The 255019-nt window shown below is 32.7% G+C and overlaps 7 protein-coding genes, 1 long non-coding RNA gene and 1 pseudogene across 13 annotated transcripts; 4 read left to right on the top strand and 5 right to left on the bottom strand.

Annotated features, from left to right (window-relative positions):
* Nucleotides 1–35930: 35930 nt before the first annotated feature.
* Nucleotides 35931–43269, bottom strand: LOC143065402 (EKC/KEOPS complex subunit LAGE3-like). The gene is made up of 3 exons (XM_076238953.1): nt 43161–43269; nt 40958–41086; nt 35931–39259 (listed from the first exon to the last, which is right to left on the bottom strand). The coding sequence occupies exons 1-3, from the start codon at nt 43187–43189 to the stop codon at nt 39148–39150; spliced, it is 270 nt and encodes an 89-aa protein (XP_076095068.1). The 5' UTR covers nt 43190–43269; the 3' UTR covers nt 35931–39147.
* Nucleotides 43270–43328: 59 nt separating this feature from the next.
* Nucleotides 43329–64583, top strand: LOC143065401 (ADP-ribosylation factor-like protein 5B). Its single transcript, XM_076238952.1, has 6 exons — nt 43329–43468; nt 45888–45948; nt 47390–47537; nt 47911–47994; nt 58286–58437; nt 59451–64583. Exons 1-6 carry the CDS (start codon nt 43423–43425, stop codon nt 59497–59499), a joined length of 540 nt encoding a protein of 179 aa, XP_076095067.1. The 5' UTR covers nt 43329–43422; the 3' UTR covers nt 59500–64583.
* Nucleotides 64584–65788: 1205 nt separating this feature from the next.
* On the bottom strand, nt 65789–77290 carry LOC143065400 (uncharacterized). Its single transcript, XM_076238951.1, has 7 exons — nt 77104–77290; nt 76560–76647; nt 74957–75093; nt 74296–74408; nt 68731–68912; nt 68076–68177; nt 65789–66619 (listed from the first exon to the last, which is right to left on the bottom strand). The coding sequence occupies exons 1-7, from the start codon at nt 77234–77236 to the stop codon at nt 65791–65793; spliced, it is 1584 nt and encodes a 527-aa protein (XP_076095066.1). The 5' UTR covers nt 77237–77290; the 3' UTR covers nt 65789–65790.
* Nucleotides 71342–73014, bottom strand: LOC143062502 (zinc finger MYM-type protein 2-like; annotated as a pseudogene).
* Nucleotides 77291–77982: 692 nt separating the features above from the next.
* Nucleotides 77983–104470, top strand: LOC143065403 (uncharacterized). Its single transcript, XM_076238954.1, has 19 exons — nt 77983–78106; nt 82792–83529; nt 83952–84114; nt 84533–84652; nt 85292–85420; nt 86364–86498; nt 86719–86878; nt 87455–90035; nt 90568–90620; nt 96229–96288; nt 96549–96956; nt 98997–99167; nt 99547–99686; nt 100426–100555; nt 101649–101733; nt 102036–102086; nt 102675–102758; nt 103184–103338; nt 104112–104470. Exons 1-19 carry the CDS (start codon nt 78084–78086, stop codon nt 104156–104158), a joined length of 5433 nt encoding a protein of 1810 aa, XP_076095069.1. The 5' UTR covers nt 77983–78083; the 3' UTR covers nt 104159–104470.
* A 1986-nt stretch (nt 104471–106456) lies between these two features.
* Nucleotides 106457–121410, bottom strand: LOC143065406 (peroxisome assembly protein 10-B-like). The gene is made up of 7 exons (XM_076238957.1): nt 121261–121410; nt 118712–118792; nt 114391–114467; nt 113454–113705; nt 112870–113057; nt 112215–112335; nt 106457–106743 (listed from the first exon to the last, which is right to left on the bottom strand). The coding sequence occupies exons 1-7, from the start codon at nt 121367–121369 to the stop codon at nt 106666–106668; spliced, it is 906 nt and encodes a 301-aa protein (XP_076095072.1). The 5' UTR covers nt 121370–121410; the 3' UTR covers nt 106457–106665.
* On the top strand, nt 121384–154181 carry LOC143065404 (serine/threonine-protein kinase OSR1-like). Of its 3 annotated transcripts, XR_012975464.1 has the most exons (18): nt 121384–121521; nt 128948–129060; nt 129685–129793; nt 132539–132736; nt 133376–133485; nt 135156–135257; nt 135902–136035; nt 140895–140943; nt 141491–141550; nt 143121–143240; nt 144596–144631; nt 145189–145335; nt 146273–146331; nt 146664–146716; nt 147209–147277; nt 150715–150773; nt 153807–153949; nt 154050–154181. XR_012975464.1 is itself a non-coding variant. In XM_076238956.1 (17 exons), the coding sequence occupies exons 1-17, from the start codon at nt 121434–121436 to the stop codon at nt 153894–153896; spliced, it is 1587 nt and encodes a 528-aa protein (XP_076095071.1). In that variant the 5' UTR covers nt 121384–121433; the 3' UTR covers nt 153897–154036. The 3 variants fall into 3 exon arrangements, 2 of the variants coding, with proteins under 2 accessions (XP_076095071.1, XP_076095070.1); XM_076238956.1 differs by lacking the exon at nt 154050–154181 and having other exon boundaries at nt 143121–143231; nt 153807–154036; XM_076238955.1 differs by lacking the exon at nt 154050–154181 and having other exon boundaries at nt 153807–154035.
* Nucleotides 154182–168429: 14248 nt separating this feature from the next.
* LOC143065407 (serine/threonine-protein phosphatase 6 regulatory ankyrin repeat subunit C-like) lies at nt 168430–212421 on the bottom strand. Of its 4 annotated transcripts, XR_012975465.1 has the most exons (28): nt 212260–212419; nt 210052–210135; nt 204900–205049; nt 204016–204216; nt 203414–203566; nt 197101–197304; nt 196799–196885; nt 194156–194234; nt 193634–193748; nt 188776–188928; nt 188036–188104; nt 187602–187742; nt 186895–187006; nt 186673–186738; nt 186338–186413; nt 185577–185702; nt 184913–185000; nt 184123–184240; nt 181286–181426; nt 180613–180679; nt 180208–180295; nt 179038–179121; nt 176239–176464; nt 175684–175766; nt 174603–174694; nt 172464–172610; nt 169575–172050; nt 168430–169541 (listed from the first exon to the last, which is right to left on the bottom strand). XR_012975465.1 is itself a non-coding variant. In XM_076238958.1 (27 exons), the coding sequence occupies exons 1-27, from the start codon at nt 212299–212301 to the stop codon at nt 171929–171931; spliced, it is 3114 nt and encodes a 1037-aa protein (XP_076095073.1). In that variant the 5' UTR covers nt 212302–212419; the 3' UTR covers nt 168430–171928. The 4 variants fall into 4 exon arrangements, 3 of the variants coding, with proteins under 3 accessions (XP_076095073.1, XP_076095074.1, XP_076095076.1); XM_076238958.1 differs by having other exon boundaries at nt 168430–172050; XM_076238959.1 differs by lacking the exon at nt 172464–172610 and having other exon boundaries at nt 168430–172050; nt 212260–212421.
* Nucleotides 212422–243603: 31182 nt separating this feature from the next.
* On the top strand, nt 243604–248651 carry LOC143065409 (uncharacterized). Its single transcript, XR_012975466.1, has 3 exons — nt 243604–243707; nt 244060–244099; nt 248583–248651. It is a non-coding gene; the product is annotated as an uncharacterized LOC143065409 (long non-coding RNA).
* Nucleotides 248652–255019: the final 6368 nt, after the last annotated feature.

The raw sequence follows: 255019 nt of genomic DNA on the forward strand, positions 1-255019 counted from the left end.
GTATCAAGTTTTGGAGATTGCTAACTTAACAAGCTATTATATGGATCTGAATTGTACAAATTACTTTTTATCTTATCTAGTTCACCTCATTTTCAAAGATGCCTTTTGTCGTGATATACAGCTTCAGATTAATGAGGTTCATATTCACGAGTTCCCTACGTGTGGCACTGTGCTATATCCGAAATTCTTTGTGCATCGTCAATGTCTTTTGCTTTGAAAGCAATATCGTGTTCATATGTAGGTGCTGTGACTTGTATATCATCAATACTTACTTCAAGGCCACTGTTTATAATACTATCCGTCAATACATTGTTATAACACATATAAAAGCCAGTGGACATTTTTGACTGTTTTTCTTTTTTCATTTTTGGCCATGTCGTTGTCAGTTTGACTGCATGTTCCTCTGGTATCTTTCGCCCCTCTTTTGCTCCTTGTATTCGATGAATTTCAATGACCTCTTCTTCATATTGTCTTCCCAAGTTTATCTACATATTCATGCATAAAGACAACAGTAATACACCGCTGTTAAATAGTCATAAATCGATTACGCAAAGTCAAATCCGGGTCATAGAGGGGAAACATTAACTATAAGAGGAAAACAACGGAACAACAGAAACATATCTCTATATAGATTTCTTCTTTGAAGTGACCACACTGCCCCTTGTGTTCCTTAATGGTCCAGATTATTGTTTAGAATCTCATGGTTCAGTTTATAAAAGGCATTTCCTGCATCAAGGGTTACTAAGACCTTTAGTGTCCTACGCTTCTTACAATTGCCTCTGAGGTTAGATTTGCTGCCCAAAGAAAAATTCAGTAGACTACACGTGTTATTGAATGGTGTTAATAACTGTGTCAACTCATGTTTTGAGTATACTTATTTTGGGTTTGTCTTTGTTAAAGTTTAACCTCTTTAGTTGTCTAATCATTGTCCTTTTTATGAGTGGTGCTAGAATCCTATTTTTAATGTACATATATGTAACTTACTTTAAATAAAGCTAATGATAACAATGACCACTGCCCTTTCCTCGATCTTGATATCTATATCATAAACGGGAAGCTTAATACAAAAATTTATGATAAAAGAGATGATTTTTCATTTCCTATTGTTAATTATCCATTTTTAGATGGTGACGTTCCCTTGTCACCATCTTATGGTGTTTATATATCTCAACTTGTACGATTCGCTCGTGTATGTAACAATGTATTAGATTTTAGCGAGAGAAATTTATGTATTACTGAAAAATTATTACACCAGGGTTTTCGATATCACAAACTGGTCAAAACATTTACTAAATTTTATCACCGGTATAAGGAAATAATTCGTAAATATAACTCAACATGCAGACATCTTATACGTTCAGGTATTTCACATCCATAATTTTATGGAAATATTCTTTATAAAGCACAAAAATGTCAGTATTCTCCTCAGAAACTAACAAAACCTTTAAATAGACTTATTAAAAGGGGATATAGTTACGATACTGTTGTCAGGTCATTAAAGATTGCATATTTTGGATTTAACATTGATTCACTGATAGGGTCTTTGCATCGGAACTAAACACATTTATTTCTAAAAAAACAGTTGTTGGCATGACACGGGTTATGTTCTTCTCATATATTTTATGATAGTATGATACTAAACCCCTAACGGGAGGGATTGTACCTGATATTCATATGATGAAGACATAATCTTTCAATCAGTTTAATTGAGGTCTGGAGCTGGCATGTCAGTTAACTGCTAGTAGTCTGTTGTTATTTATGTATTATTGTCATTTTATTTATTTTCTTTTGTTACATCTTTTGACATCAGACTCGGACTTCTCTTGAACTGAATTTTAATGTGCGTATTGTTATTGTTTTACTTTTCTACATTGGCTAGAGGTATAGGGGGAGGGTTGAGATCTCATAAACATGTTTAACCCCGCCGCAATTTTGCGCCTGTCCCAAGTCAGGAGCCTCTGGCCTTTGTTAGTCTTGTATGATTTTAAATTTTAGTTTCTTGTGTATAATTCGGAGTTTAGTATGACGTCCATTATCACTGTACTATTATGCATATTTTAGGGGCCAGCTGAAGGACACCTACGGGTGCGGGAATTCTCGCTACATTGAAGACCCATTGGTTGCCTTCGGCTGTTGTTTGCTCTATGGTCGGGTGGTTGTCGCTTTGACATATTCACCATTTCCTTTCTCAATTTTATCATATTACATGATCTTTAAATAGAGTTCATCATCCATCCAATACTTATACTGTTCAGCCTTCTGACTTTCTTACAGGTTTTTTTTGGCTGTACTTTCTTCATTGTAACATAACCAATACCAATCCTTTATTCAATGATGTCGTTTTTAATTTCTATACGTTCTAATTTACCTGTGCCGTTGGCAACCAAACCGCATCTTATTTTTACATTTGCTGCAAGATTTGTTTATACTCGTGCTGTGTGGATGCAATTGATTGTGTCCGTGCCCTTATATTTCTACATTTAGGTTGGGTTTTTTGCTTGTTAGAGGGCTGTATAAATATTCCATCATATTAATGTTCTATTTCTTTTACTAAATTAATGTCTGTCATTTTGATCTATTGTGTAGAGTTGTCTTATTGGCAATCACACCACATCTTCTTATTTTTATATCATCATAAATATCATTTTTTGTACGCCATCAAAACTTTGTTCTAGTGCTAGAGTATGCTTATTGTTGGAAGTGTTCTTGTAATATATGCTGTATGTTTCTACAGTCTTATCATTTCATCTATTTCGAGCATTAGTGTTTTTTATTGAATATTTGCGTTTCTCCTTGTATGTTGATGAGTAATAACAGAGACATGTATGTGTATATATGTCTATGGTAATAAGTAGACGAGTTTATTATCTACAGTTGAGGCTTGAATATTATTTCAATCTATGATACATGAGCTTGTCTTTGTACCTTTCCGAGTATTCTTTTTCACCCCAAGGGTGACTGGGGTATAGAAATATGGTCACTTGGTCTTCTCCCGACCGGCAGTAAAACGCTTGCTGAAGTGGGGCGTCCGTTTGGCTGTGCGGGATGTATCAAGTTCGCAGTCACGTCCGTCAGAAGGGGACGTTAAATCCGATGCCTCGTGTAAAGAGAGTGCCACACTCTTTGCACGTTAAAAACCCTTGCAACAACTCTTTGAGGGGTCCGTAGGTGGCCTGTTGCAAGGCAAAATTTCTGTCCCTATCCAATATACCCTCATTTTCCAGTGGCAGTCCAAATTTCCCTGACCATCATCCCAGATGGCCTCTATTACAACAACCTACCTATTGTATTTATTGTGAACTTGTTCTCGTCCTGAATATGCATGAAATATTTGCCACTGGACGTTAAGCAACCAACAATCAATCAATCAACCGAGTATTCTTTTTGCTGTGGTCATTTTAATCTTAAATTCGTGTTTTTGTGACACATTGATAAAAAATCGTATAAAAATATTAAGAATTTCTGTTTTAACAGATTTAAAGGAGAATGATATAATAATGATTTAATATCAAACGAGCATAAAAAACAAAGTCCTTTCAGACTGTTCAAAAATGAATTTGGAATTTTATGAAACTGGGTTTAATCAACAATATTTTACATGAGAAAATGCGTGTGAAGTCAGGAGTATGACAGTTGTAATCCATTCGTTTGATGTGTTTGAACTTTTGATTTTGCCATTTGCTAAGAAGAGACTTTCCGTGTTGAACTTTCATAGGAGTTCCGTATTATTGTTAATTTATTTTTAATTAGTGTCATAACCCGAACATTTTGCCTATCATTGAAAATTGAAATAAAAAAAAATCACATTGACACGGATATTTGTATACCTGTAATGATCAAACCTTTTTAGCATGCTCCAATGCATAATTTACGTTTTCTTTTTTTTTAATTCTTATTATGTGTATTATCGTCGTAGTTCTCAAATTCATTTGTACTCGATTTCCTGTCAGTTGAAAAAGTTAATGTGGTTTACATTTTTCACAATAACATATAGTTATTTTTCCACGTGTATTTTGCCAAGATACAATGAAAATTTGAACTGCCAATTTTGTTATCAAGTCGCGGAAAATACGGACGCGAAAAAAAACGAATACTGTATCTACTTCACCTTTTTAATTGAATATTTGTTAAATTAGTTTGTATGTTCGTTTGAATTTTAATTAGATGTGTTGTATGTCTGGGATATATGTTTAAACACTTTTTGGCTTCTGGGTACGAATTATTTTCACACTAATCCATCTTATCTGTTTATTTTATTTACCCAATTTTGTCAATATAAGGGAACTATAAACAACTGTCTAACAAGTGAGAGGGTAATCTAGCTATAAAAAAGGTTTAACACACCATTTTCTACGGAAAATGCATGTTCATGTCAGGAATAATGCGGTTGTTTGTCAGTTATTCCGTTTATTGATAGCACGTGATTTTGTCAGTTTAATATTGACTTCTCCTATAAGAATTTGACTTAGAAGTCGGTATTAAAGACATGTGATCTTTGTATTCCATGTCTGTAGGTTTTGTTTTTTATTTGATGGTATATACTAGAGTTCATTAATGAGACAGATCGATCTGATGGAGGAACATGAGATTTAGTTACTAGATGATAAACCCTATAGAAAACCATACAGACATATTCCACCAGCATTGTTTAGTGAGTTTTGAGATCATGTAATACTATGTGATATGGTGGATGCGTGCTATATAAGAGATTTGCACACTATTTACGTAAGAAACGATGTTCTCGTCCGAAAAAAGAACAATTCTTTTCGATTTTGTTTAGATCTTAGGTTTTTGAATAAGCTGACAATTCACGATGGGCATCCTTTGCCTCGATTTGACGAGAAGTTTGATATTTTAGCTCTGTTAAATAACTATCACAATACATCATTCTGCACACTTATACCCCTGGTATACTCAACGAAAAGATGTTTCTAGCAACTTTGTTTTAATTTACCTTCTTTCGTTTATTGTGTTTCTATGGAACAATACACATAAGTAGCCAGTTATGTAAATGTTGGAAGTATCAAAGTATTAAACCAGCTTTAATCTATCATTTTCTACATGAGGAAATGCCTGTATCAAGTGAGGAATATGACATTTGTTTTCCATTCTTTAGATATGTTTGAGATTTTGCCCTTTTTATATAGCTGACTTATAGTTTTGAAATTTCCTTGGAGTTCGGTATTTTTGTTATTTTTCTTTTTATTACGAATTTGTCAGTTTAACGCTTCACATTTGCTTCTAATGTACACAAACTTGATGCCCACATTTTTACGACATAATGAAATATCCTCTCATGTTATTTTGAGTATCTTTTAGTAATCATTTGTTTTCTGTAATTTGCTTATCGTGTTTGACTCGGGTTTGAAATTACGGGAGTAGTAGATAACAACATACTGGTAAAAGAAGTTAACCTTAGAATATCTCACAAGGCGCAGAACCTCAGCCTCATTATCCAGACCCCGTAATATATACAATGACGATGAAAGACCTGTTAATTGACATTAAAGTGTGTGCCTAAAATCAGAAAACATAATCCAATAATAACGAATAGAGCAATTTAATACAAAGAAAAGAAAGTGAATCACGAAATCACTAGTTAGTCTATATGAGGAGTTCGTTGCAAATTCCAACCAAAGTTAGTGAGTACTATGTGGTGTTCAAGTTCCAACCAGAAATAAGGAGTTATAAAAGGAGTTTCATTTCTAGCATTAGGGATCAGTACATCGGGAGCTTCAATTCCCGCCAGAATTATAAAATAATATAAATTAATCCACGTCCAATCAGAATAAGAGTAATATCATGATTCTTAGTTCCAAGCAGAATTAGGATGTAGCATCATTTAGGAGTAATTTCAAAGAATAATTCCCTTCATAATTAGGTAGTAATATAAAGAGCATCAATTCCCAAAACGGTGCTCTAGTTTCGAAAAGAGGGACAAAAGATACCAGAGGGACAGTCAAACTCATAAATCGAAAATAAACTGACAACGCCATGGCTAAAATGAAAAGGACAAACAGACAAACAATAGTACACATGACACAACATAGAAAACTAAAGAATAAGCAACACGAACCCCACCAAAAATTAGGGGTGATCTCAGGTGCTCCGGAAGGGTAAGCAGATACTTCTCCCCATGTGGCACCCGTCGTGTTGTTCATGTTATAACAAATCCGGTAAATAGTCTAAATCGGTAGGTCACATTCATGAAAGGGAAGGGGATTGTAGTTACGACGTAAGGATCATATCCGATATCATCTGTGAATAATTACATTAGATGTATGTTTCATTATAATATTTTATTCTGATTGCACATCACGTGTTATTCCGTAAGCAGTTGCATTGCTCAATACAACTTTTCACTCATCATAACACGTGCTCCAACAATAAAGTGCACAGGTGAATTAAATAATAAAATATATAAAATTCGTGTTTTCATGATCATAGCTAAAAATGTAATTATAAGTATTGAATGCTTCTTTTTGTAACTTTATAGGGTTACATTTTCACGGTCAACGCTTCCGCGCTTCATACAAAATGTACTTCGGTCAACGCTTTTACACCCCAATAAATTTACAAAAAGAAGCATTCAATTCTTAAATAAACTCATCATAGATACCAGAATTTTACATTTACGTCAGACGAGCGTTTCGTCTACAAAAGACTCATCAGTGACGCTCGAATAAAAAAAATGTTTAAAAAGCCAAATATGAAATATGAAACGGTTATTCCATAACGATCGAAATTAGGACCTTATATCTGACCCTACAGTAAACATATATTTCAATTGCTAACAGAGTTTGTAATGAGATTTTAGAAAATATTGATAAATTTTAACTGTACTTGCAATTATAACAGACAAAATCTTTAAAATACATACTTTATTCATTTTAACTCCGTAACAGATATATTCGAACACATTGTGTTAATGACTAGTAAATGTATGTAATAACCAATAATAACTTAGTTGTATATTCATTAGCCCTATGTTATATTATACAATGTTTTGAATGTGCAGCTTACTGATCAATATATAATAAACGTCTGTTGCATAACCAGTAAAAATGTTCATGCCACGAAGCTCCTTCCGTTTCAAATGTGTCCTTCTGAATTTACCATATAACATGCACAACAGAGATAGGTATGGTACTATATATGTATGTCAGTAAACAATCTTTCACAAGTCATTTTGAGTTTCTTTGGTTTCTTCGTTCATATTTTGTAGCACTTTATCTTTAAAGTCCTGATATTGACATAAACTTATGTTGTTTGGATCACTTCCTTCTGAAAGGTCCTTCATGAAAGATATATAAGTCATAGCTAGCTTCAGTGTTTCTATACGTGATAACTTTTTTTCGTATTCAAAAGCCGGTAGACGTTGTCTTAACTCGTCAAACGCTGTGTTCATTGTACCCATTCGTCTTCTTTCGCGAACGTTTGCAGCTTTCCTCTGATACGCAGTTTGAGTACGACGTCTCTTAGATTTTCCGGATTTGTCCACAGAAGGTTTTGATTGTCCGTTTCCATTATACGCAGGCAAGGTGTCAAAAATATAGGTATAGTTCGATGATGTTGCCTGTCCATTTGAATCTACTTGCCAATACTGTTCATGTGGATACACGTTTATATCACTAGGCACCTCCTGATTAAATGATTGGTCAAGCTGAAACCATTCTTGTACATTTTCTGTGAAGATGACTCCATCGACTGAAGGTGAGGATGTAGATGAATTATAAGACGTTACAGAATCAGAATCGTATATAGGCTGATCAGAATACATCTCCAAAGTTATAAAACACACTCTTATAAATAAAAATTCATAACGGTTGACGATTGTTAACACACAAGAGAGAATAATACTGTTGGCGATTACAATAAGGCAACAGATTGTATTATTATTGATGCATTTTGGATCGAACTATTCCGTTATCAACAAGTAAGTCTACAGTGTGATATATTGGTGATATTTATAGGAAAAAGACGTCTTTGAAATATTTATTGAATCGTGTATCAGATTGACGAACTTCTATTGGTTCTAAAACTTTAGTAAAAAGTATTTTTCCAAAATTAAATCAAATAAAGGCGTGTTTTACCTTTTCACTACCTTTATAAGTACGACATCCTTTTTTGCGGCACGCGTCATTTGAATGAAAGGCGTGGCCAAAAATAAATGGCAGGTTTAAGCTACAGTTATTTTAATGTCATCTGTACCACAGCTGTATTGTAAATCAATATGGAGATAGCATTTTAATTTTATAAAAAGTTTTAAAATTATTTTCTGTAAAGTACAATGGTCTTTATAGCAGTATCATTTTTCGAGTGAAATGGAAAGTTTAAAAAATCAAAACTTCATATTTACTGTATCCCAAAATAGTGTATGATTTAATAATTCTAATATAGACGTCTTCTAATTCCTTTCCTGTGGTGAGTTTAATCACAAACCTCTGTTATACTGTCTCATCCGTCTAACAAGAAATTGTTTCATCAAACAAGGATAACAATTGTATCTTAATTTACTTCATTCTTCATTGTCTTTTTATTCACCTGCTAATCTTCCATCGTTTATCTTAGAAAAATCATTACGTAATATAATGTGGATCAGAAGAAAAAAACAATTTATATTAATCCATCTTTATATATTTTTTTAATAGCTCGCAGTATAAATAGCCATTTGCATTTCACAACAAGTTGGGAACTTCGGCAGTGGTTGCCTCAAATATTTCATATATTAAATTTCGTTGATACTGATATTTGAAGAATTCTGATCTTTGATTGTTTTTGTGCTTAAGAGCATGACATTTTGATAATATTAAAAAGAAGATGTGGTATGATTGTCAATGAGACAACTGTCCACAAAAGACCAAAATGACACAGAGATTGACAACTATAGGTCACCGTACGGCCTTCAACAATGAGCAAAGCCCATATCGCATAGTCAGCTATAAAAGGCCCCGACAAGATAATGTAAAACAACTCAAACGAGAAAACTAACGGCCTTATTTATATAAAAAAAATGAACGTAAAACAAATATGTAACACATAAACAAACGACAACCACTGAACTACAGGCTCCTGACTTGAAACAGGCATATACATAAATACTGTGGCGGGGTTAAACATGTTAGCGGGATCCCAACCCTCCCCCTAACCTGGGACAGTGGTATAATAGTACAACATAAGAACGAACTTTAAAAATCAGTTGAAAAGGCTTAACTCATCAGATGGACAAAATTACAAGTTGACGTGGCCTGGTACTTGTACATCCAGACAAAAAAAGACACAATAAACAGATCTGAGAGTACTCGCAGTTATCTGACAGCTAGTTCAAAGCCACTAAAAACTAATAAAAAAATAATGCATCTAAGACTAAACTATCAATCCGTACACATCCAACATCCAATGGATTTAGTGTAAAGACTTCATAAACAGCCAGAGAAAAACATGACCTTGTGCAATCCATGAATGTGTATATGTATATAACATACTAGTAATATTTTAGTTAGCTTTTAATTTACTGATAACAAGACTTTTGTTGAATAATGTATGTTTCCCTATAAATGTCTTTTGGTTGTAGTTAGGGGATATAGTGGAAGATATTAGCAGGCAAAATCCAGGGAATTGTGCACAAGAGGGACGAAAGATACCAAAGGGACAGTCAAACTCATGAATCTAAAACAAACTGACAACGCCATGGCTAAAATGAAAAAGACAAACAAACAACAGCACACATGACACGACATAGAAAACTAAAGAATAAACAACACGAACCCCACCAAAAAACTAGGGGTGATCTTAGGTGCTCTGGAAGGTTAAACAGATCCTGCTCCACATGTGGCACCCGTCGTGTTGCTTATGTGATAACACATCCGGTAAATAGTCTAATTCGGTAGGTCACATTCATGAAAGGGAAGGGGATTGTAGTTACGACGTAAGGAACATATCCGATATCATTTTGAAACGGTTATTCCATAACGGTCAACCAACTCGTGATGGCGTCCGTAAAATTTACGAAGGGGTGATTTCAACTTCACCATTTGGAACTCTTGGTTTAATAGCTTCCTTGTGAGCAGCAACCCTCTATCAAGACAATCATGATAGGAAATGCAAGCACGGGAATATCGTATCAATTGGGAGATATATACCCCGTATGCAGGTGCTGCTGGAATGTTGCTACTAAAAAATGAAAGTTCACAATTGGAAAGCTGAAATCATCTCTTTTGTCGTAAAGTTTTGTTTTTAACCGACCCTCATTGTCAATTTCTAGATGTAAAGTCAAGATATGAGGCCGACTTAACTGTATCTGTAGTATCCTTTATCTCTAGCTCGATGGGATAGATGCGTTCCACATAGTCACCAAATGCAAATGCTGATACAAGCATGACAATTACCACAAAGCATCATTATTATATACTTTTTAAGAAACAACTTTTTTTCAGTTTGAAAATACTGATTTTTGCTGGAAAACTCCTTTTACCTTCTTTTAGTGAAAAACAGTTATCAGGTTTGGTAGCTACCTTCCTTACATGTGAAGTATTTACTAGAAATGAATATTTGACATACCTAGGGTCTGTGCATGCGCGAAAATGTAACAAAATTCGTGTAGCTACTCTTCCTTTCGTCCATGCGTTCAGTGGATGTGACACTTTGTCGAATTTTCGTGGAAAAGGGAATAGGTCAGTTTGGATGACATTGGAAGTATTTCAAAATGTAAGGCGTTTTTTTTTTCTTCGCTGAAGTATAAAGACACATACATGGACATCATATAATGCATTTGTTTGCATCATGTATGACAGAACAACAGCAACATTTGCTGTTAACGAGGCACGATGTAAATTGATAGCCAGGAAGCAGCGGCATTGTGATGCAGTTCCGCCTACAAGAGTTTTTTTCCGGAGCACATCCAAAGAGAAGTATATCAAGGAGTTTGGGCTCAGCCTGATTTATGTATTCGAAAGGTACATGTACCACGTCATGGATGAAACAAAAAAATCGATGACAGTTGGGGAAACCAAAAAGGACTTCTTCGTCTGCCATTGCATCCTCCTGTCAGGAACTTTTGAAATGCGGAGGCAAAAAATCCAACTGTGTTGGTAACTTTAAATGCTACCGTTCTGTCCTTCCTTGTACGGATTTTTGTATTGGCAACTGTCAGATAATTATAAGATAAGCAACCTGTCTTTCTAACAAAACTTAACAAAGAATGTGATACCACTTGTTAAGTTGATGGAAATTATAAAAAAATACGTATTCAAAAGTTTTTCCGCCAATTTGGAACCGGAAGTTACTCTTTTTTGTCACTTATGTGTTGTTTTGTCGTACTTTAGGAACTGTAATATTAAACTTACATTGGATTATACCTATAACACAGATTTCAAGGATTTACGAAATGTATCCAATTGGATATGACACCGTTGGTGGCCGCCTTGAGAAAATGGAAATTTTTGATGGCCAACAGCTGATTATTTTTTTAATTGTCACTTAGTCAACCTTTATACCAAATTTCATTCTTGTATCACGATTTGCACAATTATGTCCATAATATCTCCCACTAATATACACAACATCTACCTTCATCAAAACATACATATGCCTTGAATCAGTTATTTATCTTAAAAAGTAAAATTACAAAAATACTGAACTCCGGGGAAATTTCAAAAAGGAAAGTTTCTTATCAAATGGCAAAATCAAAAGCTCAAACGCTCCAAACGAATGGATAACAACTGTCATATTCCTGATTTGGAACAGGCATTTTCTTTTGTAGAAAATGGTGGATTAAACCAGGTTTTACAGCTAGCTTAACCTCTCACTTGTATGACAGTTGCATAAAATTTCAAGTATATATACGTATTACCTATGATATTCTCAGACAAATAATGACTCAGCTAGGTTTGAAACAAACAACTATTCTGACAAAGCACTGGGATGTGTCACAAATAGGATAGAGTCACAAGGATATGAACCACTAGCTTCCATCAGCTGTATCTGGCAAAACTTTTAAGAATTTTTGGTCCTCAATGCTCTTCAACTTCGTACTTTATTTGGCCTATTCAACATTTTTTTATTCGAGCGTCACTGATGAGTCTTTTGTAGACAAAACGCGCGTCTGGTGTATATATGAAATTTCAGGCCTGGTATCTATGATGAGTTTCTTTCCACATAAAGTACCCATTGACTCGTCATGCCTTACAGAATCCTTTATTGGCTAGTGGGCATTGATGTCAGTTCCATTTTATGAGTAGCGTACTAAAGGGAAACAATGTCTACCAGAGAGTTTAAACTAGTAAGTACTCATACTGCCCTCGGATTAAATATGAGTGGAAGTACCATTCAACAACTGGTACGGAAGCTCTGACAATAGAGGGTTTCCAGTATGTACTATCCTACTATACCGTAGTGCACTCAAGATATTAACAACATACAAATTCACCAAGTATACATAGTTTTAGTTGTATGTAGCTCGGAAGGTTTTATCTGTAAATAATAGCAATTACATGATAACTGCTGTTTCAGTCTCAGTCTAGTAGACTAAATGAATTTTAACTTGAATCCAGTACTTAGCAAGGAAGAACTTAATGGGAAGATTAGACAATCGAATGAACTTCGATAGTAGTTTAAAGTCATATGAAATGAGTGAGTGGTGAAAAATGATGTTTATCTAATTATTGAACCAATTCATGAATATATCAAAAACTTAGTCTTCTGTGCACGATTTTATCATTTTTTACGCACATATGTCGTATAATCGTCAATTTTTTTCTTCTCTCTCTCTCTGTTATGATAAAAATATGGCAGCTTATTAATTGCCGTGTTTTAAAGTCGTAGTTTACCGATTGTCACCTTATAGTAAACTATCAACAAAAAAGCATGGTTATCGAGAAAGTGTGTAACATGTTCAATCAGATAATAGTTTATTTTAAACACAGATTCATGCGTATTGCGATCACCGGGTTTTTACGAGAATGGTCACGCTAAGGTCGCTTGAATACTGAAAATATGTCGGCGAATTGCTTCCTGGAAGCAAGCAATTAAAAAAAAACATAAACTTCTTTTAAATGTGGACAAATTAAAAACAAATCTTCAGAAAAAGTATATGTACATAAGTTTTATAATGAACACTATCAATTTAGTTATAAAAAACATATGCATCATTTTTTTTTTTAATTTGAGGTTTCATATGAATGCATGACTTTAGACATATTTTTGTTGACAGATTGATCATACCCAAGTTTATAACTCCATCATGTCTTCTACAAACAGTAGTGTGTACTTGTTGACTCATCAAACTACTTTAAGTATCTGGAAAGCCCTATTTGAGTGGAACTCAACTGAATGTCAACTACGGCAAGTTAATCCATTGGTTGAGTCAACTGAAGGTCAACTAGGGAAAGGTACTCCATAATTGAGACAACTGGAGTTCAAATACGGAGAGTTACTCCAATGGTTGAGAAAACTGAAGGTCAACTACAAAAATTCAGATCAGCTAGGAAGTTTCTCCAATGATATCCTCTGGTAAATTTGAAGTGTAAGCCATTTCTAATTTAAGTGTGTCAAACCATCTGTGAGATCAATTATTTTTTCCACATGAATGATATATTTTCCGTAGATGTTTCATCTACTGAATAGTGGAATTGTGACAAACAAAGGAGAACGTGGACTAATAAGAGTAATGATTTATTCCCCAAAAAGGACATATCTACCGGAAAAGTTGTTTGTACTCGGGGAACGTGTTTATATTTTATCCACACTAGATGATATATATAGCGGAATAAGAACATGTTTACTATATTGAACATTGGAATTGTGAGTTTATCAAAAGTATATAAAGTGATCGTATGAAATTAAGTGCACTGCAGAGCAAGTACTGGGTTCCCACTCGGTTTTCAGGTCTCCCTGGTATCTTCTGACATACTTGAAGATAATGTCCTGATTTGAACTCCAAAAATTGTCTTTGGCACGCGACAAATGTTATTTCGCAAGTATTAAGTCGTAATAGGCCAACCTTTCAAAATGGTTGTAGGCGTTGTTAGAAAATGAATCTCTTTAATGCGATAATAATTATTCGTTTACAATGCATTTGAGAGTTGTAAATAAAAGAGGTCACCAACACCGAATTTTAATCCCACTTCGAATCGGGGCAATATTAGCGAGGTTATAGAGGGAAACTATGAGTACGACCTTTTTAAAAAGACGTTCAGTCTTTTGCAGTATCTTAATCGACTTTTAATGAATATCTTTTAACCCGTATTGGAATCTGCATTAATTTATCTTGAAGAACAATTGTACATCGGTTGATCAATGAAGTATAGTTCAACTAGCGCATCAATAATAAACACTCGAAACCCACTGTCTCGGAAACCCATTTAAGAGACGAAAGGTTCCAGTGTCAAAACTATATGGTAAGATATTTTACTCAGTGATAATAAAAGGAATTGCAAAAGCCTGTAGTGCTGGATTGGTACTTTCTTTATAAATTTCAAAGTAATTGACAAAATATACATTTATCATGGACAATTATTGTGTTAATCTAATTCTTAATATTTCCCATGTCGTTGAGGGAATGCTTAACACACAAGTTTGATTTCTTTGTCGTGTTTATGTTTTAAGACTTTTTTTCTTTTTAAGAATTGAAAGAATAATTTTCATGTGTTAGAACTTAGTCATAAACGGCCAAACATTTGGCCAGATTTGCATCTTTATAGCTATGGTTAAAAACATTACAATTGGTTAAAAAATATGATTTCATCTTAGAATTCCCTAAAGTATGTCCAAATATATGTCGATATGATTTATTTTTTTTCGTATCTTAGCGAACTTATCTACTTCTTGTGTGCATAAGATAAAGCAGACACACGTTAAATGCGTCTTGGTGACATCAATGTTATAATGCTCGGTCTCGATATCATCACATTGGGCAACATTTTTTGTACATATTCATCATACTTAAATTTTGTCAAGGAGATATGATATGCAGTTTCATCATATTCAATTTTAAAATCAACAGGTACAATTTTTTTTACGATATGATCTTTGACCAGATTCTATTCAACACACAAGTGGTTCAACACGAAGCAATATAAAGGTAAATGTAATTGGTTTAATAAGCCAGTTATGATTGTCATATTGAATGTACACCAATGGAGCCCACACCAAGATAAAAGGTAATAGGCCTTTATCCATCAATGAAAATCAACGTCAGTAATTTCTTAAATTTCATGCTCAATTCAGACTCGGCAATATCCATAAAACTAATAAGGATTAAATGAAATAATTTAACTGTAAATAAAAATGGGTTTATTGTAAATTTCTACTTCAAAAGAAAAATAATGAAAGGAAAAAGATCATACATAGGTTTGGATTTATTATAAAACTTTTAAATGCATTTTAAATATACATCAATATGACAATTTCTTATGGATGGATAAGTAAATACCCGCATGTGGGCAGCGTTTTTCAAATCATATTAATTTATTATTATGCTCGATATAATATTGTTTTGTAAATACGTTTTCATTTTTTCGTCTTAAATTTTGTAAGGTCAAACGAATGTGCATATTTAATTCAAGGTTATTTGGTGTTGAAATGTACGAAGCGTGCACTTTTAAAATTGTTACTATTAGACATAAACCCCAAATTGCAAAAGTCATCAAATGTAAGGTGAGGAGGTCGGGGGCAATAAATAAGCTTAAAAATTAAAATGAGAACATTTTCATATTTATATCAGGTAAAATTCATAGTTTCCTCTAACAGATGTAGTAAACAAAATCTAACGAAAATTCATGTGGTCGTAAAATATAACCAATACTGTGACAGTGTTCATAGACTTGACCTTGAGAATATTAAACGAGACGAGAGATTTGCTATGATGAAAAAACTATTGACTGAATCAGCAATTCAATATACTAAACATTATTTCATTTTCAAACTGTGTCCGCTACTTTTAAGCGATATATGTTTTTCCCCTGTATAAATCCTTCCTGAACAATATTTTAATCAGAGGATCAAGTTTTGGACCCGAAAAATATAGGGCATGCATGAGACGACAAAAAAGATGTTAAATACTATTCTTTAAATAATAGCGGTAACATTACTAACTAAAAAAATGTTCGAACCATGCTCCCTTTGTTTCCTATGTCTAATGTACTTTAAAATTATGACACATTTTAAAAGTAATTAAAATCCAAGTTTTCAATAAAAGTTCGATTTTTGGCCAATTTGGTAAACAGCTAGCTGTTGCGCGCCCAGTGGCAAATTATATTAATATTCAGGTTATGTGGTATGAAATATAACCCTGTTTTGAACTAGAAACCTTGAGTCGGAGTCAGATTTTTTACGTGCTAGTTTACAATAGATATAGGAAGATGTGGTGTGAGTGCCAATGAGGCAACTCTCCATCTAAATAACAATTTATAAAAGTAAACCATTATAGGTCAATGTACAAGGTCACTATCCCCGGACACATTATATTGACTCCACGAGACTACCGAGACAGTTTAATTTGCTTATTTGGAGAGTATAGTCCGTTTGACTTCTATAAATCTTCAAAAAATAATTCTTAAAATTTCATTTTTAAAGGTAAATATTTTTTTTCTTCATGTATGTTAATGTATGATATATACGAACTCTGACTATGAATATCATAATTTTAAACCTATAATCAAGAAAGTTACTCATTAGGTCTCTATGTTACTTCAATTTATTTTAATATAAAATACTCAATGGAGTACGTATGAGTAGTGTAACAGACATGTGCTCTTAACCTGTTTCATTGTACCATGTGACTTTACTCATTTAAATAACTCTGGTCATGTGTGCATGCTTTTGTATTTCTCATTGAAAACAGAAAGCTCAGTAATCACATGACCAGAGTTATTTAAATGAGTAAAGTCACATGGTACAATAAATCAGGTTTAGAGCACATGTCTAATGTTTTTGTTTTGAATGGAAGGCTGTTACACTACTCATACGTACTCCATTGAGTATTTTATATTAAAATAAATTGAAGTAACATAGAGACCTAATGAGTAACTTTTTTGATTATAGGTTTAAAATTATGATATTCATAGTCAGAGTTCGTATATATCATACATTAACATACATGAAGAAAAAAAATATTTATCTTTAAATATGAAATTTTGAAGATTTATAGAAGTCAAACGGACTTTTTTTTTTATAATTGTTAACATTTTATAAGATCTAAATAAATAGTCCTAATTTATTTTCTTAAATGTTTATTAATCAGCTTTAAAAATTTCCATCATAAAATAATCCACAGGCGCTTGGGTCTAGGATACAGATTTTTTTTTTTTTTTTTTTTTTTTTTTTTTTTTTTTTTTTTATTAAAATATTCAATTTTCTATATTTATAATACATATCTATCACTTCTGTGCATGTCTCACCTAGTTTCGAGTGATTTAAACGACCCAGAGAAAATACCCATACTTTGTTTCTTAGTATGGATAGTAAAATTGTGTATTTTCTCTGGGTCGTTTAAATCACTCGAAACTAGGTGAGACATGCACAGAAGTGATAGATATGTATTATAAATATAGAAAATTGAATATATATTTTAATAAAAAAAAAAAAAAAAAAATCTGTATCCTAGACCCAAGCGCCTGTGGTTAATGTCAAATGTGTTTAAACGGAATCGCCGTATAAATACCAATATTCCCGTCTTTGGTTTTACCAGCATGGTCGATCATCGAACCCGCAACATAACACACGAGATTAAAATGCAACCACCAAACCCTTAGGAGGTCAAGGGAAAGGAAACCATTATTTCTACTTTCTTATTAGGTAGGAATACAAGACTAAGGCAAGCAATTTTGAATGGTCATGTCCTATATCACTACAAAAAGGCTAATCAAACAAAGCCAATCACCTCACTTATTCTGGTGCCTTTGAAAAAGTTTTTTTGATTAATTAAATGGTAATTTAAATACAAGTATGTTAATTTATGATAATAAATTGGTATATTTATATAATTTGTATTTGAGACTTTTTTGATATCCAGATATCAGTGTTTGCGTCAAAAAGATTTAAGTTTAAACAAGGATTTGTATAGTAAACTACTGTACAAATCCTTGGTTTAAATTCTATAAAAATATTCAAAAACTATCAAATTAAATCTGATTTATTTTAGTTGCAAATTTCTTTAAAAAAAAAAGAAACATACGGTGGTATTACAATTAAAATATCCACTAGGAATACAACCACTGTACAACTAAAGCCCTACTGCTTTCTATGATAAGTTTTGCAAACACAAACGTGCATAGCTATTTTGTCTAAAGTTCAAATAAAGTAGCAGTAACATTGCATTTCAAAACTATACCTTATCCTGCACGACTTGTGTTGAAAATTTCCGCATACCTTTAATTTCATATGAGAACATGCTGGTTCTCGAAAGTTGAGTAGTACAAAAACAGGTGCTTCTGATCTGAACAACAGGGCGAATTTGCCCTCCCTTTCAAATTTCGTATGACTTTATTATTTAAAAGAAAAGAAAATAGAATAGAAGATTTTACAGTGATCCTTAATAGTAGGATCAGAAATATTGCAGATTGTGATTTTTTTTTTCATTGTATTTACGTCATCTTAGGAAGGAAATAAAGTTTTTCTTACAATCAATTATTGTTCTCAGAAAGTCGAAGACAATTACATTCATTATCAAAAACATATCACGAACTGTCAGGTGCGAACGCTTTTAGTTCCAAGGTTTTTTTTTATCCTTATCTTTTTTGGACGATAGAAAGATTTCCAATAATATATGAATATGAATTTGTACGGTAATGTCCCGAAGTTTTACGAAATAACCAATGTATTAGGTTATTTTAGCGTTGATGTACTTATTAGACTTTTGAATATTTGCAAGTATTTTGTACAATATTTACTACAATCATGTAATGATTTTGATTTTCTGTGAGTGACGATATCCAGGGGCCTTGTCATGCCAGTCGTTTAAAAAATTCAAAAAAAAAAATTCAAAAAAAAAATGGGAACTAAGACCGGGTTTCATAACCTGTGTAAGTTTTAGAAATGACCCTCAAGGGATTCTATTCCTCAATAACTAAATGATAATTTACACTGATGAGAGAGTCGTTGGTCTGCATGGGAAAGATAAAGGAGTAGTTGTTTAAATTTATTTATTGATTGTTTATACAAGAAGTCAATGTTTGTTGTTTACAAAGTTCGAGACAACTTAATGTCTTTTGGTAGAATTAGTTGCTATTTGAAAATGAACTCTCTCAGTGACGAAATGTATGAACATCATGTTCCTTTGAAAAGAATAAATAAATGAATGAATAAACACACACAAAATGATGAGGAAAAAACAAAACAAAACAAGAAACGCACAAAACCATATAAAAACAAACATGAAAAAAATAATAATGCAAAAAACGAAAGCCCAAAACCTCCAGATGTTATACAGCTGCGATAATACTAGTCGTAAAAGCTACACTGTATTTCCATATCTTTCCCAAACCTGACGTCAGTAATTAACACACACATAAATTATTACCTCTAGTTACAAAAAAATCTCCATTATAAGTTGAATTATAGGAATATTGCATAATTTTTACACCTTAGCGGTGACGTAAATTGTGATGAACGCGAGAGATACTAACAGGAATAATATAATATTTCAGCTGTGGTTTAAAAAATAATATTAGTCTGTGAACATTTTTTTTGACATGCGGGCAAAATTAACGATATCGCACATTAAAAGTTTTTTTTATATGTGTCCCTTATTTGCCCAATTTAATCAAAAAGGATTAAACACTGAAAGTAAAACATAATACCTATGACGTCATCTCCACACTACAATATGAGAATATAATAGTTTGAGTAAGAATGTTAATATAATTGTATATAATACGAATTAAAAATAAAAAAAATAATATATAATGTGAAATCTTTTTTTTTTATGAAGATGACGTCGATGTCATACTGGTCCGTCTCAGTGTCAATAAGATTTGTGAAGGTACAAGAAATCTGCTTTATAATTAAACCATGACGTATTTGTAAATTAAGATATTTGTTTACAAACTTTCCGCAGGTTTGTATCTAAAACAAAGTTTTTGGAAGGCTTATTAAAATGGAGAATATATAGTTTCTCTACGGGTATAACTTAACCCGTGTATGGAGTAATATTTTACAACTCACACGACATGCAAGATCATGCAACAGCTCGCAGCTGCTGCCCAAACTTGGAAAAATCTAGATTTATCAATGAACCTTTCAACATATACTTGGTTGTACGATGTCAACACGGAGGAGACAAGAAGCATGAACTGATGAAAGAAGGACGGAATGACGGGTATGATCAAAAGTCATATGAGCGTAGCTAGGATATATTTTTTAACGAATTTATAAGTTACCAATATATAGCTATATTTAAAAAAAATATATACCAGGGAGCATAATGTATTAACTTTTTTTAACATGGCAGTAAGTCTTGTTTGTAAATATAATTATATATTAGAAAACCTGCTATTTTTTCGACACTGTGTCCCATTATTAATTACACGTTTCGGGTGCTTCAAGAACGTGTCTGTTTTAAAAAAAATCTGTTAAACAAATAATTAACGGACAGTTTCTCATTATTTTCCCGTGTCAAAAAGTGCGTAAATAAAGGCTCTAGCCTTGGATATGGTTGACAAACAGGAAAAAACAAAATGCATATCCATGATCGTGCACATTTAAGATTCAAGTGGTATCACTTTTATTTGTAAATTGAAATTAATTTGTTTTTTTAAGTAATGAATGATTTTTTGTCTTTTTGACTGAAGCGTGAAGTTATATCTATTCATGAAAGTTTCTTTATTTAATGTTAGTTTAAATACATGGTTATATTTAGCATATCAAAGAACCCCATACATTCATTTTTAGTTGAAATCAAACAAAGTTTAATTTTGGACCCCAATTTGGACCAACTTGAAAACTGGGCCCATAATAAAAAATTTAGATACATGTTTAGATTCAGCATATCAAAAAACCCTTAGAATTCATTTTTTTTAATCAAACAAAATTAAATTTAGGACTCGTTCGACCTTAATGTAGACCAATTTGAAAACGGGACCAAAAATTGAAAATCTAAAAACACAGTTAAAACCATATTAATTCGATTTTTGATGATATTAAGTTTAATTTTTAACCCTATGGACCTCAATGTGAACCAATTTGAAAACGAGACCCAAAAAATCAAAAATCTAACTACATGGTTAGATTTAGCATATCAAAGAACTCCAAATATTCAATTTTTGTTGAAATCAAACAAAGTTTAATTTTGAACCCAAATTTGGACCAACTTGACCAACTTGAAAACTGGGTCCATTATCAAAAATCTAAATACATGTTTAGATTTAGCATATCAATGAACCCCAATAATTAATTTTTTGATGAAATCAAACAAAGTTTAATTTTGGACCCTTTGGACCTCCTGTGGACCATTGAAAAACGGGGACCAAATTCCAAAAACTTAATACATGGTTAGATTCAACATATTAAAGAAACCCAAGAATTCAAGACTAAAACCCCATTGAAATTGGTCAAGAAATAAGCAATGTATACAAAGTATTAGAAAAGTATTGTTTTTGGCCACTTTTTGGCCCTTAATTCCTAAACAGTTTGGGCCATAACCCCCAAAATCAATCCTAACCTTCCCTTTTTGAAATGGAACCCTGTGGTACAATTTCAGAATGATCCATACACTAACACATAAGTTTTTGTCTGGAAACTAGAAAAATACTAATTTTGACCCCTTTTGGGCCCCTTGTTCCTAAACTGTTGGAACCATAATCCCAAAAATCAATCCCAACCTTTCTTTTGTGATTTCAAACCTTATGTTTAAATTTCGTAGAGATCTATTTACTTAAACTAAAGTAATTGTCCGGAAACTAAACGACGACGACGTGATACCAATTTACGAACGCAAATTTTTTTTGCGGTCGTATAAAAGACCAGTTGCAGTGATATTTCAGACAATAAGCAGGATTTAGATCAGGCCTGATCTAGACAAATTTGGAAATAATGAAACAAAATAGTCAGTTCATCGGTCAAGGAAAATCATTTCCAATAAGTCAGCTGACGGTTTCTATTACTTGATTAATTTGCACCACACCACATTGCAAGGTATTTAGTTTCATTTGATATGTAATATGAGCAGTAAACAAGTTTAGGTGTGATTAAGATTCTATTGGCTGGAATGAGTAATAAATTTGAGAACACTTCAAGAAGCAAACTCCGTACAGTGATCGTTTCCGTTCCGGAACTATTTTCCTTTATCACTGTTTGTGAGTTTGTGATGTCCTGGGGTGTCTGTCGTTGACGGAAGATAATCGTTGTTGTTCTGCAGTTTGCATGTTGTATCGACTTTTATATCATTGCTTGCGCGTTTATCTGTAATGAGTGTTCTTGCATGTATTTTTGCTGTAATTCTGTCACGTAGTGTTGTCATTTTCGAGACATTTTTTAACATTGTTATATAATCGGGTGGTTTAGCTAGCCATACAACAAGGTTCAATCCCCCCCATTTGTATACTTTTAATGTCCTGTACCAAGTCAGGCATATGGCTGTTGTTTTCCAATAGTTAGTTTCTATATATGTTGACGTTTTTCTCTTTTGGTTGCATTTCAGGGTTCCTGATGTTCCTTTGTTTTCATCTTATAATTTAAGGATGTACTTAGGTGAGGTTTTGGAATTTGTGTCAATTGTTTGGACTTCTTGGTGTTTTTCCATACAATACAATGTAAAATATTTTGCCCCATAACACCCATTTATTTTTTCAAATATGACTAAATAGCTCATGAAAGGTTGTGACGAAGTCATTAATAGGATAAATATATTTTATTACGTAATTACAAAGTCAAGAATGTTTCTAAAGTTCAAATGTTCACAACTGTCTTTAAAGTTAAATTGTTCGAATGGTCAATATCTCACACGGGCACGTGATCGTATAGTGATATAACTGTTCGTTCATGTTAGAGTACTTCGGATAATAAGCGCATGAGTTCCAGCCTGCCCACGAGGTGGGGGAGACCTTGGCGGAATCTCCGGTACCAATCTCTTGTACCAATCTGTCCTCCTGTCCAAGTCCAAAGCTGGATCTTATATAGTCCAGTGGTCCATAAACATCGGCCCATAGCTGATGGCTGGTTACGTATTAGTCTGGGTGTTGAATAATTCTAGTCTGTGGTTAATTGTCAACCTATACAGTTAACCCGCAGGATACATGTTATTTCACAGTATACATGGTCATTTATTGGCTGCAGGTTATATGTTTATAATATTCGTACAGATCGTTATTTAGTGTCCAAAGAGTACATTTCATTGAATGTTCGGTTATGCTGTAATCAATTCCTTTTTAATGAATTTCCTAATTAATACTCCAGTAATAATAATAATAATAATTAATGATATGAAACACAATTGTGTTACAAGGTCATTTACCAAAATTTTAGAAGATTCTTAATTTTCTTTCTTTAATTTTGAGACCCAATAATACCAATGCAAATATAAGGTTAAGTCCGAGTCAGCCTTTTCCCGCCATATTTTAATTCTCAAATATCTCGATTAGGAGTATATTATCAATTTTAACTTCTTAATTTATTAATTTTCACCTAACCTCACCTAAGTTTCCCCTTGTATTAGTTTAAAATCTGGATTGGTTATCTTTCACTCGATTTATGACATCTGAACGCCTTGATTCAAGTGCGTATATTTGTACCTGTACTGTTTTAATGCTAAATGTCTTCTTTATGCCCTTATTATATTAACCATGAAAATTATGTCAAGGTAATTATTAAACTGCTTGTGAGCACCGAAGGGTAGAGATTTCTTATATTTGTTAGTGGGAGGTAAAATTAAACATTGCATTGTTTAAAGCATTGGTTGTAGCAGAGGGACGAAAGATACCAAAGAAACAGTCAAACTCATAAATCGAAAATAAACAGACAACACCATGGCTAAAAATGAAAAAGAACAAACAGACAAACAATAGTACACATGACACAACATAGAAAACTAAAGATTGAACAACACGAACCCCACCAAAAACTAGGGGTGATCTCAGGTGCTCCGGAAGTGTAAGTAGATCCTGCTCCACATGTGGCACCCGTCGTGTTGCTTATGTGATAACACATCCAGTAAATAGTCTAATTCGGTAGGTCACATTCATGAAAGGGAAGGGAATTGTAGTTACGACGTAAGGAACATATCCGATATCATTTGTGAAACGGTTATTCCATAACGGTCATCCAACTCGTGATGGCGTCCATAAAATTAACGAAGGAATGATTTCAACTTCACCATTTGGAACTCTTGGTTTAATAGCTTCCTTGTGAGCAGCAACCCTCTATCAAGAAAATCATGATAGGAAATGCAAGCACGGGAATATCATATCAATTGGGAGATATATACCCCGTAAGCAGGTGCTGCTGGAATGTTGCTACTTAGAAATGGAAATTGGAAAGCTGAAATCATCTCTTTTGTCGTAAAGTTTTGTTTTCAACCGACCCTCATTATCAATTTCTAGATGTAAGTCAAGATATGAGACCGACTTAACTGTATCTGTAGTATCCTTTATCTCTAGTTCGGTGGGATAGATGCGTTCCTCATAGTCTCCAAATTTTGAATTATTTAGTGAAAGAACATCGTCTATATAGCGGAAAGTATCTTCTAGTTAAAGGATATCGCTAACTTCTTATCTTTCTTTCTAAGAAGTTCCTGTGTAAAGTCAGCCTCAAAAAAATAAAGAAACAAGTCGGCAAGTAGAGGGGCACAATTGGTTTCCATTGGAATGCCGAATGTTGATCCAACGACAATTATGGACAATGGTAGATAACTCCAACTTTAAAGATAACTTTAACACTGACATCATCGATCATTGGTATTTTAAGAATAGATATTAGATTCCTGCACCTTGCATAAGTAATGTACTAGTAATTGTCGTTCAAAGTTATCATAGTTATCATAGTTACCAGGATTATAATTTAATACGCCAGACGCGCGTTTCGTCTACATAAGACTCGATAGTGACGCTCAGATCAAAATCGATATATAGCCAAACAAGTACAAAGTTGAAGAGCATTGAGGACCCAAAATTCCAAAAAGTTGTGCCAAATACGACTAAGGTTATCTATTCCTGGGATAAGTTTTTCGAAAAATTCAGAGTTTTTTAAACAAGAATTTTATGAAATTGACCATATAATTGATGTTTATGTCAAAGTAAAATCATAACAATACTGAACCCAGAGGAAAATCCAATCGGAAAGTCCATAATCACATGGCAAAATCAAATAAAACCAGATGCTCCGCAGGGCGTAGCTTTATACGACCGCAGAGGTTGAACCCTGAACGGTTGGGGCAAGTATGGACACAACATTCAAGCTGGATTCAGCTCTAAATTTGGATTGTGATTAAATAGTTGACACAGCATAGGTTTCTGTCACAGAATGAATGTGGTCTAATGAACTTAAAATGTTTTTTTTTGCTTTTGAGCAATTCACTATGCTGTTGAATATATGATATTGAAGAAATTTTCTTTTTCATTTCTGAAATAAGAAAAACTGAACCCCACCAATTTTGTTTCACCTCCCCCTTTCCCTAATTCCAAAAATGATCTCAATTCAAATTTCTAATGGAATTTTCAACAATAACTACTCATTTAAATACATCATAAAATATAAAATGTCTTACAGTCATGATTTAAGTTTATTTGACTACTATTCTGGACACAGAAAGATAACTCCAATGCAACATTTTATATTGGCAAATTTCCAATGAAGTTCATTAAACTAAAGTTTTTGGCAAATTTCCAATAGAATTTATTAATAACAAAGTTTTTGGCAAATTTCCCATATACATAATTTAAGAGCAGTTTAGGTGAGCTATTAAAATGAATTTCAATTACCAACCTTACACTGCTTTTAAATTATGTTTTGTACTTAAGTAATTGTCCATTAACCTGGAAACCCTCCCCCCCCCTTTTTGCACCTTATTCCTTAACGGTTTGAGCCCAAAGACTATTCTTACCATCCCTGTGTGGTATTCCAATATCCAAAATCTAAATACATGGTTAGATTCATCATATCAAAGAAACCCAACTCAATTTTGATGAAATCAAATAAAGTTTAATTTTGGACCCTTTTAACCTCAATGTGGACCAATTTGATAACCGGTCCTAAATATTAAAAGTCTAAATACATGGTTAGATTCAGCATATTGAAGAACCCCATATATTGAATTTTTAAAGTTTAATTTTGGACCCCGATTTGGACCAACTTGAAAACTGGGACCATAATATAAAAACTAACTACAAAGAACCCCAAGAATTCAATTTTTGTTAAAATCAAACTAAGTTTAATTTTGGACCCTTTGGACCTTAATGTAGACCAATTTGAAAACGGGACCAAAAATCAAGAATCTAAATACACGGTTAGATTCGGTATATCAAAGAACCCCAATAGTTCAATTTTTGATGAAATCAAACACAAAGTTTAAATTTGGACCCTTTTGGACCCTAATTCGTTGGGACCAAAACTCCCAAAACCAATCCAAATCTTCCTTTTGTGGTCATTAACCTTGTGTTAAAATTTCATTGATTTCTATTAACTTATACTAAAGTTATTGTGCAAAAACCAAGAAAAATGCTTATTTTGGGACCTGTTTTTGGCCCCTAATTCCTAAACTGTTGGGACTTAAACTCCGAAAATCAATCCCAACATTCCTTTTGTGGTCAAAGACCTTATGTTAAAATTTCATAGATTTATGTTAACTTATTCTAAAGTTATTGTGCGAAAACCAAGAACAATGCTTATTTGGGCCCTTTTTAAACCCTAATTCCTAAACTGTTGGGACCAAAACACCCAAAATCAATCCCAACCTTCCTTTTATGGTCATAAACCTTGTGTTTAAATTTCATAGAATTTTATTAACTTTTACTAAAGTTAGAGTGCGAAAACCAAATGTCTTAGGACGACGACGCCAACGTGATACCAATACACGACCAAAAAGTTTTCAATTTTTGCGGTCGTATAAAAAAGAGGGGATGCTCAATGATTGAAAGAGTGAATGTTAGAATACGTAGCCGGTAAAGGAGAACTGGTTACAACGAAAAACAAGAGTGCACACACTGAAATGTCTCGCCTTCTTTACTTGTCATTGATATTATGTTGATGTCCTAAATAGTAAGCTTTATTACAACTGGCAAATAAACTTAACTTAAACCAAGAAAACTAATCATTGACCAACGAACCATGAAAATGAGGTCAAGGTCAGATGAGCAATGCCAGGCAGACATGTACAGCTAACAATTCTTCCATACAACAAATATAGTTGACCTATTGCTTATAGTTTAAGAAAAACAGACCAAAACATAAAAACTTAACACCGAGCAATGAAAGGTGAAAATGAGGTCAAGGTCAAATAAAACCTGTGCGACTGACATATAAATCATTAAATATTTCCGTACACCAAATATAGTTGCCCTATTGCATATAATATTTGAAAAAAAGACCAAAACTCAAAAACTTAACTTTGACCGCTGAACCATGAAAATAAGGTCAAGGTCAGATGACACTTGCCAGCCAGACATGCACATCTTACAATCATTCAATACACCGAATATACTAGACCTATTGCTTATAGTATCTGAGATATGGACTTGACCACCAAAACTTAACCTTGTTCACTGATCCATGAAATGAGGTCGAGGTCAGGTGAAAACTGTCTGACGGGCATGAGGACCTTGCAAGGTATGCACATACCAAATATAGTTATCCTATTACTAATAATAAGAGAGAATTTAACATTTTAAAAAATCTTAACTTTTTTCAAGTAGTCACTGAACCATGAAAATGAGGTCAAGGAAATTGGACATGTGACTTAAGGAAACTTCGTAATATGAGTCATTTATATACAAAGTATGAAGCATCCAGGTCTTCCACCTTCTAAAATATAAAGCTCTAAAGAAGTTAGCTAAAGCCGCCGCAGTGGCGTAGCTTGCCTTCTGTTTATACCGAGGCAGGGGGTAAGGGGCGCAGCCCCCTTAAGCTATAGAGGTTTTTACAATCTGAACAAGAAAAAATCGTTAAAAAATAGTTGCTTTTCAATGTTATTTCATCATAATAATGTTAATTATGCCTTACTATCTATACTCAAAGCTATAAAAATAACAAAATACGACGGTGAAGGTATCACATTAGACAACCAATGAAAAGTCCTGACTTGCTAGCAGTTACAGAAAGCAGGAACATATATACATATAAATGTATATTGACATACTGTTCCCAGCAGAAAGCCAGCTCAAATGCCTAATGTCTCCCAATATATTTCCAAGCCATAGTACACTCTAATATAGTTGGCTGTACATCACACGTCATATCACAAGAAATCATGACCTTGCTCGGTGGGTAGAAGAAACCTGTACAAAATGTTCAATACAGAAGAAAAAAAACGCAAATATTAAGGTTTATTTGTAATAAGTTTTGTGATGATAATTTGTTTGGTCGTAGGTCACGAATCAACGAATCATAGATAATTCCCACAAAATGACTGCTGAATTGAACAAACAAATTTCAGGATAAACAAGGAGAAAAACATATGCTACATGTAAAGTGTAGCAAGGCAATTCATTTCTTAATTTGGCGTATAAATATTCGCATACGCTTAAATCAGTAATTCGGTTTTCACACATACATTGTATATATCCAGATTTCGCGTCTTTTCTCTTGTCGAGAAAAACTTACTGTTCAGATCGACACGTATATTTTGCATTCATGATATGTAATTGCAGTTATCTCTTTTTCTGATTTAACATTTTTATATTTGTAGATTTCCTACCATTTTTCGGAGATCCAGAGACCATGATTTACATGACCAGAGTTGTCACAATTTATTTTTATTAAACTGATCAGTACAATTTCTCATCCCAAATTGCTTTTTGTTTTATTTATGTATTATTAAGACAATTTTTATGTTCGTATGAGTATAGCGAAGAAGAACATAACTTGTTTTCATGGTGTATTCCTTCGAAGGTCTTGAAATTACATATTGAATGATTTTTAACTTTTTTTTTCATTCACGATGAACATGACAACCGGCGAACTGTATTCTGAAGTCTTCATTATAAATGAACAGTATTTGGTTGATTTTTTTTATATATAAACTGACATTATGTATTAACTAACAGACATATTTCTCTGGAATTAGTGATTCCTTTAAATATTTTAAATTCCCTGCTTGTGAAAACGTACTATGAATTTAAAATAGCGAAAATAAAACTTGTGAACCACATCTTATAAATTATTTTCTGTGCACTATAATGTATAAATGTAAATGCATATTTTGTTTTGTTTAGTACCAAAGTCAATGAACATAGTCGTAGGGGAACATGTCAACACTTATAAATGAGGGTTTGAATGCTTAGAATGTGATTATCAAATATTTATTTTTTAATCATTGTCGCCCATAATTTGATTTTCCTTTATTTTATAATTTAGCACCATTCTAAATCCATATTCTTTCAAATTTAAATTAATTTCAGAGTCGATATTTCTGTTTTCTTAAAACCTCACCCAGGACCTCATATACAATGTACTAGAAATTATTCTGACACCAAAATTAACTAATTGACCTAATTCAATGGTAAAGTGATTTGATCGGGAGACTCGTGAGTTGCATCCTCATCTATTCTACTCACTGTTTTCGCTTGCAATGGGGTAGGACAAAATAAATCTGTTGTCGATTTCCTTTTACTCTGTCAAACTTGAATTACAGGAAACTACCGTAAAGGGTATTTCCAAGTAGAGGAGGGAAAATTAATTCAAATGTTCCCATAAGTCTTTAATAATTCGTAAAGGGTATGAACTAATAACCGCGCCAACAAGACATATCAAGTTGCTACATTATTGTTTAGTAGCCAGTTTGCTGCAATAATCATTTAAAAGAAAATACAGTGAAGGAAAATATTTTTTTTATATTTTTTTACTGAGGCAGTTGCCTCGGTTGCCTCAACGTAAGCTACGCCCCTGCGCCGCCGCCGGATCACTATGTCGAGCTTTCTGCGACATAAGTCGTAGGCTCGACAAAAACCAAAGGAGAAGGAAACATCTAAACCTAAGGAAACTTTCACATATACTAAGATGAGAGATCCCCCCAAAATATCAATATTTTCAGGATCCATCAACAAAGTTATAAGAAAATATAAAGTGTGTGGACTTATGGAAGATAAATTACATCAACTATGCTGTACGCAAGTAACTCAAAGAAGAAGCAGAAACTATTCCTATGCATCTTGGTCAAAAAGCAAGTCTACCAGATATTATACTAGAGTTGAACAGCATTCACGAATTACATGATGTAATAGGGAAAGCAATTGAGAAAGGAATGGTACAACACAAGGATGTCAACAGTATGCTGCATGCCATGATATGTTCCGGACTGAAAACAATACGTAAAGCTATATATGAGCATCAATATGATTCAATCAAAGACTTTGGTGAACTGAGAAAAGAACTGAGACACATAGAGAGAGAGATCACGAGGAACGGCAAACATCAAAGAAACAACAAGTAGCCAAAGCTGCAGTAAAATCTGAATCTACCAACCATCCATCTGTATTTCAAAAACTGAACCCAACTTTTGATAAAATGGAAACAGATTATACAGGACGAGCCAGAGTATATACGAACAACAGTTCAAAACACCAACAGATATAGACAACCGCAAATATGGCAAGATCGATCTAAAACACAAGCTTGGATGAACGACGATGTTTTAGATGTTGTAAACCAGGTCACTTCAAGATGGGATGTACTGGATAAAGACGGAAAACTTTTAAACTTCAAGAAGTCTATAGAGTAGGATCATCAATGGACGATTGTACATCAGGAACAGCATCATGTACTTATATAAAATGAAGATCTTGTATGATTGCCAATGAGAGAACTCTCCACAAGAGACCAAATGAAACAAAAAATAACAACAAGTGTCACTGTCATGCCTTCAACAATGAGCAAAGCCACATGCCGAACAGCCAGCTATAAAAGGACTAGAAACGACAAATGTAAAATAATTCAAACAAAAAAACTAACGACCTAATGTATGTACAGTAACACAAAATTAACGAAAAACAAACGACAACCACTGAATTACAGGCTCCTGACTTGGGACAGGCACATACATAAAGAATGTGGCGGGGTTTAAGCGGGGGTCCAAACCCTCCCCTAACCTGGGACACTGGTGTAACATTACAACATAAGAACGAACTCTTAAAATCAGTTGAAAAATCATTAACTTATCAGATGGATACAAATAGAAATACATCTAACAAAACAAAAAAACAGAGTGGACGCTGCCGGGTACTTGTATATCACAAGAACACAAAGACACTAAGTACTGATCTGATAAAATACAGTAGTAACTGAGGTTATCACCAGGATTATATGGAAAGCCAACAGAAACAGAAGTTGTACTTTATGGGAATATAGTGGAGACTTTACTCGACACAGGCGCCACAAGTGGGTTTTTTTGTTAGCTATTATTCGTGGGTTTCTCTGTCCAATATGTTCTCCCATTTATTTGTATTGTAATCCTGTAGTGTAATGTTGTCATTTAATGTTATATCTAACATTGCCATAAAAGCGGGAGGTTTGGCATGCCACAAAACCAGGTTCAACCCACCATTATTTTCTTAACATGTCCTGTACCAAGTCAGGAAAATGGCCATTGTTATATTATTGTTCGTTTCTGTGTGTGTTACTTTTTAGTTTTGTGTTTCTGTTGTGTCGTAGTTCTCCTCTTAATACTTATATTTGATATGTTTCCCTCAGTTTTAGTTTGAAACCCAGATTTGTTTTTTTCTTAATCGTTGCGGCTTTATTTCAGGCGTACGTATCTTCACAGCAACTTGGCATACATAACTTAACTTTTAGGAATTTTGGTCCTCAATGCTCTTCAACTTCGTACTTTATTTGGCCTTTTAAACTTTTTTGGATTCGAGCGTCACTGATGAGTCTTTTGTAGACGAAACGCGCGTCTGGCGTATCATTTTCAAAAAATGTCGAATTTTGAAATTGAAAAAATTATTTAAAGTTACTTATTCAAACAACCCTCTACATAAGATAATCAAAACAAACAGTACTTTAAGAACAACATATTAAAAGATGCAATCTTAATCATACAAAAATATGTTGAAACATTTTTTGATCGGTGGTACATTATTTTGTCTATCCTGTTACCATTTTCAAAAGAAATTTTGGGTTATTAAGAAAAGGTTTAGATAAAATGTTAAGCTTGTTTTACGTAGACAATTAGATGGTTTTAAAGAGAATAAACTTCTATATATATTCATTCTGTAATATAATAGATTATTTGCCAATTTAACAGGTTGTACTGAAAAATGCCTCTAAAAATTGGTTTTCAAAGGTTGTAAAAATTACCACCAGTAATGCAAGTCTAAGATAGCAATTTATATTGTTCGGCATTTTTTCACCCTTTCAAATAAACACAACATCAAGTAAATCCCTCATAAGTTAGTTTACTTTTCTCTATATTTCATTGGTAACAGGAACGTACGTTTCTAATATATTACTATATAAAAGTCTATCCTGTTACCTTTTTGTCTATCCTGTTACCGATATCAGTATTGCACCTGCGAATGCTTAATTGGGAAGATTAATACGTTATAACCTTAAGATGACTTCAAACAACGAAATATTTCATTCGTTTTGCACCTATATGTTAAGATAAAAAAAATAACGACGTTTTTGTCTACAATTGTCTATCCTGTTACTGTAACCATAGCAACAATAGTAACAGGATAGACATAACAGGATAGACAAATTTCTTCGTTTTTGATTGCTGTTGTGAAATAACTACTCCCTTTGGTGGAGTGATTACGTTTTTCTATTGTGAATTTGGTTTCCAACACGTTATTGCACTTTTTACAAGTATACTGTTGGTGTATTTAATCAAAATTGGTGGTAACAGCATAGACATGAAAAAATGTACGCTATATTTTTTTCACTATATGTCTTGAAATTTCTTTTCTCTACACTGTCGTTCAAGAAACGAGGCGTTTTAAATGTAAAGATTACTTTGCACTTTTGAGATCAACACTGACTGATTCAATATTCATAGGGAGAATAATTTCACGGCTGATTTAAGTAGCGGTAACAGGAAAGACATGAACCTCCTGTACAGCAGATTCAATTTAGTTTGTAGATAATATGTTACATACAATGATATAGAAGCTACGATTTTTCGTTAGAGTAATATTAAACGTTCTTAAAAAGTCCCTTTTGCAGATATCAAGGCGATCGGAAAATCGCAAAAAAATCATTTGAAATGTGTTTTTCTGACACTGTACGCAGACAAATACCCCCAAAATGGGTCTTAAATGCAGTTTAATCTTATCAAAATAGATGTAAGGTGTGTTTATTATTAATGTTCTGAATCACAAATCCGACAAGCTTTCATTTAAACCATTACAACTGAAATTTCCATTAGAAATAAAAAAGTTAGCATGGGTGTACTGAAAATTCGACATTTTTTGAAAACGACCCGTATACAAAATTTAGTCCTGGTTACTATGATGAGTTTATTTACAACCACTTGGTCGATGCCACTGCTGGTGGAGATTTATTTCCCCGAGGGTATCACCAGCCCAGTAGTCAGCACTTTTTTGTGCTGACATGATTTATGATTGATATGGTTATATTTATAAATTAACTGTTTACAAAATTTAGAATTTTTGAAATGCTAAGGCTTTTCTACCTCAGGCATAGATTACCTTAGCTGGAACCACTACCATATGGAGGATATCTAGAAACTGAAATAAAACTACCACATCAGAACAACTCTTATCCATGTTTGATGTTAATGATACCAGATAGCAACTTAAACACTCAGATACCATTGCTTATTGGAACTAACACTCTTCAACCAATCATTAAAAGAATCAAAATGGAACAAAAGATTTCAACAGTCATGTAACTTAACTACACATTAGTACTTGACTTTTGGATCCATCAAACTTAGAGAAAAGAAACTGTGCCGCAATAAGAACGTATTAGGTATAGTCAGAAATGCTGTTAACAACCAACCAGTTAATGACTTTCGCCTTAACGTTTTAAGAACAGCGGTATACAATTGTTGCCTTATGGATGATGGATGATGATGATAATGTAAAACGTTTTTGGTTGAAAAGTACTAGACTTTGTGCTAACATTAGTTTTAGTTTGTTACCCCGATTTTGTTTTTTGTCCATGGATTTATGAGTTTTGAACAGCGGTATACTACTGTTGCCTTTATTTACCATCAAACCGAACTCAGCCATGAAGATAGAAGGATACACTGACATTACACTACAACTGCAGCAATGATACTTTCGTCTGTACTTCAACCAAAAATGGAACGATTTAGATATAGAACCGATACTCGTGGATTATAGATTCAAGAATAATGGGAAGATAGACGTTCTGATTGCTAATGTTAGCACAGACTAATACTTTTCAACCAAAAACGTTTTACATCATCATCATCATCATCATCATCATCCATCATCCATCATCCATAAGGCAACAATAGTATACCGCTGTACAATAATCTTAAAACGTTAAGGCGAAAGTCAATCTGGCTTATAAACCAATACCGATCTTAACACATCGACTATAAGAGGAAAACATCAGAATAACAGATGCAATGAACTGGTAAAAAACAAACACCAACAAACACAGACTACTTGATCACAACTGCCATATAACTGACTTGGTACAGGATATTTTACGAAAAAATAGTGGGTTGAGCCTGGTTTCAAAACTAACCAAACCTCCCGCTTATATGGCAATGTTAAAAATACCGCTTAAATCACATTATTAAGTGACATAAATACAGTACACATAAACGAAAGAACGCTCAGGCCAGAAAAAACATATATAAATGATACAATGGTACATCATAACATGTAACCCACAGAATAACAACGGACACCTTCCAAACACAGTTCACCACAAAAGAAGTATGAACTGTGCGTTACACAAATGTATACCATCAGACCATACGCATCTAATGAGGTCCTTGTACGTATGAAGAATGAAAAAAAAGAAAATTGAGACTGTGCGTGGATTATCGTTAGGCACTGGCTACGGTTACATGGAAATGTAACAATAATAGAAATATTATTGTTACATTGGAGACTAAATGCCGGAATGCATGGTTGGGTAAGGACCTGTTTAATTACGAATGTAACAATAATTATTGAGGCTACGGTTACATTGCGTTATTGTTACATGAAAAAAAGCCTGCAATGTACCGTATGGGACTAGTAATATGTACTAAATAATAAAAGTTGAGGACATTTATTACATACATTTATAACATACAATTTATTTACTGTAATTTTTTATTTACAATGACAATTTCTACAAATCCAGTAAGTTGTTTTTAAAGTCTGACACATTTTTGATGAACGAAATTACGTCCTCCACGGATACGTGTACATACATAATTTCTTAGTATTTAAGTTACAGTTAGCAAACTTTGCTTTTGATTACCAATTTGCGTCAAGTTATAAAGCTGTATGAAATGGATGTCTTGATGTTGTTTCAGTTTCGTTTAAAACGCATCCCAAGTTTTATTTTTTTTTTCTCACCCGCATAAACAAAATTGGTCCAAAGTAATATGACAGTAATAAGAGTAGGTGTGCAGTTAAATACTTTAAAAAGGTGAAACCGTTGAACTATATTTTTCGCCTTTAACAGTCACACTCCTAATTTTGAGTAGTATCTTTGAGAACATCTTGACAAACCATTAATACGTAGTAAAACTATTCAAGTTGTACACCATTTGTTGAATAATAATATTTTATTATTTATCAGTATTAAATTACAAGTATTGTTTAGTACATATCAAAGAATGAAGCAATACAACTATAGAAGATTTAAGTTTAATCAATCTAGCGTACATTGCTGTTTTTCATGTAACAATAACGTAATGTAACCGTAGCCTCAGTAATTATTGTTACATTTGTAATTAATCGGTTCCTCACCCAACTTTGCATTCCGGCAATTAGTCTCCAATGTAACAATAATATTTTTATTATTGTTACATTTCCATGTAACCGTAGCCAGTGCCTTATCGTTAATTGAACAACTTAACGATAAAAGATAGTCATGCGTTGCCGAGAATAAAAGATCTACTTGATTCACTAGCTGGAAGTACATTTTACTGCGTAGACATGAAAAGTAGAAATCATCAGGTAGAGATCCTGGAATATCACAAAGAAAGAATATTGCATTTACAGTAGGTCCACTTGGATTCTTTGAAAACATCCGGATGCCATTTGGATTGACCAATTCACCTGCCACGTATCAAAAGATAATGGAAAATACTTATGTGATTTAAATCTTAAAACCTGCTTTATTTTCCTCTTTGATTTAATCATCTTTGGCAAGATTTCCGTAGAACAACTGCCAGTCCTTCGCAATGTTTTCAACAAATGTTCTTACTTCAAGTGGAAAGTCAAGTACGTCCGCCTTTAGTTGGTGTCTCAGCAGATGGTGTTAGAGATTGATCCAACAAAGACAGAAGGTAGTGAGTTGGCATAAATCTACCATACTGGAGGGTGACAGAAGATTTTTATGATTTGTCGGTTACTATCGACTTTTCATCAGACAATTTAGCAAAACTAGCAATTACCAATTTGGACCTACGAGACGGATTTTCATGTGCACATCCACTAGCAGCTGATGCATCAAGGATTGGACCAGCGAATAAGATGGATGGCTAAAATCTTCTTGTTACAGGAACAGCAGAGAGATCGTGTAATGGTATAATGATTGTTACTTTTGACTGCAAGCACAAGCTGGTGGATAAATGGGAAGATACTCTATATGTAGCCATTAATCAGCCAAATTTAGATATTCCTGTTTTCACAATCAAGAAGAAAGGAGAATTACGAACAAGGAATCTCCACAGGAAATTATTGCAACCTGTATATTTGAGGAGATTCACTTGTTGTCGAGTATCGAGTTGCAAGTTACGAGTTACAAAAGTCGAGTTGCGAGTTAATAAAGTGGAGTTGCAAGTTACAAAAGTTGAATTGCGTAGAAATGTTGAAACGAAACTATTTGAATTTTTTGGTGTAACTGACAGTCTGTTTAACATTTTGGAATCAGTGGCGGATGCAGGAATTTTCGAAAGGGGGGGTGCTAGTCCAGGGCAAAGGGGGGGTGCAGGGGGGGTGCAAACATATGTCCCGATTCAAATGCATTGATCGGCCAAAATAAAGGGGGGGTGCGGACCCCCGGAACCCCCCCTCTGGATCCGCCACTGGGAATGATGATTGCTTATAGAATTGTATACAGTATTGTTGATTATTTTTGTTGTTTGGACTTCATCTGAGTCTCTTATGAAATAAAATGGATTGCTTACATAATCACTACAAAGCAGATAGCCTTTTGAAATACAGCGGATGGCTTGAAGTTTAATTATTATTAAATTCCATAGCTAGCACCGTCATATTAAACGTAAAGGTAGATATATTTCGTTTAGAGTGGGATTTTTGGGGCAGCTAAAATCAGTCATACGTCGTCTGAGTTTGCTCGTTCGTTTTCATAGCATCAAATGGGAATTGATCATCACGATGCCATGAAAATTAGTGACGTTATTCAAGCAAAGATAATGTTGCAATAGAATGTACAATGGCTATCTTGAGATCGATCTAAAAAAGATCGATCTTGAAAAGACCAGTTCGAGTTTACATTGCACAAGCAAGATCGATTGAGATCGATCTTATTTAATCCAGTGCGTTTACACTACAGCATAAAAAGAACCGATCTGACCTTTATTTTCATATCTAAATATAACATTCACCTTTAAAAAGATCGATTGCCATCAATTTAAGCGTTCACACAAAAAAAAAAACATTGATTCAAATAAGATAGATCTTTTTAAAACCACCTCTTGAGGTAGACTTTTTAAGTCAGATTGAAGATCAATCTAACCCGTTTACACTGGACAGAAGATCGATCTTTTTTGTCAGTGTAAATGGGGTCTTAGTCTAAAGAAAACGGGAAAGATCGATCTTCAATCGATTTGAAAAAGTCCACTTCCAGATGTGGTTTTAAAAAGATCGATCGATTTTTTTTCAAGTGTAAATGCTTAGATAAATCGATTTTTTTTCAGGTGAATGTTATATTTAGATATGAAAATAAATCTGTGCATCTTCAGCGTGTTTAAAAACAATGGATGGAATAGGGAAAGTAAACATAGATCATGCTATTTTTTATTATCTTCTAAATTGATAAGTTCTATTTCTTTGCTCAGTCGGAAACCCGGTTGAAATAGAACAAAAGAATCGATGCTCTTTGTTAGAGAAGCAGATAAATGGTTACTGTAATGTTTACTATAGTAACAAAAATTTTAAAAGTTAATAGAAACAAATAAAATGACAATTTTCTTCTCAATAACGAAGTGTTTTATTTTAAAACACCATTTGCATAAGTTTTCAATTTATCTATTACATAGTTAAGTAGAACAATTAAATGTCATGTCGACGACATGGGTATCTATCAAGTTGGATAAAGAAAATGCATAACCTCTGATTTAAAAAAAAATTACCACTGACGGAGAACATATCAATCTATTAGTTCAGTAATTTTCGTGTCTGCCCTTCCATTATATGACTCAAGAAAAAAAATCCAAAAAATGAGTAACAATTAAATCGAAAAGTGAAAATCGAGTGCACCTTTTTATGTAAGGGTGTGGTTGAGTTGAATATTTTGTCTTGAAATCGTACAAAGTAAGAATATTTGATACATCATCTCGCTTCAGATTCTATAATTTTTATATATCAAAGCTACATGTTGACTTTATAACATAAAAAAATCAGTCGGATGGCATATTAAAATTTGTTTAAAGAAAAATTTATGAAAAATGAGCATATGAATAAGATAGAAGAACCATTCCTTTTTTCTGGCATTGTAAATATGCAAATATTCTAATAAAACATCTGACCCTATTTTTAAAACATCCGAAACGAGTCCTGCTTCTGAGAATATATTTGAAGCTTCCACTTGCTTGCTTAATCAGTTCTTCAGTCATTTCTTACATTCACACTTCACATTATATTACAATTTGAAACCAGTTTATCATGTGTTTGGTGGTCCAAATTGTTCCATTGTCTGTACAACTAGGTTAAAATGGTCAAAAAAGTTGTTAACACTGACTCTCATCATTTTGGCTTCTGCTGCTTCAAAATGTCTGAAAAAGAAAGAAAGAGTACACATGTCAGCTTTACTGCAAGATTTAATTTTAAACTGAAAGTCTTTAAGATCCAAGTCTTACAATAGATATCATTTAAACTTTACTTTATCAATGAGTATTGAAAGTTAAGGGTATTTTTGTTAGGTTTTGGAATTTTTGTGAAATGTTCTGACTCCTTACATTTGATTCTTCTGTATAGGGTAAAAAAGTTAGCCCCATTAAAGCATAACACCATGTTTTCTTTTCATGCAAAACTGCAATAGCTCATAACCAGGTGCTCCGCAGGGCGCAGCTTTATACGGCCACAGATGTCGAACCCTGAACAATTAGGGCTAGTATGGCCACAACATTCAAGCTTGATGCAGCTCTAAATTTGGATTGTGATAAAAATTTTGACATAATATGAGTTTCTGACACAAAACAAATGTCAAGATCTTACAAACCTATTGCACAGTATTGTGAAATTAAAGATTTTTTCTTCAAACTTTTCAAAAATTTGGAACTTGAGAAATTTAGAAAAAATAATTGAAAACTCCTACCCCCCCTTTTTTGCAATTATTCCAAAACCTGACATTCCTCTATACATAACTTACAAGAGGTGAAAGGGAGGTCTATCTGAACATACCTAACATTGTATGTTGAATATTTATGAATTACCTCCCTTACAGTGCTTTTATTTTGTCTTAATTGTCCATTGACCAGAAAAACCTAGTTTTTTCCCCTTTTTTGCCCCTAATTCCAAAACATTTTGAGCTGGAACTTCCCAAAGTCAATACTTACCATCACTTCATGGTATGGGAACTTGTGGAATAATTTCAGAGAGATTCATACACTGAAACACAAGTTATTGTTTGAAAACTGCAAAAATGCTCATTTTGGACCCCCTTTTTGGCCCCTCATTACTTAACTATTGGGACCAAAACCCCCAAAATCAATCCCAAACTTCCTTTAGTGGTATTGAACCTTCTGGTAAAACTTTATAGAGATCCATTCACTAAAACTAAAGTTATTGTCTGGAAACTAAACGTGTCTTCGGATGACGACGATAGAATTATACGACACAATTTTTTTTTTGCGTTCGAATAAAAAGACATTTACCTAAATTTAAACAGATTCTAGATTTCTTGTTTTTTGATTTGAGACCCAAATAATATTAATGCAAATACAGTAATGCTCTTTTGACTTAAAGCAGTGTTCTTCTCAGATATTTCATTTAGCATCCTGGTAAACAAGGGAAATTGAAATACCATCTTGTTTCTAAAAATTATAGCATCACATCCATAACATAATCTATAAGAAACCATTTCAAATTTTAGATTTTTAGATTTTTTTGTTTCACCTAAGTAAATCATTATGTCAAAGTCAGATGAAACTTGTCAGATACTGACAGAAAAAAAAAAAGAAAGTTAATAACCTTTTTTAAAAATTTATGTACATGTAGTTATTGAATAATTAAAATGAGGCCGAAGAAACACAAATACATTAGAGAGCAACTCAAGACCATATAAAGGTATATATATATATATACAAGTTATTCTACATCTGAAATTATCAGATAACTTGCAACTACTGCCTTACTTTGCTAATCAGAATTACACCTTGACTTGTTTCTAACTAAATTACCTAAATGTGCTTAGCTGAACTGTTAGGGTTAGGGTTAGGGTTTTTAATTGATCAGATGATATATTTACTTACACATTGAGATGACTTCCTTCTAAACAAATACTCCTTGTTACTCCTCCACGTTTTGGTTCTTTGTCTACACTGAGAGTTCTATAAACAATTTCTGCTTCTTTTTCTGTTGACAATGGTACTGTTAAATCCCTAAAAAAGTCAACTTCTGAAATAATTCTGATGAAAGCCAAGGCTAAGTCAAGAATGTAAATTAAAGGCTCCATAATTACTTATTTATGACTAATGTCAATAAAAGCCATATTAGTAATTTACATAAAATTTATAACAAGTGTATTAATACAATATTTTTTTTCCAGTCCAAAACATGAGTGAACATGCATGTATCATAACAGCATTTTGTCACTATAGACTGAAGCTATCATAAAAAGGCATTTTCTTAAAATCAAATTCATTACTACTAATAGAGACATTGCACACAATGTTGGTACAATTTTTTTCCCCCTATAAATAATCAGAAAAATAAATCTTGGTCCGGGAACACAGTTACAATGTATCACCCTTTGATTTTCAAATATAGTCCCTAGTGTGGACAGTGTGTTACTTGCAATTTTTTTGATACTCGTCCTAAATTTATTTCTTCATGTTTTATGCCTCAAATAGCAAGTAGAAATTAAATCATGAATTCTAAAGTAAAGTAGTGATTTGGTCCAGCTGAAAAGGGTTAAAAAGTAGAATTTCAGAATCTGTCAAAAGATTTTAAAATATCTAACCAAAACAAAATTGTCATTAAAAAAATTCACAAATCTTTTTTATGAAAATATAAAGCTTTTGAAATAAACATCAGAAAAGACATCAAATTCAGCCGGTATTTGAATAAAATATGTGTGAATGGACCTCAGTGTCAGGTGCAAATGTGTAGGGTGCGAATGAACCCTATACCCTTTAGGAGGATATAGTAGGAATTCCCTATACCGTCAGGTGCCAAACAGTCATTTTCAGCTACTGTTAACATCAAATTGGTTATAATTTTACCATGTTTGTCAAAAAAACCTTATTTAATGTGATTTCGTCAGAGGTCTCTGATTATTATAGTCCGTTACTAACAGTTATTTCTGGAAAAAATAACGTGTTTGGTAAAAAATTAGTCAGAATTTTTTGTCTAAAAGAATGTGTACATGCATCAAAAATTACTGTTAACATTATTTGGCATTTATCTTTACTCGTCATAAAAGTACCCCCATTTAAACCCTCATTTAAAAACAACACAGCATAATTTAATAAGATTTGTGTAGGTGTTTTCAAGTTATTGCACAGACAATGCTCAAATTATCACTTATCTCTACTTTACAAAGGTATATTATCAACCTATATATATATATATGGTCGTTTAATTATTTTTTTGACAATTTGTTTAAAGTGGGTCTCATTGGGGTCTAAGGGTGAAGCGGGATTGCCGATTTTTTGTAAGCGTGACACGTGAAAGTCAAATTATTGTGTCGTTAAAACGGGAAATGAGGTCTAGCGGGACCCAGGAAATGAAAAAAAAAAGAGAATTGCTTACGTACATAATGTAAGCGGGATACGGGAATCTGACAAAACAGTAAGCAGGATCCGGGATTAGAACCCCCCAATGAGACCCCCTTCAAAGTCCAGGTACAAAAAAAGTTACATATACATCACAGGCACTTGTCTCAGAATTTTTCCCCCCTATATACCTTAATATAACAGAGAGCAGTGGTGAAGTGGTTAGTGCATCGGACTACTAACACAAAGGTTCCTGGTTTGATTCCCGTCTGGGATGAAAATTTCAGGGACTGAATATTCGGCTCTCCCTTGACACCATTTGCGAGTATGGTCTTGAGGAAACAATGCTAGTCCGTGGGAAGGGGACGATAAATGGTTGATCCGTGTTAAGAGAGAGTCATATATCTCTTGCAGGTTAAAGACACCCTTGTAGATTTCGAAAAAGAGCAGGCTAATGCTGATACAAGGCAGCACTCGCACCCGCAAAGTGGAAAGGGATTAATATAAGTTGCAAAACTTGTTTCCCAATCCACTATAAAAAAATAAGTTTAAAACTATTAAGGTATATAGAGGGAAAAAAATTCTGAGACAATACATGTATCATGTTGTTTGTTTACATTTTACAAGAGCCTGTGTTTTGTTACCAAATTTTAGTTTTTGTGTTTGGATTTGGTTATCCTTTTAAACAAGACTATGAAAATTTTTGTATTCAGTGAAAGGAAATCTATGGTGTTTATACATTTTCATTTTTTCTGTGTTTCCACACATGTCTTCATTTGGTCTACTTTCGATATGACGCACATGCGTCAAAATGAAAAATTAAATCATGCACTTCCGGTGTCTCGTGTCAACAGACTGACTCACACAAAGCGAAATATTTTTGGATAATTTGGGGTTTCCTTAGATGTATTTTAGCAAATGGAAAGTCACAGAGAAGAAGGGTGATTGATGTGATTCTTCCTTTTAGATAATTGTCCACAGAGTACTTAAATTTTCTGATTATGGGTTTACTATTTTCAAGGCTGTGGAGTTTATTTACCAACGAAGGTAGGTTTACAAATAGTATTCACGTTATATTTTTTCAGGACAATGTGGTTTTCACATTACAAAATGTATATATATCTTATGTTTAAACCTTTGGTTATGAGTTTTTGTTTTAACTCCTATTTTCTACCACCAAGGTCAAGAATTATGTAATAACTGGAAAACCAAAATTAGAAATTATAATTTCAATTCAGTTTCTTCTTCTTTCTTTTTTCAATACAGAGCCAGACTCTCCTTAGTGTATAATGACTCTTGCTCGTTTAATCATGAGGCCTTTCAGAGTTTCCTCCATCATTCTCAAATCCATCAGTAGCTACATTTGTATCTACAATATTTATAGGCACTGGCTACGGTTACATGTAAATGTAACAATAATAAAGATATTATTGTTACATTGGAGATTAATTGCCAGAATGCAAAGTTGGGTGAGGAACCGATTTATTACAAATGTTACAATAATTACTAAGGCTACGGTTACATTACGTTATTGTTACATGAAAAACAGCAATGTACGCTAGATTGATTAAACTTAAATCTTCTATAAGTATTTAACTGCACACCTACTCTTATTACTGTCATTATACTTTGGACCAATTTTGTTTATGGTGAAAAAAATAAAACTTGGGATGCGTTTTAAACGAAACTGAAACAATATCAAGACATACATTTCATACAGCTTTATAACTTGACGCCAAAATTGATAATTAAAAGCAAAGTTTGCTAACTGTAACTAAAATACTAAGAAATTCTGTATGTACACGTATCCGTGGAGGACGTAATTTCGTTCATCAAAAATGTGTCGGACTTTGAAAACAACTTACTGGATTTGTAGAAATTGTCATTGGCAATAAAAAATTACAGTAAATAAATTGTATGTTATAAATGTACATGATGTATGTAATAAATGTCCTCAACTTTTATTATTTAAATTAGTACATATTACTAGTCCCATCGTACATTGCTTTTTTTCATGTACATGTAACAATAACGCAATGTAACCGTAGCCTCAATAATTATTGTTACATTCGTAATTAAACAGGTCCTTACCCAACCATGCATTCCGGCATTTAGTCTCCAATGTAACAATAATATTTTTATTATTGTTACATTTCCATGTAACCGTAGCCAGTGCCATATTTATATATATACTTGTATCATATGTAATGTCATGAAAGCTCTTTATAGGGACCTTTAATTGGAAATAAAATATTCTTATTCTTATATAAATCAAAATTATGTACAAATGTACATGTATGTATGTACATGTATCTGGAATATATGGAGTTATAGATGAGTGGAGCTCCTGTCAATTCCTCAGATAAGATTGTTATGGCTGTCTAGTAAGGTGTTCCATTCCATAGTATTCCGTAGTTGAATAAGGAAAGAAGGGATCACCTGAACTTGGCGACCAAAATACTTGTATATATTAATGTACAAGTATTGTATACAAGTATTGTTCTAGTATTGTTCATATAAAATATAAATATAAATATGATTAATATACAAGTATTGTATACAAGTATATTGTCCTAGTATTGTTCATATAAAATTGAAGTAGAATGTTATTGTACTTGAAAAATGAAGATTTATTTTACAAATGTTTGATTTTAATCATGCAAAAGAAAGATTTCTTGGCACCATGAAGCCATTTAAGTGCAAAGCCACATTTTGTTTTTTTAACAATTATTTGATCATCTTTGATATTTTTTTGATAAATTTTGTTTACAAAGATGGTTTATATACAATAGTTCAAGAAAAATATAAAAATATTTTTGTAGAAATAAGCGTCTTTTATTCAAAGATAATAAAAAAAATGAATTGTGACTTTCTGTCCTACATTCATAAAATGATTGTACAATGTAAGGTGTACGTTTTTGTCTTGCATATATCTTCTGACCTTGACCTCATTTTCATAATTCATTGGACATTGTTAAGTTTTTGTGTTTTGAAATACATGTATATTCAATAATTATAATCAAAAGGTCAACTATATATTGATATATGGAATGTGTGTTAGTTTACATGTCTGTCATGAAGGTACCATCTGACCTTGACCTCATTTTCATGATTCTTTATAAAGATGTTGAGTTTTTTTTTATAATTGTAGTAAAACCTTTTTCTTCTGATGTTCAACATAAAATCAATGTTCCGTAAAGCATGCAAGACATTTCAGCATGTGCACTTCATTTTAAAATATATTGATGCCACAGATTTCATCATAAACAAAATAAATGCTAGGCAGTAATCATGGTACTGGTAATTTAAACCTGTACAATGTATACATGTACATCCATATGTATCTACATTGTACATGTACACTTATTTAGTTTGTGATTTGTACATGTACATGATGTACAGTATACGAAATATAATCCTGATTAAAATTGATATGAAAATTGCACTGTTTATCATTTCTTTTCAGAGCATAAAGTTATCATAGTTGGTTTAGATAATGCTGGAAAAACAACTATTTTATATCAGTTGTAAGTACAATTACACTTTCCATGTATGTCAATTAAATGTTAATCTATCAGAGGCGGAATAAGGCAGCAACCATTTGATTTTCTGGGGGGGGCTATGGTTTTTTTTCTGTGCAAACTTTTTTTTTCGCCTGCGGCGAAAAACAATCTATTTTTTTCGCTACAAGTCGAAAACAATTTTTTTCTTTCAATTTTAGCATTACATATAGTGGCAGCTGAGGGTGAAACAAACAAATTTTTTTTCTCAGAATCAAAAACAAATTATTTTTTTCTCCAAAAACTGGAAACAAACTTTTTTTTCCAAAAAAAACCATAGCCCCCCCCCCCAGAAAATCAAATGGTTGCTGCCTAAGGTGGTGGGCCCAGGCCATCCCCTTTTCTGGGAAAAAATTGGTTGATTATATAGGAAATCACTAAAGCATGACCATAGCGGACCCCCTCTTAGGCAGTCAGTGGGTCCCCACTTCTGAAAATTTCTGGATCTGCCCCTGTCTATCAATGTACATGTATGTCAAGTAAACCTTAATCATTGTTAATCTATTCCTTTGTTATGACACAGACTATATATTTGCTACTGTCATATTTTAGGTAGATACATGTAAATCATTTTAATTTATACTATTGTAAAGTGTATGAACATGTATGAGAATTTTTTTTTATAGAAGTGCTTCTGTTACCTTAATTGTGATACATTTGTAGTTCATTAAAATAAGAATCTAACACTTTCAATCACTAAACTGTATGTAATGATCACAGGCACTTGTCTCAGAATTTTTTTTCCCTATATACCTTAATATAACACTTGTTATATTAAGGTATGTAGGAAATTTTTTTTCTGAGACAAGTGCCACTGCTTGTGGTAATGATAAATATAGTCTCTAGCTTCAACTTTGATTTGACAGCCTGACTACTATATTATTGAAATGAACACCTGTGAGTTTACATGTCATGTACACAACATACATGTACACTATCACTGACATTTTTTTAAATCCAAGATCTAAGACTATTGAATTTGACCATTCAAGAATCCATATCATTATAGTAAATTTTCAGACATGCCACAATAAAAGAGATTGTACCAAATTATGAATATGATATAAATTATATATATTACGAAATAAGGGAATGACATAAAGCATTTAGCAATGTAAGATTTTCTCTGTTGGTTCATTGTGATTTGAAGGGTGCTATAATTTAGTCAAATATAAAATAAAAATTTTAAGCTTAATAATATTGTATACATGTATAAACTTCGCTAGTCTATTGTTGAAAGAAAGTAAATACGTTAACCTTTAGGTATGACCATGTCTTTTGGTGTGGTTGCATTGTCATCTTTTTTATGCTAATCACTATCTCCTTTTGTTCTTAATATTGTTTGACAGTATATTAAAACCTACATATAGTTGTGTACATTGTACATGTATTACTATTTTTGTTTTAGTTTAATGAATGAGGTTGTGCACACATCACCTACAATAGGAAGTAATGTTGAGGAGGTTGTGTGGAAAAATATTCACTTTTTAATGTGGGATATTGGTGGTCAAGAAAACCTGCGTACCTCATGGAATTCTTACTACAGTAATGTTCAGGTAGGTCAACAATATAATGGATAGGTGTACATGGTGTATAGATGTTAATATACATATAAATAATGAAAAGATGTATTATTACATTTATTATGTATCACAATAAGCATTAATGTGCTTCCTTTTTTTAACAACAGATAAAATTGTATTGTCATTACATATGTCTTACTTTTTCACAAAAATAAAAATGTGATTTGGATAAGCTAAAATAACAATGTTTGCTTGGCAAAAAAAGTGATGAAAAAGAAATATGCTTGGTTGTTCCAGATATGGAAGCATGATTTGAATTATTGTTAATCTAAGAAACTGAAAAAAAAATCAAATTAAAAGTATGGTTGTTAATATCTGAAGAATTGTTTTATTTTGTTAATTTCAGTATGTGATCATGGTTATTGATAGTACTGACAGAGAGAGATTATCTATTACCAAAGAAGAACTGTATAAAATGTTAAATAATGAGGTAAGGGTTATAGATGTTATAATAGTTGTTAAATCAAGCGGTTACTTCTTCCCTGCCCTGGTAACAAAAGAAAAACCTTTGAAATTGACTACTTTTGATAACTTATGTTCTTTGTACTGAAGGAGGTTTCTAACATATGTACCTTAAGTTAACATAAGAAACTTTGGTAGAAGATGGTATTCTGCTTTTTCTGCTGTCATATTTATTTGACTGCTCATCTTCCTCATCTCTGTCACTCTCTGCTGGTGCTTTGGTGTGTTCAGATGGTTCTAGTCATCACTTGATGTTTCAACCCTGTACCCTGTACCATAACATCCTCTGGTTGATGGGTCAGTAGAGTTGGCCAAAGTTCTACTCAGCAGCACTAGGCTTACAGCTCAGATCATCTCGGCGATGCAATAACCAGCAAGAATAGATGAACATTCTGCTGCTTCCCGTAGTTGTCTGTCTGCTGTATTCATTGCCTGTAGCGTCCTCCATACTGACTGTGCAGGAAATCCTCTGCAGCCTACTTCTACTGCAAACAGAAGTGCTTTCCAACCTCTCTCTGGTCCGAGACCACAATTATATCGTAGTGCATTTCTTTTAGAACATAAATGAAAATTAAAAAAATCCCACCCGCGCTTTCTCAAAGAAACTTTTGGGACAAATTATATCAAAATTAAAGAAAACTTCATTGTCTCTAACTCAAAATATTGACAATTTTATCTTTAGGGCGTCTTGAAATCTTTTGACAGCTTCCGAAGTGCTATTTTTCAACCTTTTTCACCTGGACCAAATCACTGCTTTCCTTTAAAATTCTGGACCCAAATTTTTTTACAGTGTAATTTCACCCCCCTACTTGCAATTTGAGGCATTAAACATGGAGAAATAAATTTGAAAGCGGTATAAAAATGAATGGCAAGTACATGTAACCCACTGTCAACACTAGGGACTATATTTGTGAACAACGAAAATCAAGGGACGACAATTGTGGTCTCGGACCTAACACATGTTGTCATCAGCTTTTTTATGCCCCATTTATGGACATTATGTTTTCTGGTCTGTGCATCCGTTTGTTCGTTCATTTGTGTGCTTTTCGTCTTTCCAGCTTCAGGTTCAAGTTTTTGGTCATGGTAGTTTTTAATGAAGTTGAAGTCCAATCAACTTGAAACTCAGTAAACATGATTCAATAACCTTTGAACCCTTCTACCAATGTAGGTAAAATTTGAATATGTTGGTACTGATGACAAAATAGAGGCCCATTTCACTATCAACTGTTTCCACACTTCTGTTCAGGAGTTATTATCCTTGATCTATTGGAAAATGGCACTTTAAAAAATGTTATGTTATTTCCAGGCAATCAATTATGACAAACTAGAGTAACTAGATCAAAGCTTTTACAGTGCTTATCCAGTGACCTTTGGGGTATCACAATAGCAATGGCTCAAACAGTTAACCAAATTGCAGTTAGATTTCTTCTCCAACTAACTGATCAATTGGTAAAATATTTTAGCAGATTGCTCAAGTGAAATGTTGTTAGTATGAAGTGAGTGCTGTAAAATCAAAAGTAATACTTACCATCCAGATCCAGTTAGTTGATATCTTTGTCATTTGTTTCAAACACAAAAATGACTTACTATAATATGAGTCACTGAATAAGAAGGTCTAATTTTGACATGGAAACTTCTATCATAAATAGATTTTATAAATAAATAGTTTTGTAGATGTATATTTTATAGCTTTGTCTTCTAAAACAAAGTTATTGTGTAATTATGATTCGTATAATATTTTCTATACAAATTACTGATCTGCTGGCATTAAAGGGAAATAATTTTTATTGAGTTATTGTACACTAAAAAATTAATCAATGATACCTGGCTTCTGATTTTTACAATTTCATTGTTTCTTTTCAAAACAGAGGATAAAAGTTTTATAATCATAAAAGTAATGTTACAAACAAATTAAATGAGGCAAGTTGATATTTGTCAGACAAAAATTGTGACAACATTTTGCTGATTTTCAGTAATGTAAATTATTTCCCTTTAATGGTAGCAGATAAGTAATTGCTTTAGAAAAAAAAATCCAAATTACAATTATGCACTAACTTGTTGTTGGAAAACGGAGCTATTAATTATAGACTTACAAAACAATGTTTTCAACTATTTATTTATAAAATCTATTTATGATAGAAGTTTCCATGTCAAAATTAGACCTTCTTATTCAGTGACTCATATTATAGTAAGTCATTTTTGTGTTTGAAACAAATGACAAAGATATCAACTAACTGGATCTGGATGGTAAGTATTACTTTTGATTTTACAGCACTCACTTCATACTAACAACATTTCACTTGAGCAATCTGCTAAAATATTTTACCAATTGATCAGTTAGTTGGAGAAGAAATCTAACTGCAATTTGGTTAACTGTTTGAGCCATTGCTATTGTGATACCCCAAAGGTCACTGGATAAGCACAGTAAAATTTTCATATTTTAATTTGTTAATGATGAAAAAAGTGGAAGTCACTTTGGATATTGATGATTTTAACTCTCATGGTTCTAGCTGGATTGAAACTAACGCTCTTAAAATTTTTGTGACACAATGATGGTCAATTTTGATGTTAACAGTTTTCAATTGTTTACGACCGCAAAAAGTCGTATATTGGTATGACGTTGGCGTCGTCCAAAGACACATTGGTTTTCCCACTTTAACTTTAGTATAAGTAAATAGAAATCTATGAAATTTAAATACAAGGTTTATGACCACAAAAGGAAGGTTGGGATTGATTTTGGGAGTTTTGGTCCCAACAGTTTAGGAATTAGGGGCCCAAATTAAACTTTGTTTGATTTCATCAAAAATTGAATAATTGGGGTTCTTTGATATGCCGAATCTAACAAAAATTGAATTCTTGGGGTTCTTTGGTATGCTGAATCTAAACATGTACTTAGATTTTTGATTATGGGCCCAGTTTTCAAGGTAATTCAAATCGGGGTCCAAAATTTAAAACTTTTTTGGATTTTAACCAAAATTGAATTATTGGGGTTCTTTGATATGCTGAATCTAAACATGTACTTAGATTTTTGATTATGGGCCCAGTGTTCAAATTGGTCCAAATCGGGGTCCAAAATTAAACTTTGTTTGATTTCAACAAAAATTGAATTCTTGGGGTTCTTTGATATGCTGAATCTAACCATGTATGTAGATTTTGGATATTGGACCATAATAGGTAAATGTCCAATTTAAAAATTTTAAGTTTTCAGTTTAAGTTCTTTGACCACATTCATTTTGTGTCAGAAACCTATTTTGTGTCAACTATTTAATCACAATCCAAATTCAGAGCTGTATCAAGCTTGAATGTGTGTCCATACTTGCCCCAACTGTTCAGGGTTCAAACTCTGCGGTCGTATAAAGCTGCGCCCTGTGGAGCATCTGGTTTCTGTTCTGGAGTTATGGTCCTTTATAATAAAGATGTAAGAAGGTATAGAATGTGGCTGCTGGCAGGTAAAGAAAAGTCTGAAAGCACCTTTCAATAAATAAGTACAGAAAACCCAGTTATTATGAAGTATGTCAATTTGACATACTGTAAATTCAGAAATTAATGCGAGGTTTTTATTATTGCGAAAAATGCGACTGAGTTGTAAACGCAATAATTTAAACTCGCATTTTGAAATATTTTATATGAATTTAACAGGATTTTTCTGAAAATCATAAAAATTAAAATCGCATTTAAGTCTAAAATGAAAATATCGCAATAATAAATGCACGCAATTTCTGAATTTACAGTATATTCTTCCTTGATTTATTTTTGGATGACAGAAACTTCCCATTAATGATAGAAAGTTAATACATTCTACTTTTGGCATATGATTGATTCTTTTTAGCCATTTAAAAACATAGTGTATGTATTTTGTAAGTCTGCAGATCCTCTCAATCCTTCCAATAAAAATTATCAATAATATAAAAAAAAAAGATCAATTAATATATTTACTACCTAATAACTATAAATAATGAGCAGCGTAAGTAGTTTCTCTTACTATATTTATTAAATGTAATATAATTGAGGTTATATCTCAGACAAAGTTACATAACAATATTATATAAATATGGTTCACCTAGGACCTACATAGTAAGATATGTATATCCTAGGGTGTAAAATGTACATTCATGTATAATAATAATAACTTTCATGACCTCATTTATATCTATCCATCATTATATGGTGTGATCTTTACAGTAGATATAGGTCAATCGACCTTGACTAATCATGATTGATATCTGCTTCCTCACAATGTTTCCTCATCTATTTCAATCATTCTAAATATTTTAATTGCTTCAGGAAAAATGTTGAGCAACTTTAAAACAAATTTGTCATTTTACTAATTTTAAATGTAATACGATTTATACATCCTGAATTTGATTCATATAATCAATAAACTTTCATGTTCCCTTATGACATTTACTTTAACCTTGTTAACATTGTAATACAACATTTTCAACCTTTACAAGTATAAAACATGTTAAACATGTCCAACAATGAAAGCAGTCGTTTAACATGACTGTACATATATGTACATGTAGGTGAAGTCAGATTGTTTTCACAGTTGTAAACACTTTAAAATACCAATTGCACAATTGATTGTAGATTAAATACTACAATACCTTTGCTAAAAGTTTTTAAAATTTTGAACAGAAATATTTAAGCAATTAAGCACTAACAAATGAAAAGGATTCTGTAACTTTAAGATGTAGTGTTAAAATATTGCAGACCCCGACAGTGTGGCCCATGAAATGATGTAAACTGTATATAGTTTCACATAGGGAGCAGTTACCATGGGGAAAATCTTCTCAACCAGAATGTCCTGTTATTTTCTTGTTATTTATAATTATTATAGTGTAAAATTTAAATAAGCCTTTATCATTTTGGTTCATCAAATACACTTTTTTTAAATTTGCCTTTCTAGGGGACTTTCAAACCCAAATTATGAAAGGAAAGATGCATAAACACCTTAATATGTCATTATATGGTACTGATTTTTAGTGGAAGAAGACGTCAAGTCTTCTGAAGACTTAAGGGGCTGACCATTGGCATTGAGTCTCCGTATGCCGCATTCATTTCGTGTATTACAATTTCAAAACAACTTAGATTCTTGACACCGATTTTTACACATGATTAGGCATCTGAATCATTTAATTTGTAAATTATGATTGTAAAACAATCACTATCGTAAATATGACCCTTTTATTTATGTAAATTATTAGATTTCATCTCATCCACATGAACGTTATTTTGTTTACTTGTAACAGGATGTTTTAACTGTAGATATTTGTATGACGCATGCGTGAATTTGGTATCGGGACAACTCGCCCTATTTACAAGTTCGCCCTTGAAGTTACGAATTTGCAATCCTGCAGACAAGAAGATTTTGTTTTTATATAAATAAAAAGGATATATAAAGTGTTGTCTTTATTCATGGTTTTCCTTTGTCATGTGAATTAGATGCCCTTCGTAACATACATGTGAACCTCCCGTTTAGGAGAAAAAACTCCCGTGTATGAAATTTTTCAGACCCCATATTTGATCATTTCTTACTACTGTACGGGTGTAATTGACACCTGTGTTAAATTTTACCTGAACATCAAAGAAGATGTATAATTATATGGCTTCACTTGACAGCTTGGGTGTCAAACATACTGGTAATCAACGATGTTTACCTCCGGCTAACTGCCGTTGTGTTATCAAAATGATGTGTATTGGGAATATTGAAATACTTTTTTGTTACTTCCCTTTGTTTTATCCTGTTTTCAGTTATTTTGCTTTTAAAAATGTAAATAGTTAAAAGACTATAAATGATTAATATTTTAATCAAATAATCATAAAAGGATGTTGATTAAATGAATTTAAATGATTTTGGACAAATAAAAAAATTAAAATTTATAAATTATTTTAGCAATCTAGACCTCCTTTCAAGGATTAAATTTTGTTTACAACAGAATGTTTTTTTTTAATAAATTTACGATGTTGCAAATACACATGTGGAGCTTAATTCTTTCTTATTTGTCTATACATTTACAAATGATAAGGAGATGAAGACATGAACAAAAATATATACAGATAAGATATATAAATATAATGATTCATTTGCTAGCAGTGAACAATCATTTGTTAAAAACAAAACAAAACAAAACAAGAAACAGATTCTTCTTATTATTTTATTTTATTCAAATAGAGAGGCAATAATGGAACTATAAACATTACAATTTGATGGAAATTTGAAGAAAAAACACAATTTCTACATCATTTGGTTACATTTATGACAAAATTTATGTCAATAAAAAAACATGATGTTTTGACCATTCAGTACTTAACCCTTTCCTCCATAATGACACTTTTTGACGCCACCCCCTTTACTCCATAATGACGCCTTTTGACGCCTGTGTAGTACCTCAGTTGAAACACTTTGACTTCAAAGTGTCTGCAGTAGACTCAATAAAATTTGTATCCAATATGAAAAGGAATATCATAGGAATATTCTACTTAAATTTATTTAATGAAATATTTGTTTTTTGCAATGCATTTTAATACTTTAAAGCCTATTTTCAGCATTTTATTGAAAAATTCTATTTTGTGTTCATTTTTGGAAAGATTAGAACTTGTTCTAAATCTTTACTTAGGCACCACCCTCCCTAACAACAGGACAGGTTAGCTACTGTTACTAAATGTATTCACACTAAAATATAGTTCCCTATAGTTCTCATGTATGTGCACATAATACACAAATAAACTGAAAAAAACTGGGTATATTATTGGAGCAGTTCATTCAAGGATGTATGTCATTAATGTGTGTTGATGTGCAGGCTTTTTTAAAAATATTTTGATTAGGTAAGTGGGTATTGATTCAACTAGTATGATTGACAACTGTCATTATCACTAAACAATCAGAGACAAGGTGGACTTTTAATTACAATGCCCCACCTCCTAAACTGCCAATCAAATTGGCCACATTACCTATCTACATCAGTCTTACATAATTGTACAGACCACTCCAATATGCATCTAATTCTTAATACACAAGTATTTGACCTCATAATTGATTACACAAATGTGTGTATTATTTGTTTGATATTTATAAGGATGATAGATTTATTTATTGCCAATTACTTTTGATCTACATTACATAAAGTAATTCTGTAAATTATATCTGAAAGATAAATGACTAATGAATTAGCAAGATTTATAAAAAATGAAATATGAATATAAATATGAATATATAAAAGGTATTCAAGTATGGCCTATAATTTACTTGATAAATTTCCAATAATCATCTGTAATTAATCGACAATTTAGATTAGTTCACTTTTTTATCAGGAATTGGCTTGAAACAGTTTTAAAATTTATAAACTTCTAATTTAAAAAAAACATTGTTTATTAGTTTATTTCCCATCAATCATTATGTCTATTTTTGTCATTTGAATTTTTATTAGAAGTAAATATATATTTTTGCAATCAAGAAAGAATCCACATTTCAATAACATTAGTTTTTTAATTAGTTTACGTTGAAAAATAAAATTGAAAATGCCCTGTGTTGAAAAATACATTAAAATTTGATCAAAAGGTACTCTAAAACCTTTTAATTTTCATTGCCATATAACCTCTGTTTCAACTTACAAAATACCCCAAAACAACATTTTTAGATTATTTTTGTTGGCACTTTAACGCTTTTAGCTGTTGGTCTAAATTTATGTCTTACAAGGATATTTGGTAACATTTACTAGAAGAATTTTTGCATTTTTTTGTTTTTTTGAAACATGTTCAGAACCGGCAACATAATTTCGATTAGATATAAACTGCAGTTTAAATAAAATTGTGCAAATTTAGAGACCCATATTATTTAATTTGAGCTAATTTTATCCTCATACTGGAAAAGCAAGTTTCCTTCTAAAGACCTGCTGTAAATGCAATTTTCAGCAATAGTGCTTTATAAATGTTCATTTTTCCCCACCATACTTTAATATGAAATAATTCAAACTACTGTTCTAATCTTTCCATGAGTGATATCCATCACTTTGATTTACAGTTGGTTGTGATGATCTTCCAGTTAGGTTACCCTCATTTGGAGTGTTGTTCCCAACCTGTTAAAGGTCCATCTTTGTGCATAATTCAAAATTGGAAATTTCAACAAGCATCTAATATTCTTAATCTGGAAAATAAACCCTGGTCTGCTAGCTTCATGTATATTTTTTCTACCGATTTAATATATAACTAGAATCATGCAAACAGACTTAAGGAAAAGGCATGTAAGTTCATCATACAAATATGACACTTTTTCTAGACAATCCAGATCTTGCAAAATACGTCGCTAAAAATTGTAACCTTTAAAATTGTTGTGCAGTAAAAACCCATATGGGAACTTTCAAAAGTTGGCAGGTATGTAACAAGTCTTACTATTTTTATGCTCCATTTATGGGCAATATGTTTTCTAGTCTGTCCGTCCGTCCTGCTTCTGGTTATAAAGTTTATGGTCGAGGTAGTTTTTGATGAAGTTGAAATTCAATCAACTTGAAACTTAGTACACATGTGTTCCTCTTGATATGATCTTCTTAATTACTGCCAAATTAAAGATTTTACCTAATTTTCATAGTCAACTGAACATAGAAAATGATTGTACGGATGGGAAATCCATGTACTTATGACCTTTTCTTGTTTGAAGAAAAAAAATACATTTTAACGATAATGGAACAAAGCAGCCTGGGTAAGTGGGGCTGCTTTTATGGTAATTCAAGTTAACTTTTATTCACCTTCTTCCACTTCAGAGCTATCAGCTCTTTGATTTGTTTTAAACATATCAAGATTATATCGTTTCCAGGGCCGGATTAAGCCATTCTTTAAAGTGGGGTTCCCAATCCAGGAGAAAGGGGGGTTCCAACTATATCTCCCCATTCAAATGCATTGATTGTCCCCAAAATAGGGGGGGAGGTAAGGGGTTGCAACCCCAGAACCCACTGGATCTGCCAACAGTTTTCATTCATTAAGATTTATTTATATGCCTCACTCACAGCTATGCATGATAATATACCAAGAGCAGGTTGTCTGAGTGTGAAACAGATGTCAATATGTCAAATAATGTAGATCAAAAATATAAATCAATAATTTGGGTAACATTTATATTATACAAACTGTTGCTGCTTTACCTAACAGTAGTTTAGGTCTTACATTTATATAAAGTCCTTACTCAGCTGTAAATAATGTGAACATTCATAGGTAATATTATATATACTGGTTTAATCTTTAGCTTTGTGTGTCCAGTTTATCCCTTTGGTCCACATGTTGCTACATTGTCCTAATTACATAAGTGACCACTATAATGTGTCTACTTATTGACATACTGTACAGGTGAGAGGATCATTATGTGATGTATTACATAGGTTATAATGAGGAACTACAAAGATTATAATGATGTATCACATAGATTATATTGCCACATTACATAGATCATAATGATGGCCTGAACAAAAAATGAGGTGATAATTTTTAAAATACATGTAGATTACTCAGAATTCTTTATCTGACAAATAGCAAATATATATTTTGTTAGCACACAATTGAATTTAACCTTTTGGTATGATCTAGTGATTTATTGATTATTTAAGAGAAGGGACTACAGGGTCAATACAGCTGTTAGTAGACTATCAGTACAACCTGTCAAATAGCCAATACTTTCTGTGGTGGTTTGATTCATTTTGTCTATTAATTTGAAGTTTATGACATGAATTATATAACTGTAATTAAACTAATGATGTAACTGAAGTTAAAGTCATCCTTTCATAAATTTTATTACCCCATATGATAACATTTGTTTGTTGGTTGACCATTATGAAATATCTGTTTCACAAATGAGGAAGGATGATTTCCAAAATTTGTCATAACCAAAATCCTGTCCTCTTCCTCTATTGTGACCTACCAAATTAGACTGATCTCTAGGTTTATACTTACATGAGCAACATGACAGGTGATACATCTTGATTAGGATCTGCCTACACTTCAGGGGCACCTGAGATCACCCCTGGGTTTTGGTTGAGCTTCTGTTGCTCACTCTTATATTTTCTTTGTTATGTTTTGTTGGTATAAGTTCGTTTTTGACTATCCCTTTTGTATTTTCTGCCTCTCTTTCCCAAGGCAATAAAACTTTTGCCATTGGAATTAGTATCATAATTCTTACTGTTTATCAGTATTTTATTCTATATATCAGTAATTCTTATTGGAGTTTAAATGACAGGAAATACTAAAAGAATAATGTTTTTTTTATTTTTCAGGACTTAAGAAAATCTGCAGTATTAGTTTATGCTAATAAACAAGATATCAAAGGTTCCATGTCTTCAGCAGAAATATCTCAGCATCTCAACTTAACATCAATCAAAGATCATCCCTGGCATATACAGGCTTGTTGTGCTCTCACAGGGGAAGGGTAAGATCAGTTATGTGTGTGTGTTATATATTGTCAATATCAGTTCTATGGTCATCCCTGGCATATACAAGCTTGTTGTGCTCTCACAGGGGAAGGGTAAGATCAGTTATGTGTGTGTGTTATATATTGTCAATATCAGTTCAAAGATCATCCCTGGCATATACAAGCTTGCTTTGCTCTCACAGGGGAAGGGTAAGATCAGTTATGTCTGTGTGTTATATATTGTCAATATCAGTTCAAAGATCATCCCTGGCATATACAAGCTTGCTTTGCTCTCACAGGGGAAGGGTAAGATCAGTTATATGTGGATTATATATACCGGTAGTGTCAAATCAGCTGACATTTCAATCAAAGATCATCCCTGGCATATACAGGCTTGTTGTGCTCTTTAAGGGGAAGGGTAAGATCAGTTATATATATTATAAATGTATATATTGTTAATATCAGCTGCAAATTATTTATGTCTCTTGGACTATATATATGTAAGGATGTTAAGCCTTAAGATGACCTAACAATTTTCCTATATGCTGTGCCAAGTGTAACTTGTATGAAGAAAACAAGTTTTGGGTTGTATGCACAAGTACTCCCATAGCATACATACAATTTTTGAAACTGCAAAGCCTGGTAAAGTTTTTTTGTAAGACTAATATTCATATAAAATAGTTTATATTGTTGTCTGGTCTATGGTCGGCTTGTTGTCTCTTTGACACATTCCCCATTTCCATTCTCAATTTTAAGTTGTAATGAAAATATATTTATTCACTTGCTTGACCATCCAAAAACAAAATTAATATATGTGTTATACTTAGGCTCAAGTCTCCTTTAAAATAGAAATATGGCCTTGTGATGCTTTACTATATGTTTAAAAATAGAGATAAAACATCTGTCTTTTCAATAGCAATACATATAAGCTTAAAATTCTAAAATGTGCTAGTTAACAATTGTTAATTTATGACTTTTACTAACCAAAGGACATGTTTATTGAAATATGTGATTTTTTTCTCCATTTTCAGATTATACCAAGGATTGGAATGGATAACAAATCAACTCAAAAGACGGTGATAGTTGTATACTTTAGTACTTATATATAAGCCAAAATACAATATGTCATTAAGTATTCTGATTGCTCATATTAACATGTGAACATTTTCATCGACAAGGTCACCAAAGATGCATTATATTTTTTTCAAGGTCAACATAAACAAGTTGTGAATTAGCTATAATATATGTAAAACAGGAAAATATGAAAAACAGTATAACACAATGTGATAATAAGCTACAAAGTGGCACATAGCAGCCCTTTTCTCAGGAAATTTGAAAAGGGGTTGGGGGTTCGATACAATCTTACTCAACTTTAACAGTTAAAATTCAAAACAGAACATTGACTTTAAGAAAATTAGTAATCATTTTATATTGAAAATAGTTGACCAAATTGAGAAACACAAAAAAATCAATAACAATGGTGCAGTTCTTGAATTTGTTCACCTTTTAAAAGACATGTGAGTATCAGTGTTGTGATTATTATAACTCTGTCTAAGGGTAATTGATTTGTTTGAGTGAATGGGACATTTAAGTGCTTAAGTTGAATGATATTTTATTATTGTAAATACATAGTTGTAGTAAATTGTAAATATATATATATTTTTTATTGTCTGGTCATATTTTAATGTTAAACATTTAACTTTAAAAAACTACCAATTTAATAATTCCTGTCATTATCATTTTTCGACATTCAGTGGCACACATTACAGTGGAAAGTTAACTTAAACTGGTTAAAATTAATATCAAAATAGAAAAAAAAAATCATATTTTGAAAAATCTAGCAGTAATTAATATATTACCATGATTACTATATATGTTATTGATGCAGCTTTCATTTATGTACTTACTTATAACTAGATATTTCTCATCATTTTTGTTTACAAACAGATCCGTACCAGGTTATCAGCGAATATTCTCCATTCATACATGCATGTAAAATTTGTATAAAATAGATGATTTAAATTTAGTCTAATACATATATCAAGTATTGTGATACATTTTCTCAAACAATATAGACAGATGAATATTGACATTGTCTCAGGAATTGCTGTCAAATTGCATGTAAGGTTACTGTGTGTATTGAACTTGTTTCATAATATTCTTCATTATTTTCCATTTTATACTGTAAGAACATTTATTTTTGGGTGGAAACAGTTTGTTTTTCAGCCTGTTCTTTACAGTTAAGTCTTTACATGTAACTATACAATAGAACATAAATCTATTTATTTGTATTAAATTTCCAATGATTAACATAATTATACCAATAATAACTATTTTTATGAATGTTCTTTTTAATGGGTTAATTTCTCCATCTCAAGTTGCTCAACTTAGATGGTTGTCTGAGTCGTGTGTATAGAGATCTTAGATGGTGGATCATTGTCTGTTAGGCAATCGTACTACATCATGTTATTATCATGACAGTATACTGAAATAGCTATAAATAGATTATCTTTGGTCTATCAAATTGATAAAAAATTGAAGTATTGATGGTTCATCTCATTTTCAGAACCATAGATAATCTAGATTTATAAGGCCAGTATATAAAGAAACTGCTCACACAATTTGCTTTTCTGTACATTGCTTTAAAGCAGAAATAATCTCACTATTATCATGATTATAAGCATTATTTGTGTGATTGTGATTGAATTTTAGTCAAGAAGTGCTGCATTTTCTTATATATGTTAAGATACATGAACTATAAGCTGTATATTAGGTTATTCTTCATGGTTTTTACACATTCTCAATTAGTTAGCCTCTTCTGTTATATAAGGTATATACCAGGATTGTATAAATTAGTTGACTAATTTTAGAAAAAAACTTGTTTTAATTTTTTTTTTCAATTGTTTCAACTTCAAATATATATTTAATTTCCTGTACGATAAGATTGTGAACTTTTTAGAAAAAAACATTGATAATCACATAAACATGGACATTTACGATAAAATGTTGTGTATAGATTAGTGTTTGAAATTGATGTAGATTTGTAGAAAAGAAAAAAGAAGAAAATACTGTAGTGATTATACCTTTTGTTAGTTTGGGATAAAAAAAGATGAAAAAAAAGAAAGAATTTAATTTGACTGATTTTTAAGTTTGAATGTTTTATGTCATTTAATCACCATTGATGTTATAAGAATTACAATAATTAAACCACCAACATATATCAAAAATATGAACATATCTCTTGTCATTCTCATTGGAATAAATGAATGGAACGTGTGTGTGATATGTGAGTCATGATGTGTAGATGTATATGTAAGTGTGTGTGTGTGTGTGAGACATGGGACAATAATAAGCTAGTGGTTGTATATAGAAATAGGAATAAAAGGAAATGTATGAGTATGAATATTATTACTTTGAAATCAATGATATTTTAACAAAATATTCAGAAACATGTGTAGAAACAGGTTTTACGCCTCTTTTTTTTAAGACGAAGGTATGAAAAGACCCATTATTTGGCCCTGATATTGCAAAAATAGTTAACTTATTCAAGCCTTTCAAAAATATATAATATTATTGATAAATAAACAGGCTTATATAATCTGGACTGTCTAAAGTAGACATGTCTCTTTTGAAGTCACTGACATCATAAATGTGGTCAAAATTTCTTATTTCACTTAAGATGTGTGTTAATCCCTAATTATAAGTCAAAATATATATTAGAAACAGCTTTATTTTATTTGGTCGGGTTGTTGTCTCTTTGACACATTCCCCATTTCCATTCTCAATTTTATTATATGGAAATTTTTTACAAGCATTTACATCTTTGTAAAATACATTTTGCAGAAATTATATTTTTGGTAAAGATTTTTAACATAAGCAAAATAATAACAACTATATTTCAAAATGTGACTTTTTTGGCAGTTTTTGGTGATGCCATAAATGTAAGAAGTTTGAATCTCTAAAACCAATGTGTAAGACAACATTGAAAAATTTAATGACTGTTATAAGGACGGCCAAGTAATGTCTTATGAATATCTGAAGGATATCATTAGGTGGATTTTAATTTAATTTTAGGGTCCAAAAAAGTGAACTTATCATACCTTCTCCTTTACTGATACTTAGCAAAAAATGTTAGTTTTTTGTCGAGCCTGCAACTTTTGTTGCAGAAAGCTCGACATAGGGATAGTGATCCGGCGGCGGCGGCGGCTACGGCGGCGGCGTTAGCTAACTTCTTAAAAGGTTTATATTTTAGAAGGTGAAAGACCTGGATGCTTCATACTTTGTATATAGATGCCTCATGTTACGAAGTTTCCGTCAGTCACATGTCCAATGTCCTTGACCTCATTTTCATGGTTCAGTGACCACTTGAAAAAAAAGTTCAGCATTTTTGTAATGTTGAATTCTCTCTTATTATAAGTAATAGGGTAACTATATTTGGTATGTGCGTACCTTGCAAGGTCCTCATGCCCGTCAGACAGTTTTCACTTGACCTCGACCTCATTTCATGGATCAGTGAACAAGGTTAAGTTTTGGTGGTCAAGTCCATATCTCAGATACTATAAGCAATAAGGCTAGTATATTTGGTGTATGGAAGGACTGGAAGGTGTACATGTCCAACTGGCAGGTGTCATCTGACCTTGACCTCATTTTCATGGTTCAGTGGTTATAGTTAAGTTTTTGTGTTTTGGTCGGTTTTTCTCATACTTTATGCAATAGGTCTACTATATTTGTTGTATGGAATGATTGTAAGGTGTACATGTCAAGCGGGCAGATGTCATCTGAACTTGACCTCATTTTCATGGTTCAGTGGTCAAAGTTAAGTTTTTAAGTTTTGGTCTTTTTATCTAATATTATATGCCAAAGGTCAACTATATTTGGTGTATGGAAATATATTATGATCTATATGTCAGTCCCGCAGGTTTATTTGACCATGACCTCAATTGCACGGTTCATTGCACAGTGTTAAGTTTTTGTGTTTTGGTCTATTTTTCTTACTAAAACTATAAGTAATAGGTCAACTATATTTGTTGTATGGAAGCTTTGTTAGCTGTACATGTCTGCCTGGCATGGTTCATCTGACCTTGACCTTATTTTCATGGTTCATTGGTCTTTGTTTAGCTATCTTGGTTAATGTTAAGTTTATGTGACAGTTGTAATAAAGCTTTATACTTAGGACTATCAACATAATTTCAATGATTAGTAAAGAAGGTGAGACATTTCAGTGTGTGCACTCTTGTTTTTATTTGCATACTGATCTATTTTAGATCAGTTGCCTTGTCTAATTTTACAAAGCATTTTACAATCTATTTTTGTTTGCCTAGTCTACAATAGTAGCATTATGATTTGCTGTCTGTCATTCCATTTGTCCACCTAAGTTTAAGTATTTGTCTAATGTCAGTTTTCCATGATGTTGCAGTCATATCAACTTGAAAGTAAGTACAGATGTTCTTTAAGATGATAAGCTTTTTAAATATATGCCAAATTAGTGTTAAACCCATATTTCATGGTGCACTGGACAAGGCTGGACAATGCTACTTGAGAGTTCAGGGATGGTATAGACACACATTCCTGCTTTCAATAGGTTAGATATTTATAGTATTAAGTAGTTATATTTAGGACATGTAAATTTTTCTGTATTGTGTCTTGTTAGGTATTGTAAATCCCACATATTTGCATCGATCACAGTGCTATAAATAGTCAATTGAAACTAGTTTCTGAACCGCTTCCACATTTTACATTTTAACTTTTTTTTTAATTTACACTCACTTAATTAGAACAAGCATTCAACAATTTGTTATGTTGTTAACAGTTTTTGTACAGATTTTAGAACTTAAATGTTTATACTAGAACCTAGTGTAATCTGAAAAACAAATTTTAAGATCAATTATATTGTAAATAACAGAACAAACAACAGCAAGTGGGTTTTTTTCTCAATTCACAAATTGGATTTTTTTTTTATGAATATTCTTTTGATTTAATGTCAACAGAAGTCAGATTGAATCAAGTCAGACCAAAGAGTATATTTAATTCAGTAGCTATTTGTGGTTTTAGTTTGTCATAAAAATGTTTTATGTGTAACACTTGCATTCACATATTGTGTGGATGCTTGTATGAAATTCAGTGACTGTATTGTTATAATATTGAAAATAAAAATCAACTATTAATCCTACTTGTTGCCTGTATTTAAAAGATCACTTATTGTCTCTCAAACCTTTTCAATCTAAACACTTTGATTGTCTTTGTCTGTGTATCTATCATTTAAAAAGAGTATTGATAGAATGTATGGTACTCTCTTCTGTCAAAAGAAGATGAAATTCTATCAGATAAAATGTTTTCACTATGTTAAACCATAAGATATGTAAATGTTGTATGATTGACAATGAGACAACTATCAAACCAAATTCAAAATACCTGGATTTTTGAGTAGTACTATGTTTTCTGCCAATTCATCTGCTATCAATAAACAGGTTAGTTTTACGGTTTGAACCATGAATTTGTATCAAACCCCTGAAGCCAATGAAGTTTCCAGCAACACAAGCCTTCTATGATAATGTCCTTTCCTATAACCTTAAATACCAATCAAACCACATTATTTAAAGTTTGTGCCTGTCCTAAGTCAGGAGCCTGTTGTTCAGTGGTTGTCGTTTGTTTATGCGTTACATATTTGTTTTTCATTTGTTTTTTTATATAAATAAGGTCGTTAGTTATCCCGTTTGAATTTTTTTACATGGTCTTATCGGGGCCTTTTATAGCTGACTATGCGGTATGGGCTTTGCTCAGTGTTGAAGGCCGTGACCTATAGTTGTTAATGTCTGTGTTATTTTGGTCTCTTGTGGACAGTTGTCTCATTGGCAATCATACCACATCTTTTTTATATAATCCAAAATTAAGTGCAACATACTGGAAGTGCTAAAACTGTTTATACAAATATCACACCTTTTCCTAAATAAAATTAAGAATGGAAATAGGTGTCAAATAGACAACATCGGGACAAAAGAGTAGAAACATGCAAAGACCATCAATGTCGAGTAGGTAACAAAAGAAACTAAGAAAAATGACAATGGTACATAAATTAACTAAGGACCTCTAGTATAACTGACATGCCAGCTCCAGACCTCAATTAAACTGACTGAAAGATTATGTCTTCATCACTGGACTAATCTCACTGTACGATTACAAAATATACCTATGTCTTGTCTTGTATGCTTTAAGGACTGCATGTGCATTTATAAAATGTAGAACTTCTCAATGTATGCAAATACACTGCTTACATCATATTTTACTTTGTAAAACAAACACCAAATATATACCATAAACCATAAAAGGTGGTTTCAATGATATAATAACATAAGTGACAAAAAAAAACACGTTTTAGTGTTTCATTAATGTGTTTTTATTCCAACTTAAAGACAGTCTTTTTATAACTTTTTCAGTTCTTATTCCTTCTCTGACACTTTTTACTATGGAATCTTTTAATCTTTTATTGGTTGTAACATATTCTTTACTGGGGTCCTTTGGTTCTTCTGTCTGGAATTTTTTGTTAAATTGTGACATGTTTCCTTGGTAACCAGTTCTTTTAGCTATCCGTTTTCTCATTATTTCTTTGAAGTATACAGTACCAGGAACCAATGGTTTCAGAAATGGACCTTTATCTTTCAAAAAACTTTTTGCAAGAAAACTTTCGTCCAGCTTCTCAACTGAAAGATGGTGATCTTCTTTTGATATTTTTTTCTTTTCAGAAATATTATTTGCGATTGTCAGTTGTTGTTTGGGAACTTCAATCCTAAGTTGTCGTAAACGATAAAGGAGTCTGGGGAATATCGGGACTTTCTGACCTTGTGTAGACGACATTCTTCCTGTCAATTTGGTCTCGGAAAGAAATTTCATTAATTTGATTGTGAGTGGTACTCTTCTCTTGGATAAGAATCTCGATATGTCTTGTTCTTGAAGTACGAAGGCTTCACATCCTTCAGACATAGCTGTAACGGAGAAAATATCGGCTTTTAAATCCAGTAATAATTCTAGATCTCCGAATATTTCCCCTGCCGAAACAATGCATATATCCACCACTTTCTGGAATTCCCTCTTCTCTGCGGCAATATAACCCTCTAGTCGTCGTACATATGTTTGTTCGTCCATATGACTGCCCTGTGTGTCTCCTCTACTCACCATGGTATCTACCCTTTTTGGAATGTGTATCCTTAAACAACCAGAAAGTAACATTGTGTATATATGTGATAACTAGTGATTGAAGAGGCATTTATATAAAGTGTTAATGGAACAAGAGCCTTGCTAATCTGTTTAGATTCAACAGTTTATGGAACTCGGACATTCAATGTGAAGATCTGGAGTTAACAAGGACTGGAGTTCAACATGTCTCCGAAAAAGATTTCAAGCATTTTTCAATGGGCATATTTACCGCGTTTAAAGTTGGAATTTTCCAGATAGTCCCTGCGTGGTTTGCATAAGAAAGAAACCCTTTTCTCAAGTTTCAAGGGCAAAAAAGGGGGTACGTACTATTCATAACTGCATATTATACACACTGAAAAAATCGGTATATATTTGTATTAGTAAGTTCTGTAATTAAAAACCTAAAGAGTTTAAAAATCAGGAAATATCATCAAATACTATAAGTAATGCATAGTAAAACAAATCGTAACTTAATAATTTACCAGTTATACATAAATATAATGTTTATGGACCTCTCAAGTGCCACTTCAGATGTGGGTATAACGAACGATTTCAAAATACAAATACTGTAATAAGAGGCAAAAGTATCCTGAACACCCAATCCTCAAAAGCTAGGCTAACAATAGGGTGCCACATGTGGAGCAGGATCTGCTTACCCTTCCGGAGCACCTGACATCACCCCTAGTTTTTGGTTGGGTTTGTGTTGTTTATAAAAAATATAATTCTTTAGTTTTCTATGTTGTGTCGTGTGTACTATTGTTTGTCTGTTTGTCCTTTTCATTTTTAGCCATGGCGGCGTCAGTTTATTTTCGATTTATGAGTTTGACTGTCCCTCTGGTATCTTTCATCCCTCTTTTCTAACAATAGGAAATAAAACTCAAATTCCGGATAACAATTTATTTACAGCAACAATGTTCAAAGGTGCACAGTTGGTGCCAATTAGAATAACAGTAACATATCAATAAAGGTAGATAGATCTGATCAAGAGAAAAAAAATAAGGACATATGATTTGAGATTTAGCGCTATAAAACCATGTTCAATCCAATATTTTCTACATTTGAAAATGCCTGTACCAAGCAGAAATATAACAGTTGTTGTCCGTTCGTTTCATGAGTTTTGTCATTTGATTTTGCCATTTGATTACGGACTTTACGATTAAATTTTCCTCGGAGTTCAGTATTTTTTTATTTTACTTTTTGTATTGCCAATGAGAACTATTACTGTCAACAACTAACAACATCCACGGAATTACAGGCGCCTGACTTGTGGCAGACACATACAGAATGTGGCGGGATTTAAATGCCATGACTTTGAGCGCTCAACTCTTGGTTATTTACCTGTTAAGGCACCGAAGTAGGCTTTATATAAAATGCACGAAACGAATCAGATTTTTAAGACATTTTTAAAAAAGTTTATATATATAACTTGTTTGAAATATATATTCAATATGCCGCTATATACTAACTTTATTATTTCCAGCAACTCTTTATCCATATCCTTTCCTTCAAATACGTGTTCAAATTGTCGTGGATGATTTCTTGGTTGAGCTGACAATCTAGCGCGGCCTCTAATAAAAATACAAATCAAAAGTAAGACACAAAACAAAAGTAAGACAAAAAAATAGATGAGACACAAAACATCAGAAAGACGCAAAACATAAGTAGGACACAAAATATAAATAAGACATAAACATAAGTAGGACACAAAATATAAATAAGACATAAACATAAGTTATAAGACAACACAGCCAAAAAGTCATGCTAAAAAATCTCTTTTCTATATATAGTTGTTTTATTCATCACACAACGTTCTGCAGCATGTCATATATGTATACTCAGCTAAGACTGCTAACGCTTGATAGTTATATCCAATATTATCCAGTAAAACATGTCTAATTTTCTAATCTAAGCAAAATAAAGTTCTCTGCTTTTGTTATCCTCATACGAGCAGTAGTTGTTTCTGGACGACACACCAATGTTATACAACAAAAAATTTACTCTTAATAAAATACACATGTATGACATATTATTTAACAAACATTGTTAAGTCAAAATTGAGAAATTGAGACGATGTAACATGAAAATCATTATACAGCTAATAAGATTATTTTTTTATCTTACTTTGTTATAAAAAAGAGACCAGAAAACGGCTCTCCTTGAATCATAATTTTATGATTGTTCCTGTATGTCTTCTTTACTAAAGCCATCCGGAGGTTGTTCTGCTGATCTTCTGTCCACGTTGAGAAGAACGGATGTGTTTTAATAAATAATTCTTTCGTTTCTGAATCCTTTTCCATTTGGCTCTGTTGAAGTATAAATGAAGCATTACAGCAGATTCCAACGAGTATGAAGCTATATGTAGATTCTTTGGTTAGCTTCCTTGCTAGCTCAACCATGAAATCATTATTAGGTAAGGTACACAAGTCTGTGGGTGGAGTCAATAGTTAAACAGAGAACCAATCAGAACTAGTGACAGAATATAAACATTGTAAAACTAGTTTTACAAGTCAGTCTAAAAATAAGTTTTCAATCTAAATTTAAAATTTATTGATTCACAAGCATGTTGTAGGTGTGTTTGAATTGCCAATTTTATTTCAATCAATTACTCAGTTCATTTATAAATAGTTATGTGTATATACTTTACAATGGTACAATCACGACGTAAATATCTTTCTGTTGCCTTTGAATTACGAATTTTTCAAATAAAACTGCAATAGTATAAAAACAGCAAAGATAATGGATAATAGAGATGGGCCATTTTGTACATATACAAAGGGGAAACTTAAAGCAAGCATAATTATTTATAGTTTCATTGCATTTTTAAAGTTAAACGGGATTTTGTGGCAAAAAAAAACAAGATTTTTGTAGAAAATCCACAGATATTTTCGTTATAAAATTTTAAGCATAGATTACTCTCTTGATTTTCTATGATGTGCTAGTGTTTAAAGTTTACAAAAAGTCCTATTACAACCTTTAAATTAAAAAAAATCGTGCTAAGTCACGAAAGTTGAGTGCACCCTAGAAGGTATACTTGAATTGGTCCATATTTATATGTATTTGTTTAAACCAATATCTAAATTTCTAAACTTGTTTTTTAGGAAATCATTGCTAGCACTGCTTGCAATAATCCTCCATCTATCAAGTACCAAATTGCCAACTATGAGAGTACAAGGGGAAATGATGTGGATTTTTTATAAAATTTCTATTTGTTTAGCATTGAATCAACACTAAATATTATCATCCTTGAACAAAACATAAACCGTAACTCCGCTTCTAATTTATTGTAATACAAAGAATTTTTTAATTCAATCAAAGACTACAAGAAATAAAATTTAATTTGCAAAGTTGTTTAGGTAAACCTGTTTGTATGAAACATACATTATTATTATAAACAGGCCATTGATAAGAGTGTTTTCATTGGATGACGAATTAGTGCTAAGCTCCTCCCAATTTTAAGGTAATAATCATTTCATGGTTGAGCTAGCAAGGAAGCTAACCAAAGAATCTATCTGTAGCTTCATACTCGTTGGAATCTGCTGTAATGTTTTTTCAACAGTTTCCAATCTCTGGTTAATTATTTGTTTCACTTTCATTGGCATTACTGTAAATCATAGGTGTTTTGAGTGTATAGCACACTGTACTCAATATATACTCAAAACACCTATGACATTTTTCATGTTCTTTAAAATGACTAAAATTAGTTGAGTCTTCAACAAAATGAAGACAAGTGTGCATTATTTCTAGCGTAAAATCGCTGACAGTGTTTAGATAATAAATAATACAGACAATCATCAATCAACAAAAATCCACTCGATTGATAACAAAAAAATATATAAATTACAACTAGATGCAGTCATTGACCATATGTCCGGCTTCGTAAAGGCGTGGTGTACTAGTTTTCTCTTGCCAATGTTACTTTTGGGATGTTTTATACGGCATTCAATAGTACGATATGTCCGGTTTCGTAAAGGTGTGGTGTACTAGTTTTCTCTTGCCAATGTTACTTTAGTATGTTTAATACGGCAACCAATAGTACGCGGCATGAATTTTAAAGAAAAAAATAATAATATGTATATATATGCGACTTTATCTTTCTCTCTTCTGAACAAATGTTAGCCATAAAAATTCTAGTGGACACGTTAAATTACATGACATTCTTCCTGATTTGACCAAGAGAAGTACTAGTAATACATTACTTTATGACATTCTTCCTGATTTGACCAAGAGAAGTACTAGTAATACATTACTTTATGACATTCTTCCTGATTTGACCAAGAGAAGTACTAGTAATACATTTACTTTATGACATTCTTCCTGATTTGACCAAGAGAAGTACTAGTAATATGATTTTTACTAATTTCTTTGATCTTTTATGTGCTTTAAAATCTGATGTTTTGGAAAGGAGTGCATTAACTCCCCGATTTGAACGTTATTGCACTGTCGTAGGATTATTCAACAATCTCCCATTAGAAAACCATTGGTGGGAGGAGCCAACAAGCAGTGCATTAACTTCACTGAAAGTGCACAGTAAGGCTCCACCTCTTTTTTACATAAACAAATTATTTATAACTTCTTTTTGTGTGTATTTTTTAAGTTGTTTTTTTTTATTTGTCCATCGTTTTTTTCTGTTCCCAATGTTGTTTTTGTTACAGGATTTCCCTGGGAATTGTAAACTTCTTTTACTTGAATAGTGTGTTTTTTTCTAAGATTCGCACTAAAATTAAATTCTTGAGTAGAACCTCACAATATATAAAAGCCCACCGTTATGCTTTACATTAAATGAAACAAATTCAAAGTTAGTCAGTTAATAAGTCGGCAACATATTTATTCAATGAAAATTAAAGTTACAATTTGAGAATGTAACGGCATCAGAATCATTCAAACGGCATGTATTTATGATATCACCCAGACAGTGTTTCTTGTTCAAATTCCTTTCAAACGGTTCGGCCACAGCAGTTTTGGTTTGAACGGATTCCTGTAAACTGTCATTCATATCACGATCGGACGGGGGGTTCAAGACATCCGATACTCGCTTTTGAATGTTACAGTTAGCGGTCTTGTATGTTCGAAGCCTTTCGTAGAGCGGTGCCAAGTCCTTTCCATAATCTGTTGCTCATCTATTCCTGCTTGATATAGCGCAGTAGCACATGTTCTTTTTCCCGAGTGGTTGGTAAAGTTGCCAACCAAGCCCCCCTTTTCACACATTTCACACATTAAACCATTCAACTTGTTCACTCCTAACGCGGACTTTCCGTAGCGTTGCTTATCTTGGACATCAGAAATAAGTGGTTTGCGATAAAATACGCCAGATGCCTTCAAGTATGTTTCATAGAAGTCAACTATGCATCTTGGTCCTGCAAAAAAAGAATTATGAACTTTAAAATGTATTTTCCTCGCTAAACTTATGTTGCTTGTATAGAAACAGAAAGAAATAACAAGTGGTATTTATTATTATTTAAAATTAATATAAAAACTATAGAAAACTCAACTGATTAGTTAGAAATGGTCTCACCGGCAAAATTTTAAATATTTTATGGGAAACAGTTGAAGATTCAGAAAATGATATAGGCCAGTCATCAATCCCGTTCTGTCTTGCTCGAGAGGTTCTTGAGATGAAGCGCCCACAATAGCTAGCTTTTGAGGGACGGACAGACAAACAAACAAACGGACGGTCGGACGGATGGACAAAGTGAAAATAAAAGACAACCACGTGCTTTTAATATGGGAGTCTTCAGATTTCAACAAGTTTATACGATTTAGCGTGAAACAAATTTGTCACAGTTTTGTCATTCTTTTTTTTCTTCAGAAATACATAGAACGTGATATGCTAATTGCCGTTTTAAAAACATGTTTTTTTTTAATAATTTAAATACGTATACACTTACCTCTTGCATAGTGTTTGATATCTTTGTTATCCAGTCATCAATCGCCGAAACCACCTTTAAACGTCTTGTTGTTTCGACCAACGAATCTTATAAATCTTCCAGTAGCATCTTGTCCAGTTTCGAACTGAGAATGGTCCAGATTTCTGTGCTCGTCCCGTCCCCTAAGTCCAAACAGTTTGCAGTTGTAAAAAAATACAGTATATTGCAAATAAGTTTAATTTGTCGTACCGATGACACCATTATTCCACAACTTTTCTTCGTCGTCATCGGATACGGGGTCTGCCCTGCGAACCTTAGTGCCTAGTCCTTTCGATAATTAGTCTTTAATTCTAGCGTCCAAAACGCGTCTGAAATGAGCAAATTGGCCATCTTTCTGATCAAGAAAGTTTTTGTCGTGGACATTCATGTCCCTACAATGTCTAAGGAGACCACACACAATGTAGTATAAAGATTTAGGCGGATACTCGTCTCCGTTTTGTTTCCTCGCCTCCATAACAAACCATTCTAGTCAATAGTTCATACATTAGCAACATCCGCATAATCCTTCTCTATTTTCATCGCAATTTGCGATGGTGACATATCGTCCTACATTTTCCCGCAAAACTGCGAAAGTGGTAAATTATCAACGTCCTCTTCGGAGATTTCAGATTAAGCATTGCTTCCGACATTTTAAGCTTCTAGACAGACAACAGCTCGTGCAGAATTTTAGCGGGAATAACGTCATTTTGGTCACGCCTTAATAATTAACTATTTAATGTCTGTATAATATAGCATTTTCATTGGTCATATTACAAATCATATATAGCCACGCCTTACTCATTAAAATTTTTAATGCACTCAAACGCTATGCGTTTACGATGCATCAAAAATCTTAATTCGTAAGAGCCGTGCTATATATATATAACTTATACATTACTTTATGACATTCTTCCTGATTTGACCAAGAGAAGTACTAGTTATACATTACTTTATGACATTCTTCCTGATTTGACCAAGAGAAGTACTAGTTATACATTACTTTATGACATTCTTCCTGATTTGACCAAGAGAAGTACTATTATACATTACTTTATGACATTCTTACTGATTTGACCGGATTTGACCAAGAGAAGTACTAGTTATACATTACTTTATGACATTCTTCCTGATTTGACCAAGAGAAGTACTAGTTATACATTACTTTATGACATTCTTCCTGATTTGACCAAGAGAAGTACTAGTTATACATTACTTTATGACATTCTTACTGATTTGACCAAGAGAAGTACTAGTTATACATTACTTTATGACATTCTTACTGATTTGACCAAGAGAAGTACTAGTTATACATTACTTTATGACATTCTTCCTGATTTGACCTTATCATTTGATCAAATCGATCAGACTGATATATCGTACATTAAAATTTTCTTCAGCATTTGTAAAATTTATAATCAAGTTTGTATGGTGCGAAGTCAACGAAACAGCAAACTACAATAACAATTAAAAAAAAAATAAAATTGAGAATGGAAATGGGGAATGTTTCAAAGAGACAACAACCCGACCATAGAGCAGATAACAGCCAAAGAAAATCAATGAGTCTTCAATACAGCGAGAAAACCCCGTAGAATAGGTAGGGGAAAAAATAGACTTTTAGAGGTCGAAACCGTATTCAACAATGACAAGTGTGTGGCACATCAGAAGCAGCACTCTAAATTGAACCGAGATAGGTTTGTTTATGAAACTATGAAACTAACAAAGACCAATATTCATAAAAAGAAGAAAGAAAACACTACTTTCTTAGTTCGCTTTTCTCTCGTACCTGCATAGTTCTCTCATAAAGTATTTTTGAGATAACCATTAGATCTGTATCAACATCTGTAATCATATGAACATTTTCTAATCTGTAACTTTCTTCCACAACTTTGCCAGGACCTAAAACATTAATAGCTAGTAAGATTTAATCAATTATATGATTTTACTGATGAAAATATTCAGTGATAAGTTCAGAAATTCAGAACTCGACCATATATAGAAGATAGCATGCTCATAAAATGTTAAAACAAGAATGTGTCCCTAGTACACGGATGCCCCATCCGCATTATCATTTTCTATGTTCAATCGACCGTAAAAATGGGAGAAAATCTCTTATTTGGCATTGAAATTAGAAAGATCATATCATAAGGAACATGTGTACTAAGTTTCAAGTTGATTGGACTTCAACTTCATCAAAACTACCTCGACCAAAAACTATAATCTGAAACGGGACCCACGGACGAACAGACGATCAAACGGACGGACGAACGAACAGACCAGAAAACATAATGCCCATACATTGGACATACAAATAATCTCTGAATATGAATAGATACCATCATTGTAAATCTAAGACAGTCATATCATTAATGTAGTAAATGGTATATATATATAAGTATTATGTTGTCTTACATATCTCTCCAAACACTAAAATTCACTATAATTACCAAAAGAGTCCACTTTAAATCCAAACTGTCTAATATTCCGTATCTGGCTGTCTTTACCATCTATGGGAGGTAATACATGTACACTCTGTTGCATTGCTAGGAATACAGACAGTCCACCAGTCAACACTATATATAACCTGTTCAAAAAATGTAACTCTTAAACATTAAAACTTTATTTCAGTTTTTATAGGTATGTCGACTTTCAAGAATAATCGTTCCTTTTTAGTTTAGCTTATAATGTTAAGCTAGAGCATGTCCGAGAAGTTGCAGGCACGTGATGATTGAAATGAATTACTATTTGTATTCCATCTATTTCAGTACTCACACCGAAAAATAGTACACAGGGTTGCTGTCTCATTGAGGTATACACCGCATCTCCATTTATTCCTAAAAAGTGCAATAGCTTTTCGTTTATTTTCGTAGCCCAACAGGTCATTGTTTACCCTAATTGTAACTTTTTACAGCACATGTTCTTTGTAATGATTAGCTCAATAGAAGCAACAGTGTAGTAAGATTTCCAAATGTCAGTTTTCACACCTTATATAAAAATGTCAGTTTTCACACCTTATATACACATGATATTGGTGTGGTACGTAAAAATAAGAAGATGGTGTAAAAATAAAATGATGTATGATTGGCAATGAGACAACTCTCCACCAGAGACCAACTGCCATAAAATTTAGCAACTAAATGTCAATGTATGCTTTAACAATGACAGAAACCCATAGCGCATAGCAAGCTAGAGGTGAAGACGTAATGTAGTGTTCTGTAGAACTAGTATAAAATGAGGAGTCAAATGAAGCGTAGTTCATTTTAAGTTTAATTTGTTTTAGCCGATTACGGCATAACTTTGTTGAGTTTTAGAAAAGTAAAAATTGAATATGGAAACGGGGAATGTGTCAAAGAGACAACAACCCGACCATAAAACAGACAACAGCAGGAGGTCACTAATAGGTCTTCAATGCAGCGAGAAACTCCCGCACCGGAGGCGTCCTTCAGTTGGCCCTTAAACAAATATATATAGTAGTTCAGTGATAATGGACGTCATACTAAACTCCAAATTATACACAAGAAACTACAATTAAAAAGCATACAAGACTAACAAATGCCAGAGCTCCTGACTTGGGACAGGCGCAAACATGCGGCGGGGGGGGTTAAACATGTTTTTTTTTTAGATCTCAACCCTCCCCCTATACCACTAGTTGTAGAAAAGTAAACGCATAACAATACGCACAGTAAAATTCATTTCAAGAGAAGTCCGAGTCCGATGTCAGAAGAGGTAACGAAAGAAAATAAACAAAATGACAATAATACATAAATAACAACAGACTATTAGCAGTTACTGACTTGCCAGTTCCAGACCTTCATTAAACTGATTGAAAGATTATGTCTTCATCATATGAAAATCAGGCACAATCCCTCCCGTTAGGGGTTTAGTATTATACCATCATATAATATATGAGAAGAACATAACTCGTGGCATGCCAACAAACAGGTTTTTAAATAAATGTGTTTAATTCCGATGCAAAGACCATATAAGTTGCATCTTTATCCAATTTATACAGACTTGCATATAAGTCTTTTTATTTGTCCAGTATCTTACCGATCAGTACAACCTATTGTATTCTTTAGGAACTTATTCTTCTTTAATTTTCTGTATTTTGCATGTTTTAAAACATCAATCCATGTATCTGAAAAGATGAGAATTTGTAGAACTTATAGTGAATGTTGAATTTATTATGCTGTTCAAAAGTATATGCACAACGATCTAAAGATCTGTGCTGATGTTGTAATGGAAATTGGTAAAGTTGACGAAAATAAAATTGAGAATGGAAATGGGGAATGTGCCAAAGAGACAACAACCCGACCATAGAAAAAAAAAACAACAGCAGAAGGTCACCAACGAATATTTATAATGCAGTTAATTGAATTTATAAAATCATAAAACTATTTTGTGGTAAGTATACATCTGATAATATATGCTATGATTAGTCTTGTTTGGTCTTCTTTTTACAATATGTATATTGGCTTCCAAACTATTGTCATAAAAGCTATTTAATGACTGAAAACACGCGTCGGTGCATGGATTTTGGCGTTGATGAATATCATTCAAGTTACAAGATAAATTTACAGCCGCGTTTGTTTACCTGTTGACATCCCGCTAAGTGCAAATATCTTTGGTATCAAATTGGGCAGAATTTCTCGAATTTCCTTTTCACATCGATCTGTTGGTGGTTCACTTATCAATGAAATTATTCTTCGAACTGTTCCAGTATCCATTCTACAGCTAGTCGCTTCCAAACTGTTAGGTAACGTACGGCGACACTTTATGACGTTGTTTGTAATATGACGTTTTGAAGTTCTTTGGATCTTTGTAGACACACGCAGAATTTTATGATAAATGATTTGCCCCCATAATATTTTGTGTATATTTTACGTGTGTCTGATAATTTATTTGAACAATGCTATGCAAAGCAGTGGCGGATCCAGAACTTTTCCTAAGGGGGTCCCGCTCCAGTCATATAAAACCAACTAAATTTTTCCCACGAAACAGCCCCCCCCGGCCTGGATCCGCCTATGCAAAGCACTGCTAGTTTAAACATATTGTATATATATATATATATATATATATATATATATATATATATATATATATATATATATATATATATATATATATATATATATATATATATATATATATATATATATATATATATAGTGGATTTAGAAACAAGTTATTTTAACTTATTAATCCCCTTCCACTTTGCGGGTGCGAGTGCTGCCTTGTTATAGCGGTATTAACTTACTCTTTTTCGAAATCTACAAGGGTGTCTTTTACGTGCAAGAGATATGGCTCTTGTACAATTCTATGCAATACATTGTTCTGCTGTTAATTATAGATAACACAGTGTTATAGTAGTCTCAGATATAATTGTATGTTATTCCAAGCATGATGGACAAAGGGAAAGATGGGGATTCAATTCCGGAAAAATATACGTATCCATCTTTGGTTCTAAAATTAACTTTCATTGTTTACTTCCGATATGCAGAACGCACGTTGAATTTTCCTTAGTTTAAACGTCAGTTCTGATTTTGTGTAGCGAACAGAAACCTTTATGTTGAAATGAGTAAATGTCCCATTTCATGGTAAGTTTAATGAAGTAGACAATTCTTCCTGTCAGTATTTTTTTCAAGACAATTTAGGAAAAAAAAATAGCAAAATAATATATGTTTTATTTTTATTTATTTTTTAAAATTTGTTCTCTTGCCCTTTTACACTGAGATGATGAGATGTATTACGAATTTAATGTTATTGTCAGTCCTTGTGTCCTATTGGTCCTATTCTTTAGTTATGTAAAGTTTAAACTACAGACTTCTGCCTGGACTATAAAAATTCTCACAAGACTGGCAGCACTCATCAGAAACTGAGGACTGCTTCTATAACTACATAAATAATTTCATAGATACATGTACACTGTGTACATACATAAGGAAAGGTATGAAAGATGTCAACAGTCTATGCTGTATGTTAAAACTGTGTAGTATTTATAATCTGTTAACGTTCATCATGACAAATGGACAAATATGGCTGTATTTTCACCTCAAAAACTACTCTGTGTACCTCGGGGGGCCACTTGCTATATAATTAGTGGTAGGGATGAGCCGCTAGAATAGGTCACTTTTTCATGCTCTAAGATATATCAGAAGGGTGAGAAATTCAGATAAAATATATCAATAGGTTGATATTATCACTTGCTTGATTATATCATAAGTATCTGAAACTAATCAGACGTCCACATTTATTCTTGATGCGGTTAAACCACAGTCGTAAATGCATCAGTTATTTGTCAAACCAATTAAACTCTATTTATTTGATGTGGTATTTCCACTGATGCCAGTGATAGATGCAATAAATCCAACTATTTTGACATTTGCACCTAATTATCATTCAAGGGTTTGTATACATAAACAGAGATGCAACTAATCGTCGGACCCGTCGGACCTAAGGGGCAGAATTTATGCAGGTCCGGCAAAACTCGTAGCTGTGCAGGACCTGATGGCCGGCAATATTTAAGTCCGCTTGGGTCCGCCAAAACTGAAATCCCCGTCGGCCCCGGCAGAGTATTTTGTTTATAAAATTGCGATCATCTTTAATAAAAGTAAATGTCCTGTTCCCCCGCATTTTCTAACTCCGGGAACCAGTATTTCCGCCCAGTAATAGTCTTTCGTACCTTGTCCATCTCGCTCCGAACAATTCTCCGTATTTCCGTCATGTTTTTTGTTTTAGAAATTCGCTCTCTAGGAAGGAGGTCTATTAAGCATAGTTGATAAGTTCAGGAAATATGTCATGGCTGATAAAATTTGTAAGTGGGTCGAAACCCGGTAAAAGACCAAACAAGTCACCTATTCAAGTTGATAAAGCTGTAAAGCGGTCTTTGTACGAAAAGGAGAAACGACCTGAAAGGTCATTCAACCCAAAATGGCAAGAGGGGAGATCATGGTTACTTTATAACAACAATGTGATGACTTCCACAATTTGTATTTCGCACGGGAAACGTATCAGTACCAGCGATAATCTCAAGAATATGTACATGTAGAGAAAGAGAGGGTAGATAATGTAGAGGATGAGAGGGTACAGATTGAGATGGTAGAGAAGTAGAGAATGAGAGGGTAGAGAATGAGAAGGTAGATAATGAGACGAATGAATCTGGGAGTGATAATGATTCTGACTATGAGTCAGATTTTGAATTTGAACAGAATGAAACTACCAATGACTATCTTGTTTCCAAGTACTCTTGTGAAGAATAACTTTTAATCAGATCAATATTATGTAATGTATTATTCAATAAACTACAATTGTTATGAATCACAGGTTATTTTAAAATAATAATATAATATCAACAAAATCAAAATTAACGTTTGTTCAATAGCATAATTTCATTTGATTTTTGAGTGAAAATATGGGTCTGGCAAAACTTGGTACCCTGTAGGCCCCATTGTCTGACAGGAAAAAAAAACTGTTTGCATCTCTGCATAAAGCATGATAACAATTATTTAAAGAAATTCCATTGTGACAGCGCCCTTTACCAGGGAACGGCAAGGAAACTTTTTATCAGTTTTTAATTAATATTTAAACATGTTAAAATAGAGAAGGTGTTACACTCTGGGGTGATATTACATTTATCTGACCATAGATGTAATACCATCTATGATCTGACCAAACGTCTTTTATATGTATTGTATTTTAGAATTGAAATATCTTCATAATGAAAGATGTAAAATGGTCAATAAGAAAAAATTGTTTAAGATATGACGAATTTATTGGAAAAGAATGTGATTTTATTGCGACTATTTTGCTTCTTAACAACATGATGATGAGCGGTGAAAATATTGAAATATATCTATAGGTTTGTTTTTTGTTAATTAATATATGACAAGGTATATATTTTTGATTAACAAAATATATGAAAAGGGTGGGGTACTTGATGTCTCAGCTGCTCACCCCTACCAAAAAAAGTTTGAAGTGGCCCCCCCAAGCTGTGTACAGACTTACCTGTGCTGTTTGGAAAGTTTTAATGCCTAGCATCCACTAGATATATAAAAGTTAAATGCATTTTGTGTTTAAGAAATATATAATATTTCTTTGTTTTTGATGGGCATTTTTTTTCCTTTTTGCAGAAGGTGTAAAAATAAACAAACACCTGTATTACTTTGATACTGTCCACTCACCGACTCAGATAAACTCTTTAACTCACCTATAGTTGTGAAGATACCTCTTGTCCATGTCAATAAATGACAATCAAAACAATACAACCCGGTTTTTTTACCTGAGGGAGCATCTCATAGTTATACCACAACTTAGTTGATATTCACACCTTTTGCATGAAGGAAAAAAATGCCCATCAAAATCCAAAAGAGATTTGGTCTTTCTGAAACACAAAATGCATTTAACTTTTTTATATCTAGTGGATGCCAGGCATTAAAACTTTTCCAACTTCACAGGTAAGTCTGTACTCAGAGTAATTTTTGGCATGTATATACAACCATATTTGTTCGTTTGTTATGATGAACCTTAATTAATAGGCGATAATATAAACACACTCAGATACAATGTCAAAATACTATAAACTTCATATTTAAAAGATTAATATACAAAAATGTACAGTATTGTGGGATTTTATTTCCGTAATTGATTGAATTAAAATTCCTCTAATTCCTATATTGGAGGTTATGATTAATGACAGATACAAATATTAACTGAGATACAATGTAGATCTACTTCTGTTGCTGTATATATATATATGTAGGACTATAAAGTGCGATGGGGACGCTAAAGTATGATGGTCACGCTAAAGTGCGATGGTCTACGCTAAAGTGCGATGCTTCCATACGCTGAAGTCCGATGGTCCGCGAAAATATAGACGTTAGAAACGTAGTTCGATAATGACGTTAACAGTCGTTTAAATACATACCAAAAATGAACATGCCGGAAGATAGATGAGGAATATTTGATTAATAATTTTTACACCAAATGTCCATGACTTACTATTAATTGATTTAATTTAACCGTTCTTTGTCGGCTGAATCACAATGTTTATTTTTTCGAGTGCTTGAAGAAGGACTTGTATCCTACAGTCGACCATTTTACTATATAGATACCAAATAGTATACGCATACTTATCCTGCTTCTATTTGAAGCGAACGGATACATTCGAATCATTGTTTATGTGGCAGTTTACTTTGTAATCCCTGTTAAAATGCCATAGATTTTAATGAAAAGTAACATCGGTAAACTAAAATAGAGATACATGTTTGCATGCGTGAACTATAAATTGTCTGCTAAAACATTAGTTCGTACTGTGCATTGTAGGAAAATAAAACATGTATTTGTACTCGCTACGAAAAAGGAAAAAGATCGGCGAACATTGCATTTCTCTCGCATGTAGATTAAAACTTAAACAAATAAATGTTGCATATCCCGACAATGAACGAATTTTGTATTTTTGATTTTCAGTGACAAATGTAAGGGAGGTTGTAACATTAGTGTGAACGGCATTCTATACCAATTATCCAAATATTCAATACGCTCCGAATTGTTAAAAATTTATTTTACATGATTTATAATATTTGCAAAACATAAATTACCTTTATAGCAATTATTACTTGGTCGGACTTGTTAATTTAGAAACAATCACTTCAGTCTACCGGTAAATTGTAAAGCCTATCACATATGTTATAATAAGCTTAGCATAATAGCTTTTGCAAAAAGACTTTTTTAACCTCGAAGTTTTATTACTTCGAATCTTACCCTTTGGACCATCGCACTTTAGCGTGACACACCATCGTACTTTAGCGAACAAACAACCATCGCACTTTAGCGTGAGACGCCATCGTACTTTAGCGTAAACCATCGCACTTTTGCGTTACCATTGCACTTTAGAGTCCTACATATATATATATATATTTATCTTTTAACAGATACATGTACATTCCCACACCATTAAACAAAATAATTTCCACTAACTTCTACTCTACACTAAGTCCAGTTTCAAACTGGTCCTTGATTTGACACGCAGTTCAGACTCATCATAAAATATATAAACTTTATCCAAAAGTTTTGAGATGTCCACAACCTCTTTTCCCTACTTCATGATAGTATTTTTTTCTGATTGTCAAGGAAAACAACTTTCTTTCTGTACATTTTTACACTCCTATGTATGCTACATGTAAATGCATCATGATTCATCCCCTAAATGTTGTCTGTTTGTAGTTATTTTAAATTAAAAAAAGTTGTTGATAACAGTCACACATGTTATATTGTATTATATTAGGAATGTTCCTGTTGATGCTGGACATAACTTCTTCTTCACTCAAGAAGCATTCAACAAATATTCTAAGCCAGAAACATATGAAGAGAAGATCAGAAACAGATACGAGTTATTTCCACTAAAAGATTCTCATCTTGCTGTGAATGCTAAATCTAAAAAATCAAAGAAAAAAGGGAATGAGAAAAAAACAAAAAGTTGGGATAAGGAAGATAAAGAATCAGTGTGTAAAGTTCAAACACTCAGTGATGCAAGTGAGGAAGAAGATGAACTCATATTTGATGTGGAAGAAGATTTTGAAGAATTTGGTGTTGTAAAAAAAATTACACCAAAACAGAACAAACAAAAGGCTAAAGCAAAAGCAAAAAACCAGAAGGTCAAAGACAATGCATTACCTGACACTGAAAAGAAGAAAACTTTGCAGAAAAACGATTTTCAACATACTAGTCCTATAGATTCTGATACTCAGCAGAAACATACAGATGAAACAGTGTTACAAAATACAGAGCCTCGTATTGAACATTTAAAAGAGTTTGGTGTAGACAAGTCTGATGATACAAGAGAGAAGGAACTCTCAGAACACACTGTGGATATCAATGAAATAGAGGAATTTGGTATTCCTAAAACTATATCAAATCAAAGTGATCAAGGTTCTACGACAGGAAACCATCAACAGAGTGAGAGTAGTAAGGAGCAACAGAAAAGAACAGAAGAATTTCCATGGGACATTAAATCCAGAGATAGGTTAGTAGTAGTTTCTTTACTGGAAATTATTTAAAGAATGTTTTAAATGACAAAAAAAAAATGCTGATAAAGCCTGCTGTCTGAAAAGATGAGTAATTGATTGTAAATGTGGTCATGATTTATATATTATATATAGCTATAATTATTGGTAAACAGTGCTATTTCAAACTCCATGGTTTTATTTGAAAATAATGGAAAAAATAAGTGAATACATTTACTTAATTTATAGAATGAATGACCAATACTTTTTTACTTAGAACTAAAACAAAAAATGTAGCTGATTTCGTATTTATAAAAATTCAGAATTCATTTTTTGGTTTTCTTTAAAAAAAATTAATAAAAGGGAAAATAAAGGTTGATGGGCAACCATTTATATGTTTTTTCATGCCTTTTATCCATGTAAGTTTTTGATGTATTTTCAGGAAGAGTGACAAGTCAGATTCACAAATATTCAGATATCAGAACAAGAAATCTAACCTAAACAGTAGAGAACAGAGCCGTTATCTAAACTTACATCACAAATATATAACATTCACTCCAAAAAAACCATCTGAGAAAGAAAAACGGGAGATGAAAGAATTTACGGTAAATGTTGTTATGTTAGCTCAACAATGCAATTTATTCTACTGTATGTTATCTGCATTTTTATACGTTGATATTTAACCACCTAATGCAACCCATCTATATTATATATACATCATATATGAAAAGATTTTCCAGTTAATGTAAGTTAACAAAATTTTTGCCACAAATAACTTCTTGTGACCCATTGTTTAACTCTTTGTCCTAAAAATCCTGTTCCTGCTACTAAACTTAAAAGTTTTAACAATTATTATGGATGCATAAGATTTCATTGAAAGCAGTTATATGATGCTGTTATGTTACTTATCCATGAAATAGTTAATCCAAAATTGTGACGCTTTATTTAAAGATGTTCAGATTTCCATTGTTAAAAGTTTTAGCTTCTTTGGAGAGAATTCTTATTCAGTTATTTTATTTTCAGACTCTGCACGAAAGGGTTATAGAAGAACAAAAGGAATATCAGCAATATCTAGAAAAACTGGCTCATACCGCAAAATCAGATTATAATTATTTAGCACCTGAAGCTGATAGATATTTCAAGGTATTTATTTTTTTACTTGAGGCTGATAAATACCCCAAGGTATTTATTTGACACCTGCAGCTGATCAATATTTCAAGGTATTTATTTGGTACTTGATGCTGATAAATATCCCAAGGTGTTTATTTGTACCTAAAGAGGAAGAGTGTTACATTTGTGATACTAATATGCCAATTGAAGAAGTTCTTGTATTATTTAGTAAGGTCAATTTCTATTCCTTTGGAATAATCAGTTTTAAATTGAATCATCTAAAATAAATATCATATTTTTGTTTACATGTATGTAATGGAATACACATGTGCAGTTTCATTATTATTTTTTGGAAATAAATATTTATAACAGTGGAAGAAAAAGTCTTTTGCCTCAGATCTTTTGATTGTTAAAAGCATAAGGCAAAAAGAAATATATTTTGCAATAAATTTCCATCCCCACACTAACACATTTTATGGACATTTTTAGTTATACACTGATGTCCCCAGAGCATATTCTTATATAGTTGGTGTTAAACTAGGATACCTAACTTACTACCCACCTTTTTTTCTGTCAGAAGGCAGGAAAGAAACATATAACTTTGTTTTGGCCTGTACTATCATGGCACTCATCTTATATTTAGTATGTGATATAATTTATTTGTCTTTGCAGGAAAGATTGGCCATGAAGAAAAAGAGAGTACAGTTGTACCCTCAGTACTACAATGTCTGTGACAAATTAAATCTGGTTACAGCTGGACCTCCATGTCAGTTACTCTTTGTTATGTCATTGCTAGAACTGGTAAGGCCAAACAAATATTGTTATATGTGTGTCATGTCATTGTTAGAACTGGTAAGGCCAAACAAATATAATTTACTGTGTGTTATGTCACTGTTAGAACTGGTAAGGCCAAACAAACATTCATCACTGTTAGTCACGGGGAAGGCCAAACAAACATTCATCACTGTTAGTCACGGGGAAGGCCAAACAAACATTCATCACTGTTAGTCACTGGTAAGGCCAAACAAACATAATTCACCAATATTTATGCCATTGTTAGAACTGGTAAGGCCAAACAAACATCATTCACCAATTGTCATGTCATTGTTAGAACTGGTAAGGCCAAACAAATTTTATTCACCATTTGTCATGTCTTTTTTAGAACAAAGTAACATTATTTACTATTAGTCATGTCAAGGTCAGATAAGAGGCGAACGATACCAAAGTGACATTTAAACTCAGAAGTTAAAAATTAAAACTAAGAATGCCATGGCTAAAACTAGGAAGGCCAAACAAACATTTCTAGGGTTTCTGTTGTTTTCACTTTGTCTGTCAGTGGGTCTGTCCATCCAAAACTTGTGTATACGCAAGAACTCCAAAAATATAGGTAAATTTTACACAGCTGTTGTGTAAATGATATTTTTTGTGAATTTCACCACATTAATTTTTGAAAAAAAACTTTGAAATTTGTCTTTTTCCAAAATTTTGCACAGTCGTTGTGCACAATATGTAAATGTGCATATTATATGTTGATGAAATTCAGCTCATTCATTTTGCCAATCATTGTTTTGGATAAAACTTACAATGCAAAACCACAATAAGCAAAGGCTAATAGATGTGGTATTTTCTGAAATATGCATATACAAGGCAAACAGGTTTATAACTGATTTTGAACAGTAACAAATATTTGTCTACAAAAGATGCGGCCATACAATGTTTTAGATTATGTATATATACCTTTCAGGGAACAGTACCAAAGCTCGTTGTACCAAACATGAATGTGGGAGAAAGACCAAAGATACCACTAGACTATGATTCTATAGCCAAACATTGTCCATGTGATCACAATATAAAACCTTCCAATGTTTGGAACAATGAGGTAAAATTAGCAATTCTGCATACTTTTAGAATACCTGTGTGTATCAATTTTGAAATCATTTGAAGCTTTGAATAATTTAGGTACAATTAATTATTCTTAAGCAATAAATCAAAACACAATTTATGTAAAATATACAAATAATGGACAATTCTATATCATAAAATTGATCGAATGTAAAAAATACAAAATGTCTACAAAATTCTGAAAATTTAACTTGCAGCCTTGTAGCAAGGACCAGAACTGTGATGTTTTATCTCAGAGATCCAAAGTTCACATCACCATATCAGCCAGTGCAATCGCTTGTATTGTAAATAACCATGCTCCAAACTACAACAGGGAGTGGGAGATACCATTTACTGTAAAGGATTACCAGCTTCAAGGTATGTTTTTGGATGCCATTTGAAACTTCAACACTTCCAGCCATAATACACTTAATGATGTTATAGCTTTTCATTTCAGTCCAATTTTCAGACTTCAACTCTTAAAGCATAATTAACTCTCAGAAATGTATCCAGAATATAAAGGAAAACAAAATTTCAAAAATATTTATAAACTGCTTGTTTTTGTCCTTAATAAATGTTTGTAAGTAAATGATAATGTATTCTTACTTTTAGGACATGGAAAAAAACAATGAATCCTAATCTATATTGAAAAACATACAAATTTAGAGATAAGAATGTAATTTATTTGTAAATATAAAAAAGAAGATGTGGTATGATTGTTAATAAGACAACTCTTCACAGGAGAGCAAAGACACAGAAATTAACAATTATAGATCACTGTAAGGCCTTCAACAATGAGTAAGACCTCATTTTCAATTTCGCACTACCTGTATCTTGAGACAAACCTCTGTGGTCCATCCTTTTTAATATTTAAAAAAAAAAAAAGATTAAAAAGTACATCTGTTAAACTTTTTTTTTTTTTAGTTTAGATGATTAATCATTTTATTTTTTCAGATGGAGATAAGAAGTTTATGCATCGTGTTGTGTACATTGATAATCCACTTCCTGCTAAGGAGCTCACAGGGCGGGACAAAAATACAATGTTCTATAAATATGCTTTGCGTTCTCATATGGGGAGACTTAATCAAACAGGTCACATCTTTACAATGAATCAGAAAATAGAAACAGATTTTACAAGTCCAGAATCCTTAAAGTTACCAAGGAAACAGTCTTCTGTAGAACAGTCGCATCATTCAGAAGTGACGGTGCATGACACTGAAAATGTTGCATCTCTATTGTCTCCCATTAAATCACCTACAAATGAACAGAAGAAGAAGATGAACAAAGTGAAAAGAGGAGAAACAGTCAAAGATTGTGACAAAGTTGAGGGAGATGATCCTTTTGGAACGATGGAAGTTTCCATGGAAGATTTAGAAACATTTGGGATGGATATGTCAGCAAACAAAACATTCATGAAACTGGGAGAAAAGAAGAATGTTAAAAGTGTAAAAGAAAATTCACCAGTTGAAGTCTATTTAGCTGCTGAAAAGAAACTTTCAGCTAAAGATGGTTTCACTGTTGGTAAAGCCACTAAAGGCCAAGGGTCAGAGCACAGTGGAACCTTGAAATCAAATGAATTGGATATAAGCAAGGATACAGAATTAGTAGATTCAGTGCAAGAAACTTTTTTATCTTCAGATGTGGATTGTAAAACAATGGACCAAGATAAGAGTGAGAAAGAAAACGTAAAACTGGCAGAAAATGTTCAATCTCCCAAAGTTATAGGAAATGATGAAGAAGTTGACATTACTGATAAATTAATACCTGATGTCATGTGTGATAAAAAAGTTGACAGAACTAATACATTAATACCTGATGTCACGTGTGACTTAAATGATAAAGACTCAGTTTCTAATTCTGTTGAAGTTTCAGATAGTCTCAAAATTAATGAAATATTAGTCAATACTTCTGAATCTAAAAGTAAAGAATCTGATGATAGTGTTAGACAAGAGTTGAAAGTAGACATCTCATCACAACCTTGTGACTTACAAATGAGTTCTGCTAGTGATGATGAGTCAGATGCTCTTGTCATTGATGAACCTGAAAACGATAACATTCAAACAGTTGCTATGGAAACACCAGCTAGTCCTGTCCCAGAAACACCTCTTAGTCCTGTCCCAGAAACACCTCTTAGTCCTGTATTATTTCGAAGCTCATTTGGTAGTGCTTTCAGTCCACCTACAAGTCCCAGCAAGAGATTACGTACAGCAATTGACATGAATGATATAAATCCAAGAGGAGTTATGTCCCCTGACAGGACAGACAGAAACTCACCTACTAATCCAGATCATAGCACATTTAGTTCTCCTGAAAGTAAGCCATGTAAAATCATACCCCTACAGAGGGATAGTGAGGAAGAGTTTGTAACTGATAATTCCTATATTTATCCTCGTCCAGTTAATTTATTTTATCCAGTAGCCAATCTTAATGAAATAGGATTAAGAAGGAAAGTTGAGGAGATATCTGAAGGGAACACTGAAAGTAAACCGTCAATAGATATATCATCTACAGATCTCCTGAGTGAATATAATACGTCAGACAATAACTTAAACAAGATTCCAGACTCCACAGCTCTTGGTATTAAAACTGTGCAACTTTCAGATGACACAACTGTATTAAAATCAGATCTCCACACATGTAGTGTAACACAAGCTGATGAAGTACCTGACTGTATTTATAAATCAGGACCAGATAGTCCATGTACAGAGGTTTTAATTAAGTCTGTGAATTGTGCTGATCTATCTGTTGAGAACCAAGATTCTGATACGTCTAAAACTGCATGTGGCAGTCATGAACTTATAGGTGGCAGTCATAATGTTGAAACTGTAATTATTGATACTAACACTGGTAGAGATAACCTTGAATCTAGCGATAATGAAATGTTACAAATAAATACTGCTCTGTCAAAAGATGACAGTGAATCTTCAGATGAGATTGTCTCCCCTAGATCAAAAATCTTAAGAAAGAATAAAGACAGAAGTAAGAATTGTGATGGTCAGAAAACTAGATTACGAGCTGCAGTTATTGAGAGTGATTCTGAGTCGGATGAAGAGATTGGATCAAAACAGCATCCAACGACTGATAGATGTAGCACTGATACAATAAGTCCCTTAACCAGTAATGAAATGATTGAATCGGGTAAAAGACCTTTAAGCAGATCTAATAGTACAGAAAATGTTCTCCAACCATCACAAAGGAAAAGACATAAGTCTAATAAGAGCATAGATGTCAAAACTGAAGGTAGCATGAATGTAGAGGGGGAAAGTGAAAATCTAGCAGAAATGGCTTGTACTCGTAGAAAAACAAGGTCTTCTGTAGGATTAAGGAAACAAGAGACAATCTTAAATAAGAAGACTTTAGAAAAACAACCTTCATCACCTAAAAAATGTAAATCTGTTGATGATGATCAGCCATCTGATTTTTGTGAAGAGTCTATGCCAACCAAAAGACAAACTAGAAGGAGCATGGACAGCCAGGACCAAGAACAAAGATCTAGTAAACTAGCTATATTAGATAGAGTCAAGAAAAATTTAAGGTCAGTATAAAGGATTAATTTAGAGTAAAATTCCATAGGGGGCTGTAAATTAACTTTTGATTGGTTGAAATACAATGAGTATTTGACAAAGCATGCATGGTATGTTTGTTGTTAAATTTTGATTGATTTATAGTTTTCCAACCATGTGTGGAAACATTGAATGGTTTGAAATATATTAAATTTGTTGTCATGGTAACTCATAAATGTGGATTTTGTTTTCTTCTTTAAACACCTTGTATTTCAGTATGGTTTGAGCACATTTAAGAACATAAATTTATAGTTCCTGATTAATTTGCACAAATTTTGGCCAAACAAAAGCCTTATTGCCCCTACTCTTTTGCATATTTCAATATTCTGCAGAAAATATATACATTACATAATTACATAATAGACATACATATCAGGATTAGCATAACTATGGCATATTATATATTACATGTTGCATTTTGTATTATGTTTATTTGCTTTTGATTACCATGAATACTGAGTACTAATTAAGTCTTTTAGTATTATATATTTTTATGATTACTAGGTCAAAATCTACATCACAAGAAACTAGTACAGACAAGCAAACAGATATTACAGGTAAAGAAAAGTGTAAAAAGCGTGGTGTATGCCATGATAGTAAAGTGAACAAATAAAAAAGGGGGATGTGGTATGATTGCCAATAAAACAGCTGTCCACCATATGTCTATGTGGTTAGGTTTATCTTAACTTATCCTCATTTTCGTGGTTCATTGGTTAAATTTGCATTATAATGGCTAGCTCCATTTCTCTGAAACTGACCTTGACCTTATTATTATATATATGAATTTTAAAAACCTTGATCTTAAAGACTTTCACCATAAATTGTAATCAGGATCATTAAAGCAGTGGAGACATTTCATCATGTTCACTCTTTGTTCTAAAACCTGTTTGGTTGTTTAGCCTCATTTCTTTTCAGAATGGAGACATTAAGGATGTACAACTCTGAGGAACCAAATATTTTTTCTTGGTACGGCCCTTTGAAAATATCCAATTTTGATGATTTCCCCATTATTCATCAATTTTTATACGACCGCAAAATTTGAAAAATTTTTCGTCGTATATTGCTATCACGTTGGCGTCGTCGTCTGCGTCGTCGTCGTCGTCCGAATACTTTTAGTTTTCGCACTCTAACTTTAGTAAAAGTGAATAGAAATCTATGAAATTTTAACACAAGGTTTATGACCACAAAAGGAAGGTTGGGATTGATTTTCGGAGTTTTAGTCCCAACATTTTAGGAATTAGGGGCCAAAAAGGGCCCAAATAAGCATTTTCTTGGTTTTCGCACTATAACTTTAGTTTAAGTAAATAGAAATCTATGAAATTTTGACATAAGGTTTATGACCACAAAAGAAAGGTTGGGATTGATTTTGGGAGTTTTGGTTCCAACAGTTTAGGAATTAGGGGCCAAAAAAGGGCCCAAATAAGCATTATTCTTGGTTTTCGCACAATAGCTTTAGTTTAAGTAAATAGAAATCAATGAAATTTAAACACAATGTTTATGACCACAAAAGGAAGGTTGGTATCGATTTTGGGAGTTTAGGTCCCAACAGTTTAGGAATTAGGGGCCAAAAAGGGACCCAAATAAGCATTTTTTTGGTTTTCGCACCATAACTTTAGTATAAGTAAATAGAAATCTATGAAATTTAAACACAAGGTTTATGACCATAAAAGGAAGGTTGGTATTGATTTTGGGAGTTTTGGTCCCAACAGTTTAGGAATAAAGGGCCCAAAGGGTCCAGATTTAAACTTTGTTTGATTTTATCAAAAATTGAATAATTGGGGTTCTTTGATATGCCGAATCTAACTGTGTATGTAGATTCTTAATTTTTGGTCCCGTTTTCAAATTGGTCTACATTAAGGTCCAAAGGGTCCAAAATTAAACTTAGTTTGATTTTAACAAAAATTGAATCCTTGGGGTTCTTTGATATGCTGAATCTAAAAATGTACTTAGATTTTTTATTATTGGCCCAGTTTTCAAGTTGGTCCAAATCGGGGTCCAAAATTAAACTTTGTTTGATTTCATCAAAAATTGAATAATTGGGGTTCTTTGATATGCCAAATCTAACTGTGTATGTAGATTCTTAATTTTTGGTCCCGTTTTAAAATTGGTTTACATTAACGTCCAAAGGGTCCAAAATTAAACTAAGTTTGATTTTAACAAAAATTGAATTATTGGGCCTCTGTGATATGCTGAATCTAAACATGTACTTAGATTTTTGATTATGGGCCCAGTTTTCAAGTTGGTCCAAATCAGGATCCAAAATTATTATATTAAGTATTGTGCAATAGCAAGAAATTTTCAATTGCACAGTATTCAGCAATAGCAAGAAATCTTCAATTGCACAGTATTGTGCAATAGCAAGAAATCTTCAATTGCACAGTATTGTGCAATAGCAAATATTTTCAATTGCACAGTATTCCACAATAGCAAGAAATATCTAATTGCACAATATTGTGCAATAGCAAGAAATTCCAATTGGATTTCAATTGGAGTTATCTTTCTTCGTCCAGAATAGTAGTTGAATCAACTTAAATCATTGTTTTATACAATATACAATGTATATTCACTTTTACTACCAACTGATAGATTAAAACAATCTTTACCATTCAGTGATAACAAGCACTTTTTTTACATTTTAATATTTTATGATGTATTTAAATGAGTAGTTATTGTTGCAAACTTCATTAGAAATTTGAATTGAGATCAGTTTTGAAATAAGGGAAAGGGGGATGTGAAAAAAAAAATTGGAGGGTCAATTTTTTTCATTTCAGATTTCATAAATAAAAAGAAAATTTCTTCAAACATTTTTTTGAGAGGATTAATATTCAACAGCATAGTGAATTGCTCAAAGGCAAACATTTTTTTTTAAGTTCATTAGACCACATTCATTCTGTGTCAGAAACCTATGCTGTGTCGACTATTTAATCACAATCCAAATTTAGAGCTGAATCCAGCTTGAATGTTGTGTCCATACTTGCCCCAACCGTTCAGGGTTCAACCTCTGCGGTCGTATAAAGCTGCGCCCTGCGGAGCATCTGGTTACCTTTTTAGGGGCTATTATTGTAAAAAAAATCACAGTTCCACAATTAAACTTTATTTCATACTTTCAAGAAAGATGAAGTGGACCAATCTGAATAAATTTAACTTAAAAAAACTATAAGTAGATGTAAATATAAAACAGTTTTATCATATTTTGATGCTTTTTTTTGTGTCAAATTAACCATGCTGTCAATTTTGTAAATTTGTGATTTTTCTCAGATTTTAGAACAAAATGCATATTATTTCGTCTTTTTCGTTATGAATGATTGAAAAAATTCATATTTAAGAAATTTCAAAAGACAAAAGTTTTATGGGATGTACATGATTCTTATAAAATCATTTTTGGGATAGGATTGCTTTCAAGCAATCTGTAGACTTTTACCGTTGACTCAGGGCTGTATTCCCTCACGTCAACCGTTTTATTCTAAACATTCAGCAACATCTCAGATTCTTATGATTGTCTTGCTTGAAAAGGTAAAAACAAGCAAAACGGGATTGAACATAAATAACTTTCCTGTAATGTTCTTCTCACAATCTTTATGTTTGATATTTCCCTTGACCTATATGGGTGTTTTTAACAACATGGAAAATCAGAATTAAGCAAGATTTATATTTAGTGTTTTTATAAATTTAGAAACACGTCAGAGGGAATTCCCCAGTTTTGATAAATGTGAGAGTTCTCTGAATTCCGTTAATTCTATTTCTGTCATATAAGAACTGAAGTTGAGTTTTTCCATATTTTACCATTATGAAACTGATATTTGATACTGTACTCTCATAAAGAAATGGAGAACCATTCATCATATCATTTAATAAACGTTCTTGTCCAAATCGCAAGTCGCGGGTTTGTTTATATATTAATGCGCATGCGTATAGTTTTCTTGATATTAAGGGGTATCAGATTGAGTGGTTGCTCTGGTTTCCCTGCTTCATAGATTAATTTGAAACTCATTGGATTCTTTCTATGTCTGTCTGCTATTGAGGGTTATTGTTGTTGCATAATTTTAAATCATATGCATCATTTAAATTAAGATAAATGTAGTGTTTACCTATAACACCCCTTCAGACGAAATGGAGTCTTCCATATTATCGTTTCGAGTTGTCTCCCTTCCGGAAGTATTTTCCGTCAAAATGGAAAGTCGAAATACATTACGACTCGTCAAGAAAAATTAACTCGTTAGATGTCGATAAACGTCGTATTATATTAAGAACGATCTCAATTTAAACAGAGGAGTGTGTACGGAAAGGAGTCATGCCCACGGACCCAAAGGAAATTAATATTTAAAGAGTTAGAAATGGGGTTCCTCCACAAGCACTTGTCTCCGAAAAAAAATCTCATTTACCTTAATATAACACAAGGTACTTAACTTGCAATTTAGAAAAATGTCGGACGGTAACGAAATTCCGTTATATGTCGCTTTCTAGGCTGTCAATCCCACTAAAACTTGTTATATCGTAAATCTAAATTGATTTATCTTTACAATGGTGTACACCATGCCAATATTTGTTGTCGGAATCATCCGTAGCTATCCTACCCAAGTATGTGAGTCGTAATAATTTTCCCAACCGCTGAAAATTTGGCAATAAACGTCTCGCAGTAAATGATTAATTATAAAAACTGTTTCAGAAAAAAATGTTTTTGTTTGTCTGAATAGAACTTATCTCCCAGTTAGTAAAATTGCATAAGATACCGTGAAGAAAACCCTAACACGTGTTATTAGTGGTATGTCTAATAAGTTACGAGTTTCCTTTTTTATATACAAATTTTCCCATGACGTCAATGTCATTCAGACTCTCTTTTGACTTTACGTATGAAAATAAAACAAGATCAGATAACTCCGAGAATCATTTAGACTTTCCCATAAAATTAACCAATCGGAAACCGAGTTATATAAGGAGACGTGACGTGTTTATTGCCAATTCTTCAGCGGTTGGCAAAAATTATTACGATTGACATACTTGGGTAGGATTGCTATGGATGATTCCGACAACAAATTTAGGCATGTTATACACCATTGTAAAGATAAATCAATTTAGATTTACGATATAACAAGTTTTGGTGTAGTTGACAGGCTAGAAAGTGACATATAACAGATTTTCATCACCGCCTGACATTTTACTAAAATGCAAGTTAAGTACCTTGTGTTATGTTAAGGTATATAAGATTTTTTTGTCTGAGACAAGTGGCTGTGGGTTCCTCCTAGAATTAACGGTGATAAGATACGAAGTGAAATACCTTCTCTCACTCTCAGTGACTGCTGTGGAAAGTAAACTTGGAACTGATAGTACAAAAATAAAATAATAACGGTACATTGCTCATACACTTGTATCCGAGATTGGCTATTTTTTAAATTTGAGTGACTATTCAGATTATTACATTTTGCATATGCAGTTGAATTAGTTTTGAAAATAATACAATCCAGCTGTACCAGGGCTGCCAAAAATGCGTGAGACTCACGCATGTTCATGCTTTTTTGCGGCAGTATCCTTGGATCTATTTTTTTCCCTATTTTATCTTTTCAATTTTGGCCAAATCTCACGCATTTGCTTAATGAAAAGTTGGCAGAACTGCTATACTTGTACATGTGTCAATGAAAACTATGGCAATCGTATTCCTCAGAGCATTCTGCTCTTTGATTTGTACCCCTCACCCATTTTCTCAAAATTTTGGTTATAAAGACTGACTTGATTGGTTGTAAAATTTGAAAACTCGATTACTCACAAACTATTCACTGTAAATAAACAATTTTTTCACAGAGTTATGTTTGATTAAAATATTTTTAAAATTCATTGATATTTTCCACTTGTATCATATGTTTTGGAAATAATTCCAGAACAAGATTTCAACGAGACTGAAACATCAGAAGAATACATCCTTAAGTCTGATGTCTCAAAACATGAAATACAAAGTGAGATTGCATTCCAAAAAAAGAAGAAAACCCTATAGCAAAAAAACATCTAGTGGACAACATTAGACCTTTGACTATTGTCTATACCATGTCATTTTATAAAAAATGAAATTATACTTAAGTTTATAAACAATTTTTGATAAAACCAAACATGTTTAATGTCAAACTGCAACTATGTACTTCTGGATTAATAATAATTTGTTGTCTTTGTTTCCAGAGAAAAATGAACCATTAAAACGGAAGAGAGGACGTCCTCAAAAAAGAAAATCTGTCCAAGGTATTTATTATTTAACATGTAATGAACTTTTTTAAGGAATGATAATTAATATAATAGACCACTATAAAATTAGGAGATGATTGCCAATGAGACAACTAGCCACTAAAGATTGTGGTTTACCCATAATAATGAATCCACAGTATAGATCTTCAATATTATTTGTAGGATCTCCATTTTATGGACATGTGTGTATAACTAGCATGTCTTGTGCCGAAAGTTATGTTATACACTGCTAATTATTATGTACTGACTTTTCACAGAGGACACTCAAAGTACAGATTTGTCTAAGAGTGAGAAGCAGGATTCTGAAATGAAAGTAGATAAAGGGGAGACCACTCAAATACCAAATGAGGAAGATATTACAAATCTCACAGTGACAAAATCAGTGGCTAATCAGGAAGACATTACAAATCTGACAGTGACAAAATCAGTGGCTAATCAGGAAGACATTACAAATCTTACTGTGACAAAATCAGTGGCTAATCAGGAAGACATTGCAAATCTTACTGTGACAAAATCAGTGGCTAATCAGGAAAATACTAACACTATTGAGTCAAACACGACAGATGTTGTAGATGTAAATGAAGAAAAAGGTCAAACTACAGTAGATGACATCAATATAAATCATAAAAAAGACAACTTAGAAAAAGGAAAGTCAAAAGAAACAGGTATTGATTGATGTTAGAAAAAAGATAAGAATATTAAAAGTAAAAGAAAACAGGTATTTAAATGGGCATTTAAAAAGTCAGAATGTGAATATATATGTTCAAACTCTTTTAGGTCATTTTTTAGTAGCAATAAACAAAAAAACTATGTCAATTGGACATGCTTTGATACTATATATGCCCTTGAATTTTTACTAATAACATTTTTGTTCGCTTTGGGAATTCCGTATATCGTCAGATAATCAGAATTCCAATGGGGACTAACTGTGCACCACTTATTTCGGACCTGTTTTTGTATTGCTATGAGTTACAATTTAAGACAAATACAAGCAAAGACCCATCGAAACAACATCTGATAAACAAATTTAATAATACTTTTAGATATTTGGATGATATTTTGGCTCTCAATAAGGACGACTTCAGTATGTATATTAAAGAAATTTATCCTGCTGAACTTACTTTAAATAAAGCTAATTCTAACAATGACCACTGTCCTTTCCTCGATCTTGATATCTATATCACTAACGGAAAGCTGAATACTAAAATTTATGATAAAAGAGATGATTTTTCATTTCCTATCGTTAATTATCCATTTTTAGATGGTGACGTTCCCTTGTCACCATCTTACGGTGTTTATATATCTCAACTTGTACGATTCGCTCGTGTATGTAACAATGTTTTAGATTTTAACGAGAGAAATTTATGTATTACTGAAAAATTATTACACCAGGGTTTTCGATATCACAAACTAGTCAAAACATTTACTAAATTTTATCATCGGTATAAGGACATCATTCGTAAATATAGCTCAAGTTGCAGACTTCTTATACGTTCAGGTATTTCACATCCAATTTTTTATGGAAATATTCTTTATAAAGCACAAAGGTGTCAGTATTCACCTCAAAAACTAACAAAACCTTTGAATAGACTTATTAAGAAGGGATATAGTTACGATACTGTTGTCAGGTCATTAAAGATTGCATATTTTGGCGTTAATATTGATTCACTTATAGGGTCTTTGCATCGGAACTAAACACATTTATTCAAAAACCAGTTGTTGGCATGACACGGGTTATGTTTTTCTCATATATGTTATGATGGTATGATACTAAACCCCTAACGGGAAGGATTGTGCCTGATGTTCATATGATGAAATCATAATCTTTCAGTCAGTTTAATTGAAGTCTGGAGCTGGCATGTCAGTTAACTGCTAGTAGTCTGTTGTTATTTATGTATTATTGTCATTGTGTTTATTTTCTTTGGTTACATCTTCTGACATCAGACTCAGACTTCTCTTGGACTGAATTTTAATGTGAGTATTGTTATGCGTTTACTTTTCTACATTGGCTAGAGGTATAGGGGGAGGGGTTGAGATCTCACAAACATGTTTAACCCCGCCACATTTTTGCGCCTGTCCCAAGTCAGGAGCCTCTGGCCTTTGTTAGTCTTGTATTATTTTAATCTTAGTTTCTTGTGTACAATTTGGAAATTAGTATGGCGTTCATTATCACTGAACTAGTATATATTTGTTTAGGGGCCAGCTGAAGGACGCCTCCGGGTGCGGGAATTTCTCGCTACATTGAAGACCTGTTGATGACCTTCTGCAGTTGTTTTTTTCTATGGTCAGGTTGTTGTCTCTTTGGCACATTCCCCATTTCCATTCTCAATTTTATCTAACAGTACTAGAGTAAAGATTAGAGTAAAAAAAAAACAAAATCATACATTAAATATTAAAAATAAAAAATTCCAACCGATATCTTACCATGATAGGCTATAAATATGCTATCAAAATGGATAGGCTATAAATATGCTGTCAAAATGGATAGGCTATAAATATGCTGTCAAAATGGCAAAATCCATCATATAAATAAACATCAAAATGAAATGCAAAGTACAAATATTTAACAGTGCAAAATTTCCAAAATAATTTCTACAAACTGATTGCAAACTTGTAAAATTGTTAATCAGTTAAACAAGCAGTAGCATTATGGTTTTGATTGGTCTACATATCTGAATAAATTACTGATTGTTATTTATTTATAGAACCAGCCATTGTTGAGAAGACCCAGCCACAAAAAGTGGATACCCACGTAAAGATAGCTAATACATTACAGAAAATAACAGTCCAGAAAGGACAACAGAAGTCTATTAATCCTTTAGAGAATATTCTGCAGGCACAAGAAAGACTGTTGATTAACCCAAAACATCACAGAGGTTAGTTTATATCACTGTTTATCAAATTATTCTTAGTAGAGAAAATAAAAAAAATACATATGTAAAACAACAAATTATGGTTGCAGTCCCTAGTGTACATGTATAAGCAAAAAAATCTCAGTACGGTAGTCAGGAATTTTTGAATTCCCTTCAATACACTGCCATACACAGAACTATTTCCCTTAAAGTTTAGCGCTTTGTTGGTCCATGTGTTTATGAAGTCTGATTTTCTTTGCCGCATCAGCTTTTCTATCTGTATTCATCCTTCCTGCTTATGAAAAATTGCGTTAAATTTAACCTTTTATGACAAGATGGCAGATTTTCGTCAAGCTTATACTTTTTTAATTCATTTGGGAATTCCTTTTTTTTTCTTTTGCAGACCAAGCTCAACAAGAGTACTTCTCCCAGTTCAAATTTCCTGCTAGACATAATGTGACTTATCATCTATGGTCACTAGGGGCATACAATGTTATGATCAGGTCTGGTTACCATGGAGTATATAAAGATACACAGCAGAAGGTTAGAAGTTTGAACTACTGATATTAGAGTACAGGGTTGACTATGTTGACAAGTCAGTACAGTCACACTATAAACCTCGTCTGTAATAATGGATGTTTGCCAGTTTGACAGCTAAAATGATGGAGGTTTCACTATATTAACAAGTCAGGACAGTCACACCCTCGTCTGTAATAATGAATGTTTGCCAGTTTGACAGCTAAAATGATGGAATATTCACTTTGTATTTCAGGACTACACTCTGAAAAATAAGAATAGATCATTTAAACACTCAATACCATCACCAAAAACCAACAAACAATGAAAAAAAAAACAAGGTGTGACATCACTTAAAAATAAAAGAACAATTCTTTGAAAGATTTTTACAAGGATGTATATATATATTCCATAAAGAAAAAATCCCTGTCAAAACAGATACATGTATCTCCCTTTATTGTTGATAATTCCATATTTCAAACTGAAAGACATGAATTAATAGATGTATGTATTAATTCTTTCAAGTATTTAGCTAAACTGTCTCTGAATAACCTAAGATCTGTCTCTAAATAGCCCTTAAGTGGTGTTCAACTAATTAAAACAGTTTCAGTTTCTGATATTGTAAAAAGACATGAAATGAGTTTAATTACACATAGTCGCCATCATATTTTGACCTTAATTTTTTTACAACACATGGTTTTAGATTATTGACAAAAGGTTGATTTCATATAAAGATGAAGAACATGTACAATGTATATATTTTCAGGTATCTTTTATCCATGTATCCCCTAAGATGGAGTACCAGTCTAATTATGGTGTAGAACAGCTGACTGTTGGCGAGGTATCCAAAGATTGGGCGTCGGCTTATGTCAGACCCAACTGTAAAATAATCAGAGGTATGTCAGAACGAACTGTAAAATTTTCAGAGGTATACATTTCTACTCACCCTAAATTGTGATAAGAGGACAAAATATTTTATTTTCTCTTAAATTAAGAAATAATTCATTAGACTTGAATTTATATTGATATTCTTTGTTCAAGCTCCCATGAATGATTTTTATTCCAGTACGACACAATTCTTTTTATCATAGTTTATTAATGTTTCCATTGCATTATGACTTTCACTTTCACATTGGTGCATTTTCATGTAGAATGCTAATATTACATCTTTGTTCAGTGGTATCATATTTACAATGATTGACCTTGAGTATATCATTCATAAAATGCATATAACATGGGAATATTGATTTGAACAGCCCAAATAAATTATGATGCTGCAAATTAGCTGGCATACAATATATTCATATTTTACCATAGGTGACGTGTGTATTCAAAGCATTTGGAGCACATGTTATTAGAATGTTTGATTAATTCAATCAATTATACTGTAAATTCAGAAATTATTGCATGCAGTTATTATGGCTTTCATCAAAAAGTGGAAGAAAATGCAAATTTATTTATCACGATTTCAAGAAAATGTGCATATAGATATAATCATCAAATTCAAAGTAAAATCACTTATTATTTCAATACTCATCAACTTGCTTTATTTCCTCATCCACTTGCATTATTTCCTCATCCACTTACATTATTTCCTCATCCACTTGCCTTATTTCCTCATCCACTTACATTATTTCCTCATCCACTTGCCTTATTTCCTCATCCACTTGCCTTATTTCCTCATCCACTTGCCTTATTTCCTCATCCACCTGCCTTATTTCCTCATCCACTTGCCTTATTTCCTAATCCACCTGCCTTATTTCCTCATCCACCTGCCTAATTTCCTCATCCACTTGCATTATTTCCTCATCCACTTGCATTATTTCCTCATCCACCTGCCTTATTTCCTCATCCACTTACATTTTTTCCTCATCCACTTGCCTTATTTCCATGAATAAAAACCCTGCAATAGTTCCTGAATTTACAGTATGTAGATTAACACATATTGTTTGGAGTGAAACTAAATTAATCTGAACTATTCTATTTCAGCCAGAGTCAATCCTTTGCAATCAGATATTGTCTCTATGAAGGAAGAAGAATTAAGTAAAATGTCAACAATTTCTCATGGTTTTAAGTAAGTTACCTTAAAAGTAATTGACTTTCAAAAAATATCTGTTTATTATCTGATTATATTTTATCTCAAGTGTAATAGACTATTTTCATATTACTGACTTTTGACTCCAGAGTTAATAATTTTTCAACTGGTTGGCTTCTCTGTGGTAGGTACGAACAGAATAACAGAATTGTTTAACATTTGAATACCAGTGCACCTCAGCTGATAACCTCCAAGTCACCTTGAGTTTAATAAGGAAGAAATGACAGTTACATGTGTTTTAATTTTAAAATTGTTAAGAATTTCTTCATCATTTTTTTCAGTCCCGCCAATGGATTTCAGATGTTAGCCAATGTGTTCCATAGACTTCATCAGTAAGTATTATTCATTGTCTGAAATAGCATGGTTTACATTAATGTAAAGAAAGAGAAACTTTTTACTCTTCCCTGAGACTACAAAGCAAGACGTTTTTTACTTTACGACTTTACGAGATTGTTAATTGGGTAATCCTCAACAAGCAAACCCTTTTTAATCTTTGTTAGGTGGCAAACATGGTAGCTTTGGTGGAATTAATTTCCATTCAAACCCTGTGGTAAATAATACTGTCATCTCCTTCTTTAAAACCACTAGCCAAATGTAAAATATACTTAGTGGGAATCATCTACTGACGATCAATATATTTTGGCAAATTTTGCAAATAGAGAAAAATAATAATTATATTAATCTTCAAGATTATGTAAAAATTGTGTTTGCCCACATGTGACTGAAACAACAAATCAGAAATTCACGTAAAAAAATCTTCTCTAAATCAGATAGAAAGAACTGAATTATCTCCCTTGTTCATTTTCAATGGTGTATAAAAGAGAACTTGAAGTAATTTAGTTTTGAACCATGCACTACAGGTTTTAAATCCAGCACAAAACTGCTTAACTGTGTATCGCCTTCATATAATTTTTTTACAGATGTTCACCTGGGCAGTACCTGTTACATCATACCCCTGGTTCATCTGAATGTCAGATCAAAAATGCAACAGACAATCATAAAAGGTAGGTTATACCTAGAAGTAAGATTTGCTACATTTTTAGCTTTCTCCTTTTTGTCCTCTGCAGCAACATGGAGCAGGGTACATATACTATTTGTCCATTGGTCTCCACATCCATATTGTTAGCACACTCATTGGATGACATAACTGTTGATCAGTCACATATTATCTTTAAAGCTTTTAATAGGAATCAGAAAGTTAAGCATGAGAGAAAATCAACAGTTATGTCCAAACAACAGATAAAAATAACAAAAAAAGAAAGAAATGCATTATTTTTATTTAGTTATTGCTTTTTTAGACTCTTTGAATATAAAGGAAATTATGACCATTGATTCATGTTATCTTTGTTTATAGGGGTACCAGTACCTATGACCTTCATATGAACCACTTCCGATTATTGGGATTAATTCATGTTATCTTTGTTTATAGGGGTACCAGTACCTATGACCTTCATATGAACCACTTTGGATTATTGGGAGGTGAAAAAGATAGTCACCAAATACCATGGATACCTATAGATACTAACTTCATACAAACAAGGTTTCACAAGAAAGGAAGAATACCAGCTACATTTGAACCAAAAGGTACTTACTGCAAGTCACATATTATTTTTTGTACTATTGTTTTTGCAAGAATAGATATACGGTATAAATTATATTGGTTGTTTATATTTACTAACTATATTCTAGGCTAAGTTAGCCAACACAATATAAATAAACTTCCCCAGTCCTAACACTGTACATTACAATCTGCTCTCACTGTGACTTGATAACCTAAGCTAAGCAATTCAACTCCGGAACCCTCCCCCTGCATTGTGACTTAGGAAATGTACTGGATAATGCATAAATTGAGTTGTCTATATCAATTCTCTGAGAGATATTCTCAAGAAAATCAGCTTTATTTTAAGAAGGAGTATTTGATACTCTTTACTATCAAGCGATACCGGAATATGTAAGTGCTTGTTGACCCTACTAAAATTCAGTTATTTTGCAACATAAATATATTGTTGAAGTTAACTGTTACTTATAACCTGTGGATATTCCAATTTAACATATTTTGGGAAATCTTATCAGTTAAGCTTCAGTATGTTACCTCAATTGACTGCTTGCAGTGGCGCTGGTCTAGACGGGTTATTGGTCATGTCGATTATCTTAATGTAATTACCGGTAGTAATTGTGAAAAAAAATAATGATTTCTTACCTTTTGACTCAATAATGACCCATGGACTCCCAAAATCAAAGCAATCATTATATCATGATCCCTTAGTAGATAGAAAGCATATTCTTTGTAAGTAATGATAAATTAGAAATTTCTGTATGTTTCATTTTGTATTTATAAAGTAAGTTTTTTTCTTCAGATTACAAACCAGGAACTAAAAAGAAGAAGAAGAGAGGAAAACATTGAGATCAATTTATATTTTAGTGCATCCAAGAAATCCATTGTTAAAAATACTCTGCAGAATATCAATAGTGCTATATTATAGACTTGTTTAAAAACAACAGTGAACTAATGCCTGGTAAATCTTCAGTACGATAGAATCCCTAAAGTGTATATCTCGTTTACACAGGGTTGTAATGATATTTGTTTGTTATAAAGATGTCTGAAGACAATGTTATTAAAACAGAGGTTTTCTAGCATGTAATACAGACCTAATATGTGCTTGTTATTGTTAATATTTTTGTTATATGTTTGGAAAAATAAATATTCCACATTCTGTTTTTGTATTGTCTGATCTTCTGTCTACAAATCGACATGGCTACAAAGGCTAAAATGATAATATGACGACTCAAAATTCAAATTAACATCTAACATCTTTTAAAAAAAATATGACAGGAACAAAATGCACTAAATGTTGAGGCCTTCTGATAATCTGGATTATTTTTTTTTAAATTGTCATCAGAAATTTTATTTGATTTATACCTATTAATATTTTTTAAACATTTCCTTTAACCTAAAAATACTTTGAGAAAAACTGTAAATGGCAAAATTGATGACCAATCAAATTACAATCCACAAATCATTTCCTAAATTGTATGTCAACTGAGTCTAATTTTCAGACAAATTTTATAAGGAACATATTTTCCCTGTACATTAAGTGTAACATTTGTAATATTTTATACACATTCTCAGTCCCTGTAGTACATCACAGTTGTTTAAAGTTGTTTATTTTTTAGCTGTAAGGTGTTCACATTTTCATTTCTACACAAATCTTTACAAACGGAACTTTCCTGGCACTACTAAATAGGACATATAGTGGTTTTTCATTGGTTTCAGTTAACAATATCTACCCATAAAATATCTATAATGTATGTCATACCAGAATGTATTTTGTGACATGAACTTATAAAATAAAGAAAAAATGAGGGACTTTTTATATCCCATGCAATTCTGAAAGTTGATTGAAGAACACACTCAAAGTGTTATCCCATTTGTCCTATTTAGTAGTGTCAGGAAAGTTCTGTTTGTAAAGATTTGTGTAGAAATGAAAATGTGGATATACTGTTAATTCATTTATTGCCATGGATTGAGGAAAAATTGGTATATTCGTGGATTTTTTATTTCATGGTTGGCCAAGGTCTGCAAACAATCCTATAGATAATTGACACTTTATTGAACATCTTAATTTATGGTTAACCCACAAATCAACATGAATCCACAGTATGTTAACAAGACGGCAATCCAAAGATAATCACCAAGAAAACTAGAGGGCAGCACCTATATCAGAACAGGCAAAAAACTGGATATCATTATATTACAAACCATCAACACAAATGTCAAAGTCAGCATCAGAATCCATAAAAATTGATTAATAACTTGAGATGAAGAACAATCGATAGGATATCACACTACAATAAACCTGATAACAGAACAGTATTCAAATTTGGATGGACATATGTTATCAGTCAGAGAGCAATAAGGTTAATAGTTTTTTGGGGGTTTGTAATATACAAGTTTCAGACATTCCAAGGGGCATAACTTCTTTAAAAGAAGTTAATCTTTACTAATTTTAGAACTGCACAGACATTGCTAAAACAAACCTACTCTCAGATCTGTACCTAGTGTCTTTTTGTTGTTAGGATGTACAAGTACCCCTCCACGTCCACTTGTATTTTTATCCATCTTATAAGTTAAGCCTTTTTTAACTGATTTTTATAGTTTGTTCCTATATTGTACTGTTATACCACTGTCCTAGGTTAAAGGGAGATTGGGATCCCGCTAACATGTTTAACACCGCCACATTCTGTATGAATGTGCCTGTCCTAAGTCAGGAGCCTGTAATTCAGTGGTTGTCATTTGTTTATGTGTTACATATTTGTTTTTCATTCAATTTTTGTACATAAATTAGGCCGTTAGTTTTCTCGTTAGAATTGTTTTACATTGTCATTTCGGAGCCTTTTATAGCTTATTATGCGGTATGGGCTTTGCTCATTGTTGAAGGCTGTACTGTGAACTATAGTTGTTAATTTCTGTGTTATTTTGGTCTCTTGTGGAGAGTTGTCTCATTGACAATCATACCACATCTTCTTTTTTTATCTTGATACAAATTATATTTAGATCTGGCAAGAATTATATTAAAGTGTGATCAATTACAAGACGCTTGGACTGTAGGACACCTGTTATTTCTATGCCCCCCACACAGCTTCAAATATCATAATTAGGTGCAGCAACTAATTAACAGAAAATGAAATGATAATGAGCAAATAGATTATACAAATATACAGGTTTTATTTGTAAAAAAAATACAAAATCACATAAAAAAAGCTGGCATCAATTTTCTTGTACAGATAATGTTTATATTGCACATATGTCAAACACAACCATATGTCAACCATGTTTATAAGATATGTTATTCTGAATCATGTGCCAATGAGACAACTCTCCATCCAAATAACAATTTACAACCACATATGTTAACCTGGTGGATCAAAGTTGTGAAGGAACACTAAAGACTGGGGCTGTAATTTCTCTCTACACAATGGACATTCAGGCTGAAAATAAAGGAAAACAGATCTTTGGTTCATTAGAAAGTTGACATTATTTACATTAAATCATCAACAATGTTGAATCATATTGAAATACCTTTATTTGCATTAAAAAACTGTTACAGTAATGAGTTAGAGTAATAAGTACATGTAGTTTCTTTTTCTTGAAATGCTATTGACGGTTTATGTATAATTATATTTTTTTTATGAAGAACAGGTGCTTAGGATAAATATATCATCTTAATATTGACAAATTGCCATTAAACAGAATATTGTATCTCCATAATACAAGATATGTTTCTTTATGGTAGGAATACTTGCTGAAACCAAGCATGGATAAGAATTATCTGGATTAGAACCTAAATCTTCATGAACTATGCCTAACAACAAACAAACAAATACATAAACAGACATTGGTTACTTTATTAAAAGAAGAAGAGGCCTTGGTGGTAGAGTGGTCTAAGTAGTTACTACTGTAATCACTAGCCAGTCAACCCTGAGGTTATGAGTTGGTGGTAGAGTGGTCTAAGTAGTTACTACAGTAATCACTAGCCAGTCAATACTGAGGTTATGAGTTGGTGGTAGAGTGGTCTAAGTAGTTACTACAGTAATCACTAGCCAGTCAACCCTGAGGTTATGAGTTGGTGGTAGAGTGGTCTAAGTAGTTACTACAGTAATCACTAGCCAGTCAACACTGAGGTTATGAGTTGGTGGTAGAGTGGTCTAAGTAGTTACTACTGTAATCACTAGCCAGTCAACACTGAGGTTATGAGTTGGTGGTAGAGTGGTCTAAGTAGTTACTACAGTAATCACTAGCCAGTCAACCCTGAGGTTATGAGTTGGTGGTAGAGTGGTCTAAGTAGTTACTACGGTAATCACTAGCCAGTCAACACTGAGGTTATGAGTTGTTGGTAGAGTGGTCTAAGTAGTTACTACAGTAATCACTAGCCAGTCAACCCTGAGGTTATGAGTTGGTGGTAGAGTGGTCTAAGTAGTTACTACAGTAATCACTAGCCAGTCAACCCTGAGGTTATGAGTTGGTGGTAGAGTGGTCTAAGTAGTTACTACAGTAATCACTAGCCAGTCAACCCTGAGGTTATGAGTTGGTGGTAGAGTGGTCTAAGTAGTTACTACAGTAATCACTAGCCAGTCAACCCTGAGGTTATGAGTTGGTGGTAGAGTGGTCTAAGTAGTTACTACAGTAATCACTAGCCAGTCAACCCTGAGGTTATGAGTTGGTGGTAGAGTGGTCTAAGTAGTTACTACAGTAATCACTAGCCAGTCAACCCTGAGGTTGTGAGTTGTTGGTAGAGTGGTCTAAGTAGTTACTACAGTAATCACTAGCCAGTCAACCCTGAGGTTATGAGTTGGTGGTAGAGTGGTCTAAGTAGTTACTACAGTAATCACTAGCCAGTCAATACTGAGGTTATGAGTTGGTGGTAGAGTGGTCTAAGTAGTTACTACAGTAATCACTAGCCAGTCAACCCTGAGGTTGTGGGTTGTTGGTAGAGTGGTCTAAGTAGTTACTACAGTAATCACTAGCCAGTCAACACTGAGGTTGTGAGTTGGTGGTAGAGTGGTCTAAGTAGTTACTACAGTAATCACTAGCCAGTCAACCCTGGGGTTATGAGTTGGTGGTAGAGTGGTCTAAGTAGTTACTACAGTAATCACTAGCCAGTCAATACTGAGGTTATGAGTTGTTGGTAGAGTGGTCTAAGTAGTTACTACAGTAATCACTAGCCAGTCAACACTGAGGTTGTGAGTTGGTGGTAGAGTGGTCTAAGTAGTTACTACAGTAATCACTAGCCAGTCAACCCTGAGGTTGTGAGTTGGTGGTAGAGTGGTCTAAGTAGTTACTACAGTAATCACTAGCCAGTCAACACTGAGGTTGTGAGTTGGTGGTAGAGTGGTCTAAGTAGTTACTACAGTAATCACTAGCCAGTCAACACTGAGGTTATGAGTTGGTGGTAGAGTGGTCTAAGTAGTTACTACAGTAATCACTAGCCAGTCAACACTGAGGTTGTAAGTTGTTGGTAGAGTGGTCTAAGTAGTTACTACAGTAATCACTAGCCAGTCAACCCTGAGGTTATGAGTTGGTGGTAGAGTGGTCTAAGTAGTTACTACAGTAATCACTAGCCAGTCAACCCTGAGGTTGTAAGTTGGTGGTAGTGGTCTAAGTAGTTACTACAGTAATCACTAGCCAGTCAACCCTGAGGTTGTGGGTTGTTGGTAGAGTGGTCTAAGTAGTTACTACAGTAATCACTAGCCAGTCAACACTGAGGTTATGAGTTGTTGGTAGAGTGGTCTAAGTAGTTACTACAGTAATCACTAGCCAGTCAACACTGAGGTTATGAGTTGGTGGTAGAGTGGTCTAAGTAGTTACTACAGTAATCACTAGCCAGTCAACCCTGAGGTTGTGGGTTGTTGGTAGAGTGGTCTAAGTAGTTACTACAGTAATCACTAGCCAGTCAACCCTGAGGTTATGAGTTGTTGGTAGAGTGGTCTAAGTAGTTACTACAGTAATCACTAGCCAGTCAACCCTGACGTTGTGAGTTGGTGGTAGAGTGGTCTAAGTAGTTACTACAGTAATCACTAGCCAGTCAACCCTGAGGTTATGAGTTGGTGGTAGAGTGGTCTAAGTAGTTACTACAGTAATCACTAGCCAGTCAACCCTGAGGTTATGAGTTGGTGGTAGAGTGGTCTAAGTAGTTACTACAGTAATCACTAGCCAGTCAACACTGAGGTTGTGAGTTGGTGGTAGAGTGGTCTAAGTAGTTACTACAGTAATCACTAGCCAGTCAACCCTGAGGTTATGAGTTGGTGGTAGAGTGGTCTAAGTAGTTACTACAGTAATCACTAGCCAGTCAACCCTGAGGTTGTGAGTTGGTGGTAGAGTGGTCTAAGTAGTTACTACAGTAATCACTAGCCAGTCAACACTGAGGTTATGAGTTGGTGGTAGAGTGGTCTAAGTAGTTACTACTGTAATCACTAGCCAGTCAACCCTGAGGTAGTGAGTTGGTGGTAGAGTGGTCTAAGTAGTTACTGCAGTAATCACTAGCCAGTCAATACTGAGGTTATGAGTTGGTGGTAGAGTGGTCTAAGTAGTTACTACAGTAATCACTAGCCAGTCAACACTGAGGTTGTGAGTTGGTGGTAGAGTGGTCTAAGTAGTTACTACAGTAATCACTAGCCAGTCAACCCTGAGGTTATGAGTTGGTGGTAGAGTGGTCTAAGTAGTTACTACAGTAATCACTAGCCAGTCAACCCTGAGGTTATGAGTTGGTGGTAGAGTGGTCTAAGTAGTTACTACAGTAATCACTAGCCAGTCAACACTGAGGTTGTGAGTTGGTGGTAGAGTGGTCTAAGTAGTTACTACAGTAATCACTAGCCAGTCAACCCTGAGGTTATGAGTTGGTGGTAGAGTGGTCTAAGTAGTTACTGCAGTAATCACTAGCCAGTCAATACTGAGGTTGTGAGTTGGTGGTAGAGTGGTCTAAGTAGTTACTACAGTAATCACTAGCCAGTCAACACTGAGGTTATGAGTTGTTGGTAGAGTGGTCTAAGTAGTTACTACAGTAATCACTAGCCAGTCAATACTGAGGTTATGAGTTGGTGGTAGAGTGGTCTAAGTAGTTACTACAGTAATCACTAGCCAGTCAACCCTGAGGTTATGAGTTGGTGGTAGTGGTCTAAGTAGTTACTACAGTAATCACTAGCCAGTCAACCCTGAGGTTATGAGTTGGTGGTAGAGTGGTCTAAGTAGTTACTACAGTAATCACTAGCCAGTCAACCCTGAGGTTGTGAGTTGGTGGTAGAGTGGTCTAAGTAGTTACTACAGTAATCACTAGCCAGTCAACCCTGAGGTTATGAGTTGGTGGTAGAGTGGTCTAAGTAGTTACTACAGTAATCACTAGCCAGTCAACTCTGAGGTTGTGAGTTGGTGGTAGAGTGGTCTAAGTAGTTACTACAGTAATCACTAGCCAGTCAACCCTGAGGTTATGAGTTGGTGGTAGAGTGGTCTAAGTAGTTACTACAGTAATCACTAGCCAGTCAACCCTGAGGTTATGAGTTGGTGGTAGAGTGGTCTAAGTAGTTACTACAGTAATCACTAGCCAGTCAACACTGAGGTTGTAAGTTGGTGGTAGTGGTCTAAGTAGTTACTACAGTAATCACTAGCCAGTCAACCCTGAGGTTGTGGGTTGTTGGTAGAGTGGTCTAAGTAGTTACTACAGTAATCACTAGCCAGTCAACACTGAGGTTGTGAGTTGGTGGTAGAGTGGTCTAAGTAGTTACTACAGTAATCACTAGCCAGTCAACCCTGAGGTTATGAGTTGGTGGTAGAGTGGTCTAAGTAGTTACTACAGTAATCACTAGCCAGTCAATACTGAGGTTATGAGTTGGTGGTAGAGTGGTCTAAGTAGTTACTACTGTAATCACTAGCCAGTCAACCCTGAGGTTATGAGTTGGTGGTAGAGTGGTCTAAGTAGTTACTACAGTAATCACTAGCCAGTCAATACTGAGGTTATGAGTTGGTGGTAGAGTGGTCTAAGTAGTTACTACAGTAATCACTAGCCAGTCAACCCTGAGGTTATGAGTTGGTGGTAGAGTGGTCTAAGTAGTTACTACAGTAATCACTAGCCAGTCAACCCTGAGGTTATGAGTTGGTGGTAGAGTGGTCTAAGTAGTTACTACAGTAATCACTAGCCAGTCAACCCTGAGGTTATGAGTTGGTGGTAGAGTGGTCTAAGTAGTTACTACAGTAATCACTAGCCAGTCAACCCTGAGGTTATGAGTTGGTGGTAGAGTGGTCTAAGTAGTTACTACAGTAATCACTAGCCAGTCAACACTCAGGTTATGAGTTGCAGGTGCCCTGTACTCTAAACTTAATTGACTAGGATTGTCAGTTTTCTAATTGAAGGTCAGTGGTTTTTTCTGGGCACTCCAACTTCCTCCACCAATGAAAACTGTCCACCATGAAATAGCCCCAAAACTATGCTTAAAGGTGGCATTAAAAAAAAAAAAAAAATCAAAATTATAAAAATAAGATTATGTAGTATGATTGCCAATGACCAGAAACATAAAAGTAAGCAACTTTGAGTTTTCTTATTTCTGCCTCCCTTCTTGCTCGTCTCCTTTCTAAGCCATCCATAGGTAATTATAACATATCCATTTGTCTCTGTGTTTAAATTAAACCAATGTTTTGTTTCAATTCTCTGAATCTTTACCATATTTGGTTTGAGAACTTTCAATTGTCAGAGTAAATTATCTATAAATTGTATTTGAGACCTTGCAAACCAGAATTCTAACATGATTAAAATCTACAATTGAACACCGTTCAATTTTTGACCAATTTAGCATTTTTCACCAATTATAACTTCAAAATTGTGATAGAATGACAGCACTTGTAACTGGAGCCTCTTTAAAAAGTCATCCCTAAGACCTCCAATGTTATAATAAGTTATATTTAGAATACATACCTTATTTTGACACCATTCATGTATACAGTTCCAACAGAACAGGTGACCACATGGTGTTGATGTTGTACTCTGTCTTTTCTCTAGACATAAAGCACATTTCAGGGCTGGACTGGACACTTCACTGAAAATAACAAACATGTTAAAAATGTAAATTTAGACACCAAGTAAAGAACTGTAAGGTTGGTTTTTACTTAAGTTTCTTTGGATTTAGACAATTTTTTAATTTTCAGCTTTCAAGATATTTGGTGTCTGTTATGAAGGCCATTTCCAGAAACAGATAACAAACACTAAGAAATTAAGAAATTTTGGTGAAACAGATAATTTCAATACTTATGCAACAGTATAAAATAAAGTCATGTGAAAAAAATGCCAATGGAACAATGCACCTTTAGGTGAAAAAATTTGGTTAGGATGGCATGAATTCTATATCAGCAGTTCAAAACTCCAAGGTTGCTTTTAGAAACTCCCAATGATGTAATGGTAGGGTATTGTTGAATATTCTTATAATTTAGGTGTCTTTTATACTGTAATGTAATGATAGCATGGCTTAGAGTGATCTTGGCTGAACAGAATCTTACAAACCATTCTTCTTGTACCTATTAGTATTGTGGTGATTAAGAACAGAGGTTCCTTTGTTACAAAAAGTACCAATTACCTATCATCCAGCTCAGGAGTTATCTCCCTTCTAAAACTTTTAACAATTTTATCTTTGTTAATATAAGCATTGTAGGCATGGATTCCTATACTGCCGACCAGTTGAGCAAATGACAAAACTCCTAAGATTCTAAAGCTTTGAGTGAGGACATTAGGTCCTGTCTGCTGTTTATGAAGACTGTATTTCACCTGTAATAGAGAATTAGTTAAAATGTGTCTACTGGATAAGTTCTGTAGAAAAAATGTGTCTGATTTGGAAGAGATATGTATTAATCTACAAGATTTTATCTTTTACTTCTTAATGACAACTTTTTGAAATCCTTAAAATCAGATGATCATACCACAGGGATGAGATAAAATACGGATCATGTCTTCCATTCTTTTCTCAGTTTTACAGTCATTAGCCCTGTGTAGTATCTGACACTTAACCATGTTAACACGCTTCATTTCCATTACGCAGTACCATATATACAGGACTGAAAGTTATTCAGTACAAAAATAAATAGAAATAGAACCAAATTTGATCTTTAAAAGAAGCAAATATAGGATGAAAAGAAGGTAAGAATTTATATAGATAATATTTACATAGTTGACACCCGAAAATCTTTTGGCTATGTGATAAAACACTCCTTGGAAGTAAAACAAAGCCAGATGACATCGATGGAGAAAGGTAACAGTCTGTCTTATAACTGGTACACATTTTAGTAGAAAATGTTTAGTTTCAGCTGGTATTTCATCATGGCGAACTGGTGATTTCAACCATTTCTCAAACCAGTCTATCACTTTATGTAGGGTGTATGGTGTTAAAACATGAATCAGGATCAGAAAAATTCTTCTCTAAATAAAAATAAAGAATACATTAGAAAGATATATATAACAAGAATGTGTCCCAAGTACACGGATGCCCCATCCGCACTATCATTTTCTATGTTCAGTGGACCGTGAAAATAGGATAAAATCTCTAATTTGGCATTAGAATTAGAAAGATCATATCATAGGCAACATGTTTGCTAAGTTTCAAATTGATCGGACTTCAACTTCACCAAAAACTACCTAGACCAAAAATTTTAACCAAATCTTTAACCAAAACTTTAACCTGAAATGGGACAGACGAACGGACGAACAGACGAACAAACAGACGGACGCACAGACCAGAAAACATAATGCCCATAAAACGGGCATAAAAACATCAAAACCTAAAACTGATCTTCTTAGGTAACCCAGTTTGCTTATTGTGTTAATCTGCTGCATTAAAAACTTTCACAAAATAAATGTTGTTTGATGTTTTATATTTGATTGGATATATTTTATTTCATTTTACAGACCTTTAATCATTATTACATAGAAACTTAAGTCCTGGATCTATTTAACTACACCTTCTTTTTTCTATTAGAATACTACTACACCAGAGATAATTCATTGTAAAGAATGATTGATGTATGCAAGAAACAGAACAATATTATGAGGACAATTTATAGAATATGTATATATTGCCAGTAACGACAGTATACTAAAAACTTACAAATCTTGATGGTAAAGCTCTTAAAGTGTTGTCAACTTGTATAATGTTAACATATTCTTCTCCAATTGTCTGAAACCCTACAAAACAGCAGAGAAATGTTTCACAATAAACAAGGAAGAGCCTGAATTCTCAAACAATCAGGCTGTCTGGACCATGTGTTTTTCATGGTTTAACAAGTCAGGAACCTTGTCAGTTTTTGTTTATTATCATGTGTTGTCATCTGGATGTCTTATGTTTAATTCTGCTAACTTTATATTTCCTTTTATTCATATTGTGGAAGATCTTTGATAGTGTGAAGTCTAATCAATTTATTCACTATTTTTTTTCTCCACTCTTAATGATTTAGAGCTTGATATAGAAATCTGCTCATTGTTGAACATTGTATGTTGACTGCTTTGTGGCAGCTCACATTTCAAGTTTTCTTAAGGTCAAGTAACAGTAAATGAACGCCGTCTAGCGGATTCCGCGAAATATTGCGACGTTTTGTACGAATTACGTCCCTTTGACCAGATTTTGCAATGTAAAAATTGCACCCGGCGACTTTTCGATGGGACAACGTCAACGGTTTTGACGGAAAGTATGTAACTTCTATGAGAATGAACTTGTTTTTCTAAAATTAAAAATTGAAAATGAATATGAAAACAGTCCTGAAGACGATCTTCAAAATGAAAATCAGGACGTAGGGTGGTAGAGTTTGTATATCTGCCGACCAGTTAAACATGTTAAAACAAGTGTGAAAACTGTTGCTCACTACTATTTCTACATAATTGTGATGAGAAAAAACAGTGTGGTCTCGGAAGTATTCTATATGTTGTATGTCAAAACTGTCCTTTCAAAAACCCTATATTCACTGGGAAAAGACATCGTCTAGCAGAAAATAAGCAGAAGGGGTGCAAGTTTGGGACATTAATACTAAAGATTCTTTCAAAAACTTAGTATTGTACGGTAAGACTATTTATCCCATATTTTGAAAATTATCACACCAGTCGGAACAAGTAAAAATATTTTTAAATTAGAGAAAAGGAAATGAACCACATAAACTAATACTGGTCATAAATTCGCCGCTGCTGTCAGTCAGTCATAGATGGCACTAAACTATAATACACTTAAATTAATTAACCTTGTTAATTCACGGCTGGAACAATAGTTTAATATTCATACACAGTTTTTAGACGATAACAAATTAAAAATAAACAAAAATGATGTTTCACGATCATTAATCAATCGCTACATTTTGTATTCTAACGTTGTTTTTTTTTTTTTTTTTGTAATGGTGTTTTCTTTCACGTCCTCAATTTCGATGTTAAAAATAGAACACAAATCTTTAAATAGATACATGTATAAATAGTATACGGTTTGAAGATTTATACATGGCTTAGTATCCTAATAGTATTGATTCGTATGGTTGTCTTCTCAAAGGAATTGTTATATATATATATATATATGGGTAAAAATTAACCGAAAAAAAAAAATGTACCCTAGCTGAAAGTAGCATCTCAAATATACTATAGAACTGTTGTCAATTCTATTTCACTCATAAAACTTGAAGGTTGAGAACGAGATTATATCGATCACCTCTATATCATAGTACTACTATATATACCGACTGAAAAATATGCACAGTGTCACAGACTTTCAGTACCTAAAGTTTCATGATCCCGAAATTCTCAGACTTTAAAACATGAAATCCCGAGGTTCCGAATTTATAGAAATTTCAATCCCGCCATCCCGAAATTCGAAAAAAGAATAGCCGGATCCAGAAAGGATCAATCCCGAAATCCCGTGCTTAAAAACACCCGATCCCGGAGTCCCGTTTAAGGTCCCGTTTAAGGTCCCCCCTCATTTGTGTAGATTGACTAAATAACAAAACACAATATTACCAGTCGGTTTTTTTTTCGGTTGGGGCGGGGGAGGGATATTTTTGTAGGCATATTAAACATAAATATGTACATCTGTTTTTAGGTCATATCTCAACCTCCGTATATTTGTTTTTACACGATGTATTTTCTGGAAAATACACTGTACTACAAAGACCGTGCAATGTCTTGAGAGAAAGCGAAATTCAGAGAGAGAAGCACATTAATTTATTGTCACATATAATTAGATCTCAAAGGGAGTTGCAGAATAAGGGATACTGGCGAATGTCAAAAATTGAACAAAAAAGTTTGCAAAATTATAAAGAATAACAACGGAAAATAAAATAATTATTAAAAGATAAAGAACATTTAGGTACACACTTCATATGGACCCTTAAAAATCGTTGGATTATTTCGGTGTTACTGGTCAGTAATGAATAAAAAATCACTGGTCAATTTAAAGGTTGTTGTAAGTGATGCAATATATTCTTATTTTCCTGTTCCCCTTATGTAACTTCCAGTTTTATTAAAGTTTACATCCATCAAAGCCTTAGTTTAATTTAGTTTCCTGTCATTACTACCCTACCCCCCTTTATTTGTCGTATGTTGCGTATCATGTACTGATTCTATATATACTTCGAGCATACATATGTACACTTATGGAACAATAACCATGTAGTAAACTTTTTAAAGCGTTTTTGTAGACTTGTATACAATAAATTTGATACAGAACAAAAAAGATAATAACAAAGATGACAGTTTGTCTGTGTGTTTTACTTGTTAACTTGAAGATGTATTAATAACTACACGACACTCTTTCAAGAATTTGTAGAATCATTGATATAATGTTTGTTTATATATGCGATATTAAGCAGCAGTATATGGACAGAACACGTTCTGTACTGATATAGTACCAAAACACAAGCTATTACATGTTCCGCTGCTAAAAAATCCGTTTTTTTTTTCAAAAGTGGCCAAATCATTATCGGAACGGATAAAAAGTGTAAACAGATGACTTACAGGATAGTCTAAGAGATTTATGAATTGGTTACCCAAAAATAACGAAGTTCAACTATCTCTCATTAGAGCAAATATTAATAAAGATCAAAACCTTGACCACATGCAAACAGACAGCAAAGTACGTTCCATGATTCAAACTGTAGATATTTTGCGGAATAACTATAAACTATAAAGGGGGACGGACGGACGGAAGTACGGGCGGTCAGACGGAATGACGGACGGACAGACGTACAGGTGTAGTTGAAGGGGCATAAAAAAATACAGCTTCAATTACATCTTTTATTGCGTCAACTTGTTGACAGTAACCCTGATGATTTCTATTTTTAAGTTTTTACCATTTTTGCGTTCATGTACTTACAACGTATTTTTGTCTGAATTAGTAATTGTTTTAGATATGTATATTAATAATGAACATACATGTACCACATTTTTTACAACGTATAATTTCTTTTTAACATGTTCCATAAAAGAGGGGTTTACGGAATACAGAGTAATGGGCAAAAATTGCAGAATAAAATGCAAAAAAGAAAAAAAAAAAAGAAAAAGTGTATAATGGGGTGCTAAAATATAAAGAATAAAGAATATTGGTAATACTAAATAAAAATTTATGATAATTATCCAGACTCTTATAATAAAAAGAATCTATCAATACGAAACACATAATCATCGTGCATAATCAACACGAAGAACGTTGGAAATTATAAGCATGATAACTTGACGTTATGTAATAAAAATTACGACGTCACAAATTTTGATGGGTTTTTTTGCCAAAATGTTGTGTTTGCGTCGCTTCTACAGGGAAAACGAAGTCGGTGACCATATTTTTTTTAATATCATCTAATTCGTAAGACAAAGAAGAAAAAAGTATTGATTTAAAAAAAATTGCTATGGAGCGGTTCTCGTGATTTATACCAGAAACCGAAAATTGTAGAAGGGAAATATAGATTTACCCTATATATTCAATGTAATTTAGTATCCTCTGGGACCATTTTAAAAATGGATTTTTCTTGAAAACGAAGTCGGTGACATATACTTTTTTTTACATTTTCTGATGTATATTTTCAATATCTTATAGAGTTCTAAATTTTAAAAAAATCTATGGACTAGTTTATTTACTGATCCTTGACCTTAATGTAAAATATTAAACTTAACAGTAAATTCAAGTCTGGACCATGTGTTATTCATGCTTGTTTGTGTTTTTGTCTAATGTGGTTTGTTGTACTGTGAGATATTTTTTTAAGGTTCTTTGTATAAAGTTTTCTTATGTAAAATAACAAAGTTAACATTAAATTTATAAAAATAAATACATAGCAACTTTAACATATAACATGAGCATGATAAATGACAAACAGAATGTCTGATGTTTAATGTGAACATTATTGGTTAACAAAAGAGGTTTCTTATACAATATTCAGCCAAAAAAATTAACATTAGTTTTAAGTTACCTGCAAAAGTTGTAAGGGTAAAGTAACCAAGATCTGCAAACAAATCAAGTTCTTTCCGCCATTTAATCCAATTTCTTGGTCCTAGAAGATATAAAAAAGTATGTAACCAAAACTCTAGACAGTCAAACAACATTATCATATCAAAGGCTGAAATGTCTAACTTGAAATCCAAACATAATCTTTGTATATAGATATAAGAAGATGTACTTTGAATAAATAAATCTGTTATCAATAGTCCATTTGCCAATTACCGATTTGATTCTGTTATTACACACTTTTTAAACGAATTACCTCCCTTTGTCACTTGTAGACTGGTTCTATACCGGACAAAATTGGCTGTTGCCAATGCAAAGCATGATGAATTGAAAGTGATGTATCGGCGGTTTAACTAACTTTTCATGAAAAATAATTTCTGATGTCAAAAGTATTAAGCTGAACAACAGATTAATTTAAATAAAAGATTTTAAAACCTTAAAGATTACTCACATTACGCACAGGTAAATTTGCTCTTTCTGATAGCTCGCATTGTAAATAAAAATTGATGTCCCTCATAAGGGAGACTACTTAAATAGGGATCTCTAAATACAGGGTCAATAACGGTAATCAGAGGTGGATTTAGGGGGGGGCCACCCCTTTTTGGTGGGCCCCCTTTTTGGGAAAAAATTTGGTTTTTTATATAGGGAATCACTGAAGCGTGACTGGAGCGGGCCCCCTCTTAGGTCAGTCAGTGGGCCCCCACTTATGAAAATTTCTGGATCCGCCACTGGTAATTGGCAAATGGACTATTCAACTTGACAAATTATTTCAAATAGCTTACATTTCTAAATGATATTAAGAACAATTTTTTTATAAACATATATTGATGGAATTTGCAGAGACAGTAGTTTCAGGTAAACTTCCATTTGACTACTGACATGACTGATTACAATGACAAAGTACATAGTGGTACTAAATATAGCAAAACATCAAACTTTATAAACTTTAAAAACATGATAAAACAGCAAATAATAAACTGAAATCAATTGACTTTTACTAAACAATTTAATAGTATTTAAACTTTTTGTTGCTATTAATTTGTCTTCCTGTTGTAAGTTGTTTTTCCCTTGTTGCTTCTTTATGCTAATTAGTGAGACCAACAGGTACATGTACTTTTATATTAAATTTTAAATCAACATTAGTCTGATCCCTGATCCAGCTTATTGTTTTGTTAGATTTCTGTATCCTGCTTATCATATCGTAATGATAATGCTTGTAATTTCACATGTCCCGCTTAACTTGGTTTCCCATTTTCATTCTGAATAATTTGACTTTCGTGCACACATGCAATAAAAACCCTAGCCAATCAGGCATTAGCTTCAAAAGACTCCAATGAGACCAATTTCCACAAGGGTAGGAATGCCCCTCACTGTCAGTCGTCAAACAGTTATTTTTGGCTCCCGTTAGTGTAAAAAAAATAAAAATATTATGATTCGTCAAAATACATGTATCCTTACAGTGATTTGTCAGATGTCTTAAATAATAATAGTCAACATTATTTTGGGAAAAAAATTAGCAGAATTGTCAAAATCAGTCAAATTCTTTAATGTCTAAAAGAACCTGTACATTTCATCGTCATGTACCAAAATATACTGTTAACATCATTTGGCGAGAATTAGTATCATAATTCGTCAAGAAGGTACTCCTATTTATCATGTTTATACGACCCTCTTCCATGCAAGTGTAAAGCAAAATTGCTATAAAATACATCGATAATATACTAATATTTAATAACCAATGTTTTAAAAGTCACTAATGTTTGCTAATATTTAAATTTGAAGTGTTATTTGGTCATTACAAGTGTTATTCTGATATTAACAGTGTTATTCAGTAACTCTAGGTACAGGTCAGGTATATTGTAGCGGGTTTGCTTCGCCTTAGTACAGGTAGAACATATATAGCCAGTCTTAATCAACTGAGCTAGGGAATCGGTTCTTTGGCTCAGTGGATTAACGCATGACGATATGAATTTGCAGAGTAGATACGTGCTCTCCGGTTACATTTGGCTCCGACTAAAAAAAATCCACGATGGTAATCTGGAGTATAGCCAGGGTTTGTGTTGTTAAGAGTCATATATAAAGATATGATGACTATTGTGGTGGGGGAATAGTGTAGCGGGGTTGCTTCCCCTTAGTACAGGTAGAACATATATAGCCAGTCTTAATCAACTGAGCTAGGGAATCTATTATTTGGCTCAGTAGGTTAACGCACTGACTGCCACCCAGACGACCGTGGTTCAAATCCCGGTGGTAACGATATGAATTTGTAGAGTAGGTACGTGTTCTGAGGTTACAATATATTGATTGCGAGTAACTGGTCATTCAAACTGTATAAGCTTAAAGTGTAGATTTACTTATTGTAATTAAACAGCCAAAGGTGTTCAATACTCCTATTCCTACCACAGGAGTTTGAAGCTTCGAGAGAAGCTCTACTGTGGTCCTAACAGTAACATCATGACCAAAAGATCAGGATATTTGGAAATCTAATGAATGTCAGCTAGCCTTATGACGTACCAAGTAATGCTTGGGATATATCTGTAATTTGTGACTTTAAATATCCGATGTAATATTCGTCTTTTTGATGAGATCGTATTATTTCTGCATGTCCACTTTTCTTGAACATCGTAATTCATTTCCGGTTTGAGACGTTATCTCCCCTAGTTGTTAGGTCAAGGTCAATCTTGATCATGGCAGACAAACCCACAGTTCAGGCAACTGAGGAAAAGGCTCCATGGCCTAATACAAAAGACGATTACGAGCTAAAAGATGTCATTGGTACATGAAATTTTACAAAAATCTGTTTTGCAAATGATAACGTCCGCTCTGACATATAATCTCCTACCCCCCTTTTTTTCAACTGACCTACATTTTTTTCACAGTAAACATGTTTTTATGCTCATCATTGAATGTTTTAATCAACGACAGGGACTGTGTTTTATTTTTAGGGCACATATTTTAATATGTATAAAAAAATATTTTTCCAATATGGTCTTCCAGTAATACTTAAATTAATATTATGCTTGTTCCTGCTGATACTGATAGTGATAGTGTAGGCATCTTTCCCTTAACCCTTTAACTAAATATTACCAAAGAGATTGTCTTCAAAAATTAAGGACTGAATCAGTGTGGAACCTATCCTGGGAGACCTGGCACTCAGTATACACTACCAGTTAACCAACAGGAATCCGGGTCCTTTTGCCCTGATTTCGCGTTCGTCCTTGCACCTGTTTGCCCTGATACCTGTTCGCCCAGAGCCCATTCGCCCTGATTTTTATTTTTTTCTAATTGTTGTCTAGTCGCATAATTTTAAATATTTTAACAAAATATGTTTAAAGTTTGTTGAAAAATTGACAAAATATTTATATTGCCGCAATCTATTTTAATATTTTCCCTTTGATTTACAGAGTAGAATACTTGAAATACAATATGTATTAATATATCTTTATTGATATTTGTTAGCAAAATAATTGTATTCAGTCAATCACGAATGTATGCAGTTCAAATGAGACTAGTCCCAGAGTATTATAATAAATGAACTTGAAAATCTGTTTCATGATTTACAGTTCGTACATCATTGTTTTTATTAATTTCAAGCTGAATATTTTATCAAAACAAAATGTTTGTTTTTAGGCAGTTAAGCTGCCTTATGCGAGCACCCTAGATTTGTGTTCTACCCAATAAATGCTGATATATGTGCCATAGTTATTATCTAGCTGGATGTTACATTGTATGTTATTTATAACTAATTGGACAGTTTTGTTAACCTTTTAATTCTTGATTACAAAAAATATGACCAGAAAAACCTTAAATGATCGTCGATTTATCCAAAAGTTTTGAAGTTGCACATAGGAAGTAGGGCACATTAGGAATCCTTATGTAGTTTATTATCCCCTGAGATTTTGGCTACGCTGTCAAAGAACAAATGTATGAAATATTTTATCGCCAAAAATCTGTAAAGACAAGTAGTTTAGATTTCCCAAATGGCAAAAGTCGTAGGAATATTGTTTGTCGTCAATACGTAGTCAACTACGTCAGTAGTCTTAAAATAAGTTCCACTGTTCATGCTGTTGGCGGCAATTTTAAATTATAAGACGCAATTTTTGTATCTTTTCAATTTGGAGGCAGGGGTTCAAATTAGCAGTTGTCCGAGGTCTGCGACCTTCCACCTTTGCAGTTGGACTTTCGACTTGATTACTAGCTACGCTCGACATGCCCGATTTGAAAGGAAATAAAGAAAATAACTTTGCAAACCTTTTTACCAAAGTCTCCTTATAAACGATCTCAAAATTTATTTTTAGCATTATTATTCATGACAGCGATGTTCATTTTGTTCAACCGCTCGCTTTATACAGAAAATCGCCGACAAATAATGTGTAAATTCTAGTAAAATCGTATCTGACAAAAACAACATTGAAAACAAAATGGCTGACGTGAGAAGAAAATTACAATAACGGATCCGATTTCGGAAGCGGATAAGGGTAATTCCGGGTTTAGGCAATGAAAAAAAATCAGACAGATGACAAAATACATCTATGCATGGTAAATAAATATAAACACTAGAATTGAAAACCAAAAGATATATGTAAAAGAATGAAAAAACAGAAAATAGTTTGTACAGAAACTCAAAATTACTTTTTGACAAATCTAATACACTGATGATGTGACAGCTGGGAACAGTATATCTAACAATATATATATGATCCTGGTGACAGTATACATTTTCTTTATCAGTGATAAATGTTGGTAAAGCAAGTTAGAAGCTTTTAAAGTGTAAACATATTATTGCAATTTCAATGGGTATTTTTTTTTTCTCAATTTTGATGGGTCAGTTAAAATAGCTGAAAGTTTCTTATTTTACATAATAGTACAACCAGATATTGGCGGATCCAGGGGGGTCCGGGGGTTGGAACCCCCCCTTTTTTTGCCGATCAATGCATTTGAATGGGGAGTATAGTTGGAACCCCCCTTTTTAAAATGGCTGGATCCGCCCCTGCTAGATTATATGATACCTGAATGTAAGCAAATCATATGATATGTATGTGGAGTCCTTTGGGGCACTCTACCCGCTCCTGTTTGATAACTTTGAAACGGATGAGTTCCCCACCTCTCAACCATATATATTCATGTGTGGGACTATATAATCAATCGAATGAAATATAGGTGAAGTCCCTAGGGCCACCCTACCACCTCCTGCCTTAGAACTTGGAAACAGTGGAGATCCCCACCCCTAAACCATATTTATTCATGTATGGGACAATATAACCAATCAAATGAAATACAGGGGGATTCCCTGTGGGTCACCCCAACCCACTTATTTGAGAACTTGGAAACGGTCGAGATCCCCACCCCTAAACCATATATATTCATGTATGGGACAATATAATAAATCATCTGAAATACAGGGGGGTTAGTGGGGCAACTCTACCCCTTCCTGTTTGAGAATTTGAAAACGGTTGAGATCCCCACCCTTATACCATATATATTCATGTATGGGACAATATAACAAATCAAATGAATTATAGGGGGAGTCCCTAGGTAATTGCACCATCCTGTTAGAGAACTTGAAAACAGTCAAGATCCTCACCCCTTAACCATATATACTCATGTATGGGACTAAATAACTAATCAATTAACCAGTCACTCCACCCCTCCTGTTTGAGAACTTGGAAACAGTCGAGATCCCCTTCTTTAAATTAAACCATATATTTTCATGTATGGGCCAAAAGAACTAATCAAATGAAATATAGGGAGAGTCCTAAGGGTCATATGATATATGCGTTGCTTTTAAAAACCTTGATAAAATATGAATTATTTGCCTTAATGATCAATTCATTAAATGAACATAAATGTACAATTATATATGAATGTTTAATGTTTGTTCTTTTAAATCTTAAAAAAAAAAATTGAAGCAACATTGCCACAGTTTTCATAATTATGTTTGCCTTGCCTTGGTTTTTTGGTTAACTGCCTACAGGGCTTACAGCGCTTTGATTATTATTAGTCATTGAACAATTAATGATCCTAAACAAGCCATAAACTTTTAAATTTATAAGAATATATACCATAGAAATATCTGAATAAATTTATTCAAATTCACTGCCCTGAATATTGATATTTTAAAATAGGGCGAACAGACTCTATGGGCGAACAAACTCAGGGCGAATGGACACAGGGCGAACATGTCATTAGGTGGAACATACCCTATACCAACCAACAGTAAGATGGTATTCACCTTATCGCTATTCCCAGCTGACCCAAGAATCTGACCCGCTTGAACTATCGAGGTGTTACAACAATCACTTTTCCATTGTGGCGTCAGGTATTTTGTATTATGACATCAAATATTATGGGAACCTGTGTGATGTCCAAAGTCCAGTAATGGCGGACAAATAGCGATAAGGTGTATTAAAGGGGAAGCATTTAAATTTATCACTTCCCCATCCTAGGTATCATTTCTTCTAACAGTAGGTTTTGATGTTGGGATGCTAATTTTGTAAATGTAGAGCATGATTTTGGGCAGTTATATATCTTCAAGGTATGGGAAAGCATCCCTGCACAAGATATTTTTTAAAAAGAATATCATCTCATATGCTCATACACAGTCATGTAGTTACAAGGTTTTATTGTGCAAAAAAAATCAGAAAATGTCATGAACTTTGCCATGAACTTTGAGCTGTCCCTAATTTTTTTAATGTGTGAGATTTGAGCAAATTATATTTTCATTGGAATTATTCTTGAGACTGAAAGTGATGTTTTTATCGTTCAACTGCTAGTTTGATGCAGAACATCATCATTAAGTATTACACCTAGCTAAAACATTTCTGACTGACAAAAACAACTTCTACAAAAGGCCACTAACTAGTATTATACTTTATTGGTAAATAAATGGACACACCCCATTTTGTCGAGCCTGCAACTTTTGTTGCAGAAAGCTCAACATAGGGATAGTGATCCGGTGGCTACGGCGGCGTTAGCTAACTTCTTAAAAGCTTTATATTTTAGAAGGTAGAAGACCTGAATGCTTCATACTTTGTATATAGATACCTCATGTTACGAAGTTTCCGTCAGTCACATGTCCAATGTCCTTGACCTCATTTTCATGGTTCAGTGACCACTTGAAAAAAAAGTTCAGATTTTTTGAAATGTTAGATTCTCTCTTATTATAAGTAATAGGATAACTATATTTGATAGTGCGTACCTTGCAAGGTCCTCATGTCTGTCAGGCAGTTTTCACTTGACCTCAACCTCATTTCATGGATCAGTGAACAAGGTTAAGTTTTGGTGGTCAAGTCCATATCTCAGATACTATAAGCTATAGGTCTGGTATATTCGGTGTATGGAAGGACTGTAAGGTGTACATGTCCAACCGGCAGGTGTCATCTGACCTTGACCTCATTTTCATGGTTCAGTGGTTATAGTTAAAAAAAAAATTGTTTTGGTCTGTTTTTCTCATACTTTATGCAATAGGTCTACTATATTTGTTGTATGGAATGATTTTAAGGTGTACATGTCTAGCGGGCAGATGTCATGTGACCTTGACCACATTTTCATGGTTCAGTGGTCAAAGTTAAGTTTTTTGAGTTTTGGTCTTTTTATCTAATACTATATGCCATAGCTCAACTATATTTGGTGTATGAAAATATTTTATGATCTGTATGTCAGTCGCGCAGGTTTTATTTGACCGTGACCTCATTTTCCGGTTCTTTGCACAGTGTTAAGTTTTTGTGTTTTGGTCTATTTTTCTTAAACTTTAAGTAATAGGTCAACTATATATGTTGTATAGAAGCATTGTTAGCTGTACATGTCTACCTGGCATGGTTCATTTGACCTTGACCTCATTTTCAAGGTTCATTGGTCTTTGTTTAGTTATCTTGGTTAATGTCAAGTTTAGGTGACAGTTGTAATAAAGCTTAGCTTTATACTTAGAACTATCAACGTAATATCAATGATTAGTATAGAAGGCAAGACATTTCAGCGTGTGCACTCTTGTTTTCAACAAGAACACACATATTTGTTAACTGACTTAATGACATTTTACCATTATTTGTTTGAAATTGTTGGATCCTAGATAGAACATTAAAATACTGCACTAGTTAGTAATTAATCTCTAGCTTGTTAATTGTACTTGCTATTGACTTTAATCACGGACATATGTCATCTGGCAATTGTATATGTACCTAGTACATGTAGTAGTTTGGTAAAAAGTATACTGCAACCCAACTTTATGTATCACTATCTATTTATTGTACTCATCACATATTATCATAAGATTCAATAGACAATTATATAAACCTATTAAGATGATAAATTGTTTATAATGCTAATTATTAACTTGACCAATAACCATAGGTTACCAGCATATCTATACTATTAAACGAGAAGACTTCATTTTGTGTGTCACTTCTCTTCCTCCCACAATAAATTGATCACAATGCCTCTGTGTCCTATAGGTACCATGCATAGTCGCATTTGTCATCCATTCTTATGACTATTCAGTTTTGGTTATTTTTGGAGAAAAACGAATATAAAGTTTAAAATTAAAGGCGTCCGGATAGTCATTCCGTCATCAGACCGACTTTTTTATGTCAGTCATGACTACAGGTTTTAACATTGAGAACCAATCGTATGATAGATAACAAAAATGAAAAAAAATTATAAGCCAATTAGAGTGTTGTCCGTTTCGGGGGTTTTAGGTCGTAAGAACCACTACTATTAAACCTCGGTTTTAACTTGCACATAATTTTCATAAGTACTAGGACAGGGACTGGACAATTATTTTTGCGTTTATCTGCATACTGTATACTAAGATTAAAATACTACAATTATATATATAGACACTCTATATAATATAGCAGTGATCGCCATGGAGAAGAAACTCACAATTAATAGTTAATAAAAAAATTAAATACACTTTAATATTTATAATATGGATACGTGTGTTCATAGCACAGACATAGAATGTATTATATGTCTCTGTTCATACTATACAGAAACGTGAAAATAATGGATATATAACAGAAAACAAAATGATAACGGACTTGAAAAAAAGAGAAAGGGCTTAAAAATATAGTCCTGTCTCCATGTACCTATATGACTTTTGATATCATTTCTTTAATTCTCCAGATATAAAATCTTTTACAAATTTTCTTCCTAAAAGAGAAAACATACTTTCAACCAAGCTTTAAATGCCTGCGATTTCGCTTTTAACTCAAACAGGACTTCCGGTTTTAAACTTGCACATAAATTTCATAAGAGTACTTGGGGACAGCACAATAATTATGGGGTTGATAAAGACTCTCTTTATAATATAGCAGTGATCGCCTATTAGAAGAAACTTGAAATTGATAGTTCAGGAATAGAAAATACACTTTTTTTGTAGGATACGTGTGTTCATAGTATACATGGTTTACAGAAATGCAAAAATGATGCAAATTAACAGAGAAAAAAAAATAACTGATTTTGGAAACAAAAGAGAGGGCTGCAACTGTATCCAAGTACCTATGAATTTTGATACCTTTTCTGAAATTCTCCAGACATGAACTCTTTTACTGAAATTCTCCAGACACAAAATCTTTTACAAAATTTCGCCCTACAACAGGGGACAGCACAATAATTATGGGGTTGATAGAGACTCTCTTTACAATATAGCAGTGATCACCTACATGTATGAGAAGAAACTTGAAATTAATATTGCAGGAATAGAAAATACACTTTATTTGTAGGATACGTGTGTTCATAGTATACAGAAATGCAAAAATGATGCAAATTAACAGAGAAAAAAATAACTGATTTCGGAAACAAGGGAGTGGGCTGCAACTGTCTCCAAGTACCTATGAATTTTGATACCTTTTCTGAAATTCTCCAGACATGAACTCTTTTACTGAAATTCTCCAGACATGAACTCTTTTACTGAAATTCTCCAGACACAAAATCTTTAACAAAATTTCGCCCTACAACAGTATACATACTTTCAACCAAGTCTAAATTCCCTCGATTTCGCGGGTGTGTTCTAGTAATATTAATTGCTTCAAGTGTAAAATGAATTCAAGTTCATTGATAAAGAATGGGTGTTGAATTTTTTATACATGTATAAAGAGGAATATAAGGATGTACTGTACACTTGACTTGCACAGATTTTCATTCTACTGTACTATTTTAGATTTCAGCTTCCTTTGGTTATTTAAATTGTTTTTACTTGTAGGTGCTGGTGCTACTGCTGTTGTACAAGGAGCTATTTGTAAACCTAGAAGTGAGAGAGTCGCTATAAAGAGAATAAACTTGGAAAAATGTAACACAACGGTGGAAGAACTGCTGGTAAAACTTTAATTTTGTAATTTACACACAAGTTCACAACACAATTATTATAAGAAGGATATTAAATTGAGTTAGAGTTCTGCTAAGACTTTATTTTGTTTAAAACGCATTCTTTCACTATATATTATAGTTTAACTCGCACCTGTCAGTGTTAGAGTTTTTATGCTTTACATCACTATTCAAAATATTAGTTTTATAGCGATATACATGCCATCTTGAAACTATTACTGGAGAATAATTAGTTCCGATTGTTATCTAATGATATGGCTAAGATTCCATTGGTTTGCATGAGTTATAGAATCTAGAAATGTGACATTTATTAAAAGGAAAAAAAATTATACATGGAAGATCAGAATTCAGATCAGTATTGGTATTCAAGACCCAATAGATGAATATATTTTGCTGCAAGGTCACGTCATAAACACTGAACATTGGATAAGTGCTGATAATCAAAACTGACACTTAATAATACAAATCAAAAGATGAGCCAAGCAAAGGAAGAACAGAATTTAAAGTTTTAGATTTTCAAGAATTCTTATGAGCCATATAACTAAAATGGGAAATGTCATTGACTTTACCATATATAAGAAATAAATACAAATTATGAAGCATTTTATATTACAGAAAGAGATACAGGCTATGAGTCAATGTAAACATGAGAATGTTGTGGGATACCATACATCATTTGTTGTGAAAGAGGAATTATGGGTGGTTATGAAGCTCTGTAGTGGGGGTAGGTATTTCATGTTAAGTTCTAACATCAGACATGTAAGGAACATTACACAGAAAGAAATTTGAATAATCAACTTTAAATGATGCACAATTTGACTTTTTTTCAGTGATACTCAAGGCAAAACATTTTATAAATACAAAAGTAAATATAACATATTCAGTCAGAACTCTAAATTAAACAAGTACAAATCTAGACATGAACAGCAACAAATATTCTTAAACATTTTCTTGTAATCTTTAAATTTGAATCTAATTAAAAGACAGTTTAAAATTAGTGTAAAGTCGTCATATGTTTAGGGGGTAAATCAGTGTAAAGTTATGTTTAGGATGTATATCAGTGTCAAGTCACATGTTTAGGATGTACATCAGTGTCAAGTCACATGTTTAGGATGTACATTAGTGTCAAGTCACATGTTTAGGATGTATATCAGTGTCAAGTCACATGTTTAGGATGTATATCAGTGTCAAGTCACATGTTTAGGATGTACATCAGTGTCAAGTCACATGTTTAGGATGTATATCAGTGTCAAGTCACATGTTTAGGGGTAAATAAGTGTATAGTCACATGTTTAGGGGGTAAATCAGTGTATAGTCACATGTTTAGGAGGAAAATTAGTGATAAATCACATGTTTAGGATGTACAAATGTACATCAGTGTCAAGTCACATGTTTAGGATGTACATCAGTGTCAAGTCACATGTTTAGGATGTACATAGTTTAGGATGTACATCAGTGTCAAGTCGCATGTTTAGGGAGTAAATCAGTGTATAGTCATGTTTAGAAGGTAAATTAGCTCCTGTCACCTGTCTAACACAATGCTCATGGTAAAGTATGTAAATGTCATAAATGAGAAAGGAAAGAAGAAAAATAAGAATATCAGTAAGCATGTTGATATTCTGTAATGGTCTGACCATTTGCTAGCTGTTTTATTTGATTTATTGACTGAGAAGCAATTGTAGGTTTAATTTGTGTTCCGTTTCAAACCTTCTGCCAGTTTTGTGTTTTCTCATATAAACTGTTAAAAAAAACGGATATGTGTATTCACAGGCACTCGTCTTATACCTTTATATAATAAATTCTGAGACCAGTGCCTGTGTGTGTATTCATTAATTAACCGTAAATGAAAAAAAATAGTATATAAACTCTAATTATACTTGAATGTTTTTGTTTTATTCCAATTTTCATAAATCTGGGTTTAGTTGTCTTTTATTAGAACTTTCGGTTTCTGATGCTCTATCATGTCAAAATTAATTTGGCCTTTCACTTTTTCCAACTGATTTCGTTTTTGAGGAAACCCTGCTTTTATTAGCAATGTTCTCGTTAAGGTACGTACACACGCCTGTGTGTTCGATGGACGCTTCCTAAAAACACTGGCTGAGTCTTGTTATCATCATAACTTTCCCTAAGCTTTTCAAAAGAAGCAGAAAACATGCTTCTATTCAATATTTTTACCGGACATTCACTTTTGTTTTAATTCAATGTATGTAATGATAAATCCCAAGCAATGCGAACAAAATATGACTTCATGACACACGCTAATTGGATAAACGCCGAGAAGATCGAAATGTTTTCAAAAACACGTGTACCTATTGAGCAACGGAAAACTCTAACAGGGACCCATTTCAGCTACTTGATGCAGGGATCTATTTTTAGAACGAAAGAAAAATTCCAATTATAAATATTATAAAAATAGTTTACGCGACCACTGTAAACAGATAAGGGTAAATAACGCAAATGGTAGCCAATAAAAGGGTTGAGAACTCATGGTTTTGGAATATAATTGGGTTTTCTGAATTAATTGGGTTATTGAACCCTGCAATGGGCAATTGCATTGGGTTTTTTATTATTTGTATTGCGTGATCACGCAAATACGCAGCTTATCTGGAGCTCTGAATATGCATAGTAAACAATAGGTGACGTCAGAAGTTTCATCAATACAATAAACTGTTGCTTAATATAAAGAGAAATGTATAATCTTTCCTAAGTTACAAAACTGTTTTGTGTTTTCACCTGACAATAATTCTATTAATTTCATTTAGATCAAGTGTTAAAATTTTCAAACAAATAATGACAATCAACCACTTTTAACTTTATTTATATCGTTATTAAGACAATAAAATTTTAATACCCAAGCCCACCCATTGTTTGTTTAAAAAAATGGAAGTAGTGATTAACACCTGTAAAAACATTAATGGATGTGTCAATTATGTCCCAACAGACAATAAAACAATACTTAATTAAGTTTTCCTTATTTTCATTTTTTTTGTTAATTAGGTTACAATTTGTAGTTAAAAATAAAGTTACATCTTTTACATAGAGAAAGGACACTTGTCTATAGCTATTTTATCAAATTACACATGTTACACTGTAACTGTAACTGTCTTGTCTATAAATTCTTTTAAAAGATGAATAAATTAAGGCTTTTAAAAAAAATCACCAAAATAAGCGGATAAAAAGTTATAAAAAAACTTTGATATAGCAATATACAATGTAATCATAAGTAATCTAAAGTAATCATGATTACAATAAAGAAAAGTAATCTAATGTAATCGATTACATATGAAATAGGGTGTAATTGTAATGTAATCGATTACATTTTATTAGCAAAGTAATTGTAATTTAATCGATTACATTTTAAAGTAATCGACCCCATCCCTGAATGGTCAACCAAACTATGATGGCAAAGTTCTTCAGAAATAAAAGTAATGACTTTATCTAATATGAAAAAATATCCAAATTATTTCAGGTTCTATGTTAGATATTATTAAAAGTAGAATGAGGACAGGAAACTGGAAAAATGGAGTTTTTGATGAAATTACCATAGCAACTGTTCTAAAAGAAGTACTGAAAGGGTTAGAATATTTCCACAATAATGGACAGATTCATAGAGACATCAAAGCAGGGAATATATTACTGGGTGAAGATGGGGCAGTGTATATAGCTGGTTAGTACTGATGGTTATTTTACATTATTACTGTTGGCTTGTATACATGTATGTAGAATTTAGAACATGGTCTAACATTTCAATAAAACAAATTAGAATTCATAATATTTTGGAAGTAGAAAAATAAAGTATAGCCTATTAAAGCAGTAAGATGATTTACATGTTACTAAAATCATGTCAAACCTGAACTGTTTGTTAGATTCAAATTAAATGAAACTTTGAGTAAAATATATATTTATCAGTCTAGTATAAAATAGGAAGGAACGCGCAATACCAATTTCATTTTTAATAATTCCTTTATATGAAAAAACGTTACCTGATGATAGCGTTTCTTTGTTTACATTGCATATGACGTCATAATTTAAATAACGTCACAACTAAATCCCTAACAACAGAACGAAAATCGGAAACGTTACGGTATTTCCGTTTCTTTTTTTTTAAACAAAATCTAATATTTAAGTTACAAAAAAATAATTCATACAGACTTCGTCCCCATTTACAGGTAATGCCTGTCTCATATTAATATTTTCACAAGTTCGACAGGGAGATGATCCACTAGTGAAAGTCAGGATAGTTAAAATAGTTTTAATCATTAAATATAGGTGAGTAAGTTCTTAATATGAAGAATTATAATTGCAGACTTTGGAGTGAGTGCTTGGTTAGCGACAGGAAAGGATCAGACAAGAGATTCAGTAAGACATACATTTGTTGGAACACCCTGTTGGATGGCACCAGAAGTTATGGAACAGGTAAATATGTCATATGCTTTGCTTCTGACCCTTATGGATCCATAGAGGGTAAGTAAAGTTCATAGGGGAAAGGATGAATCTCCTATAGACTTTACTCACACTCTATAGAATCATAGGAGGTCAGTTGTGAAATGTTTAACGAATTTATCACACACAGGACTTTAACAGCTAAATTATGTATAAAGATAAGCAATGAAATACAATAACATTAATTGATGATGTCACCATTATTAGAAGTTGCGACATCGTGAACCCCTTATGAAGATATACAGTAACGTTGCATTTCCTTATATCTGATTTTGTTTTTTGGGAAGAGAACATGTTCCAAGAATAAATATTTTTGGTAGTTAATAGTATGATTTTCATTTAAAGTTTTTAAAATTCAGAAAGAAGAGGTATACTTTTTTGGTGTTAAAACTTCATGTGTGAAAACTTTTAAAAGTTGCTCAATTACATACATGTGACAGAGTTGTCAAGCCACAACTGGAGATTTGGAAATTTTCAGCTGGAGTTTGGGTCTCATTACTGGAGATTTTTTATCAACCTTTTTATCGACATACACAAGAATTTTTGTGTGTGTTTAAACTGCATATATATCTTCCTTTTTTGTTAAAAAACAATGATTCAATACCTTTGAACACCTGCATAGCCATTTTTCACTTAGTAAAATAGAAGATAAGAGGGGTTTAAATATTTATTTATCATATATAGTTCCAAGATAAAGTGATCAGCCATCATACATGGCAAAAAGTACCTCTTCTTTAGCTACATTGTCAACTTTAGTACCACTACTGAACATGTTTGTAACAGAAGGTGTTGAATTGATAGAGTTGTGGGTCTTCTGGTGGGTAGCTGTCTCCATATTTTAAGTCAAGTAATTAGGGCCACCATAGTCAGCTTTGTATGAGGTGAAGTAAGCATGGTCTTGACCCTTGACACTTGATTTGCACCATTTTAAAATTTAGCTAAGATACTTTGTCTTCTTTAATTTGATGCTGGGGTATTTGGTGATAACATACAGTTTGCATTTTGTCAAATTATAAGACAAACACACTTTAATATGTAAAGGTATTCCATTGGCATTGATAGAAAACATTTCATACTTGAGTTGATTTTATTGTCTTTTAATAAGGATCAGTATAAACTGTAAGTCTGTTCCATGTTTTCAACAGCATAAAAATCGATGTTTATACAACTGTTCCATTGTCAATATTTCACTTTTAAGGTGTGTATATTTAACTAGCTAGTTGATTACTAGGTAAATGCCAATTATCTTTTATTGTTGTATTTACAGTCAATCCTTAACACCTTCATTGATTACTCAAGGCTATTTTCCTGTTTACCTTTTTGACACAAATTTCATTACAGGAAACTTCTGTTTTTCTCGGACTTTTCCCATATCAATTTTGAGTTTCTCGGACTTTTTCCCTGTCCATATCTATTTTGTAAACAGAAATGTCTACTGAAATTTTTTTGAGATTGACATTTTCAAAAAGCGGAAGATTTCAATTTTTATCGGGAGGGACGGAAGAGGGTCTGAAAAGCGGGAGATTTTAACTCCTGCCGGAAGAATCACATGTATGCAATTATTTTTAGGATGAACTACTTTATAACATCAGTTTCAGCTACATTCAACCAAAGAAAGATGAATAAAATTTGTTCTGTTTCAGGTCACTGGTTATGACTTTAAAGCAGATATTTGGAGTTTTGGTATTACTGCAATAGAACTTGCCACAGGAACAGCTCCATATCATAAATTCCCTCCTATGAAGGTAACAGATATCTATCCACAGAATATTTGTACATAAAGTAATCTATTTAATATATAGCTAATTACAAACAAGTAACTGACTGTTGATAATACTATACAATTACTGTCTTTTGTTTCGGTAAATGTGTGGTTTTATTGACTTTTGAAAAACTGATATTCACTGAGGCCACATATTTACCGAAACAAAAGACAGTAATTGTTTTATTCCATATTCCGTTATAAATGTATGTAAAGGAAAATATTTACCAAATTCAATTGTACATCAAACGTTTTTTACCAAAATTATACACGTAAAATCACGCGACGTTTTGCGCGGTGAATATTCTTTTTCGCAGGTGAATATGCTTATTTATTCAAAATCCAATTCATATAGAAAAACTTACTAAAGTTTTAGCCATATGGAATAATGACAATTATTGAAATATTGATCTATACATATTTACACTTACTATGAAATCAGTTGACCTTATGTTACTGACTTGATATCTAAATCTTCCAAGGCCTATCTCTACCTTTTTGATACACAACATATAGTGCATTAATCATAACATTCTATACATCCTATCCATGCAATTTTCCTAACAAATATGCTCAGATATTCAAGTCACAAAATAATGTTACCATTGTTGATGAAATACTTTGTAGGTGCTGATGTTGACATTACAGAATGACCCCCCTGTACTTGATACTGGAGCTGATGATAAAGAACAGTATAAAGCTTATAGTAAAGGCTTTCGCAAAATGGTTTCTGAATGTCTGAAAAAAGAACCAGAAAAAAGGTATCCATAGAGAAGGCTATTTTTTGAAAGCCTGAAAAGAAGGTTAAACTTCTTGCAATTGTATGAAAGTTGCATCAAATTAATAGTCTTTGTCCTTTTTAAATTTTTTCATCTATAATACTTTTTGCACAATTTTAAACTACTTCACTAAGACTGTTTGCATGATAATAATATGGGCTATTTCAAAAAAAATGATGCCTTTCCTTTAAACCTTTGTCAGTCTCTTGTATGATACTATATCTTTAATGTTTTTAGGTCAGATAATGTATTATGATTAGTTGGTCCTAACTACCAAAGATAATAGCAGTATGTGCTCTGTTTAAAAAATATTGTCCAAAATTGTACCTCAAAATGTCAGGAGTGTAACGCTTTTAGTGTGACATTTAGAAGAAAGCATGTGCATTTATTGATGATATAGAATAAATAAGGGCAGATACAATACCAAACAATATCTTTCATCCAACTATTATATCTTGACTATGATTTCTTGTTCAATTCTTCCATATATTTACATTTTTATGAGCCTCATAAGGTAAGTCAAATAAGTTTGTGTAAAAAAAAAAATGTTAGTAAAAGTCAATATGCTGCCAGAAAATGTCTTTGTAGGTGAAATAACATGTTTCTGTACATCTTGCACGGTTTATTTTTTTTGTTTAGTATCATAGCTTGGCACAGGTGCATTCAGTTGACCCTGAAGTTCTACTACTGGAATATTATTGTTACAATAAGAGGAGTACCCAGGTCTGTCAGGAGTGTAACAACTGGGTTAAGATGTATTTTTTTTTAGAAACAATGTTGTTATAGTTGTTGTTTTTTCTTGAATTTCAGTTAACATTACCTGTTACAGTTTATCAGTAACAAACATGCCATTATTATGGCCTTCATTGCTTTTGTATGCTCAACACTTCAATGTCAGGAGTGTAACACAAAAAAATGCCTTATTTCAATCTTATTAGCAAAGGTAAGTTATTGGAAGAAAAACAAGCTGACAATTATTATAAAATGACATTACTACACCTCAGCTTAACACAGAATACAAGTCTACATCATTACTTTTGAAATTTTTGAACTAAAATTGCAATTGAACTAGCTTGTTTAAATGTGTTACAGTCCTGACATACAAGTATTGCACATAAACAAGCAATAAAGGCCATAATAATGGCATGTTTGTTACTGAAAATATGCAACAGATGGCGTTCACACTCAAATTCCAGAAAAGAAAACCAATATTATAACAACATTGTTTCTATAAAAAATAACATGAATGTTACACTTAAACGTTTTAAAGTGTTACACTCCTGACATTTTTGGGTACATTTTTGGACAATTTTTAATATACAGAGCACATACTGTTACCATCTTTGGTAGTACGAACAAACTTATCATAATACATTATCTGACATAAAAACAGCATATATATAGTATCAAACAAGAGACTGAACAAGGTTTAAAGGAAAGCCATCTTTTTTTTTTAAATAGACAATTAGCAAAATTTGTAAATATGTAAGAAGTATATAATTTTTTTTAACCTGTTCTTAATTTGCACTAAAATAATATGTTAAATATAAAGACTCCACATGATTTCAGGTCAGTTTCAGGTTAAAATATGGTAGCAATAAATTATGGTCAGGAGTGTAACATTTGTTACACTCCTGACAAGTTTCTGATGTAGCTTATCTATAACAAAATTCAACATGATTCTTTATTAAAATAATTGTAACATCTTTACAATGTATTGAGAAAGCGGATCTGTCTTGTAAAAGTGATTTTTCTGCACACTATTCACCAAAGATTCTTAAAAATTAAAGTGTAATTCTCATTAAACATGTTAAAAGTTTGCTCTTTGCTCAGAAATTAACAAAAATATGTAATCAAATATCTAATAAATTTATTTATTTGTGAGATTGTAAATTTAAAATAGATATCATTACTGATTTTCTAAACATTCCATTAAAAAACAGTCTTACAGTTACTGAAAAAATATGTCAGGAGTGTAACAAAAGGATAAAAAACACATGTTTGTATTTTTTAAATGAAGAAAACTTAGAATTGACTGAAGCAATTGTTGTGAAATTTTCAGAGGATGTAATTAGATCATATATGTTTGCTTCCTTATACTTTTTATATAAAATTAAAGCTTTTGCAAAGAGATATAAAAACTTTTGAAATAAGATATTAAAGAATATACTAAAAATTGGTGAAATTTACATATTTAAAAAAACAAACTGTTTATAAGTAAAAAAAAATTGCATGAAAATCATTTAGTACCTTTATTGCAACAAACAAAAAAGTTACATTGATATTTATATTCTTATTTATGTTTGTCAGTTGATATTATTATTTTGTTGTTTCCTTTGAAAAGTGGATGAATTCTTATGAGTAAAATGTTGTTAAAAATTTTGTTTTTATTATTTTGCATTAACCCTTGGTAGTTTTGTAAACTTGAATGTCTCTGGATTAAAGAAAAATGATAGAAAAAAGATTAGCAATGACTTAATTTTTTACCATGTTTGTCACACTTTGGCATCATTTTTTTTTAAATAGCCCATATGGTAGTATGTTAGTCTTTATGTTTAGAAAATAAGAAGATGTGGTATGATTGCTATTGAGGAATCTATCAAACAGAGTCCAAAAAAAGTGGATTTAAGCAAGAAGTTGATCATAACATATCACCAGTTTGCTTAAAATATTTCTTCAGCAGCATAGTGATATTGACTGTTTAATGGCTACTGTAGCATATCAAAACTGTGGGAATGTTACATTGTAGCATATCAAAATCTTGGGTATGTTACTCCTCCGTAGCATATCAAACCCTTGGGAATGTTACTCCTCTGTAACATATCAAAACCTTGGGAATGTTACTCCTCTGTAGCATATCAAAACCTTGGGTATGTTACTCCTCTGTAGCATATCAAACCCTTGGGAATGTTACTCCTCTGTAGCATATCCAAACCTTGGGAATGTTACTCCTCTGTAGCATATCCAAACCTTAGGAATGTTACTCCTCTGTAGCATATCCAAACCTTGGGAATGTTACCCCTCTGTAGCATATCAAAACCTTGGGAATGTTACTCCTCTGTAGCATATCCAAACCTTAGGAATGTTACTCCTCTGTAGCATATCAAAACCTTGGGAATGTTACTCCTCTGTAGCATATCCAAACCTTGGGTATGTTACTCCTCTGTAGCATATCAAAACCTTGGGAATGTTACTCCTCTGTAGCATATCTAAACCTTGGGAATGTTACTCCTCTGTAGCATATTCAAACATTGGGAATGTTACTCCTCTGTAGCATATCCAAACCTTGGGTATGTTACTCCTCTGTAGCATATCAAACCCTTGGGAATGTTGCTCCTCTGTAGCATATCCAAACCTTGGGTATGTTACTCCTCTGTAGCATATCCAAACCTTGGGAATGTTACTCCTCTGTAGCATATCAAAACCTTGGGAATGTTACTCCAAACCTTGGGAATGTTACTCCTCTGTAACATATCAAAACCTTTGGAATGTTACTCCTCTGTAGCATATCTAAACCTTGGGAATGTTACTCCTCTGTAGCATATCCAAACCTTGGGTATGTTACTCCTCTGTAGCATATCAAAACCTTGGGAATGTTACTCCACTGTAGCATATTCAAACCTTAGGTATGTTACTCCTCTGTATACGTAGCATATCAAACCCTTGGGAATGTTACTCCTCTGTAGCATATCCAAACCATGGGTATGTTACTCCTCTGTAGCATATCCAAACCTTGGGAATGTTACTCCTCTGTAGCATATTCAAACATTGGGAATGTTACTCCTCTGTAGCATATCCAAACATTGGGAATGTTACTCCTCTGTAGCATATCCAAACCTTGGGTATGTTACTCCTCTGTAGCATATCAAAACCTTGGAATGTTACTCCTCTGTAGCATATCTAAACCTTGGGAATGTTACTCCTCTGTAGCATATCCAAACCTAACCATATAAAAACCTTGGGAATGTTACTCCTCTGTAGCATATCAAAACCTTGGGAATGTTACTCCTCTGTAGCATATCCAAACCTTGGGAATGTTACTCCTCTGTAGCATATCTAAACCTTGGGAATGTTACTCCTCTGTAGCATATCCAAACCTTGGGAATGTTACTCCTCTGTAGCATATCCAAACCTTGGGAATGTTACTCCTCTGTAGCATATCCAAACCTTGGGAATGTTACTCTTCTGTAGCATATCTAAACCTTGGGAATGTTACTCCTCTGTAGCATATCCAAACCTTGGGAATGTTACTCATCTGTAGCATATCAAAACCTTGGGAATGTTACTCCTCTGTAGCATATCAAAACCTCGGGAATGTTACTCCTCTGTAGCATATCTAAACCTTGGGAATGTTACTCCTCTGTAGCATATCTAAACCTTGGGAATGTTACTCCTCTCTGATTATACTACACTATAGCATTATATTTATAATTAGGCCCCATTTATGGGCATTATGTTTTCTGGTCTGTGCGTTTCGTCCGTCCATTTATTCGTTCGTCCGTTTATTCGTGCGTCTGTCTCACTTCAGGTAAAAATTTTGGCAGAGGTAGTTTTTGATGAAGTTGGAAGTCCAATCAATTTGAAACTTAGTTCACATGTTCCCTATAATATGATCTTTCTAATTTTGATGACAAATTAGAGATTTTACCCCATTTTCAGGGTCCACTGAACATAGAAAATGATAGTGCGGATGGGGCATCCGTGCACTATGAACACATTCTTATTTATAATTATGACATACATTGGCACACAATTTTTGGTTACAGTATAGGATGAAACAATTTGAATTCAAAGTGATGTATATAGATCTAATTCTTAAAACTTCTCTTTCTACATTTTAGGCCAACAGCTAAGCAGTTATTAAAGAATGAATTCTTCAAAAAAGCAAAGGTATGAATGAAATAAACATGAAATGAATAAAACAAGTTAAAATGTAACATAAAGTAGATGTTGGATTGATCATTTGAGTATTCAACAAGTTTGTATAGGAATATTTTCTTAGATGTTTTATACAGTTTTAGTTTGTTTTTCTTTATTGGATTGCAAGAAAAAAGAACATAAATGTTAAATTTAAGTATCAACAGACTGAACTATTGAAAAAATATTGACTGAATGTCCTAATACCAAACACTTTATGGCTTTTTGTTTGCCTCAATCACAGACATACCTTTAAAATTTGATGACCAAAGAGAAAATGTCTAATGTCATACAGGATAGTACCGAGGGTAGTACACAATTGATTGTTTTTTTAAATTTATAGGTAAAATGTTTCAAAATTTCAGGTCAAGTGTTGCAGAATTACAAATAGTTATAAGGTGTTTTGTTTATAGTTTCCAGTTAGATTGGTTTTACTGTATTTGAAATAAGAAATTCCTCATAATTTACTGTAGTGCCAAAGATGCAAAACAAAACTCGACAATTTAACCTTCTGTTTCAGGATAAAACCTACCTGGTAAAAACTTTATTGTCTGAGGGAAACTCAGTTAAACCACAAAGGGTAAGTAATGTTACAAATATAACCTCTTCATGACAGGAACAATTGTAAGAAAGCATCTTGTTCTTACTACGTACAGGTAAGACTTTTGAAAGAGTATCTCATGCTTACAACAGACTAGAACTGGCCAAGAGATCTTTTTAAAGAGTATCTCATGCTTACAACAGGCTAGAATTGGCCGAGAGATCTTTTTAAAGAGTATCTCATGCTTACAACAGGCTAGAACTGGCCGAGAGATCTTTTTAAAGAGTATCTCATGCTTACAACAGGCTAGAACTGGCCGAGAGATCTTTTTAAAGAGTATCTCATGCTTACAACAGGCTAGAACTGGCCGAGAGATCTTTTTAAAGAGTATCTCATGCTTACAACAGGCTAGAACTGGCCGAGAGATCTTTTTAAAGAGTATCTCATGCTTACAACAGGCTAGAACTGGCCGAGAGATCTTTTTAAAGAGTATCTCATGCTTACAACAGGCTAGAACTGGCCGAGAGATCTTTTTAAAGAGTATCTCATGCTTACAACAGGCTAGAACTGGCCGAGAGATCTTTTTAAAGAGTATCTCATGCTTACAACAGGCTAGAACTGGCCGAGAGATCTTTTTAAAGAGTATCTCATGCTTACAACAGGCTAGAACTGGCCGAGAGATCTTTTTAAAGAGTATCTCATGCTTACAACAGGCTAGAACTGGCCGAGAGATCTTTTTAAAGAGTATCTCATGCTTACAACAGGCTAGAACTGGCCGAGAGATCTTTTTAAAGAGTATCTCATGCTTACAACAGGCTAGAACTGGCCGAGAGATCTTTTTAAAGAGTATCTCATGCTTACAACAGGCTAGAACTGGCCGAGAGATCTTTTTAAAGAGTATCTCATGCTTACAACAGGCTAGAACTGGCCGAGAGATCTTTTTAAAGAGTATCTCATGCTTACAACAGGCTAGAACTGGCCGAGAGATCTTTTTAAAGAGTATCTCATGCTTACAACAGGCTAGAACTGGCCGAGAGATCTTTTTAAAGAGTATCTCATGCTTACAACAGGCTAGAACTGGCCGAGAGATCTTTTTAAAGAGTATCTCATGCTTACAACAGGCTAGAACTGGCCGAGAGATCTTTTTAAAGAGTATCTCATGCTTACAACAGGCTAGAACTGGCCGAGAGATCTTTTTAAAGAGTATCTCATGCTTACAACAGGCTAGAATTGGCCGAGAGATCTTTTTAAAGAGTATCTCATGCTTACAACAGGCTAGAACTGGCCGAGAGATCTTTTTCCTACAACAGTTTGATTTTGCATTGTTAAAATCATAAATAATGATGGCTACTAAATATAACAATTCTCTTTTCATTGATAATTGTATAAACAATTATTTACTGCATTTATTTACTAAAAGAGTTATTAAAAAATCTAACAGTATGTTGTAAATTTTTAAGTAAAAACAGCCAAGGTTCTGTGTTGAAGGCCGTACTTTGACCTATAATGGTTTACTTATACAAATAGGATAAAAGAGTTGTCTCATTAGCACTCATACCACATCTTCTTAAATCAACTTACAAAATAAGACAGTATGCTGTAATTTTAGGTAAAAAGAGTTCCTGGATCCAGTGGTAGATTACATAAACTAGAGGATGGAGAATGGGAGTGGTCAGATGATGAATATGAGGAGGGGGATGCTGAGGATGAGGCCCCTAGGGTCAGTCCGGTACATTGTTTTATAATATATATACATCGTGGCCACAAGTTAAATTGTTTTTCTGTTTGGTATTAAATTTATATTAAGATCCATTTTGTTACATCTTGTGATCAATTTTATTTGGCAATCGCCAATGGCAGTCAGCAGGGTTAAAGAACCTGTTAGTCAAATGCGTTTTGTTTAAATTTACTTTTTCACTTTTTTGGTCTTTTGGAAAATGTTGTTTGTGCTGTTTTTAGACCCTTCTACAACGAAATTTGTTTTACATGCACACGTATAAAAATTGCGGTTTTTATCCAATGCAATCATAGGTTTGAACGTAGTTTTCAATTTAGACTCGTTTATATTTTTTCGTTTGGGCTTGTATCATATTTTCCCTCCGGTTTATATGATCCGTTCATCCTATATTTACTCTTAAAATACAAGAGTCTATCTAAAAATGAGGGTACTTTTTCTAAAATTGAGGGTACTTTTTATATGGCCTTCCAAATACCGTTTCAATTCCTAACATCACTGAAGAGACATTTATTGTCAAAATCCGGATCTGGTGTACTAAAAAAATATTGACACCGTATGTTTGTGGCATAACATCGTGGCCACAAGTTAAATTGTTTTTCTGTTTGGTATTAAATTTATATTAAGATCCATTTTGTTACATCTTGTGATCAATTTTATTTGGCAATCGCCAATGGCAGTCAGCAGGGTTAAAGAACATCAGTTGTTCGACCTGTTAGTCAAATGCGTTTTGTTTAAATATAGTTTTTCACTTTTTTGGTCTTTTGGAAAATGTTGTTTGTGCTGTTTTTAGACCCTTCTACAACGAAATTTGTTTTACATGCACACGTATAAAAATTGTGGTTTTTATCCAACGCAATCATAGGTTTGAACGTAGTTTTCAATTTAGACTCGTTTATATATATATATTCATTTTACTTATTCAATTATGAATACAACTTTAAACCAGAATTTATGTATATAAAACACAAATTGTAGAATGAAAATTTGAAGTTTAAAAAAATTATATTGTTGCCATGAAATAATACGTAAAAGAGCCTGCTATTGTCTGACTTAATTTACACAGCAGTATTTAAAAAAAAGTACAATAGATCCATAATATTTTTGAGTCTAAAATGGTGAAAATTTAGGAGAACATGTTGCAATTTGTTTTAAAGGACCCAACAACAAAACTTTAATATCAATAAATTGATTGTACAAAAGAAAACTTGATAGAGTAGATATAGATTATGATTATAACCAACCTTGTTGGAATGGTAGGACAAATTACATGTATTAGATTAATTTCAAGAGAACATTACTGGTTATTCAAAAGTTCATTAAATAATTTCATTACTTTATTTTTACAGTCTCCAAGAGTATCCATGTCAGAAAGGTCTTCTGAGGTAGGTTAAAAAAATTAACTATAAAAATACTGTATATGAATTAATCAAATTTCTTCCAATTGAGTTGTTAATAGTTAACTAATGATGTTTATTTTTTGATGATTTCATTAAAATTATACCAAATATTAAGTTGACAGATATAATTTATATAGCTTAAGCTTTCAAATGCAAGTTTCCACGTAGTCTTTGAATTTTGTACTGTAAAAAAAACAGAGTTTAAATTAACTATCAAAAACTAATCTAAATCTGTATTTTGTTACATATTTATTTTGTTTGCTATCCAGCATGTGTTCATAGCTTGTAATTTTATTTTCTAATTTAGGAAGACTTATTTATATAAGAGCACTGCTCTTGTTTCCTAATCCCAGTTATTGAATCTTTTGTATATTTCGTATTTATGTCTTTACCCTTATAGCTATATATATAATGATTTCTTTAATAAAATATGTTTACTGTAATCTAAATTAGCTATTCAACATATATTTGCAACAAATTACAACTTATTTTGAATGTGTTTTGAAGTTTCTCCCTTTTAAAATATTTGATGTTTATTTTAGGAATCTGATAAAATGCCAAATACCATACCAAAGCCAGATAATTTACCCACACCTACCCAATCACAGGAAACCATACAATCAGACACATCCTCATCCACAACTGTCGGCACATCAGTGGAAAGTGTTGTAGAAGCTAAAAAAACAGAAGTAAGTAATGTATAGATAAGTTACTTCATCACAACCAAGTTGCAGTCTGTATGTGTTACATGGTTTAACATCTGTAGAGGAATTAAACTATATATATTGTAAACTTTTCATTTGAAAACTTTCAAATTAGATCAAGAGAGAGTGAAGTAATATGTGTTAAGAACTATGTAAGCCTAAGGCAAATTTGAGCCAGACTTTTAAGATATGCTGCCTAGCTGACTTCAACCCCACTTAATCTCTTTTATTGCCAGTCTGCAAAATTTTGTTACAGAAGAGAGACATAGGGATCCTACATTCCAGCTTTGTCAGTGTCATCGACATTTAGATTGTTCCTGCGGTTTAACGTTTTAAGACATCAAGTTGTTTGTCAAACCTTCATGGAATTAAATGAATCTTTTTTTACCTCACCTTGTCCTAAAGGACTACATCAGTCTTTGTTATTACTTGAACAAGGTTATGTGTCCATTGTCTGCAAATTAGTCTTTAAAAACTTTGAAGAAATTTCAGTACAATTGTTTAACAAGTTTTTGCAAAATAATGCCTTTCATCAATAAAATATGGAAAATTTGTAAAACAAATATTCATAATTCTGCTTCTGTTACTCTTGATCATAAGAAGAGGCACATATGTGCCTGTATCGCTCACCTGTTGAGAGTTCCATTCTGCCAATGGAGATCATTATATGCACTTACTAGTTATTTTATATTTTATTGATAAATAAACTTCTTTTTTTTTGAGAAAAAAATCATACTTTTACACTTACAATAGCAATAGTAGAGAAGACACATGATTTTGTGAAACCCTTTACAAACTTTATGTTTTAAAACACTCTTCGCTCATCAGATTTTAAGATTCAAACCACACATTCATTAGAGGAAAATGATTGTTATGTAGATAAAGAACAGTAGTAATCAGAGCTTGTTATTGTTATTAACAGGAAGAAGTACCTCCAGCTGCTTCCTCAGGTGTATCATTAAACCTAGTTTTACGGTTAAGGTCAGTATTTTTACCCTGGTTTAACTGTTGAAATAAGTGTCTTTAATCAATACATTTACAAAATTTGGATGTAAACTGAAAAAAATATAATGAAAGAGCCAAATAATCTTACAAACAAATACATCAGTGTAACTACTGGCTAGGAATTTGTTGCTATACTTTTTTTTTTATTTTGTTGTCAGCAATAAGGCATTCTGTGAATTTATTATGACCTACAGATAGTTCAGGTAATGTCATTAAATCATCATAATATAAAGTTATCAATACTTTAAACAGGCAAAGTATGATAGGCATAAATAAATTTAAGATAACAAGAAAGAATTTAATTGTAGGAATGAGAAGAGAGAATTAAATGATATAAAGTTTGATTACACACCTGGTCAAGGTAGGTATATTCTTACATATTTGATAAAAAAAAGACTTATTTTAATTTTCATAATGAGATCACAACACAGTTTGGGGTGGAATATTCTTATTCATCTTTGTATTTACATGTTTATTATCACAAGGCACAGAGCATAGTCCATAAAACTTTCTAAACAACATTGAAAATTTGTAAAAAAAAAAATCTTTGGTTGATGACTCCAATTGACCATCATTCATGAAAAATATGAAATTTTGTTAAGTTGATTCTTACATTTCATTATCATTAGAAATAATCAATCTAGAAATATCTCCTTCTTTGCATTTTATTGGCTAATTATAGCTAAATTTTGAGACTTAAAGAGTCTTGAAATGATCTTCATAACAACATTCTATTGAAGGTCCATCATAAAAGTTAGTTTTAATTTTAATAATTCAGCAAAATGTGTTGTTTTAAGAATGGCAAACATTTATTTTATTTAGTAATGTAGTTATTTTCTTTGTGTTTCCATAGATACTGCTGATAGTGTTTCTAGAGAAATGGTAGAGGCAGGTTTAGTTGATGGCAAGGATATGATTGTTGGTAGGTACAGATATTTTATCTACCACTTTACTAGTTTTTGAAATGGCACTAGCTACTAGCTATATAGCCAATGGTCATATTTATACTGTAACTAGTTGTGTTTATTTCCTAAATATAGTAACAAAGCTATATTTTTTATAATGTCAATTTCATCATGGAACACTTTCTCCACAATCAGGGGTCCATTAAGGGATGAAAATAAGTTTAACATTTGTGTTCCGATTTAAAAAGTGATCAATTTATTAATTGAAGTTGCAGTAGAAAAACAAAATTAGGTCAATGTCAGAAAAATATAAACTTTTTTGTACTCCACGCAAAACTTGGGAAGGGCTAGGTAGAACCTCGCCCTTCCCCAGTTTCTCAGCCTCATACAAAAAAGTTGATATTTTCCTGACATTGACCTAATATTGTATATTTATTGCTTTGTTTGCCCATTGTTATTTAAGTACTTCTGTGTTATATTTTCATTGTTTCGTCATGTTTAATGCTTATTATCATTTTGTTTCAAGCAATTGAGGAAGTTAAAGTATTTGAAAGTCTGTGGTATTTGTTACCTTGTTAAGTTATTCTCATTAAACTCAGCTTTATAAAAACATTTTCTAACAAGCTGTACATGTTGTGAAATGTATACGCCATAGGATAAAGGCAGAGGAAAATTCTAATCTCTAAAGGCAGTGATATTGTTTGCCCCTAATTACATATGAAATTCGTCTTCATCCCCTAAAAAAATTCCCAATTACTTATAAAAAATGGTAATAAATTCCTCCCAATATGTTTTACATTTTCCCCAAATCAATAGCAATGTATATCAATTTTGTATTCCTGATTTTAATATTATGGAAGCGGGTTTCTGATGAGAATCATCAATGTTTTGAGTATCATCATTGTTTTTATTTCATTCCCCTCCCCAATAAGTTCCTTTCATGTTGAAAATGTCTGACAATCAAAATATATGTGAAAAAAACTGCAAATAAGACAGTAAAGGTTAGCAAAAAATCAGAGATGTGTTAAAAAGATTAAACAAACTTCCCAATTTCAATAACAATTATGTATTTGTACCTCAATGTTTAATACCTTAAGTAGAAGGTTGGGATATATTTTAAGGGTTATGGGGCAAACAGTCGAGGAATAAAGGGCCAAAAAGGGGCCAAAAACAAGCATTTTTGTATTTTCATGTCAATAAATTGGAGTTATCTTTCTTTGTCCAGAATAGTTGTTGAATCACCTACAACCAATGCTTTATATAATCTTCTTTGAAAAATTGGAGTTATCTTTCTTTGTCCAGAATAGAAGTTGAATCAACTTAAATCAATGCTATATATACAATATACAATGCAATATTCACTTTACTGCCAACTGATAAATTAAAGCAATCTTTACCATTCAGTGATTACAAGCACTTTGATTACCATTCTAGGGTTATGCCCCTTTACAAGTGGAAAAATTGAAGAATATTTTTAGTTACTGTTCTCTTAACTTAAGTTTGTCTCAACTAAATTTAATGAAATGTGTATATAATGCTTATTACCTCTCAACTCAGTTTAAGTTCAATTTTTGGCAGCTTCACTTTAACAGTTCTTGAGTTATGTCCCTTTATAACGTTATATGATAGCAGGGGCATCATCTGTGTCCTTTTGGACACATTCCTCATTTTTTTTTTAGGGATACGATTGCTTTCAATCAGTGGCTCAGGACAATGACCTCACGTCAACTGTTTTATTCTAAACATTAAGGACCATCTCAGATTCTTATGATTGTCTTGGTTTAATTGTAAAAACAAACAAAGGGATTGAACTTAAACAACTTTCCTATAATGTTCTTTTCATAATCTTCATGTTTAATATTTCCCTTGACATGTGCTTGTTTTTAACAACACGGAAAATCAGAATTAAGCAGTATTTATATTTAGTGTTTTTATAAATTTAGTAACACGTCAGAGGGAATTCCCTAGTTGTGATAAAAATGCGAGAGTTCTCTGAATTCCGATAAATCTATTCCTGTCATATAAGAACTGAAGTGGAGTTTTACTTATATGTCACCGTTATTAAACTGATATTTGATATTGTACTTCTATAAAAAATAGAGAACCATTTAGGTTTAATATACGTTCTTACTACAGGGTGTGTTTAGGTAATTATGCGCATGCGTATAGTTTTCTCGACTTCAAGGGGTACTAGGTTAAATGGTTGCTCTGGATTCCCCACTCAATTGATTAATTTATAACTCATTGGATCCTTTCTATGTATGTCTGCTGTTGACGGTTATTGTTGTTGCATAATTTTAAATCACATGCATCATTTAAATTAAAATAAATGTAGTCCACGTCGTAAAGGTTTACTTTCAACACCCCTTCAGGCAAAATGGAGTCTTCCATATTTTCGTTTCTAGTTGTCTCCCTTCCGGGAGTCACTTCCGTGAATTCTGAATCAAAACAACACGTTGAGAAAAATTAACTCGTTCTGTCGATAAATGTCGTATTATATTAAAAACGATCGCAATTTAAACTGAGGAATGTGTACGGAAAGGAGTCATCATCACTGACCCAACGAAAATTAAATATTTAAAGAGTTAGGAATGGGGTTCCTCCTAGAATTAACGTAGGAAAATAGGTGATAAGATACGAAGTGAAATACTTCTCTCACTCTGAGTCTCAGTGACTGCTGTGGAAAGTAAACTTGGAATTGATTGTACAAAAATAAAACACAATAGGCCTATGTACATTGTTCATACACTTTTAACCGGGATTGGCTATTTTGTAACTATTCAGATTAAGTGAATTACATTTTACATTTGCAGTTGAATTAGTTTTGAAAATAATATTTTCCAGCTACATGTATACATGTGTCAATGAAAACAATGGCAATCGTATCCCTGAGAGCAATCTGCTCTTTGATTAGAAGTTAATATTAATTAATATTAATTTTAACCATCACTGTATGACATTTGATATTTTAATATTTTATGATGTATTTAAATGAGTAGTTATTGTTGCAAACTCCATTAGAAATTTGAATTGACATCATTTTTGGAATAAGGGAAAGGGGGAAGTAAAAAAAAATTGGGGTAGGGGTCAATTTTTTTTTCTCATTTCAGATTTCAGAATTTAAAAAGAAAATTTCTTCAATTATTTTTTCTTTGAGAGGATTAATATTCAACAGTATAGTAAATTGCTCAAAAGCCAAAAAAAAAATTTAAGTTCATTAGACCACTTTCATTCTTTGTGTGAAACCTATGCTGTGTCAACTATTTAATCAAAATCCAAATTCAGAGCTGTATCAAGCTTGAATGTTGTGTCCATACTTGCCCCAACCGTTCAGGGTTCGACCTTTGCAGTCGTATAAAGCTGTGCCCTGGGGAGTATCTGGTACATTATTCAATTTCATTGGTCTATAATAAGATGTAACAGTGTATTTAAGGTTTTTATTTTATCTTGACAGTTGCAGCTAATTTACAGAAAATAATTGATACTGGTTTAAAGACAATAACGTTTGGTCTGGTAAGTAGTTCTATCATTCATTGACACATCATTTCATGGGTTTACTTATACATTAAAGTATTAATTATTTATAACAATTTATCTTCTGCCTGAAGACCCTTGAAATTTAACTCTGTTTTGTACTTTTTAGCTCACATGGCCCGAAGGGCCAAGTGAGCTTATGCCATCACTTGGCGTCCGTCGTCATCCGTCGTCTGTCGTCGTCTGTCGTCGTAAACTATTTCAAGAATCTTCTCCTCTGAAACTACTAGGCCAAATACTTCCAAACTTTAACTGAATGTTCCTTAGGGTATCTAGTTTATAAATTGTATCCGAAGTTTTGATCTATCAACAAACATGGTCGCCATTGCTAAAAATAGAACATAGGGGTCAAATGCAGTTTTTGGCTTATAACTCAAAAACCGAAGCATTTAGAGCAAATCTGACAGGGGTAAAATTGATTATCAGGTCAAGATCTATCTGCCCTGAAATTTTCGGATGAATCGGACAACCCGTTGTTGGGTTGCTGCCCCTGAATTGGAAATTTTATGGAAATTTTGCTGTTTTTGATTATTATCATGAATATTATTATAGGTAGAGATAAACTGTAAACAGCAAAAATGTTCAGCAAAGTAAGACCTAAAAATAAGTCAACATGACTGAAATGGTCAGTTGACCCCTTTAGGAGTTATTGCCCTTTATAGTCAATTTTTAACCATTTTTCATAAATCTTAGTTATCTTTTACAAAAATCTTCTCCTCTGAAACTACTGGGCCAAATTGAACTAAACTTGACCACAACCATCATTGGGGTATCTAGTTTGAAAATTGTGTCCGGTGACCCGGCCAACCAACCAAAATGGCCGCCATGGCAAAATATAGAACATAGGGGTAAAATGCAGTTTTTGGCTTATAACTCAAAAACCAAAGCATTTAGAGCAAATCTGACATGGGGTTAAATTGTTTATCAGGTCAAGATCTATCTGCTCTGAAATTTTCAGATGAATTGGACAACCCATTGTTGGGTTGCTGCCCCTGAATTGGTAATTTTAAGGAAATTTTGCTGTTTTGGTTATTATCTTGAATATTATTATAGATAGAGATAAACTGTAAACAGCAATAATGTTCAGCAAAGTTAGATTTACAAATAAGTCAACATGACCGAAATGGTCAGTTGACCCCTTTAGGAGTTATTGCCCTTTATAGTCAATTTTTAACCATTTTTCGTAAATCTTAGTAATCTTTTACAAAAATCTTCTCCTCTGAAACTACTGGGCCAAATTAATCCAAACTTGGCCACAATCATCTTTTGGGTATCTAGTTTAAAAAATGTGTCCGGTGACCTGGCCATCCAAACAAGATGGGTGCCACGGCTAAAAGTAGAACATAGGGGTAAAATGTCAAAAACCAAAGCATTAAGATCAAATCTGACTGTGGTTGAATTGTTTATCAGGTCAAAATCTATCTGCCCTGAAATATTCAGATGGATCGGACGACACGTTGCTAGGTTGCTGCCCCTGAATTGGTAATTTTAAGGAAATTTTGCAGTTTTTAGCTCACCTTTCCTAAAAGGAAATGTGAGCTTTTCTCATCACTTGGCGTCCGTCGTCGCCGTCTGTCGTCGCCGTCTGTCGTCGTTAACAATTTTTCAAACATCTTTTCCTCTGTAACTACTGAATGTAATTGGATGAAACTTAGCATGATTGTTCCTTAGATTATCCTGCACAAAGTTTGTGCTTCGATTTTTGATCCGTCAAAAAACACGGCCGCCGTTACTTAAAATAGAACATAGGGGTCAAATGCAGTTTTTGGCTTATATCTCAAAAACTAAAGCATTTAAAGCAAATCTGACATGGTCAAGATCTATCTGCCCTGAAATTTTCAGATGAATCAAACAACCCCATTGTTGGGTTGCTGCCACTTAATTGGTAATTTTAAGGAAATTTTGCAGTTTTTGGTCATTATCTTGAATATTATTATAGATAAAGATAAACTGTAAACAGCAAAAATGATCAGCAAAGTAAGATCTACAAATAAGTTAATATGACCAAAATTGTCAATTGACCCCTTAAGGGGTTATTGTCCTTTAATGACAATTTTTCACAATTTGTTCATCATATTTGCTAACTTTAAAAAATCTTCTCCTCTAAAACTACTCAACCAAATTCAACCAAACTTCATTTGAATGATCAGTAGGGTGTATAAAATAAAGTTTGTGTTTTATTTTCTATTTCGTCAAAAAACATGGCCGAAGGCATTGTTTACCATGTGAGCGATTCAGGCTCTTGAGAGCCTCTTGTTTGTGTACATAGCGTTAAGAATCCTTGTAACAACCCTTTAAGGGGTTTGTAGTATGTTTTTGTCCCTATCAATTGTAGTCATTTTGACAGCCTCTAGTTTATGGGAATATCAGTTCAAATTGACAAGGTTTATGTGGCCAATATTAAGGCTTTTAATATGTTCTATATATTTTTTAGAACCAAAGCTAAGGAAAAAGAATCGCACTTTATTTGTCCCCTACCAATGAAATCAAAGGGGACTTTTGGTTTGCACTCAATCTGTCTGTCTCTCCATCGGTCAGTCTTGGAAATCAGTTTTCCACACTTTTTCTACATGCTTCAAGATATTGATTTGATATTTGGTATATTGTTTTATCATGACAAGTTACAGATCAAGTTTGAATTTTGTTCCAGTCTGATGATTTTGTGCAGGGTTATGGTCTTTGGTCTTAGAAAATTCACTTAAATAATCAGTTTTCTACACCTTTTTTGTTATGATTGAAGATATTGACTTGATATTTATTATATAGTTTACACCATGACAAGTTATACATCATGTTAGAATTTTGTTCCAATACAATCAATGATATGAATTTTTAACTGTTAGGGGACTATGTATTGCCATGCAATTCTCACAGAAATCTTGTTATATTAATATAGCCCTGTGTCAAAGATCTGTCATTAATTTATATATTTTTGATGGTAGATTTAAGAAGATAAGCTAACATAGCTCCTATGTATAATAAATGTATAATATTATTTTCTCTATTTTGTAGAATTCTGGCTGTGGGCCTAACGAAGCCCCTTGTGACAAAGCTCTGATAGGATTTGCCCAGCTTTCTGTATTAGAGGCCTCCTCCACGTAACAGGGAATACTTGATAGTATTTTATAATCTGTGATACTGTACAGGACTAGAGACTTCAGAGGGATTGTTTACATGTTATTATGTACTTACTATGATATGTTACATTCAGAGGGATTGTTTACATGTTATTATGTACTCACAATCATATGTTACATTCAGAGGGATTGTTTACATGTTATTATGTACTCACAATGATATGTTACATGGTTACTGCAAGTCACAGCAGATGAAAGACTTTGACAGGATACATTTCTTTAAAAAAAAACATGGTAGTAAAATTAGATATCTAAGATTTTATGTCGAAAAAAAAAGGTGAATATTCTCTGGTCCTAGTGAGCATTCTAGAACAATCTTTATAATTTGTACTATATTTTGTACTTATCTTTATTGTTTTATTTAATGGGTTATTTCTTTAAAGAATTTGTTCAAGTACAACATATTTTTGGAAAATGACGCAGTCATTGTTCCATTACTGGCGACCTGAACTTTATTACATTTCTCTGCCTACCGCGCTTGGTTTCGTATTTACTATTTTCTATACAAACTGGAATCTGCTTGTGTTATCATTAATTATGCATGAGAGGTTATTGTGTAGTAATCAGCCAGGAACCAGTTTACAAACTAACTGGTTTCTGCTTGTATTCCACTACACTCAAACAAAGTGTTGTAGTTTGGCGGGAACCAGTTTAGAATTTGTAAACTACAAAACGTAATCGGTTATTGTTCATTCCGTTTTGGTGTTTCATACCGACTTTTATGGTTTGAATAAGCTTAAGACCCTTCAAACATTAATGTGATAGGTATATTAAAGACTGTTTTACAAAAGGATGGAATTGTTTTGCTTTCAAAGTCGTACTATAGTGATATCTGTTATGTACGGATTTCCACTCTCACCGGTTAATTTCTTTTTTTACACGTGCTTTTGAAACTTCCTGTTTAAACATCGCAAGTTTTAAAATTGTTTTTTGAGTGAATTTAACTTATTTTAACAATCATGAAGCGTTCCAGAATCATTTTCAAGCAGTTTCTTCTTCTCTTTGATGATGGAAAATAGGTTTTTCTCAAGAAAATACCGCAAACGATCGCAGAGGAATTGAAACGTACAAGTCAAGTCGGCACCTGGTTAAATTGGCATCTAGTCAAATCGGCACCTATTTGACGTCAATTCGGCATCCAATAATATTTGTTATAATATTTTCTATTCAATTAATTAATAACTGTTACCAAGTACATAGTGAATATGTTGTTGTGTATTTAGGTAAGCAACGAAACCAAAGTGAAATTATGTTGTTGTGTATAAAGGTAAACAACGAAGCCCTTACCCAAGCTGTTGTTTTAACAATTAGACAATTATTAAAAAAAAATGGAAAACGATGAGTCCCTTTCAATAAATCAAACTTTCATGCCAAATAATAAGCAAATTTAAGGTGGTTTTTTTTCAGTAAAGTTTAAAAAGAATTAAACAAACAATCCTGTAAAATGCTCAACTGGTTTAAATAATGCATAAAAATATCCAATATCTCATGTATTAGTCCAAATAATTATGACGTCTGGCAAGGCTATTTTATTTTTTTTCTGTGACGTCTTCCTACGAAGTAGGAAGGCTTTCTTAGGAAGGCGTCCCAGAAAAAAATTAAAAAAGCCTTGCCAGACGTAATAATTATTTTGACTACTCATATATATATATCATTAAAAATACACCAAAAATGTCATTTAGTTGAGAAAAATAAATATATACAAAATGTACAATGAACACCCAAAAATGTGAAAGTTAGTATTTAACTCTTTTTGCTTAAATACTGAAAAAAATTCTGGCAACCCCTTACTTATTTTTACTCTTTTTGCTTAAAATACAGTTAAAATATATATTTAACATGGGTGACGAATTGACTATATCAGGTGTCGATTTAACCAGGTGCTGATTTGTCCAGGTGCCAATTTAACCAGGTGCCGGTTTGACTAGAATTCTTTGACAAATGTTTGAAATTACCTGAGTTTCATTAGACCTTTGATAACAGTAACAAAAAGATTATTTACTTAATATTTTGTGGTATCAGGTCTGTTCGCGCCCAATACACTTTCGCACCTTGCAGGTTTGCACCTCGCACGTTCGCACCCAAGGTCCGTTCGCACTCTACTCATTCGCGCTCAATTTTAATTCAAATTCAAGTTGAATAATTGGAAAATCATGATTGTTGTTTTAAATTGCTTTGGTGTAAATACTGAATGTATTTATAGCTTGGTATGAGTAAAACATTGAAGATTTTAAAGGAAAAACACAAAAGATAATTGTTTTTAACAGCTTGGTCCCGTTGATCTGAAACAACGAAACAATAAAATATAGGAACCAAAATATAGCAATCCACTATTATAACCAAAACATGATAAAATCTATTCAACTTACAGAAAAAAACATAGTCAGAATCTCACTTCATTTTGAAAGAAGTCAATGAAACAAAGTTATAGCAATACACTAACCAAAACATGATTAAGAGTTATTCAACACAAAATAAAACGTTGACAAAATACCACTTTAATTAGAAAGGATTATTATTATTTTTAACAATACGCTATCCAAAACATGATTAAGATTTATTCAACACAAATAAAAATGCTGTCTCACTTTATTTTGAGACAATGACAACAATTATACTTGTAAGAAAACACTTCCTTACAGAGTTATTAAACACAAAACCAATTAAGATTGGGTGCGAACATTTAGGGTGTGAAAGTGAAAGGGGGCGAACATGAGTGGGCGCGAACGGACCCGGATTCAGACTATGTACCAGTGAGAAATATACAAGCCTTTCTACGGTATTTATTTGTACAATTCAGGTAGTCTTGACCTATTCATTGTTAAACTAATTACGGTATGTGAAAATCAAGACTTGCATAAAAACTATCCCAATATTAGAGACAGTGGCGTCATTTTTCTTCAGAGCTTTCAGCTCTTTCATTTTATTAAACCACCCACCAATTATGAATTGGTATTATGTGCCAGACTTGCTAGCATTGCTTAAGTGCTAATATTTTGCAGATACCTAGAAAGTAGGGAAAGCAAGTAATTACAACTATGACTAATTGGACTACTTTTTTTTAATTGAAATTCTGCTTTATTTATTTGCATAAACATAAAGAATTAAAGAGAACACGGAAAGAAGATAGGCTTGTTCTCCCAACACAATTAAATGGGAAGAAATTAATTAATTCTCATGAAAGTCTGCAGGTTTAGTGTTAACTGATTTTCAGCAAATAGAAATAGTAACATTCCAGATAATATAGGGCTAAATAAATTTTATTAGCAATTTATGGCTATCACTTTGTTTACCTTTTTAATATAGATATATTGCTCTAATTTTAAGTCTATTTATATTTCAAAGTTGATTATTCTTTTTTTGTTCATTGATTTCTGGTGTTCTTGGGTCTTAATAGGGCTCATCATGATTAAAATATTCAGCCAATTGTTAATGGATTGATAAAAGCATAACTGCTGAAAGGCCATTTTTTAAATATTAGAAATATGCAAGATTGAAATATATCGAAATTTTAAAATTAACATATTGTTTCAAAACAAAAATTTGTAATTAGAATGTACACCTTACTTTTACAATAAACAAAGTAAAAGTAAGGTGTACATTCTAATTTCTTTGCATATGTGTGTCACATAGCAGGATTGTTACTTTTGCATATTAACTACCTCCAAATAAAAATGTATAATGGAACCTTTGACGCATTTTTCTGAAACCAGAATGAACATTTTTTAAGTTTATAAATTATATCTGATTCTGTGTGAAATTGATGCATGCATTTATAGTTATATTATTGATGAGAGTAGGAAGCTGAAATAGATGGACTTAACAAGGCCTTGAAAAAGACGTATTGTAATAACTGGTTTCCCAAAGTTAAAATCTATGTTTTGTATTTAAAACATTTGAATTTTTACATTAACGCAAAATATATCTGCTGTACAAATTTTGTCTTATGATTTATGTTTGATTTTTTTTTACGTTTTTTTTTCTTTCAAAGACCTTCACATAAGCAAAGGAAAACAGAAACCATTTTGGTTATGTCAGGAGTTTCACCTATATGGAGAACAAAAGTAAATGCTTTAATCTTCAAAGCAAAGGACATTATATATTTAAGCTACATTGTCTAATTATAGAAATTAACGATTCCAGCAAATGACATTGTATGTTTTAAGCTACATTGCTTAATTCACATTATGATTTATTCCAGCATATTACGTTAAATATTTAAACTACATTGTCTAATACAGTAGAGATCTATTCCAGCAAATGACAAAATGACATGTATAAACAGCATACTTATTAAGATAATTATTTGTTCCATCAAATTACGATTTATATTAAAGCTACACTATTTGATTAAAGTAATGATCTATTCCAGCAAATGACATTATTTATTTAAGCTACTTTGTCTAACTGTTATTGTTACATTGCATTTCATATAGATAACAATAAACTAAAAAAATTGACAGTTTACTTTTTTCAGTTTATCCAGTTTGCCATAAATAAAAGGTAATACAATTTAGTGTTTCGTTTTGTAACAAGACCAAAGTTAACATTAGGTCCTTCCTCTCACTGAAGAATCTATCAACTGAAGTTTTCTAAACATATCTTTAATGGGATTCCTCATATTTTGTTTTGTTACCTTGAACGTCTCAATCGATTAGTAAGATGTCTGCCTTGATTAATGATTCAAAAGGCAATTTAAAAAAAAAATCAAGTCTGTTTGCATTTGAATTTTCAACCCAGAATCATAAGAGTTCGATTTACACCAGTAATATGTGCAAGGTTGGTCAAATTAAAAAAAATATATGAAAAGACACGAGATGTGACGAAATTGTGTTGGACATTATATTGCTTTCGATTCAAATTGTTGTTTAATATTTGTGTCCATAATGTAAACTTGCAGTAAATGAATTTTCAATGAGAATGCTAATCAAGATGAAATATGATGATATTGAAGTGATGGAGGAAGTATCAGTGTCTAAATGTTCACAAGGATTACATGTTTTAAACACAACAGTAGGCTTACTATCAGTTGTCATGATATTATTTTGTAAAAAAACATACAAGGTGTAGGCACTGTGTATAAACATTGTCTATTGTTTGTCCTGGTCCAGAGCTTAAAGAGATCACAAGCAGAAGGGAATAAGGAGAAATAATTGCACATCGTCTCGAATATTGACTTGACTCCCAAAGTCTTGAAAATACTCTGAAATGGGGTAAAAATATAACCTCCGAACCTTTGAAATGTTAAGATAGCTGAAATGTCAATCAATTGAGCTAGTAAAGTTGTGATATATTGTTTGAATATTGAGCTGGAAAAGAGAAACGAAAGATACCAAAGGGATATCTCAGATTGAAATCAAGCAATACACACAAAAAAAAGATTAAGAGTTCTAAAAGAAAAGTGATAATCGAAAAAAACTGTATGCAAAGAGCCTGAAAAGAACAATATAGACAGTTAGTTAGAGTTTTGTTAGGGTATACAAAGATAGAATAACTGAAACAGATTATTTAAAATGAAATTGCAATTGTTCCTTCTTAAATAAGTCTCAAATCCCAAGGCACGTTGCAAAATTTTAGTTGCAACATTGAGATCCAAATAAACGGTTGGGTTTGCAGTATTAATTGTTATTTGTTTAGTTAACTATACTGTTGTTGGTCTTTCTTTTCTGTTTTTGCCATGCACTGTCAGTTTATTTTCGACTAATGAGTTTGAATGTCCACTTGTTATTTTTCGCCTCTCTTCTATGTTATCTCAATTTAAGGCGAATGAAACTCTTAAATTTCTTCTGTTGTTACTTGACTGATAGAAATGGAACAAAAATATTTCCTATAATTAAAGATAAAGTAGAGCAGTTCGTTAGCATTATGAGCGGAACAAAAATTCCCAGATACTTTGAGCCATAATGGCTCTGGTGACTGTCAACCAACCTATGATTCTCCAGAAAAGTCAACAGAACCTGGCCGAATGGTTTGGGACATTAGAAAACGATAGAAATTGAGAGAAGCAGTTGAAGCAACTTCACCAACGTATATCAATAAAAAAATAAATTAATATTGTCATCGGAAGATAAATTGTACATAATTGTAAATATAATGTACTATCAAGATTTACTATAAGAATATTCAGATACTCATAGAAAATATTTCTTTTTAACCCGTATATGGACAGATGGTAAAAACTTGAGATGAACAAACTCCTCATCAGCACGAGCTATCCCTTTTACATAGTACGTATCACTTCATGGTTATTTTTAAAGTCCAACTTGAGGCTTGCTCTCGATAAAAATGAATGGTATTAGCAGAATAGAGGACATGTTCAGGATAATTAAAGCAATTTATCAATTGTAAAACCCAAATTATAAGGTGTTGGTCAATTCTGAAATGTATCGTCTATAGCCATGAGCTTAAGAAGGACAGTAAATGCAAAAGACGTCGGCTGACGGGAGAGCTAGAAAATCCCAAATTATGATGCACTGGACAATGTTAGTAAGCAGTAAGCCATTCTTGTTTCAGAATGAATGGCTGCGCTTGCAGAAAGACTTTTGCAATTAAATTGGAAGAGGTTTAGTCGGAAGCTTAGTAACTTAATCAGCTAAAGTTCTAGTGTGTTTGATGAATTGATTTATGGATTCGCATGTTATATATCCTAGAGTGCTCTGGTAAGTCATGAAAATTACCTAGTAGAACAAATATGAAATGATTGTTCTTGAATAAAGGTAACAGTAGTATACCGCTGGTCAAAAGTCATCAATCGATTGGGAGAAATAAATCCGGGTTACAAACTAAAACCGAGGGAAACGTGTCAACTATAAGAGGAAAATAAACTGAACCCAGAATTCAGATCAGATTTGCAGAAGATAACAAGGAGAAAACAGCAACACTTGAATTCAACTAAATAAACTAAAACTACAAGGAGTCCAATACCGATACCACATAAAATGTTTCACAGGAGTTTGATAGGATTTCGAAAATTGATTGATCATCCCGTCCATAAGTCCGTGGTTAGTTACTGTTGACAACTACATGAACAGCAATGGATAATGCAATGATGCATGGAACACAGAAAATTGAACGCAGTCACGAATATTCACCGCTTGATTACATATCTAAATTCAACTCTTATTCAACACTTGATCTTCCGTCTGGATATTGTCAGGTGGAACGTGTGCCCGCAGATCAACCGAAAACATTTTTTCCATGATATCCAGCCAAACAATTTCATAGTTTTGCCCTTGGTATTGAAGGGTGCTATGCAAATGCTGAGGTAGACGATTTTAATTTGCACATATATTTACAATGAGGGTCTTTTGTACATATAGCATGTGTAGTAAATAGTTATTAAGCGCATATTCGATTGGAAAAGTACAAATGTAGATAAGCGTGTGATCGATTTTATGCAACCGAATTTAGTTTAAAGCGCAGGAGTGCTATTTTTTCTCAAAACAAATAAACTCATCATAGATACCAGGATCAAAACCTTATATCTACGTCAGACGCGCGTTTCGTCTAAAAAAGACTCATCAGTGACGCTCGAATAAAAAATGTCTACAAGGCCAAATAGAGTACAAAGTTGAAGAGCATTGAGGACCACAAATTCTTAAAAGTTAAACACAGCTAAGGCAATCTATTCCTGAGGTAGAAAAGCCTCAGTCTTTCAAAAACACAAAGCCCTGCTTACAGTCAATTTATAACTATGAACATATCAATGATAACTCTGAAGTCAACACAGAAGTGCTGACTACTGGGCTGGTGATACCCTCGGGGAAATAAATCTCCACCAGCAGTGGCATCGACCCAGTGGTTGCAAATAAACTCATCATAGATACCAGGATCAAAACCTTATATCTACGCCAGACACAAGTTATCCTTTCGGTTGGGACATCTACTGGAACGCTCATTTCTCTGATATTGCACCTATAACAGAAGATTTTCATCTCATTTGCATGCATTATGGCTTGTATCCTCACCAGGCTGTCTCATCAGAAAGCATGAGACAGATGCAATAAATGAGTGTTGCAGTCATTTATTAAAGATTGCTTTCAGGAGTCGCACTTTAGGAAAACAAGATTGCAAATAATGGATGACAAGAAATGAACCTCTTGCAGAAAGTCGCTTCACAATACATTTCAAGAATTATTTGTGTTGTAAACAGTTTATTGTCCGATCAGATCACAGTTCTTTAACCTGGCTTCTTAACTAAAGGGGAACATAAGATGGCTCCAGATTCTAAGTTCATACAAGATGAACTTAGTCCATAGACAGAGGTATCAATGTCTAAACGTGTCAATCCAATATATACGGATAAAAACCAAATATCAAAAATGTAAAAGGTTGATTGAGCTGATCAACTTTTTTGGTAGAAGAGTCAAGTGGTATATGATTGAATATCATTGAAATGATATTGTAATGACGATTCATATAATATTTCTTAAAACTTAACTTATTACATGATGATTCTCGTCAAATTAAACCGGAGCACAAGTATTAAAAAGATAATACAAAAAGCACTTCTTGTGTAAAATCGTTTTGGTCAACGTTTGTGCTGTATTTACTATTTCTTAACATCTGTGTGTCAAATTGTCACAATTTTTCACCATTTAACTGGATTAACTGTCTTTATATGAATGTATTACCAATGAGACGCAAATATTTCAAAGTAAAACGAATTAATAATAGTACATGAAGTTTTATTTCTGAAAATTAGAGAAAATTTCAATAGCAATTATCTTGGTCTAAAATGGCTCCAAATTGATTCTTAATTACATGATTATAGAAGTAATGAGATCATATTATTGTTTAATGATGATTCAATTTGTTATGGCACGCTCTTTTCGCTATATTAAAATAAACAACTGCGTCAAGAGCGCATGATACACCCTTGCTGTGCATATTGAAATTGTGGCATGAATAAAATGGGATATTTTGACGGCATTTAATCATAGGCAAATTTAAAAATAAAAATACTTTGTAATAAAAGAGGGACGAAATATACCAGAGGGACAGTCAAACTCATAATTCGAGAATTAACTGACAACGCCTGGCTAAAAATGAAAGTAGACAAACAGATAAACAATAAAAACAAATGACACAACATAGAAAACTTAAGAATAAGCAACACGAACCCCACCAAAAACTAGGGGTGATCTCAGGTGCTCCAGAAGAGTAAACAGATCCTGCTCCACATGTAGCACCCGTCGTACCTTATATACAGAAGTGTGCTCCTTACACAGAAACTGCTTCAACAAAGTTATGAGGAGGACAGATTAAAATTGACACTTCGTAAATTTTATGGACACCATCACGAATTAGTTGATCCATACGATGTGTCTTTGACCAAACTAGCTAAGGACATTTTTACCACATCGTAGATTGTGGTTTGTCATTACGTCGTCTAAATCTTTTAATTACCGAACGTGACTTATTCCCGATTGTGACTGTTTTGCTGAGTGTGAATTCGCATTACTATAAGACATGTTACGGTACTTATCTATCCCAAATCCATGTATTTATTTTGATGTTATATTTGTTATATTTGTAATTTTCATCGGAGTTTTTCAAATTGGTTGACGTCTTTTCTATTATATTCATGTGTTATGGTGAAGAAAATTAATCACCACCTTCATTTATTAGTTTTGATTTTGTTCAATGTAATCTGTACGATATTTTATGATTGAAGTTAGATTCAAAACAAACCGGACATATATATAATATAGTTAATTGCTATTGATTAGTAATGCAATGTGCATTGTGTTTAAATATAATATCAGTATTTAGTTCTATTATATAATCTTAAATCAATCCTATTTCTATCTTATTTTTGAGATATAGTTTTTCAAATGTGACGTCATTTTCGTGCTGTTTCAGAAATTCAAATGTCTGCGTGACGTAATTGTTGTGCCTTTTTACTACTTCGTATGTGATGTCATTTCATGACTTTTTGCGTTCAGGCCTGGACCAAGTCGGGTGTGTCTATTTTCTGTGTTGGTCTTCAATATATTATGTATTCGGGTTTTGTTTTCTGTAATTAGTTAAGACGTCAGTTTTATCATGTAAATCGTTTATATTCATTTGATAAAATTGACTGTTTGCAATAGCATAAATTGTTCTAAATAATAAGGATGTTATTATCACAAGCAGAAAACCCTGGCCGTATTTGGCACAACCTTTTTCAACTTTTGATCCTAGGAGCTGTACAACTTTGTACCATTGTTTGACTTTCGAACTTTTATATCTGGGCGTCACTGGTAAGTCTTGTGTGGACAAGGCGCGGTTTTGACGTATTGAATTTTAAACCTCATGCCTTTTGTTATCTATTATTCATGTTTTTCTTTGCCTAATTCGTTCTCCTATTTATTTGTATTAAAGTCTTGTATTATTATGTTGTCATTTTAATGTTATATTTAACAATGCCATGAAAGTGCGAGGTTTGGCATGCCACAAAACCAGGTTCAACCAACCATTTTTTTTCTTTAAAAATGTCCTGTACCAAGTCAGGAAAATGGCCATTGTTATATCATAGCTCGTTTCTGTGTGTGTAACATTTTTACGCTGTGTTTCCGTTGTGTCGTTTGTTTTCTCCTATATTTGAGTGTGAAATCACATTACTATAAGACGTGTCACGGTACTTTTCTATCCCAAATTCATGTATTTGGTTTTGATGTTATACTGGTTATTCTCATCGGATTTTGTCTTAGTCTGTTGCTATGTGTGTTACATTTGAATGATGTGTCGTTGTTCTCCTCTTATATTTAATGCGCTTCCCTCAGTTTTAGTTTGTTTACCCGATTTTGTTTTTTTGTCCATAGATTTACGATTTTTGAACAGCGGTATACTACTGTTGCCTTTATTTATGTTATAATATATCCGGTAAATAGTCTGATTAGGTAGGTCACATTCATGAAAGGGAAGGGGATTGTAGTTACAACGTAAGGAACATATCCGATATCATTCGTGAAACGGTAATTCCATAGCGGTCAACCAACTCGTGATGGCGTCCGTAAAATTTACGAAGGATGATTACAACTTCACCATTTGGAACTCTTGGTTTAATAGCTTCCTTGTGAGCAGCAATCGTCTATCAAGAAAATCATGATAGGAAATGAAAGCACGGCAATATTGTATCAATTGGGAGATTGGGAGATATATACCCCGTATGCAGGTGCTGCTGGAATGTTGCTACTAAGAAATGGAAAGTTTACAATTGGAAAGCAGAAATCATCTCTTTTGTCGTAAAGTTTAGTTTTCAACCGACCCTACTTGTCAATTTCTAGATGTAATAAAACATTCCTGCATAAACCCTCGTAATAGATCGGAATGTTTGTTATGTTTGCAAATTCAAACAATTATACAAAGTTTCTATTAAATCAATCCAAACAAATTCAAGTATTGGTACACTTTGTTAAAAATCATACTTCCATCTGCCAAGTCCCACAGTAATGTAGAGTTTGGAGAAAGTCGTTCCTGGAATACTATATAGTACTTGAGTTATTGTGCTATTTGCGAAAAACAGCCTTAAATTTAAACTTTAAAGCTCCATAACTCTTATACTCTTCAACTGCATATGGGATATAAATTTCCCCATCTTATTCGCTATTTAACAGCATGCAGCAACTACTTTGAAAAACGTCACCAGTGTCTGAATAGAAAGTTAATCAAAATGATGGAAATCACTCATGGAAAGATTAGAAGAGTAGTTTGAATAATTTCATATTAAGGTATGGTAGGGGAAAATGAACATTAATAAAGCACTATTGCTGAAAATTGCATTAACAGCAGGTCTTTAGAAGGAAACGTGCTTTTCCAGTATGAGGATAAATTGAGCTCAAATTAAATAATATGGGTCTCTTAATTTGCACAATTTTATTTAAACTGCAGTTTATATCTTATCCAATTAATGTTGCCTGTTCTGAACATGTTTAAAAAAAACCAAAAAAATTGCAAATCAAAAATTCTTCTAGTAAATGTTACGAACTATCTTTGTAAGACATAAAATCTAGAACAACAGCTAAGAACTTTAAAGTAACAACAAAAATAATCTACTAAAAATGTAGTTTTGGGGCATTTGTAAGTTGAAACAGAGATTATATGACATTGAAGATTAAAAGTTGTACAGTGCCTTCTGATCAATTATTTAAGTATTTTTCAACACAGGGCTTTCAAAATATACTTTTTCAACGTAAACAAATTAAAAAACTTATTTTATTAAAATGTGGATTCTTTCTTGATTGCAAAAATATCTATTCACTTCTAAAAAAAAAACAACAAATGACTAAAATAGACATAATGATTGATGGGGAATAAATTAATAAACAATGGTTTGTAATAATTAAAAGTTTTAAAATTTTAAAACTGTTTCAAGCCAATTCCTGATAAAAAAAAGAGAACTAATCTAAATAAGTAGTTAATTAATTACAGATGGTTAATGGAAAATTTATCAAGTAAATTATAGGCCATACTTGAATACCTTTTATATATTCATATTTCATTTTTTTTAAAGATCTTGTTAATCCATTAATCATTTATCAGATATAATTTACAGAATCACTTCATGTAATGTAGATCAAAAGTAATCAGCAATAAATAAACCTATCATCCTTATATATATCAAACATCTACATTTGTGTATTCAATTATGAGGTCAAATATTTGTATATTAAGAATTAGATGTACATTGCAAGGTCTGTATAATTATGTAATACTGAGGTTGATAGGTAGTGTGGTCAATTTGATTGACAGTTTAGGAGGTGGGGCATTGTAGTTAAAGGCCCACCTTGTCTCTGATTGTTTAGTGATAATGCCAGTTGTCAATCATACTAGCCTTGTATCAATACCTAATTACCTTATCAAAATGTTTTTTAAAAAAAGCCTGCACATCAACACACCTTAATGACATACATTCTTAAATGAACTGCTCAAATAATATACCCATTTTATCAGTTTATATGTGTATTATGTGCACATACATGAGATCCATAGGGAACTTTATTTCACTGTGAATACATTTAGTAATAGTAGCTAATCTGTCATATTGTTAGGGGGGCTGGTGCCTAAGTAAAGATTTAGAATAAGTTCTAATCTTTCCAAAAACCAGAGGTATGCCAAAGAATGTCTCGTCCTTTTTATAAAAAAAGTTCATCGGAAGGTATCAACTTCACAAATAATACACAATGGTCTTGAAGTATAGATTCTGGTTACTGATGCTGTTTATAATCTTAATAACAGGTTATATTATTATTTTATTTGTCTTAATGAATAGAACTTTTATTGTTTAGTCTGTTTTTGGTGGTATCCATTAGACGTGGTTCCCAGCATTGTTATTGGTCTATGATAATTTTTGTATACTTGTCTTTCATTTTTGACAATATGTCGTTTTGTATTACCTTGTTACATATCAAGTGCTCTGTTCTTATATATTCAGTAATTGTGTAATTGTACAATATAAAATGATTAAGATAATACCACAAGTTGACTGCTGACCCCTATTTTTAACATTTTTACCTAATATGTCTGTTAGTTTTGTACACACACAGTGTTATTATAATGGAATTTTATGCATCTGTTATTCAAGTGAGAGGTTTAGCTAACTAAACCAGGTTTAATCCAACATTTACTAAATAAGAAAATGCCTGAACCAAGTCAGGAATATGAGTTGTTTTCCATTCTTTTGATGTGTTTGAACTTTTGATTTTGGATTTTGATTAAAGACTTGCCGTTTTGAATTTTCCTCAGAGTCCAGTACTTTTTGCATTTTACTTGTGTATTTGAAAAAAAAAATTAATCAAATTCTGCACAACACTGTTATAATTGATTATTTACTATTTTGATGAGTAAAAAAAGATACATCAGTCTGTATAGAAATAACACCAACATAAGTTGACTTTTCTAACATGAGCTGTGATGCTTTAGTTTAGGTCTGTTTCTTTCAAGGGGTGGGGTGGTAGATATCTAATTATATTTATAACAGGAATATTCAGGCCAAAGATGTTTAAATTACTGTAAATAAAATCGCAATAAAAAAAAACCCAGACAGAACTATCTCAGTTTACATTATGTTGAAGGAAAATGTCTGTGGTTATTAACAATTGATTCAAACTAGGTCTGCTCTATGGTATTCTATGTCAAAATTGACAAAGTTAATACGACTAACACGAGAAAAATAATTCAATCTGTCCAAAATTAGAGGTGTACATCTTTGATGTTTGATTATAGTGTAAAGTTTATATTAAGATAAACTATTGAAATTCTAAATGAAACTAACTAGGTACAAACTATGTGTTTAGGATTATGGTAGTATGAATGGCTATTTGGCATCCAGTGACAATTAAATGTATATTCAGGTCAAGAACATGTTATAGCACATGAATATGGACCCTGCTTTGTAATAGACTGACATGCAGAGCTTGGTTTTAACGTGGTACTTTACAAGGTGTCTGTACATGTTACCATACACAGACGCATTGTTGGACTTAATATAGGCAATCGTGCATACATATAGACAATTTCTTTCAAAAATGTTTTATTCTTTTGTATTACATTTTGCAAATATATCAAGTCTAGAAATGTTATGAGAAACAAACATCTATGGTGGTTTGTGTTTTAACCATATTAAACTTAATTACATACACAACAAGTTAATATATTCTAGGTCCCTATCTATTTTTAGTAACAATATACATGTATATACAGTTAACATGATCAGCTATAATAACAAAACTGTTCCCTTAGAAATCATCCAGGAAATTACACAATTTCAATCAAAAATTGATTTAATGAGATTCTTTACTTTTCATTTGAATATATCTAAACAGTTTTTTTTACTTTTAGGGTTTGTAATTAACTTAACAAAAATGTCTTCTGAATTTATGCCAAAACTAACAACGAAAGATATTTAGATTTGTTATAAGAAAACTTGTATTGTCCTTCCAAAAAGTGATGGTTTCTAAGGTTACATAAATCTAGCACAAGCATAAATGAATCACAGAAAAGTTCCTTGTACCACATGTGCACAAACAAAAACATAACAGGGATACAATTCTAGGGGACAATAATATAACAAGGTTTTGAGAGATAAGGTGTTTTGGCACAAAGGAAACCATTTACCCAGCTCCAGATGAATTTTACTGATAATACAGGACAAACCCCAGGACTCCTAACATCATTCACTCTCATATGAAATTTATTTACTTGATTCTTCACAATATATCCAAATATTACATGACATGTATTATAACATGGTTGGAGCATTTTAGATGAAATTAGAAACTTGAATTTCTTGTTTTGTAGAACAAATTCCTGAATAATTAACAGACTGATGTCATTGTTACTGAAAAAGGAAACTTTTTCTTTTCTTTTAATCAAAGGGTTTAACATTACAATAGTCCCGAGACAGATATGAAACTTTTCTACATGATAACAAAGCACTAAGGAATCTATATATAAATAAACATAATAATAAATTTATATTATAAATATTATACGTTTTAAAGATTGACACACTGGTACTTGATCATTTGATTTTTGGTATAAACAGGACCCTAGAAATCATCATACAAAACTAACTGATTCAAACAAAATATCTAATGACATCTATAACAAATTAATGACAGAAATTCTTGTTATTAAGTGGAGGTAAGGGCCACCAAACCTTGTTATTAAGTGGAGGTAAGGGGCCACCAAACATAGTTCAGACAAAGGATAAATAAGGGACCAATTCCTGACAAAAATGCAGTGAGGTGAGCTTTTTTTTACTCCGGTGTTGAAGGCCTCACACTGACTTTGGAATGAAGATCACCCATATCCTTCTTTTCAAATGAAGTGAATTTCTCCTGTGTTCTATTGTGTGTAATGACAGATATTGTTAGTTGGCTGGTTGGTTAGTGGATACATCTGGAATTACTTTGAAAATTATCAATTGCAGAACATAAGCAACAATGTGTATTTCCAACTTGTTAAGAGGTAGAAAAATAAATACTTTTTTTAAGAAAACATACAAAGATGACACAGTAATAACTGATTTGATGCAGGTAATAGCCAGAATTTTTTGTCAGTAACTAACATTTTGATGAAAGCTTTATTTATAGAATAAATAAAAAAGAATTTTAGTCTATAAAGTTTTTATTGATTGATGGATTGTTGTTTGTTATATAGATAAGTACACCTTACAGAACTAACAAATTCTGGACTATGCCAAATAAATAACAAAGTAGTTTCTTGTGAAACTAACAGACAAAATAACTATTGAGCTACTAACAAAAGAATAGGCACTCTGTGGATGATATGTGTCTATACAAAAGAAAATGGACAGTTTGTATGGCACAAAAAGGAAGACACTTCAACAATAAGGAGATTTGAACCAATGAACAAATTTAAAATATGTATGCAATTAAGTGACTTCCTTTTGTAGCATGTAAACCCTGAATAAGTACAATACAGATAATTGATTCATTGTATTAAGTTTTGTCAATAAATGGAGGACACAAATAAATAAGTCATCTACAAATAACAAATATCATAATAAAATACATCCAAACATTCACATTTAGAGATCTTAGGGATCTTAGATTCCCTAAACCATAATTCTAAAATTTCAACTAATTCCTATTTACCACTATTTCTCAAATCATTAGAAAAATTCATCACACAAATATAATGTTTTATATAACAATGCTATAGTTGACAAACTTACAGGATTTGAATGAGAAAACATATTGTTTTATATGAAGGAAATATGCTTCAGTCTGGTTAGCCACTACAAGTCACCCTTTATCTAGATATAGTTTATTTAGGCAGTGGAAAAGGAGCATACATTTTAAGGTAAACAAAAGATTTCTTAAAATTTATTTTCCAAGTAAATGTGTTTGTCAAAAGGATAATACTGTAAACTGCAATTTAAACTGTTAACTTATTAGATATAGGAAGATGTGTAGGAGACAAATCTCCATCCAACTCACAATTTATAAAAGTAAACCGTTTTAGACTTTTGATAATGCTATGTTTTTTAACAGAACAGACAACAGAACTAAGAAACTGTGTATGCACTAAATGTGAAAATCCAATTTGAACTACATTTTTATAGTAGAAAAGCATAGTAACATAAATTTACTATTTAAAACCTTGTTTATTTATTTTGAGACAAATACAAGACCATTTCAGGACAGGAATTGTGTCAAAAGTGAAAATACAATGTACAACATTACATGGTAGCTGTGTTGCAAATGGTAAGATCTCGCTGCAATACTATCTTATGTAACTATCCTTCAGACAGTCAGATCTTATGTAACTATCCTTCAGACAGTCAGATCTTATGTAACTATCCTTCAGACAGTCAGATCTTATGTAACTATCCTTCAGACAGTCAGATCTTATGTAACTATCATTCAGACAGTCAGATATCTGTCCATTATGGTTGTGCTCCACACTCAAATGTTTTAAAGGAGCACACAAATATTCCTGTTTAACAGTGATTGTAAAATGTACTCAATGTATAAGACATGTTTTCACAAAGAAATGCCTAGGTTTAATAAATTATAAATAAATAATTGTTTTAATAATATAAACTTAAAACCTAATTTGTTAATATGTATATAATTAAATATTTCAATTATCTCCCAAATTCTCTAGTTTAAAAATATTAAACAAAGAACACAAACAGCAAATCCTCTCAAGTAACTATAAATAGATTAGTGAATCAGTGTCAGAGAATAAATGAAAAGTATTATATCAATGAATATATGAGCGTTTATTTTAATGTCTTATTATATATTTTGGTAGCTGACACTTTATGTAATTTTTCTATTTCATTTAAAATAATGATGAGCAATTCTTTGGCAACAGCACTACTCCTTCTTATTGAGACTGTTAGTTCTATTCCAAACTCTGAAATCTTTTTGAAACTCGCCCATATGACATTATCTTATTCATTTACAATACTTCTATTTGACTTTTGGCGGGTCATAACTGTCCATGATAGTCATGATATTATCCTAAATAATATAATTATCAATAGAATTCTGAGTCAGAACTTTGATATGACCCTGAATGTTCTTTAACGTCTTGTACACTTCCTGCAGGACTACCGATTCCAGCTGGACTTCCTGGGTTGTCAAGTGTTCTTGTAGCACCTAAAATATACAGTTCAAAATTGTAGTTTGTGTTACAACCTAGCAAAAACTCTTAGTTATTAATAATAAAAAAATATTCTAGAATTGAAAGAAAGAAAATAATTTGTTTTCCATGCCAAGAGTTTAATTATACACAATTCAGATAAAAAAATAAAAATAAACTTCATTAAAAAATACACAATGAATTTTATACTTTCATGCTCTATATACATAGAATTCATGCTATTTAAAAATTATTTACAAAACCATATGTATATCTATACAATAAGCGTTTAGAATATGTTTTGTTTCTCTACTGATCAGACCCATTAACTTTTTTTTATAAAACTGTAATAAATCAAAATTTCCTCAAACAAATTTCTAAAATAAAACAGTAGGAAATAGGTGGGTCTGACGAGTAATTGAAATCTCACCAAATGGTGCCGATGGAGAGCTTTCAGATCGGTTTCTTCTTTGGAAGGTATTGTTAGGTGGTTGTGAGAATGGCATGTGTGCTAATACAATAGCTAGACACTCAGCTACTCGATTGGTCGGGGCACATGCCAGAGCAGGGGAATGGCCTGCAAAGAAAAAGTGTATTTCTTGCTATCATACTGTAGTGTTGATCTTTACATGTAGCTGATGCTGTATTATCTTATATTGTCTGCCATGCTGATTATTCTCTGCCAGTAAGATATGGATTTCAGGCATTGTGCAAATAGCCAATCAATAGCAATAAAACAACAAAATTATTTTGAATTCTTCTGAGTCCTTTTAAAGATTAGTTCATTTAACAATCATTTTATAAGTATAAAACATTAAAATGGCTATATATTCTCTCTGTAAAAAAGAGAGCTGAAAAAAGACAAAAATCTTTGAAATAAAAAATAAATTAGTCTATCATAAAATATCACATGCCAAAAGACTGAAAGAGAATATCATGCAAATATTTCATAGCAATTATATAAATTTAGAGATCAGCATTAAGCATTGTTACATAGTTAAGTACACAATCATTCAAAGTCAGATCACATTCATTTTGAAACAAAATCTCGAGCAAGAAGAGGAAAATTAAATATTTCACAATTTTAAAACACTTTTCTCTATTTATCAGTTATAGATTTACATTTACATGTGCATAAACCTTTTAAGTATACAGGGTACCATTTATACATAACTGTTCAAATTGTCTTAAACTTTCTTTTTTATGTAATAGATAGCCATTCAAATAGATGTAGCTTAAATTTTCATGAAAGAGAATACAGCATATTTAGTTGATTCAGATAAACCAGCAACCTCAGTGTTTACAGTCTAACAATACAGTAGTTGAACTACTTAGACCACTCAGTCACCCATTCATTGCACTTACAACAGGGGAGAACAACATTAGCATCAATAGCATAGCCGATGATGACAACGTTTAAACTTTAATTCCTCTTACAACAGGGGAGAACAACATTAGCATCAATAGCATAGCCGATGATGACAACGTTTAAACTTTAATTCCTCTTACAACAGGGGAGAACAACATTAGCATCAATAGCATAGCCGATGATGACAACGTTTAAACTTTAATTCCTCTTACAACAGGGAAGAACAACATTAGCATCAATAGCATAGCCAATGATGACAACGTTTAAACTTTAATTCCTCTTACAACAGGGGAGAACAACATTAGCATCAATAGCATAGCCGATGATGACAACGTTAAAACTTTCATTCCTCTTACAACAGGGAAGAACAACATTAGCATCAATAGCATAGCCAATGATGACAACGTTTAAACTTTAATTCCTCTTACAACAGGGGAGAACAACATTAGCATCAATAGCATAGCCAATGATGACAACGTTAAAACTTTCATTCCTCTTACAACAGGGAAGAACAACATTAGCATCAATAGCATAGCCGATGATGACAACGTTTAAACTTTAATTCCTCTTACAACAGGGAAGAACAACATTAGCATCAATAGCATAGCCGATGATGACAACGTTTAAACTTCAATTCCTCTTACAACAGGGAAGAACAACATTAGCATCAATAGCATAGCCGATGATGACAACGTTTAAACTTTAATTCCTCTTACAACAGGGGAGAACAACATTAGCATCAATAGCATAGCCGATGATGACAACGTTTATACTTCAATTCCTCTTACAACAGGGAAGAACAACATTAGCATCAATAGCATAGCCGATGATGACAACGTTTAAACTTTAATTCCTCTTACAACAGGGGAGAACAACATTAGCATCAATAGCATAGCCGATGATGACAACGTTTAAACTTCAATCTACTTCTTTATGATGAACTAAAGGCTCTTTAAAATTTACCTATGGGTGGGTGCTTTTGTGCAGTGTAAACACAAGAGAAATTTTAAAATTGTCTCTATAAATGGTTTCTCCAATTTGATTTGCCTTCCCTGGATGTATGTTTTGATAAAAGAACAGTCTAAACAACACATCGACTTTTTTTTAAATTTGGTTCAATTCTCAGTGGTTTTGCTCAACAATCAACAAGTGTAAATACTAAAATGTGGTAAATTAAAAAGATTACAATATTTATCTTACCATTTTCATCTACAGCGAGAACATTTCCTCCTTTAGATATCAGATCTTGTACTATAGAAACTAATCCATATTTACAGGCTAAATGTAGAGGACTGAAAATAAATATTACATATATATATACATTTTCAATCTATTTATGAATTCATTTTATTTATAATGTGAACAATATAAATCGTCCAATACTGATAAATTCAATCAGCTAAATATTTGGAAAATATCTATGTTAGATTGAAGTTCTCTTCAGAATTTTGTATTTTAATTTTAAGACAAAGAAAATAAAAACCTTACACAAACAAACACGCTGCTTAATTTTTATGAACAGAAGGTTAAATGTTTGAATGCAACTTTTTTCTTGTGTGAAAAGAAACAAGAATGTGTCCATAGTACACGGATGCCCACTCACACTACCATTTTTCATGTTCAGTGGACCGTGAAGTTGTGGTCAAAACTTTAATTTGGCATTAAAATTTGAAGGATCATATCATGGGGAACATGTATACTAACTTTCAAGTTGATTGGATTTCAACTTCATCAAAAACTACCTTGAGCAAAAACTTTAACCTGAAACAGGACGAATAGACGAACGAACGGAAGGACGGACACATGCACAGACCAGAAACCATAATGCCCCTCTACTATCAAAGGCGGGGCAGTAAAAAAGTTAAGTACAATATAGGTCATAATAACAGAGAGGAGTTTTACTATACAATGTTACAGAAGTATTATTGTCCAAAAAATAAGGATATTTTTCTAAGCATTAAAAAGTCACTAAAATATGTAATATAGGCTATTTGGACACATTTTACTTTTAACACATAAAAGGAACTAGCAATGTCTCAAATACTATGGTGGTTCTCTGTAATATGACTCTGTTATGGAACTTTGATGGAAAGTTGTCTCGTTTTAAATACTAATAATGGATCTCTGTGATATGGAACTTTGGTGGATAGTTGTCTCATTTGCAATCATACCATAGTCCTTATCTTATTTTAAAATAACCAAGCCATAAGTTATAAAGTTAAATGTGAGCTAATCATATACTGATATACCATTAGATGTAAAAGAGGACATTGAAACTTACGTCTTCTGTTCAGCATTTGGTAAATTGATTGTACCCGAATCATCAATTTTATCTAGTAACAGTAATGCCACATTTTCATGTTCCTGAAAGTAGAATAAAACAAGATTGCAATGTTGTGGAAAATTGTTCCCTGGTAATGTGTATAACTGAAACAGATTTGTCAGAAGAATAGATATACATATTAAATCATCATCTACAACTCACACTATCACTTCATAATGGTGGGGTATGAAAGCTACAAGCTGACTCACAATAGATCTACCAAATATAGACACAGGCTACAAGTAATAGTGTGTTCAGGAAAGACAGACAAATGGATGAGAGAAGGACTTACTATTTCCCTCACCCATGGCACATTTGATGGGGACAATAATTTTTCAAACAAATGTGACCTTTGTACTGATGTCAGTTTGATTCATTTCTACAATATTTAGGTCAGGGTAAAAAAAAAGCAAGCTGTAATATCTAAACCAATGTTTATAAAGCCTATTTTTCAAATGTATTCGTTAACAACTAATTACTTTTTAATGATTTAACACATTGATAAAAACTTACATGAGCACAAGCAAAATGTAATGCTGAGTTTTTGTCACAGTCAACAAATGAGAGATCTGCTCCATTCTCCAGTAATAACTCTACTGCTGCAGCATGGCCGTTAGCTGCTGCCAACATGACGGGAGATTTACCCGTCTTATCACAGTAATTCACTGAAGCTCCATGAGACAGAAGTAACTGCATAGATTCACATTGGTCACTAAAAGCTGCCGCATGTAAAGGGCTTCTGTAACACAAATAAAAAATAATTATTATTACATATATTCACATTGGTCACTAAAAGCTGCCGCATGTAAAGGGCTTCTGTAACACAAAAAAAAAATTATTATTATAACATAGATTCACATTGGTCACTAAAAGCTGCCGCATGTAAAGGGCTTCTGTAAAGAATACAACCAGGTGCTCCGCAGGGCGCAGCTTTATACGACCGCAGAGGTCGAACCCTGAACAGTTGGGGCAAGTATGGACAAAACATTCAAGCGTGATACAGCTCTGAATTTGGATTGTGATCAAATTTTTGACATTACATGGGTTTTTTTTACACAAAACAAATGTCAAGATTTTACAAATCAATTAAAGATTTCTTCTTCAAACTTATTTAAATCTAAAATTAAATAGTTGACACAGCATAGATTTCTGACCCAGAATGAATGTGGTCTAATGAACTTAAAAATTTTTTTTTGCCTTTGAGCAATTCACTATGCTGTTGAATATTAATCCTCTCAAAAAAATGTTTGAAGAAATTTTCTTTTTATTTATGAAATCTGAAATGAGAAAAATTTGACCCCCCCCCCCCCCCCCCATTTTTTTTTCACATCCCCGTTTCCCTTTTTCCAAAACTGATATCAATTCAAATTTCTAATGGAGTTTGCAACAATAACTACTCTTTTAAATACATCATAAAATATTAAAACGTAAAATAAAGTGCTTGTTATCACTGAATGGTAAAGATTGGTTGGTAGTAAAAGTGAATATACATTGTTTATTGTATAAAACAATAAAAAAAATTTCATCATCAACATTTTATATTGGCAAATTTCCAATGAAGTAATTTACATAAAGTTATTGGCAAATAAAAATAAAAAATGACATCATAGTCATGTCTGGCAAATGTCCAACATACATTATCTAAAAACATTTTAGATAAGATAAGGAAAAAAAGCTTCATCAGCAACATTTTATATTGGCAAATTTCCAATGAAGTTATTTACATAAAGTTATTGGCAAATAAAAATAGAAAATGACATCATAGTCATGTCTGGCAAATTTCCAACATATATTATCAACTACTATTCTATACAAAGAAAGATAACTCCAATTGAAAATTAATTGCTATTGCACAATATTGTGCAATTAGATATTTCTTGCTATTGTGCAATACTGTGCAATTGAAAATTTCTTGCTATTGCACAATACTTGATATGGAATCCTGATTTGGACCAACTTGAAAACTAGGCCCATAATCAAAAATCAAAGTACATGTTTAGATAAAGCATATCAAATAAGCCCAAGAATTTAATTTTTGTTAAAATCAAACTTAGTTTAATTTTGGACCCTTTGGACCTTAATGTAGACCAATTTGAAAACTGGACCAAAAATTAAGAATCTACATACACAGTTAGATTTGGCATATCAAAGAACCCATTTATTCAATTTTTGATGAAATCAAACAAAGTTTAATTTTGGACCCCCATTTGGACCAACTTGAAAACTAGGCCAATAATTAAAAATCTAAGTACATTTTTAAATTCAGCATATCAAAGAACCCCAAGGATTCAATTTTCGTTAAAATCAAACTAAGTTTAATTTTGGACCCTTTGGACCTTAATGTAGACCAATTTGAAAACGGGACCAAAAATTAAGAATCTACATACATAGTTAGATTCGGCATATCAAAGAACCCCAATTATTCAATTTTTGATGAAATCACACAAAGTTCAATTTTGGACCCTTTGGGCCCCTTATTCCTAAACTGTTGGGACCAAAACTCCCAAAATCAATCCCAACCTTCCTTTTGTGGTCATAAACTTGTGTTTAAATTTCATTGATTTCTATTTACTTATACTAAAGTTATTGTGCGAAAACCAAGAATAATGCTTATTTGGGCCCTTTTTTGGCCCTTAATTCCTAAACTGTTGGAACCAAAACTCCCAAAATCAATCCCAACCGTCCTTTTGTGGTCATAAACCTTGTGTCAAAATTTCATAGATTTCTATTCACTTAAACTAAAGTTATAGTGCGAAAACCAAGAAAATGCTTATTTGGGCCCTTTTTGGCCCCTAATTCCTAAAATGTTGGGACCAAAACTCCCAAAATCAATCCCAACCTTCCTTTTGTGGTCATAAACCTTGTGTTAAAATTTCATTGATTTCTATTCACTTTTACTAAAGTTAGAGTGCGAAAACTAAAAGTATTCGGACGACGACGATGCAGACGCCAACGTGATAGCAATATACGACCAAAAAATTAAAATTTTTGCGGTCGTATAAAAATTAATTAATTTTACAATCTAAAATAATCACAATATCAAACCTTGAATCATATCTATTCTATGGCCTTTTATCTGGACTATTAAACTGAATTCAGTTCATACTCAAATCCAAAGAAAGATTCAAGCTATATTTTTTAAATATACTACATGAAGTAAATGCAAAGAAACTCAAAAATAAATTCAGATCTAATTTTGACCTTTGATGATTTTAAATTCAATTGGGGTCATATTTTGATCGTAGTAAATCATTAACCACTGTTGACATTAACCAGGAAATTTCTATCACTTTTATCAACAGTATCACTTACCTCCCTTTGGTGTCTGTACAATTTACAATGCTATCACCTAAAGTTTCTATTAATATTTCTGTACAAGAATCATTTCCATTTATCCTGGAAAAAGTACAAACAGAAATTGTCATACAATGAAATAAATAGATGTTTGTACACAACACATCAAATTTACTGATACAAGTTTTACAGAGGTATTCAAACATTGCTACTCTTGTCAGATCATTATTATTCATGGAATATCAATTTTTATGGATTTTCGTTGTAAAAGATGAATTATGAAATTAATAGCTCAGCAAAGTGCACATTTTCTGAAGGTTTGCATGCATATTTTGCAAAAACAATGAAATTCATAATTCAAAACGAGACTATTTTTCTCAATCTACAATAATTGGTGCCAAGATAAATAAATAAATCCACAGAAAGTTTGATATTTGTTCCTAAATTAACAAGAAGATATGGTTATATTGATAGAGAAGTGACCTAACTTATACAAAATTTGAACCTAAACTGGATCATTGGTCTGATTTCTTAGATAGAACTATTATATGTCGGCAGAATGTAGATTTTTCCATGCTTTGTTCAAAAATATAATAAAAAGTATAGAAACTGTGCTCTTTTTCAAGCTAATAGTCATGCATAATTGCAAAAATATGCAGATTGTTTATGAAAAACCTCTTTTTGTGAATGAAAAGAAATCTATTAGACAGAATTCTGAAATAAAATACAAAAAGATAGATTTTATAATATGCTTCAAGGAAATAAAAAGGAAAATTGGTTTCACCAACCTTGTTTTCTTGCTACAAATAAATTTTTCTCTAGCATTACTATATATTTTTTAAATTGAGTTATCTCCCCTTAATTCTAGATTCAAACAAAAATAACACTGTCTAAATGAAGTAAGAATCACTTGTTTTCTTTACCCAAATAAAAAGAATAACATATAAATTCCAATCTCTCAAAATTTGCAGATTTAAGCAAATAACTAGACCTATTGGCTATATTTAACTGCTATTTTACAATCCAAGATGATGGTACACAGTTAGATAATGGATTTGTAATGGCCAATAGAACATGAGTAAAATTGGATATCTCCCAATACCAGAAAAATATGTTCAATTGCTTACTTCAGGTGTGTTTTAAGAATTACTTATTATAAGTTTGGGGCATTGATGTTGCTATACTTACACAGCACAATGTAAAGGAGAGAAAAGATTCCCTGAAAAAACTTTATGTTGTTCATATTCTAATAATACTTCTACGCAGCCATCATGACCTGGAAAGAATAATAAGACGTATAATATTACAAGAAACGCTAATAACATAGATTAATGTCAATGTACAACCTGAAAATAAATCCCTTGTTTATAAAAGACATAATAATTTACCTACTGGTTTTCTTGGGGTTTTTGCAAAAAGAAGTTAGTCCATATTTTTTTTTACACCAAGTTGTGCAACTTCAAGAACATTCTATCCATTATATCTAGGTATCTAAAATGCAACATTTAAAAAAAACATGCTTATACAATTGTTAGCTCTGTTTGACTTTATTTTTTATCAGAGTTTTATAGACTTGATTTGAATATATCTTACCATTATAACAAGCTAAATGTAAAGGACAGTACCCTCTTCTGTCTTCTATAGAAGGTAATGGCCCAGTCTGAAATACAGAAAAATAAAAAATAACATAGGAGAAAGTCAGAACAAGTGAAACCAATTCAGCCTCTTATAAATACTCTTACATTTCTACAGTTATATGGTGTTATCATTCTTTAGACATCCTTTCTTATATGTACTCATTCAATTCTTGCTATTTGCCAGTTTTTTTGTTTATAAGATTGTTAGAGGTTATTCACTATGTAATTATAATATCTATTGATGATTTATGGCCAATACTACATGTAAACCAATTTATTTTCGCGAGAAGAAAAATGATGCGAAAATAAATCGTGGATTTGTAAAACTCGGTTGTTTCCTTATCATATTACACAAAGTTAGTTAGAAAATCACGAAGTTAAACAGTTGTGAATTGGACTAGAAAGGATGAAACGCGAAATAAAATATCGCGAAAATAAATTGGTAGTCGATATCAAATCATAACATAGTTCAAATTAGGTTTTAAATATCAAATGATCTGCAATAGAAGACAAAGGATTATGATGAAGTCTGATTGAAAAATCACAATTACACAAATGTAATTTTGACGGCTGTATCAATTTGTTTTCGTAATTGTGTACATGTTATCAATTTGAAGGTGATTACTTACAAGAAGTAAAGCTCCTAAAATGGCTACTTGTCCACATGCTGCTGCCAAGTGAAGGGACGTCCGACCAAGACTATCCTGTATAGAGATATCGGCACCATTGTGTAGCATAGCATCCACACATTCTTCATGGCCGTTGGCAGCCTGTTAAACAAGAACAGTTGAATACAGTTATGGTGATAAGTTATTAGGGATCTTTTTTACATAGTATTGACTTTCAAAAATATGTCAAAACTAGTTTTACCTTGTAAATCCAAAATTTATATGGGGACGAAGTGCCCTATTACAGTAGAAAATTCAATAAAAAAAAAAAAAAAAAAAAATCGGGAAAATTTCCCGAATTTTTCATTGTACTAATGAACTCAAAATCGTTCAATTTTTTTTTTGGTCGTGTTTTTTAATTTCCTGATCTGCGCAGAACACATAACTCTACTTCCTTCTTCCGGTCTTGTTGTCGTGAGACTTTGATTAGTCTAGTAAAATATAGGAACTCAAGGAACACAATACCAATATTTCATTTTTAATCATTCTTTGTCTTTGGTACGATTAAACGTTAGGCCTACCTGATGCATTGCGTTTCTTTGTTTACATTGAACATGAAGTCATAACTTAAATAACGTCACAAGTAAAATCCCTAACAACAGAACCAAAATCGGAAACGTTACGGTATTTCCGTATCTTTTTTTTAACAAATATTTAAAATACAAAAAAAATAATTTAAACAAACTTCGTCCCCATTCACAGGTAATGCCTGCCTCATATTAATCATTTACATGCAGAAATTATAGGCAGTTAAAAAATCCAGGTAATTGTTTGATAGGAATTTGTTTTTCATAGGAAATGAATTAACTTTTTCAACATTTTATCTGATGTTCTTTTTCTTCATTAGTTATATTTGATCAAACAGCTGATAGTTCTGAGGTGGAAGAAGGTGAATAAACATGATAAAAGGTAATTTGAATTACCATAAAAGCAGCCCAACTAACCCAGGCTGCTTTATTCCATTTATTGTTTTTGAGATACGGATATGAAACCACCCCCTCCCCTCTTTTTTTCTTCAAAAAAACTAAATATCACTAAAATAAAATTTGAATCAAAACCAAAAAGTATACAGACAGATCTTTAGATTAATATAACAAAGAAGTGTGTAAAGTTTTAAGCAATAATCATAAATTATTTTTGAGATACGGCGCAACATGTAAAAAAACCCTTCCTCTACTTTACAAAATACTAAATAACTGAAAAAAAAAAGATTTTGAATCATCACCAAAAAGTATACAGATGTTTAGATTAATATAACAAAGAAGTGTGTAAAGTTTTAAGCAAAAAAAAGAAGAAGAAGAAGAAGAAGAAGAGTTTGTTTGCACTTGCAGTTTTTAAATCCTATATTTATTAAAATAAATCAAAATCAAATGTCCTGAAATATTTATGTGAATTATTATCTTCCATCCATAGTTTGTCTTTACTTGTTTAGTAAACAAATTAATATCCATTTAGAACATAATTTACATTTTCACACAGGTAAACTTATTTGGCTATAAATAGATCAAAGTATGTCTGTGTAGAATCTCTAATCTAAAATCATAATTTTTATAATTTTATTTCTTTAAATAATCAAATTTAAATTTATGAAAATAATCATGATTGATAAAATAGTATTGCATAAAGTTTACGTTTTCGGAAGACTATTTATGTTTAGGTCATGGTTCTAGAGGCTTCTTCACATATTTGTAATATGGCCGCCACATGTGACTACCTTGCACATGTGAAACAAATATTTCTGACAAAAGTCAGATTTCTCTTGTCAAAAGGGATTTAAATTTATATTGCAATAAATTATTCAGAAGGAGGTACATTCAGTTTAGATTATATTTCTTCTTCTATGAGCATTTAGAGTTTAATCAAAATTCTCCCAACAGCAACGTACTGCTCTTGTCAACTGAGTCTTGAATAATTTTATAAATACATTCAAACCATTTGAAGTAAAAAGGCATCTAATTCACATGACAAAGGAAAACAATGAATAAAGACAACAATTTAATGAGAAATAGATCCTTTCTATTTATTAAAAACAAAATCTTCTTGTCTGCAAATACGTAACTTCAAGGGCGAACGTGTAAACAGGGCGAGTTGTCCCGATACCAAATTCACGCATGCGTACCTCAAATATCTACAGTAAAAACATCCAGTTACAAGTAAACAAATAACGTTCATGTAGATGAGATGAAATCTAATAATTTACATAAATAAAAGGGTACATATTTACGATAGTGATTGTTTTCAATCCTAATTTACAAATTAAATGATTCAGATGCTTCATCATGTGTAAAAATCGGTGTCAGGACTCAGAAGTTGTTATGAAATTGTAATACACAGAAAAGAATGCGGCATATGGAGAATTCAAAGATTTTAAAGTCGGCACCATTGGCCTTCAGAAGACTTGAAGTCTTCTTCCACCAATAAGGAAAATGATAAAATGATATGTTAATACTCTTTGTAGAGTGTAGTATATTACCCCTCGATGAAGTGCTGTACGACCCTGTATAACACGATTGTTAGTGTAAATGAAGTATATATTACCCCTCGATGAAGTGCTGTACGACCCTGTATATCACGATTGTTAGTGTAAATGAAGTATATATTACCCCTCGATGAAGTGCTGTACGACCCTGTATATCACGATTGTTAGTGTAAATGAAGTATATATTACCCCTCAATGAAGTGCTGTACGACCTTGTATATCACGATTGTTAGTGTAAATGAAGTATATATTACCCCTCGTTGAAGTGCTGTACGACCCTGTATATCACGATTGTTAGTGTAAATGAAGTATATATTACCCCTCGATGAAGTGCTGTTCGACCTTGTATATCACGATTGTTAACTATGGCACCGTTTGCTATGAGGTAAAGAACTGTATCTACATGACCATTTGATACTGCATGCATTAGTGGAGTCCTGAAAAGAAAACAATTCTTATACAATGGTAACCAAAGGTTCGGGTAAACAAACCTGTAAATAGGAAAATCTTTGCCAGTATCTGAAAAAATATAACAACTTTAAAATAACATTTCATTTTCAGTAAAATTTTAGCTGTTAAAAATCATGTGAGGCCTTTCCCATCATTTCATTTAACTTATAATTCTTTAATTTTTTTTCAGAAATACACCCACCTTTATCTAAGTTGTACAAAAAATTGCCCAAATTTGCTAAGATTGTTTATGAAAAAACACATTTTTGTGAATAAAAAGAAATAAATGAGATAGGATTTTGAAATAAAATATGTTAAAATAGGTTTTATAATATGCTTAAAAAAATAATAGAAAAAAATCAATTTTTCCTATCAGTCCAGTAGAAATTGTTCACTAAAAGAGTTATCTCCCCTAAAATGGCCAAGTTAAAAAATTTATTCTAAAACACATATATTTGGTATTTATTTAAACATTTTGAATAATGCAATAAATCACTAAGTTTTCTTTAATTTCTATAAATAAACAGTTTAACCTATAAATTGCCAATCTGTGTAATTTGTAGATTTGGGCAAAGATCTAGACTGGTTGTGTACTGCGATTGTACAATCCAAGATGGCAGTATTCCAGGACTATACCTTAAGTTACAGTATAACCTTACCTATCAAAGGAATCTGTACAATCCACTATGTTATTGTCATCAGCAGTCTCCAGTAATAATCTCAGACATTCTGTATGACCATTTAATGCTAAAACACAATCATTAGAATCAGGATTACTGTAGTTCAAACCTCATGTTTACACATTGGATGTATTATAAATATGAGCTTAAGTAATATGACATGTTGTGAATCATTAATTCTAATGGCAGTATATGTTAGATTTTATTTGTAAAAACAATTTATTAATGCCTGTATATAAATTAGTATGAAGTTGATTTAGGGTTGCTTAACCCAATATCGCTTTATTTGATTAAACATATATTGATTATCCTTGGTCATCTCAACTTGATAGCTTTTCTCACTTCAAGACTGTATGGCAAAAGTGAGAATAGCAATCGATTTGAGATTACCAATGATACTCTGTTTATTGCTATTTTACCTTTGATGACATGGTTAATTTCAGTGAGAACGGCATGTGCGCCCTTATTTTCTGGCGATAGTTTTTAATATCACTCTACTGTGCTGAGAAAGGAAATTATCAGTCAGTAAGATCAAAGGAAAATTTCATAAAATAGTGATAACATTTTTGATTGCATACAATCTTTCTGTATAATTATCTAATATAGTAACGACAAAAAGCACGAGATTTGTGAGCAATATTACCTGCAGCATGTAGAGGTGTTCTCCGTGTCTGACCGTCTTGGACTAGAATTGTGGCCCCTTGTAATAGAAGTGTTTCTACACATTCATGGTGACCTTTATAACAAGCTAAATCTAACATTGTCCTACCTACAAAATGTTAAGGTATCATATATTAATTTTTCATAGTTTTACAGTGGAAAATAATGTCTTCATAAATAAAGTATATTATTGCAAAACAATCTATTCAATTGGACACATTTCCTTTAATTAGTGTCAAAACTAATAATTAGTCTTCCTAAATATGCAAGTGTTGTCCACAGGCCATTTCATGTGCTGTAGTTTTCTCTAGAAAAAATAACGTCTTTATAGATGAGGTATATTATTCAAATCAATCTATTCAATTTGACACATTTTGTTTTTATTTGTGTCAAAGCTAATAAGCATTTTTCCTAAATATGCAATGTGTCTAGTATAACAAATGAGTTTTAATTCCTTTTATATACATTTATGCAAGTAAATATCACATAACTTTAATGCCCTTGATTAAAAAACCCCATTAAATAGTAACTTTATAAATAAATGTGCTTTTATAAACTGAAATAATATTAAATAACAAACTACCTTAGCTAATTTGATGCATTTTGTGTAAATGTTTTAATTGAGTGATTCTCAGACGTGTTTGAAATCAAATTGCACAAATATATCAAACTTTCAAGAGAAGAGACCCCCATAAATTACTATGTATTAAAATGCTAAGTTAGTCTATTTTTTTTTGTACAAACCATGATAATCTCTGATATCCAGATTCATTATACATCCAAGTAATACATTGAGGGCATCACTATGTCCATTGTAAGCCTGTAAATAGACAAAATACATACATTAAGAAAGTCACAGTGTTCATTACCACCCTATTAATGTATAAACTTCTCCAAAGAAAACAGAAAAAAACTATTCAGGTTAAATTCTTCAAGATGGCCTGCTAAAATTTCATGATTTTTAATTTAAATTTAAAAAGGTAATGTCAAGGAACCAAAATACTGATGTCTTATTGAAAACAAATTATATAAGGCTAATCCAAACCAGGTGAGTCATAAATTATGTCAAGTAAACTTACTGCCAGGTGAGCAGGGGAATATCTAGCTCCACTTCTCAACAAATCAGTAGCTGCAGCATCAAGGAGCTGAAATCAGGAAGTTTAACATGAATAATATGAAATTACAAATTAAAAGGAACAAATGACATGATATTCCACGTAAATACAATATTTCAAAATATGAAAAAAATCAATCTGTACCATAATCAAATTTCCAAACATTGTAATGATTTGATGACTAACCATTTCTAGTGATAGCTTATGACCTTTGAGTGCTGCGTAATGAACTGTATTGTAGCCCTCATTATCTCGTATTCCTGGACGAGGATCATGTTTCAGTAGTAATTCTATCACCCTGTAATGAATAAACATATATGTTATCTACAGGGGAATATAATATCATCAACCTTTAGTCTTTGATGGTAAGTGGTCTCATGGGTAATCGTACCACATCTCCTTGTCTTTTTAAGTTCCACTCATCTCTAAATTGATTTTATAATACTAAACATTCTATGATTCTCAGTCAAATACTGCTTGAAAAATGAACAATGGAAAATTAAGTAGAAAACAGAGAAAAATTTAAATAAAAGGTCAAAGAAAAAACCTTATGTTTTTCCTAACATGTATCCATTCGCCATTTCTATATGACTTTCTTAAGAACCAATATTGAATGTGAAAATTAATCAAAGTCAATAAAGAGTGAAAAATAGATCTTCTTTTTCTTTGAAGTTGCTATACTACCAATATACATCCTTATACACAGTTGTATGATTGAAAGTCATTAAGTATCTGAGATCTGAAAATTAAACTATACCGAGGACAACATTTGATCAGACTAATTTCATGCAAAATAGTTATTCTATTCAAACATTGAATCAGGTACATATTATTCACATAAGTATCATTTTGGGACATTTATCTGTAGGAATGAAATGTTTATAATGATTTACTTTGCGTCTGGATCTGAAGCTGCTGCATAATGTAGGGGTGTACATCCACGTCTATCTGTAATGTTTACATTACTGCCTGTGTCTAGTAGTATAGACACACACTGCAAATTTATATGTGCAGCTGCATAATGCAAGGGAGTTCTGCAATAGAATTATTTAATTTATAACACCAGTATTTATATATAAACTTATTATCAAACATTATATAGTGCAAGGGAGTTCTGAAATAGAATTATTTAATTTATTACACCAGTATTTATATATACACTTATTACCAAACATTATATAATAACATTTCCTAAAATAGTAAATAAGGAAAAACATATCCAATTCACTTAGGTTCTGTCTTAAAGAGCAGAAAAACCAGTGAAACTTTCAATTCTAAGTGACATATATTTATAATATTTCTCCGTGAACTTATAACCAATGCTTACCTTCCCTCTACATCTAACTGTGAGATATTAGCACCAGTCTTTAATAATAATTCTACACAATCAACTTTCCTATAAATATAAATTTAAATGCTACTAAATAAGCTTACCTTAGATTTTAAATTGTTTAAAACTGGCAACAGTTATAATTTTTTGTTTGTTTATGTACAAATGATCAAGTAAATCACCTAATGGGAGATAGCCCTGAAAATTAAAATATTATAAAACAGAGCAAGGGTTCAGAAACGTTCCTATTTTCAGTCATGTTCTATACTGAAAGCAATTTTTCCTAAACGGAAGATTGGGATTTAGGAGAAAGTATTTTTTTATATAGAATTAATTACAGTCATTTGATTAAGATCAGGTTTCATTATCTTCATTTTGATTTTGTTTTGTAATTCTTTTCCTTTTCCTTTAATAAAACTGCCAATCTGGTATAGTATAATAATCCTGTGGGCCCTCCTAATCACCATAAAATGCATCCATGATATTTGGTTGTACATGTATATCAATATTCATCTTTTATCTGTGTTTATATACTCGTTAAAAGTCATTTCAATTTTTCAATTTTAAACTGTTGCATTCCATTAACTGTTCTAGGACGTTTTTTTTATAAACAATAAGAAAGTTCATAAAGTAAATGCTATGAAACAGTCACCTCAAGTTGTTTGATGCTATGAATCTAGAGTGAATAATTACGACAGTTTGAAAAAGGGGCCCAATTTTTTAGCAGTTTCACTTACCCACTACATGCAGCCCCATGGAGACACGTTCTACCACAATCATCTGTGATGTCAATATTTAACTGTGGCATAGCAGACAGTAATCGTTTCATGCAATCAGTATGACCATTCAGAGCAGCAACGTGTACTGGTAACATTCCACTTGTACCTCGTCTAAATAAATATTAAATAATGCTTATACAACGCAACGACATGAACTGGTAAAATTCCACTTGTACCTCGTCTAAATAAATATTAAATAATGCTTATACAACACAACGACATGAACTGGTAACATTCCACTTGTACCCGTCTAGATAAATATTAAATAATGCTTATACAACGCAACGACATGAACTAGTAACATTCCACTTTTACCTCGTCTAGATAAATATTAAATAATGCTTATACAACGCAACAACATGAACTGGTAAAATTCCACTTGTACCTCGTCTAAATAAATATTAAATAATGCTTATACATTTGTACAACGCAACAACATGAACTGGTAAAATTCCACTTTTACCTCGTCTAAATAAATATTAAATAATGCTTATACAACGAAACAACATGAACTGGTAAAATTCCACTTTTACCTCGTCTAAATAAATATTAAATAATGCTTATACAACGAAACAACATTCCACTTGTACCTTGTCTCAATAAATATTAAATAATGCTTATACATACAACGCAACAACGTGAACCTGTATATATATATATATATATATATATATATATATATATATATATATATATATATATATATATATATATATATATTATATGTTATTCAGGTCTCAGACAGGGTATATACTGTGACATTCCCGGCTTAGAGTTTATATCCCCTGAGCCGAAGGCGAAGGGGATATAAGCCCTAAGCCGGGAATGTCACAGTATATACCCTTTCTGAGACCTGAATAACACATATATTACGGATTACCCCTGAGTTAATGTTATTTTCCAGTGCAGGTATTTGTTGACAACACATATATATTGAAAAACCCAACCTGATATGTTCGGCATACGTGAAGGATTTTCTAATTTGCTGTGAACATAATTTTATCGTGTATGTAATAATCTATACTAACACTTTTAACATTAAATTTAAGTATTAAAAGTGTAAATTGCGTGATTTTGTATCAAAAATGTATTATTAACTGAAGCACGTCATTATTTTCCCTCTGTGAGCCTCTGACAGTCTGATAGCTTTTGACTACGTCACATAGTAACCAGTGTTATGATGACGTTTTTGAGGTTCCAATTGGGGATAAAAACGTCGTATATACCCCGGCAGTTTCCTGAATATATACTGACATCTCTGTGTTGTTATCCAATCACAAACCTCGACACATTTGTAATCCGTAATATATATATATATACAACTCGTCTAAACATCAACCCAACAATGTTAGATCTGTAAATTTGCTTTCGCAAATTTTTTGTTCTTCCCTCGACAGGATTCGAACCCATGCTACTGAGATATTGCTTTTGCAAATTTGTTGTTCTTCCCTCGCTGGGATTAGAACCCATGCTACTGAGAGGCGAGGGAAGAACACAAAATTTGCGAAAGCAAATTTACAGATCTAACATTGTTGGGTTGATGTTTAGATGAGTTGTGTATGCATAATGTACATCACTGCTGGTGATCCGATGGATAAATCTGTTGTAGAGTTGTCACTGACTCAGACGTACTTATATATATATATATATATATATATATGTAGGACTTTGAGGTGTGACTGGGACGCTGAAATGTAAGGGTCAAGCTGTAGTGCTATGGCCCGTTCCCAGTGTTGTCCCCAGGATTTTTGGATAGTGCTGTGGAAAGCGCTTAATTTTCGACAATTTCCTGTAACTTTGTCGTGGGGCGCAATTTGTTTGTAATTGATTTGTTATGTGTTTTTCTAATATTATGCTATTGATGTTTTCTCTTGAAATGATGTCCTCATCATGCTAATGGAAATTATCCCTTTGCTTGTTAATGTTATTAAAATTAAATTGAAAATGGAAATGGGGAATGTGTCAAAGAGACAACAACGTTAACCCGACCATAGTTATTGTCTGGATATAGAAGAGTATTTTTTTCTCCATTGTAAATTCATATAATCCCATATTATCTGTGTATAAAACCCAAGGAGAAGTCTTTTTTCCATGATACCATTCTGCCTATGTGAAGATTTCTAAGCACTAACAGGTGATGTCGCAGAACATGTAGGACCAACAATGAAGACTAGTCATTGTCAGCTTCTGTGTTTGGTTTTGTAGCAGTGTACTGTTGACCTTATGACGTTTGACCAGTTTTAGCATAATGATTTCTAATTTTTCTAACCTAAACGTTTTATAATATTCAAATGGCTTCATCCAAGCTGGACATTGAGAAAGTGAATTTCTCAGGTTGTATCAGCTTGGGTTTTGGTTTTCTAATCATCTCCTCTCAATTGTTTTCAAATGGTAAAATTCATTACTGCAGAATTGCTGACTAAACAATTATGAGTTCGAATAGGTGATAATTATTACTTTAAGACTTGCTCATTTTCCGGGTTTGTATGGATAGAAAACCTGGCAAATAATTTGTAACAAACTCCTATGTTTGATCGTTTTTAAAATCATCGTTTGTTCAAAGTTCGTAAAACAAGTTTGTGAGTGTCGTCGGGAAATGCGGTCAATTGGTTTCATCTCATTTCATTCATATATGACTATATATTCTTTTAATTAAAACAATAGATGTCAATGTTGAAATCTTTGTTTATTTTGATCTTGACTGGTCCCGCGGAGTTACTTAATACAACGGCAATAATTCATTTAGAGAAATAGTAAACCAGTCGATCACGTGATCCGAAGTGAAAAATAAGCTGGAAATTTGAAAAATTATGAAAAAAATATAGCGACGCGCTTGTGTTGGATAGCGCTGTGGTCAGTTCAATAGAACAGCGGGAAATTGTGATAGCGATGAAAAGCGCTGCGCTAAAACGGCCTGGGGAGAACACTGCGTTCCCTAATGTACATATGATACGTGATGGCTAGATAAAATCTGCAGATGTACATTTTTTTAATAGTTGGAAGAGAGTTACATTCGTCATTGTCCATAGTTACAGTTGCATCATCTGCTGTAACATTTTATCTATAATTTGTTCCTCTCTCAAGTCTCTCATTTACCGTAATATTATATGACGGAGAGTCTGTCTCCACCCTGTGCAAATTAAGAGAATGACATGCTCCATTGTATGTAAGCAAAGGAACCTTTTTTATTTTACGGGGGAAAAAAACTGCTTCAGAAGGTAAATTTCCTACCAATCAAAAAATGCACTTCATCTTAACTATTGCAGTTTGGAGTACCATAACGGTTCAGAGTCCTTCATACAGAAATATATGTATATTTTTTTTATGGTGACTTGAGTAACACCGGTATCACTCAGAATACAATTCTACCTTGACAGGTAAGTTTGTATTTAGCCTATAAAATACTTATTTAGCCTTGAGAATTGAAAGGTCAGTTTATCCCATTCATACAATAGAAGTTTACCTATGAGGGTCTGAATGGGGTTTACAGAATAGAGAATACATGTAATAGCAACAAAAAATAGATAATAGAGAAAATGAAAAACAAAATAAAGAATAGAGAATAATGCGGTGCAAAAGTATAAAGAATAACTGTGCAAAATAACTGAAAAGGTAACTGTAATGTAATACTGATAATATAACGGTCAATGTACAGAATTGATAAATAATCTTGTAACAGAAAGACTAAAAATAGTAAAATCATTTTCATGAGAATTTTACAGAATGAGAGTTATTTTTAAGGCTATTAAAAGAAAATGCCCTAAAAATTTAAAGAATACAGATATAAAAAAAAACCCAATCCAGGTCCTCATGTCATTTACATTGTCAAAATATAGGACACACTATTGTTATTCCAAGACTATACTAGACATCTAGTCAAACTGGTTTTAAACTAGAATCTAGTCAAACTGGTTTGGTATAACTGACTGTTTCCTGCCCTAGATGTCTATTTCACAGTGACCTTAAGTGTTTGTGCTAAGAGTACATTGTACTGTCATATTTATTGATTTTCTGTTGGGACATCACCTACATTGTAAACATGCAAAACAGTGGCTTGAGATTTCAAGTTTATAGGAATCAATATAATCTTTAAAAGTATATTCTATATGAACTGATATTAGTATAATAAATTAATATTTTGAATTATATATCCTGGTTAATGATGGTTTTTTTTGGGACCAAGATGTTTTCTTCATTCTTATTTACATTATGATTATTTTAACCTACAATGTACATTAAAAATAGAAAAAAAATTCAGCTCTCATTTAAAATATTTTGCAACTAAATAATAATCTGTCAAATTTGGTGCAAACAAAAAACAAGACAGTGTAATAGATAACCTGCAAGCATAGTCTATTTCTATAAAGTCAAGCAGATACTTTTTTTTTATATCTTAAAAAAAAAACTACCATGTAAAGAAGTATGCAATTAAAGGCCGAAAATAACCCCAAAAATTCAACATTAACAGATTTTGAACAATCGAATGTTTAAGTATTGGTCAGAATATAGGGTTCTGTTGTACTTTAACAATATCACAATAACAATAAAGTGACCTTAATTTTGGACAAGGTAAATGGCATGAAGCCAAATGTATCAACTTCTATTGTATGAATGGGATAAACTGACCTTTCAATTCTCAAGGCTAAATAAGTATTTTATAGGCTAAATACAAACTTACCTGGCAAGGTAGAATTGTAATCTAAGTGATACCGGTGTCACTCAAGTCACCATAATATGCTACACCTTTTGAGTTTCTAAATAAATAAATAAAGATCTACGAATGAAACAAGCCCTTTTAAATCCTGATCACGCTTACCTCATAGGGTCAGCTCCTTGTTCTAACAGTGTATTTATCAGTAATTCATGGCCATATCTAGCAGCTATATGGAGAGAAGTGTTCCCATTCTTATCACAAGCATCTATTTCAGCACCTAAAAACAAAATACAAACACATTCAAAATTCAAACATTCCATTGATGTTAAAAATATTTCATTCTATATACAATCAATATAATAACGCCAGTCAATAATATACCAAAACACATAATTAGCTATAGATTGAAAATTTCACATTTCTCCATTTAACATTTGAAATAAACTAGAGTGAACTAAAAGGACTTACCAAATGAGTCATGTAAAGTGTATCATAGACTGTCCTTACAATTTTCAACTAAAACTATATTAAATTGTAATATATAAAACTATTTAAAGTTAAACTAAAATAAACATCATGACCCATGTATGTCAACAAAACTTCAGAATCTGAGCTCCTTTTTCATGCAATCAAGAGTGAGCCTGGACTGTCTTACCTGGGTAAAGATATATATATAATTCTCACCATGCTCTATTAATGTCTGTGCTCTGGTAAATCTACCATGCAATGCTGTCATGTGTAGTGGAGTTCTACCATCCATACACTACAACACACAAACACCATTCACTGGTTATGTAGGTCAAACATTGCACTATATATAGGTTGTAAAATTTGCTATTTCAAAATTAAAACAGGTTATATATACTGTCAGATGTTTGCTTGCTAACACTGATTAACTATTGCTAAATCTTATGTGACACCAAAATGGCTATATCAATCCTAAACATCAAATCAAGTAGAAGTTTGCAATTGCTATATCTATAATTTTCCCTATACACTTGCTGTTTCTATGTAGATTTTGAAATAGCAAATTTTCTATTACAATAAAAATTAAGAACATAGAATTTACACTACAAGTTTCTTCAAAAAATATAAAGAAACAGATGCAGTGCAGTCTTTTTCAAGGAAAATAGTTGTTGTATTTCAAAATACATGTGTTGTTTTACTGATACTGGAGTTTTTGGGGAATCAATCTTAGAACAGTACAAATTCAGATGACACCTGTTTTAACTTTCTTAACTAATGACTTTTTCCTTCTTCAGTAGACTTACTTATCTTCCAACAAAAATATTTGTATGGAGATCTCAGTTCTATTTATAGCAAATATTTGTATGGAGATCTCAGTTCTATTTATAGAAAATATTTGTATGAAGATCTCAGTTCTATTTATAGAAAATATTTGTATGGAGACCTCAGTTCTATTTATAGTAAACATCTGTTAACTGGAAGATAAAATTTACACTGACAAAATTCAGAAACAAAAATGTCTCCTGCTTTAATAAATATAATACCTCCTAAATGTTATTCAAATCACAAATGATACAATGTTTGATAATCTGAGTAAGGGACTAGACAGTAATATTCATACTGTGTCAGTGTTTAGTTTAAAGGTCATAAACCACAAATTTGAACACAACTCAAAAACAGGATAAGAATGAAATGGTTTCCCTTAAAATCTAAAATAAAATAAAGAACTGCATCAATCGGACAAACTGTCATTATTATTCCTAAAAAGAATTCATAAACTGTGGTTAAAGGGTGAAGACATTTTTTAGCATTAGAGTTTGGTGGATACGTGCTGTTTTAGAACTACTGACAAAGTACAATGTTGTCTACATGCTGTTGGACATTACAAACAAAGGGAGACCATGCTGTTACATACTTCCTCTTTTATCACCACTTTTCTCTCTCTCAACTGAGCAACATTTCTAAATAAGGGAATTACATATTAACTATTAAAAAAGAGTGTATATCCTTTCATAAAAAAACAATAATAACATCATTAAAACCTTAAAAACATTAAAAATATATGTATATTTCATTGCAAATGACTTAGAAAATCATGAAAAAGCCATAACCGATATGGAAAGACACAACAACTATGTTTTCCTTTAAGATCCTTCACCAACGGATGTTAAGTTATGCAAAGGAGTCATACTTTCAAAACACCCAAAGGGCAGGATTATAAATATTTTTTTATCTGGATATTTTATTGTTTTTTTAATTCAGTTGTAGTTGATAGAGTAAAGAGATATGAGGGAATTTTAATAAAGGTAAATTAACTCATTATTGAGTAGTCTTTAAATGGATATAGGAAGATGTGGTATAAGTGCCAAGAGACAACTCTCCATCCAAGTAACAATTTATAAAAGTAAACCATTATAGGTCAAGGTACAGCCTTCAAGTATATAAGATCCCTTCTGCTCACATTTATATCATTTTTTGTGTACACTACATAAACCTACAATGTTGATCAACTAGTAGAAATAAACAAAGAATCTGCATTTTTTAATACTTTATAATTTTAAGTAATCTGCATTTATTAGATCTTCAGAATGCTCCCCCAAAAAGTCAGCTAAATTATTGAAAGCATGTGGACCTATTCAATGCTGTGTGTTAAATATCAAATAATTGTCTCTAAATCAATGTGATAGGCAGCACATATTCCTATATTGGACCTTGATTATGAGACCATGGGACTCTCTCTTTACAAATAACAACTACTTTTCGTGGGATTTGTTCAGTCTGTAAGATTTTGTAAACTATGTAATGATGACATTGTTGAGTATGAAATTCATTTTCTCCTTCAATGTCGATCACTTAAAACTGAAAGGTCCATTTACTAATTTTAAAACTTTAAATGACCAATCTAAATTTGTATGGTTGATGTCAAATGAAGATACATTTGTTAATAACATAATGATTAAGTTAATAGATAATTTAATAAAGATTAGAAGAGTAAAATTAAGTAATAAAACATGAGAAGCCCACAGCCCTTCTTCTCACTATACAAAGGTACTGATTGCGTTCACTCACTCATTATTTTTGAGAAAATATACTGTATTTGTTGTCTCCCTTCTCTTATATAGTTTTAGTTTTATTGTCATGTATTGTAATTTCAAATAGTTCAATGATAAAAATCACCACAATGATTTGTACACTTTAATTTAAACTGTAATTGTACTGCTCCTCGGGGCGTCTTGACAAATACAAATTGTTGTTGTTGTTGTTCTTGTAAGAGGTTACCAGTTTTTAGGGTAAGGAATGTTACAATGATAAGTCATAAAGGACCTTGAAGTTTATACATTGACTTTATACTATATTCACCTGATTTCTGGCATTGGCTCCTTCAGTGACAAGAATTTCTAAACAGATCCCACCATGTGTTGATGAGGCTGCATAATGTAAGGGAGTCTGAAAATAAAGAAATATTGTCAATTCTGTCAGAATTAGTAATTAAAAAAAAATAATCCAGTCTTTACTATGACCAGGCAACAGAATGAACATTTTCATAAACAGCATAATAAAATATTTTAGTTGCAAAATCATTAATTTCTAAAATTGTCATTTATAAAGTTTTCCTTCAATATATTGATTTATTAATGTTAAAAGAATGTTGTTAGACTCACCAGGCCTCTGTGATTACAAGCATTAATGGAAGCTCCATAACTCAGTAGTTCAGTAACAACAACATCCTGCCCATTCAGACAGGCTATGTGAAGTGCTGTGTTACCATGGATATTAACTGCATCATATTCTACACCCAGTTCTAACAACAGCTTGACCACACTGACTTGTCCACTGGCTGCAGCAGCATGTAAAGGTGTGTACATCTGGAATATAATAATATTAAAGCTTGACAGTTGGATAATTATTGTTTACAAGGAGAGTAACTATCTTTGTAATGATCAAAATACATTCTCTTAATTCATCCATGATTAAGATAACTTTATTAGTCGTTTCCTCCATAAAAATTATCAGATACATGTTAACCCAATTCAATGAACAATTAGCCCGTAAGATTAGTTGTGAAAAATTTGTTATCAGACTGTGTTGACATGTAAATTTAATCCAAATCAATAAACAGTTGCTGTACGAAAAATACTTAGGAAAGTAAGAAGTCATCATTAATTACATGCAAAATTTAAAAATTCAAATGCTTCTTTGCTTTTCAAACTTTTGTACACCTGATGAAGTTTGTTCCAGTAACAAGTATTGTATACACAAAATTCAAATCATATGTTCTTTAAAGTTACCATCAATATTGTTAAATAGCATAATTTAAACAGAGATTTTTTTTGGCTAAAATCAAGTCTTCTTACTTTAAATGACAAAAAGTAGAAACATAAAATTACGATAGCATATGAGCCACCACTGGAACATCATAAAACAAACAAGAGTGCACACGCTGAAATGTCTCGCCTTCTTTACTAATCATTGATATTATGTTGATACTCCTAAATATAAAGCTTTATTACGACTGTCACATAAACTTAACATGAACCATGAAAATGAGGTCAAGGTCAGTTGAACCATATGCCAGGCAGACATGTACAGCTAACAATGCTTCCATACACCAAATATAGTTGACCTATTGCTTACAGTTTAAGAAAATAGGCCAAAAAACAAAAAACTTAACACTGAGCAATGAACCCTGAAAACCAGGTCAAGGTCAAATAAAACCTGCAGGACTGACATATAGATCATAAAATATTTCCATACACCAAATATAGTTGACCTATGACATATAGTATTAGATAAAAAAACCAAAACTCAAACAAGAGGCTCTCAAGAGCCTGAATCGCTCACCTGAATTTTTTTGGTTTAATGTCTCATCAATGATTATTTTGGCTTTTCAATTTATTTAAATGTTCTTTGAATCGTCCTATTTTCTTCAAAAGCAAAAAAAAATAATTTTCTCCTATGTTCTATTTTAGCCATAGGAGCTATGTTTCTTGACATACAAGGAAATGAAATATAAAATTTATACTAGATACTCTGAAACTCTGAAACTCATTTAGCCTAAGTTTGGCTGAAATTGATACAGCAGTTTCATAAGAGAAGATTTTTTAAAGTAAGTCAACATGATGAACAAATTGTGAAAAAAGTCTTTAAAGGGCAATAACTCCTAAAGAGGTCAATTAACAATTTTGGTCAAATTGACTTATTTGTAGATCTTACTTTGCTGATCATATTTGCTGTTTACAGTTTATCTTTATCTATAATAATATTCAAGATAATGACCAAAAACTGCAAAATTTCCTTAAAATTACCAAGTAAGTGGCAGCAACCCAACAATTGGATGTTTGATTCATCTGAAAATTTCAGGGCTGATAGATATTGACCTAATGAACATTTTTACTCCATGTCAGATTTGCTCTTAATGCTTTCGTTTTTGAGATATAAGCCAAAAACTGCATTTGACCCCTATGTTCTATTTTAAGTAACAGCGGCCATGTTTTTTGACGGATCAAAAATCAAAGCACACACTTTGTGCAGGATAATCTAAGGAACAACCATGCTAAGTTTTAACCAAATCTATTAAGTAGTTTCAGAGGAGAAGATTTTTTAAAGTTAGCAAATATGATGAACAAATTGTGAAAAATTGTCATTAAAGGACAATAACCCCTTAAGGGGTCAATTGACAATTTTGGTCATATTAACTTATTTGTAGATCTTACTTTGCTGATCTTTTTTGCTGTTTACAGTTTATCTTTATCTATAATAATATTCAAGATAATGACCAAAAACTGCAAAATTTCCTTAAAATTACCAATTAAGTGGCAGCAACCCAACAACTGGATGTTTGATTCATCTGAAAATTTCAGGGCTGATAGATATTGACCTAATGAACATTTTTACTCCATGTCAGATTTGCTCTTAATGCTTTCGTTTTTGAGATATAAGCCAAAAACTGCATTTGACCCCTATGTTCTATTTTAAGTAACGGCGGCCATGTTTTTTGACGGATCAAAAATCAAAGCACACACTTTGTGCAGGATAATCTAAGGAACAACCATGCTAAGTTTTAACCAAATCCATTCAGTAGTTTCAGAGGAGAAGATTTTTTAAAGTTAGCAAATATGATGAACAAATTGTGAAAAATTGTCATTAAAGGACAATAACCCCTTAAGGGGTCAATTGACAATTTTGGTCATATTAACTTATTTGTAGATCTTACTTTGCTGATCTTTTTTGCTGTTTACAGTTTATCTTTATCTATAATAATATTCAAGATAATGACCAAAAACTGCAAAATTTCCTTAAAATTACCAATTAAGTGGCAGCAACCCAACAATGGTTTGTTTGATTCATCTGAAAATTTCAGGGCTGATAGATCTTGACCTAATGAACATTTTTACCCCATGTTAGATTTGCTCTAAATGCTTTCGTTTTTGAGATATAAGCCAAAAACTGCATTTGACCCCTATGTTCTATTTTAAGTAACGGCGGCCATGTTTTTTGACGGATCAAAAATCTAAGCGCACATTTTGTGCAGGATATACTAAGGAACAATCATGTTAAGTTTCATTCAAATCCATTCAGTAGTTTCAGAGGAGAAGATGTTTGAAAAATTGTTAACGACGACGACGGACGCCAAGTGATGAGAAAAGCTCACATGGCCTTTTAGGCCAGGTGAGCTAAAAACTTAACTTTGACCACTGAACCATGAAAATGAGGTCAAGGTCAGATGACATCTGCCCACTAGACATGTACACCTTACAATCATTCCATACAACAAATATAGTAAACCTATTGCATAAAGTATGAGAAAAACAGACCAAAACACAACAAGAGGCTCTCAAGAGCCTGAATCGCTCACCTGGTAAACAATGCCTTATCGAACATATTGAACCATGCCAGGCAAACATGTATTCGTCTGAAAATTTCAGGGCTGATAGATAATGACCTAATGAACATTTTTACCCCCATGTCAGATTGCTCTAAATGCTTTCGTTTTTGAGATATAAGCCAAAAACTGCATTTGACCCCTATGTTCTATTTAAAGTAAGGGCGGCCATGTTTTTTGACGGATCAAAAATCGAAGCACACACTTTGTGCAGGATAATCTAAGGAACTATCATGCTAAGTTTCATCCAAATCCATTCAGTAGTTTCAGAGGAGAAGATTATTTAAAGTTAGGAAATATGATGAACAAATTGTGAAAAATTGTCATTAAAGGACAATAACCCCTTAAGGGGTCAATTGACAATTTTGGTCATATTAACTTATTTGTAGATCTTACTTTGCTGATCATTTTTGCTGTTTACAGTTTATCTTTATCTATAATAATATTCAAGATAATGACCAAAAACTGCAAAATTTCCTTAAAATTACCAATTAAGTGGTAGCAACCCAACAATGGTTTGCTTGATTCGTCTGAAAATTTCAGGGCTGATAGATCTTGACCTAATGAACATTTTTACTCCATGTCAGATTTGCTCTTAATGCTTTCGTTTTTGAGATATAAGCCAAAAACTGCATTTGACCCCTATGTTCTATTTTAAGTAACGGCGGCCATGTTTTTTGACGGATCAAAAATCAAAGCACACACTTTGTGCAGGATAATCTAAGGAACAACCATGCTAAGTTTTAACCAAATCCATTCAGTAGTTTCAGAGGAGAAGATTTTTTAAAGTTAGCAAATATGATGAACAAATTGTGAAAAATTGTCATTAAAGGACAATAACCCCTTAAGGGGTCAATTGACAATTTTGGTCATATTAACTTATTTGTAGATCTTACTTTGCTGATCTTTTTTGCTGTTTACAGTTTATCTTTATCTATAATAATATTCAAGATAATGACCAAAAACTGCAAAATTTCCTTAAAATTACCAATTAAGTGGCAGCAACCCAACAATGGTTTGTTTGATTCATCTGAAAATTTCAGGGCTGATAGATCTTGACCTAATGAACATTTTTACCCCATGTTAGATTTGCTCTAAATGCTTTCGTTTTTGAGATATAAGCCAAAAACTGCATTTGACCCCTATGTTCTATTTTAAGTAACGGCGGCCATGTTTTTTGACGGATCAAAAATCTAAGCGCACATTTTGTGCAGGATATACTAAGGAACAATCATGTTAAGTTTCATTCAAATCCATTCAGTAGTTTCAGAGGAGAAGATGTTTGAAAAATTGTTAACGACGACGACGGACGCCAAGTGATGAGAAAAGCTCACATGGCCTTTTAGGCCAGGTGAGCTAAAAACTTAACTTTGACCACTGAACCATGAAAATGAGGTCAAGGTCAGATGACATCTGCCCACTAGACATGTACACCTTACAATCATTCCATACAACAAATATAGTAAACCTATTGCATAAAGTATGAGAAAAACAGACCAAAACACAACAAGAGGCTCTCAAGAGCCTGAATCGCTCACCTGGTAAACAATGCCTTATCGAACATATTGAACCATGCCAGGCAAACATGTATTCGTCTGAAAATTTCAGGGCTGATAGATAATGACCTAATGAACATTTTTACCCCCATGTCAGATTGCTCTAAATGCTTTCGTTTTTGAGATATAAGCCAAAAACTGCATTTGACCCCTATGTTCTATTTAAAGTAAGGGCGGCCATGTTTTTTGACGGATCAAAAATCGAAGCACACACTTTGTGCAGGATAATCTAAGGAACTATCATGCTAAGTTTCATCCAAATCCATTCAGTAGTTTCAGAGGAGAAGATTATTTAAAGTTAGGAAATATGATGAACAAATTGTGAAAAATTGTCATTAAAGGACAATAACCCCTTAAGGGGTCAATTGACAATTTTGGTCATATTAACTTATTTGTAGATCTTACTTTGCTGATCATTTTTGCTGTTTACAGTTTATCTTTATCTATAATAATATTCAAGATAATGACCAAAAACTGCAAAATTTCCTTAAAATTACCAATTAAGTGGTAGCAACCCAACAATGGTTTGTTTGATTCGTCTGAAAATTTCAGGGCTGATAGATCTTGACCTAATGAACATTTTTACCCCTGTCAGATTTGCTCTAAATGCTTTCGTTTTTGAGATATAAGCCAAAAACTGCATTTGACCCCTATGTTCTATTTAAAGTAAGGGCGGCCATGTTTTTTGACGGATCAAAAATCGAAGCACACACTTTGTGCAGGATAATCTAAGGAACTATCATGCTAAGTTTCATCCAAATCCATTCAGTAGTTTCAGAGGAGAAGATTTTTTAAAGTTAGCAAATATGATGAACAAATTGTGAAAAATTGTTATTAAAGGACATATACCCCTTAAGGGGTCAATTGACAATTTTGGTCATATTAACCTATTTGTAGATCTTACTTTGCTGATCATTTTTGCTGTTTACAGTTTATCTTCATCTATTATAATATTCAAGATAATGACCAAAAACTGCAAAATTTCCTTAAAATTACCAATTAAGTGGCAGCAACCCAACAATGGTTTGTTTGATTCATCTGAAAATTTCTGGGCTGATAGATCTTGACCTAATGAACATTTTTACCCCATGTCAGATTTGCTCTAAATGCTTCCGTTTTTGAGATATAAGCCAAAAACTGCATTTGACCCCTATGTTCTATTTTAAGGAACAGCGGCCATGTTTTTTGACGGATCAAAAATCGAAGCACACACTTTGTGCAGGATAATCTAAGGAACAATTGTTTTAAGTTTCATTCAAATCTATTCAGTAGTTTCAGAGGAGAAGATGTTTGAAAAATTGTTAACGACCACAGACTATCCCTATGTCGAGCTTTCTGCAACAAAAGTTGCAGGCTCGACAACAAAAACTAGGTGAAGTTAAGGGTGGTTAATAGTACCTCATTAAACATACAGCATAGAGATGACCTCATGAATGACCATTGGTATTCCTTCACACATACACCAAAGAGATGTACACATGACTTTTTTTAATTCCTTAAAAAGTATGCCAATGATGAGTGTTAAAAAATTCAAACCTGTTTATCACGACAATTAAGTTCAGCGCCATGTTCCACCAGGATCTTTACAACTTCTACATGACCCATGTAAGCAGCCCAGTGGATTGCACGTCTATCTTTCTTATCAAAGGCATTAATAGTAGCACCTTTTTCTAACAATAATTTTGTCATCTAAAAACATACAAAATCATTATCAGAAATGAAAGAAAACTGTGCAAGTATCATCAAATTAAAATCCCACATCTTGAGATATAACTCAAATTGATCTGTTGGTTTTTATATATTTTTTGGAAGCTTTTCTGTTATGGAATGTAAAATTAAAAGCAAATAAATTGAAAATTTACAGTTACATGTATTTATATTTAGTATTTTTTGTGGAAAAAGCAATTGATAATCAGCGAAAATTAAAATGTTATTTTTTTGAGTCCATTAAAGCTCACTTGAGATAATTTAGTCTGGTTCTGTCTGCCCAGTCTAATACATTAACACAGTTTGGGAATTTATCTATGTTTGAAATATCTACTTATGGCTTCAGAAAGTATGATGAATCTGATTTTTACTACCTTGTAAGACACATTTAATTTACATTTGTAAGTGAAGCTATTTTATATCTTACAAACCTCTTTGTGTCCATTGAAGGCAGCATGATGTAGACTGGTCCTGCCTGCCCTGTCAGACACATTAACATTTGTCAAGGAAGGTACCAGTAATTCAGCACAGCGTACAGCATTGTTGGCAGCTGCCACGTGTAATGGCGTCTGCCAGTTTTTGTCTCTGGCATTTACATCTGCTTGGTGTCTTAACAACACTTGAACTGTTTCCTGTTCAGGTTAAAAAAGGTTAATTGTTAAAGTTGATACTTCAATAAAATTGCATGCATGTGGAAATTTTATACTATCACTAAAAATTATTTAAAATTGAAAACAAAATTTGACAAGAATCATTTTTCAGAGACATTGTCAGCTGCCTGGTAGTCTCTCCTGTATGTAAAGTGTGTATTCCATGGACACACAGGGTCATTAAATGGTATGTCCAGGCAGGACACACAAATGGTATGTCCAGACAGGACACACAAATGGAATGTCCAGACAGAAAATCATTAGTCAGACTGTGGTACACAGGTGTTATATAAAAAGAAGATGTGGTATGATTGCCAATGAGACAACTCTCCATAAGAGACCTCATGACACAGACTTTTAACAACAGTTTATTGAAAATCTGGATATGAATCAGTGACATAAATAATAACAAATCAGTCATCTTCCTCTATGATTCAAACTATTTAAATTACCTCTTTATGCCTGTAGATTTCTTTGTAGTTTTTGTCAAAATATATTGCTTAATTTGATAATCCAATAGCTGACTATTTTTACTTGATAAAACAATCATTTCAAGCAGAAAACACACTTTTAACTTTTAGTAAACAAACTTTCATATCTCCCTGGAAAATGAATGTTTAATATAAGAGCATTAACCTTGATAACCGTACATTGTAATCACTTACCTCAGATTTTGAACAGCATGCTCTGTGTAATGGAGTCAGCCATTTGTTATCCTTTGTATTTACCCTGGCTCCACTTTGTATGAGAAGATCTGCTATCTCACTCTCCCCACAAAAACAAGCGGAGTGTAATGGACTTCTTTTCTCAGAATCCTGCAAGGAGAGTTTATAAATTAAACAATAACAAGCGGAGTGCAATGGACTTCTTTTCTCAGAATCCTGCAAGGAGAGTTTACAAATTAAACAATAACAAGCGGAGTGTAATGGACTTCTTTTCTCAGAATCCTGCAAGGAGAGTTTATAAGTTAAACAATAACAAGCAGAGTGTAATGGACTTCTCTTCTCAGAATCCTGCAAAGAGAGTTTATAAGTTAAACAATAACAAGCAGAGTGTAATGGACTTCTCTTCTCAGAATCCTGCAAGGAGAGAGTTTATAAATTAAACAATAACAAGCGGAGTGTAATGGACTTCTCTTCTCAGAATCCTGCAAGGAGAGTTTATAAATTAAACAATAACAAGCAGAGTGTAATGGACTTCTTTTCTCAGAATCCTGCAAGGAGAGTTTATAAATTAAACAATAACAAGCGGAGTGTAATGGACTCCTTTTCTCAGAATCCTGCAAGGAGAGTTTATAAGTTAAACAATAACAAGCAGAGTGTAATGGACTTCTCTTCTTAGAATCCTGCAAGGAGAGAGTTTATAAGTTAAACAATAACAACCGGAGTGTAATGGACTTCTCTTCTCAGAATCCTGCAAGGAGAGTTTATAAATTAAACAATAACAAGCGGAGTGTAATGGACTTCTCTTCTCAGAATCCTGCAAGGAGAGTTTATAAATTAAACAATAACAAGCGGAGTGTAATGGACTTCTCTTCTCAGAATCCTGCAAGGAGAGTTTATAAATTAAACAATAACAAGCAGAGTGTAATGGACTTCTCTTCTCAGAATTCTGCAAGGAGAGTTTATAAATTAAACAATAACAAGCAGAGTGTAATGGACTTCTCTTCTCAGAATCCTGCAAGGAGAGTTTATAAATTAAACAATAACAAGCAGAGTGTAATGGACTTCTCTTCTCAGAATTCTGCAAGGAGAGTTTATGAATTAAACAATAACAAGCGGAGTGTAATGGACTTCTTTTCTCAGAATCCTGCAAGGAGAGTTTATAAATTAAACAATAACAAGCAGAGTGTAATGGACTTCTCTTCTCAGAATCCTGCAAGGAGAGTTTATAAATTAAACAATAACAAGCAGAGTGTAATGGACTCCTTTTCTCAGAATCCTGCAAGGAGAGTTTATAAATTAAACAATAACAAGCGGAGTGTAATGGACTCCTTTTCTCAGAATCCTGCAAGGAGAGAGTTTATAAGTTAAACAATAACAACCGGAGTGTAATGGACTTCTCTTCTCAGAATCCTGCAAGGAGAGTTTATAAGTTAAACAATAACAAGCAGAGTGTAATGGACTTCTCTTCTCAGAATCCTGCAAGGAGAGTTTATAAATTAAACAATAACAAGCGGAGTGTAATGGACTTCTCTTCTCAGAATCCTGCAAGGAGAGTTTATAAATTAAACAATAACAAGCAGAGTGTAATGGACTTCTCTTCTCAGAATCCTGCAAGGAGAGTTTATAAATTAAACAATAACAAGCGGAGTGTAATGGACTTCTCTTCTCAGAATCCTGCAAGGAGAGTTTATAAATTAAACAATAACAAGCAGAGTGTAATGGACTTCTCTTCTCAGAATTCTGCAAGGAGAGTTTATGAATTAAACAATAACAAGCGGAGTGTAATGGACTTCTTTTCTCAGAATCCTGCAAGGAGAGTTTATAAATTAAACAATAACAAGCAGAGTGTAATGGACTTCTCTTCTCAGAATCCTGCAAGGAGAGTTTATAAATTAAACAATAACAAGCAGAGTGTAATGGACTCCTTTTCTCAGAATCCTGCAAGGAGAGTTTATAAATTAAACAATAACAAGCGGAGTGTAATGGACTCCTTTTCTCAGAATCCTGCAAGGAGAGTTTATAAGTTAAACAATAACAAGCAGAGTGTAATGGACTTCTCTTCTTAGAATCCTGCAAGGAGAGAGTTTATAAGTTAAACAATAACAACCGGAGTGTAATGGACTTCTCTTCTCAGAATCCTGCAAGGAGAGTTTATAATTTAAACAATAACAAGCAGAGTGTAATGGACTTCTCTTCTCAGAATCCTGCAAGGAGAGTTTATAAATTAAACAATAACAAGCAGAGTGTAATGGATTTCTCTTCTCAGAATTCTGCAAGGAGAGTTTATAAATTAAACAATAACAAGCAGAGTGTAATGGACTTCTCTTCTCAGAATCCTGCAAGGAGAGTTTATAAATAAAACAATAACAAGCGGAGTGTAATGGACTTCTCTTCTCAGAATCCTCCAAGGAGAGTTTATAAGTTAAACAATAACAAGCGGAGTGTAATGGACTTCTTTTCTCAGAATCCTGCAAGGAGAGTTTATAAATTAAACAATAACAAGCGGAGTGTAATGGACTTCTCTTCTCAGAATCCTGCAAGGAGAGTTTATAAATTAAACAATAACAAGCGGAGTGTAATGGACTTCTTTTCTCAGAATCCTGCAAGGAGAGTTTATAAATTAAACAATAACAAGCGGAGTGTAATGGACTTCTCTTCTCAGAATCCTGCAATGAGAGTTTATAAATTAAACAATAACAAGCGGAGTGTAATGGACTTCTCTTCTCAGAATCCTGCAAGGAGAGTTTATAAATTAAACAATAACAAGCAGAGTGTAATGGACTTCTTTTCTCAGAATCCTGCAAGTAGAGAGTTTATAAATTAAACAATAACAAGCGGAGTGTAATGGACTTCTCTTCTCAGAATCCTGCAAGGAGAGTTTATAAATTAAACAATAACAAGCGGAGTGTAATGGACTTCTTTTCTCAGAATCCTGCAAGGAGAGAGTTTATAAATTAAACAATAACAAGCGAAGTGTAATGGACTTCTCTTCTCAGAATCCAGCAAGGAGAGTTTATAAATTAAACAATAACAAGCAGAGTGTAATGGACTTCTCTTCTCAGAATCCTGCAAGGAGAGTTTATAAATAAAACAATAACAAGCGGAGTGTAATGGACTTCTCTTCTCAGAATCCTGCAAGGAGAGTTTATAAGTTAAACAATAACAAGCGGAGTGTAATGGACTTCTTTTCTCAGAATCCTGCAAGGAGAGTTTATAAGTTAAACAATAACAAGCAGAGTGTAATGGACTTCTCTTCTCAGAATCCTCCAAGGAGAGTTTATAAGTTAAACAATAACAAGCAGAGTGTAATGGACTTCTTTTCTCAGAATCCTGCAAGGAGAGAGTTTTTAAATTAAACAATAACAAGCGGAGTGTAATGGACTTCTCTTCTCAGAATCCTGCAAGGAGAGTTTATAAATTAAAAAATAACAAGCAGAGTGTAATGGACTTCTTTTCTCAGAATCCTGCAAGTAGAGAGTTTATAAATTAAACAATAACAAGCGGAGTGTAATGGACTTCTCTTCTCAGAATCCTGCAAGGAGAGTTTATAAATTAAACAATAACAAGCGGAGTGTAATGGACTTCTCTTCTCAGAATCCTGCAGGGAGAGTTTATAAATTAAACAATAACAAGCAGAGTGTAATGGACTTCTTTTCTCAGAATCCTGCAAGGAGAGTTTATAAATTAAACAATAACAAGTGGAGTGTAATGGACTCCTTTTCTCAGAATCCTGCAAGGAGAGTTTATAAGTTAAACAATAACAAGCGGAGTGTAATGGACTTCTCTTCTTAGAATCCTGCAAGGAGAGAGTTTATAAGTTAAACAATAACAACCGGAGTGTAATGGACTTCTCTTCTCAGAATCCTGCAAGGAGAGTTTATAAATTAAACAATAACAAGCAGAGTGTAATGGACTTCTCTTCTCAGAATCCTGCAAGGAGAGTTTATAAGTTAAACAATAACAAGCAGAGTGTAATGGGACTTCTTTTCTCAGAATCCTGCAAGGAGAGTTTATAAATTAAACAATAACAAGCGGAGTGTAATGGACTTCTCTTCTCAGAATCCTGCAAGGAGAGTTTATAAATTAAACAATAACAAGCAGAGTGTAATGGACTTCTCTTCTCAGAATTCTGCAAGGAGAGTTTATAAATTAAACAATAACAAGCAGAGTGTAATGGACTTCTCTTCTCAGAATCCTGCAAGGAGAGTTTATAAATTAAACAATAACAAGCGGAGTGTAATGGACTTCTCTTCTCAGAATCCTGCAAGGAGAGTTTATAAATTAAACAATAACAAGCGGAGTGTAATGGACTTCTCTTCTCAGAATCCTGCAAGGAGAGTTTATAAATTAAACAATAACAAGCAGAGTGTAATGGACTTCTGTTCTCAGAATCCTGCAAGTAGAGAGTTTATAAATTAAACAATAACAAGCGGAGTGTAATGGACTTTTCTTCTCAGAATCCTGCAAGGAGAGTTTATAAATTAAACAATAACAAGCAGAGTGTAATGGACTTCTCTTCTCAGAATCCTGCAAGGAGAGTTTATAAGTTAAACAATAACAAGCAGAGTGTAATGGGACTTCTTTTCTCAGAATCCTGCAAGGAGAGTTTATAAATTAAACAATAACAAGCGGAGTGTAATGGACTTCTCTTCTAAGAATCCTGCAAGGAGAGTTTATAAATTAAACAATAACAAGCAGAGTGTAATGGACTTCTCTTCTCAGAATTCTGCAAGGAGAGTTTATAAATTAAACAATAACAAGCAGAGTGTAATGGACTTCTCTTCTCAGAATCCTGCAAGGAGAGTTTATAAATTAAACAATAACAAGCAGAGTGTAATGGACTTCTCTTCTCAGAATCCTGCAAGGAGAGTTTATAAATTAAACAATAACAAGCGGAGTGTAATGGACTTCTTTTCTCAGAATCCTGCAAGGAGAGTTTATAAATTAAATCTTTAAGATAGCTATTCCATAAAACTACAATTTTATGCTTGCAATTTCTTACTCATTTTCATTACAATGATAAGTGTATTCTCTATATTGTAAAACGATAATTAATCTGATCTATAACTTGAAAATTGCAGTCATAAAAATCTAACATATTAAATTTATTTCAATCAAGGACTTTAGATTAAAATTATAATATGAAGCAAACCTGGTAGTTAACATCCTCTTTCTTGTATAACAATGCTCGTACTTCATCTGGATCACCATGGTAACAAGCCTGCACTAATGGAGGCTGTAAAGAGAGAAGTTAGTTTATCTTCAATTACATTAAATATTTCTGAGGTTTTACAGATAAATCCATCTTCTTAACCTTTGACATAAATGAAATTTACTTATTTCCATCTCAGATTAATTAAAATTGAATCAAATATTAGGATTGCAATATCATAGAGTGCTAAGCTCTTGAAATCTATTTTTACTGCTTTTGCTCCTTAAATCTTGGAACAAAGATTTCTTTGTATAAACAAAACTACTTTTTGTGTATAAATCCCAGTAAATGAGTACACACATATATTTTCAGCACATGTTGTTTCCTGTTCTGTAATCAATGCATTTCACAGGCTGTGAGACAAAATGAGAACTAGTTCAGAGAAAATGAACATCACACTATCATGACTATACTTTAAACTAAATCAATCTTGAAAAAACAAAAAATCATATTTCAAAATCTTTCAAATGATGATAAAAGTATTTTCTGCAGCTTTTGAAAATGGCAGGGTATTTTTTTCAATTTTTTGATTGGCTTCACTTAAGGGCAACCTTTACACAGAGGACTACACTTTTAAGACATTCTTATAGTCCTAGTTTATATGGATAGACATAATATTTTAATTAAATATATCATTATTTCATGTGTATTGGTTAGAAATAAAGATAAAATGTATGTACAATGTATATTAGCATTATTATGTTGTTAATTTAATTCTCTTTTTGTATAATAAAATCATCATTCTAGACTAAGGTAATAAAACTTGATTATGTTGATTGTACAACTGCTTCATTTTTATCAATAACTCCAATTATAAACTTTAATACTGGATCACTGAGACTGATGATCTAAGGATGTTGTGAAAGTGGACCTAAGCATGTGCATTGCATTTAAGATGCACAATAGTGCTAAATACCTTTAGGATCACACAAGTTTATGCTATTAAATCAAAGTTTCATTGAATCAAAACTGTACAAATGCATTGTTAATACACCGCCATTACTGGACATCACACAGGTTCCCGTAAATTTTTCCAATCATAGTACAAAATATCTGACGCCACAATGGAAAAGTGATTGTTGTATGTCCAGTGATTTTCCTAGTGTTTAGAGGAAGGGGCCTAGGGCCCATGCATTTGGGAATAAAAGTAAGTGAAATGTTGGATTTGAGGAAAATGTATTAGTTCATTTATACTGATAGCACACAGCATCAGCCATGTGCAACTTGGAAATGGGGGGTGTGGGGACATGGTCCCCAAATTATTTTGAAAAACTATGTGCAAAATCCTGAATTTTGAGAAGGAATAAGTTATAATTGCATGATATGCAAACAAGATTGAAGAGATTTGTAAACAAAATACCACATAATTTACAACACCAACAAATTTCTCTTTGGAATAGGGGCCATAATTCGCACCCAAATATGAGCATTGGAAAATCACTGTATGACATCAATAGTTCAAGCGGGAAAGGTTCTCGGGTCAGACGGGAATAACAGTAAGGTGTATTAACACAACATGCCTATGCTGCTCTATTAATACACCTTATCGCTATTTGTCCGCCATTGCTGGATATCACACAGGTTCCCGTAAAATGTTGACGTTATAAAACAAAATATCTGAAGCTACAATGGAAAAGTGATTGTTATTGACGTCAAAAGTTCAAGCGGCCGGGTCAGCCGGGATTAGCGATAAGGTGTATTGGGAGTAAAGTGACTGTGTATTATCATCTTAACCTTGAAGGAAAATTAGTTGGATTGGAAATCATGAATAGCACCACAAGATTTCCTTTTGAGCTGTTTATGTCTGCAAATAATTAAAACGAACACACAAGTATTGAAGTACTTTTATATATAACACTGTAGCTATCTAAATGATGGAATAAATAAAGCCGACTTTGTCAAGAGGCGGATATTTTAAGTTTGGCAGTTTGTGTGAGTCAGACAGGATCAAATTTGTTTAAAATTATGAATGGGGATTAGATGTTATTTTTCTAACCGTCAACCACAACATAATATTTGCAACATATTTTATTATACTATGTAAACATCTGTACTTGAAAAAAGGGAGCGGGTGTCTTTACTACCTGTATGAACACCTCTCACGTGTTTACAAATTTCAAAAAGCAATAAAACTAAATGCAAATTAACCTCGTCTTCCAGTTGCAACAAAACTAGAGTCCCTAGTTTCATTTGATAGCTTTATTTACTGCATGAGGTCTAATAAATGTCAGTAAGAAAACTTTTTCCACAATGACAGGAAGAAAATTCACCCCTAAGTCGCCATGTTTGTAACATTCCGCAGTAACGATAGGTCAATTGTAACATGTGACTGTGCTGCTTCCGCTGGGTTTAAAAATAGGTCAACCATATTTTTACAGTAGTTAGTTCCCTTTCTGTTTGGTTCAAAAGTGATAGCTTTTTAAAAAGCTTTCCATCTCTGGACCTATTTGAATAAAATGTGTTTTTAAAATAACCCAAGAAAGCATAATTTGTAGTTATTTCAATAAAAATGCTATGTTATACATACTTTTTATGATCTTCACATGTGGTTATCCCAATAAAAGATAGAAGGTTTATTTGATGATAAAAATGAAGATATATGTTCAGCTCCTTAATGAATTTTAATTTCGAAACTATTATTTTCCATTTACCTTTATGAAGATATTGAATAAAACATCGACATTCCTGCCAAATCGTAAATATGCCATAATGATTGTAATATATAATGTAGCAGTGTAGTATCACTTGATAATATGTAATCAAGTAAACCGCGCCAGTACACTGTCGTTTTTGTTTTTGTTGAAAAGTTTACCATAACGAATACAAATGTTTTATTTTGATTCGTTTCACATATACCAGTACAAACTTATGCTTTTGAGAGCTTTATACTGAACATAACATGAAGGTTTATGACCACTTCTGAAGCCACTTGACAAATGAATTACGAAATTTTTGAACTGCAAAAGAAACAAATCAACAAAGATAATGAATAATAGGGTTGGGCATTTTTTTTTTAACATATACCAAGACGAAACTTTCTGCAAAGCATTTTTATTTATTGTTTCATTGCATTTAATAGAAAAAGGGGATTTTGTGACAAATGTTTGTAGAAAATCCACAGACTTTAATACAGAGAATTTTGTTATAAAATTCAGAGCATAAATTACTTACTTGATTTTCTATGATATGCTAGCGTTTATAATTTGCAAAAAGTCCTAAACAAACTTTAAATTCCAAAACACCTCGTGATGAGTCACGAAAGTCGAGCTCACCCTAAAAGGTGTACTTGAATTGGTCCATATTTATATTTAATTTCACCAATATCTAAACTAATAAACTTGTTTTTAAAGGAAATCATTGCTAGTACTGCATGCAGTAATACCCTATCAAGCACCGAATTGCGAAATATGAGCGTACAAGGGGAAAGGCTGCGGATTTTCTATAAAATTTCCATATGTTTAGCATTGAGACAACACAAGGGTACATAATCCTCAAGACACGGAGCATGTAGATAAGATAGGGCTAGGGTTAACATTAACTATGCCAGAGCCACATTTGATGGTTAATCGATTATGTTAAGTATGATGTGTGATATAACTTTTATCATATATTTAGTTTTATATACAAATAAGAAGATACGTTAGTTAGCTTATCATATAATACCTTAAGGATTATGTACCCTTCTGTTAATACAATGCTAAACATATAGACATTTTATAGAAAACCCACAGCCTTTGTCCTTTTACTCTCATATTTGGCAATTTGATGACTAGATATAGGATTACTGCATGCAATGCTAGCATTGATTTCCTTAAAACAAGTTTATTAATGTAGTTATTGGTTAAAATAAATAAAAATATGGACCAAATCAAGTACACTTTTTAGGGTGCGCTCGACTTTAGTGACTCAGCACGAGGTATTTTGGAATTAACAGGTTGGTTAGAACTTTTTGTAAAAAATAAACACTAGCACATCATAGAAAAGCAAGTAAGTAATCTATGTTTCAAAATTTTTAACCAAAATCTCTGTATTAAAAGCTGTGGATTTTCTATAAAAATCTTGTTTTATTTACCAGAAAGTACTCTTTTTCTAATAAATGCAATGAAACAGTAAATAATAATGCTTTCCATCAAGTTTCCCCGTAGTATATGTACAAAATAGCCTATCTCTATTATTCATCATATCTGTAGTTTTGATACAATTGATGTTTGAAAAATTCGTACAAAAAAGGCTACAGAAGGGGTCATAAACCTTAAATACAGTGTTTCCACTGCTCAGATGGTTCCATCATCGGGTGGACCCCCTTTCCACGACTGTTTCGGCGCTGTCCACGACAATCTCCAAGGGTGCGCCGACTGAGTTGATCAGACTCAGCCAGGAACCAGCTAGCTCTTCCACTGCTCTTCTCTCTTCCTCCATACCCAAACCAGAAGCTTCCTCTGCCTGTTTCCCAACTTTTCCAACCAAGCTCCTTCTTACTTATCCAGTTAGTTCTAAGGACCCAAAGGCTCTCCTCAATGTTTGCGAAACAAAGCCTCTACAGCCTACCTCCACTTGAAAAAAAAAAACATGTCTTCCAATTCTTCTCTTGGATTTCTGTTACCAACCCCTGGTACTTAGCAAACTTTCTCTCATTGGCTTCTTCCAGCTTTGTTTCCCATGGCACTGTTAGCTCTACAAGAATGACCTTTCTGCTGATTCTGTACCACAGTACAATGTCTGGTCGGAGGTTTGTTGTTATAATCTCTCTTGGGAAGGTGGTTTTCCCCCAACGTCGGCTTGCACCTCCCAGTCATTCGCTGTTGCTAGAATACCACTGACTTTGCTGTATGTGTTTTTTGATGACTCTCCGCCTGCTTTGATGAAGTTGATGAACTTTGACCCCTTCTCAATCTTAGTCTTCTTTCTTCTCTGTGTGTCCAAGACTGCTGCTATTTCTCGAAGTACTTGCTCATGACGCCATGTGTATCTACCATCCTTCAAAGCTGTCCTGCAAGATGACAAAACATGTTCTAGGTTTGCTGGCTTACCGCACAACTTACAATCAGTTTCCACATTGTAAGGTTTGTGGGTGTTGGTAGTACGTCGTACACTGATCTTAGTAAGAAGCTTATCTTCTAGCCGTCCATTCTCCACATCTCACGCCAATTGATCTTTCTTGGTCTTGCCATTTCCCATTTCATATACATATTGCCCTTGTTGTACTTGTCGATCTTCTTTTTCTCCTCGACGAACTTTTTGCTGAACAAGTTCCCTTCTATGTCTTGCATCTTTGACTGCCATAACGGTTGCTGAATGTTGCCAAAACCAAGTCGTCCTGATGTTACCACTCCCACTATGTCTCTAATCGGCTCTCTGCATCTTCAACAGCGCTCTTGGCCACCCATTTCTTTCCTGTCCTGACATCAACATTTGCCTCTTTCACCTTGTCATCTTTACTGTCTCTTAGCATCATAACTTGTCTGGTTTTGGTGACTTTAAACTCCTCTGTAATAGAAGACAGTGGCAGTTGGCGTTTTGAACTGGTGCTGTACAAGGCAATGCTGCTAAAACTCTTTGGAACCCCAAGCCATTTGCGTAAGTGTCTGTTGAACATCCTTTCTAAACTTTCAACCTTGGTTAGAGATACTTCGTACATCAACAGAGGCCGTGTTATCCTTGGTAATATTCAATGCTGATAGCACCACGCCACGAGGGTTGCTGCTCACAAGGAAGCTATTAAACCAAGAGTTCCAAATGGTGAAGTTGAAATCATCCCTTCGTAAATTTTACGAACGCCATCACGAGTTGGTTGACCGTTATGGAATAACCGTTTCACAAATGATATCGGATATGTTCCTTACGTCGTAACTACAATCCCCTTCCCTTTCATGAATGTGACCTACCGAATTAGACTATTTACCGGATTTGTTATCACATAAGCAACACGACGGGTGCCACATGTGGAGCAGGAACTGCTTACCCTTCCGGAGCACCTGAGATCACCCCTAGTTTTTTGGGGGTTCGTGTTGTTTATTCTTTAGTTTTCTATGTTGTGTCATGTGTGCTGTTTTTTGTTTGTCTTTTTCATTTTTAGCCATGGCGTTGTCAGTTTGTTTTAGATATATGAGTTTGACTGTCCCTTTGGTATCTTTCGTCCCTCTTTTGTACTTTCCAGGTAAACCCGACTTGTCAATAATTTCCATCCACTTTCTGCCTATGATACCATCTCATCTTCACTTTCTCTGTCGTTCAAGGAGTCTCTAAACCACTTGCCCAATGTTTTTGACCGGTTTCTCCATGATTGTTGGAATATGATCTTTCTGTCCTGCACCTTTCCTTTCTTTAAGATCAGACTCCTTGATTTTGATGGCTCGAACTTCATACGTGCCCAGTCTATAAGCTCACCTAGATCTTGCAGCACCCCCTTGCCTTCCAGAAGAACTGACTTTGCTGTTTTTGTCATGTCATCCATGAATGCTTTTGTTGGTGGCTGACTGACCCCAGATGATATATAGGTCCTATGCTCATCTTATCTGCTGATTTTACTAGCATATTCATTGCTGCTGAGAATAAAACTACTGATATGGCACATCCTGTAACGATTCCCGCTTCTAGCCTTTGTCATGCTATTGTGGAGTCTGCAACTGTAAACCTCATTATAAAGTTGTTAAAATAGTGCTGAAGCATTTCTCTAATCTTGCCAGGTATGTGCATTTCTCCAAGAATAAGTCTACTAGCTTGTGTGGTATACATCCGTAAGCATTTGCTAGGTCTAACCACAGGACAGTCAAATCGCCTTTGTTCTCTTTGGCTTCCTGGATAATCTTTGTTAAAACGCTTGTATGTTCGAGGCACCCTGGGACTCCTGATACTCATCCTTTCTGAACTGAGGTGTTGATATAGTTGTTCTCAAGTATATATTTGTTGTAACCCGCTTCGCCAAAATTGCATGACAAACCTTTCCCTCAACGTTGAGAAGTGATATGGTCCTAAACTGTTTCAGGTCTTTAGAATCTTCCTCCTTTGGGATAAAACAACCATCTGATTTTAACCATTCATCTGGTAACCGGTGTCTTCTCCATATAACTTTGATAAGTCTCCATAGTTGTTTTGCGAGGTTTGGACAGTTCTTATAAACTCTGTATGGAATACCGTTTGGTCCTGGTGCTGATGCTGCTCTCGCCTTCTTTAAAGTTGACATCACTCCATGAAGCTTTGGTTAAGACATATCAAACTCTACTGTTGGCTCATCTGCACTTATCAATCTATGTTGGTCTCCAAGCTCTTGTTCTCTGTCTGGATCACTATGAGTATCTCTCAAATATTGTTCAACCTCTTCCTTTGGGCAATCTAACCGGCCTGATCTTTTATCTCCTGGAAGTTTTTCTACAAAGCCAAATGGATTAGCTGTAAATTGAGATCTCTTTCTTGCTCTTTCCCTTCTGTTCTTTCTAAGGTTCTCTTCTCAGTGTTTGTATTCTTTCCCTGTTGACATTTCTTAGCTCATTTAATGCCTTTTGTTAGTGAAACTCTGCTTGTTTGAAGCACTTTGTTAAGTTGCGTTGTTCTATCCTCAGTTTGGCAATTTCTCCTACTCTTCTGTTCTCTTTCATGGCCTGACTTTTACTTTTTTTCTGTTCTTCCACTCCAAACCTGTCGTTCCCCATTGCTTAGATAGTTGTACTGACTGCTTTGATCTTTCTGTCTACATCTCCTGCCAATGTCGATCGTAACACTTTTGATGCATTTTCATCAAACTGTAGCCACTCTTTTTTTTAGCTGCTGTTGGCCACTTAATTCGTGGTGTTGGTGGATCTCCTTGATGTTTCTCTCTTTCCTGTTGACTGTTAAGATTCCTTCCTAACTGATCACGAGCTTCGTTTTCTTCTATGACTTCCTCCTATTGTACATGGAGGTGTTGAACACTGTGGTGTGTTTCCTGGTTCATCTACTCCCCCGTCTCATCAGGTTGCCCTTTGTGTTGTTCAAGAATTGGTGTCACTGAACAGCCCATCTTTGTGCGATGCATCTTAAGTCCTTTCTCATTCTTACATATCTTCCAACAACTACAAACTCTAGATGTGTCAATTTCCTGTCTCGTTGTCCGTGTTTCAGTTCCAGTTGTTTCCGTTGTTCCTCCTGTTGGTAGATCTTCCTCCCCCGCTCTCGCACGACCATGCGGTGTCTTATAATATATCTTTTCACATCAATGCTCTAGGCTACTCCATTGCTGGAGTTATACTCAGGTCTGCCATATCGTTGTATGCCTTAATTGTACCGGTCTTCCCAGGTTGCCAACATACTTTCCTTGTTGTCACCATCCTATCCATGGTTGCCAATTAGTCTTTCCTAATAGTCACTGGAGTCTCCAGATATGTGAATACCTTAAATACAGTGTTTCCACTGCTCAGCTGGTTTCATCATCAGGTGGATTCCCTCTCTTCAACTATCTCGGCGCTGTCCACGACAATCTCCAGGGGGTGCGCCGACTGAGTTGATATATACACAGCAATGATTTTCAGCCTTTAGTAGTCCGACAGTTCAATACTTTCCCTTTTACAACTTCAGTGATTTCCAGTACTGAACTTCATTCAGTTTTGGAAGAAACGTTCTGATCATTCTATTTGTCACTTCTGAGTTCAGTGGGTATTCTCTATTGAGTCCTTTTTTTATGATTCAACTCCAGTTAAACAATGAGACAGGTGAATTCCGCTATCTATTTATGAGGATGTTAATGGTCCCACCCACCCACCAACTTCTGCCATCACAGGGAAGTCGTGAAGTAATACTCACCTAATTTGATATTATTACACAAGAAATATACTAGATTGTTTAGCAGGAAACTGATACTTTTCAGTCATCTACATATTATTAGATAAAGTTATAAGAAGAACACACGAAGTGGACAGCCTTTATAGTTGGTCCACTAGGAATATATGATCTCATTATCTATCTAGTTTTAATATTTTCTAATTAGAAAATGTTATCTAAGAAATCTGTTTCAATTCTTTCATCTGATCATTTTTTTGTTACTTCAATCTTATCTTTATCAATGAACTCCTATTTGAAAAAAAGCTCTAGGTTTGAAAAAAACAGGCAAGAGGTGTCTCCCCATTAGCCTATGTCTATAATAAATTGAAAAAAAAAAATATTTTTGCCAGATGACAATGGCGTACAAACGTCAATATTAGGCAATTTGTTTACATTGTTTATATGTTATTACTCTAAAATGTGTCTACCATTTAAATAGACTCATTAAGAAGGTATATAGGTACGATACTGTTGTCAGGTCCTTAAAAATTGCATATGTTGGCTTTAATAATGATTTACTTATAGGGTCTTTGCATTGGAACTAAAAACCAGATAAAAACCTAACGGGAGTGATTGTGCCTGATTTTCATATGATGAAGACATAATCTTCAATCAGTGTAATTGAAGTCTGGAGCTGGCATGTCAGTTAACTGCTACTAGTCTGTTGTTGTTTATGTATTATTGTCATTTTGTTTAGTTTCTTTTGTTATATCTTCTGACATCAGACTCGGATTTCTCTTGAATTGGATTTTAATGGACGTATTGTTATGCGTTTACTTTTCTACATTGGCTAGAGGTAAAGGGGGAGGGTTGAGATCTCATAAACATGTTTAACCCCGCAGCATTTTTGCGCCTGTCCCAAGCCTTTGTTAGTCTTGTATTATTTTTAACTTTAGTTTCTTGTGTATAATTTGGAGTTTAGTATGGCGTTCAGTAACACTGAACTAGTATATATATTTATTTAGGGGCCAGCTAAAGGACGTCTCCGGGTGCTGAAATTTCTCGCTACATTGTAGACCTATTAGTGACCTTCTACTGTTGTCTGTTATATGGTCGGGTTGTTGTCTCTTTGACACATTCCCCATTTCCATTCTCAATTTTACATATTTTTACAGGTACTTATATTACTGTAATAAATGTAATCATTTTTATCATGGATATTCATTGACGATGTCGTCATTTTTCAAAGACACATGAAAAACATCTAAAACGTTTGGACCAAGTCTTCAAAATGAATCAGTGAAACCAATTTTAGGCTTTCCAAAGGAAAGTGCCAATTCTTTCGATCTTGAGTATGTAGGCCACATAGTTTATGAGAAAAGTGTAAGACGATAGGTCGTATAACTTGGCCAACCCCGACATAACCGGATGAAGTTAAGATGTTTAGTGGTTTCACAGTAGATAACTGAAAGATTATCCAGCACTTAAACCATGTTACAAGACCGCTTACCGATTTAATGCCAACAGAAAAACCAAAGGAAGGAAAACAAGAGCAAGAGAAAACAGCAAACTCCGATTTGCGGAGAAAAACAATAATAAGCATACAATGAATTTAGATCATTTAAGGAAAGACTTGAATCAGCTTCAACAATTTGCTATGGATACCATCAAAAGCAATTTTATTTAAATACTGGTGCTAATAGTCTAGAATTAGGAGCAATATTATATCAGGAACATGAAGGTCAATAACAAGCCATTGCATATGGCAGTTGAGAATTGACTAATGCACTTGTCGAGAATTGTATCGTCCGACAATACATACATCTTGATAACCGAACCTTTACATCTACATTGCTTTTGGACTTTGATGCTACATTGCAAAAAGGAGATCGTACACTGTCAATATTGTTGCCTATAATGACAAACTGAAGATTGCCAACAGATAATGATGTGGACACCATCATAGACAAACCCTAACACGGGTCTCCCTGTATTTACTGTGCAGAAGGAGAGTAGTGAGGATTTGAAACGCACTCTTCAAAGGAACATTCTATTGCCTGTTGCATATGGGGTGTTGCTAAACGGCGGAAACGGAAAACGGAACGGAAACGGAAAACGGAAACAGAAAGAATTAAAATCTTTTATTTTTACCCAGAGGAATGAATTTAAAATAAAAGATTTTAAAGCATAAAGTATTGAAATAATTACCAGGAGATGATGAGACTATGTTTTTGAAATATTTGATATTAAAGTCATGTGTACGTCGTTCGTGCGATTCAGGATAATCTGTTCGACGTTTCTTTAAATAAGTTTGCTCAATGTCAATAAGATAGCAACCCAACAACACAAAAAAAAAAATCTATATAGGCCTAAAAAGATTGACATTGGTTTCTATACATAGGTTGTCAAGTAATAAACTTTTGGGGAAATCCTCTGCATTATTTTTTCTCTTTCTTTCTTAATTACCGTGAATCAAGATGAGTGTTGTGGTGTATCGTGTTGCGTTGTTCTGTATTGGCGAGTTTCGTTGTATCTTTTCTTGTATAATGGAAAAAAAAACGTAAAAGAATGGTGTATGGACAAAATCTGATATGGAAACCAGGGAACTAGAATAGAAACTTGTACATACTTTAATCTTATGAAAACAAAAATGACAAAATCTCTCAATATACAAAGCCTTTCTCGCCCTTTTGCAATACTCAAGGATTTGTATAGTAAATCCTTGCAATACTGAAGTATGCTGTTTGGTATTCAGGTATTTATAAAGGCAACAGTAGTATACCGCTGTTCAAAACTCATAAATCCATGGACAAAAAACAAAATCGGGGTAACAAACCAAAACCGAGCGAAACGCATTAAATATAAGAGGAGAACAACGACACAACATCGAAACGCAACACACACAGAAACAGACCAATCATCAGACAAAACACCACGAGAATAACAAATGTAACATGAAAACCAAATACATGAATTTGGGATAGACAAGTACCGTGCCACGTCTTATCTCAATATCTCAAAAATAAGAGAAAACACAAACGACTCAACGTTAAAATGCAACACAAAGAGAAACGAACAATATATAACAATGACCATCTTCCTGACTTGGTACAGGACACTTTTAAAGGGGAATAAAAGTGGTGGGTTGAACCTGGTTTTAAGGCATGCCAAACCTCGCACTTTAATGGCAAAGTAAAATATAACATTGAAATGACAACATAATATTACAGGACTACAATACAAATAAATAGAACATATTAGACACAGAAAAACATGATTAATAGATAACAAAAAGTATCAGGTTTAAAATTCAATACGCCAAAAACGCGCCTTGTCCACACAAGACTCACCAGTGACGCCCAGATATAAAAGATCGAAAGTGAAAAAAGTACAAAGTTGTACAGCACTGAAGATCAAAAGTTGAAAAGGTTTCGCAAAATACGGCATTGTTTATATGCCCGGGATAAGAACATTCTACTATATAGAACAATTCATGCTATTGCAAACAGTAAATTTTATCAAATGAATATGAAAGAGATATACACAAAGAAACTAAAGTATTAACTAATTACAGAAAACTAAACCTGAATACATAACGCCTAGATATAAAAGATCGAACGTGAAAAAGGTACAAAGTTGTACAGCACTGAAGATTAAAAGTTGAAAAGGTTTTGACAAATACGGCATTGTTTTTATGCACGGGATAAGAACATCCTTATTATATAGAATACTTAATGCTATTGCAAACAGTAAATGTTAACAAATGAATATGAAAGAGATATACATAATGAAACTGAAATATTAACTAATTACAGAAAACTAAACCCAAGTTTATCACAAAATAGACACACATCCGAATCAGTCCAAGCGTCAACGTAATTAAAAAAATTGTGACGTCACATACGATGGCGAAAAGGCAGAAACGTTATGCCACATTTGAATTTATGAAATTTAGAAACAGCATGACGTCACATATGAAAAACTATCATTCAAAAATGAGATAGAATTAGGATTGATTTAGAACTAAATACTGATAATTCATTTAAACAAAATGCATATTGCAATACTTATTAATAGCAATTAACTGTAATATATATATGTCCAGTTTGTTATGAATCCAACTTCAAACGTAAATAATCGTACAAAATTTAATATAATTAATAAAGATGAGGTGGTTAATTTTTCTATACGTCATACCTAAATATATAATAAGAAGACGTCAACACATTTGACAAAATCTGATGAGAATTACAAATATAACATTAAACATGTAAACTAAATACATGAATTTGGGATAAACAAGTACAGAAACACGTCTTATAGTAATGCGAATTCACATTCAGCAAAACGGTCACAATCGGGAATAAGTCACGTTTGGTAATTAAAAGATTAGACGACATAATGACAAACCACAATCTACCATGTGGTAAAAATGTCCTTAGCTAGTTTGGTTAAAGAGACATTATATGGATCAACCAATTCGTGATGGTGTCCATAAAATTTACGGAGTGTCAATTTTAATCTGTCCTCCTCATAACTTTGTTGGAGCAGTTTCTGCGTAAGGAGCACACTCCTGTATATGAAGTCCGTATAGTGTGAACAAGCACGTGAATAACGTATCAATTGTGATATGTAAACACCATACGAAGGGGCAGAGGGTATGTTACTGCTGAGAAATGGGAAATTGATAATTGGGAAGTTGAAATCGTCCCGTTTATCATAGATTTTTGTGTGAAGTCGTCCATCTACGTCAATATTGAGGAAAAGATCAAGGTATGAAGCAGTCCTTCTAGTATCAGTAGTATCCTTAATTTCAAGTTCACTGGGATATATGAGATGTAAGTATTGGCTGAAGTATGGGTTGTTCAACGATAAAACATCATCAATATATCGAAAAGTAAAATTAAAGAATTTCGCAAGGTGCTTTTTCTTTTTGTCTTTTAGAAGGTTCTGAATAAATTCTGCTTCATACGAATACAAAAACAAATCAGCCAGCAGGGGTGCACAATTAGTACCCATTGGAATACCGACTGTCTGTTGAAATATAAATCCTCCAAACTCAACAAATATATTGTCGATCAAAAAGTCCAGCATTTTAATAATATCATCTTCAGTATATTTTCTGGGAGATTCAGTGTGATTCTTCACAAAATATGAAGTATTGTATCCCAAAACAAGAAATTTGTATCTACGATTCCCATTTTTATAGAAAAAGCTCTGTTTTATGAGTTGGTGAAGTCGATCTTTCAACTGAGCATGGGGAATAGTAGTATATAGCGTAGAAAAATCAAAAGTTTTTATGTTGCTGCAAAATTGCAAAGATTGTGATCGAAGGTTAAGCAGTAGATCTTTCGAATTTTTGAGAATCCACATCTGGTTAACACCACTGGTAGAATATATCTCCTCACAATATTTTTGAAGCCCATCTTTAACTGTAGAAAGAATAGTAGTCAATACTTTAGAAAGATGTTTAGTCGAACATTTTGAAGACCCAGCTATGTATCGTTCTTTATATGGAGTTTTGTGTAATTTAGGTATCCAGTATAATGAGGGCAAGTTTTCTTCGTTTTCTTTGATGTTGATACCAAAAGAAAGAAGGACAGATTTATGATTTTGTAAAATTTCATCCTTGGTAAATGATGTTAAAGAATATGTAGGATTACCAGTAGTTTGATCAATTCCAAGCTCTGTAGTGAGACATTGCAAATAATGTTTTTTACATATGAAGACAATATTATTGGAGGCTTTATCTGCCGGAACAACGACATATTTGTCATGCAAAGAGGATAAAGCATCCACAACCTCCGGATTCTTGAAAGGGTTAGAAACTCTTGTACTCATATTACATCTTAGTTTTTGTATGCGCCTCTGAATGCATGATCGAATAGCTTTGATCCATTCAGACAAAGTGTCCAGTTCGGGTTCGTCTGGTTCGCGCTTTATCCATTTTCTTGCATAGTCCTCAACTGCATCCATCAGTAACTTGAAATTCTTTTTCCAGTTGATGGGCTGGGGGATTCTATACTTTGGTCCCTTGGCTAGCAACTCTCTTAGTTGTTTATTGGTAACAATACCAAGGTCACCAGTAATAATATGACCAGCTGGACTATAATTGTATTGAGAAGATGCACATGAGCAATCCGGAGGCTTGGATTTTGTATCTTTGAGGTTAAAATCCTCTAAAACTCTCTTGTGGTTGAAAATCTTTGATGCAATAGACTTGGTGTAAGTATAAGAAATAACAGGTGTAGCTTTATTTTTGAAGTAATCAGGTATAGTTTTTTGTACAGATTTTTGATGAAAAATATTGCCAATATTTACAGCATCTAAACCTTTATTGGCGAATTCTAGTCCTCAACTGCATCCATCAGTAACTTGAAATTCTTTTTCCAGTTGATGGGCTGGGGGATTCTATACTTTGGTCCCTTGGCTAGCAACTCTCTTAGTTGTTTATTGGTAACAATACCAAGGTCACCAGTAATAATATGACCAGCTGGACTATAATTGTATTGAGAAGATGCACATGAGCAATCCGGAGGCTTGGATTTTATTGGCGAATTCTAAATAGGAAAAACATTATATCTCATGGAATTCAAATCAATAAATACGAATTGATATGCAAACAGTGGCCTACATGAATATATACGATTTTCATAGTGCCCTTACCAAGTTAGTCGCAGTCATGTCCTAAGGTTTTCAAAATCAAATTGTCTACGCTGCTTCAAATATTATGCCGCTGAAGTCTTCTTTGAAAATTCAATTTCTCTCAATTTTGCATAGTCAGCAGTAAAAGGCCCCGAAAGAAATGACAATTTAAAACAATTCAAACGAGAAAACTAACGGCCTTATTTATGTACAAAAAATGAAGTAAAAATAAATATGTATCATATAAACAAACGACAAAAACTGAATTACAGGCTCCTGACTTGGGACAGGCACATACATACAGAATGTGGTTGGGTTAAACATATTAGCAGGATCCCTCTTACCTGGGACAATGTTATAACATTACAACTTAAGAACGAATTTACTATAAAAATCCGTTTAAAAGGTGTAACTCCTCAGATGGACACAAATACAAGTGGACGTGGTCGGGTACTTGTACATCCCAATAACAAAAAGACACGAGGCGGTACAGATCTGAGAATACTCGCAGTTAACTGACAGATATTTCAAAGCCACTAACAGCAGCATCTTGCAGATAATGCATGTTTGAGATACTTTATTTGCGGAAATGCACAAATATCTCCTGTTGTCCATTCATCGGATATCAAGCTGATATTGATAATTGATGAAAAAATGGTGAATAATGGTTTTTTAGGGGCTAGCTGATATCACTTTCGGGTGCGAGATTTTCTCGCTGCGTTGAAGACCCATTGATGGCCTTCGGATGTTGCCTGCTCTTTGGTAGGGTTGTTGCCTCTTTAACATATTCCCCGTTTTCATTCTTAATTTTGTTAGAATGATGAGCTATACCTAATGTCCATTCACGTAAAAACAGTCAAATGACTTCTTACAGGAGTTATCTGACCTTAATTTTATATGACGAATTTTCTCACTTGCATGTTCGCCTGTTATATTGACATGTATGGTAAATAGATGCGAAAATTAAAAGCAAGACAAGATCTATTGATTTTCATAGTTCTATATTTCCCCCTTAAATTCCGTCTATATAAAAGTTTCATTCCGTTTCCGCCGTTTAGCAACACCCGTTGGATATGTAGCGTAAAGGAAGCTGATTCTTCCACAAAGAACTAAATCGGTACCTTTTCTTAGAAATAGAACAAAAACTAGACATAAAACACCCAGAATTCCCCAGAGTCATTCATGAGGAGATGTCAGATGAGGAAACTTCGATAATTGTAGTTTATGACAAAGCATCTACTGTCATGGATGATGATACTACAGTTGAGGAGGTAGATACATAAAGGCAGCAGTAATATACAAAAAGTCATAATTTAGATAATCCAGGTCATATGGAATTAATAATTAAAATCTGATAGGAGTGCCTGCTCCACAGAACAGAGACAGATAGAGAAGATTCTATAAGAGTGACACAGGAAGCGCTTCTACTACAGATGAAAAAGGCAGATAGACATATAGTCTCAACATTGAGGGGAAGTGTATGCCAGAGACATATTTGATGATACATCAAAGATGATTAGCATTAGTTAATATGATTTTAATCTAACCATATATTTATATGGGGACGGAGTCCCCAATAACAGTAGAAAATTCAATAAAAAAAAAATACGGGAAAATTTCCCGAATTTTTCATTGTACTAATGAACTCAAAATCGTTCAAATTTTTTTTGTCGTGTTTTGAAATCCCGGACCTGCGCAGAAATGTACAATGTACTTCCTTTTTCCGGTCTCGTTTGTATGAAACTTTGAGTAAAATATATATTTATCGGTCTAGTATAAAATAGGAAGGAACGCGCAATACCAATTTCATTTTTAATAATTCCTTGATATGAAAAAACGTTACCTGATGATAGCGTTTCTTTGTTTACATTGCATATGACGTCATAATTTAAATAACGTCACAACTAAATCCCTAACAACAGAACCAAAATCGGAAACGTTACGGTATTTCCGTTTTTTTCTTTTTTAAACAAATATTTAAGTTACAAAAAAATAATTCATACAGACTTCGTCCCCATTTACAGGTAATGCCTGCCTCATATTAATACAGATACGATTTTCAGTCATTAGAGCCTTTCAGTCCTTAGTGATTTTCAGTCAATCGTAATTTCACTTTCAATTTGACAGTTGTTGTCCATTCGTTTGATGTGTTTTATCATTTGATTTTGCCATTTGATTACAGAATTTCCGTTTTGAATATTCCTCGGAGTTCGGTATTTTTGTGATTTTACTTTTTCATGAATTGGACCTAAGTAATTTTCATGTATTGAATAAACTCATTATCTATACCAGGATAAGACTTTTGTATGCCAGACGCGCGTTTCGTATGTAAAAAGTGAAATGAAAAAATCCGAGGAAATTTCAAAAAGAAAAGTTCCTAATCAAATGGCAAACACGTGAGAGGTTTGGCTAGCTATAAAACCAGGTTTAATCCACCATTACTACATAAGGAAATGTCTGTACCCTTGAAGTCAGGAATAAGACAGTTTGATGTGTTTGAGATTTTGATTTTGCCATTTGACAAGGGACTTTCCGTTTTGATTATTTTGTTCAGAATACTAACATTGAGATTAGTAGTGCTTACTTATTTACTCTTGAGGTAAAATTGACCTAGAGAATGAACTCCGATATTCGCCTTTGTTACTACAAAAAATACTGCGTAGTATTCAATCCGCTTTCATATTTACCATTTTAATAAGAACTTTATCGTTGATTTATCTCACGTCATATTTTTATATTCAACGCATGTTGCAAGAAAGTCGATCGCTATCTACACATAAACAATCAAAACGAAAACGGAGTATGTGAGTATACAGGAATGATAGGGAGTTACCGTTACCATTGGGTCAAATTTTGTTTTATTAACAGCTTTTTAATGTAAGGAGGTTTTTAGACCGGATAACGCTTGATTCACTTAATATGTGGGGGAACTTTTCAATTTGAGGTAACTCGAGATATTAAAATCACAGTATCAATTAAAATATTATGTAGGTTGGGAGAGATTTATAGAGGTCTAGATGTTATATAATCGCATACGTTTTCTGTAATAGATATTTGTAAAGAGTAGACGATAAGAACAGGATCTTAAAATCATGGTCATTTTAGCCACTTGATCATATTCCAAATTTTATTTTTATCTGTCATTTATTTCTAGAATTGGGATTTGCTTTAGACAAGAGAAATCGTCTAACAATTCCAATACAGTATTGTTAAGTAACGAACACATTCAAACAGCAAGTATTATGACCTCATTTGGATGAAATGAATGATCGTTTAGGTGATTCATGAATTCCAAATCTAATTTGGACGCATGGTCAGGGTTATATAAGGCAACTGCAGTTGACCGATGGTCAGATCTCATAAATCGACGAATAAGATACAAATCAAGGTAACAAACAAAAACTCAGTGAAGTGCACGAGCTCCAAAAATGATCGGGACTAAGTGCGTAAGATTCTCATGCTCTTCATGCAGAACACAAATTCAAATTCAAATATATTTTATTGCTAATCAAAGCGCCCACAAGGAGCAGAACAATCAACATTAATTACATACAAATGATTACAAGTGATTCAATATGATAAAGACACAATGTTATAAAAAAAAAAAAAATATTTATTAAGAAGTACAACAATACAACAAGCACAGTGTTTAATAATATAAGGGGGGTCACTGGGCATTTCTATATCTATATATCATTTAAGGAAACTTTCCTATATGAGGATAAATTTTCCAATAATTCTCCGAGTTTTTTGGTTTGAAGTGATGGATTAAGGCTGGAGGTATAGGACCTTCGATCGAAAACATATCCCTTTTTCGCGTTAACTCGTCGGAAGGCAATACTTTTCACCATTATGGACTGAAACCCAGATCCGCCTCATGAAGACAATCAATAAAAACATTCATGAATATTTTCCCTGATTATTTCTGTTTATTTGATATTATTTAATATCAGACTGTCAGGGAGAACAATTTTGGTAATATTTTTATATGGTCCAAACACCATCGAACTTTTTATCATGGATGTCATGATTACTAACAAAGAATCTAGCTGAATTCGTCAGTTTTAATAATGGCGAAAAGAATTAACAAATGACACACAGTTCCCAATTCCGCCAAGATAAAAAACACTATAAAGTTTTTTTGAAGTTATTGTAGAAAATGAATTATGTTCGTACATTTAATTGCAATCCTTAATTAGGCATATTGTACGTCTATCATGGAAATCAAAATTTAATGCACACAAAAAAATCACCCCACAAAAAACCTCTTAAAAAACCTGAAAATAACCCTTAAAACAACCCACAAACCCAGGGGCCACAGACATCCCAGAATATTCTTCTTCTAGTCAAATAATCACCGCAAACTTAAAGCAATGACTTAAAGTCTCTTGATTGTGTGGAAGCACGGGTACTATGCATTAACAATCGATATTGAATGTTTGTATTGAACTTGTGATTATAAAAATCTCTTATATAGGTAAAACACGTAAAGACTCCGTTAACATTAACCTTCAATTGTCATTGACAAAGATTATTATTTTTATTAAAATAATCCGTTTTTGTTACTCATAAATCGTATTATATTGTAGTAGCTTAAAGACAGTGACAGGTATTTGTTTGCCGTTAATGGTTTGAATAGTTTGTTGTTATGTTGTGCCGTTACATCGCTGTCCAAGGTTGGTTAGGCGCCAACAAACTAGTTAACCCCGCCACATTTTGTATGTTCATGTCCCAAGTAAGGAGCCTGTAATTCTGCGTTTGTCGTTTGTTGCTATGTTAGGAGAACTTTAAGGAATTGATGGTCCTCAATGCTATTCAACTTCGTACTTTTTATGGCCTTTTTAACATTTTTTTATTCGAGCGTCACTGGTGAGTCTGTTGTAGACGAAACGCGCGTCTGTAGCAAATAATCCTGGTATCTATGATGGGTTTATTTACATATTTGTTTTTCGTTCATAATTATGTACATAAAGCAGGTCGTAAGTTATTTTGTTTGAATGGTTTTACATTTTTCATTTCGGGGGCTTTGTTATAGTTGAAGGCAATACGGTGACCTATTGTGGTTAATATTTATGTTTTTTAGTGCTAGAGGAGAGTTGTCTCATTGGCAATCATACCAAATCGTCTTTTTTTAATGTGTAGAGAATGAGGCCCTTTTATCGTTCGAATAACAACTATTTCCAATCAGTATCAATTTGGCATTTGTGTAGTTGGTATTATCATTTTTATGGAGCATTGTAAATCAATTATATGACACCATAGAGCAAGAATGCAAGACGCCACTTATACCACATATTATTTGAATCAACCTTCAATTACTAAGCTTTATGTAACGCACTTTCCATGGTACTGTTTGTCATAAACCTGTCATTGATTCCAAAGTATTTTTTATTGTTTTTTGGTATAATATCTCTGCATTTACAAGTATATATATTTATTGGCCTTCCTCTAATTTAGATGAAGCTTATTGAAACAAAAGACAACAATACACCACCGATGTTCAAATCTGGTAAATCAATTCTAAACTTTAAAATTCAAAAATAAAAACTAAACTGTTGATTGTATAACATGAACACCAAAAAGATATGTTCTAATTGTCGTAGCCTTTATCCCATCATCTTTTCCTCGATGTGTACTTACCATGAGCATGTAGAGCAGAATCTGATAATCTGTTCATGGGTACCATATATCCCAAATCAGTTTTTTTCACCACATTTCACAAGGATTAAAGAAGTAGATACAAAGGGGACACAAAAAACAAAGATACTAAGACACTTTTCACTATGATCAAGAGAATCAAGAAAATAAACAGTTTAAAATGCAGGAAACACACAATTTCATACCATGATAGTACGACATTTTACTGGAATTTTTCTCTCGTGGCATTGCTTTTCTTATATACGTGAATAATAGATTCCTTAACGGGTACAGTTGTATAGATCGGATTTCATAGCTCTATTCATAAAACGATATTTGGAATTGTTGGAAGCAAACAGTAAAATAACAGAGATACAAATTCAAATCGGACAATCCCTTATCAAATGGCAAAATAAAATTCGCAAACACACCAAACGTCGGATTGAAAACAACTGTCTTATTCTTGACTTGGTACAGACATTTTCCTTTGCAGAAAATGGTGTTTTCAACCGATTTATATAGCTAGCTACACCTCACACTTGTATGACAATCGCATACAATTCCTTTATATATGATAATAAACGACGTCAGTATCAAGACTTTTGCTCCTGCTTCAAGACCATCATGTATTATTTGTGAAGTTGATACGGAATATTTATCATCTTCGATAAAAGTTGTTCCTGGTCACTGAGGTTACTGTCCATCTCGTTCAAATAAAAATGGATTCCCCACCGGATGGGATTGATAATATCAATGTAAAAGAATTTTATTAGTATTTTTTTTATATTTATGAGAGGAATTAGCATGGATAAATAAGTCATATCAATTATTCTAATGAAAACAACTTCCTGGTGTTTTTGCGTTTTTATTATTCATTCATTGACACGGATACAAAACGATCGAATACATCGTAAAATAAAATATTATCCTCTTAAGTTTGAGATTTACCATCTGCAGTTACACATTGTTTAAGGTTTGTATCCATCCACGCAGAATCCGTTTGTTCTGTTAAAAGCTCATATTTATGTCTGACTTGAACAAGTGCACACATTAAACATATAGGACGTTCGTAAGTTAACTCTTATTTTCATTTATACAAAACGTAACTATTAGATATATACATATACCACTCTATTTTTACATAAAAAATTACGGACGAAAATTAAATATTAACGAGGGATGATACCTTTCATTGAATGATATTACAAAATATAAAAAATAATGCGCCGGATAACATGGTCTTAAACTTAATGCATCTATTCCCTAAATTAGGTAATATGCAATGATTAAACCCGACTTTACGATATGGATTTTCTCATTGATAGAGACCGCAGGGTTGCCTTTAAATGCTGAAATTTCATTTGAACATTAGTGGATTTTGTTATCATTGGCAATCTTACTTACCGTTTTGTAATAATGGTGTAGGATAATGGGTATTTACTCAGAGAAATTATTGATAGGGTATTTTTATCTTAATATTAGTAAAGGGTATTACTGTGGTTTCATTATTATTTGTGGCAAAAATGGAATAAACAGTAAAGGTTAATAATATACGTTAGAAACCAATTTTCGTGGATTTTGTGGGTACAGGTGAACCAAGAAATTCACTGTTCAACGAATGACATATTTTCTATAGGATATTACGTACAGTTCGGCAAAACCATGAAATTAAATATGCATGGACATGAGTGTTTTCCTTAATCAACGAACATTGGTACCCTCAAAAATAAATAAATCCACAGTACCACGTTTGATCGTATATATTTCATAAAATATTAACAAAGTCAATCGTATTTTTCAATTATTGTGTTTAGGCATTGGTTAAAAAATTACAATAAAATATTTATCATGTTTAAGTGGTCTACTCATTTTCTGAATTAATTTTGTTGATATTTATATTTTTGAGAATTGACGAAATCTTAAGAAATGCTTACTGGAGTTTAATGTCGATATGAATTCATTTTATCATTTTATCATATTAACATATAACTTACAGTCATACAACTATTATTTGAAACACATAAATTTATTTTTATACTCATCCTCGGTAATTCTCCATAACAATAAAGTCGATAATTTTGATTCACGATAAAACATATTGACAGGTGACAATTTCTACGTTAGTAAATATCAGGCTTAAGATTCAGTACACCAGTAGCGCATTAAGTCTGACTAAGACTGTAGTTGATGATTCTTCAAAATGAGGGTCGAAAGGGATATTTTTTTATTCTAGCGTCAAAGATGAGTCTTTTGAAGATGAAACGCGCGTCTGGCGTAAATAAAAAAAAAAATCATTCCTGGTATATATGATGAGTTTAAATACAAAAGGTACATCCAAACTCATAGATTTAGATGAACGGACAACGCCATGTCTGATGTTTAATGTGACAAACAACAGTATATTTTCCTGATATCAGATTACGCTTTTGTGTTCCCTACTCAGGTGAAAGAGGCAAATTTTTGAGCCTCGTAACAGGATGCTCAAGAATAAAATTTCATCTTAATTTATTTATTGACAAGTGCAGTACTGTAAAAACTCCGGACAAAAATTCCAAAACGGAAAGTCCCTTCTCAAATGGCAAAATCAAAAGCTCAAACATATCAAACGAATGGATAACTGCTTGGTACATACATTTTCTTTTGTAGAAAATTGTGGATTAAACCTGGTTTTATAGCTATCTGAACTCTCACATGTATGAAAGAGGTACGAAAGATACCAAAAGGGACAGTCAAACTCATAAATCGAAAATAAACTGACAACGCCAAGGCTAAAAATGAAAGAGACAAACAGACAAAAAATAGTACCCACAACATAGAAAACTAAAGAATAAGCAACACGCACCCCATTAAAAAACTAGGGGTGATCTTGTATGGTGATCTTGTATGACAGTCGCATCAAATTCCATTATATTGACAACGATGTAATGAATCTTTTTTCACAATTACACAAAATGAAAACGGTTTTTCATAACTTACTTCCAAGTTAAATGGCGATTGCTTATGCAGACTTTTGACCTTTAAATTTTGAATAGACAAATAAAGTGCTCCTATTGCACATTACGATATCTGTACTGATGTTTCATTACAACAGAAGTTCAATCATGAAATATGAGTATTATCTTTTATGGTGACAGAACTAATACAATTTTCCCATTAGATCATTAAGTTACTGTGTCTGAAAGTAGGAGGAGGCTAGCTTTTATAAAAGAGGGACGAAAGATACCAGAGGGACAGTCAAACTTTTAGATTGAAAATAAACTGACAACGCCATGGCTAAAAATAAAAAGACAAACAGACAAACAATAGTACAGAAGACCAAACATAGAAAACAAAAGACTAATCCACCATTTTTTCCTTTAAAAATGTCCTGTACCAAGTCAGGAATATGGCCATTGTTATATTATAGTTCGTTTCTGTGTGTGTTACAATTTAACGTTGCGTCGTTTGTTTTCTCTTATTTTTTAGTGTAAATTGACATTGCGATAAGACGTGTCACGGTACTTGTCTATCCCAAATTCATGTATTTGGTTTTGATGTTATATTTGTTATTCTCGTGGGATTTTGTCTGATGCTTGGTCCGTTTCTATGTGTGTTAGTTACATTGTAGTGTTGTGTCGTTGTTCTCCTCTTATATTTATGCGTTTCCCTCAGTTTTAGTTTGTTACCCCGATTTTGTTTTTTGTCCATGGATTTATGAGTTTGAACAGCGGTATACTACTGTTGCCTTTATTAAGCAACACGAACCCCACCAAAAAATGGGGGTCATCTCAGGTGCTCCGGAAGGGTAAGCAGATCCTGCTTTACATGTGGCACCCGTCGTGTTGTTGATGCTATTTTAAATCCGGTAAAAAGTCAAATTCGGTAGGTCACAGCCGTGAAAAGGGAAGGGTATTGTAGTAACAACATAAGGAAAATAAACTCATCTTAGATACCAGGACAAAATTTTGTATATACGCCAGACGCGTGTTTCGTCTACAAAAGACTCATCAGTGACGCTCGAATCCAAAAAAGTTAAAAAGGCCAAATAAAGTACGAAGTTGAAGAGCATTGAGGACCAAAATTCCTAAAAGTTTTGCCAAGTCCAGCTAAGATAATCTATGCCTGAGGTAGAAAAGCCTTAGTATTTCAAAAATTCTAAAACATATCCGATATCATGCGTGAAATAGTTATTCCATAACGGTCAAGCAACTCGTGATGGCGTGCGTTACATTTACGAAGGGATGATTTCAACTGCACCATTAATATATCTAGGAAATCATGATAGGAAGTACAAGCCCTGTAAGTGACAAGTACAATATCAATCTTTCCTACAGTCGTATACTAGTAGTTGGTCAGTGTTTTCTTCCAATTTCGTATTTTTTATTTTTTATAATTGTTTTGGCCAAACAATGGGAAGAGAGAACAAAAACTGCAATTTTAAATATACGGCAAAGGAGCAGTAGCCAATTACAAGCAACATTATAAAGAAGACAAAGAGAGAATTAAAACAGAAATTAAATGGAAGAGTTGGTTGATTTATTTAAAACAAAAATCTTTGTTATTTTCACAAATTTGAAAAGTTCCTTATTTCCCTCTTCACAAGACTAGTTTATTCCCTTTCATGAATATGACCTACCGAATTAGACTATTTACCGGATTTCTTATAACATAAGCAACATGACGGGTGCCACATGTGGAGCAGGATCTGCTTACCATTCCGGAGCACCTGAGATCACCCCTAGTTTTAAGGGGGGTTCATGTTGTTTATTCTTTTAGTTTTCTATGTTGTGTCATGTGTACTATTGTTTGTTTGTTTGTCTTCTTCATTTTTACATGAAGCCATAGCGTTATCAGTTTATTTTCGATTTATGAGTTTGAATGTCCCTCTGGTATCTTTCGCAAATCTTTTATGATCCCACGAGGAGAGGAACAAATGGAGATGTTTGATTTGAAAAAAGTCTTTTCATTGCAGATTGATATAGCCTTACCGGGGTAAACGACAACTATGCAATTGACAGTTTTGTTTCTTCTTTTCCTACCAATGTACAGCAAATCACAAAAGTAAGTCTTTCTCATTTTGTTAAGTATAAATTCAAGTCTTTAAAAAACTAAAATGTAAAATCACAAAAATACCGAAATCCTAGGAAAATTCAAAACGGAAAGTCCTTTATCAAATGACAAAATCAAAAGCTCAAACACATTAAACGAATGGATAATGACTGTCATATTCCTAACTTAGTTCATGCATTTTTCTATGTAGAAAATGGTGGATAAATCCTGGGTTTAATGATAGCTAAACCTCTCACTTGTATTACAATCGCATAAAATTCGTTTAAATTGACAACGATGTGTGAACAAAATAAAGAGAAATAAAAGTATTTTTTTACACAAAAACTTGATTGGAAGTTTTATCTTTTGTAGCTGTACTTATATGGTTACAGTTCCAAAGACTATAAGGATAGGTATAGACATTGATGTAGCTATAACAGTTTTTATGAGGTTACCAGAAAAGTTAAACATTGTAACACTCTTTAAAACAAGCAGTTTAAAAACTATTGCAGGAGCTTCCAGAAGTTTCCGTGGAAAACCAGGTAAATAATAAAATCAAACTCGATAGCAGTAAAAGATATAACCCAAAACTCGAACGTATTAAAATATATGACCTAAATTTGAAAGCACTAAAGGATATGACCAAAGCTTGATTACAGTAAAAGATATGATTCGAAATCGATAGGAGTAAAAGATATGATCCAAACTCGATAGTACTAATTCATATGACCCAAACTCGAAAGTACTAAAACATAAGACCCAGACTAGATAGAACTTAAAGATATGACCCAAACTCGATAGCACTAAAAGGCATGACAAATATTGGTATTGTGTAAAATTCAATAGTCAATTGAACCGTCTTATTATTATTATAAACATTATGGCTTTCAAAAAAGTGAATACAATTCAAGAAAAATAATCAATTATGCGATTGCTAACGTTACAGTATACCATTGTGTCATAGATCAAATTTATTCATTCACTGTATGTTCACCTGTTTTTGTCAATATATATTTTGATTAAGTTAAACATTGCAACCAATATTTTATAGTGTGTATTTCTATGTTGTGATGTTACACTATTGCTTCAGGTTAGAGTGAAGGTTAGCGCATATTTAAACGTTTAGACCAACTGCAATTTTTTGCACGTTTCCTAAGTTAGACTTATCTTCGTTTTTATCTAGAGTTGGCGTTGATTTATATTGGGTTTCCTAAGTAGTATTCCGTAGAATTTTGTTTATTCTTTCGTCGTATTAGTTTCTGGACGTGATGTTCTAATTTGATTTATATGTTTTTTTCATTGGTGTCTCCCTCGTGTTGCTGCAAGACATTTGACCTAATTCCATGAACAATCTTGTTTGCGTCCGCCAATACTTCACACAAAAGTTAAGTTTTCATTTATAGCTATAATAATGTTTAGTGCTTACTAAGGATTACAGTGTTTAGGCTTTATCAGGAATTCCAATATTTTATATCCAAGTCTTCGAAATGAAGAGAAATTTGGAAAATATATATCTGTTTCAACCAAAGCAAAGTAATACAATCACATAAATATTTCTTCTTACACAATCAATTCTATGATTACTTTATTTACACTATAACATAATTATGTGTTATTTAGTGTATTGTTTAACATTATTTATACTATAACATAATTATGTGTTATTTAGTGTATTGTTTAACATTATTTATACTATAACATAATTATGTGTTATTTAGTACTATAACATAATTATGTGTTATTTAGTGTATTGATTAACATTATTTATGCTATAACATAATTATGTGTTATTTAGTGTATTGTTTAACATTATTTATGCTAAAACATAATTATGTGTTATTTAGTGTATTGTTTAACATTATTTATGCTATAACATAATTATGTGTTATTTAGTGTATTGTTTAACATTATTTATGCTATAACATAATTATGTGTTATTTAGTGAATTTTTTAACATTATCTAATGTCTAGGAAAACCGGAATTTATCAAACTTAAGGTAATGTTTCTCCTATACTTTAGATTACGGGTTTCCCCTTCCAGGTAATGGTCTCCCCTTTACGTTAGGTAACGGTTTTTCCTTTCAAGGTAATGGTTTCCTCCTTACGTAAGGTAAAGGTTTTCCCCTTCAAGGTAATGGGTTTCTCCTTCATGGAAATGGTTTCCCCGTTACGTAAGGTAACGGTTTTCCTCTTTACAAAAGATACTGATTTTCCCCTTTCCGAAAGGTAGCGGTTTCCCCTTTACCTGAGGTCATGATTTATTTCTTTATTAAAGGTTATGTTTCTATTCCCGTTATTAAACTGTTCATATTATGCATGAAGTTAAATTGCAATGTTAAATAAGTAATGTTGCTTTGATGATAAGGTTTTTCTATAAATGTTATAGGTTTTTATTATTTAGTAACCTTTGTTCCTTACGAAGCACATTATGTACCCACACAGTGTAGGCAATGTACTGGCGATGAAAGGCGTTATTGATAAACATTAGGCAAAAATATGGTAGATACAAATTTGCGTTATTACTTTTTCGTTATCTCAAACAGATTTTATTCTATTTCCTTTAAAAAGTGTTGTTAACTCTTTAAAAAATTGTACATGTTTTTTTTTTAAAATAGGCAATTCGTCATTCTTTTAGTTATACAATTCTTCCGGTATCATCGAAGGAATGATATGATAAACAAGACAGCTTTTAATTCCGTTTTTGTTATCAAACAAATAGCGTTAAACATATCCATATTTTCAGAGCACACATGTTTAAAATTGAGAATGGAAATGGGGAATGTGTCAAAGAGACAACAACCCGACCATAGAGCAGACAACAGCAGAAGGTCACCAACAAGTCTTCAATGCAGCGAGAAATTCCCGCACGCGGAGGCGTCCTTCAGCTGGCCCCTTAACAAATATATATACTAGTTCAGTGATACTGAACGCCATACTAAACTCCAAATTATACACAAGAAACTAAAAGTTAAAATAATACAAGACTAACAAAGGCCAGAGGCTCCTGACTTGGGACAGGCGCAAAAATGCGGCGGGGTTAAACATGTTTGTGAGATCTCAACCCTCCCCCTATACCTCTAGCCAATGCAGAAATTAAACTGATTGAAAAATTATGTCTTCATCATATGAATATCAGGCACAATCCTACCCGTGAGGGATTTAGTATCATACCATCATAACATATATGAGAAGAACATAACCCGTGTCATGCCAACAACTGGTTTTTAAATAAATATCTAGTTCCGATGCAAAGACCCTATAAGTGAATCAATATTAACGCCAAAGTATGCAATCTTTAGTCACCTGGCAACAGTATCGTAACTATATCCCTTCGTAATAAGTCTATTTAAAGGTTTTTTTTAACTTCTGAGGTGAAGACTGACATTTTTGTACTTTATAAAGAATATTTCCATAAAATATTGGATGTGAAATACCTGAACGTATAAGAAGTCTGCTTGCTGAGCTATATTTACGAATGATGTCCTTATACCGATGATAAAATTAACCTACATCGTATATTGCATGATAAAATCATGTGCCTTGATTTGGAGATTTTTGTAGCAGATCAAAGCAAATTCATTATTAAAAATTAAGAGATTTTGACAATTAAAAGGTATCAATGGATAATCTGTTTGTATAATATTATTTCTTTTATAACATTTAATATTATTAGATTCCAGATAATACAGTGCCAGCAAGCGGATTTCAACTTGATATCATATGTACTGGAAGTCTAGTTTTTCATAAAACTTTTCATAATATTCGAATAGATGGGAAGAATTCTTCACTATTTATACAAACAGACCGACCAGTTTACAAGCCGGGTGACAAAGGTATGACACTATAATGAATTTGGAATTATTTAAAAATACTAATTATTGTAATGCAATTATCTAACAAATATCTTGATTCAGTACAAGACATCAAACACTCTGTTGTTATAGTATGATATAAGACACAGGTAAAAAAAAGTAACAATGTGCAATAAATGCTCTTAGTAACATAAAAACACAAAGCACATTCAAGCAAAGGTCTTGAAAAATTAGATGAATTGCCAAAAAACATTTACCATAAATAGTTACATAAGTCTACATAAGACTCATAAGCTATACAGCCAACAAGTACAAAGTTGAAGAGCATTGAAGACCCAAGATTCCGATACGTCTGAGTAACCTCTGCCTGGAATAAGAAAATCTTAGTATTTCGAAAAATTCATACTTTTGTAAACAGGAACTTTATAAAAATGACCATATAATTGATATTCACGTCAATACCGAAGTGCTGAACACTGGGTTGGTGACACCCTCGGAATGCATATTGACAGTCTTTTATCAGTACATATGTTTCACTCAGCTGGCTATATGGTTTGTCAACATGTGTTGTCGTTTGTCGTTGTCAAGTGTTAAGTTGTCTGTTGCCATTCATGCAACACAATTTCTACATATCATTTTTTTTTTTATCAATTTTGTTATTTTAGTCCAGTTTAGAGTATTTGGACTTAAGCCTTCACTTAAAGTAGTCGAACATCCATTAGACGTTGTAATCTTTGTAAGTACATATTTGCTTAAATACCTCAATATTACGTGAATAAAGCAAGGTATAGCCTAATCTGATAGATGATTCTGATGAAGGATGCAACATGTAGACCAGGGGCCGTATGCATAAAACATCTTAACTTAAGTATTCCTTAAACTTAGATTTCACTAAGAATTTTTTTAGTGAAGTAAAATTATTAAGTGGTATGCAAAAATTTACTTAAGTCTTCACTTAGCTAAGGTATATTTAAATCGGAACCTTTCATTCGTTACCGTATGATATATTTTAGCTCATCACATGTACTCATCCGTGTAAAAGTTTGTTATGACTATTTAAATTTATTGATTAATGTATGCTTTTATTTTAAAGAGCTGGGGTTAAATTGATATTGGTAAGTAAAACAATTCAATAGAACGTAACATAGTATAATGATCTACAATTAGCGCATATAAGACAACACTTGTTAAGGTTGGATGTTTTGACGGATGAGCATTGGAAGAAAAATATTTCGGTAATCCAAAACTTTCCTCTACTTAATCTTTTATTATCTTTCATGGTTGTAATATTTTCTGGAGACAACAATATGTTTTAAACTTAAACAAAACATGTTCAAGGACTCGATTGCGTAGCCCAAGACTGAGTGTAGCATTGTAAGCATGTGCTAACAAATAATTTTACAAATCACTTTTTTCAATAAAATTTTTACTTTATCGTTCAGCTGATTATGCGCTGCCATCTTCCTTTCCAAACCCCTTGCTTACATTTGCTTATGGTTATAAAAAAACTATTTTGAGGTGAAACTAACATTTTTATCACTTCCTTTTTACCAAAAAAAGGTGGAGGGTAGATTTTTTTCCATGCAGAAATCTATATACAAACTAAATCCTACAATCTTTACTAAAACCAATTATTACAGTAAGTATATTCTCCACACCTTTACGTACTTAGCAATATTTCTCACTGAATATATAAGGAAATATGAAGAAAAAAAATTAATACAAGTAAGGTATTATAAATACCTTATATAAACGTCGAATTCCATGGGGTGTAGCAGTGTGGACTTCTGACTGTCGTAACAGTGATTCTAAACAATCAACCTAATTGTGTCAACAAAATGGAGGTCCATGCTCCCCCTTTATGAAAGAAATCAACCTCTTGGTAAGTCTTAAAACTTTTCGATGTTGTCCCTGTAAGTGATTTTTTTAGGGTATGCCAGCCCTACATCTTTAGAATATAACTAAATTGAAAATTCAAATGCGTCAACCCCCCCCCCCCCCCCCCGCCACCACACAGACTGACACTATATAGAAATGTGGTTTTGCATGCTCTCTCTTCATTCTTTGATACTGTTTAAACTAACGGTTACAATTTATACCACGCGGTGTATTATAACAATTAAAAAAAACGTGCACGTACAGAGTAAACAAAAGAAAAATAGTACCATGAATTACACGAGTGTAAAAACTGAGTACTTTTCGGTATACATAACAACGAGATTGGGAATAGAATATATAACTACCCACTGTTATCTCTTGATTTGTTGATTATACGTGATTTGAAGAACATCACGATGATCATTAATATTTCGCAATAAATAAACGAACACTAAGTATTTTATTACTGATATAGTTATTTATCAATTAAATTGTAAGTAACCTATTAATGTTCTAAAAACCCGCATACTTTCGACTGATTTTTAACTATTTTTGAAAATTTAAGGTAGATCTATAGGTACCTTAGACTTAAGTATTATCTTAGGCGTTTCCTAAGTATAAGGAGTTTTATGCATACCACTTAAGTTTTGTGGGCGTGACTTAACACAACTAAGATTTTACTGAGGAAATACTTCGTTTAAGATTTTTTATGCATACCACTTAGATAAAAAGGACAGAGTTTCCTTAACTTAAGTGTTTACTAAGGAAAATCTTAACTTTAGTAGCTTTATGCATACGGGCCCAGGATCATATCAACATATAGCTTTTCGTGTACAAAAAGTTCAAAATGTTCAATGACGGTTTTGATAAAATCATCATGTATATCAAATTTCTTGATTTATTTGAAACAGATTAGAACTTTTATTTTTCGCTAATTTCCAATAAATTGCATTTGCCCTTGTCCATAGATCTGTCTTATGAACTTAAACTTTTATAATAACTATGATTATATATTCATATTCTTTTTTTAGATAGGTTCATTATTTTTGTCTTTTTTCTATAGCATGTGTTTATAACATACGAGAGCATTTTATACTGTTGTGTACACTAACCTTAAAATAGTTTTAATTAAAAAGGGTTGAAGATATTAAAACAATCCCATCAATTATAATCTTTGAATAAGCAATCCGACATTGCAAAACATTTACTAAACACCGTGGTGTTATCATTTATGGCATTTTGAAAAAGTCGACTTTGAAATGGTCTATCTATGAACTGTTGTGAATATCACTTATCAAATCGAAATAAAATAACATCCTACAATAATAATAAAAAATGGGATATTTTCTGACATCTGAGCATGACGAGCACTATTATTGTTTGCCTAACTAGTTTGGCTTTCCAATCAGTGTAAATTCGATAATACATTTATGAATGTAAGATGCCTTGAAAATTTCTCATGAAAAAAAGATTTGATCATTGGTAAACTACTCTTGACTCAATTTGATACTTGGGCCCTCAAACTTTTGATCTCGACCGTCATAAATGGAGGTTAATTCAAAGTATAGCAATCATACCGATTGCCAGATGTTATAATAGTTATAAATTACTATTCATCATAGATCTACGAATGTGATTACTACTAAGGTATTCTTTATGAACCTGTTCTACGTACAAATAAAAATTGTACATTGATCATTAAATGTTATTAGATGCATTTTTGTATATTCTTTCCAGGATACTTTGGGAAATCGTGTAAAACAATATTTGAAAGTGACTGACGATTATGGAGTTTTTGGCGGATTTTTGCAACTATCATCTGTGACGAAACTTGGTGATTGGCGGATACAAGTGTCACAGTCTGTAAGTTCCTTGGCTAATTTTGGGATACACTATCATGTACTTTGTATAAAGTCTTGAAAACCATCCATGCGTAAAAAACATCAGATCAGTTGGATATTTAAAAGATCACAAGAAAGATTAGTCAGTTATACAGACATTTAAGAATTCTGCATATTCTTTTGAACAATCGACGTTTATGAAGAATTATTCTGTTTACATAAGAAGCTCGAATATTTTAAAAATTAATCATATAAGTATACACATTGTACAGTGTCAATATACGAGAGATGTCGAACTCAATGTTTTGTTCAAACATTTGTTTTAGTGGTACTTGAAGCAATCATAATATATCTAAAACAAACTATTTTCACAGGGATCAAAAGAAACAAAAACGTTTGCTGTTGAGGAGTACGGTAAGGTTATTTATACATTGTACTATCTTTAACACATCTTCAGATACTGGAAAGAGGGTCAAATGATACCAGAGGGACAGTCAAATTCATAAATCAAAAATATACTGACAACGCAATGGCGAAAAAATAAAAAGACAAACAGACCAATAATAGTACAGACGACACAACATAGAAAACTAAAGACTAAGCAACACGAACCCCACAATAAACTGGGGGTGATCTCATGTGCTCCGGAAGGGTAAGCAGATCCTGCTCCACATGTGGCACCCGTCATGATGCTTATGTTATTACAAATCCGGTAAATAGTCTAATTCGGTAGATCACATTCGTGAAATAAGGGAGGGTATTGTAGTTACGACATGATGAGCATATCCGATATCATCTGTGAAACGGTGATTTCTAGCAAAATATCACTTTTATCTTATTGTCATCATTATGTATTATTTTCAGCATTTTTACCCAAAACCATACTTGATACACGATTCTTTTTGACAAAAAGTGATTTATTCAGGTTAGAATCAAAAGTTGCCTTGGACGCACAACAAATTATGAACCCCAAATAAAATCAAACGAAGAACACGCATCATCTATAATCCATCATAAACATGCCCATCTCACCTACCATAGATATTCAGGAAGGGCAATAATCCATCCTAAACATGCCCATCTCACCCATCATAGATATTCAGGAAGGGCAATAATTCATCATAAACATGCCCATCTCACCCATCATAGATATTCAGGAAGGGTAATAATCCATCCTAAACATGCCCATCTCACCCATCATAGATATTCAGGAAGGGCAATAATCCATCCTAAACATGCCCATCTCACCTATCATAGATATTCAGGAAGGGCAATAATCCATCCTAAACATGCCCATCCCACCCATCATAGATATTCAGGAAGGGCAATAATTCATCCTAAACATGCCCATCTCACCCATCATAGATATTCAGGAAGGGCAATAATCCATCATAAACATGCCCATCTCACCCATCATAGATATTCAGGAAGGGTAATAATCCATCCTAAACATGCCCATCTCACCTATCATAGATATTCAGGAAGGGCAATAATCCATCATAAACATGCCCATCTCACCTATCATAGATATTCAGGAAGGGCAATAATCCATCATAAACATGCCCATCTCACCCATCATAGATATTCAGGAAGGGTAATAATCCATCCTAAACATGCCCATCTCACCCATCATAGATATTCAGGAAGGGCAATAATCCATCCTAAACATGCCCATCTCACCTATCATAGATATTCAGGAAGGGCAATAATCCATCCTAAACATGCCCATCTCACCTATCATAGATATTCAGGGGGCAATAATTCATCCTAAACATGCCCATCTCACCTATCATAGATATTCAGGAAAGGGCAATAATCCATCATAAACATGCCCATCTCACCCATCATAGATATTCAGGAAGGGCAATAATCCATCCTAAACATGCCCATCTCACCTATCATAGATATTTAGGAAGGGCAATTATCCATCCTAAACATGCCCATCTCACCTATCATAGATATGCCGGAAGGTAATTATCCATCCTAAATATGCCATCTCACCCATCATAGATATTTAGGAAGGGTAATAATCCATCCTAAACATGCCTATCTCACCCATCATAGATATTCAAGAAGGACAATAATCCATCATAAACATGCCCATCTCACCTATCATAGATATTCAGGAAGGGCAATAATCCATCATAAACATGCCCATCTCACCCATCATAGATATTCAGGAAGGGTAATAATCCATCCTAAACATGCCCATCTCACCCATCATAGATATTCAGGAAGGGTAAAAGTCCATCCAAAACATGCCCATCTCACCCATCATAGATATTCAGGAAGGGTAATAATCCATCCCAAACATGCCCATCTCACCCATCATAGATATTCAGGAAGGGCAATAATCCATCCTAAACATGCCATCTCATCCATCATAGATATTCCGGAAGGGCAATTATCCATCCTAAACATGCCCATCTCACCCATTATAGATATTCAGGAAGGGTAATAATCCATCCTAAACATGCCCATCTCACCCATCATAGATATTCAGGAAGGGTAATTATCCATCCTAAACATGCCCATCTCACCCATCATAGATATTCAGGAAGGGCATTTAAGTTTCCTGCATAGTGAAAAGTATCCGCTTTGCTGTATATCTTTTCTACGTTAACGTTAACTCTAAACATAATCGAATGTCAAATTCAAAATAAAACCATGGTTCATACATAGATGTTAAGAGGCTGTCCAAGTAAATATCAGGCAAGTCCTATGATATGGGTGGCACAACATAATTTTTTCCCCACTGAATTTGTGGTTCCAATGCAATGTTTATATCCTACAAAGGATATATATGTCATAAATATTTTTGAATCAACAGTGGACGGCTCAGAAAATGATTTTAAAGTTCACTAACAATGCAACAATTTTTTTTCATCTATTTCGTATCACAAATTCATTCTTTCTCAAAGTTAAATTTTATTTAACTGCTTGGTTTTTCCATGGACACCCTCTTAATTCCTCATATTCATATTGATCCAGATCTATTTGCAGAAAGACCATTGTATTGAAGTCGTCAACGTGACATTAAATATGACACCAACGGCTGTTATCACATCAAATCCATTTAGCTCTGGACCTTCTCATATATACATTTTGTACCAAATTTAACTGTTGCATTTCATGTTATAAAATTCACGTAACCACATGATTCCTATGTAGACCTATTTCAAAATGGAAACAACACCCCTATCCTATGTGTCCGAAACAAGTTGAATGGATTTATCTTCATCAGGAATGTTCAAAGTCTAATATTTGAAGAGTTATATAACAAACAAAAAATTGAAAAAAAAATACCCAAATCCTTCAAAGGTTTACTTTGGCTAAGGGAGTTCAAATCTTCATTTTTTAGGAATATCAAAATTCGTCAACATATTATTTTAGAAAGATTTGTTGATTCTTAAGTAGACTTATGTAAAGTACCATTTAATAATTCATTATATCATTTCTTGTGTTACATAATAGGCTTATAAATAACAGAAAAAAAATGTACAGCAGTATCAAATACTATTCAACATATCAACTTATTTCTAATCCTCCATTTCTACATATTAATTACAGGAAATATTGTTCAAAACTATTATAAACTAATGCCTTAAATACGTTATAAATATACCACTGCTGGTGGAGATTTATTTCCCCGAGGGTATGACCAGCCCAGTAGTCAGCAATTTTTGTGCTGACATGAATTATCATTGATATGGTTATATTTATAAATTAACTGTTTACAAAATTTAGAAGTTTTTTAATACTAAGGCTTTTCTACCTCAGGCATAGATTACCTTAGCTGGATTAGGCAAAACTTTTAGGAATTTTGGCCCTCAACGCTCTTCAACTTCGTACTTAATTTGGCTTTTTTTTTTTTTTTTTTTTTTTTTAACTTTTTGGGATTCGAGCGTCACTGATGAGTATTTTGTAGACGATACACGCGTCTGGCGTATATACAAACTTTTGGCCTGATATCTAGGATGAGTTTATTTATGAACACGATGCCATTGGTCGTTGATTGCTGTCTGTTATATTTAAAGGCAATAGTAGTATACCGATGCTCTTAAGTCACAAATCGATTGAGAGAAAAACAAGTCCGTGTAACAAACTAAAACCGAGGGAAACTCATCAACTATAAGAAGAAAACAACCGGAATACTGACGCACAATAAAATCAAACACAAATATGTATATTTGTTTTCCGTTAATCATTGTGTGATGTAAAAGTCAACAACACTTTACCGATGTACAAATCTTATAAATCCGTTAATAAGATACATATGAAGATTATGGCAAACTTTGTCATGTGAGACAGGATAACCGGCTTTTCTTTTTAATTGACTCATTTTTATTTTATTCCGGAGCCTTTTATAGCTGACTATAAAGTATGAGTTAAAGCACGTAAAGTTGTTTACTTCGACAATATTTGACTTTAGTAGACAGTTGTCTCATAGTCAGGAATACCACACCTACTTATTGTTATAATACTAAACGATGAAAAATTACAACGTAATAATATTTGCAAAAATTAAGGAACAGTGTGTAGGTTTGGTGATTGAAATCAATGTTATTGCTGAAAACCAGATGATGGATGTTGATTCCTTTTTAATAAACTGATTTATTTAATTTCGTCTGTTTATTGCATTTTGTTCTTGATGCCAGGAAAAGTGACGTAGTATCGTTTAAAAGCAAAACATTAATAAAGCCTATATGTGGTATTTTTTCTTTCCAAAAAAGGTATAAGATAAAAAAACTTACCTTTTGCTTTATTGACAAAACAACGAAAATCGTTCATTTAATGTTTAAGTGAATACACAATTGAGTATTGATCGATTGATAAAAGGCGTAATATATTGCTGAAACAATTTATTTCAATTCTGAATGATCTATTTAACTTTTAGAGCTACCAAAGTTTGAAGTAAAAGTTTCACTACTTAATCCACCCCTACAGGAAGACAATGACTTTGTCATAAGAGTAACAGCAATGTAAGTCATGAAACACATATTCTTTTAAGCTTCTGTTGGATACATTAAAAAAGCACTAGATAAAAATAGCTACTTAGAAATAGTCATAGATATAGGAAGATGTGGTGTGAGTGCCAATTAGACAACGCTCCATCCAAAAAACAATTTATAAAAGTAAACCATTATAGGTCAATGTACGGCCTTCAACACGGGGCCTTGGCTCGCACCGAACAATAAACTATAAAGGGCCCCAAAATTACTAGTGTAAAACCATTCAAACGGGAAAACCAACGGTCTAATCTATATAAAAAACGAGAAACGAGAAACACGTATAAATTACACAAACAAACGAAAACTACTATGTTTGGTAAAAACGGTATATATGAATGATCAACATGCGACAACATGACACAGTTAGAAATTAGAAATATTTTAAAAATAAAGATATTTTTATTTATGTCCCTCATTCTTATAAGAAGTCCTTATTTCGCTTTTGAAACAAAGCCGTGTTCTAATTAACACAACATATGTTTTACACATGCGCATACATTTACTGTTCGCATTCTCGTTATTTTCATTTTTATCCTAATAGAGTATATGTTACAGTGAATTTGTATAATCAGGGATTATGTAGAATCCCTGATTTTTCAGGGAATATGTAGAATCACTTAAATCATTAGTAATTATACATAATCCCTGAAATTAACAGTTATTTTACATAATCACTGAACATTTTAATAATTATTCTACAAATTCCCTAATATGATTTCAGGGATTATGAATAATTTAATGATCCTTTGTTTGATAAAAAAAAATTAATACAGACAAATTATATTTTTTTTATTTCATATTCCTTGCCAGATGAAATAATTTTTCTTTTAAACACAGAGGATGATCTAAAAGATATAACCAACACAGAGTTTCGAGATAAAGTTGAAGACTTCAAAATCAATAATATCAACATTATAGACTTCAAAAATTAATAATAGCGATAGCTTTACATGTATTGTTTGTTTATTAAAAGCCGGTCAGCGTCAAATGCATATTCATGCTCTATTTGTAAAACCACAAAGCATGTTGTTTGTGATACATGTAAAGCAAATGGTGAAGAAGATTATGGAACATCTATTTTGTGTTTTATTTTTGTTCAAATGAACAAGAAATTTAAACTGTGAGAAATAGGGCATCTAAATGTATAGAAAAACAGGCAGAACTTAGGATTGACAAATAGAACAAAATTTTAGAGGAAGCTTGCCTTTGGTGTAAAATTCTCATAGCAATTCCACTGGGTAAAAAAGGAATGGGAAACTAAAAAAACATAATGGCAATTGTTCAAAAAAGTCTGAAAACCCATAGATGCATATTATTTCAATGTATTGTGTTTCACACTTTGATATAGTCTGCCTAACATTTTAAAAAAAATGGGGTTATCATTTTTATATATTGTGCTTAACATTTTACAATTTATGTTTCTTTATAATGATGTTTTTATGTGATTTTATAGAATAAATTATTTTACTTTTATTCATTTTCTTTATAAATAAAACTATTTCTTCATTTCAGTTATTATGTAGAATTCCTGGCGTTTTTTCTAGTGATTATACATAATCCCTGAAAATTTTAGTGATTATATATAATCCCTAAACTAGCCAGTGATTCTACATAATCCCTGAAAATTTCAGGTATTCTACATAATCACTGATTATACAAATTCACTGTAACATATATATATTTTAGCGTCTTACATAAATTTTATTGTAAATTGTTATTTAAACATTACAAATTTACCCTACAATTAGTATTAAAATATGGAAATGTAGTGTGCATAATTTATATTTGAAATTGTACGTTTCAGCTTTAATTCTATTATTTGAAAGGATTTAAACGATTGATCGAATATACAATTATTTAAAACACTCACTCATACTTTTAATGAAAAAAGAGATATAGAAGGCAAACAGAAAAATAATTAAGAAATAAACTGAAGAACAAACCCGTAGTTGCCTCATAGTTTATAAGGTAAAAACAACTTTAAGATATAATCTTTATATTTTTTTTTATTTAGATTAAATTCATGTAACTCTTTATGTCTTATTAAACATTACCAATTTTTTTCTCTTGTCTATTTTCGAAACCTTTGTGAATTTAATAAAGTTAAAACTGAATGTTTTACTTTTATTTGCGATTTCTTTATTTGAATTAACATTAGAGTAATTTATGGGATGGTATTTTCTGCACTGTAATAAAGCACACATATTATTTGTAAGGAGGTGAGAACCCACATTGTGCGCTCTCTCACAATCATGATTTATCGTTACAGATACACTTTTGGAAAGCCTGTTGAAGGCATCGCTGTTATACAAATCAAAAGCTCTTATAGTTGGGTAAAAGATATCTATCTGGAAAGGAATATCAAGGTAACATTCACATTTTTTTTTATCTGGAACGAAATATCGAAGAAATATTTCACAAAAGATATCTACCGGGAACAAAATATCATTGTAACATTCCACAAATGATAACTATCTTGAACGAAACATCAAGGAAACATTTCACAAAAAATATCTATCTAGAACGAAACATCAAGGGAGCATTTCACAAATATATCTATCCGGAATGAAATATAAAACTAATATTTTACAAAAGATATCCATCTGGAACGAATCGCTAAGGTACCATTTACAAAAGTAATCTATCTCGAACGAAATATCAAAGTAATGTTTCACAAAAGATATCTATCTGAAACGAATTATAAAAGGAACATTTCACAAAAGATATCTTTTTGGAACAAAATATCAATGAAACGATATGTCAAAGTAACATTTAAAAAAGATATACTTAGAACGAAATATCAAGATAACAAAATGTATATACCTTGCACAAAAATCAATGTCACATTTTACAAAACACGTGTTTTTAGAACGAAACACAAAAACAACAGTTTTAACAAAAGATATCTATCTGAAACGAAATATTAAGGTTGTTTTTCTCAAAAGATATCTATCTGGAGCGATATATCAAGGTTTTTTTTCTCTCAAAAGATATCTATCTGAAACGAAATATTAAGGTAATTTTTCTCAAAAGATATCTATCTGGAGCGATATATCATGGACGCAGTTTCTGAAAAATCACTATTTTGAACAAAAAACCAATGTATCATTTCAAAAAGGATATTTGTTTGGATCGTTATATTTCACAAAAGAGTATATGTCTGGAACGAAATACCAAGGTAAGAATTCAATTAAAATATCTTTTTTGATCAATATATCAAGCTAATAGTGTACAATATATATCTATCTGGAACGATAAATAAAGGTAAATTTCACAAATAATATATAAATATAACAAGAAGCTAAGGTAACAGTTTACAAAATATATATATCCGGAACGAAGTAACAAGGTGACATTTTACATAAGAAAGATCTTACTGAAATGAAACATAAAGGTAACAAAATATATCATCTGCATCGAAGTATCAGGGTAACATTTCACAAACTATTCCTATATTGAATGCACTTACAATGTAACAGTTTACAAAATATATTTTCACAGGAACGAAATAGCAAGGTAACATTTCATAAATGATATTTATCTATTTTGAGCGAAATAGCGAAGTAAATTTAAAAATAGATATGATTATGAATAAATTGGTTGGGGCCAAAAACAAAAAGGAAAAAAATCTGAAGATATTAACATTTTTTTTCTTGCAAATTGTTCATCGAAATGATTTACAACTTGATGAATATTTGTTTTGACAGATACATGGAAAGGTTGACGTAAGGATTTCTACATGGGATTTATATCCTCAGTTTGGAGAATATTACAGAATATTTGCGAAAGTAAACGAGACAATAACTGGAAAAGAGGCTAACGATACTGAGGACTTTCGTTTCGAAAGCGATCCCTGGAAGGCAAGATTTTCTCCTGGTATCCCTTCAACCTTCAAACCTGGATTAACATATACCATAATAGTAAGTTGAATATAGAAACAAAGACAACGTTAATCATATGGTTGTCTACTCGTGCACGGGCAAGCTAGACTTATCTTTCATCAAATTTTGCAAGGAACAGATTTTTCTCAATGACAAAAATTATCATATCATTATAACAGATGCAAGAACTTTATTTCACTTATGGATATTATTCCTAAACTGCAATTTCAAGATGATTAGTCTTTTGTTGTTTTGCACTAGCAAATATCGAGGTTCCTAAAGCAAATTCTTAGAGACGTGCAGATTTTAATTAATTATGAATTAATATATGTTTACCCTGGTAAAAGTGTATATTTATATCTTAACTGTTATCCTAAAAAAGTTGGAAATATACCAAATAAAAAAAATTTGTTCCGGATTTGAGGAAAATCAGATTTCCCAACCAGAAGATAAATATCCCTCCTAAACCAAAAATGAATGATCATTATGGTATCAAGTTCATTTTTTTCATATTTTAATTAATTAATAAACATGGCCGCCATGACAAAAAAAGATCATAAAAGTAAAATGCATTCATTGTCTTATATCTTAATATAATAAGTTATCAAAGTTACCAGGATTATAATTTAATACGCCAGACGCGCGTATCGTCGACATATGAATCATCAGTGACACTCAGATCGAAATAGTAATAAAGACAAACAAGTACAAAGCTGAAGAGCATTTAGAACCCAAAATTCCAAAACAAGTGGTGCCAAATACGGCTCAGTTATCTATTCCTGGGATAAGAAAGTCCTTAGTTTTCTAAAAATTCAAAGTTTTGAAACAGGAAATTTATAAAAATGACCATAATTGATATTCATGTCACCACCGAAGTGCTGACTACTTGGCTGGTGATACCCTCGGGGACGAAACGTCCACCAGCAGGTGCATCGACCCAGTGGTGTAAATAGTTATCAAAGTTACCAGGATTATAATTTAATACGCCAGACGCGCGTATAAACCTGGAATACTGGAAAGATATCACACTTTTCTGATTTTGCTAACAAATTAAGATATAACAATATATACAATTATTTATGGCCCAGAAAGTAGTTAAACAGATTTTTTTTATTATTGACACGACCACAGGAAAAAAAAAGGTTGAAGAAAAATAACGGGTTCAATTAACTACAATTTTGACTAACAAGAGGGTTTCTTAATTCATAAAACTAAATAAAGGTATCTCTTCGGATGCCTACACGAAGAATATTTCAAGGGCACAATTCCATTTGTTAGAATTAACATAACAACAAGACAATATCGAATGCCGATTGTAACCACTGTTCACAAGAACCACATATGCTAACAGTGTTTTCATTCCACGTATCAAACGTTGACGTTTGTTTTGTGGTTGTCTTTGTTATTCATACTGCAAAGCTTGAGCTATATCTGAACTACCAGTATTCTTCATTTACAGCGTCGACAAATTATGCTCAATCGATCAACTTTGCAAGATGATTCAAATGCACGACACAGGCTCTTCACAGTCTCTTGTTGAAAACAATATATGTGTCTGATAACAAAAAATGTCAAACTGGAATATTTCCTAATCTATATTCATTAATTATAATTGTAGGTCAAGCTAGAAAAATCTGACGGCAGCCGGATAAAACACACCAAGGAAAAAGCAAAACTGATAGTAAGTTATGACTACTTCATCACAGAAAACAAAAGAACTAGGACGGAGAAAAAAGTGTTCTTCAATAAGGATGTTTCAATCAACAAGAATGGAGCTATTATACAGCAAGTTTCTTTTCCAGCAATTGCGAATAGTGGAAGAATTTATGCAAGTATATTTATATTAGCCCTCTATTCAAAATGAAAAAAAAATGTGTCTTTATATTGAATAATTTTTACTCAGTTTCACACAAAAGAATATAAGATCATTAAACATATTGTGGTTGATACGGTATACAGTGATTAAAAGGACATTATCTGTCAAATTCATGTTAAACGATTTGACTTAAATTCTTATATGTGATCAATTACATACAAAAACATATATCCAATTTATAAAAAGTCTAAAATAAACAATTGTAAATACTAGGATTAAATAATGTGTACCAGAATGTTGCGCGCATTTTAGCTAGACTCCATTTACTTAACTATCTCGAAGACCCCCGAGGACATTCATCATATAATTCGATCTAAACATAAATATGAATAGAAATAGAAATCATGTCTGTTTGAGTTCGTTTTATATGTTGACAAAAGCGTCATTTATCGTTCATCTGTATGAGAATGATTTTTTTGCGGATTAAATCGGTTCACCCTTGTTTACCTTCGTTGTTGATAATTGTTTTCTTTAAAAAGCCGAACATGCAAAGTAAATGCGGAACCCATCTCCAGCTTAGGAGTTAGATTGTAATTAACATGACAACGGATTCAATGAGGTTGTA

This window comes from Mytilus galloprovincialis, chromosome 2 (assembly GCF_965363235.1).
Source record: "Mytilus galloprovincialis chromosome 2, xbMytGall1.hap1.1, whole genome shotgun sequence".
Classification (NCBI taxonomy): Eukaryota; Metazoa; Mollusca; class Bivalvia; order Mytilida; family Mytilidae; genus Mytilus; species Mytilus galloprovincialis.

Bases quoted from the DNA above. Each gene is read 5' to 3' on its own strand.
- LOC143065407 (XM_076238958.1), bottom strand. From the start codon at position 212,301: ATGAAACTAGGGACTCTAGTTTTGTTGCAACTGGAAGACGAG. The intron at 196,886-197,100 runs GTGAGTCTAACA...CTTTATTTTCAG, and splicing joins CTTGTAATCACAGAGGCCTG to ACTCCCTTACATTATGCAGC. The intron at 175,767-176,238 runs GTAAGTTTTTAT...TTCTACTTTCAG, and splicing joins TACATTTTGCTTGTGCTCAT to GAACATGAAAATGTGGCATT.
- LOC143065400 (XM_076238951.1), bottom strand. From the start codon at position 77,236: ATGGATACTGGAACAGTTCGAAGAATAATTTCATTGATAAGTGAACCA. The intron at 76,648-77,103 runs GTAAACAAACGC...TCATCTTTTCAG, and splicing joins ACTTAGCGGGATGTCAACAG to ATACATGGATTGATGTTTTA. The intron at 68,913-74,295 runs GTACGAGAGAAA...ATACTTCAACAG, and splicing joins TTTATGAGAGAACTATGCAG to AGCCAAATGGAAAAGGATTC.
- LOC143065406 (XM_076238957.1), bottom strand. From the start codon at position 121,369: ATGTTCAAGAAAAGTGGACATGCAGAAATAATACGATCTCATCAAAAA. The intron at 113,706-114,390 runs GTAAGTTTTTAG...ATTTTTATTTAG, and splicing joins GAGCTTTACCATCAAGATTT to AGAAGAATTTTTCTGATCCT. The intron at 113,058-113,453 runs GTAAATATTATC...TCTCTATTACAG, and splicing joins GATTTTCGGGTGTCAACTAT to GTGAAATACAGTCTTCATAA.
- LOC143065402 (XM_076238953.1), bottom strand. From the start codon at position 43,189: ATGTGTGGAAACACAGAAAAAATGAAAAT. The intron at 41,087-43,160 runs GTATAAACACCA...TGACTTTTTTAG, and splicing joins AACACAGAAAAAATGAAAAT to GGATTTAACAGTACCATTGT. The intron at 39,260-40,957 runs GTAAGTAAATAT...TTTCTTTTTCAG, and splicing joins GAAGGAAGTCATCTCAATGT to ACATTTTGAAGCAGCAGAAG.
- LOC143065404 (XM_076238955.1), top strand. From the start codon at position 121,434: ATGGCAGACAAACCCACAGTTCAGGCAACTGAGGAAAAGGCTCCATGG. The intron at 133,486-135,155 runs GTAAATATGTCA...GTTCTGTTTCAG, and splicing joins CACCAGAAGTTATGGAACAG to GTCACTGGTTATGACTTTAA. The intron at 146,717-147,208 runs GTAGGTATATTC...GTGTTTCCATAG, and splicing joins TGATTACACACCTGGTCAAG to ATACTGCTGATAGTGTTTCT.
- LOC143065401 (XM_076238952.1), top strand. From the start codon at position 43,423: ATGGGTTTACTATTTTCAAGGCTGTGGAGTTTATTTACCAACGAAG. The intron at 43,469-45,887 runs GTAGGTTTACAA...ATTTCTTTTCAG, and splicing joins GAGTTTATTTACCAACGAAG to AGCATAAAGTTATCATAGTT. The intron at 45,949-47,389 runs GTAAGTACAATT...TTTTTGTTTTAG, and splicing joins ACAACTATTTTATATCAGTT to TTTAATGAATGAGGTTGTGC.
- LOC143065403 (XM_076238954.1), top strand. From the start codon at position 78,084: ATGAGTAAATGTCCCATTTCATG. The intron at 99,687-100,425 runs GTTAGAAGTTTG...ATATATTTTCAG, and splicing joins ATAAAGATACACAGCAGAAG to GTATCTTTTATCCATGTATC. The intron at 101,734-102,035 runs GTAAGTTACCTT...CATTTTTTTCAG, and splicing joins ACAATTTCTCATGGTTTTAA to TCCCGCCAATGGATTTCAGA.